This window comes from Podarcis melisellensis, assembly GCF_964234715.1.
Source record: "Podarcis melisellensis genome assembly, chromosome: 2".
Classification (NCBI taxonomy): Eukaryota; Metazoa; Chordata; class Lepidosauria; order Squamata; family Lacertidae; genus Podarcis; species Podarcis melisellensis.
Genome location: NC_138529.1, coordinates 68,467,604 through 68,695,524, shown reverse-complemented (window position 1 = coordinate 68,695,524; position 227,921 = coordinate 68,467,604). Strand labels below are relative to the sequence as shown.

The 227,921-nt window shown below is 45.5% G+C and overlaps 9 protein-coding genes and 1 pseudogene across 25 annotated transcripts; 6 read left to right on the top strand and 4 right to left on the bottom strand.

Annotated features, from left to right (window-relative positions):
• Positions 1–1,781: 1,781 nt before the first annotated feature.
• LOC309363805 (NACHT, LRR and PYD domains-containing protein 3-like) lies at positions 1,782–17,374 on the top strand. Of its 5 annotated transcripts, none has more exons than XR_014165595.1 (8): positions 1,971–2,371; positions 4,344–4,632; positions 6,337–6,357; positions 7,603–9,319; positions 10,554–10,640; positions 11,287–11,454; positions 13,258–13,427; positions 16,752–17,374. XR_014165595.1 is itself a non-coding variant. In XM_081900266.1 (7 exons), exons 2-7 carry the CDS (start codon positions 4,362–4,364, stop codon positions 13,355–13,357), a joined length of 2,364 nt encoding a protein of 787 aa, XP_081756392.1. In that variant the 5' UTR covers positions 1,782–1,936; positions 4,344–4,361; the 3' UTR covers positions 13,358–13,601. The 5 variants fall into 5 exon arrangements, 3 of the variants coding, with proteins under 3 accessions (XP_081756392.1, XP_081756391.1, XP_081756393.1); XR_014165596.1 differs by lacking the exon at positions 16,752–17,374 and adding an exon at positions 13,706–15,898 and having other exon boundaries at positions 13,258–13,588; XM_081900266.1 differs by lacking the exons at positions 1,971–2,371; positions 16,752–17,374 and adding an exon at positions 1,782–1,936 and having other exon boundaries at positions 13,258–13,601.
• A 45-nt stretch (positions 17,375–17,419) lies between these two features.
• LOC309363863 (epidermal differentiation-specific protein pseudogene) lies at positions 17,420–25,427 on the top strand (annotated as a pseudogene). Its single transcript, XR_014173445.1, has 3 exons — positions 17,420–17,540; positions 20,622–20,777; positions 23,223–25,427. The product of XR_014173445.1 is annotated as an epidermal differentiation-specific protein pseudogene (transcript).
• A 3,800-nt stretch (positions 25,428–29,227) lies between these two features.
• RNF123 (ring finger protein 123) lies at positions 29,228–116,485 on the top strand. 3 transcript variants are annotated; one of them, XM_081900243.1, is made up of 39 exons: positions 29,228–29,368; positions 34,102–34,219; positions 36,657–36,741; positions 38,449–38,528; positions 39,521–39,618; positions 42,135–42,189; positions 42,562–42,647; positions 43,932–44,018; positions 45,517–45,584; positions 46,297–46,428; positions 47,182–47,290; positions 47,805–47,909; positions 49,667–49,792; positions 49,914–50,006; positions 50,200–50,273; positions 51,599–51,716; positions 51,964–52,063; positions 52,587–52,648; positions 54,547–54,618; positions 56,499–56,619; positions 57,112–57,213; positions 59,448–59,554; positions 61,955–62,147; positions 63,191–63,336; positions 64,063–64,146; positions 64,837–64,944; positions 65,423–65,600; positions 67,213–67,287; positions 67,881–67,968; positions 68,240–68,327; positions 68,539–68,623; positions 72,153–72,292; positions 72,547–72,735; positions 74,801–74,876; positions 77,254–77,338; positions 106,512–106,654; positions 111,423–111,517; positions 114,329–114,414; positions 115,084–116,485. In XM_081900243.1, the coding sequence occupies exons 2-39, from the start codon at positions 34,138–34,140 to the stop codon at positions 115,181–115,183; spliced, it is 3,921 nt and encodes a 1,306-aa protein (XP_081756369.1). In that variant the 5' UTR covers positions 29,228–29,368; positions 34,102–34,137; the 3' UTR covers positions 115,184–116,485. The 3 variants fall into 3 exon arrangements, with proteins under 3 accessions (XP_081756369.1, XP_081756370.1, XP_081756371.1); XM_081900244.1 differs by lacking the exon at positions 29,228–29,368 and adding an exon at positions 29,632–29,774; XM_081900245.1 differs by lacking the exon at positions 29,228–29,368 and adding an exon at positions 29,856–30,042.
• Positions 91,812–96,784, bottom strand: AMIGO3 (adhesion molecule with Ig like domain 3). Its single transcript, XM_081903551.1, has one exon. The coding sequence runs from the start codon at positions 95,239–95,241 to the stop codon at positions 93,658–93,660; it is 1,584 nt and encodes a 527-aa protein (XP_081759677.1). The 5' UTR covers positions 95,242–96,784; the 3' UTR covers positions 91,812–93,657.
• A 180-nt stretch (positions 116,486–116,665) lies between the features above and the next one.
• GMPPB (GDP-mannose pyrophosphorylase B) lies at positions 116,666–131,357 on the bottom strand. Its single transcript, XM_081900361.1, has 10 exons — positions 131,222–131,357; positions 130,824–130,958; positions 130,034–130,114; positions 128,025–128,073; positions 127,647–127,789; positions 126,512–126,670; positions 126,240–126,318; positions 119,040–119,167; positions 118,600–118,782; positions 116,666–117,415 (listed from the first exon to the last, which is right to left on the bottom strand). Exons 2-10 carry the CDS (start codon positions 130,950–130,952, stop codon positions 117,284–117,286), a joined length of 1,083 nt encoding a protein of 360 aa, XP_081756487.1. The 5' UTR covers positions 130,953–130,958; positions 131,222–131,357; the 3' UTR covers positions 116,666–117,283.
• Positions 131,358–131,580: 223 nt separating this feature from the next.
• On the top strand, positions 131,581–137,837 carry NICN1 (nicolin 1, tubulin polyglutamylase complex subunit). Of its 2 annotated transcripts, none has more exons than XM_081898451.1 (7): positions 131,581–131,804; positions 132,584–132,725; positions 133,016–133,204; positions 134,158–134,271; positions 135,141–135,212; positions 135,356–135,460; positions 135,978–137,837. In XM_081898451.1, exons 2-7 carry the CDS (start codon positions 132,585–132,587, stop codon positions 136,017–136,019), a joined length of 663 nt encoding a protein of 220 aa, XP_081754577.1. In that variant the 5' UTR covers positions 131,581–131,804; position 132,584; the 3' UTR covers positions 136,020–137,837. The 2 variants fall into 2 exon arrangements, with proteins under 2 accessions (XP_081754577.1, XP_081754578.1); XM_081898452.1 differs by lacking the exon at positions 131,581–131,804 and adding an exon at positions 131,829–131,887.
• An 839-nt stretch (positions 137,838–138,676) lies between these two features.
• AMT (aminomethyltransferase) lies at positions 138,677–147,430 on the top strand. Its single transcript, XM_081900342.1, has 9 exons — positions 138,677–138,828; positions 140,285–140,452; positions 141,385–141,465; positions 143,013–143,144; positions 143,373–143,451; positions 144,772–144,917; positions 145,581–145,761; positions 146,045–146,200; positions 146,935–147,430. The coding sequence occupies exons 1-9, from the start codon at positions 138,727–138,729 to the stop codon at positions 147,111–147,113; spliced, it is 1,224 nt and encodes a 407-aa protein (XP_081756468.1). The 5' UTR covers positions 138,677–138,726; the 3' UTR covers positions 147,114–147,430.
• A 1,117-nt stretch (positions 147,431–148,547) lies between these two features.
• On the bottom strand, positions 148,548–151,962 carry TCTA (T cell leukemia translocation altered). The gene is made up of 3 exons (XM_081900417.1): positions 151,627–151,962; positions 149,557–149,611; positions 148,548–149,420 (listed from the first exon to the last, which is right to left on the bottom strand). The coding sequence occupies exons 1-3, from the start codon at positions 151,889–151,891 to the stop codon at positions 149,378–149,380; spliced, it is 363 nt and encodes a 120-aa protein (XP_081756543.1). The 5' UTR covers positions 151,892–151,962; the 3' UTR covers positions 148,548–149,377.
• Positions 151,963–153,031: 1,069 nt separating this feature from the next.
• On the top strand, positions 153,032–199,144 carry UBA7 (ubiquitin like modifier activating enzyme 7). Of its 5 annotated transcripts, none has more exons than XM_081900255.1 (25): positions 153,043–153,365; positions 154,541–154,603; positions 156,529–156,697; positions 159,177–159,311; positions 160,592–160,698; positions 162,086–162,176; positions 162,757–162,901; positions 163,276–163,373; positions 164,204–164,354; positions 164,548–164,705; positions 169,375–169,485; positions 170,373–170,453; positions 174,022–174,177; positions 174,421–174,586; positions 176,936–177,132; positions 178,334–178,398; positions 179,403–179,583; positions 181,019–181,093; positions 181,985–182,174; positions 182,565–182,674; positions 185,725–185,811; positions 185,999–186,193; positions 195,376–195,468; positions 196,056–196,156; positions 197,907–199,144. In XM_081900255.1, the coding sequence occupies exons 2-25, from the start codon at positions 154,548–154,550 to the stop codon at positions 198,061–198,063; spliced, it is 3,075 nt and encodes a 1,024-aa protein (XP_081756381.1). In that variant the 5' UTR covers positions 153,043–153,365; positions 154,541–154,547; the 3' UTR covers positions 198,064–199,144. The 5 variants fall into 5 exon arrangements, with proteins under 5 accessions (XP_081756382.1, XP_081756381.1, XP_081756380.1 ...); XM_081900254.1 differs by having other exon boundaries at positions 153,045–153,251; positions 195,367–195,468; XM_081900253.1 differs by having other exon boundaries at positions 153,045–153,365; positions 195,367–195,468.
• Positions 199,145–208,869: 9,725 nt separating this feature from the next.
• INKA1 (inka box actin regulator 1) lies at positions 208,870–216,967 on the bottom strand. 5 transcript variants are annotated; one of them, XM_081898433.1, is made up of 2 exons: positions 216,738–216,967; positions 208,870–209,834 (listed from the first exon to the last, which is right to left on the bottom strand). In XM_081898433.1, exons 1-2 carry the CDS (start codon positions 216,786–216,788, stop codon positions 208,965–208,967), a joined length of 921 nt encoding a protein of 306 aa, XP_081754559.1. In that variant the 5' UTR covers positions 216,789–216,967; the 3' UTR covers positions 208,870–208,964. The 5 variants fall into 5 exon arrangements, with proteins under 5 accessions (XP_081754559.1, XP_081754556.1, XP_081754555.1 ...); XM_081898430.1 differs by lacking the exon at positions 216,738–216,967 and adding an exon at positions 216,244–216,446; XM_081898429.1 differs by lacking the exon at positions 216,738–216,967 and adding an exon at positions 216,161–216,184.
• Positions 216,968–227,921: the final 10,954 nt, after the last annotated feature.

Below are 227,921 nucleotides of genomic sequence, written 5' to 3'. Positions count from 1 at the left end.
CTTCCGACCTGAGTGGATGTGGAGGAGGTGTTGCGGGGATGCAGAGAGAGAAGAGGGTAGCCCCACTGTGCTAGTGGGAGAATCTGCCCTGGCTACTACGAGTAGGACCAGGTAGTTCAAGCACTGAAAGCTGGGGCAAACCACCATTTATTCACCATGCCACAAACTCTGTCAAAGCTATCCATGCCTGTAGAGCAGGGATGAGGAACTGGTGGCCCTCCAGATATTCTTGGGCTCCCAGTTCCCGTCAGCCCCAGTCAGCATGGCCAGTGGGCAAGGAGGAAGGGAGTTTTAAGTACAACATGAGGCAGCTCTTGGGTGTAACCAGGGAAAAGGCCCTGCTCCAGGTCTCCCGAGTTGAGGCTGAGTAAAGGTTTCAGCTTATCCTAGCTACACATGTTCAAAAATAAAAATAAAAAATTGTCCAGTAGCACCCTAGAGACCAACTAAGTTTGTTCTCTCTAAGGTGCTACTGGACAATTTTTTAATTTTTAATTTATTAATTTTTAATTTAATTTTAATTTATTTTTTTAATTTATTTTGATTGTGTCAGACCAACACGGCCACCTACCTGAACCAAAACATGTTGGCCATGGTGCGGCCACTGTTTTTCCTCTGGCAGCCTGAATGGAAACAGGAAGAGGAGCTTCAGGCAGCCTTTCAGCTGCCCCGCATACAACCAGCTACATTTTATTTCAGCCTGCAAATTTGTGGTGTTTCTAATTTCTACAAATGTGCATCACATAACACCCCGCCTTGGCCACCCTGTTTCCCAAAAAGAAAGTGGGAAACACGTAAAGAGATAAAATAAAATAAAGGGGGAAAGTCTGCATGGAAGGAAAAGGCACTGGTCAATCCTGGATGAATGAAGATTAAGAAAACTGCATTTTATTTCAGAATAGGAATCGGAACAATGGTTCTCGGAAACAAAGACACTGATTCAGCGATACTAAATTCCTCATGATGACAAGAAGCCATAGAATGTTTTCTGAAATGCAAACAATTCATTGATAATGACACAACCCATCATTAGACTACAGTATTCTGTGCAAGTTGTGCCTTTCCCTTAGTGAAAGTGCAAGGCAGGGGTAACCAACACTGTCCTCTGGCTGTGGGACTACAATTCCAACCAGCCCCAGCCAGCAAGGTCAGGGGCAATGGGAGTTGTAGTGCAACAATATCTGGCAGAGGGGTACCCTGGGTTAAGCAGAAGTAAAGTCCAAGGTGAATATGTTATTTTAGACAAATAGGTGTGTGGTTGTTTTAAATGTTGCCTTTAATGCTGTAACCCGTCTGGGACTTTAGGGTGGAGGGTGGTAAATAACTAATTAAATAATTATTAAGTTGCATTTATTTTTTACCAGTTTTGTTATTTTATTAAGTTGCCTTTTCAACAATAGATGTTAAGTCCCCCTGAAAGAGTGCAATTTCTATTTACGCTGAGCCCCAAATGGTCTGTGCCACCAACCGAAAACGCTCGCTGGCCTTGAAGAGAAATGGGGGGGGGGGCGCAACAACATGCACACCACCCTTTGCCAACCTGTTGCCCTCTAGAAGTTTGGGTCTACGACTCCCATTACCCCAATCCAGCGCACCAATGATAGCTGGGGGCTGATGGGAGTCGTAATACATGCCACCTGGAGGGCACCACGTTGGCGAAGGCTTCTATCCGCACTGCATATCCAGGCATGGCCAAACTTGGCCCTCCAGATGTTTTTTTGGGACTACAATTCCCATCATCCCCAACCACTGGTCCTGTTAGCTAGGGGTGATGGGAGTTGTAGTCCCAAAAATATCTGGAGGGCCAAGTATGGCCATGCCTGATATGCAATCGAAAGCCTGACTTAGGGCACCTCTCTCCCCCTCCCCCGCCGCCTGAGCCACGTCACTTTTACTTTCTCGCTCGGCTTCTTTATCCTGGACTGACTCCGGAGAGGTGAGTCTGCTGCCCATCGTCCTGCTGCCCCCCCCCCGCCCCAAATGCCTCTGCAACGCCAGCCAGCCTTGCCTAGAGACGGCAACGAGTAGGTCGTGGGCGGCCAAAGGAGGCGCCATTAGGAGCTGGGAAGAAAGTTCCCCCTGGGTGGTGGCGGGAATGTGCTCGCCTTCCAGTCCGCCGGAGTGTTTCCGCCGGTGGGGCCAAGCCTGGCCGCACTGTGGGCGGGGGAAATAGGGCAACAGGGGCCACTTGAAACTGAATAAACGACGAGGCAGCTGTTTAATGCGACCCCCGCTCCGCTCGTGTCGCAATGGACGGGGTGGCGGGAGGGTCGCGCCTGACAAGCCCACAAGGCCGCCTGGCGGCTGGGCGGAATGGGAGGTGTTTTCCTGTAGGGGCGGAGAAGGGGAAGCTGAGAGGGACGGGCATTTGGTGAGAAAGACTTATTAGAAACCTTTTGTGAAGGAACAGTTCAGGCAGGACCTGGCGGATGATAATGGCCGAAGTCGAGCTGTAGAGCGCGTCTGAAAAGCTGGGGGTGTTTTGCTCAGAAGGGCGAGCGGGGCAGAAAGGGTTGTGGGAAGAAACCAAACTTGTTTGTAGTAGTAGGTGATTTCTTTCTAGTTCATTATGATCCCATCAATAATAATAATAATAATAATAATAATAATAATAATAATAATAATAATAATAATAATAATAATTTTATTTATACTCTGCCCATCCCGCTGGGTTTCCCCAGCCACTCTAGGCGGCTCCCAACAGAATATGAAAAAAATGAGAAAACATCAAACATTAAAAGCTTCCCTTAACAGGGCTGCCTTCAGATGTCTTCTAAAAGTCAGATAGTTGTTTATTTCTTTGACATTCTTTAAGGATTTAAAGCAGTACCACGTCACTTTAAACCAGGGGTTAGCAAACTTTTTCAGCAGGGGGCCGGTCCACTGTCCCTCAGACCTTGTGGGGGTCCAGACTATATTTTGAAAATAAAAATAAAAATGAACTAATTCCTATGCCCCACAAATAACCAAGAGATGCGTTATAAATAAAAGCACACATTCTACTCATGTAAAAACACCAGGCAGGCCCCACAAATAACCCAGCGATGCATTTTAAATAAAAGAATACATTCTACTTATGTAAAAACACGCTGATTCCTGGATCATTTGCGGGCCAGATTCAGAAGGCGATTGGGCCAGATTCGGTTTGCTCACCCATGCTTTAAACCAGGCATGTCCAACAAGGTCGATTTAATGTGGCCCCCATGGCAGTATATGTCCTGGGGTAAAATCCTAAAAACAGCTCAACAGCTCTGGTCGGCCCTCATGCATGCTCACTTCATCAAATCTGGCCCTCTTTGAAAAAAGTTTGGGCACCCCTGATTTAAACAGTTGTGGCTTCCCCTAAAGAAGCCTGGGAACTGTAGTTTGTTATGGGTGCTTTTAGGAGATGCCTGTTCCCCAAACAGAACTACAATTCCCAGGGTTTGTTGGGAAAAGGAAGTAATTGTTAGAACTGCTCTGTGAACTGTAGCTCCATGAGGGGAAAAGGCGTCTCCTAACAACTCTCATCGGCCTTAACAGGCTATGCTTCCTTCCCAGGTTGCTTTGAGGGAAGTAAGGACTGACTTAAGTGGGATAATGCTTATTTAAAGGTGTGGTGCTGATGAGACCTCATTAGTGCTTGTTCCTAGAGGGCTGGGTCAAAAGGAAAAGCTTCCCAGCCTGCCACACATCTTGTGGACCCTTTAAACCCAATTTCGGGCAAAAACGTCCTTGCTGCACGCTTCCACGGAACATGATTAATACAGTGGTATCTCGGGTTAAGTACTTAATTTGTTCTGGAGGTCCGTTCTTAACCTGAAACTGTTCTTAACCTGAAGAACCACTTTAGCTAATGGGGCCTCCTGCTGCCGCCGCGCGATTTCTGTTCTCACCCTGAAGCAAAGTTCTTAACCCAAGGTATTATTTCTCGGTTAGCGGAGTCTGTAACCTGAAGCATATGTAACCCGAGGTACCGCTGTAGTACAATCCTAACCACATCTTTCAGAAGTAAGTCCTACTTAATTAACTGAGACTTTGTCCCCACATAAATGGGTTTGGATTGCAGATTTACATCCCTTGTTCAGGCAGTAAAGTTCCAAAGTGGTTCTTGTTTTGGAAATATGCAGTGACAGATGTAAATACGGAGTGGATGGCTAGGTGGGCTGCTTCTGTGTAATATGGGTACGGTAAAGACCCACACATGGATCCTAAAGTCGGTATGTGATGTCAGTGTTATTCCCTCCCCTTCTGCCCACCCGGAAACCTACAAAATGTATTCCAGAAGCCTTTCTCGTGTGAGTTCTGCATGATGGGCAGGCGACATTTTTCTTCTGGCACTTAAAATGGTTCTTTGTTTGCAGCCTGGCTGTGAGCTGGCAATGGAGTCAGGAGGAGGAGCCACAATGCAGGACTTCCTACTAGACGCCTTAGAGGATCTTGGCCAAGAAGATTTTGAGAAGTTTAAGTTTAAATTGCGTACTGCAGCAGCTCCCGGGGGTAAGAATATTCCACTTGGACGGATGGAGAAGGCAACTCGGGAGAAGATGGTGGAGCTTCTGGTTGAGTTTTATGAGGAAGAGGCTGCTGCCCTGATGATAACTATTTTTGAAGACATTGGTCTCAAGTACAATGCTTCTAAACTCAGCAAGGGTATGGATTTGTACTCACCTAGATATAATGTGCTATATAATTGACTGCAGTTCAGTATAGCTAATAATCACTTAGAGCAGGGCTCAGCAAACTTTTTCAGCAGGGGGCCGGTCCACTGTCCCTCAGACCTTGTGGGGGGCTGGACTATATTTTGATTTTTTTTATACGTGAACGAATTCCTATGCCCCACAAATAACCCAGAGATGCATTTTAAATAAAAGCACAAATTCTACTCATGTAAAAACACCAGACAGACCCCACAAATAACCCAGAGATGCATTTTAAATAAAAGGACACATTCTACTCATGTAAAAACACGCTGATTCCAGGACCGTCCGCAGGCTGGATTCAGAAGGTGATTGGGCCGGATCCAGCCCCCGGGCCTTAGTTTGCCTACCCATGTCTTAGAGGCTGTTCACCCACCCCTAGCTCTGCTCACCTCACAATTTTACAAGTTCATTGTATTTTTATTTTTATTTTTCAAAAGTGACTCCTTTCTGTGGAAGTTCTCTGGCACAAAACAAAAATTGCCATTGCAGGTAACAAGAGGCTGGAAGGGAAAAGGGGAGGAAAGGAAACAGCAGCCCTTCACACAAATCCTTTCCAGACTTGGGGTGACACATTCTTTCTTCTTCTTTTTTACTGCTCTTCTGTGAAAATCTGGTATATATGAAAACTTGTTATTTATAAAATAAAATAATTTGGAACATGTGCACACAGGTGAACACATATCTGTGAGCAAGCCTACAGGTGGCCTAGATTTCCTGGCTTGGAGCCACACACACACATTTTAAAAATTATTTCTGACTGTTCTGTGTAAATCTGGTATATTTTAAAACTTGTATTTCAGTTTTTATTTTTTTACAAAAAATTAAAAGGTGCATGTAGGGGTAAACAAATACCTGCTTGCATTCCCACAAGGGACCTCAGGTATCCAGAACTTACCATGGGCAGGAATGTACTAACTGAGGGGACAGGGACAGCAACATACAGTGCAGTACATCCCATCAAGCCCCACTGCTATTGAGGACTGGAAACACTGAGATAGATTTTAGAGGCATAAAATTGAAATTGCTCCTCTGTGGATAAAGGCATACATATACACACAGAGAAAATAATTACTCGTGTTCACATTAGTGCCCTGGTGTAGACACAGCCCAAGTGAAAATAATTCCTTTCTGACAGAAACCTTCCAAAACGTTCTCAGATAGCGGTGGGGGGGGGGGGACGTATTTTCCTCAAGCCATTCAACCAAGCAAAACGTTTTTAAACACTGGCAGTTTACTTTCATTTGCTAAAATACAGTTCCTTCCATTTGTTCTGAAACTACATAGCAAAGGGAGGGAGAGACTTTTAAGCACCAGTAAGAAGGAGGAAATGAAAAGGAAGGAAAGAACTCTGATCAGATGGAAGGATGAGGCATGGGGGGGCGCTGCATAAAATAGGGTTGGGATGGGCACATGGGGCTGCCATGCTGCAGGTTGCCCACCTGTGATGCAGATGATATAGAACTGAATTTCCATATGCTAGTTGACCTAAAGCCTCAAAGCCTGTTTCAAAGCTGGCCTGAACTCAGATTTGCAGGAAGGGGCTTGGTATGTACAGTGATCCTTTCACCTTTCCCATACATTATGAGCACCAGATTTAAAAACCTACTGTTCGCAATACAAAAATGTCTGACCAGTTATTTTATTTCTTTTTCAGAGGTTGGGAAGCAATTTCAAGGTATGTAAGCACCTCATCATAAGCCATTGTAAGTTTTAGTCTAGAACTCAAGATAAGTGGCTCCCTTGTCATAACTTTTCGAAAGCAGCCTAGAGAATGCCAAAAAGACTCTTGAGGCTCAGTAATTTGTAGAATATGTTTGAAGGAGAAAAGCAAACAAAATTGGATAACCACAGGATTGTGAGGCATAACTGCAGATATCAGGTAAGCATGGCTTCTGGGAGATGTAGGTATTTGCATCGCTCTCTAATTTGGGAATATTGCACTATACCAGTATTAAGAGGGGAGGGAGTGGTAATAGAGAGCTGGTGCTAGACAGAACAGGACTAGAGTTATTCCTCTAGCATTGCTGATGAGCTCTAAAATGGTCAGTGGTGATCAGCGTCTGGCCTCCCAAGAGATTGTTTGTGGCTCCCAAAGATTCCCCCACATTTAATTTTTTTGTTTTAAGTAAGCTTTCTTTAATTGCTTGCTCCTATGCCCCTCCTTTTCTTTTTTAATCTGTTTAGTTTCTGCTCCCACAGGTATACCTGTGATGCCAAAAGGTTTTCTGTGTCCCCGAGCCCCTCCCTTCAAAGTTGACTTTTTATTTATTTTTTAAAAATACTGACCACTCCCAGACATCCCCTGCTGTAACCTTCTGATGCCAAAAGGTTTTTCTGAAAACTTGTTCTTTCCAAAGCAAAAAAACAAAGATACAAATTGACCACACCCACTTTCCCCTCTGTGACTACAGACACTTTTTTACCAGCCGTGTGCACTTTGACCTGCCCATGAGTCAGTACATTTTCATATATATCTTGTTTATGATGGGGGAAAATACAGATCCCATAAAGTAGAGCCAAAGTGAAAGAGATGTATGCTAGTTTAGGTTTTCCCCAACAATAGGAACAATTCAGAAACAGTGCAGGCAAATGGTATGCCTGATTCAGGGTATTTGAATGTTTTAATGTATTTTTAATAGTTTGTTGGAAGCCACCCAGAGTGGCTGGGGAAACCCAGCCAGATGGGCGGGGTATAAATTATTATTATTATTATTATTATTATTATTATTATTATTATTATTATTAAGAACTCTGCAAACTTGCAAACACAGACCTTGGTAGTCTTGAGCAAAAGAAAAGTTCTTTAACTTAGAGGGTCTGCATAGACAAGGGACCACTGGGAAATCAAGGGTGCCTGGCATCAGGCAAGCATGTTGCAGTGCCATGGCAGGTGGTTAATCCTTCTCTCTGTCTATACTAGATTACAAAAAAAAGTATGCTGAGAATGTGAAAGAAGAATACTTGCTAACAGAGGACAGAAACAGTCTCTTTGGTGAGAGCACCCCATTAAGTGCCCGCTATATAGAGTTACTTATCATCACAAAACACCGGCCTGAGAAGCAGAGGGAACATGAATTGGTTGCTACTGGCAGGCTGCACATGGACATCTTGGAAACCAACAGTTCAAATTATTCATCAACTGATATACAAAGCCTTTTTGAACCTGATGAATCGGAAATAGCCCCAAGAACCGTGGTGTTGCAAGGACCTGCTGGTATTGGTAAAACGATGACCGTGCAGAAGATTATGCTGGGCTGGGCTGCTGGGGAGCTGTACCAGGATGTCTTTGACTACGTGTTCTGTATTCGCTGCAGAGAACTAAGCCTTGCTGAAGATGCCAGCAGCCTGGCTGACCTTATTGTAGATCAGTGTCAAGACATGTATGCCCCAGTGAAAGGGATTTTAGCCCACCCTGAAAAGCTGCTTTTCATCATTGATGGCTTTGATGAGCTTTGTTGCTCCTTAGAGCTCGGAGGAGACAGTTTCTGTGATGATCCTTATTCAAAGGTGTCCATACAGGGTGTTCTGAGCAGCTTGTTGAGAAAGAAGCTTTTGCCCAAATCCTACCTGTTAATCACCACAAGACGTGGTGCTGCAGAGAGGCTGCATGGGTGCTTGAAGTTTCCGAGATTTGCTGAGATTCTTGGATTCACTGAGAAAGGTCGCCGTGAGTATTTTTTCAAGTTCTTTAAAGATGACCAGAAAGCCAACCTAGCACTGAGATTCATTGAAAATACCAGTGCAGTCTCTACCATCTGCTTTATCCCCATGGTGTGCTGGATCATCTGCTCTGTCATCAGAGTTGAACTGGAAACTGAAGACGAGATTGCAGACACCTTGGACACCACAACAAAAGTCTTTGTACAGTTTTCTCACAATCTTCTTAAGCATGATTCTGCGAAATGGAAGAACTCCTCTCTGAATGAGCTCGGAAGACTCTGTTCCTTGGCACGGGCTGGCATCCTGGGACAGAAAATCCTCTTTGAGGAGCAGGATCTCAAGGAGCATCATTTGGAGGTTTCTGCTCTTAAAGACCTCTTTCTAGACAGAAGAACATTCCAAAGGGGGATTGGCCGGCACAACCTGTACAGTTTTCTCCATCTCTGCTTCCAGGAGTTTTTTGCTGCCATGTGGTATATTCTGCAGAAGGACTCAACGGAAGTTTCAGATAACAGTATGGGGGACTTGAAGACACTTTTAGCTGAGTGCGAGAAGCCAGGCAATGAGCATTTAACATTAACAGTATGCTTCGTATTTGGCCTGAGCAGTGAAAAGGTGCGCATCTTTCTTGAGCAGACTCTGCAGTGCAAGACATCTGACCTTGTGAAGCCTTTCTTGCTTCAGAGAGCGGAAGAAGTGGCGACTGAGGAGCCTCCTCGAAAAGGTCATTGCCTGCTGAAGTTTTTCCACTGCCTGTTTGAGACCCAGGAAGCAGAATTTGCAAACCGTGTGATGCATCATTTCCAGAATATTAACCTTTCTTCCCAGATGCTCTCGGTGCTGGACTGCAGGGTTTTGGGGTTCTGCTTGCAGCACAGTAAAATCGAGGATCACTCCATTGAACTAACGTTTTGCAGGCTGAAGTCTTACCACATGAGAGCTTTGGCTCCAGGAATAAAAAACTGTACAACTTTAAAGTAAGTGATGCCATCATAGTGTTTTTTTAGGAACAGCAAATGCCAGGCATTTCAGGATTTGAGTGGAGAGCCTTTGGGTTGGGCACTATTTTGTTTTTCCCTTTGTTACCAGGATTACTTGTCAAAGGAGGATAGACACTCCCAGACTCAAGCACACTGTGTTGTAGTGGTGGAATAGCCATGTATTCACTTCACCATTTCTGAAACCATATGAAATCAATGTGGCAATATATGCCTTGTATAAATGCCTTGCTGTCAGTAATCATGGCTCAAAATCCCTTCCAGTCTCCATCTTTGGCTCAAAAGCTCATGCAGTCTCCTTGTCCCCCCTGCCTAGAATAGTATGCACAGGAAGGTGAAAAGCCCCTGGTTTCCATGGCTTGAAAATCCTAGACGAGCAAAGTCATGCATGTAGTTGGGAGATGCATACTGGGCTTGGAAAAATAAATGTTGATGGTGGTGTAACTAATGTATTCCTGGTCACCATTCTATTTCTCAATAGAAAGTTTGAAATAAGGAAATAAAGGCTATATTCCCATACACACCTACGTGGGTGTAAATCTCCTTGAACTCAATAGGACCCTTCAGTAGCTATGCATAGGAGTGCATGGAAGGTGTGTTATTTTTCCACTAAGTACACAGGTGCCAGCCTTCCCCATAAAAGCTTTGTTCTGTTCTCTAACACCTAGAATTGGTTGGCACTGTGGTAAGAGTGCCCATTTGCTTGACCGCTCTAGATTTTCACAGAACTCAAAAACCTGAAATTAGAAATCTCTGTGTGTTCAGTCAAAACAAATTTCACCATAGATTCCAATGTGTATTACAGCTACATTTTAGTTTTGACAGAATTCTGGCTTGTGGTTGTTTTTGGACCAGAACCAGTACAATGGTTGGAGAACAGAAGGAACGCATTGGGGAGCAATAAGTGTGTAGGGGCAAGGAAGGGAATAGAGTGTGGGGTCCTTCTTGCCCATAGCACCCTCAGAAAGCCGCTTCCTCATACACAAACTTTTAATAATTCCTAATTTTCAAGTATTTCTCTGTAAATGGCTAGAGGTCTGCTCTTTTCATAAGGAAGTGGAGATTTCACACTTCTGTGTGAGCCATTATGTTTCTGCATTGGATGGTCCGGTTCCAACTATGCAGACCCACCTTCTTATATTCCTCCTAGATTTTGAAGAATCAGCCCTGAATCTTTTTTCATCTTTCTCATTCTCTGTCTTTCTCATTGTAGCTTTGGAAGTAACAAACTTGGAAACTCAGGAGTGCATGTTCTCTGTGCCACTCTGAAGGAACTAGACTGTAATGTGACCACTCTAAAGTAAGTAACAAGGGAGCAGAGACACATACAAAAAGTTGGGTGTATGTATGACGTCTTTGTAGGCTTGGAGTTCAGATTATTTGCTATCTGCGCATTATTCCAATGGGGTGCAGGGTCTGTGGCAGTCTGGATGCAACTAGCTGGCAGTGAGAGAGAAATTTCACAGTGGGAAGGGTTTTTAGACACAAGTAGCCAGACACTGGTGCTGAGAGCAGGATGCAAAGACAGAGTAAGGTCTGGGAACAAGACCAACAGGACCAGGGACAGCTCCACATCAGCAGACAAGTTGTCTCCAGGAGATACAGAGCTCATCTCCTTATAATTTCCTCTTAATGACTGCTCAAGTCCCACTTCCAAGTAAAGTGGGGGGAGGAAAGCACTCTGGCTCAGTAGCTTCCTAGTATGCCTTCTGGCACATAAGGCAATGAGGAAAGAGGAATGTTAGGTATTCCTCATACTGACTATTCAAGTTGGCAACTTGGCTTCGAGTTGCAAGTTAAATTCTGGAAGTAGACTGAATAATAGTTTGCTTGTAACTATATATTCCTTTGAGTCTGTTCTCACCAAAGCTTTGAAGAAAGGATAATAGTGCTTAGACGTAGTGTGTGATCTGCCTATGACCTTGCGTCCATTTTGTCCCTGCCAGTCTTCATGAGAATTACCTCACAGATGCTTGCGCCCAAGAACTTTGCACTATTCTGAGCACCAGCCACACGCTCCGCACCCTAAACCTTCAAGACAACTCCTTCTCAGAGGTTTCTGTGCCTTTCATCCGCTACCTCATGGAGACCTGCCCCAGCCTGACTGTTCTGTTGTAAGTGCTGATAAAGGGTGGGAGAGAGAACTAACCTTGCCTTCCAGGAAACTGATAGGATTGCTTTGCTGTTGTCGCTCCTGAGGCCAAAGAAGTGAAGTGGCAGGATGGGAGGAGTATTTTGACTGAATGGCAAAGGATTAAGAGCAGGTTTCTCAGAGCATATCTGACCTTACAACTTGTCACCAGAAGAGTTTGCTCTTTATAAGCAGATTTCAACATAACAAATACACACATTTATGCTGACATCACACACATTTCCATCCAGAAACAAAGGGTGGTTAAAAGAAAAGGGAAATTGCTGTTTCCAGTTCCTTTACATGGGAATAAAATGGTTTGAGCACATGATGTAAGGCCAAAAGCTGAAGCCAGTAAAACTTTCCATTCTGCTAGCACGCTCTCCTCCTGCTCTCATTTAGGTCCAACATAGAGATTGATAGTTGTGTAACCACCCAGTTCATCCCACCAGATTTGCTCTTGGACATAGGAAGAGAAAGAAAGAAAGAAAGAAAGAAAGAAAGAAAGAAAGAAAGAAAGAAAGAAAGAAAGAAAGAAAGAAAGAAAGAAAGAAAGAAAGAAGTTGTGATGCTTCTTGCTTGCCTCAAGGATACATTGCAGCCAAGCAAACACACTTGAGGGTGTGGAACAGTGTCAGTGAGGAAGAGGGAGAGAGGAAATACAACCTAAGTAAGGAGAGTCCTGAGGGTTGGAGGGCTGCATTCGGCTTTTGGGCTTGAGATTCCCTTCCCCTGCCTCAGTCACATATGTCGAGCTCCTGCATACCCTTAAAAAATATCACTCACTTCATTACCTTAAGTTAAATCACTGGATCCTTCCTCTCTCTGCTGCTCACTTCATATCATAGGATATGAAGACAGAAGGTAGCATTGCAGCCCACTCATAAAAACGGCAGCTTCAGATCCTGGTACAGTGGTACCTCAGGTTAAGTACAGAATTCGTTTCGGAGGTCCGTTCTTAAGCTGAAACTGTTCTTAACCTGAAGCACCACTGAAGGAATGGGTTTCTGTGTAGCAAGTTTAAAACTGACTCAACCCCCCCCCTTTTGTTCTTTCAAAAGAGAGCATAAAACTTGAGCTGCAAAAGCATAATAAGGACACAATTGCATAAACAAGCTCTCTCCTTTATCAGTCACGGGGAGGGATGACCCTGACTCTTTAGGGGAACAAAGAAAACACATCAATACTTTATCTTATGTGCTCACCACATAAGCGTGTTCCCAGAGATCATGACCTCTTCCAAGATAAGAGTAGGAACAGGAATATCCTTTTATGGTCAGGAGTGCAGGAAGGAAATCCCTTTTATGGCTAAGAGTGCCGGAGCAGGAACATCTGTGATGTCAACCTGCGTGTACAAGCTGACGTGGCTGGGGAAGGGGGAGAGGTGCCTGGAGGATATATATACTGCATGAAACTTGTCATTTCTTTGGACTTGCTGTGGACTTGATCACGCAGGTGCCTTCTGCTATCCGGAGAGCAGAATAAACTCTTTCTTTGAACCAACTCAGTGTCATTTGACTTCCTTCCTCCTGTCCCGGAGCAATGCAGACCCAGTCGGTGAACTCCAATAAGGCTACACCACTTTAGCTAATGGGGCCTCCTGCTGCCGCTGCGCCACCGGAGCACAATTTCTGTTCTCATCCTGAAGCAAAGTTCTTAACCCGAGGTACTTTTCTGGGTTAGCAGAGTCTGTAACCTGAAGCGTATGTAACCTGAAGTGTATGTAACCCGAGGTACCACTGTATTCATTTGTACTCATTTTTGGTTATTTTTCCTTTTCTTCCAGGTTGGGTAGTAATGGATTTGGTGAAAAAGGAAGGAAACGCTTGAAACAGCAAGAGAAGAAGTTATCTAAGTCAGGACGTCTTTTTTTGTTGTGGCTGTGACACATTCTAATTTGTATGCTCTGGATCAACAGCAGCCATGTTACCAAAGGGCAGCATTGTACTGAATCAGGTAAATGTGCTTGTAGCTGCAGGATGGGAGTTCTAGAGCTGAACATATTTTAAAAAGAAAGAAAGGCAGCTTTAAGGCTCAGATGCAGAGCTGCCAACTTTAGTTGTTGAAATTGCTTCCCAAACAGGAAGGATGAAATGAGCAGTCATTGGATTAAAAAAGTAAGCACTTTGATCAGCTATCTGATTTTTTTTTTTTTAGTATTTTCTTACATAACCTAGCAGCCTTGTTTTAATTTCACTTTAATTTGTATACCACCTTTCTATATTGCTCTAAAGAAGGCAGTTTACAAGCTGAAGAAAGAACAAAATTAAACAACACCGATCACACATCTTATTAACGATCCAATCCAACACAAATAAGACAAATTTAAATATATGGCTTAAAATCAACTTATATCCAATAAAGTAATATTCAACAGTCCCATTAGAATATAATAGTACACTATAAAATTAAATTTCAAAATACCAACAAATAACAATTAAACAGAAATCCACTATCAACAATTACAATAAATCATTACTTAAATTATAAAGATAACAGCAAAATTACAATACATAAGATACCGCAGTACATAAAAATTCTTGTAAAAAGATCAAATTGAGCAGCAGGGGCACATAGTTTATGAAATTATTAAAAGATTCCCCCCCCCCAGGTCACACAAAACTCCTCTCTTCCAGCTGCTTTTGCTGTACTTAAAGCAAAGGCTGTTGAGAAAGGCTGTTGCTCAGCTGGATGTGATTAAGGGCAGGCAAAATGAGGCTCTTTTGCTGTTTTTCACACTTCCCAGCCAAGGGAGCTGACAAGCTGCTGAGGCAGTTGTAGTTCTTAAAATGAGATGAAGAAGCAAGGTATTATGGCTACTCACATCTCCATGAGTGGATAGAAACTAAATATTCTCATAGCTTTATTACAAGTCCTGCAATCTTTGTCCACTAATGTGAAGGTTGGCAACCATGTTATGGTATCTTCTAGAGTTGCCATATTTTGAAGATCGAAAAAAAGGACACATTTGCCAACTTCTACTTTATAACTTTGGATCGCTATGACGACACTTATTTTACATTCCCACGAAAAAGAGGATGTGTCCTGGAAAAAGAGGACATATGGCAACCATGGAACAAATCCAGGTCCTGTTCAAACCCTAGTCAAAATAATTTGCAGAGCTGTATATTGATAGATAGTAACAGTGAGTGTATTACATAGAGGGGGTGAATCAGGAAGGGGTTTGCATGGAATCCTCATGTACTGTGTGGCCACTGTGGGAACAGGATTCAGGACTAGATGGGCTGTTGGCTTTATCCAGGAGGACTTTTCTATGGTCCTCCAAGAACATGGTCTTTTAACTTGTAGAAACCATAAATCAGGCATCTCCAAACTTGGCCTTCCAGATATTCTGGGACTACAATTCCCATCATCCCTGACCACTGGTCCTGTTAGCTAGGGATGATGGGAGTTGTAGTCCCAAAACAGCTGGAGGGACGAGTTTGTGGATGCCTGCCAGAGATCATTTTCACATGTACCGTTATCAACTCAGGTATCACACATCCTCATTCCTTAAAATAAATAACATATTTGTGCAAATAAAGAACCTTACATTTATCTCTGCTGAAATTCATTGTTAGTTTTTTAGTAGTTCTCTGCCCTGTCATGAAAATCTCAGTTCCTTTTTCAGTTTTCTAAGGTCTTAGCTACCCTTTACAGCTTGGCGTTATCTGCTAATTTTTATGAACATCGCTTCCTTCATGCAGGTTATTTGCCTCCTTCATATTTTTTTCTGTGTATTTTATTTAATGTTTATTTGTGGATTTTAATAGTACTAATATAATGACTCAAAATATAAAATAAGTAGAGCATATCCATGAAAATAAATGGCAAAATGTCACATTAAAACTAAGAAAAAGTGCACTGTTGTTTATTTATTTATTTATTTCATTTATGAGTTGCTTCCCATGAAACATCCTGAAGTGATTAACAATAAAAGCACCCAACAATAAAACCATATTTCTACATTTTAAAATCCCAGCTCAGGTACAGATTGGGATAAGAATGAACCTTCCATCCCACCCTTAAGTGACACATTTCAGTCAAAGTAAAGCATTTTTAATGGAAGAGTTAAGAAAATGTTTAAATCGCTTTTGCTGAAATCAGTGGGATGTGTGTTGTTGTGTGCCTAGTCTTCTTTCCCCTTATTACTAACTCATAAAGAGAAGCATGGGAAGTGAGGTGGAAGGCGGGGTGGGAAGTGTTTTGCATTGCCATCAGAACATAGGACAATTTCAGCCTAAAGTGGCTTCAAGGAGATGAAGGTCCATAGCCTGGGTGCTACCCCTGATAATGCCTAGTCATCTGTACTTGCCGTTCTTCCACTCAGATGGTGCCTTTAGAAAAGCAACCCCAGCAAACGTTTGCATTTCTTCTGAACGTGGCAGCAACAGTGTGGCTTTTAATTAAAAGCAGATGTAACATTTTATTGTGCTTCCCTAGGGATTTTTGTTCTCAGAAAGTGTTGGGTCATGATTGTTGGGTCGTATTAAACATCCATCATAAAAGAGACAGCCCCAGTGTGCTTATGGAATGTTGCAATTGTGCTCAGCGGACACTAAAACAGCTTTCAATTAGAATTACACAACTGAAACACAGGTGATTTATGGCGTCCAGCTGAAGAGGTAGCAGGAGTACCTGCTTGCAGGAGCGTAGGAGGGGGGGTGCAGGCAGTGTGGCTCACCCCGGGTGTCATCCTTGAGGGGGGTGACAAAATGGCACACCACGGGGCCTGGCCTGCGAATGTGACTTAACAGGCATTATTGAAACCTGGTGGGATAAGACTCATGACTAGAATGTAGAAATTGAGAGGACGACCTGTTCAAAAGGAAAAGATCAAACAGGAAGGGGGGAGGAGTAGCATTATAAGTAAAGGATGTGTACACTTGTGAAGAGGTCCATGACTTGGAGCATGGGAGATTGAGAGCATCTGGGTAAATACTGTAGGAGAGGGAAACAACAGTGACCTTACTGAGGACTTGCATAATGTCTTCCTAGAGCATATTGCCAGACATTCAAAAAGATGAGATACAGTAGTCATGGGAAACTTCAACTACCCCAATATCTGTTGGAACTCAAACTCTGCCAATGATGTAAGGTCAAACAAGTTACTCCATTGCCTCAATTTCATTTCCCAGAAGGTAGAAGAAGCAACAAGGGGGGGGGGGGTCATCTCTCTTTGACCTGGTCCTCACCAAAAGGGAGGAACTGATCAATAAAGTGAAAGTACAGGGAAACCTGGGAGGAAGTGATCATGTCCTCCTCTGTTTCATGATACAGAGGCAAAGGAAAGCTGAGTGTAGTCGGACACACACTCTGGACTTTAAGAAGACTGATTTCAAAAACCCGAAGGGACTACTGTGTGACATCCAATGGTAAAATATACTCTAAGAGAAGGAAGTTCAAGATGGATAGGAGTTTCTTAAAAGTAAAATATTGAAGGCACCATTCCTACAAAAAATTAAAGTGTGAGGCACCTAAAGAAACTGGTGTGGCTGCATAAGGAGCTTTCAGATGAGCTTCAGGTATAAGAAATGGAAGAAAGGAGAAATTACGAAGGATACATGAGTATTCAACAGTTGCAGGGGGAAAGTCAGGTGGGCCAAAGCTCAGAATTAACTCAGGCTTGCAAGAGAAGTTAAAAAGGATTTTTAGAATGTTTCTTCGGCTGGATGGCCCTCGAGAGTCCCTTTCAAGTCTACAATTCTATGACTCTATGTTTTTACCAGTGTATCGGTTTGGTATAAGTTAAAGAATAAATTTACCTTGCTTTTGTCTCCTCATACTTCCTTATTTTACAATGAAATCATCTCATAGGCAGGCGACATGCTCAGTGATCTCACATCTTTGTATAAAGCAGAACTAGACTGAATAAAAAAACAACAACTAGGCAGCGGGTTTAAATACTATGTAAAAATTACTAATACGTTGACTGATTTTCTCAGCAGTTGTATCAGTACTTTCAAATAAAAGAAGCACCATATTGTTTATTAAGGAAATGTGGACCTTTGAGAGTGTAAACAGAATTTGAAATATTATTAGCATCAGAACAAGATAAGTGTTTAATTGGTAAGGCCTATATTATAATTATTAAATTGGATAAGAAGACTGGAACATTTATAAAAAAGGGCTAAAATATTTGACAAGAATTAACAGAGAAGGAATGGAAATGGGTGTTGGTTAGAATACTAAGACAGATTAGAACTACAGATTTCAAGGAAAATGCCCATGAAGTCCAATATCAGTGCAGGTATATTCTCAAATAAATGCTGGAGCTGTGATGTGAACTAAGCAGATAGCTTACATGTTTGTTTGGAGTTGCCCAGTAATTCACATTTATTGGCATGCTGTTAGAAATATTAGAAATGCCTGGTTATTTATTGTTAAGTTACTCGAAAATATTATTATTTGAAAGGTACAGTGCATGACGTTGATTTGCAAAATGTTTTAAATTGACTAGCTGTGGCATTGCAAAAGGTAGCCTGGAAAAAGTACAATGCCATCAGTAACAGACTGGGATGAAACTATCTGGAATATAGTAAAAATTGTTTTCTTATGTGAACAGCCTTAGGAAGTCCAATAGAAAAAGCTGCAAATCTACAACCCCACTAGGTGGCACTCATGATGTTTCTCCAAAATGGGTTTGATGCTGTGGGAAATTTCAGGTGACCCATTGTCTAGACCAGGGGTCTGCAACCCGCGGCTCCGGAGCCGCATGTGGCTCTTTTACACCTTTGCCGCGGCTCCGGGGCGGATACTAGCGAGGGGAGGAGGCGCATTGTGCGCCCCGACACTCCCCACTGTGGCGGGCGCTGTACTGGCTGTGACGTCGCATGGGGGCGGTGCGTGCGTTAGTCACGCAGCGTCCCGACGTCACCTTCCCGCCTGCTGTCAGATCGGAGGGCAGCGGCGCACATGTTTGCGGCTCCCAGGTTTTTTTTCTTCGGAAATGGGTCCAAGTGGCTCTTTTTGTCTTAAAGGTTGCAGACCCCTGACCTAGGTTGAGGTAGGATTATAATACTTAAGATTTTTTTTAGAGTTTTAACCCCCTTTTTTGAATTTTGGTTTATAATTTTTGTATTTCCTTCTGAGGAAACTGAATAGTTCAGTGAAACAAGGTTTGTAGCCGGCATCCCGTTAAGGCTTTGTACAATTCTAGGTTTTTCTAATTTTTTCCTTAAACTTTTTGATTTTTATTATTTAGTTTATTTCTATAAGATAATATTTCTAGTCAATTACTTCTCGTTTCAGGGATTTTCACAGTATTTCATTTGTTTTGTGTAATGTCCCCAAAAAGATAGCAGCACAGCACAGAATAAACAGGGTGTGGACACATTTGCAGCGTCCCGACGTCACCTTCCCGCCTGCTGTCAGATCAGAGGGCAGCGGCGCGCATGTTTGCGGCTCCCAGGTTTTTTTTCTTCGGAAATGGGTCCAAGTGGCTCTTTTTGTCTTAAAGGTTGCAGACCCCTGGTCTAGACCCTGAATGAATTCCACAAACAGGATTTCAGGAATGGGAGTAACCAGAGGTTTAGCTCAATGAACCCCTCTCCCCCCCCCCCAATATTGTGGCCTTCTCTTCAAGTAATCAAGCAGAAAGTTTGTGGGGAGGGGAGCCAGTGATGTGTTTAGAGTAGGGGTAGGCAACCTAAGGCCCGGGGGCTGAATACGGCTCAATAGCCTTCTCAATCCAGCCCACGGACGGTCCGGGAGTCAGCGTGTTTTTACATGAGTAGAATGTGTCCTTTTATTTAAAATGCATCTCTGGGTTATTTGTGGGGCATAGGAATTCGTTCATTTCCCCCCAAAAAATATAGTCCAGCCAACCACATGGTCTGAGGGACAGTGGACCAGCCCACAGCTGAAAAAGGTTGCTGACCCCTGGTTTAGAGTGCTGGACTAGAGCTGGGAAGAACCAGATTCAAATCCCCTCTCAGTCATGAACTAGACTAGGTGCCCTTGAGGTAGTCACTATCTCTCAGCCTAATCTATCTCACACAGTTGGTGTGAGGATAAAATTGGGGTGGTCAAGAACCATGTATGTTCATTGGAAGAATAACGGGACATGAATGCAGAAAAATAAATAAATAAATAAACAGCCTGTGTGAGAGAGAAATGCCCACAATTTATAGAACCCACATGGGTTGGAAGCAGAAGCACAATCGGTCCAGGAAAGGATTGTCCTCACGTGTTGACAAAACGTTTTTGGCTGGCAGAATTGTGCAGCTAGCTTCATTGCTTCTGGCATGTTGTATACCAAGTATGTAACCAGCTACTGTCATTTTCCTCATTTTCTTTTTCCTGCCTTTATTGTGGACGGCAAATTGTTGCCCTCCAGATGTTTTTCGACTCCAGCAAGTCCATGCTTGCTGGGGCTACTGGGAGTTGCAGTCAAAAACATTTAGTGGACACCAGTTTGGCAAAGGCTGAGCTGCAGTGTGTACCTAGAAATTCCCACTTCGTCAGAGGGCAGTGGGAAGGAAGCAACAGCAGAGTGATGATTTAACCCAGGGATCAGCAACCTTTTTTCAGCCGTGGGCCCGTCCACCGTCCCTCAGACCATGTGGTGGGCTGGACTATATTGCGGGGTGGGGGGTGGGGAATGAATGAATTCCTATGTCTCACAAATAACCCAGAGATGCATGTTAAATAAAAGCACACATTCTACTCGTGTAAAAACACACTGATTCCCGGACCGTCCATGGGCTGGATTTAGAAGGCGATTGGGCCGCATCTGCCCCCCCCCCCCCGGGCTCAGGTTGCCTCCTGACTTAACCCTCAGCTAACTCTGTCCATCAAAAGAGCCGAGTATGGTAAGCTCAATACTGTTCTTTTTCTTCCCCAGTTATCCTCAACTGTAAGCGAAATTAGAAGGATGGAATCTTTCTTTCTTTCTTTCTTTCTTTCTTTCTTTCTTTCTTTCTTTCGCTCACTGATGAGGAACAGAGCAAAAAATCTGCCTGTGAGCAGCACTTAAAAATGTATCGGCCTCTGTCTGAAAGCAAATGGAGCTGCACACATGTTGGTTTTCATACAGATTGGCGAGAAAACTGAATTCATAAATCGGTCAAATTCTGGCTCCAGGATTTGTCTCTTGACAGCTTGTGGGTTGGGCTGTGCTGAAATTCTTCCTTTACTTGCATTCTTCAGACTGGCTGCAATGTTTATAGGCAGAGGCAATCCTTACAACATCCTAATTGGTTCCATGTTTATTACATGCCCGCCTTATATAAGCCTAGCAGGAGGACTCCTGAGAGCTCCAGGCTGCTGAGAAAGGCTGGCTGCTCGTGCAGATCGCCTAACAAGGTGGGTACAAGTATCTCTCGCACAGGCTTGTAGCTTGCCGCCAAGAAAGTGTGGGATGGGGAGTTTATCTCTATGTGCACATAAATGTTTTACTTTTATTAATTAAGGCTATACCAGTGCTGTTAATGATGATGATAATAATTTTACTGTTACCTGCACAAGTCCTGGGGCAGCTGTAGGCCAAGTTGCAGTTGGAGTTGCCAGAGCACAGCATCCTCCTGCTGCCTTTCCCTCTATTTTTCATCTTTCTGTCTACCTATCCTCTGGTTACTTTCTCTGTTCGCTTCCTTTTCTCTTCCTCAGCTTCCCTCAGCTCCATTCTCTTGTTCCCTTCATTTCCATTTTATCTTTTCAATACTCTTTCCTCCCTCTCTAGCCTCTTTCCCTCTTCCCACCCTTCTCCACATCTCTCACTTTCCCCACTTCTTCTCAGGATATATGCTCTTATATGAATGCATATCTAGGTTGTTTGAAATGCAGAAACATGAGACTTGACTCATGAATTTCTCTTGGTTTGCAGAAATGTCAGAAGGTTTGGCTGCCTGTAGCACAGAACAGAGCAGAGACAGATTGTAATGGGCAAAAATATGACCTGACCCAGTAGCTAAAAACTGAGGTAGAGAGATGTAATGTTGCAATTTCCCACCCATTGGGATAAATAGCTTTCCTATTTCGTAAACCACTTTGAGGGTTTTTTGTTTTTTTACAACCAAGCTGTTTTCATAAATTTTATGAAACGAATTATTAAATACAGTAAATGCATCTGTCTCAGCAACTCTTTAGGAAACCCCTTCGTATAGGTAGGAGCGTAACAGGCTGATCATAAATGAAGACCTTCAAAAGAATATTAAAACTAAATGTGTTTTGATTCCTATGGGAAAGAGAGAACTGGGCCCCACTGCAGCATACACAGAAGCTGCATTTCTCCACTGATTCTTTAAGCAGTCCTTTAACCTGGCAACAGGACATCTTTGTGGGGTGGGACGCTGTCTCTTTCCCTTCCGAGAATGCAAAAGAAAGTTTTTTCTTCTCTCTTCCCCATAACGGGGCAGAAGAGCAGGACACTGTCTGTGTACGAGAGAGAATATGCGGTGTTCCTGCATGTGTGTATGAGTGCATGTTTTTGACTGCCTGTGTGTGTGTGTGTGTGTGTGTGTGTGTGTATGTGTGTGTAAGAATGTCTGCATGCTCTGTGCCTGCATACATAAACATTGTTCCCCACTTTTTAGTATAAACTAATCCCAAAGCTGGGTACAATACTAATAAAACATGATCCAATTGTAATTCTAAAAACTATAAAGCAGGCATGAGCAAATGCACAGGCCAAATAATACCTATTAGTGGCTTAAATGTCATTCTCCCCACCCCAGCGTTTCATGACATATTTTTATGGTGGTGTACACACCAGAGAGGGGGCAGCGATTTTGTCATCCAGTGCATATTATCTGATTTGTCCCCATATCTGCAAAACCCCTTCAAAGTATTCAGTTAAGCTGTCATCTGCGCATGTGCTGTCATCTGCGCTTGTATATCCGATGTCTCCATTGTGTACCTCAGATTAACTGCAGCTTACATTTTAAAACCAAATAGGAGCTACTCTGAGGGAAAACACACCAAACAGCAGTATTTCTCAAGTAGTTACAAGATGTACCGTATATGGATTGTGGCTGTCATGCGTACAGTACTCTGCTTCAAACACCAATGGTGGCTGTGCAGTAGAGCTGGAGTAAATGGTAATGCGTACACAGCCACAGATTCAATCTGGGGCAGTGAATAGGCCTTCAGTTGGCACCAAAAGCTTATAAGAGCATAGTAACCACAGGAACATCAGAAGTTGCCTTACATTGAGTCAAGACTCATTGGTCAATCTAGCTCAGTATTGTCTGCAGCAGGAGTAGAGAACCTTTTCTGGCCAGAGGGGGTTGGACCTTAATCTCCCCACACCTGGCAGGTCCAATTTGACAAGTAGTTGATGCTTGAAGTCTTGTACTTTGAAAGCCCTTTGCAAGCAGCCCCATGCTGTTCCTTAAACTTCTGAACATTGGAGGTTTAAAAAGCAGCTGTTGTTTACAAAGGGCTTTCAAACAGCCCCCTGCTCTTTGAACATCTGGTTTTTGCAAGCAGCCCCATGTTCCTGCATCTCTCTGTACTTACCTGCCCATCTGAATGTCTGTGAGGGAGGTGTGTGCAGGTGAGCCACACTCATTTTGAGCACACCTACCACCGGCATGGGGCGGATAGCTGACAATGTGTGACTCAGGTTAGAAAAGGTTAGCCGCCCCTTTTTTAGAGCCTTGTAGGCCATGTTGTGAGGGTGCCCTGAAAAGTGTGTAAAAAATACTGTCAATAAATAAATAATAACATCCCCCTATTCATCTGTCAAATGTGTACATGCTGCTACATGTGCTTCTAAGGGTGTGTTTCTCTGTTTTTCCTCTCATGCAGACTGAATTCCTGTTGAGGAAAACTTCTCCATCTTCGACCTGCTAAAGATCCAGAAAAGTTGCCCATTTCCCCCTCTCCAAACAGCTAAAGATGAATAAAATTATTGTTTATGAAGAGGAAGACTTTGAGGGTTTCAGGAAAGAATTCACTTGCAGTGTTCCTGACCTACGTAGTGTAGACTTTGGGGACTGCATTTCCTCCCTTAAGGTGATTGGACAACCTTGGCTGGTCTTCCGTGATCCCAACTACAAAGGTGTGGGTTTTGCATATGAAGAAGGTGAACATAAGCACATCCAGTTAAGTAATAACATTTCTTCTATCCAACTAGTCACTGAGGACTTGGAAGATCCTCAGATCACACTTTATGAGCACCCTAACTATGAAGGGATAAGCAAAGTGATAAAAGAGGAAACCAACCTAAGTTATGGGTATTTCAATGACAAGGCGTCTTCCCATATTGTCCAGAAAGGTGCCTGGCTCCTCTATGAACATCCAAGGAGAGGTGGTTGGTACTATATAGCTCGAGAAGGAACGAAGCTTGAGAACTATGGCCCTTTGTATCATTTCCATGATAAGTGTTCCCACGTGTATCCCCTTAAAAGTGGCCGGCCTGTTATCACTAGCAGGATCTTATGGGACCGCATCAACTTGGAGAGTGAGAGGGATGTGATGATTGATGAGATAAATTGTATCAACACCACAGAAACAGAGCAGACATTCACCACCACCAGCAGTCGAACCTATGAAATATTCACAAACCACAGCTTCAAATTAGCAGTCCCTAACCTTCAAATAAATGAGAGTTTCAATTTAAGCATAGATCCAAGAACCAACCTGACAGTAGAAAAAGGAAAGATTGACTCTGTTACTACTGTAAACAAAGTCGAGGTGACCATGCCAGCCAAGGTCCCCAAAAAATCAGAATTGAACATCCAGGTGATCATGAAGGTAGTCACGGCCTCTGTTCCTGTGGAGCTGATCATCACCAATAATGGTAAATCAAGGACTGAAAATGGGCAGTATCATAGTGTGTCAGGACGCAACATCACCACCAAATACAGCATGAAATCAGAGAAAAATTAAGCAGAGGACCAGTAATCACCAAAAGCAAAATGACCATACCAGCCAGCAACCCACTTTCATTTTGAACTGAACAGCTGTAGATTCAAGAAGAGCATTTCTCCCTTCCTGTGAGGAAGACCATTACCTAGAAATGGGGAGATGGGGCTGAACAATGGGGAGTATTGCAATGTGTTGAAACTTTAACAGCAGCACTGAATATATCAGAATATATGGGGACATTATTCTCACTGTCTCATTTCTCTGTTCATTCCCTCTGCCCTGCCACACCTGCCTTACCCACTTGCATGTAGAGAAAATAATTAGGATTTTATTGTCTACAGTATGCTTCCCAGCTTCCCAGCACTTTTATGGAAGTTTTAACTTCCAACCCACTCTTCTAATTTTGCAGATATTTGTATCTGAGTGGGGAAATTGTGTTTGTGTGTGTGAGTTCATTGTGATTGGTTGAACGTAACCTGTCCTAGGGAAAAAAAATTACCTTTTTAAAAAAAAATAGAGAACTGCATTTCGTCTTCCATGGAAAGATAAGTACTTGGCATCTGGAACAAGGAAAAATTATTATTATTATTATTTTGCATGTTCCTTGATCTGCTATTACTGCAGACATTAAAGACACTATACCAGATGAAATTCCTGAAAGCAGCAAGACTCCAATGCTGGTTTCGAGGGACTGATGAAGAGGAACTGAAGGGCAAATTGATAACAGGAGGACTGTGTAATTCATATAAAAATATATAGCAAAGAAATCTGGAATCCAGTTAGTACAATGAACTAGAAAATAGTCTCACTTCACTGACAAAAGACATCCGACAGAGAGAATCCAACAGAAAGTAGCTGTTAGGACACAGGTTTGTAATAAATAGCTTGCATGCTCAATTAAGCCTCCACAGCAACTCTGTATGGTCTACAGTTCTATTTATGCTTCTTAAGTCATATCTGATTTTTAAAATGATTTCTAGGGTGAATGGTTGCAGATATGCACCTCCTCAACTGCTATAGTTCAGCAGTCTGGAGAACATGCTTCTGCCAATTTTGTTTCATTGTGTTTTTGCATCATGTATTAGACTCCAGCTGCTGTTTGGATGCTTTTCTGCTTATTAAACCAGACTGATGAATATCTCAGTACAACTATATGTATATGATTATACTCTTCAGAAATGGCTCACAGAATGCTAGCAAGAAGGGGGTGACAGGGATGCATGATGAAGAACGGGGGGGGGGGGTTTTGACATGTGGTCCTCCAGGTGTTTCTGAATACCAACGCCCATCAGCCCCAGCCAGGTTTGGCAGTGATCAGGAATGGTGAGAGTTGTAGTCCAGCAATGTTTAGATGGCTACATCTTTCACATTCCCTCATCAAGAGGTTATGAGATAATTAGATGACTCACAGTGCAGTCCTATACTCAGAAGTAACTCTCACTGTGTTTAATGAGGCTTCCTGCCATTTAATTATGTATAGCATTACAGCCTCACACTTCTAATTCAAACTAGTCCACTTTGGTCATTCCAGTATTCAGACAGACAATAACTTTTATATTCTACCCAAGTTTCTTAAAGCTAGATTCTGCTTGCCAATATAGACCATGTATTATAATGATCTTTTAGAACCTCCCTTCAAAATACAATTTGTTTCTGTAACATCATTTAAATCAAATGAATCTTATTAGTAAATGAGATAGTATGCCTGATATTTGCATGAATGCAATGTTAGATGCAAGAGCAGAGTATAGTATCTAAGATATTACAGCTTTGTTTTTTATGTAGTACAGAGCATAATAGAAAAATGAGAAAGCAGAGTTCAGTTCATTTCACCCTGTCCTTGGCTGAGATAAATTTAACTGCAGTTTTCTTACTGTATAACAGTGTATTATTTCAGCAAAATAAGGATTGGCGATGGATCTCCTGTGGCCCCTGAGGTTGTAAATTAGACATGGACAATTTTTTTAAATATGTAGTTACTGGTAGTTAGCCGTGTTGGTCTGCCGTAGTTGAAACAAAATAATAAAAAATCCTTCCAGTAGCACCTTAGAGCCCAACTAAGTTTGTTAATGGTATGAGCTTTCATGTGCATGCACGGTATCTGAAGAAGTGTGCATGCACACGAAAGCTCATACCAGTAACAAACAGTTGGTCTCTAAGGTGCTACTGGAAGGAATTTTTTTATTTAAATATGTAGGTTAGTCTCTACAAACATCACATTCTCTAATAATTGTAGTATATGATTAGGACCTCATACGTCATTATTACACACACACACACACACACTGCTTATTTGTCAAAACATTCAGTTGACATAGAGCATAAAATATACAGTTTTAATGTATCAATAAAAGTTGCCCTAAAAAAAACCCATGTAGCAAACAATGTATGATGTTCTACACAAACATAATCCACTCATACACGTGTATAGGCCAGGGGCCATCGAAAATTGAGTGAGTGAGTAAGGGTGGTTGTGACAACAAATATAGAAGGCCAAAGCGTTGCTAAGAGAGTGCTGCAGGCCTCAAAATGGTGGAGAAAGACCAAGATGGAGATCACACACTCTTCAGTGGCAGAGAGCTCTGGACAGGATTGCAGGACAGGTGGCATCCACAAGCAAGAAACATTAAAGTGAATTGCAGTTCAGAAATAAAGTTTCCTTTATTTACTAATTATATATGTATGTGGCCAGTGAAATAGAACAACTTGGTGTGGGTGTTTCTACACACAAATCAACTTCCAACTTCTTAGGAAAAATTAGACAAACTAATAGGAAGAGATTTGGAAAGGTGCCAAGAGGCAGCTCACAGGCCATGATCCTTTTTTATATTATTCCTGTTGAGATTATATCTCATTCCGCAATTAGATGTTTCCATACAGTACAGTACAGAGTACAACAGCAACCTGGTGGGGGAGTCTAATAAAATCAGAAGGAAAGCCAAAGGGGCATACATTTTTAAAGCTCCAGAGCCAAAAGCTGAAGTCACTCTGTTAAGAACTCGGAAGGCATCTTCTGCTGAAGCCCATTAGTCTATTTGATACCATTCTGCACAGTAATGCATGGATTTATCCTTCTGCAATTCCCTCCAGACATTGCTGGACAGCTCCCATCCTCCTTGATCATTGCTAACACAAGCTGAGACAAGGCTGTAGTCCAACAACATCTGGAGGGCATTGGGTATCGTAGAACTTAGGTGACTATCCTCTAAATTGAATGAGCCATTATTGGCTTTGCAGATGTATTTCTCAAGCAGCTGAATTCTAACCACATTTAACCAGAACTAATGCCACAGGTTTCAAGACTTACTTTACATACATGGTAGCTAGCTGGTGGCATCCGCAAGTGGTAATTCTGCACAGGGTGTGTGTGTGTGGGAATGTCACTAGAGCTCTGAACCCTCCCTAAAGGGATCACCAACACCAGGGACTGACAGGCTAGTGAACATAGGAAGCTGCCTCATACAGAGTCAGACCACTGATCTATCTAACTTGGTATATAAATACAGTGGTACCTCAGGTTAAGAACTTAATTTGTTCTGGAGGTCTGTTCATAACCTGAAACTGTTCTTAAGCTGAAGCACCACTTTAGCTAATGGGGCCTCCTGCTGCCGCTGCACGATTTCTGTTCTTATCCTGAAGCAAAGTTCTTAACCTGAGGTAATTTCTGGGTTAGCGGAGTCTGTAACCTGAAGCATATGTAACCCGAGGTACCACTGTAAACAGAAATCCATTACCAGCTGAAATTAGACAGTTGCCTAGCATCTTGATATTTAGATGCTACTGATGTCTTTTCCTGAAGTGTAACACAATCATTTTATGGGATATTAAATGTACAATTGTATAAATTGTTTATTTTTATTATAGTCTTATTATATCTTATTGTATGCTGCTTTGATAGCTTCTGTGATAAGGTTAATAAAGCTGTAAAATAAAATTTAAATTTAAAAAATCCACAGTGATGGACAGCATCTCTCCAGGATTTGGTCTCTTCTAGTTTACATAGAGATCCTGGGGACTGAATTTCAGACTTTCTGTATGCAAAACATATGCTATACCACTGAGGTGAGGTCCTCCTCCTAACAAATTAATTGAAAACTGCCTTTTTAGTGAAGCAGATTTGAAGGCACATGATGCAACCATCAACATGTTTGGGTCTGACTAATGCCTGGATGCTGGGAATCCATAGTACTTTCTTCCACAATGAAGAAAGCTGGGATATAAAATGTACTTAAAGGTGCTTCCAGATCGATGTTTATTGTAGGATTGGTGCTTGCCTATCCCCATGCCCCCATCATTTCATCTGATTTTTGGAGGGGAAATGGTACAAATTAATCTCAGGGTCGTGGGTCCGAGCCCCACGTCCGGTAAATTATTCCAGCATTGCGGGGGTTGGACTAGATCCGGCATAGGCAAACTCAGCCCTCCAGATGTTTTGGGACTACAACTCCCATCATCCCTGATCACTGCTCCTGTTAGCTAGGAATGATGGGAGTTGTAGTCCCAAAACATCTGGAGGGCCGAGTTTGCCTATGCCTGATCGAGATGATCCTTGTGCCCCCCCACACTCCAACTCTACAATTCTAAGCGAGAATTGTCGTCCACATCTTGCTTGCGATTTGTGAACGAGCTGTTTACAGTATGGTGACCCTCTGTGGAAGCACCCTACGGAAGAAGGGCGGAATATAAAACGTACTTGTCATGTAAAACCCAAGGGCGGGAGGGGACCGGTCATTAACAGGAAACCCCAGTTGGAGTCTGGTGGAGCTGAATATCAGAAACTCTGCGGGGCAGCGAGGGAGAGCGCGGGAGGCAGAGACAAGCAGGGGCACACGAGAGGATGCACGTCTGAATTTGAACAAGAGTCAGTCCCACAGTCCCAGGGAGCGGAGAGAGCAGCCTGCCGCCGCCTGTGCTGCCGCCGGCTCTCGGGGGCGGCGCCGGCACAGGCGGCGCGAGATCCGCCCCAATTCTCCTGCTGCGGTTGAACCCTCCGCTTTGTGTGTCCCTGCCGACGCTCCGTAGCAGGGCGGATGTTGTGAGGAGCCGCTGCCGGGGCTGGGCGAGCCAGGCGTGGGGTGGCGGCGGTGAGTCAAAGCGGCGGAAAGAGAGGCAGGCAGGAGCGGAGGGGTCTCGCCGGGGGTCGGGGAGCCCCTGGCCGGGGTGGGCGCGAGGGCCCAAGGGGGGCGCCTGCGAGAGGCCTGGCTCGGCGGCCGCGACTAGGCCCGGGTCAGCCGCTTGGGCAGAGTGCCGCGGCGCCGAACTGCCCGCTCCTCTCCGACCCGAGAAGAGCTCCAGGCTGCCTCGTCGGCTCCGCCCGGGGCTGAGGGAAGGCGCTCCTCGCAGCCTCCAGCCACGCGGGGAAGCTCTCGGCCGTCAGCCCCGCAGAGTGGCCGCCGCCGCCGCCGCCGCGCCGGTCCTTGGCCGGGTCTCGCTGCCCTTGGCGTGGGTTCGTCGGGAGGCCTTTTCCAGGCAGGGAGCGGCTGCCGCCAGGTGCCTCCAGCCGCCGCGCGCGCATCTTCCGTGCCCCTTCTCTCCCGCCTTTGCGCGCCTCCCTGCCGTCCCCGGCACCGTCCCTCTGCGCAGCGCTGACACCACCTCGGAGGAGCCCTGGCGGCTGTGGGGAAGCAGTTTGATTTCAAGTTTCCGCCAAAGGAATGCGGAGGGAGGGAGGGAGCCAATCTCCCCTCGGATGTGTCGTGGGGAACCTCAGTTACGCGGAGGAGGTTGTCAGTGGGAGCTTCAGCGAACCGCCTCAAACGTAAACCCCACTGAGTTCTAGCCTGTAATCCTATGCACACATTGCTTAACCTGGGAGTCTTTCTGAGCAGACAGCGCAGTCTGTGGTCACCATAGCGCCAGACTACATACACTTACACAGAAATAAATCACATTGATTTAAATGAGGTATACTCACAGGTGAGTGTTATGGGACTGCAGCCTGATCGTGCTAGGCTCAGGGTTTGCATCTTTGCTGCCTTATCCTATGCTAGGTTTACTCTGAAGTAAGCACTCTTTAGTTCACTGGACTTTTCTCACAAGTAAGTGAGCATGGGATCAGATCATTAAATACTTTTCTTAATAAACCTTTGAATATGCAACAGTAGAAGCTGCTGCAGCGGTGCCAGACAGTGATCCACATGTTGCAGTGCATGGTGGTTTAAAAATTACCTCCACCAGTGGAAAATTAGAAGTAATAATTACCATGCAGTGTAGAAATAGCTCCAAGGCTTTCACAACTCTTGAAGACCAGAGTTATTGCAGCATTGTATTCTGTGGAGAAACTAGCACTGTTTCAGATTCTTGTGCTAAACTCTAAATGTAATATGGAGTGGATTCGCATATGGATTTTCAGCTACATTTGTTGCTTAGAAGCAAAGCTGACATCTGCATAGTTTCCTTTGCCCCATTTACGGTGTAGTCCTTTTGCAAATAAATGGTTGTCATATTGTCACATGGTTAATCTGATAGTCAAAATATTCCAGCAATCAAGATAATTGTAGGATTAAAATTAATATAAAGTAATAACATCTGTTTACAGTGGTACCTCGGGTTAAGTACTTAATTCGTTCCGGAGGTCCATTCTTAACCTGAAACTGTTCTTAACCTGAAGCACCACTTTAGCTAATGGGGCCTTCCGCTGCCACTGCACCGCTGGAGCACGATTTCTGTTCTCATCCTGAAGCAAAGTTCTTAACCCGAGGTAATATTTCTGGATTAGCGGAGTCTGTAACCTGAAGCGTATGTAACCTGAAGCATATGTAACCCGAGGTACCACTGTATTCAGATTGTACCCTTCAAATGACAGTTTTATATAACTCATGAAGGGCTGAGGCTGCAGTCCTATGCATGCTTCTTTGGGAGTAAGACCACCTGAACTTAGTGAACATAAGAAAAGGTCAGACTAAAGGCCTATCTGGCCCTGCATCTTGTTTTCCTCAGCAGCCAACCAGATGCTCAGAAAAGTCAACAAACAGAACATGAGAGTAACAGCTCCTTTTTGCTGTTGTTCACTGAACAACTGGTATTCAGAAGCATGCTGCTTCTTGATCTTGGAGGTAACATGGCCACTGATGGCCTTATCCTCCATAGATTTGTGTGCTTCCCTTTCATGGCCATTTAAATTGGTGGTAGTCGCCACATCTTGTGGCAGTAAATTCCATGTGCTGAGTGAATAAGTGCTTCCTTTTGTCTGTCCTAAATCACCCACTGTTCACCTTCATCAGATGACCCCAGGTTATGGTGTTGTGAAAGATGGGGGAAACTTAACTCTACCTCCTTTCTCTACAGCTTGCATAATTTTATATACCTCTGTCATGCTTCCTCTTGATTGCAATATTTCCTTGTAGGGGAGTTGCTCCAACTCACTGATTTCTTTGGTTGCCTTTTTCTGTACCTTTTCCAGCTCCACCATATGCTTTTAAAGATATGGTGAGCAGAACTGAGATTTGCTTCTGAATAAGCCTGGGTAGGATTGTGCTGGGAAGGTCCTTGGCAACTAGGACCATCTCTGCTTTCATAGATGTAGTGTTCATAAAGATGTCTACCATTTTCTGTTATTTCTAGTGGAAGAAATATCTGTGTATACTTTCAGTGTCAGGTCTCTAAGATCAAGATTATTGCAAAACCCTGTAATGTAGCCTTGAAAATAATCACTTATTTGGTTGCCTAAGGTTATCTTCCAGTGACCAGGTAGATGAGATACACGGAAGTTGGTTTGTTTTGACTTTGAGGCAACAAACAAAAACAGATGCATGGGAAGGTCGTCTAGTATTGTTTGCCATTTTATTTGTGAAGTTCTTGTATTGTTTAAAAAACTCATTCATAATGCAGGTGCACTTACAGCCTTTGGATTTTTAGAGATAATTCCTCACTAAATTAAACAAATTCTAATAAAATTTGTCCACTATAAAACTAAACTGCTTCACAGTGTAAATGAAAACAATTATGCCAGTCTTACTATATACTCTCCATGCTTGCCATCTAGCCTGTCAGCTGTATTTACTGCTGTTGCCAAGGTTACTTTTTGTGTTGAAGTGTGAAAGGTAATCCTGAATTGTAAGTTGATGTTTTCATATTATTCGGAAGGAAGAACATGTTCCTGCTAATGTGGATGTAGAACAGATAGACATGGTGTTTGGGGATTCAGGATATAGACTTGCTGCATATTATGGGACTGACAGTGACCGGATGTTGTATATAGTCTTTGTTTATGGATAAAACAGTGTCTAGTGATATATAAAATAAGTGAAGTTCCTTAATATTTGCTTCAGTTTATAGTAGATGAAATGAACCTGAAAAAAAGATTGAAAACTGCAGGCTGAAAAAAAGCTGACCACATATGATACACTAAGGCAGTTCTTCATGGGAATAGAAAATATACATGGAAAGGATAGGTTATAAGCCACTTAGAAGGCATTTTGGCATATAAGCAACATATCAGTTAATACAGCAGCATCATGGATGGAGGGCCTGTGGCCTTCCAAATGTTGTTAAGTTCCAACTCCTACCACTCCTACCCTGCATGGCCGATGGTCAGGGATAATGAGAATTGTAGTTTAAAGCATCTGGAGGGCAACAGGTTATCTTTTGGATGCATGTTTGATTAACAGAAAACCTTTAGGAATTCTACTGTACTTCATGTTCTTACACAGTCTTTGTGTAACGTCATTATACATTGTGTTTCTGTTTTAAGGCAAACAAATATGAGTCTTGTTCTGACTATCATGCTCTGTTTATATAGATAGAAAGCCTACAGCTGCTGCTGCAACCATTACTTTGAACTCTAGAGAGTAATGAAACAATTATTGATAAACACAAGTCTCCCGTAAAACAGAACACTAGTCATATAACTCTCCTGAGAGTTGTTTGGCTATATAGGCATTAACTTTTTTTGTATTGCTATACATGTGGATTGTTACATTAAAAACGGGGATGTGTTTGCCAATAGATATTTATTGCTGTTCAGATGGCTTCCCCACTCCCTTTCTTTGTTTTTTAACTATATCAGGGGTGGGGAAATTTTTCTGTCCAGTAGACCAAGAACCGCCAGCAGACAGACATCCATGCAAAGACTTCAACTTTGAGGACAACAGTTAACATCCTTGAAGTGTGCTTCAATGCGCTTTCCGTAGAAACGGCATGGATACACACTTCAAAGTACTGATGAGTGCTAAGAGACATTGGTTTTGAAGTGCATTTCCAGGTGGTTTATGTTGAAACCTCTTTGAAATGTGCTTCAGTGTAAAAGCCACACCTTTACCTGCCTCCCAAGTTGTGTGGTATGGTGGAAATGGTCCAGGAGGCTGTATTAGAACCCCTGCTAGGCCTAATTAGACCCACCCGGAGGATCCCTATCCCAGGATTATGCTTTGTGCATTCCCTCATTTTAAAACCATAACTTAGATACATTAAACTATTCATGCTCTTTATGTATGTCAGTCTTCAGTGAACATTTTTGGCTCTTGTTTTGCTAGTTTTCTGTTATGACTAGGAAAAATGCAGATCTTCTTTTCTAGCTTTTCTTAAATGAAATCATTTTAAGTTTATGAGCCAAAATTTTCTGCATATTAACCTAGATGCGCTCCAGTATTCATGCTGCAGGCAGTGAAACGCCTTGGAGTTTTTGTACTTGTTTTCTTAACAAATTTATAGTATATTATTAGAGGCAGTGAGTTTTATGCCAGAGTATGTACACATTTAGAAGCAGGGCAAATACAAAAAAATGTGTATTTTGCTACTTCCAGTTTTGTGAAGAGTTGCATCCTTTTTTGTTGCAAGTGTTTTCATTTCTAATTGGTCAATTTCCCCCCTATTTCAGCTTTGAGATTAGTGGCCATTCAAGCTGACCTGAATTATGACATCAAGAGCTCCTGGAACAACATTTTCTCGGAAGAACTATAGATTAAGCACAGAGCCTGAGAAGTCCAAGGTTGCAGGTAGGAATACTGTTGTGGATGACTGGGGGAAGAGGAGGCTGTTTTTACAAATCTTGTCAGCAAGTACAGTGGTGCCTCGCAAGACGAAATTAATCCGTTCTGTGAGGCTCTTCGTTTAGAGGTTTTTTCGTCTTGCGAAGCAAGCCCATTGACAGCTTAGCGGATTAGCGCTATTAGCGGTTTAGCGGCTTTTAGCAATCAGCTGATAAGCGGCTTAGCGGCTTAGGAAAAGGGGGGGAGGGGAAAAAACCCGCAGGAACTCGCAAGACATTTTCGTCTTGCGAAGCAACCCCATAAGGAAATTCGTTTTGCGGAGCACCTCCAAAACGGAAAACCCTTTCGTCTAGCAGGTTTTCTGTCTTGCGAGGCGTTCGTCTTGCGGGGCACCACTGTAATTAGGAGAGAGATTCACTGTTTTCAGCACCATAACTGTGCAAACAAAGTAGCCACCTATTCAAGTTTGCCACTTCATTGGCAGATACTTTTTTGGGGTCTTAGCTCAGTTGTGCAAGCTAATGGCAAAGCTAAATCTGCTTAAAGGAATTAACATGTATTTGGTGTTTTACCTTTCATAGCACTCCAGACTTGTCCCTGGCACAATGCTATTAAATATCTGATGCATTGTTTAAGGCCAAGTGTTGGCCTAGTTGAAATGGGTTTGCTTGTCATCTGATGTAAAACAGTGTTGCCCTATGAGAGGCAGGGGAAAGCATGGATGGAATTTCAAACTGGGATAAAGGGTGTTTTATCTGTCTTATTTTATCTGTTAGTTTTTAATTCACACAGATGGAGAAGATGGTTTTGGTTAAGTCAGGAATGGGGAACCTGAAACCATGCTCTCCTACCCCCCAACTGTCATCATATGCAATGTCAGGTTTGGAATAGGTAAAGATGTGGCTGCAAAGGAACCATCCGGAGCCTGTCAGTTGTGCCTTGGCAAATGAGGGTTGCTGATTGATGCTGACAGCCTGTTGCCCATTTGCAGGTGCAATTTGGATTCAAAGCTCACCTGTAAATGGACATTTCCTTTGCAGACAGAAATTAGGTCTGAAGTGCTGGGATGCAATGAAGAAATCACAACACTTGGATGAATGTGGTCCTCTGACTCAAAGTAATTGCAGAATTCACCTGGTGGGAAAAGGTTTAACTTAATGCAAATCTACCCTCACTTGCAGTTAACAGGTGGTCCGGTTTGAAAAGATTGTTATCATAGAGAAATGATCAGCATAATCATTTGTGAATGCATTTTATCATAGACCAAGGTTCCTACTGATATAGGCTCTTGAATAGAACAGCTACTTGTTACGGGTAATTTTAAAAGGGACTGTTATGAATCCCATGCTCACATGTGTAATGCTAAGTTGTAGCTGTTAAAGAAAGTGCTAAGGAAACTTAGAGCATAACAAAATCCTTCTGTGCAGCTCTTTTGGTTTATTGTTTATTTGGCTTGTCCTTCATTGTCTGTAGGCTGGTCTCTGCACATTTGCATTATGACTGTGCAAAGAGAAGCAGAGGGACAAGGAGAGATAACAAGGACAGGCCAAATTGATCTGTCATTTCAAGCAACATGCTGTAGCTCCTCCTGCCAAGTAACTCAAGAGAATGTGCAAACATTCAAATAGCAGCATGGCAACAATGAGGGGCAAGAGACACATTAACACACTATTTGAATCCTTCAGGAGTAAATTTAGTAACTTTGCTATGAAAAAACCTGGAAGTAGAGTCTCAGCTAGAAACAACACTCTTTATAAGAGGCATGCTGTATCCTCTATTTGCTGTATATACTAAGACATATGGAAAAACATTTAGGTAGGTAGCCGTGTTGGTCTGACGCAGTCAAAATATATATAAAAATAAAAAAATGTCCAGTAGCATCTTAGAGACCAACTAAGTTTGTTCTTGGTATAAGCTTTCATGTGCAAGAAGTGTGCATGCACACGAAAGCTTATACCAAGAACAAACTTAGTTGGTCTCTAAGGAAAAACATTTGATAGAGATAAAGCCTTAGCGGCATTGGCTGAAATTCTGTGTACACTTGGGAGTAAGTCTCACTGAATTCACTGGGGTCATCTTTCAAGTAAACATTTTAAGTGATTTATGAGATGATCTTATCAAAACTGATTTATTAATCTCCATATTTTTGCTGATTAAGTACTATGATATAGTATTAGCTATATAGGCAACAGCATAGGCTGAAGTCATATGATTTAGCTGCCTTACGGAAGCTAGCTCTGAGTGTGTCTGGATGGGTGGCCTCCTGGGAACCTCATGCAGACTGCTTTGAGTTCTATGGAAGAAAGACAGGCTGTAAATGAAATAAATAAATGAAACAGGGCTGCCTAAGTTCATCTTGCCTCACTTGTAGAAGTAAAATTGGTATATTGGAGGTAATACCTGGTTGTTCCTTGCTGACTTGGCTTTTTACTCATTCTCATAGGGATAGTGAACAGCAAACTCCTGAATGATTATCTGCATCGCATCTTTCCCATTGCTGATGGAACTCAGCCTACTGCTGCATATAGGTACTGGACTTCTGATTCACTGAAGAGCAAGCAAAGTTGTATTGTGGTGTTACTTTAATGGTACTGCTAGGAACACAGCTGAATGCTGACCCTAGATGAGACAAAAGTTTCATTTTACTGCTGAAGTGTTTATGTGGTATAAAGCTGATGGGCCTTTCAGACAGTAGAACTTGCATGCCTTAGTTTTGAAGGTATGTATGAGAGGCCAGGGGTGTGGCAATTACTGATCTAAATGATAATTTCTGTAAATCTGGCTAAATGGCACTTACAAATGGCAAATAATGATGAAAGCTGAATGTCTTTAGACATCTGTACACTATTTAAGAGATATTTAATGCTGTAGTTGTAACTTCACTTACCTGGGAGAAAGTCTTATTGAATTCAATTTGACTTGCTTCTGAGTAGACATGGTTAGGATTACACTGTTAGATTATTAAACACTTAAAAATGACTGACACATGTCCACTATTAATTTAAATGAATGTGTCTCAATATGTTATGTTTATATTATGAAAACTAGTTTCAAGTACTTCTCATGTGAAATGATGATGTTAGCTTTCTTTGATTATTTTTTCATTTCTTTTGTGTGATTGTGATTTTAAAAATTTCTTTACACTTGTTCCTTGCCAGTTATGTATAATCCTCCTGAATCAAATAAGAAATCACAAAAGAAGGCCTTTAGCAAAGTCCTCTAATTGCATTTTCTTGTACACATTGGAATCCTCGTATTGAGACCTCTCATGTGAATGTTGCTCTGGAAGAACGCCTGTTGTATGTTTGTATTTAAAGATCTGCTGGGGTCAAATTCCGCCCACTATATACTTAGCTTCTGAACTCACAACTGAGTTGTCAGTGCTACTAAAAATAACCTTCATCCCTTTTTCCTTCTGATGAGTAGCAGTTACCAGGAGGAGGAGGAGGAGGAATAGAGTTGTTTCTTGTTGCTTTGCCACAGCTTTCCCAGTGTACTGTTGGAATGCTCCAATTCATCATTCTACCTTTTTTGGGGGGTGGGGGGTGTCAAAACTTTCAGCATTAAGTTCCTTTGGTTTATTCTTTAAAAGCTGAAAAAGGAGCTTAGATTAATTCATAGCTCCTGTTAGATTTATGGGTTCTGCTTCATAAGCCTCAACGCATGGTGATCCACCAACCTAATGCAAACCACCAGCCACGTGTGGCAGCCAACAGCAGCTCTCTTTTTTCTGTCTGCCTGGAACTGTAAAAACATAGCAGTGTTAAGAAGCTGAAAGGACACAGGCCCTGGCTGGTGGGTTTTATTCATCTTAGTCACAAATTGTGCATGTCTGCTTCACTACAGCAGTCCAATAGGAAGCCATAAAGAATCTTGGCAGTTGGGATTTGAATACTCTATAGCGTTGTGTTCAAAATTCACACTAGAAGGAAAGAGTTGCAAAATAATTAATTTGTTCATGTTGGTGAACACCAGAGTGTGTCTCTGAGAATCCATGACGTCATTTTCTCTATAGAAGCTATTTTTATTTGTCTAATATTTTAGTTTCTGGTCCTTTCAAGTAGTTGTGTCCCTGGGCTATTTTATCTATTAAACATACCATGTAGCTTTATTAAATAAATAGTTTATGGAGGATCGTGCTGAAGTAGTGAAGAAACTCTGGTTAACAATTCATGTGAGTCTCTCCATGGGGAATTATATAAAAACTGTTGAAGGATACTTCACTTTATTCCTAGAAAGCACCTCTCCTTTCAAAACCTACAAGAACACGTAGAACGATTGCTGGCAGAAGATGCTGTCTCAGAAGATGGTCAAGGTAAATAGATACAATGTCTGCCATAAGTGTCAGCTCCAAGGGGCTGAGCGACTTTGTGCCCCCATTGTTTGTTTTTTGAGGGGGCCGGGCCCCCAATGTTCAGCAGGAGGAGGGTGAACATAGGGCCAGGTGCAGTGCAGCTTCAGTGGCCTGTGGTGGCTCCTTCTCCTCCTGCCGTATGGGGAAGGGACGGGAGAAGCAGCCTATACTGGAGCCAAGCATGGCATAGTTCAGTGGTCATTGGTTGCTGCTGCTGCTACCGCCACTAGCTGGGAGCGGCTTCCCCCATTTTTACCTTGCATGGCAGAGGGAAGGGGAGGACAGAGGCTGTGCTGCCACCATATTTGGCTCCATTCCCTGGCTCCTTGTGACCTTGCATGTGTGATGTCATGACATTGCACCGGGGCTGATGCCTCTGGTGTCTGCTCATTTTGCAATTGCCTTAAGAGAAAGCAGAATAGCATATTATGGGGACTTTCCACCTAAACCTAGTTCCCTTCTTGGTGGTCTTTTTTTCTTAAAAAATGTATTTTTATTAAGTTTTATCAGATAAACATAATACCTATTTTGGGAAAAGAAATGGCCAACTACACAGAAGGTTTGCAGTATATCAGCCTGTTTGATGTTCAGAGCAGTATTCATTGAAACAGTTTGATTCATCCAAGCACAGTTCTCCACAGAGTCCCGATAACACATATTCAGTATTTTTTTCTATTTAATGTGTGTCATTGTCAAAAGACACATGTCACCTACCCTCCACACATGGGATTCTATGGAGAACTGTGCTTGGATGTATGAAATGTCTCTATCTTTGGGGAACTTCCTCTGTGTTCATGAGAAGAAAAATAGCCATATAATATCCTAATTGATGCTTGTGCTTCTTTCTTTTGCCATAAAACTGAACACAGAGTTGCCTCATCTCAATTACTCTACCTCTTATGTTGTTGCTTCACAAATATTTCTCATTGTCATTCCTTCAACTTTCATTTCAGATCAGGGGGTAGAGGGCAGGCTTGGCCCTTCAACTGTGGTGTTGGATCACACCAGTGGTTTTGAAGGGCTCCTGTTGGTGGATGATGACCTACTTGGGGTGAGTGTGAGGTAAACGCTGTGAATGGGCTAACTTGTCACTGGGGACTCTAGGTCGCTCTTTAAAGTCTGTGCTGGTGTTTTCTCACTTCATTTTTTGGTCTCTGTATGTTCTCACTCTCCTTTTGCTTTTGGGCTTAGGTAACACTGGTTCCCTGCTAATATTGGCCAATAAGCTGAGTGTGCATTTCCTATCTCCTGCCACTCCTCTTTCTGGAGCGAATCCCCTTCCTCACCATTAAGCAGCTTGTCAGCAGTTATGTCAACTGTAATGAAGGTTAACTAAGGTTACCATTTAACTATAATCTGAGACTGCAGTTTGAGATTCTAATTTAAGGCAAACATTAATTGCTAATGTTGCTGACAAACCATTTAACTGAGGTTAATGGGAAAATTTTGTCTAGGGAGTGAAGGTGATATGTGGAGAGATTGCATGTTTAAGAAAATATTTCCTATTTATTAATTGTGGTCAACATAGAGCCACTATCACGCCGTCATTGGTTTGAGGTTAATAGAAAATGTGTTTTATGCTAGAGTTGCTGTTAGGGTCTCTCCCTTTTGATAACACTTGTCAGGTCTTCATTATAACCTTTCCCTTTGGTTGCTGTTGTAGCATGGTTCTTCTTAAGTTTTGAGTTCAGATGGTTCCTTGGTTCTTGGGAGAGCTGCTGGTGGTTCCCAGATTCAGGAATTAGGTACACAACTTTTTGGGGTGGAGTTGCATTCTCCCTTATGGATCAAATATGTAGTCTAGGGGTACTCCTTGATATCCAGGTGGCCACAGTGGTGTGGAGTGCCTTATTTCTGCTCCATCTAGTTCTCTAGCTGCTCTGTGTAGGACACAGTTCTATGAGCACAGTTGTAATGCAGAATGGGGCTGTGGACGTTTTGAAGAGCTATACTGCCTGTGATCATATAGCACCAAATTTGAAGCATTTGCACTGGCTATCTATGTGTCACTGAGCCCAATTCCAGATGTTGACTGATATATAAAGCCCTGAACAGCTAGGAACTCAGCTATCTGAAACAGCACCTGTCCCTGTACTGTTCTGCCTGTAAGTTGAGATGTGCTGGAGACACATTGTTAGTTGTGTGCTATCACCAACTGAACTCTAGTTGCCCAGGACTCAGAATAGGATCTTCTCCCTGGTGGCATCCTGGTGGAGGAACTTTCTCTCCTCTGGAATCAGGTAGGCATCAAATCAGGTTTTTGATGTTGGGTAAATATGTTTCTCTTTTGTCAATCCTATAAGGAACAGCACAAATCTATATGTTTCACACTGCTGTCAGATAAAGTGACTTGTATACTGAATTTAAAATGAGGCATGATACATGTTTTGGGATAGTTTTATATAACTTGATCTGTTAGAAGCAGCCCTTATAGCATGCGGTGAAAGTTGGGATGTACATGTTCTAAACAAATAAATAAAATGTTCTGATAAGCCCACCTATGCTTTTAAGTCTGAAATTTCTTACTTCTCTGTAGTTTGCTTTGCACAACTCACTCTTTTATTATGCCTCTATGTATCTTGCTGCCCACCTGTTAACACTCTCAGCTTAAGTGTTCTGTTTTAAACACTGCCTACATATTCTTTGTTGTCCTCTATTGGTCTTTAAAGGTTTGTTTCTGATAATTGCTGTCTTCCTTCTCCCCCCTCTGCTTCAACCCCCACTAGAGAATTACTTTCTACTTGTCTATGTTCTACTGTTGATATGTTTGTGTACTGGGTTAGTGGAGGTTTGCTTTGAATGTTTTTCTTGTCAGCATGTCTCACTGGGTTCCAGTTCTCAGCTGAGACAGGAAGGACAGAACCAGCTTTGCCCTGAACTTACCAGTGGCTGTTGTTATGCTCTACCTAGCTACCAATACTATGGCTGAGTGCCTATGGCTGCCTAATAATATAGGAAGTGCCTTTAGTGCTGTTGGCACTGCTGTCAGTTTTTATAGTCATTATGTACTGAAACAGTGTGTTGTCCCATCTGTGATCACTCCTTGATCATTCCTTTTGGCACTCTCTTTCTTGGTCTTGCTGCTTCTGACAAATCTTTGGACACACTCTCCTGCAGCCCATCTGGTTCCTGCAGTTGGCCTGCCCCAGGCTTTTATTCCATGCTGATTCCCTCCACAACTTGACCAAGCAGCTCATTGGGCCAGTAATGGGGTCAGCACAGGTTGTGACTTCTTCAAAGCCAGTTTTCTGTTTTTGGCACTGGGTGTTTCGTCTAGGAGAAATGGAATCAGGAAGCCATTATGTGGGCATGCTTGTTGTTAGATCTGTGTTTGGTGTAATTGCAGACCTGATTTTTGTGTGCGCCCAATCCTGGTGTAAAATGAGAGCAACCTATTGTGGAAGTTCTATGATTTGATTAATTGAAAGTGACCTAATACTTTCTTTAACTGATTTACTTACCCCGCCGCCAACACACACACATTTGCGAGATGTAATGAAACCCTTGATAATGGAAAACACACAATCATGGTGTGTGACTGTCTTCCTCCTTTGTTTCCCAATTCAGGTAATTGGACATAGTAACTTTGGCTCTATCAGGGCTACTACCTGTGTGTATAAAGGTAAGGACTAGAAAAAATATGCACTAACCCATGGTACTGGTCCAAGTGGCATAATGTGTGCTGCTAGTGAACAGCAACTTGAGATGAGAATTTATTAACAATGAGATTTAAACAAATTCCTGACTTTAATTTTGGGGCTGCATTTGTTTCAGGTTTTTGCAGAAAATGTCAGACACTGGACATGCCACCCAGACAGCTTTTTGTTGTAGGGTAGTGTGATGCTAAACAAATCAATCAGGGGTTTTGGAAAAATGAATTCATCCTTTTGAACTCTTCTGGCTGCCAAACCTTTGGACTATTCTAGTTTTATATGTTAATAGCATTTAACAGAGAATTTTCATTTGACACATTTGCTGCTATATTTTCTTTTAGGAAAATGGATCTATGAGGTGCTGATTTCATCCCAAGGCCTTATGCAAATTGGTTGGTGCACTCTCAATTGCCGATTCAATCAAGAGGTAATGCAAGAGCATATTTATTTATTTATTTATTTTCTTACCTATTGTATTTACATTTAGACATCACTCTTTACCTGAAGTTCCAAGGCTGGAAATCCCAGAAATTACCTGTGGCCCCTTGTTAGACTACTATTCCCATCATCCCATGTTAGCTAGGTCTGATGGGAACTGAAATCTTGACAATATCTATAGAATCTGGTTCTTTGGAATAGGGAACCTGTAATTCCTTTTCATAACTCGTGTTCTACTTAAGTTGGCTATAGTAGTGGACCTAATTACTAGTGTATATACTTACCAGAAATGGGCATGGATGCTTGGTATATTACAAGGTGTGACTGGAAAGTAGGGTGAATCACTCCTGTATGCGATAATAGGAACTGCCGGATTCACAGAGACACGTGGGAGACGTTGGTCCATATCTCAGCTAACATATGCGCACATGTCTCGGCATTTGTTGACAGGCCTACGTTGATGCGGTAGCGTTTAGTAGCAGTGCAATGTGATTGAAAATGGAGCAGAGAGTCAATATGAAATTCTGTTTCAAATTGGGTAAATTGGCATCAGAAACCCACAAAATGCCCACAATTGTGTACAGAGATGAAGCTGTAACTCGAAAGACAGTGTATGAGTGGTTTAAGCATTTCCATGAAGGGTGGCAAACTATCGAAGAAGACCCGCAATCTGGCAGACCGTCGACGAGCAAAGCGGCGGCAAATGTTGACAGTTCATGAGTTATTGATGTGGGATCGGCGTTTCTCCATCCGAATGATGGCGGAGGAATTGCATATTCCACATGAAATCATTACTGAGGTTACTGAGCTGTCCTACCTTCTATATTCTCTTAATCTGGCCCCACCGGATTTCTTTCTTTTTCCAAAACTGAAATCTGCACTGAAAGGGCACAGATTTTCCAACATTTCACACATCCAAGCTGCTGTGACGAGGGAACTAAAAGCAGTATGAAAAGAGGACTTCTCCAGAAGTTTCCAACAGTTCTACGAATGTTGTCAACAGTGCATTGTATCAGAGGGGGCCTACTTTGAAGGCCTGTATGTTTGAATATTCTCACTGTCTGGTTTCCGTGACCATTCACCGAACTGTCCGGTCACACCTTGTATGTTACCCATATGACTGTTCCTCTCAGGTCTGTTTCTCCCAGCCTACAAGTTTCTCAGTCCTTTTTGGTATGTCAGTGACAGTGGTTGAAGAAGGCATATTATTGGAATGCAAAATCTTAATTGTGATCTTTGGTAAAGGTTTGCTTTTGGTTTTCATGTTGCATAGGAAGGAGTTGGAGACACTCCAGATTCATATGCTTATGATGGGAATCGAGTGCGCAAATGGAATGTAACCACAACCAACTATGGTAAAGTGAGTGTCTGCCCCTAATTGTTTTCTTGCTGTACTAAGCATGTAGTCTGTGTATCTCTGTGAACCACTTCACTTGTTTCAAGAACTAGGAACGCAGAAATCTGTCTTACACTGAATCAGATTATTAGTTTATCTGTTTTGGTAATCTCAACACTGACTGTCAATAGCTCTCCAGGTTTTCATAGTCTCCAGTAGATGATGATGATAATAATAATAATAATAATAATAATAATAATAATAATAATAATAATAATTTATTATTTGTACCCCACCCATCTGGCTGGGTTTCCCCAGCCACTCTGGGCAGCTTCCAACAAAGATGAAAAATACACTAAAATGTCAACTGGAGACTCTTATTGGGAGACTCTTATTGGGTGGTGTAGTCAGAATTTATTTGTTATTAAACTTCATGTTTTGTATTTAATTTTATTGTGAAAAACCAATTTCTCTTCCATTGTGCATATTGGCCCACCAGCAGATCGAGTTTGGCCTGTGAGACCATTTTCTCCAATCATGTCCACCTGTCAATCAGTGACATCAGTGCAGGTTATTGCATTGTTGTGGGTACCTGTTCCTAGCAGGTTTAAACCCCTCACACAGCAGCTGATGAGCAATGGTTAAACCCTGCTCAGTTTGGCTGCTTGCATCTGTCCCTCCTAGGAACAGGTCACACAGCCAAAGGAAGCATCAGGGGAAAATTGGATTTGCTTGTCTTTGAGGTGGTATTCAATGTTTAGTTCTGTTATGCCCTTTAATGTCAGTGGTTCTGCTCTAACTTAAGTTCATGCATTTCATTGAAAGTACTTTGAGTATGACTTAGTTGAATAGCACCCCCATTTTTTTATCCATAACTGGGAAGAAGACTGTTTTATGCAGACATTGGCTCTGATAGAGATTTCTCTCTCGTGCAGTGATGCCTGTATGATGCCGGCTTCTTTCTTCCCTGCCTCCAGTGGGGAGAGAGAGGAGAAAGCAGCACTTTGGTAGCCTTGTGCTTGGAGCTTTCCAAAGTGCCAAGCACAGTGCTGACACCATGTATTGTGCTGTGAGTCCCCAAGCCTGCAGACTGTTTTGAGACATAGGTTGGACAACCCTCCTGTCAATCATGTGATGTCACATGATACCATATGATTTGGGAGGTGCGTTGTCCCACTCACCTACCTGTCAAAGTTGGCTCATGGGAATCTGGCCTGCGGTACCAAAAAGATCCCATCCGTGATATAGAAAATGGCCATCCTACTGAGTGTGTGCTTGCAAACACATGGCGCATCTCATATCCCTTGCCTGCTGTAATATAGAACTAGAATTCTGCATGCCGCAATATGCAACAGAAGGGGGTAGAAAGTTAAAACAATGAATCAGTATGGCAGCAGAACTCTTGACCTGTACAGTTTTTCTTGACTGAATTGGAAGCAATCTCTATATGTTTTAACAGTATCCTAGCAACATTGGTTACATACCCCAAGTCCCATCTAATTATCCTTTCTTTTTTCTGCAGTCTTGGGCAGCAGGAGATATTGTCAGCTGCTTGATAGACCTGGATGAGGGAAGCATTTCTTTCTGCCTGTAAGCACCCTTATAGAACTATGCTAGATGTTGCTAGTCTGCTATATTCTGTCCTCTCAGCTTCTAAGTATATTCATTGAGAGTTTAAACCAAGCTCCACTAAAGGGTAAATAGTTACTTCATTCTCAATAATCCTCTACTAAAATTGCATTCAACAAGGTCCTTTGCCTTACAGCATCTAAATTGTTTCATAAAGTTGGAGTGCATCACTTCTGAACAGGAGTTTAGATGCTGATAGGGAATGTTTCCTGGTACAATGTTGTTATGGGTGCAAGAAAGATGAATAGAGAAATAAAACTAGATCTACACAAGCAGTAATCAACATGAGTGGCTGTTTTTAACATGACTGTGTGGAGCTGTATAACACAGAAAGCTCTATAGAGCACTTTGAGTCACTGCGTGGCGTTCTTAAGCTGAACAGGACCTTGAACAGAGCTCCAGCAATAACAATTCAGATTTTTCTAAGTGTCTTTGCAAGAAGTTATTTCCTAAGATCCTCAGGCAATGCAATGGGAGAATTTTGCACTTGGGATTCAGAATCTGCTTTCATTTTTATTGACTTGTCATAATACAGAAGACAAGCCGCTAAGCTGTGACTGTTTCTTCCTTTGTGTAATGTCAGATAAATAAGTCTTTTGTGTATAGAATTCTTGGCAAGGTGTGTTAAAACTTTAGGGATTTGTCTCCTTCCCCTCTTTATTTTCTTTTTCAGGAATGGTGTGTCTCTGGGGACTGCTTTTGATAACATCTCACGAGGCTCTGGCATGGCCTATTTCCCTGCTATCAGCCTGTCATTCAAGGAATCCGTTGCTTTTAACTTTGGTAGCCGGCCTCTCCGATATCCTTTGACAATAGTTTTAGCCAAACCGTAGAAATATTTTTCCCGAGCAATGTTGGCATCTGAAAAGTATCATTCTCTTCTCAGGCCACAACTATGCTAAACCTTTCCGGCCATCCACTAGTTCTCAGTAACATAATAATAGTTAGGAGAAGTGCTATATAAATACTATATGCTTGACACACTTTATCTCAGTAAGCCTAACAATGCCCCCATAAGGCAGATTCCTACTATTCTACTATTATTTTTTATCTTTATTACAATCTGAGAGTGGCTTTGTCTAAGGCCAGTTTGTAGTTATGCTAAGATTTGGACAGGGGGCCTCTAGCTCTGTAGCTGAAGCTCTTCTTGCCAGTATGAATAAAAGTTTGAATCTCATTCTTGTCAATATGTCAGAAATGTTATACTCTCAGGAGGCAGTTTGGATCTCCAGCAGCAGATACTACCTTCTTGAATGATCATCAAGGTGATTATTGGTCAGTGTGAATAAGAAAGACGTCCTGAATGAGAAAGCAGCAATCACCCTTGAATTCTTTTACAATACATGCTGTGCTTGGTACAGATTGCTTTGCAAGGGTGGGACAAGACCTGGAGGCATATGAAATACCAATAAATGTGGCAAGCATTCTAGAAGCTTGGTGTGGTGGAGGAAAGCAAGGATTGGCAGCAGAGGAAAGCCTGGGGACTTAGGATCATTCCTTGAAGGAGGGGTAGATTGCCTTCTGTGGTTTTTTCCCCTTAATAATTTCATACATATCCAGTGGAGGGATATCGGCCCTTACAGGACAAACCAGCTGCAGATCTTGCAAAAGCGCAGAAACTGTTGGGGTACCTGAAAAATGTTATTCATACTGGAATAGATGTTACGGTGAGATAATCTTTTCAATGTTATGTTTATTCAGACTTGCCTTGCCAAAAACTGTTTGCACATTGGATTGATTAGGCATGGGGCATTTAATTTCATTTTTCAAATTTTGTCGAGGGCCTTTATTACGTGCTGTTAAGCCAAAGCTCTTCAACTGACTTACAAAGAATAAAAAAATAAAAAAACACCAAAAACAAAGCAGTGATAAAATTTGAGCACGATGTAAATCTTATTAGTCTGTGCTGGGCAGATAATAAGGTTTCCCCTGGTACTAAAAGAAAAAGGAAGAAGATAGTGCCAGGTGAAACCCCCACAGGGTGCTGCAGGAAGAATGTAGTTGGTCAAGGGAGCCGTGGACTTAAAAAGGTTGAAAACCTCTGGCCTAACTGATGCCAAATCTTGCAATCTTCAAATCCAAGGTGTATCTCAGAATCCCAGTGGCTTCCTCAAGCTTAAGAAACACTCTTGTAGAATTAGGATCTGTTAAAAATGTGTAACCCTGAGTTATGTATTTCAGGAAGGGAAGCTGGTGGAAAAAGAGGCTTCCACGTGGCAACTCCAGGGGGAACCGACTGTTTTAATCACCCTAGCACACATTTTTAACAGTTTTGCTCCCCTTATGGTAAGTTTCCTCCAGTGTTACTTCATGTATTTCAGGATCCTCCACCACTGTTTACAAAGTTACAGATGAGAGTGAACTTCTCCTCCTCACCAGTGAATTCAATTTTTAACAACAAATTCTCTGACTTAATAGAGGGTCACACCATTGGAATGTTTAGATCAGTTATTTACATCAGGAGTGGACAACCAGTGGTCCATGATGCCATCCCATTTCCTGAACCCCATCCTTCTGCAAGTTTTAAGCTTGAAAAAAGTCTCCTGTTGATGGCAATAGGAGACAAAAGTCCAATTGTGGTGTTGGGGGGCATTTTCAGAAGAATCCCCATGCATTGCAACCCCCCACCAAAAATACACACCCCATCCTGAAATTAAGTTTAAAAGCAGTCTTCCAATGGCACAAATAGGCTCTTTTTAAGCCTAATTGCTGTCGGGGAGAGTGCAGCCAGGAAAAGAGGAGTTAACCATCCTCTCTCAAGCGGCCATCTCCGCAAAGATCACTAGCATCCCTATCTAGCAATTAGGTTTCAAAAAAGCTTTGGTCAGGCCTGATTGCTGGGTGATAAATAGTTTTCTGATGGGAAAGTATAGACACATGTGTATTTATGTAGGGGAGCATATAATAGATAGAGTTGAGCAGCTGCATCCACTTGGACCACACCCATTCTTGCTTTGGCTGTGCTCACTGCTGGTATGTAGCCCACAAAGCATTGGCCAAGATGGAATGTGACCCTCGGGACGAAAAAGGCTCCCCACTGACAGGCAGCATTGCTCAGCCGTTAAAGACAGAAATCTGTGCCATCTCTACCTAGAGACACCAGGGATTGAATGTGGCATCTTTTGCATGCAAAGCATGTGCGCTGCCACCGAGCCCCAGCATTTCCAACTCCAGTGCAGTGAGTGCTGCAGTCTGTCATGTGCACCTGTGCACTTCACTCCTTTTGAGTAGATTAACCAGCAAGCAAAGGATCCCAGCCAGATGGGTGCGGTATAAATAATAAACTACTACTACTACTACTGCTACTTCATTTATTATTAATTATTATATTATCATTATCATTATCATTAACATCTTTTTGCCAGTTTGCTGCTGGGCAGAGTTCAAGGTTCTTCTGTCGATTCACAAAACACTAAATAATTTGGGCCCAAAATACCTTAAGGACTATCTGATCCCTTACGCTCCACCTTGGCCACTGAGATCCTCTGGTGGGGCACTAATTGTGGTTCCCCACAACCACGAGGTTCAGCCAGCCTTTACTATGAACTGAGCCTCTAGTGTGGAAGGCTGTCCCCTGTGGAACTCCCTGCCATTTGAGCTTCAGCAGACATCATTCCTACCTTCTTTTAGAAGTCTAAAAATGGTGTCATTCAGACAGAGCTTTGCACTGTGAGTTTCTTTTTACCAACCATTATTTATTGATGTTTTTATTGCTCTGACTGTAATTTTGTACGCTGTGTACTACCTTACTGTATTTTTTAAAAATGGAAACGTAGTTTATAAATAATAAAGAAATAGCAACATTATGAGTGGGGGGGAGTGGCTCTTGGAAACCAATCAGAAGGTGGATCCTGAGTAAAGGGACATTGTTGGGATGTGGGACAACCTGTCCTTGGAGTTCTCAATGTAGTCTAGGGAAACGGCTGCTGTGAGCCCCCTCAGAGCTGCAGCAGCACAGAGTATTCACTGTTCTTGACTCTGCTGCAGCATCATGATAAAGCTATTCTTTTAAGTCTTCTGCTTTAATAAATTCTTTTCTGCAGTGCAAAGTGTACTTGGTGGAAGATGTGCTCATGAACTTCCTACTCAGCATCCTGGAAGGCGGAGGGTCTGTGGAAGCGCACCCTCTTATACAGCAGTTGTTGGATCTCATGTGGCTTCTCATGGAGGTGAGCTACTGGAGTGCTTTTACTCTCAAGGAAAGAGACCCTTCTTCCTTTCTCCAGAGGAACTCACTGACCCAGTATCTTCTTTCCTATTGAGTAAGAAAGTGTTTCTTTCCTCCCTCAGGATTATGAAGTACATGAATGCCTCAAGCAGCTGCTGATGTCCCTGCTCAGGGCATACCGCTTCTCTCCCATTGTTCCTGATCTAGGCTTACAGGTGAGTATTATTCTGTTAAACACCGGTCGAAACCCTTAAGAACAAAGTTCATGCAGTGAGAGGGGAGCTGCTTTGGCTGACTGGTTACAGCTTTGCAAATGTTGTAAAGACATTTTAAATATGCTGTTTTAAGAGCTCTTCCTCATGTATCACTGCAGCTTATCTTGATTTCCCTTTTTTCTTCTCCATCCAGATTCACTACCTCCGTCTCACTATTGCTATCCTGAAGCATGAGAAATCCAGGAAGTACCTGCTTCACAATGTCCTGTATCCTTTTTTATTTTTTAAAAAAACACAATATTTTTCACATACATCCACATCTCCGGATGGTACAAATTTGCTTAGACAGACAAAAAGATTCATGTGTAGGCCCTACAGAAACATCACCCTGTAACAGGACGTGGTTTCTTTTTTTCCTGTGGCTGCACACACCTGCAGCTAAATTTAAGAGGCCCTAGTCGCTTGTATATCTTAGTGTTGCTATTTCCTTACTACCAGATGCAGCTCAGGTGCGCCTCTGCACAAATTGGAGAGGAAGGGTTTGACCAAGGCAAAATGGCTGCATCTTCACTGTGAGGTCCTTGAGATCACACTTTACTGTATCACCCATTCTTTGCATACATTCAGATTCAGTTTCTTTCACTTTCAGGGAAAAATATAACTGTGATAACATGGCCTGTATTCTGTGCCATGAGACCAGAGAGAGGCAGCCAGACTAGCCAAAATAACCTCTGCTTCTTGTTAACTTCACCACTGCCACCACCTTTTTTGCCTACTCTGTATTGCCTGCTCTGACTGGCAGTGGCTGTCAGGCAGAGAGGGTCTTTTCCATCACCTGCTGCCTGATATTTTAACTGGCAATGCCAGGGATTGAACCCGAGTCCTTCTGCAGGCAAGTGCATGTTGTGCCATGGAGCTGGGGTCTCTCCCTTAATATTCAAATCTGATCCCAGTGTTCCCCGAAAGTAGACTGGCTGTATTCATGGAACAGCCAGCATGCCCAGAGGATTATTTTTCACTTATTCTCTCTTCCAACACTATACACCTACCTGGCCTACCCTGCTAGATAAATGCTCTATTCATTGACAATAGTTAAATAACATCTATGTATGAGCTGATCATTATTCCTTTGCTTCCCTTCCCCATGTGCCTTTTGTAATTATCCCAATTATTTGGAAGGGTGTGGCTTCTGTCTCAGTAGCATCACTCAAGACCGACCATAATAGCACAAATTCTATAACAGCTTTGAGAACATACACAAGGTGGTCTCAGCAGCAGATTGCTAACATGGGGGAAGTGGGGTGGATAGCTGCTTCAATGTCCCCATGCATTGGAAGCTGATGAAAATACGCAAAAAGTTGCAGAAGTTCCTTTCGCAGTTTTCCACCTCTTCTTTCATTCCCCCCAGATACCCTCCTTGCTGCACGATCCAAGTACCCTATGGAGTTGACTTGTTTTCAAGAAATCTAATTTTTTTCACATGGTCCTGTGTGTGGAGTTATTCTTAACTTATTGCAGGGATGCTGCTTGTGACATAGATCCCACAGGTGCATCTATATGAACTACCGCACAACTCCCTTAACTCTCTGCAGATTTGATGTGCTCCGCTCAGTTGTGTTTTTTTACATCAAGAGTCCTTTGCGTGTGGAGGAGGCTGGTTTACAGGAGCTCATTCCCACCACTTGGTGGCCAAACCGCTTCAACAAAGAGGTGAGGAATATGGCACCCACTGCTGGTAGATTTAAGGGCTGTCCTAGCTTAACTGCAGAGATGTTGCCTTTTATCTAGGTGTTTTCTTCACATAATAGGTTATGCAAATAACCATTTGTTTAGTACCTTTATACAGCTGCATTCTCTTATTAGCTGTGTTTGCATTCATGAGCATTTGCAGCCCTTCCTGTCCTTCCTTTTTGGCTTCTGCTAACAACTCTGTTAACCTCATATCTTTTAAACACAGGGCAAAGAAAGTAAAGAGATAAAAGATGAGACTGCTGAGGAGAGACTGAGGAGGCGAGCGTATGAAAGAGGATGCCAGCGGCTCAAGAAACGCATTGAAGGTCTGAGGATGGGATAGTGGCGTTCAAAATCTCATGGGCAATTTAGAATATGGCATAAAGCCATATTGATCAGTGCTAGAGCACAGCTTTCACAGAGTATGGAGAAATAATTGCAAGCAACGATTAATTAATTTATCGCATTTGTATACTGCCTCTTGTGCCAAGACACCCACATTTGAAATATTTGAATAAACAAATGCTATAAAATATTAGCTGGGCAGTGCTGTGTTACAGGTGCCATTGGCACCCCTGCTTGCAAATGCAATACTAGTAACTTCATTTAGAAACAGCACTAAGTTTTCCACTGATAATGTTTTTACCTCCTGTCGTTCCAAAGACTGTCCAGAGCCACTTGGGGAGTGTAGCTCAACAAACTGGTGTGTATAATAATTTGGGGAGGTCAGTTTCTTCTTGGGAGTTTCTATGCAGGGCTTGAATATGGCCACTGTCAGTTTCTCTGTAGCAATGTGGTGGTGGCTGCTACCCGACGCAGTGTATATCATTACTGTTCTGTTTATTCTAGTGGTGGAAGAACTCCAAGTGCAGATACTGAAGTTGCTGTTGAACAATAAAGACCATGGTGGGGTAAGGATGATTACATATATTATCTGCAGAGTATTTCAGTCACACTGGAGAGCAGCTTGCCTTTTGAGGTTGTCATGTATCCTCAAAGGGCTTTGCCTGCATCTCCCCATAGAACAAGATTTAGTCACATGAAAACTGAGGCCCCATATATCTGGAAGACTGTCTCCTTCTGTACAAACCTCTTTTGTTTGTTAAGATTGGCACTTGGAAGTTCAGGAGGTAGAAACCTGGGAGACGGCATTCTCTGTGGCAGCCCCTGAGCTGTGGAATTTCTTCCCTGCAGAGATGTGTCTGACACTCTTTATTATATAGCTTTCATCATATGTTGAAGACTCAGCCCTTTACCCTGGCATCTAGCACCTAAATTATATATTCTGTTGTACCCACTGTCTTCTTCTGATTGTAAATTGTCTTGCCTTTTACATTGTTATAATGCAATATAAATCAGTCCTGGTACCTTCTGGTGATGGGTGGGAAAGAAGTATAATAAATAATCATTGTAATAGTAACAAATGAATACCACATTCATTTCTGATAGCCTGATATTAAATGTAGTGAGGAGGCTCAAACTATTGTACACTAGAAGCCGTTTGCTCAGATTAGGCTATTAGCATCTTATCTTCTCTACAGGGTACAATGCTAAACCTGACAACATTGTTTATTGGATACAGGGCACACAGGCTAATGACTCCTGCCCAGTACCCTGGCATCTCATGAGTCTGTGTGAAATGATAATGCTGAGAATAAGAGTGGAATTTCTAAGATCTAATTTGGTTAGGTGGGACACCTAATAAAAGCCTAGATAAATGATTTATGAACATCTCCTTTGCACTGGCGACCAAATGATGGCAGTGTGGAACTGTACATATCCTGTATGGACTTCTTGATTAGGGAACTGGATTTCTGTACAGCAGCCAAAAGAGCTAGTAATGGAGGCGAGCAGGGCATTCATACAAGGTGACTTCTCTGAGGATAGGCAGCCAAAGAACACTGCTATGTAGCTTGACTTAGGATAGGTTTCATGCATGCGTGTGCAGTATATCATACTCTCCTCATCACTAAATGACTCACAACTGATCATGTGAGCTGCCTCCATTGAAGAGGAATTTTCTTTGACGGGTGACTTATTTATTTAGGATATTTGTAAATCACCAGACTTCCAGAGGAGCTGGGGGTTGTATACAACAAGAAGCACAAAACAACACACATCAACCACCCAAAAAATCCGACAAAGCATCTAGAATATAAAGAATTTAATAACAAAATCAGTTTGAAACCCATACTGTTACTGCTTCGGCCTCTCAGTTTTAAACAGTAAATACTTGGGCAAATAAAAATGTCTTCCGTTGATGTTTCAAGACCAGTCATGTGAGGTGGGTTGCTTTAACTCAAAAACACAAGTGCTCCAGTGCTCCAGTTGATGTCGCCCCAAAGCAGGCTGCATTATGAAGTATGCATCCTAATGAAAAGGTTTGTGTGTGGTTCTTGGTCTGTGATGGCCATCACTTGATATTGCAGCTCTTGAGAATTCTTTTTTAAAAATTGATTTATATAATGCCTATGTGGCCCAGTAGAACCCAGAGGGCAGCTCATAATGAAACAAGGAGTAATAAGTAATAACAAAACCAGATATGCAATTCAAACTGAACTCCAGTTTATTTTAAAATAGCCGTTTGAAACAAGGCAGCAGCAGACAGCAATTTCCTCAGCTTAGTGCAAGTCTAGCAAGTTATGAGAATACATGTATACACTTGTCTTTAAGGACTTACCTGTAAGCGCAAATTTTAAATCTAATGAGCAAGTGATCATAATTCAGGCAAACCCAAGAAATACTGTAATTTTAGGTTGTTCTTTCACCTTGATGGAACTCAACTGACTTTAAACACTGGTTGTTTCAGGGAGGAGCTTCCAGATACATCTTTCTAAATAAGTTCCGCAAATTTCTTCAGGAAAATGCCAGCAACCGAGGGGTAAGCTGAGAACAGTATCTTCATTCCACTTTGACTTCGGTCACACTTTCTGTTGGAGGGTCTGAAGAAGGACACAATCTTATATCTGTCAGAAGCCATAGCTGCAGACATGTTTGCAGCTTGGACACTATAGGTGCCTTGTTGAGTGTGTAATGACTTCTTAAATTTTGGGCTGATGGACTCCATGCTACGGTTTGTCCTGTGCAGAAATTGGGAAATTTCCACACATCAGTGGTTTACCAAGGTGTCAAGTTCATAGTGAATGATTTCTTTATCAAGGCCCCTCAACTCATGCAATACGAACACACGGTCACTCCTTACATTCTATTCAGTTTGGTTTTGTTATCTGACAATGTCAGTTCTCTTCACTCTGACAGACAATGCTCTTCAGATCTGCAAAGCTAGGCTACACCCCCCCCTTATATCCCTATACAGTGGTGCCTCGCAAGACGAAATTAATTCGTTCCGCAAGTCTTTTCGTCTTGCGAGTTTTTCGTCTTGCGAAGCATGGTTTCCCATAGGAATGCATTAAAAATCAATTAATGCATTCCTATGGAAACCGCCTTCAGACCAGGTCCGCGGACAGTCTGTCCCCCGACCTCTTCTGAAGGCCGGCGGGGAGCGAAAGTCTTTGCTTCCCCCCGCCTGCCTTCAAAAGCCATCCGGGATAGCTGGAAGCGCTTCCCTGCTATCCCGGACTGCTTTTAAAATGCTGGCGGTGGGGAGCAAAGCCTTTCGGCCCCCGCCGGCCTTCCTGGACCTCTTCTGAAGGCCGGAGGGGGGGGGGAAAGGCTTTGCTCCCCACCGCTAGCATTTAAAAGAGGTTCCCGGAGATTTCCCTATGGGCTTTCTTCTTGCGAAGCAAGCCCATAGGGAAATTCGTTTTGCGAAGCGCCTCCAAAACGGAAAACCCTTTCGTCTAGCGGGTTTTTCGTCTTGCGAGGCGTTCGTCTTGCGGGGCACCACTGTACCTCTGTTCCCCATTGACTGCCTTCCTAGGATATTGGTGGCAGAATAATTATGCTAGGAATCTCATCTTTTTTAACAGAATGTAAAGAAATAGCTTAAGATACCTGGAAGGGAAGAGCAGTCAAGTTATAACTTCATAAAAGAAATGGTATCTGTGGAGAATTAACACACACTTTGTATTGATGGCACATTCTTGAACAGAAGTCTTGGTTTTAAATGTGGGTCTTGAAGCCTAAATGCAAATCATGGTGAAATCACAGAAGCTGAAGGAAAGTGGGATAATGCAGCTGTCAGAGTTTTCAATAGTTAGAGGACAGGGCTTTGTCACCCTATATAACTTGATTCCCCTGTCCATTACTAGAATGAATTATTATTTCTATGCAATTAATTAAAACTTTGCATAACTTACTGAAGGTTCCTGAATTCAATTTTTCTTAGTATGTCATTTTGAGTCTTGCTTAGCAGAGCACACTCAGCCATGGCTTAAAGGTCTCTCAGTAAACCTTCTAAGTGAAGGTGTCACCTCTCTGATATGGACTTTTAGTTCTTTCCTGACTGGGAATGTTCTGTTGTTTCAATGCCAATCTTTTCTGGCAGTGAGGGAAATGTGCTTACTGGCGCTTGCTAACATGCCTTGGGGCCACCAGGGTGCCTCATCATCTCTTTTCTTAATGGACTGTGCTACTATGCTTTGAAGGGAAGATACGTGCTTGCTCTTTCTTGTTGGGAAACAGGTGAGAATCAGTGATGGATATTGACTCTGTCAGTTACTGGAAATGTTCCGTGCTGCCTGGGGAATGCTGTAGGCAAGGGTGTGCATCACACACATCTGAGGGGACGGAGAAGCTCAGTTCAGCATGGCTCCTCAACTGTTCTGTTAACAGTAGAGCCTTGTCGTTTTTTGTCCTTAGAATCTGACTGTGCTGTGTCCTCCAGAGTACATGGTGTGCTTCTTGCATCGACTCATCTCGGCCTTGAAACATTACTGGGATGAGTACAACATGAAGAACCCTTTAGCAATGAGCAGTGAAGGTAATTTCCAAAGATGGACAAATGGGAATATTGGTCTTTGTATGTGATTGCATTTTGAAGAAGGCTGTATCATCCAGGAATTTCTGGAGTTGTGTGTAACCAAATTCTATCTCTTCACCCAAAAATGCAAAATTAGAGACATTCAAGACAACATTTCTTACATTTTGCATCCCACAATGAAACAATGCTCATCCAAAAGTGAACCTAGTCCTCACTGTTGTGCAGACATGTAGCAGAGAAGAAAGTCATCTTCATTAGTATGCTAGCCTTGCCATAGCCCCTCAAAGGGGCTATGTATGAATGCATTTTAGCTTTCTTTGTTCAGTACCAATTTTCAGTGCTCTGTTGACTTCTCTTCCCCCTTATACCAGAGGAAGAGTTGGCTAGGGCAGGTGGATGTCTTGTAACTGCCGCCCTGATTATTTGCACTCATTGAAGATTAGCTTTCTTTGGCCTTCTCCGTAAATGCATATAAAACATCTTTCCCCACAGATGCATATGTCCCCCCTCAGCTCTTCTATAATGGGAAGGTGGATTACTTTGACCTCCAGCGACTTGGGGGACTCTTGTCTCATCTCAAGAAGACCCTCAAAGGCAAGTGCTTGTTTTGTTGTGTTCCATTAATTCACGTGGAAGCATATGATGTGGAAGATCTGCTGCAGGAGCAAATTATTGAGGGAAGTAAAAGATGGGGCAGGAGTGTCACAGAATTAGCTTCATTGCTTTGTGGAGCTACGTATCTGTGTGTGAAAGCTTTGGTTCTGCCTGGTACTTAGACTCAGAAGCCTGCTGGTTTCTAGGTCCCCTAAGTGATCCCGGCAAGGTGAGAAAGGTCCTTTTCTATTTTCACTTCGTTAAATACTAGGGATACTGGGAAACTCAGAATGTCATTTATTTGCTCAAACAGGCAGATGCTAACTTGGCATCTTCTTCAAAGGCTTAGTTGTCTTCACTTGTGACCTTCCTTTAAAACTATGTATTTTAACTTGATTATCAAATAGCAGCCATGACATAAGTGTGGTAATTTTTTTGACTTGTTAATTTACATGCAAATCTATTCTAGCTAATTTAAATAGCTCAGTCCTCTTCAAGGATATGTGTACAGCCTCTGAAGCTAAAAACAAGAACTGCTCTCCTGGGACTTGAAGATAAAGTGGCAGCTGATGCCTCTTGGCCTGTGAGATTCCAATTAGGACTTGCTTTTTCCTCTTTCAGGTGCTCTTCAGATCAGCAGAGCCAGGCTTTAGGGCACTGGGGCTGCTTGGCCATCTGCTTGGTAGAGATAAGAGAATATGAAATACAAGCTCCAAATTACATTTTGAAGATTGTGTGTGACCCTTTTATGAATCTTGTTTTTGTTCACCCTGGGGGAGACCCAAGATTTCCCTACTCAATTTTTTGGCTCTTATTGGACTGACTTGTCCATTGCACCTAGGGTCTGGATGCTCCTTTCTCTGCCTTGGGAGCAGCCTCCAAGGCAAAACGTACACAAAAGGAAATAGCTATTAGAATCAGTAACACGATCTGGAAAAAGTACAGTTTGCATATGGGAGCATTTTATTTTAGTCATAAAAAAAAAATACTACCCTTCAGTTGTCTGTTTATAGGTAAAACAATAAAGCATAACAATATGGGTGTGTGTGTGGTTGTGTGTGTAGGTGTCAGAAAGCATATTTGTTATTTGGTACTGCTCATATTGATCTAGAGCAGACTTCATCATAAAGTTAGCAGAGTAAAAACTTAAACACATTGCAGGATTCCCCCCCAAAATAGACCAGAGGCAATTAATTCTTCATCCAGCAGAGCTTTAATACTAAAGGTAAATGAGCATAATAGTCACAAATCCATATATCTTCAAGGTTGGCACAATCCATAAGAAATCCAGTTGCAGCAGACTAAACTTAAACTTACAATAACTTACAATAAGACTGAAACCTTAGCACTAAGCATGTTATATACAAACCACCACACCAGAAGAAAAGAGAAACTCGGGCTCCTCCTGGCCTGTTCTAGTCAGCATGACAGAAAAAGAAAACAGAACCAGTTTGAAACGGCTGCTCAGCTTCTCTGAAGGAATAACCAAAACATCAGGAATCTTCTGCTTGTTTCTAGACAGAATAGTATCTTGCTTGTCAGCTACAAACTTCCAGCTTGCACCAGCTTGTATCACACAGAGAAGCTTCCAGAAACTTCTTGAATTGATTAGAAATAGAAAAGGTCTCTACACATTAGATCAATACTTTCTGTACCCAAAAATGCATACCCAACCATATTTGATTTTTCACAGCATGTTCTAAGTCTATATAGAATGACTATTGGCAATGGGTCGTCCCACGCCACTTCATACCTTTTTTGAAAAGTGCATAACAGATGCTTTAGCATTTTCGTTCCCAGCTATTTCTCCACTCAAATTTGGCCTCTCCAGGTGGTTTTCTTCCTGAGAAATAAAAAAAATACAGGTTCTAGTATATTTTATCTTTGGAGGAGTTTTTGAGTGGACAAATGGCTGGGAAGAGCGTTGATCCTCTTCTATGCCTTTGGCACCAGATCTGATCATTTACAGTGCAGTCCTATGTACTCAGAGGTACATCCCACTGAATTCAGCAACTCCCACTGTGCATAGGATTGCAGCCTTAGTGAAGACACAGCAGCAATATTGACACTTCTGATGTGTTACACCTTCAGCTTCTCGTAGCTGTACTGCTGCTTTGAGTCCCAGCAGGAAAATGGGGTATAATAATAATACTGCAAATAAGACATGTGGTAAATGGAATGTGCATAGGTAATTATACCTAGCAGTGAATGTATTTGATATTTTATTCATACAGATGAGCTTGCTTCAAAGGCAAATATTCTGATTGACCCTGCAGAACTTCAGGCGGTGACAATGGATGATCTTGATGAAGACGAAGAGTCAGCAGTGTCAACAGCACAAGTGAGCCTAACAATGCCATGTGCAATGAGTTTTAACTTAGCCAGCTGTCAATGAAGTCTATAAGGAAGGAAGGAGGAGCACTGAGCCTCCTGGAAGCAGAAATCTGTTTTGGATGGATGGGAGAAGCAAGTAAAGAGAGACTTTTATGCCTTGTACCCAAGAAATTCGCCTTTCTAAGTTTTGTGTTGAACGTATTGATTGTACAGCAGTCTAATGGTGCCATAGCAAAGTGTACATCGGCATCCAGCCCAAAATCCTGACTCTCAGAGGCTATAATCAGACATATTTAGGTCAGGGGACAGTTCTGTAAACAAAGTTACCTGAGGTGGGAGGCTAGCAGGGAGAGGGACTTCTCAGTGTTTGGACCCCAGTAATGGAATGCTCTCTTCAAAGCAGTTGGTCTGGCACCTGCTTCGTTGTCCTTCAGTGCCAAGCAAAGACCTTTTTATTTTCTCAGGTCTTTTATATTAATTTTAACCCTGCTGGTTCTACTGCTGGCCCAGAATTTTGCAGGCTAACGGAGAGTTCTCTGTTTAGCAAGATCTGATGGTCACTTAAAGCTCCAACAGCTCTGCATTTCTCATTAGTCAGCAGCGTTACACTCTCAACCTGAGAATGCCAAGAATGCTGATTGAACGCTAGTTGCTGTTGGTCCTAACACAGACTTCTGAGTCAGGATCTGGGCTTGCCAAAGATTGTAGTGATGACTCTGCAGTTTGAGTCGGGAAGTTCTAATATCAGAAACCAATATAAGGGAAACTGCAACATGATTTTATATAGAAGGCCCCATGTGTTGATTTGACACAGTTGTCACCTGTTGTTTATGGTTTCCACCAATCTCCTCTTCCCTGCCCTCTGTCCTGAATCTCCTGGCATACACAGAGAACTTGGGGAAATGGCAGGATTTGCAGAAGTAGTGAGTGCCTTCTACAAAAATCCTGCATGAAGCATGTAAGACTTTGGAAATGAAAGAAGCAGGGTGGAGGCCCCCTTGTTTCTTTCTCCTTCCCCAATGGCTGATGTGGAACAAGAGGGGATCGCTTAACACAAACTCATATAGAAGGGGAAAGCAATGAAGGGGGATCCCGTCACTTCTTGCCTTTTCTAAAGCATGATGTAAAATGACAGAAAAGGCCTGTCCCAAGACTTCACTTGCCCTTGCTAGCAGAGGGTGGGTTTTATCTCACTTCACATGAGAAGCAGTGTCAGCCTCTACTTCCATCTTCTGCTTAATGAAAAAGCCTGCTACGAAGCGAAAGATTCCCCTTTCTAAATTATCTATAATTTGCAGAAAACTCAGGAAAACAGATATTTATGTTAGGGGGAAGGATGGTTCCCAAAGGTTGGCAGGGGCAGCCACCATAGTGACTTGGTGACTAAATCTGTAGAGCACAGTAAAGTGTGGGAAAAGCTTGGGCATGGGGTGCTTTTTAAGGCTTCAGGCTTCTTCTATATATACCCCAGGAAAAGTTAAGTGGAAGCTCAAGACCAGCTACTACTCTGAGAACTTTGAGAACTGTTGACACAATGTGATGCAAGGCCTGATAAGATGAGGAATTCAAGGATTCAGTTTGTTAAAGAAAGTACTCTGTGCAAAGAAAAAAAAGTTCTTTTGTGTTGCTTGGCTTCAATTGCATTTTTTGTCTTCACGTCATGGGCAAACGTTGCCTTGCAGCTTGTCTTGTGTTCCTCTTTAGAAACTGCAGGCTAAAGTTCTATCTCCTTGGGATTCTCAAGGGCAAGATTATAAGTGGTCAGGATTTCCCACTCCTAAAAATATGGAAGGATACCCCATGCTGGGCCCAGGAAATTTGAATGGTTGATACTTCTCTGCTAGTTCACAGGGATGTCAATGTGAGCACAATTTCGCCATCTGTGACTGCACTCTCTGATAAGACCATGTTGTGAAGAATATTGTGTTCCTTGAATTTGGAACTATACAGCACAGGATAGCCCAATATTGCCATTACGTCTGGCCCAGTGCTGATTCTTTCACTCTGATTGCTGTTTGGACCCTTAAAAGATTGATTCCAGTCATCAGCTGATGCATAATTAAGCTGATGCATTTTGCAGTGTGGATTGTGTAAACTGGGTTGTGTGTCAGTTCAAAACCACCCTATTGAAATAACTGATAAGGATACAAATTGTGCTTTCTAGTAAAAGTTTTCCTGTCCTGAATGTCTGCCTGTGCTATGCTTGCCTGTATTCTTCAGGACAGGACCCTGGTTCTTCTTCTAGGTTACAATGAGTGAGAAGGAAATATTTCAGCTACTTGTCCTACAAATGAGCCTAACTAAAACAAAGGAGATTTGTGCATGGTTCAAACCAGCTTGATTCTTCCCGTTAGAGAAAGAGCTGAACAAATATTACTTCATATCTCTCAATCTCTCTCTTTCTCAGCGTCCAGCTGCGGCACTGGCAATTGGAGGTGCCTTGGCCAGACCAAGCTGGCTTAGTTCACCCACCCTGGGGCGGGCTAACCGTTTTCTCAGCACTGCAGCTGTTAGCCTTATGACTCCAAGGCGGTCACCAGGTGCCTTGGAGAAAGTTAAAGTTCGTACGTTGAACATGGAACAACGGACAGAGGAGGACAGTGAGTAGTGTGTATATATATATATATATATATATATAATCCTTTCTAATACACAAAAAGCAATAATAATAATAACAAGAAAAGAGAGAAGAGATCAAAGCAAGAAAGGGAGGGGGGAGAAGGATACAAGGTGAGAGGAGGGAGCGGTAGTATTCCAGAAATAGCATTATAATTCCAGACAGTTGCTCTTTATAAACATATTATGCAATAATGTTTTTCCAAATAAATCCATGAGAAGAGAGTGGCTGCCAATCATGTTCCTTAATTTTAATGTATTCAGTAAACAGATGTAACACTTTCCTAAATTGTCCTTCATTTTCAGGTTGTGTAGGGTTTGGGTAAATTTTGTTAACATTTTCTGTTTAAACAATTGTCCAGATCTCAGCCATCCTAAATTCATAATTGGTGCCGTAGATAAGAGCTCTCTTGAATCATTTACAGTGCTTGGATCATTATAGCAACTGGACTTTCAACATGATCAGGTGTTTACAAAATGATAACAAATGTGGGGTCATAGTGGTTATTGTTTTCTTTGTTATTAGACATTTTTGTATTTTTATGCTGTAAATCACTCTGTGATCCTCTAATAATTATAGGTAGGTAGATAATTTCAGCCTGAAGTTATGCCTTCTAACTGAGGGGAAGGATTTCTACCTGCATGCTAGCCCATAGCCTGGATTTGTTGTAAAGGACTACGATTGTAATTCAAGCTATGTGCTTTCTAAGCAACAGAACTGTGTAGCCAGTGCAAATGATCTGGGAGTAAACAGTGTTAAATAGGTTATATTTAATTATTTTAGTAAACAAAACTGCAGGATGATGAGGCTCTGAAGGATAAATGTAGGTTCAAAGGCAGAGTCCATATGCCTCGAAACAGAACCAGCTAAACTAAGGTGTCTGGTGACTTGAGGTAGCTGTTTGTTCAAGTTTTCCTTCAGAACAGAAAGGCTAACAAAACTTTATGGTTAAAAAAGAGAGAATACCAGACCAGCCTTAGTTCCATTTTCTTCACACTGATGCATGTTTCATTGTTTTTATGGCAGTTGAAGGCAGCCATGGAAATGAGGGTCTTTTATTGGGGAGACCTGCCGAAGAGCCAGAACAACCAATCACTGAGAATTCTCTTTTGGAAATCTTGGATGGAATAGTCATGATGTACAACCTCAGCGTGCACCAGCAGCTTGGTAAGGTGAGCAGGATTCATTTCAGGGGAGTTTTCAGTCCTGTCCCATTCGAACAACTGGGATTGGAACTCGCACTAACAAAGACACCATGGCCCACTGGGAGAGGGTGGGGCGCTTTTGATTGCAGCCACCATACCAACTCACAATGCTTGCACTCTGCTTTTGGGTGGAACTACACCCTTTGGTGACAGACCAGCACTTTCTGAACATGGTTGGCCACCACTCAGCAGTAACACAATAGATGTGCATGTATTTCCTTCTGAGAGTAACAGGTGTGAGAAGGGATGCTGATCCCCATTCCCCGCACTGGTATCCTGCTTGCAGCCACTTCTTTCCTCCATCCCAAAGCAGGGATCTGTGATCGGCAGTGAGGCTAGCTGCAAGGGAATAGGCTTGAGGGAGAAGAGCTTCAGCAGGGATAGCGACAGAACAAGAGTTGCCAATTTTCTGTTGGAAATTGCCCTGCCTCCTGCTGCTTTATTGCCGTTTGGCAGTCTCCCACTATCAGAAGTGTGGGTCTGTCTGCTGCCATCTTACGTAGTTCTGCTATAGGCTGCCAGCTGAAAATCTGTCTCCAGGAAAGCGACTTGTGGGAGGGCCTCATTGTGGGGTTGGGCCCTGCAATGTATTGATGCTGCCACAAGTTAAGTGTTTGGAAAATAATCCAGTATGTGCTATAACCTGTACAGAAAAGCTCTAGCTGGTACTACTGACCCTTATTTGTGTTTTAGATGGTAGGTGTTTCCGATGATGTGAATGAGTATGCTATGGCACTGAAAGACACTGAAGAAAAGATTAGCCGATGCCCAAAGAGGGTAAGAATAACACGGGGATAGTTATATTCACTTTCCCTTAAAATAGGCCTATATTGCCTGCAAGCTGTTCTCTTTCTTGAGAATCATTCAGGTGCTGAGCAGCACTCTGTTGCTCTCACTGATTTTCTGCAGGCAGACTGAGAAGTAATGGTGGCTAATTCTCCATTTAGCTAAAATAGGATGGTTGTTTTTTCTGGTTAATGATTAATGATTAAAACAACAACAACGCCTTGAGTGTTAAAGTAAACTTCGGAGCCACACACTCCTGCAAGATCATGGCTCCCTTTCCATCAAAACATGGTTTTTATCTTTGTGGAAGGGGAGTCATGAATTTGCATCAGTTCTTGTGTCCTGTGTTACACTGTTCATGTGTGAGCAGTTATTAAATGAAGTTGGTTTCCCAAGGTACCACTGGAATAGATTCTCAACTTCCGTGGTGGTGTGCCTAATGTGGAATTGGTGTCAAGACTCCTGTTAAGATTCCTTGGATATTGTTAGGTGTAAAAGTTGTGTGTACTGTAGCTAGCCAAAGACCATGGCAGCTCATGCTTTTCCTCAACATTAAAAGAACATCCTATGATTGTGGTAAGGCTTTTGTGAAGTACTGGACTTGCTGTGTACATGCTTCTGAAAGCAGGAAAACATATGCACCATTGCTCTTCATCCCTCCCCCCTCTGTGTCCAATTCAGAGAAGAGACATCCATGATGAACTGGTGAAAAGTCAGAAGGTTTTCTCAGAGAAACTTAATCACCTGAGTCGCCGACTTGCTTGGATCAACGTTACCATTTATTCAAAGGTGAGAAGGAAAGTAGTACACATAATATCAGTGAGGTGCCTCACTTAAGCTTGGGCCATAAATTCCAATTGTGGCCTGGCGAATGCTGAATGGAGCTGTACCATTTCTTCCAAAGTCTTGTATGTTGTACTTCTGTTAATATATCCTGCTAAAGTTCATTTTTATTAAAGAAAAACCTTGCGTTTTAGCAGTAAATTCATATTCATTTTTCCTGCTTTTGCACAAAATTGTTGACCTCCTTTTCTTTTATTTCCTCAGTAGTATTTACTCCGATCTGGGCGTGGGGAACCTGTGGCCCCCCAAGAATGTTGCTGACCTACAACTTGCCTCATCCCTGATGGTTAGCCATGCTGCCTGAGGCTGATGGGCATTGGAGTCCAACAACATCTGCTGGACCACAGCTTCCCTGCCCCTGCACTTAGATATATTATTTCATGCCAATTGAGATACAAACTGACTAGGAATTGCTCCTTTTCAGGAGAAGATGCAAGATATATACTGGCTGCTACGGGTATGCATCCGCACTATTGAGCATGGAGACAGGATTGGTTCGCTCTTTGCTTTTATGCCAGAATTTTATCTGAGTGTGGCTATGAATAGCTACAGTGCTCTCAAGAACTACTTCAGTCCTGTCAACAGCATGGAAGAGCTTCCAGGTGAGGAGGAGAAGGAGGGAACCGGAGAGGGCCTCTGAGCAGGACCATCTGTAATTTTGTGTATAGAATTCAATGTGCAAGAAAAACGGGATAAGAACTCCACACAGAATATTGCATGCTGCACAGAATTTGGGTTGCAAAGAACCTTAGCTTAACGTGCCCTAGTGGTTGTAAAAATGTGTTTTGAAAATATGCTGGCTGTGTTGTGGGGTAGTATTCAACCAAGCTTTACTCAGAGTAGACTTATTGAAATTATAGACCTAACTTAGTCATGCTCATTAATTCAGTAGGTCTACTGTTGAGTAAAAGTTGGTGATACGCTTGAGTGGTACTCAACTTTCTAATCACATTAGGTGCTGTTTAACTTGCTCACACAATTGTCCTGCCCGCCACACACACAAAACTTCAGTCTGGGTCCCCGGGTTTCTCATCTTGATAATGCCTAGTGCAAGCTATAACAAGCATTGTTTGCCCCTGCATCCTGAAGTTGATTAAATGCTATTAAGCCTGACTGCCTACCCTTATGCCTAATAACTTTTTAGTATTTATACATTATCTGAGTGATGTTACCCTGAAACACTGCAGCTCCTGGTAATTATACTGATCCCCTTTTTGAAGAGTTGCGGTCACAAATGACCTTTGTGTACAGTTTTTAGAATTTCAATAAAAGTCATTTAGCAATTTTGCAGGACAAGAGTAGCAAAACATGTAGAAAATAGCCATTCTTACTATGCAACTTCATGGCGTAATTAGGTTAAATAACTGCATCATATTGACTATCAAGAACTGCTCAAGCAAAGCATACAAATCAAGCCTTCTTGCTTACATCGTTTTTTGCCTCCTCAAATTCCAGTGGTTATGCTTGTTTTCTGTCCCTGATTTTGGATTGTGTTGTGTTTTCTTCCCTCAGCCTGCAGTTACGTTGTTTTGGAAATATATGCAAAATACATTTCCTCCTTTTTGAAGTACTTGTGTCAGAGCAGGTGTTGTGCAGTCTGGCCCTGGAGATGTAATTATGAAAACTGGTTTGGAAGATCTATTTTCTTATTTCATAGTTATTCCAAACTCCTGCTCCATAACACAGTTCAGTATTCCTATTTTAGCTGTGTTATGCGGGTATTAGTCCTATACAAAGGGACTACTGTATATTATTGCTAAGAATTTGCTTAACTGTAGGGAAGTGTCCAGGCTAATTTTATCAGATTCAACAACTGCTACTCCTGTATTGATTATCTGCATGTCTCAGAAAGCCTATACTAGTCAAAGAGATGAGCCTAGTCCACAGCCTGCATGGCTGCTTTCTAACCAGGTGTGTAAAAGAACTTCTATGGACATTCCCACTTACTTCTGATGCTTCTGGTTAAGTGGTAAGGTAAAGTTGGCAACACCAAATGCTGCTGTGCAGACTTCCTGCCATCATTCTCTTCAACTTTAAGCTTGATTCCTGACTTGCCTGCTAGAGACTCAGACAAGTGGTAGCCATACTTGGACCGTGTTTTCTCTCTGTAAATCTGAAAGCTCATTCTAGAAATTCATTCTGCTGCAGCTGCTATATCCTATAGCTGTGGGGGGTTTTTCCTGCATCCTGATATTCTGAACTTTTTCTTTTCAGGCTACGAAGAGACTTTGACTCACCTCGCTGCCATTTTAGCCAAGCACTTTGCTGACTCAAGGATTGTGGGAACTGGTAAGGCAGCTCCTGTTTTCCAAAGGTCATGCTGGGCTGTAGGTGTTATGTGTGTGCATGCGTGCGCACATGCATATGTGATTGGAGGGGGGGGGGATTAAGCTCATGCTTGCTGTTTTTTTAAATTTTATTTCTACTTGATACTTCTTGAATAGTAAGGGTGTCTGTTTCTTATGTTTTTAACACCTCAGATCATTGCAGAATTCAATTATTATTTTTGGGTTTGACATTTGTCTTTATATCCTGTCCTGCTTACTAGTCCTGTAACTGTAGTAAACTATGCTTGCAATATTTCACACAGTGAAAATCTGATCTGGACAGAAAAGTTTCTGTTTTTGTGCTATATTTATGAAAAATCAGCTACAATGGCACTACTGACATGGGTTGCCATACGTCCAAATTTTACTGCACATTTTTCCGATTTCTGCCCAGACACTACTGCCCACTGCAGTATTTTGAATATGTCCAGGAAATCCCAGACGTATGGCAACCCTAAGTATGCAATTGCACCACAATATCTGAAGTATTTTTCTGGCAATCTATGTCCCTATTATCCCTACTCCACTGACATTCTGTCTTGTTTCCACATTCAGACATCAGAGACTCCCTAATGCAGGCATTGGCCAGCTATGTTTGCTACCCACACTCACTCCGTGCTGTAGAGAGGATTCCAGAACTACAGTAAGTTCTTGGTTTCACCATTCCTGAAAAATATTATATGTCCTGGAAGAGGATTATTTCTCTCTTCTTCTCTGAACCAGGCACGATTCCTATACTTATAATCCCTTTTGTGTGGAAGCTGCTGCTCCCCTTGTTTCCTCACATTGCACTTCTGATTCTCCCCTCTCAAGTAAACTAAACGTCTTGCCTTGAATCCTTCCCAAACCCCCACTTTTTAACCTTGGTGCTGTTTTCATGGTGGTTGGCTGACTTGTTTGTTTTACTCTGGCAGGCGAATATCCATGATGAAGAACCTGCTGGCCCCCTACGAGCAAAGACCCTGGGCCCAGACCAACTGGATCCTTGTACGACTGTGGCGAGTAAGAACAGATACCCTCTGCTTCCACATTTGTTCAGGATTCCCAGCTTGTAGTTTTAAAACCAGTGGTTTCCCCTCTGTTTGAACTTTCCCTTAACTTCTAGTTTGAACTTTGTTACCTGCTTCTGGCGAGAGGGTCTCCATGTTCCTTGTTGGGAGATAACGCGAGGTCTTCTAAGCAGACATTTCTCCCTTCCCCCCCTCTCCTGTAGGGCTGTGGATTTGGATACAGGTACACACGGCTTCCTCATCTCCTGAAAACCAAGCCAGAAGATGCCAATCTCCCCAGCTTGCAGAGTGAGTGGGGGATAGGGAGTGGAGATGTGTTGCTTTGCCATTACGGCTTGTGGGTAAATGCAGTCCTGTAACTGAGATTATCCTAATCTGGTTAGCTGTTGACTCTGGCACCAGAAGGGCAGGATCCTGTTGTGTGGTGCCCCCACACTGCCGCTGTCTGTTGGCACAATAATCGGCACCAGTGGATCCTGTCTGTGTAACTGCTGGGACCCAGCATGTCTGGGAGCTAGAGGGCCTCTGATGCCATGTAATATAAATAAGTTGTCTCTGTCCCTAACTTAAATGTGTGTGGCAAACTCAGGGTGAAAAGTTTCTTATTAACTTCCTGATCCAGCACTCTTTTATTTTTGAGTGCAAAACCTTAAAAAACAAAACAAAAAAACACCTCCATATAATTGTGATCACCCTGGTTGTTTTCACTGGTTCACTAGGTGATGACCAAAAAAGCTCTGGTGTATATTTATAGGAGACAAAACATTTTAGCAGCATATGGCCAGAGCAGACATGAGTTGACAAAGTGTGAAAGCATCCCCAAAGGCACACCAGGTTATAGTTTTAAGGAGAAAAATTGATTTTTCTAAGGAAATCATGTTGATCGGCATTGGTGGTACATTGGATCCAGCAGGCACTGCTTCTCTTGCAGCTCTGGGCTGGTCCTCTTCTGTGAATGTTAGTCCTACTTTGTTCTGAGGCATCTGCCACTCACTTATGGCAGTCATAGTTTAGTAATCAGGCTGGTCTTCCAGTGTTACCACAGTACTCAGAATGGCTTTGTTTCCAGCATGGCAAGGATCTCTGAGAGACTCCAGTTACAAGCTGTAGGGGGAGCTTTGGCTTCTCCTCTGTAGTTATTGATCTAGTGAAGAGAATGATGGCATCTGTGTTGCTGAGTGGATGGCAAGTTATGAGTTGGTCCTGCACTCTTTCTCTGAGAGAGCATATAATGCCGGGACAGAATGACTAACCTCACAGCCCAGCAGAAGGTGGCAGTAGTAACACCTGCTTGACCCTTCTAAGAAAACTTGCATCTATAATATTTCTCTCTTTGTTTTGTTTTGTTTTTTTCTTTTCTGCTTTTTTGGGGGCCCAGGAGATCTCTCTGTTGCTAGTTTCCAGAGTAAGTTTCCTGTTGTCTTCCCTTTGTATGGTGGTGACATAGTTTTATAGTCCTCTAGTAGAGCCTTTTCCCCTCCCACCCTTGGTGCACAAGCCGGTCCTTTGGAAACGATGGGGTAGAAAGATAAAGCGGGATGAGTCTGGCTGCACCAAGTGATGGTCCTAAGAGCCATCCAAATGTTTGTCATGGTGACCTGTCAAATGTGCCTCAAGGTGGGTGGTTAAGTATGCCTCTCCCTTTAGTGTGGAGGGAATATTACGAGTCCGCAGCAAATATGTGTAGGTGCTGTTAATGTGCTCTCCATAGCAGTTTCCCCTTGTGGCTGTGGTGTCAATTGTCCTTTTCCTCTTTATTCTTCTCCATTCCACCTTTTTTTTTTTTTACACCTCTCCTTCTGAAAAGATAGACACAACAGGGAACAGAAAGGTTGAGCAGATACAGCTTCCCTGAAACTGCTAGCTCCAGTTCTGGCCCAGTTTTGCAGGCTAATAAGCTGGCTGTTTTTGCTGAGGCTGTCATGAAACTCCATCCCTGGGGGTGCGGTCATTGAATGACTTTGGGACACCTATGCAATTGGGTTCACTTTTCTAGGTGTCGGCAAGGTCATCACTGTCTGCCAGTGATTTCCTCCATGTGGCTCCGAAAGGTCTAAGACAGGGCACAGGATCCTTTGGCTAGTGATCCTGCTTTCTGCTATTTTGAGGTGTACTTGAATGAATAATTAATACCAAGTTAATTGAAAGGAGCCTATTTACCAGCTGTCCTTGGGACACTGCCCTAGAGGGGCTGAGTCCACCCCCCTCTCGCAGGTCTTTGTGATGCTGCAGGGAGCGATTGGAGCACAGACAATGGAAGACATATCAGGTGTGCTCTGGCCATTACTTGGGATGGAATATCTGAATGTGAAAGTCAGCTCACCTCTCTGCCTGTCCTGTTAAATCCCTCGCCTTTTGTGCCTGAGTTACTGCTATGCTTGCCTAATGTTGATGGGCAATTTAGGGGCACACCAGTGATTAGTCGTCATCTGCTCTGCAGCCTCAGTTTATTAAGGGACAACTCATGCTCATTTCCTGTCTAGGACTCCCTTTAGTAACTAAAGTGATGATGGGACTGGCTGGCTCCTAAGAGAGGAGAACATGCACATACATCCTTCTAGCTTAGTCCTCTACTGGCTAGTTTTTCCAGCCTTGAGTTATAGGTCCTGCTGTTAAGAGGTTGGCTAGAAGAGCTCTTAAAGCTTATTCTCACAGTTGTGAGCCTTTCAGCTGCATTCTCTTGAAAGCAAGCAGTGCTCTCACATGTGTGTCACTTTGGGACTCTCATTTGGCAGGGATTTCATTTCAGTGCAAAACTGAAGCTTCGATAATCCGGCTCTGCCTGACAACTTCCTCCTGGTTTACATCTGATCTCTAGCATGTTCCAAAGGAGGGAAAAGTGATGTAAGGTGTGCTCCTGGGATGGGGTGCCATCAGTGTATATCTCAGATTTCTTTTTCCACTGCTGCAGTCCTAGTGATGTCAGTAGTATCTGCTGCTGGGTTATAGTTCCATTGTGAAAAATTTTACCTTATTCCCTGTGTCTAAGGGAAGTGAGGAAACAAATGGCCCTGCTTTAAGACTCTGATGAGGAGGACTTATTAATAAGAGCTAGCAAAGTTCCTGTAGCTAACACACACACACACACACACACAGAGAGAGAGAGAGAGAGAGAGAGAGAGAGAGAGAGAGAGAGAGAGAGAACATTTAAAATGCGTCCCTGTTTCAGGCTTGCTTTTGGGTTCCATGGGCAGGCTGGAAGAGTTGGGTTTAATTCCCCCTCCCCTTTAGATTTCTCGTCCTGATCGGAAATGGGCAAACAAGTGTGAACATGTGCCATGCTGGCAGAGAGGAGTGGGACTGTCTGTCTTGGGTGCTGATTCCCTGCTAGGGAGCTACTGTGATGCTGCTTTCAGGAGAGATTAGTGCTGAGCTGACCTAGGGCATTGTGGGGATGAGCAGGAGGGATGCTTGGCTTGAGCTCAGCTGCAGGGCACAGCTTCTTACTTGCAGAGAGACAGCAAATGTGCATGACCACATCCCAGCTAATTCAGACCGGCATTATGGCAAAGAGCTCCGGGCCTTGGAGACGGGACAGGCTCAGAATAGTCCATGTGTGAGAGCTGGCCTTGGAGGGCAGCTGCCGCCTCTACTTATTGTAAAGAGGGCCTCTGCTAGGAGGAGGCTCCAAGAATTCCTTGTGATTTTTGAGAGACAAAATGAAGCTGGATGCAGTGAAAGGGGCACATACTTGTAAACTTATAAACTGTTCCCCATTTCCACACGCTGGCAGTGAAACAGGCTGGGCTTGGGCAGCAGCTGCCCAGCACCTTCCAGTAGTGTGGCCTCTTAAGAAGCCGCTGTTGTTTCATTCCAGAGCCTTGTCCCTCCACCCTGCTGCAGCGACACATGGCGGACCTGCTGCGGAGTGACCGTGAAATGGCACCTAGTTTCCTCAACAGTGTGCTTAACCAGCTGAACTGGGCCTTCTCAGAGTTCATTGGCATGATTCAGGAGGTGAGAGTTTTGGATCCGGAATAAATCTGATTGAAGGAGTAAGCCTCTGCCTGTCATCCTGGAGGATAAAAACAAAAGTCCTTTCCTTACTAGGTGCCAGTAGCAGTTTGCAGCGCACTTCTTGTGGGATGCTGGGATTGAGCTGACTTCTGCATGAACTGGAAAAGGGGGGAGGGTTAGGGGCAGGCGTGAAGAGAACAGCTGCCCCCCCCTTCCAGTTCTTACATTAAGCTGCATCTGTTTTGCCTGGGCAGATCCAGCAAGCTGCAGAGCGCCTGGAAAGAAACTTTGTAGACAGTCGCCAGTTGAAGGTGTGTGCAACGTGCTTTGACCTGTCAGTGAGCCTGCTCAGGGTCTTGGAAATGACGGTCACACTGGCTCCTGAGATCTTCCTGGACTGGAGTCGCCCCTCATCAGAGTTATTACTCAGGAGACTTGCACAGGTACTCACTTCTCCGCAGGAAAACATTAGGTTGGGTACATGGCAAGGGGCAAAGGTTTTTAGCTGAGGATGTGGGTGCTGTCATTTGGCACAGTCACAGTTACCAGTGTGAACTATATTGTTCTAAAAGAATGTGTCACCAGCAAGTTTAGGGGCTAACAAACTGCAGGCTGGCCCCCCCCCACTACTGTCTTACTCTATTAGTGATTATTCAGAGATTGTATGTGTGCAGCAAGATAAAGGTCTCCAGTTCACTGCCCTTTTTCTTCTTTGGTAAGCCTTAATTTCTTCCTGGAAAACAACTCCAGAGTAAAGACGACCATACATTTCAAGGAAGTGGAAGGATAAGCCAATCTGTACCCCTTCCCGATGATATTCCTAAGAATCTCCTTCTCTGAGCTTCAGCCCTTGCTTTCTTTTTCAAATGCCTTAATGGCCCCTTTTAAAGCATGATGTATCAGTAAATCACCTTTTCTGTCAAGCATCAATTCATACTCACATGTTTTCATTATCCATGCATCAGACCCATTCAGTACAGACAGAATAATTCATCCATTCATTTATTTCAATGTTTTCATATCCCTCCACCTGTTTGCTCCAGGTTGGAGCACAAGGGGCTGTCAGCACAGCTTACAATGTAATATAAATATAAAATAAAACAGAATAAAATCATAAGTTCATTAAGGAAAAATAGCAACACAAAGCCGAAACACCAACCAGCCTCAACAATATCAGGTTCCAAAGGCCCAGACAGGTAGCCTTGCATGTTCCATTTCCATTGTCCCTGGTCAACCTGGCCACCATATGACCAGACAGTTGATGTGCAGGTGTCCTGGCAAGATTACATGGCCACTTGAGTGAAGCTGCTAAATCGTACAGCCATTAGCCATTGGGTAACAATGGAGAACATGAAACTTATAGATGCAGACACTGATGCTTAAAGATGGGGAGGGCAAGGTGTGCATGTCACTTGGGACTTGCTTGCATGGGTCACTGTAGCAGATCCATCTGGAAACCTAGTTTGAGTTGTCATGTGATGACTGGCCATGCAAAGAGGCTTGTGGCACAACAGAACCACCTATAAGTTACATGCAGATGAAGTGACCAAACCACTCATATTTGTTCTGAGCACATCTGTTCACACAATGAACTACAGTGCAGTGTTTGAAAATAGGTTGACCAAAAATGTCAGGTTTTAATTTTGAAATGAACTCTTTGAAAGGCTTTTATAAATTGTTTCTTAAAGCAGTGCAGTACTTATCCCTGGAGGGGAAAACAGCGTGCCAAATGTTCTTTGGGTGCCATTTTCAGAATTCTGCCACATTCTAGTTGAAGCATCAGCTTGCTCTCTGGAATGATGACTCACTGCTGGCTATTTCCTCATTTTGCCCAACTTCTTTAAATCAAATACCTCTCTGCACAGCCTTGCATGTACCTTTGTGCTAAGGTTTCACTGTATGCATGTGGAAATTTGTCTTATTAGAAAGAGACCCCATCCATCCATGGAATTAAGAGCTGTTTTGCCTTCTAAGAGTTTTTTCATTGAAAGTGTCCACAGCCTGAGATGTGAACTGATGTAACCCGAGCCACATTTTCAGTCTGTTATTGCTGAAGGCTCAGGCCTGCTGTCATTCTCATGGTTCACAGAGAGGCCTGTCATATTTCTTTTCTGAGCAGCACTGCTGATGGGTATCCTCCATGCCATGAAATCTAAGGCCACACAGAGCGTTATCATGCATCCATCTAGTAATGTAAAATATATGTTCTTGGAAGACCGTCCTCTGCTATTGTGGGTCTGAAAGGCAGATAATTCCAAGGCATAAAGGAAGGAACTACTCTCAAGGCCCTTTTCTGTAACCCAGTACACCTTATTACTATGCAGTGCCCAATGTTGTGCCTGCTGTTGTAGAGAGATTTCTGAATCCAAGGGAATGGAGTTGTCTAAACCCTGATGATCAGACTGGAAAGTATCAGGAGTAGCATATGTGCATCTCTTCAAGTGTGCAGAGAGAGAACTTGTATCTTCTGCTTTAATCATTCTGCCATCTCTTCTTCCTTCTCCACAGCTGCTAAATCAGGTGCTGAATCGGGTGACAGCTGAGCGGAACTTGTTTGACAGAGTGGTCAATCTTCGTCTGCCAGGTGAGCTTCCTTCCCAGCCACCTTGCAGTCAGTCCTGCTTTGGGAGAGGGACCATAGCTCAGTGGTAGAGGATGTGCTTTGCATGCAGAAGGTTCCAGGTTCAATCCCTGGCAGCTCTAATTCAAAGGAGCTCAAAGGTGATGGGAAAGCTGTCTGAGACCTTGCAGAGCCACTACCACTAAAGAGTAGGCAAAGCTAGGTAAGAAAGACAAAAACTCTGACCTGGTGTGAGGCAGCTTCCTACATTCTTACGTGATCTAAATTCTCCCGTCATTCCTGGGAAATAGTGCTCTCTCCTTCCAGTGGTGTAGCGTGGGTTGTCAGCACCCGGGGCAAGGCAAGTAATTTGTGCCCCCTAACCCGTGGATTTGCGCCCCCTAACCCGTGGATTTGCGCCCCCTAACCCTAACCCCCAGATGCTGCGCCCGGTGCGGCCGCCCCCCCGCACCCCCCCCCCGCTACGCCACTGTCTTTCTACAAACTCACATGAATGTTTCCAATGGTTGTGGACATTCATTGTGTCTGCACAGGGGCTTCACCCACTTCCAGTCCTTTGAACAACAAGATAATTTGTACTCAATAAAATTAATAAAATTTAAAATATTAAAAAGGGGAAAAAAGGAAATGTCTGTGGGGAGAATTCTGTGCTGACCTTTTATCTCTGATTATGGTGTCAGTGCAACTTCCATTGATGCCACTGCTCCCTCCCATCCGCTCTTCAGGTAGGTAGGAGCCCAGCAGAGCACACGTGAGAATGAAAGATGGCATCCAATCCCAAAAGGAAGCCCCATGTGGTCTAGGCATTCGCTGCTTACAGAAATGCATAAAACTTGCAATGATGGGAAATGGGATCTTTTGGCTCTAAACAGTAAGCAGTCATTAAGTGATGGCTGTGTGCCCACCTACTCAGGGTGAAGGAATCCATTCTTGTACAGAGCTTGTTAAATTGCAAAGTAATCTTTAGGGAGGCAAGACGTCCTGCTTCCGCACTAAAAGCTGTCAGAGAGTGATACCGGTGAATGAGCGGGAGCTGCATTTAACTGCAAAAGTGCTGACTAGATTCCACTTACGCTATAGCTCCATTATCTTTAGCACTTCATTTTGGCTGTTTATTCTGGTGTCTTATGATGAGAAAAGGACAGCATGTGTTAGCAGTGTGTGCACTCTCTGCCTGTCCTCCCACCCTCCCGCAGAGCATGGACCCTTTTCCTTCACACAGCATTGTTAAATAACTGCTGTGGCACACACTGCTGCAGATCTATGTCATACTGATCAGTATTAGGAAGTAAACAATATTGCTGAGTCAGTGTGCCCTTGTGTTCCTTCTTGGGGAACAAGGGCTCAACCCTCATTGAAAACTGAGATTGTGAATGAAGACAGCTTAAAAAGATCCACACACTGCCACACATTTTTACACTTTCCTGTTCTTTGATGGATTTATTTATTTGGCATCTGTGTGACGTAAGTAGTGTGATAGAAAGAGCATTCTGGAATAGCTATGGTCGTAAGCATGTGGAGTAAAGGACCATATGAATAGCTGTCATCCTGAAGAAAGTTGTCTCTGAAGTGTGCCTAATTTTAAATTTGGACAAGCTTGTTTTACCTCCCTCTGCTTCCCTTAAAATTTTGAGCATTTCTTTAGTCATGCCCCCATTATCCCAGCTCGAGCACCTCTGCCCTGTTGGAAACATGGGGCATATTGGCATGTGTGACCACCACCACCAAGTCTTCCACATTTCAAAGCATTGGCTACTTTCATGCTCACCTATAAGCAGGAGAAAATTGGAATAATCACTCAGCACTTCTTCAGACCTGTCTTCAAGTGCCGTTTTCAAGGTTATGTGCTTGAGAAACACTCTGTGTTTGGGTGACTCGGATTGTATGCTGACAGGAAGGTGGAGGAATGCTGGGCCACTACTGAAGGGCTTAGCACCATTCCAATTTTTTTGCACAATCCTTTTAAGTGCCCTTCTAATAGAAAACCAGACAGTGGCATTAGCAGAGATGAGCAAGTGCTTTCTCTAGTGTTTGTCACTTACCTCTAAGATTTCCTGTTTGCCAAGAAGGTTCATTCTGTTTTGTCCAGGGTTGTCCATACTGGGAGTGGTGGTGGAGGAGGAATCATTTGATCTTATGGTGCTCTAGCAAAGACCTGAGGAAGCTGCTGGATGTAGTAGTACAAATATTTAAGTGAATGAATACAAACATTTATGTCCTGGTCTCTTGAAAACTTAGGCTGGTGGTGTTCCTCAGTGCAGTGCTATGCTAATTTGTCCTCTGCTATAGTTAAGAAGAAAAAAGGGGTGCTCAGGGGAAGTCAACAAGCTGACTTTTCATAGAACTGATTGTAATTTGAAATACCTGCTTTCTTCCCTAGGACTGGAGAGCGTAGATCACTACCCAATCCTTGTGGCTGTGACAGGAATTCTGGTCCGGCTGCTTGTTGATACTGACTTCCAAGGGTAAGTGCTGCTTAATTCCACTACATGGGGGTGAAGATTTCATTGCTTATGTTCTAGTTTACTGTTCTGAAATGAGCAGCCTGGCAGCATTGTGTATTAGGGTAATGATACAGTCTTTGTCTTTGCTCCCTCTTTTCATGTGCTCAGTCTGGTTGCAGGATATTAAATCCCCAAATAATTCTGTCCTGTACGTTGGTCTCTGGGTGCTTTGTGCTGCGACTATAGTGTACTTGAGAGCTATTTAAAAGAAAAAAGGGGGAGACATCCTGTCAATTTAAACCTTCCATTGAATTATTTAAAGAGGTAGCCAATGTGGTGCCCTCCAGATGTTGTTGGACTACAACTTGCATCATCCCTGAGCCTTGTTGGCTGAGGCTGATGGGAGTTGGAGTCCAACAACATCTAGAGTATTAGCCACTCTCTGGTGTAAATATTCTGGTGTGGGATACTTTGTCTGCTTTTGTTCTCTGCTTGCTTCTGTTCTCTGCTTACACGGCTATGTAGTTCATGCAAGCTACACTATATTCTGTTCCTTGGTTGTTGTGTGGTGTGGGTTGACGGCAGATTCTGCTTAGGGGGTGGACAGTTGGACAAGATGATCTTTAGTTCTACTCTATTCTTACAGTAACTTTAAAGGGAGATCTGTCCTATGTCTGTATGTTTCTCTTCATCTTCTTGTTCTTCTTTTTCTAAAAAGAACAAGCTTTGGGATTTAGATCTGGGAATGGTCCTGTCCATAGGAAAGCAGGCCATTTCTTTTACCCTTATGCATAGGCACCACTCACATCATGCTGTAGCAAAAGAATACTCTTTCTACATATGCAGTTACCTTCCTAAACTGAGCAGCAGATCGTTTAGACAGATAAAACTGTAAAGACATGCTGTGTTTGGTTGTGTTAAACAGTGAATATGTCTAGCTGCAGTAGTGTATGACAGTGGAAAATAAGCCAAGTCCCAAGGAAAGGTGGCTGCTGACATGCCCCTCCAGATCTACTTCAGTGTGGCTGATGGCATTCTTGCTTTGCCTTCATTGCCCTTGTTATGGTACTCAGACAGACGTGATGGACAAGTCCCTTCCACAGCACTCAGGACTTTTAGAGACAGTGGGTTGACACTCGCTTGTCATCTGATAATCTCTTCTTCCATCCTGTTGTGTTTTTTGAAAAAAAACAAAACTAGCCTTTCCATTATGAATTAGGTACTGATAGTAGCTACTCTTCTGATTTCCAGCCTAGAAAAAAATCATGTCTCCTAACAAGCAGGGTACATTAGTTGAACCCTGCCCTGTGGTTACCAGGACGGGGGGGGGGGCAGGCCAGGATATTAAACCATAGTTGGAAGGTGGTTTAAGAACCTGGTTGTTCTGATCCTGATTGTCATAGTTTCATGGTTCAGACATAGCAGGAAATTATGTGGAATTGAAGACCTCTGGGGTTAATTGCAACATGCTAAGACAGGAAGAAGTGGTTTGGCTGGCATAAGGTTTGTTCATATCTCGGCTGATTAAGTTTTGATACAATCATCTGAATGAGGTAAACAACTTCTCAAATGCAGGCAGTCAATAAATACTTTTTGCATTTAATTCCACTCTTTTTGATGTCTACTGTGGATCTTAAAGTAGCATTAAAAACAGCTTTCAGCACTTCCTCTCACCCCTCTGCCTCACTGGGGAAAGGACATATTTTACTTCCTGACGTTTCCAACTTCAGGAGGAAAATGGGAACATCAAGCTCCTGAAAAAGGTCCAGAGGGGTGTTTTAAAAAGAAGGGTGCATTCACTCCCCTGTGAAACACGTGCAAATACCCATGATGATCATCGAGAAATATGTGCATAGCCTCCTTCTAAAATGAGCCTTAATTGCATTCAGGTCTAGGGATAGGCATTTGACAGGTCAAAAAGATTTGGCCCATTTGATCAGTCAAGACTGTATAAGGAAAACAGATATTCTCAAGTGAGTTGATACTTACGTTAACTGCAAAAACAAGTTAGATAACTGTTAACTGTGAAAGAATGAAATTACCTTTTTTAAAGCATTGCTTTGAATTAAAGCTTTTAACATTGTTACATAAGGTTTCTATAAAAGTGAATGATTTACTGAGCAGTTCTCCTCATTGGCTTTTATCCTGGAACAGCAGGGCCAGTCTGCAGTTGCATTTTTTGTTATAAAGGAAATAAAGCAAAAGTAAAGCAAAGTAACAACTATTTAATAACAAATGGCAGTTTTAAAGGCACATGCTAGATTAGCAGGTTAGTTCTTCAAGTAGCAGCACCAGTATCACGGCTACTTGGAATATTTGACAATCTTTTAGATTCAAAAAATTAAATAGGTAACCAGCCATCCAGTGTGGCAACTCTATTCAGATTGCTTTTATCTTGCCTGATGTCCTAGTTTAATCCTTCTCACCGAAATGCAGTCCATATGAAACTGTTGTGTCACGTTTCAATTTCTCATTTGGCATGTCTTATTTTTTCAAAATGTTGTCCTTGTTTTGCAGACAGCTGAGCTCCATGTGGCTAGGCATTTTAGTTCTATAAGCAGGCTATTTCTGATTCTCTCCACCCCCCACCAAGGCCTTCCAGATAGACACAAATCAACCTAATTATATCCTCCCTCCTGTGGTCAAAGCCACATAGCCCTAAATATAAATGTGCCAAGCACACCATATTAAAGTGAATTTTTATTTTTTTTAATCTGGTTGTGGGAAACCCTATAGAGGCCAATCCCATCCCACCCAAATTGGGGTAACAAGCTCCCTCCGTCCCTTACCTGTATATCAGCCACAGCAGCCTCAGCAGGGATTCTGGATCTACCACAGCATCTCGTTTCCCTTCTTGCCAGACTGATCTCCTTTCATCATTGATCCTGTACACTATCTAGCTTCTACACTAGTTCCTTTACAGCCCAGCTGATATGCTGACAGCCAGTAACCCTCTCTGTCCCTGTTTCCACAGCCCATTTGCTTCCTGTTCTGTGGGGCAGACTAGCTGTTTCTTTTCTTTTGCCCATGTTGTCCTCATCTATAGTGCCCTCAATAACACATTGCTTTTTGAGGAAAGGTCGTATTGCACTTTCATTGATAGGAACAGACTAATGATGATATATTACTATTAAGCATTTTTAACGTGGCATATGAGATCTACAGCAAATTCCTGGACAAATTTCAATTTAACAGGAGTAAATCAACAGCCTGAGGACAGAGTAGGCTGCATTTTCCAAGTGAAAACAGAACATTGCTTAATAATCTCCAACAGATATTTGTTTGTTAATTGTAGTGAAATATGGTCCTTTTCGCAGCAGTGATTGCAGCTCATTATAGAGGCCTCCCTTGGACTTTTGTTGTATCATATAACTTCTAAATTGTTTCTGAGGCATGAACAGTGGATGGGAATGGGGCTAATTACCGTCTCTGTGATCTGTAGCTTCTTGCTGCTGGCTTTCATTGAAGAGGGATCGGGTTTTGTTCTGTTGGAAGACTATGGAGGGAGCGTGAATCAAGGGTCTTTATCTCTTAACTCCGTGACTTGAACAATAGTATTTTCATAGCTGTAATTGCTATGAAATCATAATGGAGATGCTTTTGCAGAAATGCATGGGTGAATCAAGAGTTTTCAAGGGCTAGGGCAATTAACAGAGTCTATAACAGGGATGGCTGCAATTTTTTCTGACCCCCCAAGCCCCCAACAATTTTAGCAGTGACAGGAAAAAGAAAGAAAAAAGCATGATGCTAGGCTTTAAACCTCTTCTTCCAGTTTAGCAGCCTCCTGTTGATGCAAATTATCCCTCCCTCAGCTGATTTGCAAAGATCATCTGAAGAGGGGAGACTTGCATCACACCAATTGATTACTTACATTACTTTTTCTTCAGTTTACTTGCTGTAGATCTCCCTGGTAGAAATCCTCATAGCAGACCTGTACCTGCCGTGCACTAATGGTACATTTGGTTAGAAGTCCCATTGATGCTTACCTATAAAATGGCAGCCATTCCTCTGCAATGCCAGGCATAGTGCCAACTAGTTACTTTCCTATGGAAGGCTGAGCTGCTTTGGTTTAGATGGAAAAGGTCTGGGTGCCTTTAAGAACTCCAGTTGCTGACTTACTGTCATACCAGAAGGGGGCACTGTGAACATTTAGTCGCTAAATGGATATCATTTAAGCAGCCCCGAGTATTAGGCTGAACTGCAGCATACACTGTGCTCTTTAACAAACTTACACTAAAGATTGTTAAAGGTTCTTCTACACCAGGGTTTACCAAACTTTGGTCTCCAGCTGTTTTTGGACTACAACTCACATCATCCCTAGCTAGCAGAACCAGTGGTTGGGGATGATAGGAATTGTAGTCCAAAAACAGCTGGAGACCCAAGTTTGGGAAACCCTGATCTACACTACAAAGTGAAACTGCTTTAAGCCAGTTTAACTGTCATGGTACTGATTTCCTTCCAGTGAAGTCTGATAATTGCTGTTTATTTGATAATTATTTTGGAATCTATTCTGGAGGTATGTGTGCCAGAATGAGATGTGGTATTCCGAATGATCTTGTTTCTATACAAGTGTGTTAACCACTTCTAGACATCACTTTTTCAAGATTGGTATATGGAGAACAAGAAGGCACACTGGGAGAGACCTTGGGCCAGGGGTGTGAGCAATCAGTGGCTCACCAAACTCTTTCTGGCTTGGGAGGCATTTAAACTTATCAGAATGTTTGTTTAACTGGGGCTGGCTGGAAAACTGGGCTGGTGACAATTACATGCCATCCCTTTCAATGAGCTCAGTTATATTACTATAAATTCCTATGATTTCCAGACCATGACAACTATACTGAAAGGCCTTAATAATGTCTAAAGCAGGCATACAGAATTGAGAAGTGGGGATCTCCCATGTAGGGGTTTGCAAAGGGGATCATTCGCTTCAGGGTGCTTCTCCTCACTTGCCACCCTCCTTCAGAAGCCTAGCAAGAAGGGAGAGAAGCTGCTCCAACTTTCTTCCCTTGAGTTGTCCTTGGAAGAAGGAAGGGTGCTGCTTCTCTCATGCTGGGCTTTTGCAGGAAGCACCAGTAGCACCTCACTACTGCTACCTCCTGCAAAAACCCAGCAGGAATAGGATCTTTGTTCTGGGCATGTAGTATAGGGCAAGGGAGCATGTCCTCTCGTGAGTGGACTTATAGAACCCTGGTTAGAAATACATAATGACCTGGGATTCAAAGAGCTGCTTTAGGCATGCCCTAAGGCCTGAGCCATGCATGCCTAATAGGAGTTTTGATTCCACCCTAACCTCCACCCTAACCCTAACCCTAACCCTAACCTCCACCTCCACTAGGCAATAGACCACAATACAAAGCATAGCCTTTGCTTGGAGAATCAGTTTCTTTTGATCTGCTTGTGCTAACATTGAAGAGAGTCCCATGGGTCTTCAGTTGCGCCTTGGATAAGGGCAATGGAAACTGGCACCCTCCACATGCCTCATTCTCTGCATCTTGAGTTGCACTTGACAGATGTTCTGTCCCACTGGCAGATTGTCCTCTTGGAAAAAACACACAGCTAATATGTCAGCATGATAGTCTCAGGCAGGGATGTGAGTGTGCATCCTACCGATTTGCTGGTTGCCATGGCTGTGATCAGTCACCAGCTATTGAGTTCTTGTCTTAACTGGCCCGTGCTGTTGTCAGCACATACCCCAGTGTGATTACAAAGCTGCAGGAGCAATGTAATGCATCTTGAGATGGGCATCACATGGCTCCCATTTCAGTTCAAATATCTAAAGTTGGGGGAAAGTGTTGCTGTTGGACAGATGGCAATAATCATTAGACTTCCCCAATTTAAATAGGAATGCTCAGCAGTGGGTGAGAATTGTAAATTATACAAGGAGAAGAGCTTTGTTATGGGAAGGAGTAGGGTGTGAGCTGCTTTATGCAGTCAGAAGGGCAAGGAATCATAGAACTGTAGAGTTGGAAGGGACCTGAAGGGTCATCTAGTCCAACCCCCTGCAATGCAGGAATCTCAGATAAAGCATCCATGACAGATGGCCATCCAATCTCTGCTTTAAAGCCTCCAATGAAGGAGAGTCCACAGCCTTATGAGGGAGACCATTCCAATGTCGAACATCTCTTACTGTCAGAAAGTTCTTCCTGATGTTTAGTCGGAATCTCCTTTCATGTAACTTGAAGCCATTGGTTCGAGTCCTACCTTTCAGAGCAGGAGAAAATAAGCTTGCTCCATCTTCCCTGTGACAGCCCCTCAGATATTTGAAGATGGTTCTCATATCTCCTCTCAGTGTCCTTTTTCCCCAGACTAAACATTCCCAGCTAATCGTAATTCTGCCAAATGAAGCACCTATGATGAGCTCTCATATTTTGAAGAACAGAGGAAAATAATCTTCATGTTTTGACTTTGTGTGCCATTCATAGTTATTACTCTGAAAACATCTGAAATGTTCTCTGAATAAATATGTATTCATAAGCTGTACCTTTCAGAGAACATCAGACACTTTAGCCTATGGCTAAAAATATGGAGGAAAATGGCTCAACTGCAAAGCTCACATTTGTGCACAGTGTGATTAGTTCTAAACTGGTAATCTGTTTAGTTTTTTTCTTCCTAAGTTTGTGCATAGGAGACCATTTAGCCCTTATAATATCTGACTATATTATTTATAAAAATATTTGCTTTATGCTATTCATAAAAAATATCAATATGGTGTTCTGAATCAATGCTTAGACGTTCTCTGCTCCGTCACTAGCTTGAGGAGTCCAGAAATTCCATCCACTGCATATCTTCAGTGTATATTAACATTTATTGACAAAGAGTACATTTTCCTGGGCCTTTGGCTAATTAAGCAATTTATGGCCTTTTAAACTATGTGGGGTTATTGTTTTTGTTTGTTGTTATGGTTTTGTGGTATGTATGTTTGTGTTATTATATTGTAAACCTCCCTGTGATATTCAGATGAAGGTATAGAAATAATAATAATAATAATAATAATAATAATAATAATGTGTTATGATTATTGTGTGGTAATAGATACATACAAGGATTACAGTTTGTGAGAAGCATTGACTCCTCAGTGCCAAAGGCAGACTCACATGACATTAATCCAGTTTGGAGGTGACCAGCACATATATCAATGTGGCCTGACTATCTGTAACCTGGGAAATGCCACAACTGATGCACCAAATTAAACTGCTAAAAGGTGTTCTGGGCCACATTTGCCCTTATTGGCAATGTTGGATCAAGGAAAACTGCTAGGCTATATACTTGCTCCTTTAGAGGGAGTGTAACCTCACCTGGAGCAGGTAATACACCAAATTTCCTGGACCCAGGAACGGATATCCATAGTTCTGTCATCTGGTCAAGATTTGGCTTCAGTTTATTGGCCCCCATCCAAGCCATTACTAGGTACAGACACCAGTTCTGCATCTCTACAGCCTTGAGAGTAGATCTTTAACCGAGTGCTCAGGGTTAATTGGTTCTAAAAGGGACTGAGGTGCTCTAGAGTTACTGGATAGCGAGGTCTACTCAGGGAGCAGGATGGGGCAGGGTTTCATTTAGTACATAAATGTCAAATGAAGAGCTTGTTTTAACTTGCTCAACATGCTGGATTGGGGGGTGAAGCTTATAGAACTTTGAGAAATGGGAAATTCCAGTTTCAGGGGAAATCAGGAAAAGCAGAATATATCAATGTAAATGTTGGTAGTTGGCGACCTTCAGCCGCTTTCTACCCTTATAATTAGGCTTTTAAAGCTAGTCTGCTTCCAGCATTGTAGCATATATTCTCTGTGCATGGGCTGTTCCTCCTGATAAGGACGAGGCTGCCCTTTTTGTCCTGGGGTGATCCTGTGATCACAGAAGCTTTGTTTCTCTCCTGGTGCTGGGGATTAACAAATGTTTGCTAAAACCTTTGAAGATTCAAAGTGTTCAGAACACTAATTAATTACAATCTCATTGCATTAATCTGGCATTTGGTAGTTCTCCTTTGCCTCACACCTGGTGAAATTAATAACTCCCTTTCTAGACATGTCAGATGTACAATTCAGTCAAAGAACAACCTGGTAGAGCAGGACTGATCCGTTATATGGATTTGTCTGTCTTGGCGACTAAGTGCTGTTAATGTGGGTCAGCCATCACTTAACTCTGGTGCCGCATGCGATTGCTAATCAATAGAGTATCACTGACAGGGGTCTATACAGTAGCAGATGACATGGTGGTGCTCACCTAACCTTGTTTGTGTCGCTGTTCCTTACTAAGAGGTAGAGGGGAAGGAGAAGGTAGTGGCAAGGTTGGCACGGTTCAAACTCAGAGTTATCTGGTGCTCCTGCCTGGTGCATTTGCACTGTGCCTACCTCACTGTCACCTCACCCCTCCATCTCCCAGTAAGCAGTCATGACACAACCAAATGGAGGTCAGGTAAGTGCTGCTACCCCACTGTCCGCTACTGGGTCTGTATGAGGAGCTGCAGTGTAAATTGCCCTGTACTGCTAAATTGACATACCAGCCACTGATTATAATTGGGTTTGGTGCTGCCAGACGTCTTTTGCTTATAAGGTATTAACAGAAGAGCTGGTTCAGAACTTGCCTTTTCTAACTGTACATCCTTGGCATGAGAGAGACTGGCTATCTGACTGGAGTGCAGATTGTGCTGCCATTCAGCTGGCAGGTTTTGTCTTTCCCCATTAGTTTGATAGAAATGCAGGAATTGCAAGAGTGACTCTTGGTCAAAGTCATAGGGTGGTATTCAAAGTAGTGCTGAAGCGATTGCTCCATTAGTGCAAGCATTTCAGCTTCCCTGGTGTAACGGATCTCCCGCTCTTCTCCTTCTGTGCCCTGTTCTGGGTGTCTCCCAACTGCCCTACCAAGCCAATTTATGGGGGGCATGGGTGGAGGAGAGTGGGGCAGTCCCCATTGCTCTAGCAGTACTCGTTGTGCTAGTACCTGCTAGAGCAACTAGTTGTTTAATATTGTGTTTTAATTGTTGTAACATTGATGATGATGATGATGATGATGATGATGATGATGATGATGATTTGGTTGTTTCTGGTCCATGATGTCACTGTCCAATTTCCATAGTCTGATTCATGTCCTTAGCTGAAGTAGAGTTATTTCCTCTTCTGTTGTGGCTTACTAAATATGGAGCATTAGTAGAAAATGGAACCATCAGCTCTCATTCTTTAGGAATAATCTCTCTACAAAACAACCACTTTTGTGCTGAGTAGAGGTGGGGCCGGGGCAGAATGACTCAACAACTTCTTGCTTTCTCTTGGTAAAACGTAAATGTTTTATGCTGACCCATTAGCTTGATGTATAGGCAGTTTAGAAACACCAAACTTGGCAGCAGTGTGAGTTCTCGATTGCTGTTGTGTTTGCTAAGAGACGGCGGAGTCCATTCCCAAGGGACATTCATTAAGCTTTCAAAGTCCTTTTTGTCAGAGAAGCTGGATTTTTACTAAGGCAACCCCAATTTTTAATGATGGATTTCTGTCTATTTAAGCCTCTTGAACTCTGAAAAATTGTCTCTTAAGTGCAGCTGCTGTTAACGAGGCTACCTAGGTGGTTGTAGCAAAACAGCTGATTTTATTGATGCAAAAGGTTTCTTTCAATCTGCCAAGCTTGGCTATTTCACTCCATGTTATGTGGTTTTCTTTGGATGCCCTTATATTGCTTTCTTCTGCTCCTTGCAGGCTTCCCCCTGGCATAATTTTGGCCACTGTAAGAACAGCAGCTTAAAGGGAAAATTTAAACTAAACTGTGGAGAGCTTGGTGGCAGACATTTGTGTACTGTGCAGTTTTATCCGAAGGGCTTAGAGCAGGTGATGGTATATGCTTAATTTTGTATTGTCACAGGGTGAGTTCACACATTTGGCACTGTGGTTAATGATAAGACAAAGGTGCCCTCCTGTGGTGAAAGAAGGGTATAAACCAGGGGTTTCAGGACTAAAAAATGGTGATTTTACCACATGGGGGCGCTTTTATACACACCTTAAGAAGAATGGTGCGTAATGAATATGTAAGTTAATTTTGGACTATTAGGGATGGTAAAAGGTAAAGGACCCCTGGACGGTTAAGTCCAGTGAAAGGCAACTATGGGGTGCGGCACTCATCTCGCTTCAGGTCGAGATGGCTGATGTTTGTCCACAGACAGCTTTCCGGGTCATGCGGCCAACATGACTAAACTGCTTCTGGCACAACGGGACATCATGACGAGTGCCACCTAGGTACTCATTGTTGTAAATGTCTGCTACTGCTCTCCATGGACCAAATGAGGCAGCATTGGGGCTCTCCTCTTAAAATGTGAGGTTAGCTTAACATCTGTTCCAGAAAAAAAGGAAAGCATTGTTAGACAGAGTAATCAAGCATATACCAGAAGTAAGTCTTGCTGAAGCAGAACCGGTGTGGTTTCTGCAAGTGTAAGTTTTCTCTCATTTGCCTATTAGAGTTTTTTGAGAGTATCAACAAGCACTTAGATAGAAGTGATCCATTTGACATTATGTATTTGGGCTTTCAAAAAGCTTTTGACAAAGTATCTCACTAAAGACTTCTGAGTAATCTTAGAAGTCATGGAATAAGAGGAGAGGTTCTTTTGTGGATGAGGTTAAGAAAAAGGAAGCAGAGAGTAGGAATAAGTGTAAAGTTCTACCAATGGAAGGTAGTAGAAAGTAGAGTCCCCCAAGAAATGGTTTTGGGATGTGCTAGTTTAACTTGTTCATGGATGATCTAGAGCAGGGTTTCCCAAACTTGGGTCTCCAGTTGTTTTTGGACTACATTTCCCATCATCCCTGACCACTGGTCCTGCTAGCTAGGGATTGCTATCAAGAGTAAGGAGAGGATGCTGGTCTAGATAGGCCTAGCCTGATCCAGCAGGGATGTCCTTATTTTTATGTTGTTAGCAGGTCAAAGCTGGGAAGGTTTAGCAGCACCCTTTTCTGGTCAGAAGGCATCAAAGGCGTTGAGATTGGGTGTCTTTAGGCAATGCACAGGTGGCGGAATGCACTCATAGATGCACTTATGCTTTCATTTGCCTTTTTAGATTGAAAACAAACCTCATTGCTAGGTGTCTTAAATTAAAGATTAATTCAGATGGGAATGAAGCATGTGCTTTCAGAAACATTGGGTTGCTTTTAATGATGAGGGAAACTGCTCTGGAAAGCAATAAATAACCAGTCATTAACAAAAACAGAAACCACTCTTTGCTGGGGCAGGGGGTTACATGCCCTTACTAAGGCTCATCCACATGGTGCTAAACTGGGTTCTAGCATGATCTCTGAACTTTGCCTCTGAGTAATTGGCTATCTCCTTAGATATGAGATTGTTTTCCCATTGAAGAAATGTGTAGAAGTGAGCATGTGGATAGTATTTCATGCTTTCTCATCCTTTTTTAATGGGTGTAGAGTGGGCACAGTCACTTAGAATGGAACCGCTCTTCTACTTCCCAGTAGGTATGTGGCTCGAAGGCCACTTTGTGGAGAAACAGGGGTTTTGACTTGTTTGCAGATGTCCGGTTCTTCCTAGTGGACATAAGATAGTCTGTCCTACCTTCTTCATTCTGTAGGAATGCGAGAAGGTGCCTTGTGCCGCTTCAGAATATTCCATGTAGTATTGTGTGCACCAGGGCTATGGAACTTCCGATTCAGAGGCCAAATATTCACTCTCCAGACCTTTCTAATGAGGCTTTGAGACTCTACCCAGCACAAACCCCTTTCACAGGTCACACATCACATCAGCCCTGCTCCACACCTCCCCATGTGCTTTTGCTTGTTCCTGAACTGACGTAGTGCCTTTTGGATGCCTGGATGGGGAGACGTGTTCGTAGGGCTCACGCCTGTTGCTCACCCCACTTTTGCCTTTGGCACACCCACCAATGGCATTAGGCACCCATAAGGTTGTCCATGACGGAATGTGGTCCTTGGGCTCAGAAAAGGTCATGACCCTTGGTCTACACAGACTGACATGCATCTCTCCATCAAGGCATGCAGGAGTCTTTCCCGGCCCTCACTGGAAATGCCAAGGGTTGAACTTGAGCCCTTTGGCATGCACAACATGTGTTCCACCTCTGAGCTGAGTGAGGCCCTTCACTTGTTGCTCTCTGTCTAAATTAGGTGGTTGGATAATACAGGAACACCATGGGATGTCTATATCTCTACCACGTCCTTTTACTCATCTTCTCTATGCTTAGTTGTGTCTTCAGTTATTATATTGCATTGTGGTGAAGGTCTTTGGGGTCAGGCACAATCTGGGCCTGGGAGAAAGGTGTACTTATACTGTATATTGAAACATTTTTATATAGTGCCTTCCAATCCAATCCAAGGCAGCTTTGAACCATTCAAATCCCATCACAACCAGTGGACGTTCAAAAGCTAGAAGCTAGATCTACAGCTGCTATGAATTAAAATGCACTAAAAGTCTGACAGAATAGAATCTTAACGGTTCGTGCAAAAGACATCAAAGAAGTCTAACTTCCTTAGGAATGAGTTCAACAATGGGGGTTCCATTACTGAAAAGACACAGTCTTGTGCCTCTACCAATCATCTCTCTTGCTGATGGAATGTGAGCAGGGCCTGAGAACATTGGCCATAATTCACAGGCAGATTTTAATGCAGGATGATGTGATTGAAGGAGAATTCTGTCTGTAGTTAGGAGAAGGGGCAGTCCCAGAGAGCAGACTGATTTTTTTGTAAAGTGCTGGTAATTGGAAATTCATGACTGTACTCATTAAGAGGTTCTGAAATTTAACTGATCCCCTGGTCTACTGTAGAGCAGTGAGGAATACTGTAGAATAACATGAAAGTTATTGAAGAATTTTATGCACTTTATTGTAGTATCTGCACAGTTTATTTCCTTTGACTAGAAGTAATGATAGCTAGCTAGCTAGATATAGACAGACAGACAGAATAACTAATTTCCATTTTATTGCATGTATCACGATGACTTCCCCCCTCTTTCTTTCTTTGCTAAGGAGCACTTCAGTGGACAAAAACTGTAGCCTTTTTTATTCTCAATTTGAGATATCTATGAGAGCAGCCATGGGAGTAAGTAATATGAGCACCACTCCTCCTCTGCCTTTTTTCTTGTGGGATTAGCTTCTCAGTAGCTAAGGCTGCAATCCTATGTAGACTTACCTGGGAGTGAGTAGTACTGAACTAGGTTGCACTTTAAGATTTCTGCCCTGAAGCTCAGTATGTCTGTTGTGATTTGTTAGTCAGCAGCAGCAAATGCATTCCTACATCCTTTCCTGCTGGATAAAAGATAAATTGTAAAAATTGTTGTTTTTTGGTAGTCTACCCCATTTCATCCCAAGGTTTGGGTTATTAGCAGTAATTTTATGATTTATGAACAGATTAGAACAAATAAAAACTCCCAACCACACATTTCTTAGCCTCCAAAATTGGATAAATAGGATTTTTAAAAATGCTGCTGCTTTGATCTCTTGTTACTTGTTTTTGTATCTTAACTACCTCAATGCCTATCCATTTACAAGTTGATTTTTAAATATGGATTTTTTAAGGAGCTAAATATTCTTTGGCATGTGCACATATGAAAAGAAGCAAATGTTGCTTAATTCAGTTTTGATTTGTGTCGAGTGACTTACTAGCTTTTTCCTGGCAAAGAACTGGGGGGAGTAGGGCTGTGATACAGAATGCTGCTGTCTCTGACAGTTGCTTGGTGTGCTACTCTTCCCAGGCTCAGGTTGACTCTGTCCACTGACAGCATAGTAGGAGCATCTCAACAGCATAGAACATCTCAAGTTCTGGAAATCATGGCTTGACATCTCCTGCTGCTTTCCCCATATTCTGCTTTGACCCTGGCGTGCAGAACCACAGCATAAAAATATGGCCAAACTAAAGATCCACATCTCTCTATGTTTTGAGTATCAGGAATCCTGATTCAGGATTGTCAGTGGCTATGTATGCTTCGCAAGATGCAAGCAAGAAATGTTAATAGAATAAACAATCTTGGTTATTTTTCTTAGCTTCTGGTTTAGAAACACCCCGACCCAGATGATCTTGGAAGATATTAATATCTTCCCTGGATTTTTCTAGCCTCACGTCAACAACATTTGTGGCTGTCCAGAATACAAGTTTGTGAGAACCTCTGGCAGTGCATAGTTTGCTCTGTAATGTTCATGTTGGTGTGTGCCAACTTATCTAGCCCAGTTTTCTGTTCAGTCTTCAAGCTGTACTTTGGGCTGCAGTATAGCTAGCCTGTAATGAAATAATGTAGTATAGTAACTACTAGCCATCGGGAGAAGGGATTAAGGCCAAATGAAGTTTGATATTATGGCTCCTGGAAGAGTATTTTTGCAAGGTAAAACAGTGTCTGAATGTGTGCAAAGTAAGCAAGCCAAAGTATTAGAAGGGAGAAACCACTCTATTCTATCTTCTTTTGCTCCAAAGAGATGGCCCATTGGGGGGGGGGATCCTTGTGTGTTTTTTTGCACCAAGCCTTGCAGAAATTAGTTTTAATGGAATTTCATATGTTTTCTTCCTTCCTCAGTCTTGACCCCCCACACACATACACATACATGTAAATATTTGTTTGGGTATAATGTGTCAAGTTCTTGCCCACAGACTTAGAATTGTGTGCTGCATTTCTTTCTTTGCACCTTCCAGCCTCATTTACTGTGCCAAAATTAAACTGTGTTGTAATTTGGTTTTAATATCAGAGACATCTGTAATATTTAGAGTACCTGGGTTTAGACTGGTATTTGAGCTCCTTTTGTGTTAAAAGAACTAGAACTTTGTATATGGAGCTTTACCTGGCCACAGGCAAGGGAGAAGAAGCCTGCACTGTCTCACACCGTTGCAGGGCAAAGACAATTTCAGATGCAGACAACAACCATTTTAAAATAAAAGGGCGTTTTTATTTAAATGTAACCCGAGAGGAAATCTCCCCCCAGGTTACAATTATTATCATTACATGGATTAAAGTACTACCAAAATAGCTAGATGCTTCGTTCTCCCAAGCACATCTGCCCTTCTCAAGGAGAAAAAAGGCAGGGAGATGGTTCATTTAAGCGCAGAGCGGAGCGGAGCGGAGCGGAGCTGGCTTGTTGTAATTACACTAGGTGCATGAATAATCTAATGCATTCCTGAATTTGATTATTTACAGCAGCTTTTGGGGCAGGGGTGGGTGGGGAGAAACAAAGTTAACTTTTAATGGCTATATTAAGTTATATAAAAAGGTACACTAACCACAGCAGTGCTCTTGTCTATCTAATCCAGTTATCTGAATTGGCCAGCCATAGGTTAATTGTGCATTTACAAAACATAACACAACATCAGCACTGTGTCTAGAATAGCATCCTTTTTAACCCTGTCTGGGATCGAACTCCCCTCTGCTGTGATGACAGCAAAATAAATAATTTGCCCTTCTCAAGTCTAACCCAAGGATAATTTTCTGGCACCGATTTTTGCTTTCTGTCACAGTGATCCAAAAGCACAGGATGCCCGAGCTATTAGAATTTTATTGTAGATACGAAGAATTCAACCTGGGGAAAAGGTTCCTCATTAAAAGCAAACCCAGAACAAGGTGCTTTTAAGGGGCAGGCAGTGTGTCTAGTAATACCAAGCAGTTTTGTTAAGCTGATTCAAGCAGAAGACTGACTCTTACAGTTTCTGACACTTACGTGGCTGACTGCACATATCCCAAAGGGCGAGGTGGTCATCTGGAGCAGGGCTTGTGACCTCTGTAAAGGGAGCATTGCTTCAGTTTTTAGCCATGCTATGACTTGTTCCAAGAAGCCTAGAAGTAAGTTGAAAAGTATGGGCTCGGGAACCTACTTTCCAAATTAATATTAGAAGCAGTAGCTGACTAAAGCAGTTAAAAAGTAAGAAATGCCCCCCTCTTTGGTCCAGCAAGGGCACTCTTTCTTCTCCAGAAATAAAAACAGGCTTGCTTATATAGCAAATGTTTATTCTCTGAAAATCAAAGCCATTACACAATCTTGTATTCCACAGCAGTTTTCTAAAGGGGGATGGTACTCTCTGCTACAAGTTACTGAGCAGGCTGTAGTCATCTGGGATGTGTAAAGAGCACTCGATTCTTTTTTGTCAAAAGATGGTTGCTTCTGTTGTGCATAATAAATGGATTCTGGGACAGTCAGACTAGAATTGTTAGAAGAAAAGGCCTCCATAATTTCTAGGGGAGATGAAGGAAATTAAGAATAAACCACAGTAGTCCATGCAAGGGAGATGAAGAGAATTCCTCTGTGCTTTTCAGTGAGGAGATGCTTTGTAAATATATATTGTCTTCCCTCTCCCTCCCACAATGGATATGGGGCTTGACCCCACTCCTTCCCCACTCTCCACCTTGGCTGCATCCTTCCTGTGGATTGCTTCCTATCCATCTGCCGGTGTCTGTTCTCGTTCCTCATAGGACATGATGAGAGGATCTGAAAAGACTGAGCTGATTGATTCACTGTCCAGTTTGAGCTGTAAGAGTCTGGGGCTTTTAGCTTCTGGAAAGTCCTCGCTGACGGCCAACCTGACCTTGCCATTCTGGGCTTCCTTGATGGGCTCTAGGAAAACAACATGCTTGTTTGCGCTGATCTTGCGATTTGGCCCATCTGTGGCTGGCGGGGTGGTACTAAGGATGGACGATTGGGCGCTGCAGTCTGGAGGGGGGCTGGCGGGCTTCTTGAAGCACTTGGAGCAGCGACATGGTGTGAGGTACAAGTACATGAGGACAAGTACCAGAGTTACAACACACCCTAAGAGGGTTGTGAGGCCGGTATTGAAAGACTCGGGTGGTTTGGGGTATTGAAATGTGATGTTGACTTCAAACGTCTGGTTGATCTGTTGGAGCTCGTTGATGGCTATGCACACATAAACGCCGGAATGGGAACGGTTACCCTTTCTGATCAATAGGCTTCCATTTCTGAAAGGTTGATGTTCCTGATTACTGTGCTCAGGGTACATGAATAATTCATGTCTAGGAGAGATCCATCTGTAATTTGTGGTATTGTCATTATGGAGGCTCGTGTTGCAGTCTATTACCAAGGATTCTCCCACTTGGCAGAGGATTTGGGGAATGTCAAATTGGTTCCAGGAGCAATCTCCAATATACTTGTTGTAATTGAAGGTGTTGACTAAGGAACGTGGCACATTGGGGAAAGCTTTGCAGGTGTGCTCCTCTACAAAATCCTCCGCAGAACTGAAACCGCGGTGCTTCCATTCCTGGAGCATCAGATGAAGAGAGCAGTCACATATCACAGGGTTGTTGTGAAGGTACAAGCCATTTTTTATGTACCCAGGCAAAGTTGCTATTACTTGAACTGGAATGCTGCTTAGGTTGTTAGCAGACAGATCCAGGGTTCTCAGGTATGGGTGTTCAAGTCTTTGAATGGACTCAAATGGAAATTTTGTTAGCCTGTTCCAACTCAGGTAGACTTTTTGCAATCTGATTAACTTGACAAAAGCATTTTGATCGACTTGTACAATCTTGTTGTTGTATAGCAAGAGCTCCTCCAACTTCACAAGGCCATCAAAGTAGTACTTCTCCACAGTGCTCAGGTAGTTGGAAGACATGTCCAGGTGTACAATGTAAGTGGCATTGTGGAACACTTGCCGGGTGATATTGTGGATCTTGTTGTGGCTGATCCTGAGGGTCTGGAGACGTGGTAAGGCAGCCAGCCAGTAGTCATTAAGCTGAGTGATGTTATTGTAGCTGAGGTCCAAGGTAGTGGCTGTGGGAAGCAGGGTGCTGGGGACCTGTTCAAGATCCTTCTTGGCACAACTCATGAGATCAGCAGTACAAATGCAAACTTCAGGACATCTTCTGAGAGTGCAGTTGTTTAAGGTGCTGACTTGAATGCACAGGACAAAGAAAACTAACAGCTTTCCAAGCAGTTTCCAAATAAATAAAGCCAAGGTCAGTACATTCATCATGTAACAGTGGAGCTCACCCTGGTTTGTCACTAGCATGGAAATAAGTTCTCAAAGTCAAACTCACACTGAGTATAATCCTCTTGCAAGACACTGATGTGTGAAAGGGCAACAGTAGAATGAATCAGTAAAATCAGATGGTGCCTAAAGACTCTGAATTATGCTCCTTAAAATATTGGGTTGTCTCACTCAGAATAAACAGGCATTTAAGAAATATGCTGTAATCAAAGGCCAGCATGTAACTGCTGTTCTGCATGCCTCTCTTGGTAGTTGTAGAAACTGGCAGGAGTCTGTGTGCAGGTATTGCCTCAAATAATTTCAAAAACAAGGTATGTCTATATAGATCATCTTGAGCTCTGATTCAAAAGCCTTGAGCATGTTTACAGGATTTGCCTCTAAAGTGTCCCTCTCCGAATAACCCAACCTTGCATCTATTTGAGGCTGCTCCTTCAGTAACATTGGTCCAGGGAGAAGCTGGATCCATTTTTTTATTTTTTTTATTTTTATTTTTTGCTTTGCCAAGTCAAATGTCCTTAGATCCCAAAGTTTCCATTAGTGGATCCTTATCTTGAGGCTAAGCAACTCCAGTACAGATTCATCATAAAAGGGCCAATACGAGCCCATTTCTTCTCCTCTGTAATCTCATATAGAAACGCCAAAGAAAGCAGCTCTTACCCGGATATCTTCCTTTCTGGGTTATATTGAGCAGCATCACTCTTTCCTGTCGGTTGTTTCATCTTCCAGCCGACAGCACTGTATGCAAACACTTTCACCCTCTTCTGCTCCTATTTACAAGCTGCCTGTGAACACTGAAGGGTAAGCTTTGTGGACCAAGAAGAAATCCTATTGGCTTGTGTAAGAGGGAGTGGTGATAAGAAGAGAGGGGAAGGGGAGGACAGTAGTGAAGGGGTTTTTTTCCTGAATGGCATGTAGTTTCTTTGTTGTGCCATGTGGGGGCAGAAAAATCCTGCACAGCTATCCTTGGACTGGGCATCAGTGTGTCACATGAGAGCTGCAGCAATTTGCGCCAGCAGCAATATTACAAGGGGAGATAAAGAAGCAGGCTTAGTAAAAGGAGGGGGTGGGTCTTGCGAAGCAGCCCAAGCTCCTCTGCTGTTTACAGTTTCTCAGGGCATCTATGTAAGTCTTTGCAATTTTGTAATCTTTGGATCTTCATTGAATTATTATTATTTTTTAGGGGTAGGCGTGGAAGAATAGATCATACCGTAGCACTAAAGGACCACAACCAAGATTGTGACCCTATTGTTCTGGATAGTTTGCCCTCCAAGAGTTAGTCATTTTTGTCTGTCTAGAACTTCACACATTATATTTGTGATACATGTGATTGTAGTTTCTTTGTGACCTTCATGACAACTTCTGTGATTAGGCCTCTTAACTAAAAATATAGTTTTAAAAAAAACCTTATGTCAGCATCACAGACTTTCAGTGCATGCACACCTGAAAGCTTGTATTTTAATACCCAAAGCACAGCATAATGTATAAATACACATTCATACTAGAATGTAGATTTTGGCTGAAACTCAGGAGAACCTTCTAAATGGTAATAGCCATTCAGCAATGGAACAGACTAACGAAGGTGGAGGTAACTAAGCAGAGACTGGATAGGCTGTGTCCACCCTGCCAGCCACTTCAGCTTCCAACTCCTTCATTCTGTGAAAGCTAATTGAGCTTGAGGCTTCTGTTTTCATTGCGACTGGTGTGTTTGAGTCTTTCAGCCTTTTGAAGTTAACAAGTGACTCCCCTGGCACAATTCTGAAATTTTCCTCACTGTGGTCCTGCCCAGGATATGGTGTCCTCAGGGAAGGCTTATGGCTGGAGGCAGTGACATCCTTTCTATTGCTATGCCAGATTATCAGCTCGCTCTGTTTCTCCAACCTTCATCCTTTGTTGTTACCTTGGCTTTAGTGAATTCGTACAAGCAGTGTACAGCCTCATTATCCTTGCAGTATGCTTCTGTAGTGGTATACAACCACACTTTCTGTCACTGCCAAATCCCTGATAGCAGTAGAGTGTTCAGCTTTGAATTCGATCAGTGCTATCTTTACACTTTGGGGTGAAGTCATGCATTATAATTTGCTTGGCTGTTCCATGCCATCACAGGTCCTTTTGGTTATCCAGCTTTTCAGTTTATCTCATTTTTCAGTTTTTCTGCATAAGGAAACTGATCATAGAATCATAGAGTTGGAAGGGACCCCTGAGGAAGGATGATCTAGTCCACACACACCCCCCCCGCAATGCAGGACTGTGCAACTGTACTGTAGGGGAATCAAACCTACAAGCCTGGTGTTATCAACACTGTGCTCTAACCAACTTAAGCTATACAGCAAATCATTGTCCTTGAGCAGATGTGCAGAACCTTTGGCCCTCCAGATGTTGCTGAACTACAACTCGCATCATCCCTGGCCATGCTTGCTGAGGATGATGGGAATTGTAGTTCAGCAATATCTGGAGGGCCAAAGATTCCTCACACCTAGGGTTACCATATTTCAAAAAGTGAAAATCCGGGCACAAAAGTTGAGCAACATTCAAAATGCCAGCATTTTTAAAAAAAGTTGACTCTCCATTCAGATTTTACCCCTTCTCTTCTTTTTCATTTTCTGTGTGTGCTGATGCAATTATTATTGGCTGTTTATTGTGTGGATGATCTTGCTAAGGTGTTAGCTGTAGTGTTGTTCCTGTGGAGGAAGCAAATGTGTGTGAGAGAGGGAGGGAGGGAAGAAGAGGGAGAATGAGAGAATTCTCAAGGGCAGATGCATAGATTTCAGAAGCCAAATCAAACTCCCTACAACCATTGTCTTTTTTTAGTCTGTGCTGTATGTCAGTATCTACATAATTGGTGAGGCACAGGTTATTGATTTACCTCCCTTCATCCCCATTTACATATTTGACATACGTTGAGGCTTTTATACTTTTAGTATTGATTTACTTGGCCATCTTGGATTTTCATCACTTCACTCACCTGTGGCTGAACCAATAGTGTGACCTCAACTTGCATCCTTTGAACTGGAGGCTGCTTTGGTGCCATCAGGTGAGACTGTTGGGCTGGAGAGAGGTCCAACTGCAATAAGTGATCTCTGATCAAAGCAGAGGCAGAGGTGACTGAGATTTGTCCAGTAATTCCAACTCTGTAGAAACACAGTTTGCTCTCCTCAATGGACAGAGGGCAAGAGAGCGACTGCATGCCATTGACTTACCCTTTGCCCCTGAACAGATGCTCAAAGTTGACCAGGCATGTCTGTAGAGTAATTGCTGGGGCAGAGAGAGCAGCAGCTAGAGGGCAATTTCCTGGGAGATCCAGGCTGCTTTATTTGAGAAAGTGAAAATCAAAGCAGAATAATTGGTTTCCATTAGTACAGCAAATGACTAATTTGGCTGCAGCAGCTGCAGGACGTAGTGGGTGCTTAATCCTCTATTTTTACAAGTTGCAAGGGAGATGTTTTGGGGAAAATATTTGCCAGATGCTTCCCTATGTAAAGTTGCTTGCATGTTTTTGTGCAGCTGCTTTTAAATGTGCAATCAGAGATCCCTGCTGCATATCTTAAGTGACCCCTTATTGCTGAGTGGCCCTGTCTCCCCTCCTCCTAGCTTATTCCTCTGTCTCTTCCAGAGGTGAAATACTCCTGAATCAGAGTGGCCATGTGTTCTGTTTACAGAGGGCCAGCCTCTATTTGAAGTCATCCTCCATTTAAAGGGCTCTCAATTCAAAGTCCAATTTAAAGATAAAGAACCATGAAAGAGGAGAGCAAGAGAGGCCTTGATGTTGCCCACCAGCAGTTAGCACCTGGACAGCAGACTGAGCAGGCACACAAGTCCTTCTCCTCTCCATTATGGTGAGATTAGGTGTATTATACTGGCATCCCCCAACACACGTGTGTTCTACTTGTGTGTGACTGTGTATATGTGCAGCACAAGAAAGTAATTAAGTCATTCAATTCATACCCAGAAGTGGCAGGAGAGAGCTGGAGAGCCCTCTCGGCTCGTGAGGAAGCCCCAAAGAGACCAGAGGCACAGCAGGGCTCAGCTTCCCCACTTAACAGCTGGTGTGTGGGGTAGTGCAGCAGCAGCAGCAGCAGCTTTCGCATGCATCCTCTAGCCTCCTGCCAGCCCCAGAGCTTCAGTTCTTTGGAATACGTGCAGTATTTTTGGTATGAATTAAAGAGAAAGCATTTAAAGGATTTTTAGAGGGTGCTTCCCTCTTTACACAATTTCACTTACGGGTGCAGGGGCCTGGGATATAACCCCTGCATAAATAGGAAGCTCTGTGTGTCTGTTTAAATTTTAGTAACTATTTCTGATGTTAATAATAATAATAATAATAATAATAATAATAATAATAATAATAATATATGTATGTATATGTTGCAGCTATACATATAAATTAGTACATGTGATTTCTATGCAAGTCTTTTTCTTTGAAACATTAATCTTTTGAAACCTGCCTCTTACTTGTAATGCAAGATTGGCTTTCTTTTGGTGAAGCTGGGACCAATTTTTTAAAAAAAAAATACTTTAAATTCATTTTCATATATAGGGATGCACTTTGACGTATTCATTTTCTCTGTAACAGTAGTACAATTAAAATGTGTCCTACATTTAAACTGATGGAAAAATAACATACCTTCCTCCCCCCAACAGAAAACTAACAAAAATTTATGTGTGTGAGCCAAAAAATGAAAGGTGTAGCATCTAATTCATGTGAAGTAAGAACCCTGAGGAAACAGTGCATTCATTCACAACCACTACATATGCTAAAGGGACCATATTTTAAAGGTCTAAATAGTTCTAAATGCATGTGGTTGGGAACCAACACACTCTGCTTTTAAGTGATATACATCAATTTTAAGTGATCTACATAAAGCTGGTGTGGCAAGTGCATGGTAAATTGACTGCATCCAAGCAAGTGCCCTAAACTTATTCCGAATTGCCAAATGAGTTGAATGCTTCTAATGCAAAGATGTTGGGTTAATCAAAGACCTTTGAGTGCACTACTCTAGCTTGTATATGGGGCTGCCATTTAATGGCCAGTGTTTTTCCACTCTCAGCAAGATTCAGTAGCGACTGCTGCATTTTTATAAGTTCAGGGTGTGTGAGATAATTGCCTTTTCATTGTTAAAAAAGGAGATATTTTCTCGGTAACTTTCCATGGTGACATTACTATTGGCTGCTAGACATGCCTTGAGCTGTGCTCCTGACAAATTACTGAACGACAGGGTTTCTCAGGGCTCTGATTTAGGCCTGATGTAGTCTGCATTTGAAATCTGTAAGAACTATGTTACTTTAGCTTTTGTTTTGCAACCCAAAATGTAATGACCTTGAGCTGTCTTGCTCATCTTTGCCATTGGAACAAAAGGACTGTACTGACACATCTCTTAAAGGTGACAAGTTTTCTTGAAGGACAAGATCTGAAAAGGGAAAGGAAGTGAACTTTGCAGCCAAGAGACATGGTGTCTTAGGAGTTAATGGTGCAGGCTTCTTAGTCATTTCTGCAATCCCATCCAATAGAAATTAGGCTGGCACTCTGTCACTTCTACAAGACTCCCTTTTCCCTCTTAACTTCAGAGTTGTGCCTGATCCCATTGATCATATGACTCAAGCAGTATATTAAGGCAGTGTACTCTTATTCCAGAAGTGAGGAATCTTTTTCAGCCTGAGGACTACATTCCTTTCTGGAAAACCTTCTGAAGGCCACATGCCAGCGATGGGTAGGATCAGGGCAAAAATGGACAGAGCAATGAATGCGTTTGTGTCCTTTTTACAGTAGGCTACTTTCTACAGACACACAAAACCCTCTGTGTCCTCCATCAAGTTAAGAGGCATTATCAGAGTACAAGGACACATTCCAGCCAGGCAAAAACACTCTGAGTGAGGGGGTAGCCTGGGAGGAATTATTGGGGACAGAGAGAGCAGCCTAGACTAGGGCTGTGCTTGACCCTTAGACCTGAGATTCCCTGCCTCTGTGCTATGCCATTGGTCTTCAACTCATGGGCCACAACTGGGTCTGATAGAAGGTGGATCACGCCAATGGTAACTAAGAGACAGGCTGCAAATGGATTTTAAAAGGGGGTTCCCCATTCTTCAGGTTGAAATGAAAGGCCTTTCCTGGATCTGAAAAAGGAAAGGCTACTCTGGACAGATGGCACTTTTCATGAAAATGTTGCATAAAAGAGAGTAATACGGTAACTTAGGGCTGCCATACATCTGGATTTTCCCAGACATTACTGGGATTTCAAAGGTGGAATTGATGTCTGAAAGGAGGTGCTTTGTCCTGGATCTTAGGCATGTCAATTGAAACAAAAAACAACTCATTAACTTTCAGTGTGTCCTGGTTTTTACTTTTTGAAATATGGCAATCCTAACGTAACTTCCATAGACAGGGTTAGCTCAAATTTCCTAATATTTAATTTAAAAACAACAACAACACAGCCTTTCTGTAATTTAAATAGTCCTCTGGTGATACTGTGTTTTTCTTCCTGAAAACCTTGTAAATATATGTAAAATTAATCTCTGCCCCCACTTGCAATCTTTTTCCTCTAAGCAAATATTAAGTGTTCTGTTTTTCCTATGTCCATGTCTTTCTTGAATTGTGATTCCAGAGTGTGTGCATATGCCCTGAAGTGAGCTGTAAATGAATTGATTTCTCCTTTCTGATCTTGAAGTGGTGTGTTTTCCAGGGAAGGGAAGTGAAAGCGTTGTTGAGATCCAGTGTCAAACATACTTCTCCACAAAATGGATGATGCAAAGCAGCAAAACTTTTACAAGAACTGAGCTGTTCCTAATCCTTTATCTATATATCCAACAGTATGTGAAGTCAGACCTGGTTAGGCCCATGAACTTTACATTCTCCATATAGTTGATGAAGTAGGCTTGAATGTTGAGGTCATTGAGCTAAAATCGTCATCTGAGATGATGCAGATTTAAGCATTTATTTTATTAAAGAAATTGAACAAAAATATCCAGTTCTCTCTGAGAGCAAGTGGGGATCCATGTGATTGAATTTTCCTTTGTTCATGAAAAAAAAATCCCTTCACCTAGGAAAATAGCATGTCAGGAAGAAGGCCTCTGGTCTGGTCTTCTCTCTGGCATGCTCATTTTCTATGTGTAGGGGAGCATCCCACCATGTGAGCCTCCAAATGCACTGTGAACTGGTCCAAGTGAGACACATGTTTACCACTTCAGTGAGAGCTAGGTCACTGCTATGTGGCAGGCTGAGCAGGAAGAGTAATTCAATTAATATCAAATTAGTTTTAGCCATCAGGAAGTGATCTGTGGGTTGTAATTCCATTAGGCCTAACATGCTTAAATGGGACTTTCCTCTCACAATTTTTTTCAAGCTATGCAAAGCTTTTCAGTCTCAGCAGCTGGAGAAGACAACACAAAACCCATTAGCAAAATACAACATGACCATTAAAGCATCAGACGTTTTCTGGAACGATATAAGATTCCTCAGTAGAAATAGTCAAAATTCAACACAAAACATTGGGTTAGCTCAACCATCCATTTCTTTGAGGTCTTTGCAATTGCCTATGTCTGGATTTGCACTTTGGTATTGTATCATACATGTATGTGGCAGTAGACATGCCACATACAGTCTTTTACAGGACCACTTTATTTTTGTTGATTTCCCTATAACAAACACAAGTCCTGAACACTCTCCTAGAGAAGGTCACCTGAAGCCCCTTTCTCCACGGCATGTGCCGCCTCCTTTCTAGGTGAGCAGTCTCCCCATCTCACTGCAGAGTCCTCGGGACAGTTATGGCACCATTGTGTGCCCTACAGGTTGAATGAAGCAGGAGGCCTGTCTCTTGAAACAGTTCAGTTCAAAGTGCTCTGGCTGCTCTCCCTGGTATTGGTAAGAGACTTGGATATGTCCTCAAATGAGTGGTGTTTTGGCAGCACCCTGACTGTGTGTTAATTCCTTTCTCGGCAAGGGAACGGCCTTCCTCACTTTATGAGTAGGAAAGCTAATAGTGCTCTAAAGCAATTCGGTCCCCTGCTTCTCTACACCCAAGTGCTGCATTGCTGAGCAGTCTGGATCATTCGGCCCTTGACAAACCACTCACAAAGGCCCTTTCTGAATGTTGACTTAGTCTTCCTTGGAGGAAAGGGGTGCCAGACAGCAGTAGTCCCCACTGGCAGCTTTGCACAGCCATAAAGTTAAGTGTACAGTAGAAACAAATGCATGTTCCTTGGAAATGCATTGGCTGCATCCCAGGAAGCAGGCTCACTTCCTCTTACAAGGACGGAAAGTGCTGCTTTGTATCTGTAACCAATCCCTGTATTCTGATGTGGTCCAACAGTGACCCACAGAGCAGGCTGGGCAACCAGCAGCCCCAGGTCCACATAGGTCAAGGAGGGAGGAAAATGGGGGAAGAGGGAGATGTGGATAAAGAGAAATCGAGACAAGGGAGTAGCAGTTAGAGAGATAAGAGTGTGAACCACTCCAAATGTACCTCAGCGCAGTGTCCCGTAAACCCCAATTTCAAATCAGTGGTCTTCAGGAAATGATGTGACTTTAATTCTGCTATTTGGTATGTTGAGGGTAGGAAGGGCCCAGTGTGTTTCTCTGTACAGTGCTAGCACAGTTCATGCTTTCAGATTATCACAATACCTCCAAGAGTTTATACTTGATTACCAGGAAATGCTGCCCATTCTGCTTCTGGCTGCCATGGGCTTAGCACTGAACCGTACACATTCACTAAAAATGGAGGGCAGGAGAAAGGCAGGGCCAGGACTTTTGCTGCATATCTGAAATATGGGCATTGAGTGGAACACCAGAAAAGGGTATTGTACAATTGTATGCAAGTAGACAATTGAGATGACAAGGATCCCTGCAAGGTTGAGGTGTCCTCACATAAAATGCCTTTCTATGTACATGCATAGCTGTGCCTTTGCAGAATCCCACTCAATGTGCAAGTGTCAGAGGTATAGCAACATCAGGGGCAGCGCTAGGAGAACACAGCATCGTTTCCCTTAATGTGTATGCATGGAGGTACACGTGAGGAGGGCAATTGTGCCTTCTGATTTTAATCTTTTGAGATTCCACTTATGTTCTCACATTTCACTCTTATGACGTTGGTAGCTGTTGTAATAGTTCTGTGCAGGGCTGCATAATACTTCCCATAAATTTCATCTCTCCAGTTCTTTGTACTATTAGCCTGCTTGTCTTGTTGTGACTGCTTCATTTGCTGATTGTGGGAGCTACAAGTAATGAGACATATCTTCTAATGCTTTGTGATGAACAAAGGTTGGCTTTCAGTTAGGGAACATGAAAAATTGAGCTTTTTAACAAGTAATTTTTATTAAATTCTTATTGTATTAATACAAATCTATAATAACAAGAAGACCAACAAAGAACAAAAAAGCTAATTACAAGAACTTAATCTTTGTGAGTGTGTGTGTGTTTATGTAAAAAACTGGCAGAAACATAACTCCTGTTGCAAATGATATGTTCCATCATGAACATATCATTTCGTGTACCATCATGAAATCTGAGGGTTTAAGTAGTCTGTAAGACTTCTTAATCCAACTATTGTGTTCACCTGTTAAGGCCGTTCTTACCATATTTAATCTTCTTTGAATGGAAAGAGTAGGAGGAAGTAATTAAAAGTTGTGAATGGTCATTTTGATAAAAGATTATATTATTAAGCTGCAATTCTACATGTATTTGGTAAGTCAAAATGGCTGCAAGAATGTAGCAGAAACCCCAACTAATTAGTGAGAAATAATACATCACAGCTGATCCAGTGTAAGTAAGGTGTTATAGTCATTACTTTAAATTCATAATTAGTAGTCAGTGCAGATAAGAGCTCTCTTGAATCATTACAGCAGCTGGACTCTCAACATGATCAGGTGTTAATGGCAACAAGATGATAACAAATGTGGTGAGGGGGGTTATTCTTTCATTTGTTTGTTTTTTTAAATGTGTGTTTTTATGCAGCAAAGCATCCTGTGATCCTATGATGAAGGGTGGTGTATGAATTAAATAAATAAATAAAAATCCTTTTTCAGACTGAGGGTTGGTTTTTTTAAATGGTGGAATTCATAAGTATAACTTTAAATGCCTGAGAATTCGTTTTTAATTATTTTGCTCCTTCAGGACAGCCGCTTTCTCTCCTCTCACATGTGCTTGTTTATAAACAGACAACCTGGCGTCAGCATGAAAATAAATATGCATAATTTGGTATTTACTGGTAGTCCTAATCATCTCCCTCATAACAGAGATAGTGGGACGAATTCAACATGGTGATAAGGAGATCATTCCATCAGTGCAAGCATTTCTGCTTTTCTGGTAGAACAATCTCCCCTCCACCCCCTGTTATGGGGGTTCTTCTGACCCCCCCCTCAAGGCAATTTGGGGGTGCATGCTGGGAAGAGAACCAGCCTTTGCTCAGGCTTCCACTAGTAGGACCTGTTTGTTATATAACAAATGGCTGAAAGAGGTGCTTAAAATGTATGGAGGTTCTGCTTCCTAGTCAAGACAATTCATGGTGACATTTCCTCCCCCCGCCTGCACCCATTCTTGTTCTTCCAGGCTGCAGCATATAGCAAATGCAGTATGTCAGTCAATCTAGCTGCTAAACAGCTGCCTCTTGCTCTTGAGTTGAATATCAATCAAATGAAGAATGCAATTTCTGCTGTTCAAGACCTATTTAATTTACCAGGATGTTGTTGCTTTTTGGAGACATTTGCCCTCTGACTGTGTGCAACTTGTACACCAAGGTGGCTGGAAAATTTGGTGCCCATTAAGCTGTGCTGTGTGTCTGTACAAAAGCCGTTGGCTTCTGAGGGACCAGCCTCTGGAATTAAACAGTCCCCATTTAATGAAGCCTCATCAACCTAGAAAATACCTCATACGATGTTAAGTCAGGTGGACCTGTCAAGATGTCCTACACTTTGAGACCACCAACTGTGGCCAAGAGGAAGTTCCAGATGTCTTTATAAAGCAGCCTGACCCTAAGACCCTGTTTCTTAGGAGGCATCATACGGGCCCATTCTCTGACTTCCTGCCTTTTCCTCTCCCATTGCCGTTGGGTCTGTACCATCCATTGCTGTGCTAGGCCACCAGTGAGCAACGGGAGCAGCTTGTGATGGCCATAGGGCAGGAGGTCTGACAACAATATTAATGAAGCAATATTGCTCTAAAGACTAGAGAGTGTGTCCTTTACTCCTAAAGATGCCAGTTCTCATGAACACAAACATGTCACACAGGGATTGCTGAGAGGAACGAGATGTGCTGTCATTCCAAGACAAGGCCTTCATAAAGCATGTCTTTCTGTCTGTCTTTCCAGTGCTGAGCGGGCAACAGCTGTGCTGCTGGCAGATCCCTGTTTCCAGCTCCGTTCTATTCAGTACTTGTTGGGGAACACGGAGCCTCTAGTCCTGGGGATGGCATCAGCTTCTGCTGACAAGAAACATTTCTCCCTACAGAGCTGTAAGTATCTCCTCTGATTTGCTGTGCTTAACATACGCCATGAGTCGCTTGTTCCTGCATGGCTCCTTGTTGCCTGCCACTTTGCCATTTGGGTAACTCCTAGGTGCCTTTTGTAGAAAGGGTATCACTGAGATCTCCGCTACAGAGCTTGTAAACAGCTGTCTTGTGTCTCCTCCCTCCTTGCCTGTCCCTGCTCTTCACAGATGCTTTGTGTATTTGAGGCCACCAAATATATTTGCCCTGTGGCAACAACATGGGAATAACTCCCTGTTTTCCTCTTGCTGTGCCTCTGCTCTCCAACAGCAACAGCAACAACTTTTCCATCCTGTTTCCACAGGCGTATGGTTGCCTACTCTAAGAATTGGATGCTGAACTAGATGAGCCCATGGGCCTGATCCAGCACGGCCCTTCTTGCGTTTCCTAAGAAGGATCAGCTAAGAATTCAGACAAAAGAATAGGTTTAAAAAGGGGGGGGGGAAGTGTATATACATATATGTAAGCTCATTAGCCTAAGAAATATTTAAAGCTGCTTTTCCATAAAAGGTAAAGGTAAAGGTACCCCTGCCCGTAAGGGCCAGTCTTGACAGACTCTGGGGTTGTGCGCCCATCTCACTCAAGAGGCCAGGGGCCAGCGCTGTCCGGAGACACTTCCGGGTCACGTGGCCAGCGTGACATCGCTGCTCTGGCGAGCCAGAGCTGCACACGGAAACGCCGTTTACCTTCCCGCTAGAAAGCGGTCCCTATTTATCTACTTGCACCCGGAGGTGCTTTCGAACTGCTAGGTCGGCAGGCGCTGGGACCGAGCAGCGGGAGCGCACCCCGCCGCAGGGATTCGAACCGCCGACCTTTCGATCGGCAAGTCCTAGGCTCTGAGGCTTTAACCCACAGCGCCACCTGTGTCCCTTTTCCATAAAGCTACATGGAAAAATAAAAGCACACTTTAAAATGCATCTGCTGTAAAATAACAACACAATAAAACAAGATAAGACACAACACAACACAATAAAACAAGATAAGTCACAAATTGGGTGGTGTGAGCTGACTGTAGCTCGATGCATAGAGCAGGTGCAGGGTATCCTTGAGGGGGTTTAGCAGAGCAATGTGGACTTGTGGGATGCCCAGTGGTAGGGCACAGGATTTGCATGCAAGGAGGTTCCGGGTTCAGCCTTCTTACATTTCCAGGTAAAAGGATCAGGTAAAAAGGGATGTGAAATAGTTTTGCCCAAGACCCCCTAGAGCTGCTGCCAGTTAGAACAGTAAACTATACGAGGCTGGATTGACTCAAGGGCCTGCCTCAATAGAAGGCAGATTCCTGCATCAGCAATGCCAGCAACAGAGGCAGCTTATTCTTCAGCTGCTCAGGCCTACTGTCCTGTGGCACAGCAGAGCAGCACATGGCGCTGCTTACGCTTCCCCGGAGGGACCAGTCGTGGAGTCCCCACTGTGTGTGTGTGTTTTCAGAGAAGAAGTTGTTTGCATCTTTTCTAATTTTATTTTCACTTAACTTTGCCCCACAGCCCATTTTAAGGATCCATTCCTATTCGCTGGGTAGGATGGCAGCAAAAAAAATTTCTATAGTGAAAAAATATGTACTGTTATGTATGCATTTGCATACCAAACTGCCACATGCCATCTCTTAAAAGAAATGTGTGTCCAGCGAGAGAGAGAGAGAACCAGGCTCCTGTCCTTGGCTCTGCCCATGCCCTTGAAGTTTGCTGAGATAGAGGAAAGCAATTGGAGCGCTGAGATGGAGGAAACCGTGATCCCTAAGGAATAGTGCAGGCTTTATTTACACAACCTCTAGTTCCATGGAGATCTTGAGCTGATGACGAAATAAGGCATTATGTGATTGGGGTAGTGGTGCAGAGCTGCTGAAGTGATTGAGAACTGTGGAAGATTACTGCAGCAGGCAGCAAATCTTTCTCTTTCTTTTAACCTCTGCTGAATTGTGGCCATTATGATTTATCTCACTCTCCCTATGAAAGGCTGGCTGAAGGCCTCCTTGCCTCAGGCTTGCAGGGGGGGGGGTTCTAGTTTTTGTTCTCCAGCTGCGAATGCATGCAAACCAGGGCCAGCCCTACCATTAGGCAGAGTGAGGCAGATACTGTGGGATAGGGAGCAACAGCAAAGTGCTAAAGGGGAGAGCCGTTGTGTGCAGGGCCCACTCAAGATAATTTGCTGCCTGAGTCAAAGGACTAGATGATAGCCTCTCCCCTCCCTCACCATTCCATGCACAGAAGTTGACTGGAGTGAAAGCTGCATCAGCAGTTGTGATGGGATAGCATATTTCAGCACCTGAAGGCAGCAAGCTAACTTAGGAAGGTGCAAGACAGGCCACATGGCACACACAGCTCTGTCCTCCCAAGGTGGGGAGCTGCCAAAAGGACACTGGAGGACTGGCCAGCGGATGTTGCTTCTCCAGCATCTGCTGCCTAAGGCGGCTGTTGCGCTCTGCCTAATAGTAGGACTGGCCCTGTGTGATTGCTGTGCAATCTGCCCTACGCCCACTGTGCTAGGCTGCTGTCCTTGGGTGCAGTGGAGGACCCCATTGTTACTGTTGAAGTAAGATTCAGTTGCCAGTCTGGTTGGATTTTATACATGGCATGGGAAGGAGGGTGTCATCTTGTTCATCAGATCTCAGGCAACAAAACGTCTTAGTCCAGCCTTGATAAAAAGCAATACACTTCCAGGTTTTTACAGAACTGAGGCATCTTAGAGAGGCCATTTAGCCAATATGATAAACCACATCTTAGCTCAAGTATGATCTCTGGTATTTTCCCTTGTGAATCTCTGCTGAGCCCAGGAAAGCTACATCCAAGAGAAATGGAAGGGGGTAATGACAATTACTCTACCATGTCCAAATATGCTCACTGTTGAGTGCTTGGAAAAAATTTGAAGCAGTACTATGGCAGGTTGATGATGATCCTCTGCTGGAAAGAAAAAAGGAAAGTAATATTAGAAAGTGCTCTGGGTTTACTGTTAACTGGGAATCCTAAAGCTCGGGGGATGCCTCACATGGAACAAGGCTGTGCCTTGGGGTGGTTGCTGCTGTATTCGAGTCTACAGGGATTATAACCACTGTCCTTTCCTTCCCGCTAATGTCATTATTAAGTGGGACTTCCCTGCCTGCCAACTGCAGGTTCCCTTTTCCTGCTGATAGTGTGAAAACGTGTGCTAGAGGGAAGGCAGTAGCCTGCAGAGGACACCACAGGCAGATTCTCTTTTGTTTTCCGCAATGCACTGTGCATTATATCTTAAAGAGGCACTGTTAATTGTTTCCCAGAATGGAGCATGCTGAGTCCCCTGCCCCTCCCCTGTTTGCAGCATTACCTACTGTTGCACCCTCTTGCCTCGCTCTGAATTCCCTTACCCTACAGCAAAGTGCTTGTGTTCCCATCCTATTTCTGGGCTATGGAGGGAATGTTCTCGCCCCACCCGTCAAGAGAGTGTTTGTCTAAAAGCCTGATTCCAAAAATGCATGTACTTGTGTATCTGCCAGCAGCAGCACCTATGCTGATACTGAGCTGGCCCAGCGGCTGATATTCTCTGCCATAGGCAGTCTTTGCAAATACGTATTAGATCCGCTTCTGAAGGTTGCTTCATAGACTCGGGTGTATGGGCATGGCCAGAGTTGCCCTGTGCCTTCTTTGCCAACCATTTTTTCCTGCTCTACCCAGTAAGGAAAACTATGCTAGTTCTCGCAGGCGCTTTGCTGTGTCAAATCCCAGAGGCCTAAGCAATCCAAAGAGGCAGAGGTCAGAGGCAGTAATGCTTCTGAATACCAGTTGCTGGAAACTGCAGGAGGGGGAGGTGCTCCTGTGTTCAGATCCTGTTTGTGGGTTTCTCACATCTGGTAGTTCACTGTGGGTGGACTACATGGGCCATCGGCCTGATCCGGCAGAGCTCTTCTTATGAAGGCTTCCCCAGAACAAACACATGCTTATCAGAAATGTGAGGGGTGGAGAGAGAGGCGGAGGGGTGGGTGTGTGTGTATGCAGGAGCATGGATGCATCGGAAGATCTTTCTCCCATATTATAGCCGGAGCCCTTAATGGCACTGACAATAATGTTGCTTAACCTTTGTAGGATCACTCCTATGTTCCCCCTCATGAGTTGCTCAGATAGGAAGCTTTGATTGCCTTGTGACAACTGAAGAGTTTTCACCCCTTTCATGGATGGCTTGCCACTCCGGATGCAATATTTAACCTCCATTTCCTTGGCATCGTCTTGAGGACTTGGTCATCTTTGATCACATGGTCTATGGGGCTCTCAAAGCTTGCATATTTTAAAACATAGACCAGTATTTCTCATCAGCACTCTAAATCTCTGGGTTGTCTAATTGAAGCAAGAGTTGTGGCCACAATATGCCCAGGGAAGCTATACCTGCATAATGCTTTCCATGCATGCTGTCATCTGGTGGCTTTTGAGAACTCTACCCTTGTCCCTGTCCCATAGAGCACTACTGCGCAAAGCCGTTTTCCTCTGTCCTGTGATAACACTGAGAACAAGGTGCCTCACCTCTTTGCGCCTCACTTGGTTAACAGATCAGCTCATGCTGGGCTCTGCCACCATGTGGCCAAACACCTCCACTGCAGCTTCATTTTAATCCCTCCCAACTAGTCATTGGTGGGATGGGGCTGAAAAAAAGAAATCCGGGGCAAGGCCCCCAACACCCCCTGCTCTGCATAGTAATAGTAGAACCTGTGCCCCCCCCCCACTCTGCTGCCACTTGCCCTTCCTTTATCATTAATCTCTCTGTTTTTCTGCAGACACTGATTACATCAGCCAGGAAGAGCTGGCCAAGGTGGAGCAAATGCTGGGCCACCTCAGCGAAGAGTCCAAGCAGGCTGCAGCCTCCACCTTGGTAAGCTTCCACCTAATGAACTTCCACCTAATGTGTGTGGCCACTTGCCCAAGGCACCCTCCATAGCACCACCCCTCGCAGGACCTCAACCGAGGCAAAAGATCAAGCACCGGCCCTTGCTGCATTGCCTGAGGGAAGTGAAGGCGCAGCATTCACAGGGTCCTGCAGATACCCTGCAGATACTGACCTTGCTTGGCAACACTGGGTGGCTCTGTTTCTTGGGTACCTGGTTTGGCTTGGACATGTTAAAACCATATGGGGTAAGTGTCCACGTTCCATGGCAAAGGTTGATGCTGACCTCTAATGCTGTAGGGCAGCAATAGCCAATGTGGTGCCCTCCAGCTGCTGCTGGACTCCAGCTCCCATCCCTGCTGACCATTGGGAGTCCAACAATATATTGGCATCACCCTCATAACCACCCCTGCTTTAGGGCTAGTTCTGAGCCATCTGTAAGGACAGTGTGTTTTCCTGTGGAAGCAGGATCTGAGAATGGGCACAGGTAGATGCGTAGCATACATATGCACAGGTGCTAAAGCACACTTCCTAAGCTAATAATATCCTCAACTTAAGCAGGATTAAGCAGGGGTGGCTCTTCTTTTTTTGGGCTGAGGGTCCATTCATCCTTGGCCCCTACTCTGAGGTTTACATGCCAGTTGTGGGGGTGCCCACCCATACCACTTTCATGCACACATACATAACACACTCAAGAGGCACACAGCCCCCCCACCAGCAGCTGATCCATGCTGATCATCTGAGGAAATTGGGTTATTATCATCCCCCATCAAATGATCAGCCTGATGACTAGGAAGGGGGAACACTGAAGGCTCTGAAGCTCACCTACCTCATACCGAGTGTATGTCACTATTTCCCCCCTTTTTCTGGCACTGCCAAAATTGGTGGTGGGGAGTCAGACAAAAACTGACTGAGGGGTCAGAACAGGCCCCTAAACCAGGGTTTAGCCAGCCCAGCAGTAGTACAACATAGAATGAATATGAGAGTCAAAACTCCTTTGATTTGTGCTCACTTTACAAGGTCACCGAGTACAGCACTTACTTATGACCACTGAAATATGCTTGTTCTGTGTGTTCTCCACCATCTGTAATCTGCAAACACCCAGCAGCCAAGCAGATATCCCAGTGGGAAGGAGTTCCACTGTCTTCAGGGAAGTGAGGCCTTAGAGCTCCATTCTCCCTCCCCTACCCCCCCACACCCAACCCAAATCTTTGCCCAAACAATTCCAATTTCTTTTGAAATTCTGAACCTTGGAAGCAGAATAAACTGTTCAAGATGAATTTGCGAAATTGAAGGCACAGAACTGTCTTTCTTTGTTGAAAAAAAATTTGGACTGGATGGGCATGGAGGGAGGAGGAGCTTAAGCACCACAGAAGCTACCCAGATGGACTCTGGCTGCTGAAACAGCCCCCGCGTGTTGCTCTGTCTGGGTGACCTCCAGAGAGAAGCTGTGATCCAGGAAGCAACCTGATCTCTGCCGGGGTAGGATCTGAATTATTAATGTGGCTGCTCATCTTCTAGCTGCAGTTTGGAGCTGCATAAAGGCTGCTGCAGGAGGACAGGGTGGGGATGGGGTGGGAGAGAGAGCTGATGGGATGGGAACACACTGTCCCTGGGTTCAGTAGGAACTCATGCTCTTAGCCTAGGCCAACCCCAGGGCAGGAAACAAACCTTCATTAAGAACCTCAAGCTAAGCTGAACTCTGTACATTCTTTGCACAGGGAGACAAGTGCAGAGAAGTTGACTAGTCCCGTATATTCTTTACTGCTGCTTCCGCTGCTGAGATTATTAGCTCTCCCAAAATTATATCGAAAGATAGCAGGATATGTATAGGTGCAATTAACAGTCTTCTTTAGAGGCAGAGCTCATGGTCCGTGCTCCAAGGGGGAGATTCATAAGAGATACATTTATATTGTTATCTTTTCAAAACTTTTTAAAAATCTCACTTTCTCCCCCTAGTGGCAGCAGTCTGCTCACTGGGATTCCCTCTCCTCTTGGACAGACAAGGCCCTCCCTTCCATTATGACATCATCCGGGAGGAGTCCTCATAATACCCAAAGGAGTGCAGTCCCTACGGTCATCAGCATTTTTATAGAACTCCCCAGTGAAAGACGTTACATTTAAAAGAAGAGGAAATAAAATAAAAACACCCTTCCCCTGATTACAGAGCATAGTTGGCAAGGAAACGTGGGCTTCACTCCACAGGCCAGGGCTTCACAGCGCAGTGGCAGTGGGAGAGAGGTTCATCCGCTAATGTTCCTATAACATTTTGCACCCAGAGCGAGACAGACCTATCACACTTCCCCTTTAGACACCCGGGGCCTAATCAGGCCATGAGGAGGAGCAATCAAAGTTAGGACACTGCCCTGTGAAGAACAGGACACAGGAGGCTAGAATGCCTGTTTTCTCCTCTTTCCTTGGCCAGGGAGGTAGAGGTAGCCCTCCAGTTCATTTAGCCCTCCTGAGAGAGTAGAGCCCTCATAGCTGATAGTGGAATCTTCCTGGAGCCATTTCCCCTCCTACCTCACTGGCAACACTCTTAGAGAGTTGCCGCATGGATCAAAGCAACACAAGTGGTTCTGATCCAAGATTTGCAGCATGTATCTTAAGTAAGCCCTGGCATGAAGTGTACGAAGCCAACCAGCCATTTCAGTTTCAAGCGTCTAGTGCAGAACCTTCATGTTATTAACTGCTAAGGAGCTGCTGTTCTTCTGCCGTGAGACGCCTTGCTTTGCCCCATGATGTGGGCTGGGTGTTGGCAACTGCCAATAAGCTGAGTGGTGTGTTGCTTCTTTGCAGCCCACCAGTGAGGAGGACCTGTGCCCCATCTGCTACGCGCATCCCATATCTGCCGTATTCAAGCCATGCTCCCACAAGTCCTGCAAGTGAGTAATCCCTTGGGGGATGTGGGCTTTTCTCTATTTTTGCTTTCTGGTTGGATGGAAGGGGTCCTAGAAGGTGCCCTAGACCATAACTGGAGATTTAATTAGCAAATTTTGCCATTTGAACTCTCTGAAGCTTCCTAACTGAAATCTCCTTTTCACTTGTTGCCCTAATGGAAAGACACAGCAGCACGATGCTTCTGAATATCTACTTAGGCCAGCTCTCCCATACGCAAGGCTGTGACTGCACTGCGCATGCAGATTAGATTCAACTGATTTGGTTTTTTTTTAAAGCTAGCATTTTAACCTTTTGGGCTGCGAAGTTTGGTTGATAAAGTGTGCCATTTGTATTTAAATCTTAGAAGCCATGGGAAAGGCTGATCAGGATTCAAACTGGTTGGGGGCAGGGGAAGACTTCAGTGTCTCCCATTCCTCTAAGTCATTACCATGGCTTAGCACATGCCCCCAAAACAAATTTGTGTAATTTGTTTTATAGAGAAGCTGTAGAATTTGATTTTAAGAGGAAAGTGGGCATTATCTTGCATGCACAGGACACTTGCACTCATTTAGACCCAGCAAGGGGCTTTTAGGTACTAGACACGTATTGTTGGGCCAAAGCTTGGCCTGTAGCTGTGAACAAATGTCCAAGGCCTCCTGCTCTTGTCTTTCTAGAGCCTGCATCAACCAGCACCTGATGAACAACAAGGACTGCTTCTTCTGCAAAGCCACCATCACGGGTGTGGATGATTACATGAAGCCAGCCACCTCCTAGTGCCTGGACCCTGCAGGGCAGGGCCGCATGCCCCGGCAGCTTCTCCACAAGATGGACTCTCCTTGCTTCGAGAGCACCTCTGTCAAAGGCGGCTGCTGTTCAGCACAGCTGAGCTCAGTTGTGTGTTTTTTTAATTTATAACACTTCTTGCAGGCCAGGCACTGCCATATGCATCCCCTTGGCCACATCATATCCTTCAACCCCCCTGAATTTAGGTACACTTCCTGTTGCTGTCATTGACTCCAAGCCAGCAGGCACTGGGCTTTTCCCATGGGGCATGTACAAGGGGGCTGAACTTGCTCAGGTTTTCTACCTCAGCCTGAATCTGTAGCTCCTTTTCTGCATTTGCCCCAGGAAGCCTGTCTCGTACTGTAGCTGGGACACATCCCCTTTGGTGTGGTGCTTTTCTCGATGGGGTAAAAGCTGATCTCACAGGCAACATCGCTCCTGTGGGCCCAGCTGGCCACTAGCCAAGTGTGTTTTTTGCTGCAGCGCTTAGCAGCTGTTTTGACAAGTGTGTGTGTTGCTCAGAGTTGGTTGAGATATTTACGTGGGCATATCGTGCAGCAGCCTACCCAGCTGTGCCACCTGATATGCTTTGGTGACGAAGGGAGATATTGACAAGCCATTCTCCCACCTGCAATCAGATGCGCTGGTAAGTGAAAGATTGTACCATCTGTCCACTTAAACATTAGACTCTGCTCTTTGTGCATATAGCTCCTTTCCTTTGCAGGTAGGGACTGCTAGATACGCATAGCAAAGACACAAGGCCCAGTTTTTGGTCTGGGGAGCTTAGTGAATGCAACAGCAGGCACACTATGCCATGACTAACAGAAGTGCAGAGATGAAGCCCACAACTACCAGAGGAATGAGTCTGAATAGACTCCCAAGCTTCTCCAAGAAAAGAAAAACAGATACAGTAGGGGCCAGAGTTCGTCCCATGCATTGTATTCTGGTTGGGAGAAGTACGAGCTGGGTTGATCTTTATGGGCTACTGCAGGGGTGAACCTGATTGCACTGCTCTCTTCCACCAGCAGAAGGTGCCCATGGCACCAGCCCTTCACTGTGTGACCAGGCTGCCTGTACTATCCAGGAGCAGACAAGGATGGTTGCTGTTTTTTAATTTACTAACTGTGTGTGACTTGTAACCAGAAGTGTCGGGGAGGGCAGCAAGCATTGTGCTTGAAGCAAGGAATTTTAACTTATGTGCATCTATGATTGTCTCTCTCTCCCACCACCCTCCAAAGTGGAAGGGGTGTTAACTTCCATACAATGGAATATTATTAAATTATTATTCCTTAAGGCGGTGAGCTATGTGTATTCTTCTCTCCATTTTATGGAGCACTGTCCTAAAGGCTGGCACAGCAGCAGTGCAAGATGGGATTGGCTGCAAGGAAGGCAGCGGTAAAAGTCAGCTGCCATACAAAACTGCCATTGTTGTTCCCCAAGAGGAGTTAAAGAAAACATATGACACACCACAGCTCCCATTCTTCATGACAATATAATTTCATTCCCCGTCCCCATTAATTGACAGAGCCCTGTCCAGAGTTCTTGAATAGTAATAGTTAGTGATTCTTGGCCATATTGAGGGAAGAGAGAGGGATCAGTCTCTGTAAGGCAGTAGAGTTCCAAAGAAGAGGATTGTATTCTGTCTTCCCTTTGTGCAACATGAGCTGCACATCTTATCCTGAAATAAAAGCACAGCATGCTGTTCTTTCTCCTCATCGGGCCTGCCTGGGACTGTTCTCTTGCAGCAGCTGAACTCCTACTGCAGAACCACACAAGCAAGCATTTTCCTCTTTGCACATTAGGGTTGCTTTCCAGTAGTAGCTCAATGGCCTGTGGCACTGGACAACCCCTGGAGCTGGCCCAGGTCATTGTGCCTTATGCTAAGCAGTGATTCTGAGGAGCACTCCAGCCAGCTTACAAACCTCCTTATCCCACTACACTCCTAGGATTCCAGCAGAAGGTTAGTATTTTCTCAGCATAAAAGTCAACAAGGAGCCCCCGCTCCCAAGGCACAGGATGGGGATTCCCCTTGTAAGAGGGTAAGACAGGGAAGGCCCTCTCAGCAGGTCCAATACTCAAGGCCCAGGACCGCTACATGATGATGCGTGGCTCCGGTACAGACTCCGCAATGGATTTGTGAGGCAGCACGTTGGCACCATTGAGGTAGAGTTCATCGTTCACAATGACATCCTCTCCCAGCACTGACACATTCTCCATCCGTACCTGAGGAAGGGCGTGACATACAGTTAGACAACTCTATGCTGAGCTGAGGGGAAGTAGTATGTTACAAGATAGACTTAGGCTAAGGCAGTTACTTGCCTGCATGGTACAAACCTATGGCTACTCAGGAGTCAGTTTCTAACAGGTTCTGCCCTTGCTTTTCTGGCTCTGGGCAGCTAATTAAAAGCAGGAGCAGCCAGAATGAGGTGCCATGATAATTATACCTGTAGAGTTTCCCTAAATCTTACTCAAATTGCCACTAAATCTAGTACCAATTCAACTCATAGGGAAAGGACAGCTTGATACCTGGCACAAAGCAGCACTGAAAGATATTAAATTGGGACTTTATAGGGCCAGTTTCCCTGTTATGAGTGCAGCTCTCATAATAATAAGGGTATTGAGTATGAACACACAACCACTGCCAAGCTACAAGTCCATCATGAGTGAGAGAACAAACATGCAGGCATGTGAAGAAACTACACAGTAGCATTTGTGTGGACTGTGCACTCCAGGTCACTCATCAGTAAAAGAACTACAGTGGTACCTCGCAAGACGAATGCCTCGTAAGACGAAAAACGCGCAAGACAAAAGGGGTTTTCGGTTTTTGAGTTGCTTCGCAAGACGATTTTCCCTATGGGCTTGCTTCGCAAGACAAAAACGTCTTGCGAGTTTGTTTCCTTAAAGCCGTTAATACCCAGGGAATCCGCGCTTCGCAAGACGAAGAAACTCGCAGAACGAATTAATTTCTTCTTGCGAGGCACCACTGTAGTTAGTCTTGCTGAGATGCAGCTCTGACCAACAGTGCAGTTCTTAAGTCCCAGACACACTGGCTGGGAGAGGTTAAGATATGACCTGATGTCCCCCCCCTTGTGGCTCAGGTGGCCTTAAGCTGGCGACTTCACCTGACTGAAGTAAAGCTCTCCTGGCACAAGCTATCCCAGTGTGCAAGGCAAAAAGGGGGCATGTTAAGGCCAGCAAACAGGCACATTGGGGCCACCAAAAGGAATAAACAAAATTATCCTGCGTTCCAGCTCTCTCCATTTACTGGTCCTGCCCAAAGAGGTAACATTTCCCCCACAGAAGAGCAGAAAATGTTTACATTCCCTCAACCTACAGCAGCTGGGCTGCAGCTTCACTTTCCCCAGTGTATATCTGACTGATGAGGATTGCTCTGTCACATAACTCACCCACTGGCCTACAGAGGAGCTCCAGCCAACAATGCAGGACTCCAGCCACGAATGAGACCGGATCCGCGACCCCTTCAGCACAGTGCAACGTTTGATCCGAACCCCGTCCTCTATCACCACTCCTGCCCCAATGGTGACATTGGGACCAATACTGCAGTTCAATCCAATCTTGGCAGTTGGGTCCTGAAGTTGGAGGGGGGAAGAAAGTAAATTGGTTTTTCTTGAGCAGCTTCCACAGCTCTGGTCTGAGAAGTAGCTTCCTCCTCCTCAGAGGAAACTAGATGGGAGAGAAGAACATTCCCTCACAGCTCTAGTCCACAAGATGGTAGATGTAATATCAAGAGCTGCTGTTGCCTTGCTCAATATACTACCAGTTTTAGATCAGCCTTTAATGAAGTGCTGCCCACCCTCGCTCTAAAGAAATACAAGAATAGAATTACCACTAATACATTCCCCATGAAACCTGGTCCTGAGTGCAGCCTCTCGGGATGTTTCAGCCGTAGATATTGCAGATACATGCACATGCCGGTCAGAAAGTCTTTGGGCTGCCCAATGTCCATCCAGAACCCTGTGGTGACAAACCTGCGTTAATAAGACACCTGTCTCCATTGATGAACCTTATACCAGCCTTCCTCCCTGAAGGCAGCATATAGCAAGATGTGCGGTGAAACCGCATTACATTACAGTGGTATCTCGGGTTAAGTACTTAATTCGTTCCGGAGGTCCGTTCTTAACCTGAAACTGTTCTTAACCTGAAGCACCACTTTAGCCAATGGGGCCTCCTGCTGCTGCCGCGCCGCCGGAGCACAATTTCTGTTCTCACCCTGAAGCAAAGTTCTTAACCTGAAGCACTATTTCTGGGTTAGTGGAGTCTGTAACCTGAAGCGTATGTGTCAGGGGTTCAGGGAGAGAAGAGCAGATGAGGGAGGAGACAGTGAGCGAGGGGGAAGAATCCCAGAACGACGAGGAAGAGGATGACAATGACCAAAGGTCGTCCATGAGTCTGTCCAGTGAGTCGGAGGATTCCCAAAAGGAAGCCCCCCTGGTCAGGCCAAGGGGAGCCAAAGGGGGAAGCAGTCAGGAGCAGGGGAGCGAAGGGAGAACCCCCAGTGGGAGTTGGAGATCGGGGCCGGCTTCTCCGCCGGAACGGAGTGAAGGGGGTGGAGTTACCAGTGTGTCAGAGGGAGCAGAACAGGAAGGAGAGAGGGGAAGGAGATCGGGGCAAGACGTCCTGCCGGAAGGGGCGGAGAGTAGCACCGGGAGCAGTGTAGCGGTCGAGAGGAAGGTCAGAAGCAACGTACGCGCGCCAAGTTCAAATGTGGAGGCGCGCGGAAGTGAGGGAAGCCCTGGGGAGGAGCCTGGTCCCAAAGCGCGAAGGAGGGGGGAACAGGCGTCAGAGGATTCAGCCTCTGGGGAGTCCCGGCGGGAGGGAACCCAGGGGGGCAGAAAGACCCTGCGGAAAAGGAAGGAGAGGAAGAGGTGGTCCAGCACAAGCCTCTTAAACTGGTGCAGGGGCGGTACTGATTCAGAGGGTACTTCAGCGGTCTAAGCGTAACAGACGTAGAGCCACAGGTCTCGGATGTAAAGCCAACAATGTTCTTCAATAAAGACTTTTGTATATAAACCGGATTGGACTTGGGTCTCTCGTGAGCTGGGACCTCGGGTGGCTCTGACAGTAAGTACCCTCCCAAGAACGCAAAAAAAATTTTTTTTGCAAAGCTCACAAACGGTAGCAGCCATGAGTGCGGAGGAACAGCTGATGGCGCTGGGGAACCAGGTTACCGAACTCACCGCTGCAGTCATTGCATCTCAGAAGAAGAATGACGAACTGGAGAAGCGCTGCCAGGACCTGCAAACAAGGTGGGAGCGTGCAAGCAGGGAAGGGTTCCCAGGGTCCAGATCGGAGGGACTTGGACTTGGAAGGCGGGGGGGCAATTTAGTCACCCACTTCGATGGGAACTTGAAGCAGTACCCTAGTTTCAGAGCAGACGTCTTATATGCACTGCATTTGCTTCGCAATGACTTTAAAGATGAAGAAAAGAAGGTGGGATTTATTGTGTCTCATTTGCATGGTTGCGCAATTTGTGGCGCGAAGATGGCCCTGCCCGCCGCGATTCTGATGAATTTATTAAAGCGATGGATGCTTGTTTCCAATCAACTGTGGATCTTGATATTGCGCGCAGGGAGATGCATGGACTGCGGCAAGGCAAAGCCACAGTACGTCAGTATCATTCCAGATTCTTCGCATTATTGACTGTGTTAGGCTGGGAAAAGGACTGCAAACCAGTGAGAGATTTGTTCTGGGAAGGTCTCAGCGGCCCCATAAAAGATGAGCTTGCCAGGGGAGACAGACCCCAGACCCTAGAAGACGTGGTGCAGAGGGCTCTTGCGATAGGAGTAAGACACGAGGGACGCCCTTGGCACGATGATGAAGGACGCCAGACGCGTGCACCAGCAAGGACCCCCCCTTTTATTCCCAGGGACTTCGGCCAGGCACATCCCTCGCTTTTGGGGAGGCAGGGAGAAGAGCCGATGGAAATTGGTGGTGCTAGGGCTCAAACGCCAGCCAGAGCCCCTGTTTCCGGTGCAGTAAAGGCGAAGCCTCCTAGAGGGACCAGGAAATGTTACATCTGTGACAGTGCACAGCATATGGCGAAAGAGTGCCCCCAGAGGCTCCAGAAGCACACTGCAGCTTTGGCAACAGTGGCAGCAGAAGTGATGCAAGAAGAGCAACCTCAGGGAAACGACAGTGCCTGGCTGGAAGCAGAGCTGCTGGGGCTCAGCCAGGCGGATCTGTAGAGCAGTCCCCAGCGCTTTTGCAATGCACAGACCCTTTACCACCCAAGCCAGCGGTGCAGCTCACTGCAACACTTCAGTTGCAGAATGGAACCACCCTGGAAGTTCCCATCACGATCGATTCTGGGAGCAACGCGGATTTTGTGGGGATGCAATTTGTCAAGCAGCATCGCATAGCGCTTCTGCCCGCAACAACGCCTCTGAACGTAGTTACGGTGGATGGCAGGAAATTGCTAGGAGGGCAAGTTGTGCAACAGACGCCTCCCATGGTGATGCGGATTGGAAATCATCGAGAAGTCATTAGCTTCAATGTCACCCACTTGTCAGACACGCCTATAGCATTAGGCATGAGTTGGCTGGAGAGGCATAGTCCTGCTGTAGCGTGGTACCAACGGCAGATCACCTTCTGCTCATCGTATTGTGCTCAACATTGCATCCAGCCCAGCCAGGAGGAGGAGGCTGAGCAGCAGCTGCAACTTGGCATGGTGCAGGCAGTACCTCGCAAGTATGAAGGATTCTTGGAGGTTTTCTGCGAGAAGGAAGCTGACCAGTTGCCACCCCACAGGCCTTACGACTGTGCGATCGACCTGTTGCCGGGGGCGCAGCTACCGACTGCAAAGCTGTATTCCATGTCTGAAGACGAGATAAAAGAACTCAGAGAGTTCATAGAGCATAATTTGAAGCGCGGATTCATCCGGGAATCCAAAGCAGTGGGGGGCAGTCCTGTGTTTTTTGTGAAGAAGAAGGACACGCCCCAGAAAAGGCTCATTGTGGACTATAGGGCCATAAACAGGATGACTAAGCCCAAGGCCTTTCCCATGCCCAAGATTGACGACCTCCTAGCGACCGTGAGGAAGGGGAAGATCTTCACCAAGTTGGATCTGCGTGGAGCGTACAACCTCATACGTATCCGGGAGGGCGATGAGTGGAAGACGGCCATGTTCACGCCTCTGGGCACGTATGAATACAGAGTTATGCCGTTTGGTCTCCAAAATGGCTCTCACGTCTTCCAAGCCTTTATGCATCACGTGCTGGCGGGACTCCTCTACAAGAAGTGTGTGTGTTTTCTCGACGACATCCTGATCTTCTCGGAATCGCCGGAAGCTCATGAGAGAGACGTAAAGGAGGTCCTGCAAAGACTACGGGAACACAGGCTCTACGCCAAGTTGGAGAAGTGCCAGTTCGATGTGACGGAGGTGGATTTCCTCGGCTACAAGCTGTCCGACAAGGGGTTGGCCATGGACAGCGTCAAGGTCCACGCGGTGTTGGACTGGAAGAGCCCACGCAATCGGAAGGAAGTCCAGAGATTCGTCGGGTTCGCCAATTTCTACCGCAAGTTCATCAGAGGTTTCGCAAAGGAGACGGCAGCAATCACGGACACTCTCAGTTCCAAGAAGAAGAAGTTCGCTTGGACGGAACAGGCAGAGCGCTCTTTTCGGAAGCTTAAAAGCCTCTTCGCTTCCGAGGAGCAGCTGCTGCACGTGAATCCCGGCAGGCCCATGCGAGTCGAGACTGACGCATCAGACAGAGCGGTTGGAGCCGTCCTTCTGCAAGAAGATCCGCAAGGGAACTGGAGACCCGGTGCCTTTTACTCCCGGAAGCTCAGCAACACGGAGCAAAACTACACTATATGGGACAGGGAGCTGTTGGCCATTCACGCAGCTTTCAAAGCGTGGCGACACTTCCTCATAGGAGCCAAGCACACCGTGCAGGTCCGCACGGACCACAAAAACTTAGAGTATTGGCGCACGGCGAAGCTCCAGAGCCAGAGGCACATGCGCTGGGCGGAATTCTTCGCGGATTTCGACTTCAGGATAGAATACATCCCGGGGGATTCCAACGTTATAGCCGATGCGCTCTCCAGGAAACCGCAATATCTCGAGGAAGCGGCACCAGTAGCAGCCAAGCACATTTTTGCACCGCAGGCGTGGGCGTGCGCTGCCATCGCAGTCGACCTGGACGCGGTGCGACGCGCGTTGCAAATGGATCAGTTTGCACAATCCAAGATGGAGGAGCTGCGCAGGGGTTCACAGAGAGACGATGAGTTCCAGTTACGCGACGGGCTGTTAACTCGCAAAGGCGCCCTCTACGTACCAAGCGACGAGCTCCGCGCAAGGGTTCTGCAGCAGTTGCACGACGCCCCCAGTGCGGGCCACTTCGGCAAGGAGAAGACAATGGAGCTGGTGGCAAGGGACTTTTGGTGGCCCCAGATGCGGGGAGAGGTAGCGGAATACGTCACCAGGTGTGACACCTGTCAGAGGTCCAAGCCAGTACACCAGAAGCCAGCGGGACTACTGGAACCACTGGAGACGCCACAGCAACCGTGGGAGAGGGTAGCACTAGACTTTGTTACTGATCTGCCCAGCTCCAGAGGCAAGACGGCGGTACTGGTGGTTGTGGACCTGTTCACCAAGATGGTGCACTTCATTCCTTGCGCGAAGGTGGCGACAGTGGAACAGACCGCCAAACTCTTCGTCGACCACGTGTTCAGAGTGCATGGGCTGCCGCAGTCCATCCTGTCCGACAGGGGGCGCCAGTTTGTTTCCAATTTTTGGCAGAAGCTTCTAGGTATCCTGCACGTCAAGATCAACCTAGCGTCGGCGAGACATCCACAGACCAACGGCCAAGCAGAGAGGGTCAACGCGATCATGCAGCAGTACCTGAGATGTTACGCCAATCAGCGACCCGCAGCGTGGGTGGACTACCTGCCGATGGCTGAGTTTGCCTACAACAACACGAAGCACGCGTTGACGGGGGTGACGCCGTTCTTCGCGAACAATGGCCGTCATCCCAGAACCTTCCCGGGGTTCGTAGCAACAGGAGAGGGGGTGCAGCAAGAGGCCGACCAGTTCGCAGCAGAACTGCAAGAGGTGCACGAGGAGCTGCGGAGACATTTGGAGCTAGCCAAACAAGCTTATAAGGTGCAGGCGGACAAACACAGAAGGGCGGGAGAAGACATCCAGGAGGGGGACTGGGCATGGTTAGCGGCCCAGGCGATGCCAGCCAAGTCGTTAGCTAAGAAGAAGCTGGGACACAGGCAGCTAGGGCCGTACCAAGTTGAGGCTAGGATCAATCCCGTAGCGTTTAGACTGGCCCTCCCCGAAGGCTCCAGAGTGCACCCGGTCTTTCATAGGTCGGTGCTCACTCCCTACAAGGCCCCGCACAGGTTTCAGGAGTCAGAAACAGTACCAGATCCACGCAGAGAGTCGCCCAAGAGGGGGGAGTCACCTAGGGCCGAACCACTCAACGAGGTCACAGAGATCCTGGACTTGAGATGGGGGGCAGAGGGAGTTGAATACTTTCTCGCCAGAGAGGGCACCCCAGCCAGTGCCAATAGTTGGGTGCCGGGCTACGCTTTAGACGAACCTCTTTTGAAAGACGAGTTCCATGCACTTTTCCCACATAGACCCATGCCAGCCGAGTACTTTGATGACTGGCTCTTTACGCCCACATTTTCAGATAGCACCTTCCGGGGCTTTTCTTCCACCGAGGAAGGAACGGCAGAATCGAGCCCGCCCAGAGGATCGTGCTCGGGGGTGGACACACTACCCTCGGATTGGTGGGAGGAGCAACCAGAGGAGGACTGGCGTAAGAGGTGGATGATGGGGCCTTGGCAGGCAGCACCAGATGAAGTAGCAATGGAAGAGGAAACTGAGAACACTTTGGGTGAAGAACCCGAGTTCGAACACACATACACAGAACTGCCAGCAGAGGACATTGAAGCAGACGACCTGTATCCCGAATCTACCTCCGAAGAGCCGCAGCTCCCACAACCTGCACCCGACGGGCGGGAGGGGGGAAGGGGGGGCTTCGAGGGGGGGATGGATGTCAGGGGTTCAGGGAGAGAAGAGCAGATGAGGGAGGAGACAGTGAGCGAGGGGGAAGAATCCCAGAACGACGAGGAAGAGGATGACAATGACCAAAGGTCGTCCATGAGTCTGTCCAGTGAGTCGGAGGATTCCCAAAAGGAAGCCCCCCTGGTCAGGCCAAGGGGAGCCAAAGGGGGAAGCAGTCAGGAGCAGGGGAGCGAAGGGAGAACCCCCAGTGGGAGTTGGAGATCGGGGCCGGCTTCTCCGCCGGAACGGAGTGAAGGGGGTGGAGTTACCAGTGTGTCAGAGGGAGCAGAACAGGAAGGAGAGAGGGGAAGGAGATCGGGGCAAGACGTCCTGCCGGAAGGGGCGGAGAGTAGCACCGGGAGCAGTGTAGCGGTCGAGAGGAAGGTCAGAAGCAACGTACGCGCGCCAAGTTCAAATGTGGAGGCGCGCGGAAGTGAGGGAAGCCCTAGGGAGGAGCCTGGTCCCAAAGCGCGAAGGAGGGGGGAACAGGCATCAGAGGATTCAGCCTCTGGGGAGTCCCGGCGGGAGGGAACCCAGGGGGGCAGAAAGACCCTGCGGAAAAGGAAGGAGAGGAAGAGGTGGTCCAGCACAAGCCTCTTAAACTGGTGCAGGGGCGGTACTGATTCAGAGGGTACTTCAGCGGTCTAAGCGTAACAGACGTAGAGCCACAGGGCTCGGATGTAAAGCCAACAATGTTCTTCAATAAAGACTTTTGTATATAAACCGGATTGGACTTGGGTCTCTCGTGAGCTGGGATCTCGGGTGGCTCTGACAGTATGTAACCTGAGGTACCACTGTATTTCATTCAAACATTGCCCTAGAGGGCCCTTGCATGTTATGTGGTATCTTCCACATCTTGATCTTATTTTTACTTCTCAACTCCAGTTCCAGGTCCTCACTGACTTAACATCTAATTGTCTAATATGCCCTCTCCTCAAATCACTGCCTACATCTGTGAGAGCCCCTTAGGATCAAAGTACCATTCCAAATTCTTCCATGTGCCCTTACCCTGCAGTTCCATGGCATAGAGTTGTCCTTGTTCTGCCATCACTGGGAATATCTCCTTCTCAATCGAGGTAGGCCGCAGCTAAGGGAAGGCAAGAGTACTACCAGTTGGCCATTTATGTTGTAAAGACTAGAGATGTACTGTTCCCACGGACATCATCATCCTTAATCTCACCAGCATGAAAGAATGAGATGCCCAACTAAAACCACGACCCCAAATACCCCAGCCAGTCTGCCCTGTGCAAGATCCCCGTTCCACCCTTCCGGCCTCATACCTCAATCCGCTGTAGCACGCTTGGGTTTAAGATGTACATGCCAGCGTTAATCTTGTTGGAAACAAAAACTTGGGGTTTCTCCACAAAGCGGTGTATGCGCCCTGTATCTGACTCACACACCACAACACCGTATTTGGAGGGCTCCTCCACTTTGGTCACCTGCAAGGCAAAGTTGGCATCACACCCAGCCATGGTACTCGGAGGGCACAGAAAGAGCTCTATTGAAGTGCCATGCCTAGTTTACTATCCCAATCTCTTATTTTAAAAAGAAACCCTTGAGTAAAAGAAAAGATAGGACACAGAAGACCTTTACTCCAACCACTTCTGTTTTTGCATTATAGAAAGATATGGGTGTGCGGTTCATCTCTAAAATAAGAACACACACCCTAATTCTTTATGAACTAATAAGCGTGCTCCTGTGCATGTAAACAAGGGGAGGCATTTATAACACCCACAGGAGGGGCTTGATTTTTTTTTTAGGTGGGTTGCAGAGGGTTGGATTAGATGTCCCTTGGGATCCTTTCCATCTCTACAATCCTATGATTCTCCTTTGTTCCTGCAACTACAGTTTTTGCCAAGTATTAAGGGTCTGTGGAAGTGATGGAGCTCTTTCCGCCTATGTCTCCAGCTGGCCTGCTAAACTTAGCTTTCTGGCAGCTCCACAACCAAAAGAAACTAAGTTGTCCAAGGATCCATGGGCAATTCCAAGCAAAAGAGAAAGGGGTACACCCTTTGTCTTTCCAAAGATGTTGGCAGACTACAGTTATCATTATCCCTGACTATTGGCTCATGCTGATGGGAGCTGGAATCCAGCAACCTCTGGAGGGCCACTCCTGCAATGGAGCAATGGAGTGGGTGCCCCTCAGATACCGTATTTTTCGCTCTATAAGACGCACCAGACCATAAGACGCACCCAGTTTTTGGAGGAGGAAAACAAGAAAAAAAAAATTCTGAATCTCAGAAGCCAGAAGAGCAAGAGGGATCGCTGCGCAGTGAAAGCAGCAATCCCTCTTGCTGTTCTGGCTTCTGTGATAGCTGCACAGCCTGCATTCGCTCCATAAGACGCACACACATTTCCCCTTACTTTTTAGGAGGGAAAAAGTGAGTCTTATGGAGCAAAAAATACGGTACTTACCACAATGGTGCCCTCTTTTCCATGATGCCTGTGGAAGTGCACCATGTCTTTGAAGGGGAAATCGCAGATCACATCACTGTTGAGCACAAAAAAAGGCTCTGCATTCTCAGTCAACAGCTCCCGCGCTAGGGCCAGGGGTCCAGCTGTGGAGGAAACCAGAGCCCTCAATATTCACCTATTCATGTGCCCTTCAGAAACAACAGCCAGCATGCACCTCTAAACCCCATCCTATATAGCTCCTGATCAGAAGAAGTAGTACCCAATCCTTCACCTGCATATAGCCAGGACACTCCAGGTTGCCACAAGCTTTGATTCTGATCCCACATTTACTGCCCCTATAACCTCACTTCTCCACAAGAAAGTGGCTCCTTCAGTTACCTGTGCCCAGTGGTTCCTTCTCATGCGACAAGGAAATGTGAATTCCCAGCTAGGAAACAAAGTAGAATTTGGAAAACAGAATTAGAAGATGTGCACCACCAATGGAATATGTGTGCCAGTGACCTGGTTATATACCCTTCCCTTAGTCATCAGATTTTCATAAATCCTCTCAAATAGAACTAGACAACAATATCAATATTATTCAATGATGAATTTATGGTGACCTACAGATTGCAGGCTCCCTGGCTCTGTGGGAGTACTTGTTCTAATGAAGCGACAGATGAACAGCATAAATTAAGATGAAATAACTAAACTTTACTTTCCCCCTTAGAAAGTCATGTAACACACCACCCACATTTGATAGCAAGTCCATCAAGTCCAACAGAATTTCAGCTAAGTTAGGTACACTAAGGGCCAGAGGGGTTGCTGCATTCACAATTACAAACAGGAGGTTAGAATCAGTGGTGTAGATCCTCAGATAGGTTAACTTGAGGAAGTTCACAGAATGAAAGTTTCCTGTTCCCTCCTAACTACTACTCCTCCCAAAGTCGCCTGCACTTTGTCCCACAATTGGGGACCCCATTCCTTCAGAGAAGCTATTGGAGAAGCACAGCTGGCTGTGGATGTAGATAGAAAATGGGAAATCTTCCTTCCATGAACTTTCTGAAGCTGTCTTGTCTTAGGATTCGAGCCAATAGGCACAATTGCACCCTTGAAGCCCCAAAATAAAAAGAATGCAGTCAGTGGGTAGAATTCAGTGTTACACTAATTTGATCATTTTGTCAGCACAAGCATATACACTTTGCAAACAGCATGATCTCCCATCTCCTTCCCCCGTGCTCTTCAGTGGGTTCTCCCAACCTGCGGGAGCATATTTGGGGAAGGCATGGGGGCACACAGGGCAAAGGGGGGAAGCCCCGTAGCACTTCCACTAGCAAATCAGTTGAATCTGGTCCCAATGTAACAATAGAGAGGGTGCTAAGCTTTTTATGCTGGAATGTCTGAATTAAGATGTGCATTTAAAGTATAGGTTGTATTTGGCAAAGCACAAAGAATACATTCCGTCAGCAGAAAAAAAAATCTGCTTGTACTATCTGCTTGTATAATGTCCCCCCCCCCCCAACACTCTCTAAATATGTTCTGAAACCCTCTGGAACAGATCTGAGGACAGCACAGTGCATGGTAGTGGGGTCCAATGCATTAGTACTAATCCTTGAGCTAGTGCATCTATTTTGAATCAACCGTGTCTTCCAATAGTTATAGACAATAGGTCCATCTATTTGAAAATAATAGGTTTCTGGCCAAAGTAATCTGCCAGTGAATCATATCAAATCACAAAAAGAGAGTGCTGCTGTTAGAGTGTACCACTAGCTAGATCTTTACTGAGGAAAGTTTTCTTGCTTCTAACCAACACTTGTGTAGCTGGTATTGCCAATGAAACTGAATCCATAAACCTTCAGTTACAGGAAGCTATGAAAAGTGGTATGGCACAGTGCCAAGAAAAAGTCACACCCTGCTTTTTACAGTGTAGGAAGTGAGCAGCATTTATGGATATACTTGCACAACATGCGCTTATTTTGGCTTAGTTGGCTTCAGTTAAAGTTATAATATATTGTATAGTTGTAATCTAATTAAAACTCATGCACTGCACTATAGTTAATTTGAGTTTCACATAGAGGCCCTAGCACATACAGGTTATCTCACTCAGCAAAGTCCAAAGCAAACCCCTTTCCTTGCAGTTGCAAAACTCCCCAAGAACAAAGAGAACTATTAACTACCCACCTCATGAACACTGAAAGATAATCACTAGAGTTAGTGATTCACAAGGCTATGCTCTGTGAAAGCAGCATGAGTCTAGGTAAGGCTATTGAGCCACTAGCTTTCATAGAACCTCAGCCACGTTAAGACAAAATGCTATAGCAAATGAAGAGTTCCAATCAACTCCTGCACATCTACAGGACCCCCAACCATCAGGAAAGCAGCCTAAGAACTATCAACTCAAAACTTACCCTTTGCTCTTGTTCTTTCATCTCCTTTTCCAGCAGTTCTGACATATAACTGACAGCAAGGATCACATGGTTCACACCTGCCTGTCAGAAAAGAGGAATAGTAACTCCAAGACACTGGAACTATGCACGCAACTGAGGTGATCAGGTGTCCAGACCCAGGAAGGCAATATCCATCCAACTGGACCAGAAACCATAATTATTTAGGAGATGTAAGGGATGGTTATGCAAGATTGGAACGGAGAGAAACATTTCTAATCCTTTCCCCATCAACTCACTTTGCTGAGCAAAAGGAAGCTAAATCAGCAAAAGGGCAGCAGTTAGAATTCACATATTCCACTCCTAAATCTGGAAGAAGACCACCCATCACTTAGGCATTAGTCTGTGATCCATTTGAATGAGCCACTTTCCCCGGCTATAGCACAAGTTGTCCAAAATGTACATCCATCCCTATTTATCTGTATGGTGAAGGAAAGTAATTTATCTTCAGTTAGCACAGAGATGGGGAGATGCCTAGAAATGCACAGGAAACGTGGCAGAGGGCACAGCACAAGAAGCCTCCCAGATGTGTGCAGGAGACTTTGCCATGGAATAACTCAACAGCAAAAGCTTCACCTATTGAATTCCAGTCTGCCATGCAGCTCTTAAAAGGCACAGCGCCCTTTTCAGGAAAAAGAGGCCCCTGGATCTCTCTTCTCCCCCGCCCGCCCCCCCCCCGCCCGCTCTTCTAAGCGGGCGGCAGCCTCACCTTCACCCACCCACCTAAACACAGAAGGCTGGTGCTCAATCCTACCTTCACCAGAGCCTCCACCTGGTGCAGCAGGATAGGCTTGTTGCAAAATTCCACCAGGGGCTTCGGGATGCTGAGGGTCAGGGGCCGCAGCCGCGTGCCATAGCCCCCCACCAAGATCAGCGCCTTCATCCTTGCCTGAAAGAGGGCGGAGGAAAGGGCGAAGCGTCAGACCTCACGCCGACCGCAAGGCCTCACCGGCCCCGCTGCCTGCCTGGTCCCCCTCGATGGTCTCCCAACCTCCCCGCGTCGACCCCCAGCCAAGCAGGACTTGCCGGCGGCCCCTCGAGCTCAGAGCCCGGCCGCCGCCCCTGGAGCCCTCGGTGCTCTTCAGGACCGGACCCAGAGGCCCGTAGGCGTAGCCAACGTCACCCCTCCGCACTCAGCACCGCGTAACTCACCTGACCCGGCCCGGAGGTGCCACTCCGCCTACAGCCCACAGAACCAGCCACCACGACATCTCCGTCAAACTCCCTTCGAACCGGTCGACCAATCAGTGCGCCGGACGTGTCCAAGTATCCTAAGCATCCAATGGCGGCCGAGAGTGGCGGCCAATCGGAACGCTAGCTACTGCGTTGCCGCAGCAACGCGGACAGATTAGAAATGCGACCGCTTTGCGTCATTGCCAAGGCGCCGCAGCAGACACGTCTCTAGGAAGGCGGCTTCAAGTTAAAGCCCCGCCCCTCTTTCCCCTTAGCACCGCCTTTAGGCGGGCGGCCCGCGGTGTCGTCACGCGTGCGCGACGCCAAGCGAGCCCTAGCAACAAAGGCTTCCGCCTCCTCGTTCTCCGTAGTAGTGGCAACGTTCGTGACGTGCGGCGCTGCCATGTTTGTAGTGGCTTTGCGCTAGCTAACCGGGTGAGGGGAAGCGGTAGCGGGGGGAATTGCTTCGCTCTTCTCTGTCTGCTCCTCTACCCGCTTTAAAACAGGAGGTTGACAGGAGGAAGAGGGAGGAGGCGCGAGAGCGAGCAGGGAGCGGCTGCAGGCGAGTCCCAGAGATGCGCTGGGTGGGCAAAGAAAGGGCCTGAACCTGGGCGCGTCCCCGCCGCCCTCCGCGGGTGACGACGGGTCCGTTACTCTCGGGGAGGGGTCTTATCGTTGCTTGTCTTGGGCTTAACCGGGAGTGGGGCGAGTGCGTCCGTGTTCTCTTCTTAGGGGACGCTCCGGCTTTGATAAGTAAAAAACCGAGCTGCATCGTTGACAGTTAAGGAAGCCTGTGTGGAGGAGGTCATCCTTATATTATTGCTACGTTTTTATTGCTAAAATGTTTGGTTTACTAAAAAGATAAAATAACAGTATGTAAAACCTTGGGGGAGCTTGATCCCATATGTCTTTAATCAGAAGTGTGCCCCTCACCCCCGAATGTGATGTGGCTTACTTCCAAGTGAGCATACATAGGATTGTACCTTCTTGGTTTTATTGGACCATGGCCTTTCACAGCAGGCAGCATCAGATACGTGAAACAAAGCTACCATGCTACTGGGTGATCTGCAGAACTTGCTTTGTTGGTGGAATATGACCCCCCCCAAATATACATGTTATAGTCATTAGTAGTCTGCATTTGTATTGGAATTCTGAACGGATGTTTTGTTGCTGGTATGTGTGCTGCCCTGGGGTTTACTATTCAATTTATTTACTACTATTACAAATAATAATAATAATAATAACAACAACAACAGGGGGCAAGTTCCTGAGTTTCAGTGTAGGGAGGTGGAGGTTGTAATATTTATGTGCTGCTTAATGGAGTCCACTACTCTCTTCCAGCATGGGGACCATGGCTCATGAGCCTATTCCCTGCATTTTAAAGAGCCCAGTCTCACTGCAAGTGGGAGACATGAGGACTGAGCAAGGCCGTCCTGGTGTTCTGGTGATTGATGTTGTGCTTCCACACTCACAAACCATTGATGTAAGTATGGGAGGAAAGCAAGTGTGTGGGGCTTGGAATTGTCAGATGTTATGTTTGAAGTCTCTCATTTTAGCTGTAAAGCTGATATAGAAACTATGATGGTGAACCAGGAAGTACCTGCTTCAAAACTCACCTTTGGTTACTTGCTTACCCTAGGTAAGCTTCTCTACTTTGCTCCAAGCTGTAATTTAGATATCCAAGCAGTGACCTGCTCCAAGGGTTCCAGTAATGTTTCTGAGCAAGAATAGGAGGAATCCATGACAGTCCTCCCCTCATATTGCTATCCTCAGTTGCAGGAAATAGTATTCAAGAACTATTACACAGCCTTTCTGACTCTACGGGTGCAGCGCCGAAACCCTGCAGATGGTGGGAACGAAAGTCCTCCCAAGTGGGTTACTTGTCTGCAGAATTACTGCTTGATGCCCAACCCTCACACAGAAGAAGGCTCTCAGGATTACTTCTCCCTCTCCAGACATCAGGTAAGTACAGTCATACCTCGGGTTACAGACACTTCAGGTTGTGTGTTTTCGGGTTGCGCACCGCACCGAACCCAGAAGTACCGAAACAGGTTACTTCCGGGTTTTGGCGCATGCACAGAAGTACCAACTTGCAACCTGTGCATGCGCGGACACGGCGCTGCGGGTTGCAAACGCTGCGGGTTGCAAACGTGCCTCCTGCACGGATCACGTTTGCAACCCGATCATCCACTATTTCTGTTGGTATTGCACATAAATCATAGAATTGGAAGGGATGCAAGGGTCATCTAGTCCAACCCCCTGCAATGCAGGAACCTTAGTTATGAGATGATTCAATTATTCTGCTAATTCATATTGTTTCCTGTCTGAAATGGCAACCTGTGCTCCACACAACATTCCTGGTTTATTTTGTTGCGCCATCACACTTTAGCCACCACTGAGTAAATCTTGAATAGAACTGGGATAGGGAACTTGTGGCTTGCATATGTTATTGGACTCCAACTCCCATTGATGCCAGCCAGCATGGCCAATGGTCAGAGATTGTGGGAGCTGTAGTCTTGCAATATCTGGTGGACAACAAGTTCCCCACCCCTTCTTTAGTGTGCGGAACGGTATGGACTGTCTGTTTTCTGTAATAGAATTTCTAAAAAATTATAGAAGTCTGCATGCTCTTACTTCCCATAGGGTACGTTTCACTAGATCTACAAGGTCCAATGCTCAGAACGGAACTACTACTATATGTACCAGACCATGATAAAACCCCAACTTGGCCTTAATTCCTGGCCCTACTGATACTGTATTCTAGCTAGTTTGGAATGATTCCCTGTTGTTTGTATCAAGGGAGAAGTTATTAGAAGCTCTTACAATGTTACAGCAAATCATTGTTTACTTTGTTTTGAAGGGATATTGGGCCTTGGCGCAGTTTCAGTGATGCCTTGTCTCCCTTACTTTGCCAGATGCTCTGTGATGTGGACCGAGTGGCTGCCATGCGTCTAATCCTGCGTCAACCATCTCCAGTATGGCTGCATTTCACAATTGAGGAGCTGCAGCTTTTCCCTGGGGGTCAGAAGGTACATACTCAGCTCATCCTCAAAGCACCTGTTCTTTCTATAAGCATTGTTCTATAGTTGTAACGGCTTGCTCAGCATTGAATGAAGCCTTCTTCAGAACACAGTCTAGGGTCTGATAACTGGCTGAACTCAGGCTCTCTGTGCTTTATTCCCCCCCAAAATGCTAGGTCACACATCTGAACTGGAGAAGATGCTGCACCTAGATCTCTTTGATTCTGAGCTACCAGCTTCTGTCTTCCTTTTCTAGCCATCAGCTTATGTGGAGCCAAGTCTCCTGTTCTCTTCTGCTGCTTGGCTTGAGTTTTATCAGAGTTCCCTGTGTAATTCAACTACTGTTCACTGAGCTTGTTCTTCTTCACTTTCTCAAGTTAAGATCTCTGCTACCCATGGAACAAGTTTATTAATGGCTCCCCCTGCCAATTCATTCTAATTTCCATGCTATGAATTTCACATCCTTAGTGTGGCTCACCAATGAAACTACCAGAGCCCCTCATGTACATAATGCATGTTATTAACTCTGCAGTTGCCAGGTTCAATTCTAAAGCTGATTTTAGAGTAAGCTTTCACCTGTGAAATCCAGATGGGGGGGGAACATTATCCTGGACACTGTACCTCTACAGTGAGAATTGCCCCCCCTGGTCCCCTGTTAAATAATGCTCCTATGAGAGCTTAAGGTAAATAGATTGTAATAGTTCATAAGAGTGAATTCTGCACTTTCCTGTGGGCAGTAGAGAAGTATTTATGTCTTTAGGCAGCCTGCTCTAAGAGAGTAAATTGGTGAAGGTAAAAAGGGTAATGTGTGTAAGTGCAACATTCCAGTTGGTAAAGAATCAGCAGTGTTTTGCTCTGGGGCTGTTTTTATCTTCCAGAGTCCACAAAAAGGCTTCCCAGCTTGGCTTTCTCACCCATCTCCTCAGGAGCGGCCAACAAACCTGCGTGATGTAAGTATTGTTGGTGACACTGGGGGCTTCTGATTTGCTGACAGGCTCCTGGCAGGGAATGGCTCTGGGGAGATGTGATGTTTTATCCTCAAAAGCAGTAAAGAAACTGCTTATATGAATATATAACTATCCTTCACTTTCAGGGACTCCCTGATGCTGACAAAGTGTCTTCTGAACTGCAGCAAATGTGGGTTTTGACCGAGATGCTCCAAGCCAACCAGCCAGCAGCACGAATTGGCCGCTTTGATGTTAGTTTCATATTACTTTTGCTTCTTGTTTGGGGAGTGTGTCCTTCATTGCAGTCCGGTTAGAACTCTTGAAGACTTACTTCAAGTTTACGCTTAGCCTTTGCAGCCCACAGAGCGTACCCATTAACCTTAGATGAGCCCTGCTGGATCAGGCCAAAGGCCCACTATCATTTCCCTGTTTCCAGCAACAAATCAGGAAAGCTGCAATGAAAGCATTTGGCAGTCAATATGAAATTTCTGTTTATCTTGTATCCTTTTTCCTCTAAGAAACCTAAGGATGGCTTGCATGAAGTGTTTGTATTTTAACCTGGGGCAATTTGGGCTACAGCATAGTGACTCCCCCCAAGGTTACCCTGTTGGATGAGTGGAAATTTGAATTCAGCTCCCCCTGAGCTCAAGTCCAACATTCTGTCCATTGGAGGGAATAAAGCCTGTGTGGGAGAAACATACACCCCGTAACATTCCCAGTATGTTGACTCTTTGCTAAAAACAGTTCTCTGTATCTTTCTTGTTTCAGGTGAATGGCTCGTATGACCTTAACCTTCTTTCCTACACTTGAGTTTGCCCAGGACTCAAAGCTGACTAAGTTCCTAAGAGCTGGACTCACTGAGCTGCACCCCCACAGTGTTGGATTGGCTTGAGGCAGGAAGAAATGATGGACAAAGTCTGTTGCCTTCATGTTCCAGTCCTTCCCTTTTCCACTGCATGGAGGTGGCCTTTCTGGGAACTCTCCAGCTCTACTCTGTTCTTCCTGCCAGGTCTTATGTGGAGATTGTTCTCCATTTTGCACTGGACCCTGGAAGGCTGCTTTCCCTTGAACTTGAAGGTGCCTTATTTGGGCTCTTCATCTCCTGGTCTGTTTTTTGGAAGCCCTGTTGTTTGGTGCATGTTTCTGTTGGGGGCAAAATCAAGCAATCTTTCAAGAATCTGGTACTATGATGGGGGCAGGGCAGGGTGGAGAGAAGAATCCTTCATTTTGGCAAGAGAAATGACTTGAAATGTCTTGAAGCTGACAAGACTGGAGGTTTTACTTTCTCAAATTCATGTGCTGGCGTTCCAGAGAGAATGAGAACTCCCTTGTTGCTTCCTCTGCTATGGCTACCTCATTTGCAACCTACACTATGTAATTGTGTGGGGTTTTTAATAAGTGGGTGGCAATAAGAAATGCTTCCTGAAGAGTTAACCCCCACCTCTTTTTTTCCTGGAGGGATGTGAGTAGTTTAGTTGTGAATTGTACAGAGCTAGCCCTCAACAACTTGTCACTAGCTTTGGCTACAGTATTGTAAGGGCCACATTAGATAAATAGTTTACCCTAGTGAAATGGCAGTGCCAGACTGTGCTGTGTTGGTTTTTAGCTGAGTCCTGGAGCGGAGCACCTTGTCATTTTTTACAGCCACAGCTGTAGATATTTCAAGTAGCGAAAATAGCATCCTGGTGGAAAGCCTGAAAAGCCATGTCCTTGAGAGCTCCCTTGCTCAGGTTGCTGAGTTGCAACCTGAATTACCAGCTGTCACCTTTGTATTCTTAAATATTACCATATTAATCTTTCCAACTCATTAGATAACCCTTGCATGGTTGTAGATGCTCATTTCCAGTGCATGAATTACTATGCTCAAGAATGAGTGTTGAAAGCTGAGGTGAATAAATGATTATGGTAAAAGTCTGGATTCAGATCCCTGCTCTGTCAAGGAGCTACTAGACTGCCTTTGAACAATCACTTTCTCTCAACAGTACATCTTAAACTGCCTTTCAGAGATATTTTTTGAACAGAACAGCACTACGTTGCTTCTTAGCAAGGGTATCTTCTTGTGGTATGGGGCACTTCCTGCAGTAATGTCCATGATATGTAAGTCTGGTGGACCAAGCTGCAGAACAAAATGAATTAGTGCAGTAGGATGTGTAGCTGACTTTTTTTTTTTAATGCTGGACTTTAAATCTCGGGAACAACCTGTTTTCCATAGCTGTGTAACTTCCTTTCTGTTATTTATTATGAATTATGTATGCTACTTTATTTATACTGTAGCTGGAAATAGCCACAGTGATCTTCTAACCCATTGCAAGTATAATAAACTTTTACTGAATACAGTGAAAGACCTTTGCAAATGATGTCAGGAAGCTGCCTTATTGGTACCTCTAGCTCAGTATTGTCTGAGCACCAATGTCTCTTCAAGGTTTCAGACAAGGATCTTTCTTAGCCTAAGTTGGAGATGCCCGACTTGGGAGCTTCTGCTTGTAAATAATGTGCTCTGCTACTGAGCTGCAACCCTTACCCATTGCAATCCATTGCATTAAATCAGGGTTAATGTATTTTAAGTATTTTTTCAGTGGATGATTATCCAGCCCAAATGCATCACAAATAAAAGATTGTTGTGTTGTATTGATTGTATGTGCTTGGTGGATTGTACTTGTCAAACCTCTGTTAAGCTTATTTATTAACCCGTAATAGCATCTAAAATTAGCAGTACATGGGCCAATGCTCTTTTTCCCATGCTAGATGTAATCTGTTTTTTATTCAATCCAACTGATTCATGCATGCCTGCTTAATTGGAAAGAAAAAATGCCCTTCCTGATTTAGTAACCATTGCTCTGCTTCTATATTCCCTTGTCTTTAAAGTAAAAGTAAGTATTCTGAAAGACCTGTAACTGGCTATGGTACCCTTTGGATTTTTAAGCAGCTAATCACAGTACATCTCATGCACTCATGTTTGTTAACACCACTGTTCCCTAAGCTAATATTGCTATCCTTTCTGTCTTGTAGTCTGCTATTTACATATTGATTCACTTGGTTAGAGTTACTATCTAGAATGAACCCTAAGCAGCACTAAAGGGTAATTCCCTGCTCCAGTTTTGTGATCTGGGCATCTTCTGTGTGTGTAAAGAATTAAGGGAGAGAGAGAGAGCTATCCCTACGTTTTCTGCTGAGAAGCCCTTACCTTGCACCCTTTCAAGACCCTTGTCCATTATGCATACTCCTCAACCTTCCAACTGAAAAGACTGGCTTCAGAAAGGAAGCGGTGTGCGCGTCTCGCCTGGACCGCACGGGCTTCGGTGACGATCGCGGTTCATCTTGGGGTCAACAGCGAGTCCGGTCTGCCTGGATGCTTCCTCTCCTTTTCATCTTCGGCTGGGGAGGGCGAGTCCTCTGGTCACTTGCCGCCGGAACGGGACTACATTTCCCAGGCTCCTCCCCGGGACTTGAGCTCTGGGCCCAGGGGAGGGGAGGAGGGGCTGTCCTCTCCAGCCATGTCGTAGGGGCGCCCGGGAAAATGCTTCGGGCCGGCGTCGGAGCTGCTCTTCGGCTCTCGGCTCCGGGCTGGGGGTCCCCCGGAGCTGCTGCGCGCGCGAAGCGGGGCTACGCCTCCGGGCAGGTGAGCTGGGGACACCCGCCTCTCCTCCCACTCGGCTGCAGGTGTGCGCTCGGAAGCCCGGCAACAGGCGAGCCTTGCGCGGAGTTGGAAGTGGCGGAGCGCGGCTGGCTCGCTCCGGGCAGCCAGGGAAGCAGGAGGGAAGGGGGCCAGGCGGGGGACCTTGGGTTGGAAGAGATGCGCTCTGTTTTTCAAAAGTTCATGACTGAAACGGGTCAACCGCACAACCTGCTTATTGTCACTGTTTTAAAGTCCGGGGGATATCTGAATTGGGCAGTCCCAGAGCATGTGCAGAGTGCATTGCTTTCGCACTAGCTCTCGCGCATCGGAGATTCCAGGACTAGCGAGGGGTCCGAGGAGGCTGCCTTCCCCAGGCAGGCTTCATTCCCAGCATCTCCCCGCTTTAGAAAGGGAGCGCTCATCTTGGCCTGGTTTTTGAGGGGAGACCGGGTGAAATCAAGGGATCTCCTTGGGGGGCGGAAAAGGCTGAGGAGTCTCGACAGAGCCCTCCCCCGCCCGCGCACCCCTCGCCTCCTTTTGGCTGAGTCGGAGGCAGGCGCAGTTCCCTGGGCATTCTAATGGCGAGGGGGCAATTTCACAGCGGATGCTTCTAAAGAAAGAGTTTATACAGTAAGATGCTATTCTCAGCATTAAGCACTTGGGCTGTAGTAGTAGTGGCTTCTCCAACGAAGTTCTTCCCTGGTGGTGACCCAAGAATTTCCTGTTATGAAATGGGGGGATGCGGGGCGTGAATGGAGGAAGAAACCTTCCATATGTGGGGGTTGAAATTGGTAGAGTCTCCCCTACTGAACCCCTTGATCAATACCGATGGTGACCGGGAAACAGCAACATTTTGCCCCATAATAGGTGCTCACCACAGCCACGGTCACGGGGAGGGTGTTAAATACCAAATGTGATTCCTTTGGAGAGCATGGTGACTGTCTCCCAACTAAGCAGGCCAGAGCTTAGGCAGGTGGGAAAGTGAGACAGGAAAGGCTTTGCAGACCTGCAAGAGGGGGTTGGGTACAAAGGGCAAGCAGCTTTATTTTCCTCTTGACATTGGACTTCTGATAAAGCACTAAGCAAACAAGCACTAATCACAAAGGTCAAAGGGAGCTTAGAGACCAGAGCTACCCCTTGTTCCAACGGGAAAACTTTGGTCCTTGGGGGTGGCTCTCAGCTAGGAGGTGAGGGGTCCACTCTCCAAGACAGCTGGAGGTCAGTGTCTAACCTTTGAGGCCACCCAGGGCTGCACACATCAGGGCTTAATTTAAGCAGAACAGGTATAAGTTGGAGGAGGGCAGGATGTTCTTCCTTCTGATGCGGCCAGGGTTGGGAATGGCAGTGGGGCGACTGATAATGAGTCCTGGTTGCCCGTCTCAAGACTGCTGACCTTTCGATGATCTCAGATGGGTTGCTGGCACCTGCCAGTCAGAACATGCCTTGCCTTCCTCTGCAGGACAGCCTAAAGCAGACGCCCCTCTATGACTTTCACCGGCACCATGGTGGGAAGATGGTTGCCTTTGCCGGCTGGAGCCTCCCAGTGCAGTATACACACAGCCACCTGGAGTCCCACCTGCACACCCGCCAGCACTGTTCTCTCTTCGATGTGTCTCATATGCTGCAGGTAATGCTGGAGGAAGCCAGAGGTCATTGAAGTCCCAGTCTTTCCACTGTGGGGTCATATTCAGCAGTGGGGCAGTGTCAGTTTTGAAGCGCAGGAGCTCACCGTGACAGCCCTCCTAGCCCCCCCCCCCACCATAACACACCAAGAGAGTCTGCAGCTAGATCCCCAATGATAGTCCACAAATGTGGGCAGTTGTGTTGGTCCCAAAGAGCATCACTACATAGCATAAAACTCAGTTTTATAAGTATCAGCTGACAATCTGAGATTCGTGAACTGGCAAAGGGTGGTGTGGTAAGAAACATGCTGGACTTTGGCTGGGGAGACCTAGGTTCACAACTCTGATCAGCCATGAGGTTCACTGGGTGGCCTTGGACCAATCAGTGAGTTAAGCCTACTTAACAAAGGAATTATGCCCCATGCTCGATCTGTCCTTTCATACGGCAACTCCCGTTTTAGGCATGACCAATATGTGTGGGATCATGCACATGCACACAGCACCAAACCCAGAAGTGACCCAGAAGTGTCATAAAGACGTCACTGAAACGTCACTAAAAGGGCAGAATGGGGTGTTTGCAGGCTTTTTCAATGGGTTTCTGATTTCACACAATTTTACACAAGCACGCAATGGCCCGGAATGCAATGTCCTGCATAAATAGGGGGTGGCCTGTAGTATGTTGGTTAGGATTATGTTTTATTTATGATACACATTTTGGGTGTTTATATCCTACTATACATCACCTTGGGTCCCCTGGGGAGGAAGGGCAATCTAGAAATGTGTCTAATAAATGGAAAAACAATAAAGCCCAACTGTACTGCACCAAAGGAGCAGTTTAGCTTTGTGGTAGCACCAGGCATCAGATGTTTTGTTCAAGTGTGCTGTCCTTGGTCCTGCATAGCACCCTGGTGATGTGAGGTGACTCTCTCTTTTACAGACTAAAGTGTTTGGCAGAGATCGGATTAAATTCATAGAGAGCCTAGTAGTTGGGGACATAGCAGAGCTGAAGCCTAATCAGGTATGTTGGAGCCCAGTGGGCCACACACTCGGTGGGAAACCTTCAGCCCTCTGGATCTTGTTGAACTCTCATCAGCCCCAGTCGGCATAGCTAAGAGTCAGGGATGACGGGAGTTGTAGTCTGGGCCAGCACCACAGGATTCCCATTCATTAGGTTGCACACAAGTGTAACACAATGGATGGCATGCTGAATTTGGATGTGGGACATCCCACTTCAAATCCATCAACTGCGTGATCTTGGACAAATCACTGTTGCTCAGTGGGCCACCTTATAGAATGGATGGGAGGGGGAAATGATGTAAAGAAATATTGCCACTTTTCAAGCACCATTGAGCAATGACAGGACACAGATCTAAGTAAAAGTAATACTTTTACAGGGCTTTTCTATAAGATTGAAGTGTTTCTTAAATGCATGTAATTTGTTGCATGCTACCCCTGCAAACTGTAATCTAGCACCAGTAAAACACTATTTCCGTTTAATCGATGAGGGGGTGAGATGGAGAGAACCTTGGTTCCTGGGGATAGCTATATAACCATTGTAAAAAGGTAAAGGGACCCCTGACGATTAGGTCCAGTCGCAGACGACTCTGGGGTTGCAGTGCTCATCTCGCTTTATTGGCCGAGGGAGCTGGCGTTTGTCCGCAGACAGCTTCCGGGTCATGTGGCCAGCATGACTAAGCTGCTTCTGGCGAACCAGAGCAGCGCACGGAAACGCCATTTACCTTCCTGCTGGACCAGTACCTATTTATCTACTTGCACTTCGTGCTTTCAAACTGCAAGGTGGGCAGGAGCTGGGACCGAGCAACGGGAGCTCACCCCGTCACGGGGATTCGAACCGCCAACCTTCTGATCGGCAAGTCCTAGGCTCTGTGGTTTAACCCACAGTGCCACCCACGTCCCATGTAACCATTGTACTTCCCTTTAAAATAGAAAAAGGGAAAAAAATAGGATGAATAGCAGGAGCCGAACACTCAGCATTCAAAACTAAATTATTAAAGGTTCACAAAATGGCAAGACATTTAAATTGTCTAGCTGCTCTTGTTTGAAAATAATAGAGGTGGTGGCTTTGTGAAAGAGAAGAGTGAAGGGATCACTGCAGAAATCACTTTTTGTAGTGATGCACAATTACGTAGGCATGAGAGAGAGAATCATATAATCATTGAGTTGGAAGGGACCCCCAGAGTTATCTCATCCAACCCCCTGCAATGCAGGAATCTCAGCTAAATCATCCATGACAGATGGCCATCCAACCTCTGCTTAAAAACCTCCAGGGAGTCCGTTCCACTGTCTAACAGCTCTTACTGGCAGAAAGTTCTTCTTGATGTTTAGTTGCTTGTTCCTCACGAGGTCACAGACACTGGCCAATATGGGTTTGCATGTCTTAATACAACTGTATTCCACATTGCCGTCACAAAACAAGGGATGTAACATGCAGAGGGAAATCATTATTACTCTTTCTTATTATTACTGCATGTCTGCCAAAACCTGGCTTCTGTTAAACGGTAGCCACTCTTGGCGACCAGTAACTGAACTGCGCTTTACTTTCAGGGCACTCTGTCTCTGTTCACAAATGAAAGAGGAGGCATCATGGACGACTTGATTGTGACCAGCACCTCGGACCAGCACCTCTACGTGGTCTCCAATGCAGGTTGCAGGGACAAGGATTTTGCCCTCATGAAGGTATGTGTTTCTCACCATCCAATCCTACAGGGAATTGTTCCTAGATAGTAGGCGGCAGCAGAAACACAGACGATAGATAGTTCCAATCCTTCGGGAAACTTGATCTTTGCCCCTTGCTGCAGCTGATGCTGGACTCAGTGAGAGAGAGAATGGGATGGAAGAGAGGAAGATGCCTTCCCCCACCCCCAAGTGGGTCATGACCTTGCTGCTCTCTGTTTCTGCTTGCAGAACAAGGTGAAGGAAATGAAAGCAGCTGGCTGCGATGTGGACTTGGAAGTGTCAGACAACGCTTTGCTTGCTCTGCAAGGTAAATATTATGTACCTCTGATAACTGCTCCTATTGTGGGAAGCAGCAGACAAAATACCCAGACATTTGCCTTAAGGGAATGCACAGAACTGCTGCTTAATTGCTTTAATATAGTAGCATCTCCCAGACCAATCAATAGCCTTACTGTTGATCTTCCTGGGACAGCTAATCCCATTGTCCAAAGCAGGGGTCAGCAACCTTTTTCAGTCGTGGGCCGGTCCACGGTCCTTCAGACCATTTGGTGGGTCGGACTATATTTTGGGGGGGGGGGAAATATGAACGAATTCTATGCCCCACAAATAACCCAGAGATGCACTTTAAATAAAAGGACACATTCTACTCATGTAAATACATGCTGATTCCCGGATGGTCCGTGGGTCGGATTGAGAAGGCAATTGGGCCCTGGGCCTTAGGTTGCCTACCCCTGGTCCAAAGCCTTCCCCACTTCCACCCCACTTTTTATTTTTTTTGCATCTTTAGGCTCTTTGGGGCATTGCAAGGCCAGCTTGTTGCTAGCTGGTGTGGTACTGACTCGCCTAGGGCCTTTGAATATGACAAACACACTTTCCCCTGTGCTGCTCTGCACCCATAAGAGCCCAAGGGCCCTGCTACATCTGATAGTCCATCTCATCCAACACCCTGTTCTTACCAGTGGCCCAGCCCAACAGGTTAGGATGGCAATAGCCCTTTTCTTTGTCGCCAGCATCTGATACTCAGGGGGAAAGTACTGGCCCTAACATTAGGCAGAGTGAGGCAGCTTTCCCAGCAAGCAGATCCTGTGAGGGCAAGGAGCAACAGCAAGGGGTTAAATGACAGAGATGTATAGGTACGCCAGGACAAGATAGAGCCCTTCTGCCATTCCATGTGGGGGTGGAATCAGGGACCACCTGATTCCTTGTATCTTTGTCCAGTCACTAAGGTCTTTAGGGAGTGGGGTGTTACCTTGTCCTTCATCTCGGGCAGCAAAATGTCTTGGGCTGGTCCTGGAAGAAGTGTGGACTGTTACATTTACCTGTTGTGGCTGTTAATGGTAGATCACTCGTCCATGAGTTTGCCCTAACCTTTTGAGAGACTAAGCTTGTGCCACATCATGTGGCAGTGAATTCTATCCTACTGCTGCGGTGGCAACGATGCGCCTTGACTGAGATCAGCAAGGGCAACACCCTCTATGTGGCTGAGCCCACTTCATTCAGCTTGAAATGCCCAATTCCTTCCTCCATCATTTAACGGAGACTTATTGAACCTCCTTTTGTGGGGAGGGAGCCTGATGAACTAACACCTCTTCAAGCTCCTAGCCATTTCCCTTCTTCCTTCTACCAGGTCCTGCCATGGCCCGAGTGCTACAGGCTGGGGTGTCAGACAACCTGTCTAAGCTGCCCTTCATGACCAGTGCAGTGATGAGTGTCTTCGGAGTGCCAGGCTGCAGGGTCACCCGCTGTGGCTACACAGGCGAGGATGGCGTAGAGGTACACGGTCAGGGAATGGGACGCGGGTGGTGCTGTGGTCTAAACCACTGAGCCTCTTGGGCTTGCCGATCAGAAGGTTGGTGGTTTGAATCCTCATGACGGGGTGAGCTCCTGTTGCTTGGTCCTAGTTCCTGCCAACCTAGCAGTTCAAATCACACCGGTGCAAGTAGATAAATAGGTACTGCTGTGGCGGGAAGGTAAACAGTGTTTCTGTGCGCTCTGGTTTCCGTCAGTGTCCCGTTGTGCCAGAAGCGGTTTAGTCATGCTGGCCACATGATCCAGAAAGCTGTCTGTGGACCAACACTGGCTCCCTCGGCCTAAAAGCGAGATGTGCGCCACAACCCCATAGTCACCTTTGACTGGACTTAACTGTCCAGGGGTCCTTTACCTTTACCTTTACATGGTCAGGGCTCGGCTCAGCTAACTAAAAAGAGGTGGGAGGAGCAGCGAGAAGCTATTTCAGGCCGGGAGGGCAGCGTATTGATGAAGAAAGGGATTATTGAATCAGGTTGGCTTGGGCGAGAAGGGTGTCAGTCAAGCCTGGACATAGCCTCAGATTGAGCTAGCATGCAGGATCGGGCCAGGTGACCTGAGGTTGGGAGTGGGGGGGGGGAGGGTAGCAAAAATCACACTGACCAAATCACTGTGCTTCTCTGTACCCAGATCTCTGTGCCTGCAAGCCGAGCTGTGGAGCTGGCTGAGCTGCTGCTTAAGGACTCCACTGTGTGGCTGGCAGGACTCGCAGCCCGGGACAGTCTGCGCTTGGAGGCAGGTCTGTGTCTGTATGGGAACGACATTGATGAGAGCACAACCCCTGTGGAAGCCAGTCTGATATGGACCCTTGGTAGGTGCCAGCTGCAATTCTGGATTTCTCTCCCTGCCCGGCTTGCCTACCCATTGACATTCCTGGCCAATATCAAATAGGCAAAAAGTCACCCATTCCTGCACCCCAGGCCAGAGTAGACTGGGCATGGAGCAAGGGTAGGTTTTTTTGGAATGGGAGAGAAGCTGCACTAGGCCTTCAGTGGTGATGGGACACTATGTGGTGAGGGTAATTTGGACCACAGGCGGGGGAATTCTTCTTCTGTTGGCCTTAACAGGACACCTTATTTCCAATTGCTTCTCAGGGAAACGCCGTCGTGCTGCCATGGATTTCCCCGGTGCATCGATCATACTGGCCCAAATCAAAGAGAAACCCAAAAGGAAACGTGTGGGGTTGACTTCTTCAGGGCCTCCCATCCGGCAGCACATGCCCATTCTCAGCCCAGAGGGCAAGGCCATTGGTAGGTTCTCCAAGCTTCTCTGAGTACTGTCTAGGAAGATCAGCCCTCTGCTACAACAAGCACCCCAATAAGCATGTAATACTTGCTGTGCTTGGTCATACTGCAGGCAATGGTGTTCGGTGCACAGCTTTGTTTAGAACTAGCAGCCTTGTACTCATGAATTATTGGAAACAAAAGCAGTGCAAGTTTTGAAAGGCTGCCCACCATTTCCCTTCAAAATTGTGTCCATTTATATATGAACATGGATGAAAACCTGCTCCTTGATCTCTCAAACCACCATGTAAAATTTGGGTAAGGTGTATTGAGAAGTGTCCAAAGGCGTAGGGGACAAACCTTTCAAAATATATAGTGGATGTGCTTCTATTAACTCCCTGCCCCTTTCAGGTGGCAGAGTAGTACATTCTAGTAAGTGAGCCTCATTGAAGATTATTGCAGAATGCAGCCTTTTAGAGGTGTTCTATTGGAACTGCATACAGAAAGCAGCAACAAACCTTCTGGTGGTATGCACGCTCCACAGCTTGTTTGCATTCTTCTTGTCTTTAGTGGATCATTAAAGGGCCATGCATGTTAATTGCTCTTAGGGCCATTGGTGTGTGTAGAAAACTAGGCTCTCCACCCTACTTATAGAAATTGGGAAGAAGTTGCATTTTGGGCAGCAATTTTTATTGATCATTTAATGCAGAAATTGTATGTTTGCTTTTGATAAGTGCTCTGTCCGTTCCCCCATGCGCTAGGTGAGGTTACCAGTGGCTGCCCTTCCCCCTGTCTGCAGAAGAACATCGCCATGGGATACGTGGAGAGTGACTACAGCAAACTGAGCACAGCCCTCACTGTAGAAGTGAGGAAGAAGAGCTACCCTGCTCTAGTGACCAAGATGCCCTTTGTAGCCACCAATTACTATACAGTGAAATAGGCTGCTGCTGGCACTGGCTTTCAGTTTTGCATTCTGGCCTGCCTATAAAGGGCCCCTCAATTCCATTAGGGCTCTGCCACAAAGGTGGTTACTGAAAAGAAAACAGCCCTAAAAAGAGATAAACTATTTCAGGGGATGTTGGGGACGTTAACAACTGAAGAGGCAGGCAAATGAGCAAGACTTGACGACATGCTCCAGTTTCATCTGCCTCCTGGCCTATTGCTGAAAGCAGAAAGATCCCAATGACTTGATCTCCAGAACTCCACCCACCCCTCTTTTGCATTAATATCCAAATATTAAAAAGTCATTGAATTTTCTCCTGCCCTTTTCAATCTGCTCCTTTTCTTGAAATGGTCTGATGCATGCTCAGCTAGAATCATAGAATCATAGAGTTGGAAGAGACCACAAGGGCCATCGAGTCCAACCCCCTGCCAAGCAGGAAACACCATCAGAGCACTCCTGACATATGGTTGTCAAGCCTCTGCTTAAAGACCTCCAAAGAAGGAGACTCCACCACACTCCTTGGCAGCAAATTCCACTGTCGAACAGCTCTTACTGTCAGGAAGTTCTTCCTAATGTTTAGGTGGAATCTTCTTTCTTGTAGTTTGCATCCATTGCTCCGTGTCCGCTTCTCTGGAGCAGCAGAAAGAAGACCCTTATATTGCAACAAAAGTAAAGAACAAGCTTCTTGGTTTATTCCTTCTATCTCCCATACGTAGGCTCAGCGCATTCATTTTACCAGTTTGGTAACTATTCTCCCTGTAGTGTAGGGGAAGAAAGATATACTTGCTACTTCTCAAAAAAGAGAAATCATGCCCTGATGTGGGCTGCTTCTTCCAAATAATGTTTACACCAATTAATACTTAGCCCAAGGCCTGCTCTTCTTACTATTTTTCTGGAGGGGGCATATTTAAATAGTGTTTCAGCTTGAGCAAACCCCTTTGTTTTCTTACTGCCATCTAGCCTAGAAGATTCAGAACTACATTTGAAGGAACCATTTTTTACTTTGGATGCTATGAACTGCTCCACATAAATAGAGATAAAATACTTTTTGTGCAGCAGCTATTTTGGGGAAATAGTATGTATTTATATGCATCTCAAGGAAATTTTCAAACAGTACAAAAAAACAACAACTTAGGAGGGATGTTCCTTTTGCATTGTTTTAAAACCTTGAGTGAATACATTTTCATCCAACTGAAAAAGCATGTCAAAACAAAAAGATCTTCAGTTGTTTATGGAAAGTACAGATAGCGGGCACCTATCATAATTGAGCAGGAATGCTGTTCAATAGTTTTGCTCTGAGTTACTTCAGAGCAAACTTTAATATTTTGGAACTTTAAAATATTTTGGTTTAAAGTAAATACAAAAAAACCCTAATCTTCTGCATATGTACACAAGTACTCAACAGCTATTGCAATAAGAGTCAAGACTATATTCAATTTTTCCATCACTCTTTTATAACCCATACATTAAACCCATACATTACACACAACCGGGGAATAAGAGGGCAGTGGATGGTAAAATAGAGGGATGCTCAATATCACATCAGCAGCTCCAGCATTACAATAGCTACAGAACACACACAATCACCTGACTCTTCCAGGGATTGAGCACCAAGTAGTATGATTTCGGAGCAGAACTATTTTAGAACTAGTGAGCTCTAAGGTTGGCACAGACTGCAAAATCTGACCAGGGGCAAGGAACCAGCAAGGGTTTGAATCTGTCAGACTAAGCAAGTCTCTGTAGCTTTCCAACACAAGATTGGGGATACTTAGCAAAGAGCAATTTAAGCTCAGCTGGAGAAATAATTTCTTCATCAGCCCTGGCGTCTGCTTCTCTTACGAGTTGAGGCCAGTTCAAGGCAAGGGAAATCCAAGCACCGCTGCAGAAAGAAACAAGTTCCAGACCTGCAATGGGTTTGATATTTACATTGAAGAGAGGCAGGCTCAAGGTCAGTCTGCAAAATAACTTGTGGCAGAAGAAGAAGAAGAAATGCAGACAGCTTAATGAAGGGGGGAAACTGCAGCTTCCCAACCTGAGTAGAGCAATCCTGAGACTCAGTGCTTGGTTAAATGGATGGACAGGAACAGTTTTCACAGCACCAGCGTTGACCAGCAGCTCAGGCCACAGGATGAGAGAAAGGGCGACTATAGCTGCTGTCTCCTCAGCACTGAAAGAGCGAGGCCTCTGGGCAGGCAGGCGGGCGGGCATCAGCGTCCTCTATGCTCCTAGAGCAGAGGAGCTTGGCTCAGTAACCTCTGCCATCACTCCCGATGCGTTTTCATACTCTCATTACTTGAACTCTCCCTGAATGAAAAAAAAAACACAGACCGAAACTTTAAATTATGAGTTAACAGGGATTACACATTCTGTATTCCTTCAGCACCAGATCCCCATGAGCACCGATTCCATCATCTGGAAGGCAATGGATAAATCAACTCACCACATTGAGAAGTGTGAGGATCCATCTGGCGTCCCTCCATTCTGCCCTCCCGGACCTGGGAAGGAGAAGAGAAAATTGTTAGTCAGGCAGACGTCTCACCTGGCAGTCCAAGTATATCAGCTGGTGATCAGTGGCAGCTGCAAATCCCGTTTCCTTTGCAAACACAATTCAAAATCAAAGGAAATGCTGCTGATGTAAGCAATACTGAGTCAGGTGAAGCAATGGGGTGGCCTGCTCTAAGACCCCTTCCTATATTCCTAGACACATGAGAGGATATATACTTTAACCCCGACAATTAACTGATCATTAGTTTGAAAAGGTTTGACCAAAAATATTAAGAAGAAAAGTATGTAATGGATGAAAATAAAAATTAATGCTAGTCAGTTATTCCAAAACTCTTCCCAAATTAACATGATCTCAGTTTTTGACAAGAGAAAGGTTGGATAGAAAAGGTCATTTTTAATATGATTTTTTTTTTTAGTCCAGTTCACACAAAGCCTATTAAATTAAAGCAAATAGATTTAAGGTGAATGTCCCGTTGAAGGCAGTAGAACTAAATTGGCTTAAATCCAGGCACTGGTTAAACCAGTTAGTGGATTGCAGTCATAAGCTTCTGTGACATTTGTCTTCGACACATGACTCTTAACTTGGGTGCGAGGAACAAAACAGATGTTGAAAGAGGTGGAAAACATACTGCACAATATTTGCAACATACTGCAAATATTGCAAACATACGTTGCAAATATGGTGTGGTAAGTTTTCTACCTCTTGCTCAAGACATATGCCTAAAAACGAGGGTGCAATATAGCTACTGTTACTTGTTTGGGAGCCACTTTACACTGCAGGTTCCAAAGACAAATCACAGCAGCATACAAATCGCACACCATTATTTCACGCAAGAAAAATGGTTAAGCAGCTCTTTGTGTCATGATTATGCATCCCAGCAGTTGAGGAGGAGGACAGAAGAAATACTCTTATTCAAACACCCAGCAGTCTCAGTCATGTATTACAAAAGGAAGGAGGATCTTTCTGGAGGTGTATTTAGGGGATCTGCTTGTTGGGCTTTTTGTGGGGCAGGCTTCTTCTTTTGTGCATGGGGGGCAGCTCCCCCCCCCGGCTATGCCCATGGGGTCCCTGATGTCAGCAGAGAGAAACCCAGGTAAACAATTGCATCTGGGTGCCATGCACATAGCAAAGTACCTTTCAAAACCTGCCCTCTATCTACTATCTCACCAGGGTCAGTTTAGAACCTGGATGGTATCCAATTACTGTACAATTCTGGAGTCAGTCAGCAGCAGGATAGGTAGAATTGGTATTCAGTGTGGCACTAGGAACAGTGGCCAGAACGGCTGCAGTTGTGGCCCAACATGACAGGACAAAAAGGGCCATCTAACAGACTTGGACGGCAGTGGCGTAGCGTGGGTTGTCAGCACCCGGGGCAAGGCAAGTAATTTGCACCCCCTAACCCGTGGATTTGCGCCCCCTAACCCTAACCCCCAGATGTTGCACCCAGTGCGGCTGGCCCCCCCTGCACCCCCACGCTACGCCACTGTTAGACGGTGACAGAATTGGCCAGCAACTTGTTTTAGAAAGGACCACTTCGAAGAGAGGATGGGCCCTTAATCCAGAAGGAGCCTCCACCAAGAATAGTTGGCTGTTGCAACAGAGCTTGGCAGCCATCTCCAAAGCCCATCCTTTCTTTCTTTTTCTTTTTTAAGTCTTAAAAGTGGTCTGCCTCCAAGTCCAGTTGCCACGGCTCAGCAAATATGCGCCTGCATCACAACCGGGGCAGCCACTGTTCGTCCATAAGGGTTGCATTTGGTTTGGGGACTCGGACACCGACCCTTAGCAACCTGCAAGGTCGAGGCTTCGAGGGACCCAAGAGAGCCAGGAGAAGAAGCGCGAGGCGTAGCCACGGGGTAGGAAGCGAAAGCGGAGCAGCAACTCAGAGGCAGCTACCCCGGGGTGGGGATTACGCCGAAGCCAGAGGAAGCGCTGGGTGGGTCACGCGAGGTAAACAAAGAAGGCGGCGGCAGCTGCTGCAGCGCCCGCCTCGGAAGGGAGCCCTACCTTGCCGGTAGTAGAGGCCCGTGACCGTGTTGCCGTAGACCCGCCAGGCCACCTGGATGCCGAGCAAGCTCACCAGCAGCCAGAGCAGGAGCAGCTGGAAGAGGGCGGCGCGCAAGTCCTGGGCCTCCCAGTCCGACATGAACTCCTGCCAAAGCCAAGTGAAAGCCCGCAGCGCCTTCGTCGGCACCTCCCACTCCGCCGGCCCAGAAGCAGCAGCAGCCGCCGCCGCAGCAGCCACCGCCTCCTCCGCCGTGGCCGCCGCCATCCCACTCGCAAAGGCGGCGGGAGAGGGAGAGGCTCTGCGCCACAAGCCCCGGGGAAACTGTCAGCGGCGCCGCGCGTGCGCCCCAGGGAAAGATCCAGGCCCCGCCCCGCGAGGCTCTCTTCCCGCCTCCAGTTCTCTCCCCCTCCCACCCCGACTGCACCGCTTTTTCCACAGGGCGCGTTTACCCGGGTGCAAGTCCCCGTTATGTTCAATGAGACTTTCTTCCTGGTGCGGATCTGGTTAGGATCTCACCCTTATAACCCGATCCTGTGCTATTTTGCCCGCGAGTAACTTCATCCCCCCCAGGTTCAGGTGAAATGGGCGCAGGGCTGAGTTGCACAACTTTCCCGATATATTGTTATTTACTTTTGCTTGCTTGCGGCATTTGCAAGGCATCACCTTCCAGGCCCGGCGTGATCTAGCTCGCGAAGGAGAAGAAGGCGGGCCGCGACGTGGGAAGGCAGGTGCTGTAATATCTTAGGAAACTGCTCGAAAGAAAGCGCCACACTACCGTGAAGCAACGCCTCCGCCCTTCCATGAGAACCTTTTGCAACTTTTCCTGAAATGACTTCGCTATTTTTCGTAGCCAGGGGTGACAACCTGAATAAAATATTGTGGGGCGGCCCAAGATAAACCCCGCCCCGCATAATCGATCACTTGACGCAGCGCGCGCACACTATTTGAATTGGAATGCCCATCAATTTTGGTGGGGCGCGGACCCCTCAAATATTTTATTGTAGGGGCCAAAGCCCCCACGGCCCCCAGAAGTTGGCTCCTATGTTCGTCGCTGTTTTTGGAGATCTGCTGCCAGTCAGTGTCGAGAGCCGCACTGAACTATGTGGACCTACATATGCTGGGAGCGCGCCCGGTTCATGAACCAGGAGGTCAGCCTCCTGCCGCCCCAGTAACTGGAAATCAAGCAGATCTGGACAAGCAGTTTAATGAAAGTACAAAGCCGCTACCTGGAGACCCTCCCCGCGGCCTGACTACTTCGGCTGCGTCTGGTTTTGACTCTCTTTTCTCCCCGCCAGCCCCTTGATTCAAGGGCTGCAGAAATCTACTCATACTGCTTCGGTTTCAGAGTAGGACTAGGAAGGAAATAGAACAATAATGAACGTGGGCAATGACCATTCTAAATACAATACTGCCTTCAATTTCTGCTCCGAGTTGCTGCAAAGAAACTGAGCCACCGCTGCGCCATCCCCTGGCTGCCGGGAAAAGACCTTGTTTGTCACTTTCACTTTCGTTTGTCTCCGTTAGGGAGGGAGAAGCCAGGCTTTGATGAGTTGAAGAGGATCCTCAGTGGGGTTGTTGTAACCCTTGAGGCGCTTGTGTCTTTGCGTTAGAGACCCAAGTTCAGGTGAGGCTTTGATTTCCCCTTGGAAAAGAACATTAATTTTCTTTCGGGGCGGTGCTGCAAGTGAACAATATCGCATTTTATCCTTACAAGCAATAACACAACGTGGAATAAAAGGTAAGCTGTTGAGATTCCTGCATCACGGGGGGCTGGACTAGATAACTCTTAGGATTCTTTCCAACTCTACAGTTCTGTGAATCAATGAAAAGAAAACAATGACACATGTCAGTGTGGAAAGCCAGTACTGAGATGTCTATGTCATGCAGGTAAGTATAATTGCATTTCTGTATTTAATCAGGAAGATCATATTTCTCTCCATGGTATGGGAAAGGAGTAGGTTGTTATCTGAAACATAAGAAATGATGTAGCATAGAAATGTTCCACAGGTTCTTCACTTTTCATAAGGCAAAGTTTATGAGTGATTACAGTATTCTTGGTGATTACAGTATTCCATGTTTTCATTCCATGGTTGAAGGCATAAACCATGAAGATTCTCCCACTTTTGAGCTATAGACCATCTAGTGGCTACCATGGGCGTAGCCAGAATTTTGGCTATGCCTATGGCTGCTACTAAGAACCAAGTTACAGTAATGAGCATTTATTTTAAGGTGAAAAAGAAATATGAATTCTGTGGCATTCTGCTGCAGTGCCTCTTGTGGGCACTGGGGGATTGCAGATCTGGAAGAACCCAGAAAAAGCAGCTTTTCTCATGCTTTGCATTGCTTGGTGCTGCACTTACACACCCTTCTCTGTTTGGTTTCTCTGGGCTAACTTCGTGTTACCTGGTCAGGTTTGGGCTAAGCTAAGATGTGGCAGTGGCAGATTTCACACATCAATTTTATGGCTATGTTCAGGCTGCTATGGTTATTTATTTTATTTATTAAATTTATATACCTCCCTTCATCCGAGGATGTCAAGGCGGTTCACAGCATAAAAGATCAGTCCCTTTTACCTTGATATTATTCATTCTGAGTAGACATGCATAACATTGCACTGTCCAATGCACACACATACTGTACACCTGCTCACACACATGAGGGCAATGTTTTATCTCCACTGTATGCCTCTGAGTGCCATTTGTTGGGAATTGCAGGTGGGAGAGTGTTGTTGTGTTTGGGTCCTGCTTGCAGGCTACCCACGGAAATCTGTTTGGCTACTGTGAGAACAGGATGCTAGAACAGATGGGTCAATGGCTTGTCTTGCAATTCCCAACAACTGATATTCAGAGGCATGATGCTTCTGGCTGTAGAAGCAGAAAGGAATTTACTCAGCTTTTTCTTTCTGATGGGCAGGAGCAGAATGAGTGCCTCAAAGAGCCTTCCTGAGATCGACGAGGACCTGTACTCTCGCCAATTGTAAGTCTTGCGACACATTACATAAAAGCATTCTAGCAGAGCTGAAAAGGGATATCGACCAGGATCACCTCCACACCTCTTCTGTTTTTTTGAGAAGGGATTCCACAGCATACTGGGAACTTAGGTTTGTCCAATTAAAGTGGATTAAAACACCCAAGCCCAAGAAATCTACTGTAACAGCAATCAGACTTTTTGCAGTTAGGAACGTGATGGGGAAATACACTAAAAAGTGTGGAATAATGATTGACTGATGGGAGGGAGCAAAATACACCACAGTCACTACCACAACCAAATCAAGATGAATGCTCATTCACATATAACCTCCCCAGAAAAAAATCAGAACTAATTATAAGCAAAGAGCAGGCATTGTATAACCTGCATGCCATCCTTGTGCATGGAGATCGGGTTTCATTCTCAATAAACAGATTGCCGAGAGGAGGCCTGGGTGGCTGAAAATGATCACAGTGCTATGATGTTACAGAGTGAGCAGTGATATGAATGTATTTTGTTGGGGCAATATGGCAGACTAAGCTGAACTAAGGTATGTGTGATGGGGGCCACATATCCTACTTGGCAGAGAACAGACCTCTAGTTGATTGTGTTGCTGTTTGAAGAGCCGTCCAGGCTAATGGTAAAGACCTGAAGTTACCTATCATCAGTTAGTACCTGGCTAGCAGACCAAGCAAGCACACAAGTCACCATGGTCTAGTTAAATTAACTTGTTTATAGCTAAATTACAACGATTATCTCTAATTCTGCTGCTAGTGCCCCAGGTTTTTTTTAATTAAACTAGATGACAACAAACAAAAGTCTGAAATAAAATCAATTAAACATCAGCATGAAAGTGTGCAAGTTAGAACAATCCCTTCCAGTAGTGGATACAGTCAATGTCATCCCAGTCCATCACCAGACTAACATGGAAGATTCTCAGTCTTCAAGATCAGGGTCCCCTGGGTCCAGGCATGAAGTCCCAGAGCAATAGTTTCACAAGAACAGTCAGCCCATGAGCCAAACACATATTTGCATTTCTAAGGGAGGATAGCTTTGTTTCAGACTGTGAAAGGATTCAATCAAGCAGTGTCAAATGGCAAAAATAGATATATTGTATGCTTCCTTACTTCTTAATACCCACTGGTGGCGATGTGTTAGTCATTCAGCCACTGCTGTATTCCATACATTCTAATACCATAAGTCCAGGTCCAAACCCTCCACTGTCTTCCAGCTTTTTACAATGGCTAACTACACTGCAATACCTGGGAACAGTAGCAAATCTTTGGATGCATGTGTAAATTGTAATTTTCAAACATGTTCAAAAGGAACAATGAGAAATCCACCTGCTCATTCAAAATGGTTGACATTTTCTGCATTGCTGCAGACCAAAAATGTACCACTGTTGGACATTCCCACCACATATGCATGTATGTGCCCTTACTCCTGTAATGCCTCCAGCAGTTCTTGGATGTTCCCACAATCATATGGGAAGGCTGTACTGGGGCTCTGAACCATAGGTGTGTTTATGGTTTTAAGAGTGTTTTCCAGAACATGCCCCCTTCTAGTATTCCACTGTTTATTGGTGATCAGGGCAGCTGGAAGATGCCCTTTAAAGAATCTGGGGCTGGAGCAGCAAGATTCTGCTGCTACTCCCACTGTGCACCCCCCCAATTATTTCTAAAATTGAATCTGCACATATAAATTGGCATGTGTACATTTTATGCAAATCTGTGTCCTCTTGTTTGGTGACCCATTTCCTCTCTGGGGGGCAATGTGTTAGTGACTACCATAGCTGAGATGGGGGCAGGTACAAGTGGCTGGCAAGGAGAAAGTAGAGGTGGAGTTTAAGGGAAGCTGGTGAGAGAATGCTACTGTCCAGGGCTTCATAACTCACCATATTTCAAACACAGAGCTGTGCTTCCCCCCCCCCCCAGCTATGTTCTGGGCTATGAGGCCATGCAGAAGATGGTGGGAGCAGCTGTGCTGGTCTCTGGAATGAAGGGCCTGGGGGTGGAGATTGCCAAGAACGTCATCCTTGCAGGAGTGAAATCTGTCACTGTCCATGACCAGAGTGAGACTCAGTGGAGTGACCTTTCTTCACAGGTATGCAGCCCAGGGTGAAATCCTATATCTGCTCAATGGTGTTCTGAGTTTACATGTGTAGGATTGAACATGTTAGAGGCTTTGCCTAGCAAACAAGGAAATGTGGCACAAAGTCCTCTTCCCTCGTTGGCACTGTTATCATACCCTATGGCTTTTTTCTATCATTGTTGCATTCCTCTGGGCCACCCCTCCCACTTCCTTAATATATATTTGCAGCAGTGCCTCTCTGAGGCAACATCCTATACATGCCAAGTCAGAAGCAAGCTCCCCATCTTCCTGCGTAAGTGTATAGGATTGCAACACTAATTTCCAAATTAGGACCTAGTAGAAGGAGCCCAAGTTTCTATACCAAGGTTATATATATATATAGATAGATGATAGATAGATAGATGATAGATAGATAGATAGATAGATAGATAGATGATAGATAGATAGATAGATATAGATATAGTGTCAAGGTATGAAAATATAGATTGCATACATTTTCCATTATTTGATAAGTTTTTGTGTATGACGTGTTTGCTAACAAGTCTTTCCAGAGCTCACACTGGGTATCTGTGGTGACCTTGTTGTTGACACTAGTGATTTTGTGCCAAGCTATTTGCATGTATTTGTCAATCCTATATTGTTTTCATATAATTTTATTCTGAAACCCAGAACCCTGTGAGAACTCTAGGCAGAGCATACTATTAGTCCAAATAAATTAATCAATATCCTGTCGTGACAAAGGCTAAAATCTATAACTTATAGAGCAGATTTTGCTTCATTTGCCCTTTATGTCCCAACACTCTAAATTAAATCATAAGTCACCTGAACTCTTGACTGATCCCAGTCTATAGCCCACTGTAATAATAACTACAATTAGATGCCCCCCACAAAAAAAAATATATTGGTAGTTTCTTGGCTTCCAGCATAATCTAGTCATGAGATTTAAACAAGGTTGCATAATTTGGGAAGTCTGGTGAGTCAGTTGCTGCTATTATTAAAAGTAGTCAGAACTGGAAATGCTGCTACATTAGGCTATGAATTTCACAACAGCTTGTTTTGAAATTAATTTTAAAACTCCACCTTCTGGTACCCTGGTTCTCACAAGCAACAAAACAAGCTGCCTTACACTGATTCAGACCATTGGCCCATCTAGCTTATTATTGGCCGCACTGACTGGCAGCTGCTCTTCAGGGTTTCTGTACTGAAGTCTTTCCCAGTTCTACCTGGAGACACCAGGGTTTGAACCTGGGACCTTCTGCATGCAAGGCAGATGCCCTACCAATGAGCTACAGCCCTTCCCCAATGTTCTTCAGTATATTTGGCTTCAAAGACTGGAGCAGTATGTTTGCAATGTTGGTTTAACAACATACCTATATCCTAAGCTAAAAGTATTGAAATATTGAGCCTGAACATACTGGAATTAATGATCTGAATAAATAGGCACATTTTTGCATAATTCATTGAAGATATGGGAAAAGCTAGCGGCATTGCAAGGTGCTGAAGTCCTGCCCCTTGGCCACTGGAATCCCTGACAAGTTTCTCTTGGGACTCCTGAGATTTCACTAAGCATTGCTCTCACAGTTTTAAGCCTATGCTTGCAACAACAATTAGGACAAGATGCTTGGTTTTTTAAATAACAAAATCGTCACTAAAAGCTAATATTCTCACAATGCTCTTTTCTGCACCCTGTTTTCTGGTGCAATCACATAATGAATTGCAACCCGCCCTATGCTGATGAAGAAATAGGCACACTCCCTTTTTAAAGCATATATCTGATGATGGATGGAGTCTGTGAATGGAGCTGGAAGCCAAATTCTGAGTCTGCTCTAAGCCAATGTAGTACTGTGGGCCTAACTGTGTGTGACATTGATAATGCGATTTGTGGTGGCGTTTTTTAACAACAACAACAACAACACACAATGTGTGGGGAGGGGCATTTTTTTCATAGATCACAGAATATGGAGAGGGGAGGTTTAAGCCTTCTCTCCAGTCATAATCTCTCTGAAACTGCCCTCCCTGCTTGTGTCAATTACCATTAGGGAGGAAAGCTCCCATTGATACTAAAGAGTGACTCCCCCCCCCACGTGTACTTAAACCTGCCTTCCCTGCATGCTGCCATTTTCGAAACAATCTCCCACCTGTGCTCAGAATTGAATATTTTTTAAACATGCAACATGATTGCTAATGGCATTGCTAATATCCTGTGTAGCTGGGTCCTGAATTTGGTGGTAGAGCAGTGAGTAAAAGAATAAAATCCAGTGCTTTTTTCCCTAAAAGAATATATTTAGGGGTACTCTCATTTTGACTCAAGAAAATAACCGTTTTATTGTTCAAATCGGGGGAAAATAAATACAGTAAATGGACAAAAGTACAAAGATTCACAAAATCCCTCCAGAAAAAAAGCACTGGTGAAATCCATTGCCATCCACTCAGCTCCACAATGCAACCCTCCCCCACCATCCTCACTCTTAGCATTGCTGTGTCTCTGCAGTTCTATCTGTCAGAGAACGATGTGGGGCAAAACCGAGCTCTGGTTTCCCAGTGCCGCCTTGCAGAACTGAACGCACATGTCCCTGTGCATGCCTATACCAATGAGCTGTCTGAGAGCTTCTTGTCTACTTTCCAGGTAAGGACAGAGCTGTGTGTCTCATGTCATGGGAGTCACTCTAGGGATGATAAAAAAATCAAACTCTGGTCACATTCACACTATCCATTTAAAGTGCATTTTCCCCACCTCTAAAGCACATGACTTCCCCCAAAGACTCCTGGGAACTGTAGTTGGTGAAGGGTGCTTGAGGGGAAACCACAGTTCCCAGGACTCTTTGGGGGGGGAGCCATGGGGTGCTGTGAATGTGACCACTGTTTCCAGTGCTTCAGGAGGCTCTGACCTACATTAGTGGGAGAGCTTTTGCTCTTAACCCAATGAAAGCAACAAGCCTGTTGCTCATGCCCAGCTGTTTCTCATAGTGGTAATTTATGGCCTAGTGATCATCAAGTGCCACTAACTGTTTTGTTCTGAGGCTGCACCTGAAGCTCAAAGCAGGGATCAGCTCTCATGTCTGTGGTTGGTTGGGATAACTGCAGTGTGTTGGGTGGTGTACAACTGCCTGTCATTCGATGGTGCAGGTGATGATCCAGCGAGTGAGGGATCAGGAACAAGCAGGGACAGAAGCACCACTGCTTGTTTCACAGCAGGGTTATCTCATGGGGCCAATTATCTACATAAGCAGTGGTGCTCAGAAATAACCAACCAAAATGTCATAAACTGAGCAAGCTTTCAAGACCACCAGAGATCTTCATCAGATTGGTTGTTGAAGCAAAACAGATGGGAGAGATGGGGTGGGGGGGAAAGCTGGCTCAGTATTGATGTTGAGAAATTCTGCTTGGAGACAAGGAAGCCTAGCAACAGGTGGTGATTGGCTAAGTTCTCCCTTATAAGCAGTATGACACAGCAGTTTGTTGTTGGAGTGTTGAGTTTGGAATAGGAGTATGAATCTTGTCTGTGTGTATATATAGTAACTTGTACAAAGCTGTGCTTTATTCTGCTATATATAATAAAACGAAACAAAAATCAAGTTACTAGTCAGCAAGTTCTGTTCCTTTCTGTCATCCTGGAATTCATTGATTTGGCAGCTGGTAGCAAGAGTTATAGTTAAGATCCATTAATAATTGAAGCCATAATATCTGCACTGATGAAAAATCACTTTTATTGTATAGTCTCGGAAGAGGCATGACTATGGAAGTTGTTGCAAAGGGCCCACACTCCAGGATTTACCACTACGTGACCTGCTGTCATTGATGGGGAACAGAGAATCTGCTCAGAAAGTGCACTCTGTTGTGCTGTTTCTTAGCCCCTTACGTTATGCAGATCACTATTCTGATACTATTCTGCACCAAACTTTACAGGTTGTGGTCCTGAGTAACTCACCCTTGGAGGAGCAGCTGCGAATCAGTGACTTCTGCCACACCAAGAACATTTGCTTTGTCCTAGTTGACACCAAGGGCCTGGCTGGGTAGGTGTTGGGGGCTTCTGTCCTTGTCCCAAGACTGGGATGTTAGAGTGGTGCAGTGATTCTGGGTGGACTAAGAGGTGGACTAAGAATTTGTATAAGCTGCCAGCATTCTGGATGGGCGCCTCAGGGTAGGGATGGGGGAGAGATTTGATTCAATTTGCATTTAAGGGTGAACTCAATTGAGTTCATTTTTTTCTGAAACAAGATATAAACCCAAGCACCACCATCCTTCAAAATTGGCATGTCTTTGAATTTTGCCATGAAGTTTTCCAGCCAGCACTGAGTACAAAAATGCATATACCGGTGGTGACCATTTTAGGCACATCCAATTAACGTGTGATCACCTACACATGGGTCCTTTTGGACCCAGAAGAAGGCAGAACGGGGGGGGCAGGGGGGAGCTTATATGTACTCCCCCCAACATGGATAGGGGCCTGGAATTGAACCTGCGCACAAAATGGTCATCAACTGTCCTAGGGTAAATTGTGCATATGTTAGCTTAAATGACAAAAAAGGCATTATATTATAAGAAATTGTTTCGTAAAAAAGTGTGCATTGTTGCACACTGCCCCAATCCCCAAGCGCTGTGTGATTCCAGGGGTTCCCGTGCTTACCCAGGGTTCAATTTTCTTGGAATGAGAGACAGCAGAAACAGTGGTGTCTTTATGAGATATGGTTTATTTACACATACTGTATTAGCCCGACTGTAAGCCACATCCGCAAATAAGCTGCACCTTTAAAATTTAAGGCTTCTTTGTGGGTGCGGCCTGCCTCCTGGTACTACTGCGCTAAACCCAAGCCAGTGTTGACGCTTGGCTCTGAGTGCGCTGCACGCCCACCTCAGTACGGTTAATACATCCTGACTATGATGGAGGGACTCACAGCATTAGCAGCCCAATATAGTCTTGCTTCTCCCATAACTATAGCCTTACATTCCAACAGAAATCAAGCCTGACTCTCACTCCGTTTCTAGTCCAGCTCATTCTCCCCTGGCTTTTGCCTGGCTAGTTCAGCAATGGAATCCTCCACTAGATTTTAACCCTTTGCTGGATCTAGGACCCCAGGCACCATGCAGACTAACCCCCCTCCAAACTCTCAACTGTATATTAGAATTTGCACTAATATTCCAATTAATTTTTGTGGGGGCTTTCAAAAAAATATTTGCAAACGGAAGTGAAAATGTGGAGAACTGAACTTAAAACTGGAAAATGGATAGAAAGTGAAATTGACGCCTTCATCCTTCCGTAATGGAGGATGAAGGTTCTCTGAGCAGGTAGACCCCATGGGTGGATGTGAAGGGGCTTTCTCAGGGTGGAGCAGTGGCTGAGTGTAGGGAGGAAAACGAAGTAGAAGTCTGACTTCTTGAGCTTTGGTCTTTTGGCTCCAGGCAACTTTTCTGTGATTTTGGAGAAGACTTCATAGTGCACAATCCTTCAGAGGCTGAACCTGTCTCTGCTGCCATTCATCACATCACCCAGGTAATGTCTCTTCACCCAGATAACATCTGTCTCCTGCACTTTATTGTCCTGCTTGTGTCACCCTTTCTGAGCTCACGTCCTTCACACCCTGGATTGAACATGCCTCCTCCCAAAGGAGCCCCCAAGATGTCTTTCCGAGCTTGGATAATAATAATAACAATTATTATTTATACCCCACCCATCTGGCTGGGTTTCCCCAGCCACTCTGGGCGGCTCTCAACAGAATATTAAAAAAACTATAAAACATCAAACATTAAAAACTTCCCTAAACAGATGGAGTAACCATCTAATCAGATGCAGGCAATCCTCTGATCTCTCAACCAGAGTCTCCTGTTTTCATTGCTGTGTTGTTTTATTGTGATTGTTTTATTGCATATTTTAATTATGGACAATTATATTTTAATGTGTTAATGGGATTGATTTATTGCATATTTTAATTATGAGGATTTAAATTTTAATGTAACTGTTTTTTTCTACTTTGTAAACTGCCTAGCAGCTTGCTTTAGTATTAAGTGATGTATTTAACCGTAGTAGTAGCAATAATAATAATAATAATAATAATAATATACTCTTCCCCCAGAGTAACCCTGGCATAGTGACTGTGGCGTGTGACAATGAGGAGAGACAAGGCCACCACTTTGAGGATGGTGACTGGGTGAAATTCTCCGGGGTTGAGGGGATGACAGAACTCAACACCTCCAAGCCCTGCCTCATCCGTCTGAAAGGTAATAGGCCCTCTCTTTCTTCTTTCTCCTCATGTCTCTGGGTACAGTGCCTGCCTGCACACAGAAAGTGTCCAGAGGAGAATAGGGGGACAGATGTGGATCAGGAAGATGGACAGGCAAAGATTATGAGAGTGGAGTTTGACAGAAGGCTGGGGTGGCACTGTGTTGTGGGGAAAGAAGCATAATGTCTCTCCTATTAGGAACCTTGTGGGACTTCACTAGTGTGTATTAAAGCACCTGATAGGACAAGAAAGCTCCAGAAGAAATGCAGGTGTCTACCTTGCAGAGAATGGGTTTATATCGTTTTATTTGATTTCAGTCCCATTGAACGACTAAGAGAACAGACCTAATGTTTGTGATCTGTGTCTGTTTAGGAACCTGCAGCTTGGAAGTTGGAGATACGTCTTCTTTTTCTCCATACAAATGTGGTGGGGTCATCACCCAAGTCAAGATACCTCAAAAACACTCCTATGTATGTTCTCGTCTCTGGTGGTGGTGAAAAAATGTGGTTATTCTTTTCCAGCTAGTTCATAGGGGGCCAAGATGGGCAGAGCCTTTGGTGACCTTATTGGCAGGGCTGAGCATTTTAGCCAGAGGACTCAAACAGGACTTCTTCAACAGGGAAGAGACCTCAAAACTGCTGTTCTAGAGCCTGGGTGCAGAACGCCAGTCCAAGCAGCTAGGGAGAGGATGGAGCTCTGTGCTCTGCATGTCAAAGATCCCAGGTCCAGTCCACAACAGCTGCAGATATAGCTGGGAAAGGCTCCTGTTTGAAACCCTGGAGAGCCACTGCCAGTCAGTACAGACAGTATTGAGCTAGATGGGCCAGTGGTCTGACATGGTTGGTATAGCTCCTATGTTCAGCTATGGTGAGGAGAGGCGTTTCTTGAAGTGTGTCGCCTTAAAGCAGGAGTGGGGAAATGCAACCCAAGGGTCACATTACCTCCTGGGCAACTTTCTGAGGCCCCCATGTCAGTGGTGGGTGGGTTGAGACTCAAAAAGTGGGTATGGAAATGGATTGTGTGGCTTTTTCTTTGCACAGTAGGGTACACCCAGGCCACACAAAGGTCTCCACACTCAAGGAGGATGCAGAGCAGGGCACATGAAGAGCATAGCCTGAGGAGAGGATGGGGAGGTGACTTGGAGAAGAGGCCTAGCCTGAGAGAGTCCTGAGGGAAGGACAGTGATGTCTAAGGAGCTATATTCAGCTCCTGGGCCTGAGTTTCTCCACCTGCTACCTTAAAGAGAAGGATATGCATTAGGTAGTTCTACTCCTGTCCACTAATCTCTCTGTATTCCCAGGAATCCCTGCGTACCTCCAGGGCTAATCCTAAAATCAGGATCCCGGATAAGGGGAAACTACCTCGCTGTCGCTCCCTCCATGCGGCCTTCTGGGCACTGCATGTCTTCCAGAGGGAGATGAAGCGGCTGCCTAGGCCCAGGAATCAGGCAAGTCTCCCCAGTTGCCTTCGTTCTTTTTAGCAATCCCAACCGGCCTTCTAGGCTTCTTCACGTTTCCAACCCTGAGCAGGATATTGTCTCCTTCTGCAGAGAACATCGTTACTTTTCCTGCAAGTAGCTCATTGTAAGCTTCCTCAGATAGACTCTTTTCCCAGCCTCACCCATCTTTACTCCTCAACAGGCAGATGCAGACAAGATGGTGAAACTGGCACAGACCGTCTCTGTGAGCAAGGAGGAGGAACTGCAAGAGGACTTGGTGCGGACATTTTCCTACGGATGTTCTGGTGACCTGAGCCCTATCAATGCCTTCATTGGAGGCCTGGCTGCCCAAGAGGTGCTGAAGGTGAGGGGCAGACTCCTGTGAGGAAGGAAGGCAGCTTTTTGAGCTGTTTGGAAGACACTTTCCATGAGGCATCTGCGTCTCAAGTGTGGAACAAGGGTTTGAATCCCTACTCAGCCAGTGACCTTTGGACAGCCACTGCCTCTCAGTGTAATCTGTCTCACAAGTTGTGACATAGTTGTGGGGATAAAATGGGGGAAAGTGTGTAAATGTTAATAATAATAATAATAATAATAATAATAATAATAATAATAATAATGGTAGCTAAGAGAATGAGGGAGGCCCCAGTCTGAGGCTGTGTTCACACTTCCATATAGTATACACTCACTGGTGTTTCCGGTGCCTGGTTTTTAATCTGCTTCCACACCAACTTCACACTTGCTGGCGCTCTTTAGTCATTCCTAATCCATCTCTAGCCAGGGTGTGAACACCTTTGCATAGGGTAAAGACATCCCTGCCCGTCCACGCCCCCTGGTGTGTACAAACAGAAATGAATTTTCACACAATGAAGCTGTGATGGCGTGAGCAGCCAAGGGCGGGGGGGGGGGGGGTAGGTATGAAATGCTCCTGAGGGGAAAAACCAAGAACTTCATTGCCGTCTAAGGCATTTTTGTGAACACACTTTTGAGTCTCACCTATGCAATGAACTCATTTGGTGGCCTTAGGCAAATCACTACCACCCAGCCTGTTTTCCAATATGCGCAAACTTCTGCAGTAATAATACTGATTTACCTCACAGGGTTGTTGTAAGAATTTCATTAGATAACACATGTGAAATTCTTTGAATGCATCACAGCACAAATGTTAATGATTATTATTTTTCAGTTATTTATTTAACATATGCACGCACACACACACACACCACTTCATAAAAGAATCCTTTTCAGAAGTTTACATAAAGTGTTCATAAGGAAATACCAATAAAAGGAAGATTTAAAAAAATAATTGTGTGTGTGTGTGTGTGTGTGTGTGTGTGTGTGTGTGTGTAAAGGTAAAGGGACCCCTGACCACTAGGTGCAGTCGTGGCCGACTCTGAGGTTGCAGCGCTCATCTCGCTTTAGTGGTCGAGGGAGCCAGCATTTGTCCACAGACAGCTATATATAGAGAGAGGGGGGGGGCTATTACGTTTAAGTAAGAAGCAAGGAGCATCCTGAAGCTACCCGAAGCTACCCAAAGGACAGGCTTCCCATCAGGTATGAGTGAAGCACCTGAACATTTCCTGATTGAGCCCAGAAGTGGCAGGTGCTTGAGTTTCATGCTCAGAAAGGCACTTGCCCTGTCCCCTGTGACCCATTTGCTTCTGTGTCACTGCTGAGTTCAGGTTGCTGCCTGCCCTCTTTTGTAAACCAATCTAGCTGGTTTTCTTCTGGATTTGCCAGTTTAGGATTATCAACTCACAGGCCCAGCTAGGCAGTTTTAAATGAGTGGAGGTATGAGGCAGCTGACATGCAATTTTGCAACAGCTACTACTTTGGATCATCTTATACAAAGGAAAGAAAACTGTTTCGTTTCAGTGTTAACTTGGGAATCGTCAGACGGGGCACACCTGTCCCTTTATAGGTTATTAGAAGTGCCAGGTGGCGACTGTCCAAATGCCTTATGCTCAGGGCTGATTCCATGTTTCAGGGGATTCTCTGCAAAGTGTCTCCTGGTGGGCCCACTCCTCTCTCAGAGGGCCCTGGGGGGCTCATTGGATTGCAGTGACAGTTCTCTAAGCCAGCACTGGGCACCTGTGCCTGGTCTACTTTTTGCTTCCCCACAATGCTCCAGAGCAATGCCAGGTCAGAGGAAATTATGGGGAATTAGGGGAAAAGGAAAGGTTGGCGAGATTCAATCTGCATGGGAACCTACCTACACCATTACCTACTTGTCTTTCATCTCTCATGCATAGGTAGTTTTTGCTCTAACTTCAGTTTAGGGGGTAAATCAGAGAAAGGATATGCAGTGGATTATAATTCAGAGACCTTATTTTTGTTCACTTGTGAATGTAGTGTTTTGCTGCTGCTGCTGCTGCTGCTGCTGCTGCTGCTGCTGCTGCTGCTGCTGCTGTTGCTGTTGTTGTGTGTGTGTTTTACAGTGTCCACCAAATGCCATCTTAAGCTTTGAGGATTTTTGAAGGTTAGGTTTCTATCAGCTAGTTCCCTTATCTCTGTTCAGTCAGCTGTCGGTGACTGACCTGGAAAGAGATCTTGGGGTTTTGGTGAAATTGATGTAGATGTCGACCTAGTGAGCGGCAACTGCTGTGAAGAAAGTGAATTCCATCTTGGGAACAGTTAGGAAAGAGAATTTGAAAATAAAACTGCCCATATCCTGATGTCATCACTTGGAATGCCATGTATAGTTTCTGGCCACCTCATCTCTAAAATTATATTGGAGAGCTGGCAGAGGTGTAGCAAAAAAGGCAATCAAAATGTTCATTGAGCTATGAAGAATGGCTATGATGCTTGGGGCTTTTTAGTTTAGGAATAAGTAGGGGCATGATAGAAGTATACAGTGGTACCTCGGGTTACATACGCTTCAGGTTACATACGCTTCAGGTTACAGGCTCCACTAACCCAGAAATATTACCTCAGGTTAAGAACTTTGCTTCAGGATGAGAACAGAAATCGTGCTCCGGCGGCACGGCAGCAGCAAGAGGCCCCATTAGCTAAAGTGGTGCTTCAGGTTAAGAACAGTTTCAGGTTAAGAACGGACCTCCAGAACGAATTAAGTACTTAACCTGAGGTACCACTGTATAAGATTATGTTTGGTGTGAGGAAAGCGGATAGAAACCTCGAGATTTAGGCTGCAATCCTTACACAATCACCAGGGAGTCAGTCCCATTGACCATGATGGGACTTACTCCTGAGTAGATGTGCACGGTCATTAGAGTAGATGGGTTGTACGGTCAGTGCTTTTTGGCAGCCACAACTTCAATAACTACTTCATTACTGGCTCATTTCCATATCTGTGGCACCGAGCTTCCTCATCTTGGCACCTTCTCCCCATCCCTTCTGCTTTCTCAGGAGCAGATCCAATTAAATGTGATTAAAGGGCACGTTGACAGCTGGGAAATCCCTGGGTCGAATATTACACCTGCTTTCTCAGCTCACTGGTGGCTTTAGGCAAACCACCAGATTGCAAGCTCCATCTGCAGCTGTGAGGAGATGGTAGTACTTTGGACCAGGGATTTGGGACCTGTAAAAGTCCGGATGTTGCTAAACCCCAGCTCCCATCATTCCTGACCATTGACCATGCTGGCTGGGGACTGGAGCCCAACATCTGGAAGGCCACACAGGCCTTCCATGTGTGCCTTACATGGTTTTTGTAGACATTAGTGAGTGAGGCCGAACTCAGTGTGATGTTTATCATATAGTTTCCCCTTGAGTTTGCCTTTTCTTTCACAAATTACCAGTGCAGAGCACCTAATCAGGATTGGAACACTGGCATGTGGTGGGAGGGAGTGGGTTTTAATAATTTCCCTCTCTTCACACTGTGGTCGCATTCTGGATTGTGCGCCTGCAACTTGCATTGGGAGAGAAATTCTTTCATTTGAGTGCTTTGAACGTTCTTACCACACTTATAGAAAAGCAAAGTTTATTGGTTGCCAAATATCTTGGGGTCTGGGCCAAATTTGTGACTGACTTCTGAAGATCTTGAAGCACAGGTTGGGCAAGATATTAACATGCTGTTTTCCAGAGTGGAATATCTGATTCTCTTGAGGTGTTAAATGACAAGACAAGCTGAAGGGTATATGGGTTGCCAGGAAGGGTGGCCATGTGACCTACTTTGCAGGGAACAGGCCTCTGTCTGAAGGTGTCCTCTGTTTGAAAAACTGTCCAGCCCATGTCTGGTTTCAAGATACAGAGAACTGTAAGAAGGGAGAGCAGGAGAGGCCTTGTTTGCCATCAGCAGTGAGCAGCAGGCTGATCACCTGCTCATATTCTTCCCTACCATGGTGAGATGTAATGCTTGCTGTTCACAGCAACATACTGCCCCTGACACATAGCAGTTGTGGCTAGTAGCCACTGATAGCCTTTCCCTCCATGAATTTATCTAATCCTCCTTTAAAGTCATCTAAACTGGTGGCCACAATCACTTCTAGTGGGAGCGAGTTCCATACTTTCAACTATGTTCTGCGCATGTGTGTTTTGTATTGAATGGATCCAAAATATAATGGGGGTGGGGAGAAGAAATGCCTCGGATATAAATTGGAGCAATACCTGTTTTTAGAATTTCCATTGTAGTTTTCATACATGCTTTTCAGCTGCAGGCAAATTTGTTGTCTTTGCTGCAGAGATAGGTCATTCTGTCAGCTCCCAGCACGACTGGGAGCCCAACAGGGCTGCTGCAAACATGACTAGAGTGGTGTAGAATGACGAGAGTTACCATCTCCTCACCACAGCAGTGCTCTTGTGCCTTAAACCGTGGTGCAAAACATAGAAAACAGAAATGTGCAGCTTTTCCTGACACGTAGATGAGATCATGAGAAGCATTACCTGTTGAATTTTGGCCTGACGTGCAGCTGTTAAAGCACAGGAGCCCCCTCCAGAGGAGGAAAGCAGGAAAATTTGAACAGTATGTTCCATGAGTTTTCTGTGTTCATTAAGAGAGGCTTCTCCCTCTTCTCAAACCCAAACCTGCAGTTATAGGAAGGGCTGAGCAGTTTCCTCCTTTTTTTCTCTGTCTGCAGGCTGCCTCAGGGAAGTTCACTCCTTTGGACCAGTGGCTGTACTTCGATGCTTATGAATGTCTGCCTGAAGAGGAAAATATTGTGCAGCTGACTGAGGAAGACTGTGCTCCGGTATGTGACAAATTCTGCAGTTCGTACTTTTCCGTTAGAGATAGGATGGAATCACAGCTCTTTTTCTGCCTCTTCCAAGGCATTCCAGACTTTTCCACAAAGGAGTTTACTGTGTGTTTAGAGCTGTTTTTGTTCCTATTTAATTTGTGTAGTCCGCATGATGTTCTCTCAAACAGCACCAATCTCAATGCTTTCCCCTACAAATTCAAGTTTTTTTGATTTGGAGATAATCTGATTAAACTGAGGAAAATTGTGTTCCAGACCTCTCCAACCAGGGTTGCAGATTGTTCGCTTTGGTTTTTGTGGATCAGTTCTCTTTGCTGCTCCTCTTTCAAAACCCACTAACTCCTCCATGCTTTCATTTCTTTTCTGGCCATGCTATTTCCAGTGTGCTTCTGAACAGTGGTATCTCCCGCCCTTTTGAGCCCTCAGATTTACAAAAAAGCAGAAGTGTGAACTGAGAATTTACATTTGCCTGACAGGGTGCTTTTGCACATTTCTTGGGCGGGGAAGGTGTGTGTGCAGCTACCTGCCTGTACGCCTTGTTGTTGCTTGATTGGCATAATTGAATCAACAAATTAGAAGGCATCAATAAATAGAAAAGGGAATGACTGGAAAAGGCAGCAGTTTCTCCTCATATCCAAATTCAAATAAATATGTGGGGGTGTGGGGGTACTCTGATCCAATTCAAGTGTGGAAAAAGTAGAATAATAGCTCAGTAATGCTCAAACGTGGACAAACCTTCTGGCAGTGTATCTTCAACACCCACACAGTGCCCAAATTCTAAATCTGTTAGAATGGGTATAGGGCCATCCTACAGGGATTGTGTTGCTCTCCATCTGTCGCCTGCTGGGTCTCTAATGTCTGTCATCTCTCCCTTTTGACAGCGTGGCAGCCGCTATGATGGGCAAATTGCTGTCTTTGGGAATACCTTCCAGGAATGGCTTGGGAAGCAGAAATACTTTGTGGTGAGTTGGGGCAGGCTGGGTGATCCAGGTTCTTCCCACACAAGGCATCATGAATGTATGTAACTCTCCGCCACAAGGTCTTTCAGCCTAACCTACATCCCAGGGATGTTGCAAGGGTTAAATTGGTGAGGAAAGACATGTGCCACCTTGATAAAATTGGAGGAAAGGTGAGGTGTAAACATAATAAAGTTTTGACATATGTAGTTCTTCCTAATGACCCTGACATTTAAGATTGCATTTGGATTATGTATTTTGGACTAGGGTTTAATATTGAAAACGCGTTGTTGAATGTTGCAAATGGGTTGTTGGCAACAGTTTTTTTAAGTGTATCAGAGTTTCTATAGAAAGAGTAAATCTGAATTAAATGGCTGCAGGAGGCGGTAGGGAAATATAGGCTGGCCTTTTGATGTCAACAACATTGTGTGGATACTGCCAAATACTTGCCCACATGAGGGGCACTGGTCTCACCTGAAAGCCACCCACCTTAATCCAGCCACTGATGAGAGTTGGTTGACTTTTTCACTTAACTGTAGTGCTTATTTTTCCAGTGTTTTCCAGTAGAGGGAGTGTTGACTCCTTTAGTTTGAACGATGACACTAGATAGAAGAAGAACGATTTTTGTAGGATGAGTAGCTGACCTAGATCTGTTCTGCAGCTGTTACTGAAGTTTCTTTGTAAACATAACATTTGCTAGCATAACAGCCAATGCAGGGATTTTGTCCCAGTTAGCAGAGTCGATTGTTAAAGGTGGACTCCCAGTTGTTGGCTGTTGTTTATTATACCATTGGATTATGGTGCGAACAATTATAGCAATGGTCACTAAGAGCTGTATTCCGAGGGGTCACTTTCTGTAGACCTGAATGCCTAGAAAAAGTGGGCAACTCTGCCATGTATCCCTGAGAATGTTGACCCAGGAAGGGAAAGAAAGATGGTGGACGTGGGTTCAAGCTTCTGTCGCTTGAAGGGAATACAGTCATACCTTGGGTTGAATGCGCTTCGGGTTGAGTGCATTTGAGTTGCACTCCGCAGCAACCCGGAAGTAACGGAGCGCGTTATTTCTGGGTTTCGTTGCTTGCGCATGTGCAGAAGCGGTGAAAAGCGACATGCGTGTGCGCAGACGCGCCATTGCTAGTTACGTTTGCTTCTGGATGCGAACGGGGCTCCGGAACGGATCCCGTTCGTATCCAGAGGTACCACTGTATTTGAAGAGGCAGGCAAGATCTGAAGAAGGCTCCTGTGTTTTTAGGAGGTGGAACTTCTCCAGCCCACGTCTCTTTCTAGCTTAACTCAAACATCAGAATAAGAATAAAGAATGCACATTCTCTCTGTATATATAAAATACTCCACTTTGCATAACCATTCTTGATTTGCTTATTACGCTTTCACCATAGAATTGGAGTCTTCTGGGTGCAGAATCCAGAAATTATGGTACAGATAAAAACACCCTTCATTACAGTGGTACCTCGGGTTAAGTACTTAATTCGTTCCGGAGGTCCGTACTTAACCTGAAACTGTTCTTAACCTGAAGCACTAGCTAATGGGGCCTCCTGCTGCTGCCGCACCGCCAGAGCACGATTTCTATTCTCAACCTGAAGCAAAGTTCTTAACTCGAGGTACTATTTCTTGGTTAGTGGAGTCTGTAACCTGAAGCGTACGTAACACGAGGTACCACTGTATATGTAATTAGTGCATAAACTGACTAGATAAAAATTCTCAGTATTCTTTCTTACCCAAAATTATTGGAAAACCATCCCTAAAGTTTCATAACGTGTCTCCTGTTAGGCCATGTATGATTTACACTTGTAAAATGCATTTCTGTATTCTGATTGATTTATTGCTACCTCTGGTGAAAGATGGAATTTGGTCCTCCTGCCCTGCCAAACTCATCTGTGCATCCCATGTATATCTTTTTGCAGACCGCTTTGAGGTTTTTTACAATCAAGTGGGGTATAACTTTTGTGAGATAGATAGAGATAGATAAATAGAACCATTGTAGCATGCAGTTAACTTTTATAAAGGTAAGAGCATGGTGAGGTCACCAGTAAATATCAGGCAGTGTGCCGCTGAGTCATGTTCTCGTAATCCTGCACTTCACAACAGTTTCAAAAAGAGCTGGTAGATAGTTGATTTATAAGATAAAAGAGGGTTGGGTTGATGTTACATCCTTGTTTTACTCCTTTTTCTTGTTTGAAGGCCTTGTATTGTTCTCTCTGTGTTACAAACATTGGAAGAATTGGCACATGGATCTAATGAGATTCTGGGTTTTCTTTCTAGTTCTTGTTTTGTAGCAAAATTAGGACTTGGTACAGAATGCCAGATGGAGTCAGAATGTATTTCGAAGTCAAATATTTTCCCATGCCTTGACATGTTTTGGCTAACGAACATCTGTTGTAGAAATTGTGGCCAGAGGTTCACTTAGACTCATAGAATCATAGACCTGTAGAGTTGTAAAGGACCCTGAGGGAGATAGTTCAGTTTGTCATTTCTTATAAAGTGAGCATCCATGCTTTGGAACTGCGTTAGTAAACTGTTTCAGATTCTACAACAGTTCTCGGGTGCTGTTGCAAATGCCTATTCCAGCCTCTGTAATTATAATGCATTCTCTGAGAGAAGTGCAAATGTTCCATCTGTCTTCAGGCCTCGTTGAACATAAGGTTTCCTTCGATGTGACGAATACACAGTCATATAGAAAACTTTTTGTCAGAACTGAAAACCAACAAGGAATTCCTTGGGGGAAAGGCTATTGGAATTTCATGTCTAGCCTTTCAATAATAATAATAATAATAATAATAATAATAATAATAATAATGTGTGTATTTTGAAGTTGTACAGAACTTAGGGGGCTTCCAGACTAATTTGGGGTGGGATCGAATCACATACCAGCAAATTCAGGTTGATGCAATGAGAGTTGATTGGGAGGGCTTGCATAACAAACCCACTTCCCCAAAAGATCTGAATTTGGAAACCAATGGGGGAATGCCCTGGGAATAATGCTTGACACCTAACCTCCCTATAAACAAATCAGAGTGAATGTTTGTTAAATTGCCAATGTCAGCCAATCCCCTGGCCAAAAACCAAGATGAATGCTCAATAAACAGGTAAATAAATGGGTCATCAGGGAGTGCCCTGATTCCTATGTGTTTTTCCTGCATGGCAACCAGCCCAACAGCACCCATGTGGAGCAAAACGTTATGCAGTGGTACCTCAGGTTACATACGCTTCAGGTTACATACGCTTCAGGTTACAGACTCCGCTAACCCAGAAATAGTGCTTCAGGTTAAGAACTTTGCTTCAGGATAAGAACAGAAATCATGCTCCGGCGGCACGGCAGCAGCAGGAGGCCCCATTAGCTAAAGTGGTGCTTCAGGTTAAGAACAGTTTCAGGTTAAGAATGGACCTCCGGAACGAATTAAGTACTTAACCCGAGGTACCACTGTATCTGAACCAGCCACATGTAACTTGGAGAGGTATCTCCTTGTGTCCCCTTGCCCCAGTCACTTGAGTCACTGAAGTCATCTTGGCTCAGAGTGCCATGGGCCTTCAACCAATCTTATTACAATTTCCTCAGGTGGGAGCTGGTGCCATTGGCTGTGAGCTCCTGAAGAATTTTGCCATGATTGGCTTGGCTGCTAGCGAGGGTGGAAGCATCACTGTGACGGACATGGATACCATTGAATATTCCAACCTCAACAGGCAGTTCCTCTTTCGACCAGGGGATGTGTCGGTAAGTCTTGCAGCAAATATGGTGGAAAAGAGGTTTGGGTGATGCAGTGCTGGGGACAGTTTGCCCAAGGAATAAATCTTAACGGACACAAGAATATTCACAAACCTATTTGTAATGTTACAGGGGAGAGAGTTGGTTCTGGCTTGACTCTCGTTAGAGTGCCCTGGCCAATGAACCCAGGCAATAACCAACTTCTTTCTACCCTGGATCTCCCTAGTTATATTCCCTCCTTTGTTCCTGTAGAAGCAGAAGTCAGAAGTGGCAGCAGCTGCCGTAAAAGTCATGAACCGCCACATCAATGTATCAGCACAGCAGAACCAGGTTGGACCAGACACAGAGCACTTCTATGGGGATGACTTCTTCCTTGGCTTGGATGGCGTTGCCAGTGCCCTGGACAGTCTGCAAGCCAGTGAGTGTTTCATACAGAATGCCTGTGTTGTAGCCACCAGCTCCCTGTAATAAGCATTCCATGCTCAGAATGAATTACGTTACGCAGGCTTCTTTGAAAGTGCTTATTTTATATGATTAATCACCTACTTAGCATTTTCCTAACCACTTTCAAGTATTGAAAGCACCACACAGACATTATGTTTGCTTACAACAACCCTGCAAAGTAGGCCAGTTTTTGTAAATAATAATAATAATAATAATAATAATAATAATGTGTTAGTAATTTTTTATTATCCCCATATTGGAAATGGAAGGCTGAGGCAGACTAGCTTAAGGTCATGCAGTGAGCTCATATGACATTTAAATCAGAAACCTTGATTCACAGTACAATCATTTGTGCATTTACTAGGATATAAGCCCCTTGAATTGCCTAGTAAGTGGGTATAGGATTGTAGCCATAGCCTCTGTTCCACATCGTGATTTCCTTGTGGGTGAGGGAACGGGGAAATAATGTATACAAATTCTAGTACTGTTGTTTCTCACAGGATGTTGACAGTTTTTGCAGGCTGGCCTAGAGTGTAGCATAGAAGGGATGGCGGGACGCTGCAGGCAAAGGCAGTATGTGTGCAGGGCAGGCATACATAAGCTGGAGGTCATCATGATAAAGGCAAGGACAGGGAGTTGTATAGGTGGACACAGAAGACTCTCAACTTTTTGTCTCCTGGTCACTTTGCTCATGGACACGTCAGCTAATGAATCATTAACATAACCTGCTGCACACATTTTTCAAGCTTTATCCTATGAACTGACAGACAGAAAACAAGCATTTTTTTTAAAAAAGGAACAGATGTTGAGAGATTGACACCCGTGAGCATTGGGGGCTGCCCTCTAACCGGATCCAGACTAGATGGACCTGCTGCTGCTGTGGGCCAGCCACCTGGTGCTTCTTACACAGAAAGTTGATCCATTCCTGGGGGAAGAGATCCCATGTTCCTTTGTGGTTGACTGCATTGTGTATCTTGCTGATAGATATTAAAGGGGAGGTGAACCTAGGGAGCTAGAGTCAGGCTGTTGGCCCACCCAGATCATCATTGTCTCTCTACTGACTATGTAGCAGCAACTCTCCATGGTTTCAGGAAGAAGCTCTTGTCCAGCAAGACTTGGGAGAGTCCAGGGATTGAACCTGGGTCCTTCTGCATGCGAAGTAGCTATGGCCGTTCCCCTATGGGTATGTGAGGCAGGGCTGCCTAGGTCAAGGAGCTAGAAGGCCTGCATAATAAACAGAACTGCTCTCACTTCTTGCCGAAACTGCCAGAGGCATCCCAGACCAAATCCAAAGTCCAGAGTCTTTGAAGTATCTTGCAAATGCAGGCCCACAAAACACACACAGTGCTGATAAACAGGAAAGCTCTCTTGCTGTGTAGAGCAGGGAAGTCCCCAGGTCAGATCTCGAATCAGCTGTGCACATCCCTGGCTGGCCTTAGGCAAACCACAGTCTCTCTTCTTCAGCACCTTCCTCTGTGCTGTGATAATCCTGGCCTACCACACAGGATCGTTGTAAGGATGATTGAAATAGCTGTGTGTGCTTTTAATAGCATGCAAACACTGATAACAGACCCTCCAAGTGTCCCTATTTTCCAAGGACAGTGCCGGGTTAACAGACGCCATTCCGTTTTCTGATTTGATCCCGGAATGTCCCGCTTTTCCTTAGGGTGTGTCCCGATTTTCATCGGAGAAATGTTGGAGGTTATGTGCTAAAGAACTTGCAAGTGTCACCGTCATTAATTAACGGTCATAATACCCTGTTGGGGTTCAAGCCACAGACCACCAAACACACACTGAGCCATTATCTCCTGCTTTGCACATTTATAAAAAAATGGAGGCTTTGTATGTGCTGAGGAGACTGGAATGGCTTGGCATCTACAAAAAAGGACCCAGCAGACCATATAGACAGAAGACTGTATTTGAGTGACAGAGGCTCTTTGTAGAGCTGGACCAAAATGTCTTGGGATACATTTTTTGAAGAAAATAATATATTGAGATTTCTCTTTTATTTTCCCTCCCTCCCTCTCTCCACCCAATCAGAAAAAGAAGTCCACTTTGCAGAAGTTTGTCCAGCTCTTTTCCACCATTTGTGTGTGTGTGTCAGCTGCCATTTCTCCCTGAGTAGGGATGTCAGAGAATTCTGACAGGAAATTGCTGGTGTTTGCGTGTGTGTGTGTGTGTGTGTGTGTGTGAGAGAGAGAGAGAGAGAGAGAGAGAGAGAGAGAGAGAGAGAGAGAGAGAGAGAGAGATGAAGAAGGTAGGGCACTGCAAAGGATCTCGTGTCCCGTCTACCTCCTCTCTTTCTTCCCCTTTCCTCCTGCAGGAAAATACTTGTGCCAAAGGTGTGTGCAGTACCGCAAGCCTCTGCTTGATTCCGGAACGGAAGGCACCCGGGGCCACGTCCAGGTCTTTGTGCCCTTTCTGACAGAGTCCTTTGGCCAAGCTCAGGAGGAGGAAGAGACGCAGTACCCTCTCTGCACCCTGCGCCACTTCCCCAGCACCATCCAGCACACACTGCAGGTGGGGGGGCAGGAGGCTGGCTTTTTCCTAGCCTCCTCAAATACTGTTACTTATTCTTTCAGCCGCAGATCCACTCTGCAGTGCCTGCTGCTGCCAAAGAGACCCCTCTCCTGCCTTTCTCTCCAGTTGGTCCATGCCTAAAGAGGGAAAACTCTCAGCTGCCAAGCTCCTCTTCACTCCTTGCCTGGCCCCTTGGCTTCATTTACTCTTTCCAGGCAGCTGCACGAGGGCCAGGGCTGTCAACAGCGCTGACGGCAGGATATGGGGTCCAGCTGTTTTGCCCAGAAGCCAGGCCAAAATCCTTCGCCCTTTGCAGAGCTTCAGCTGCTTCTCCTTTTTCTGTGGCAGGGCCAGACAGACCTCTCTCTCTTTTTTATCTCACACTGCCCTGGTGCCTTTGCATGCCCCTGCTTCCTTCACTCCACAGAGCAGGAGATGCTGAAGGGGAGGCTGTCTGGCTGGGCCTGTTAGGTAGCATCAGGCCCCTGAGGAGCAACAGGGGCAGGAGTTCAATTTTAGGGAATGGCACCAGAATTCCCAGGCTGCACTGCAGCCCTGCAGCACAAGCCCTACTCAAGGGCTTCCACTTGCACCGCAGGGCCTTCCTTTCCTCTTGGTGCCCACCATGATTGGCTCTAGGGTGGGGGGTCAGGAGAACCTCCAGAACTTCGCATAATGGGAAGAGAACTGCAGTACCTGCACTGACAGGACATTCATCACGGTGTGGTATTGAATTCCAACCTATATCTTTAAAGCACATTTGAAGCATATTTCCACCCCTCAGAGAATTATGGGCACTGTGGTTTTTTAAGGATTGCTGAGAATTGTAAACTCTGTGAGGGGTAAACTACAGTGCCCAGAATTCTTTGAGGGAAAGAATGCGCTTTCAATGTGCTTTAATGTTAACTGTGTAAAGTAAAAAAGGTAAAAGGGAAAGGACCCCTGGACAGTTAAGTCCAGTCAAAGGTGACTATGGGGTTGTGGCACTCATCTCGCTTTCAGGCTGAAGGAGAGTGTGTATACTGCCTTAGAACCAAGGAATAACTGGAAGGAAGTGGTGCTCTGAGGCTGCAGTCCAGTGCCCATTTGCCTGAGAGTAAGCCCTGCCTTTTGCCTGAAAAAATGTCCCTAACCCCTGTTCTAAGGGACCCCAAGTAACTGCTGACAAAAACTCCCCTGCCCCCATCTTTTTCTCTTGCAGTGGGCCCGAGATCAGTTTGAGGGTCTTTTCAAGACAAAAGCAGAAAACGTCAACACATTTCTGAAGTGAGTATGGGGAGCGATCTTGACTGAGGTGATGTGGTAGATAAATGGCAGGAGGGAAAGCTTAGAGTGGGCTGTGTAGGGAATAGAGTGGATTTTGTTAAGGAGTCTTCTGGGTGAGGTAGAGGAAAGTTTACCACACATTCATATCCCACCTCTGGGCTGTAGTAGGAGCTGCTGCATCTGGGGTGGAAGGTGGAACTGCCTAGTGGCAGGACCCACTCAGAGCTCCACGTGCATAAAATTACTAGTTATACATTCAGTGCGAAAAAGGGGGCTCTGCAGCCGCCTAGAAGACATATTGATCATTATCTGAGTCCCATGATGAGCACAGGTGGAATTTGCCTTGTTCCTAGTGGTGCCATTTTGGTGTGCCATACCAGTGTGGTGTAATGGTTAAAGTATCAGACTTGAATGGGGGAAATCCTAGCTGCCCTATGAAATTCACTGGGTGACCATAGTGGGCCAGTCCCTGGCTCTCAGCCTAATCTGCTGGTGTTAATGGAATAACCCCCATTCACACTGCTCCTTGGGGGATGATTGGGATAATACATGAGACAAACATGCTCAGAAATGTTTCCCTCCCTCTGCCCCCTGCTCTTGCCTTTTAACTTACTTGATGTCAAAAGGCGCTTGGCCACTTCATTCCCATCCTGATTGCTTGTGTTGGGAATCCACAAGGGTGAGGTTCCTGGGCTGGAATTCTGATACCTCTCAAAGAAGGACCTTCACTGCCCCAAGACTCTAGAGCCAATCGCCAGTTGGCAAGTATGAGAAGATGCTAGACTAGATGGGGCTTTGGTCTGATCCAGCTGGGCTCTTCTTATGTCTTAAACTATTCTAGACATAAGACAGACAGATTGGTGTCTGTTAGCTGCCCTGGGCATTTGGAGAGGCATCATAGATATTTCTAAGCATGGAATTGATAACACTGCTGTTAATTCTTCCTAGTAGGTAGTTTGTTATCTCCAAATTCTGCCACAACCGAGGTCTGTTGTTATCCACAGGGATCTCAGCTTCCTAGAGTCCCAAGAAATGGAGGCTGTCAAGACGCTGGAGTCAGTGCGCATCAGCTTTCAGGAGAAGCCGTGCAACTGGAGAGACTGCGTGGTCTGGGCTCGGAGACTTTGGGAGCGCCTTTTCTCCCATGACATCCAGCAGCTGCTGCATAACTTCCCACCTGAGCATGTATGGGCCCTGCCTCTTTCCCCAGCCATTTCCTGGCTCCCAGTGTGGCGCTTTTCTAAGCACTCCTTTGCCTTTCTCTGTTACAATCACTCAGCACTGGCTCTGAGAGTTGGAATCCAGGTGTCTGGAACCAAATGCAGCAGACTTGTGTTGGCAGCTGCTTAATGTGAGATATATTAAGACCAAGTGGTAGTCTTTGCAAAGCCCATCTTTCAGTGAAGCAGGCGCTTGGTTGGTGTTGCCTTCCAGCCACTTGTAACATTAAGCCTCCTGTGGGAGATTCCTACTCTCCCTTAGCCTTAACACCAATAGTTCTCACTCTGGGCTTTTTGTAGGTGGACCCACACCACCATTTATATAACCTGGTTCACATACAGCACCTCCAATGGCTTTAATTGCACAAAGAACCAGTTGCTTATAGCTTTTGGCCCCACAGCAAGGCACAGAATGGTCACAGCAGGGCTGGCCCAAGAAGTTTTGCTGCTTGAGGATCACACAAACACTCCATGACCGGAAGATGTCTAGACTGCACATGAATCTTAGTTCAACGCAGCCAGTGGGGTAGTGTCATCCACTGCACCTGAGGAGAGCAGGATTGATTCCTGGGTATGTGACAGGCCTGTGGTACTCACAGCTTTGATCTCCAATCACGGCTCAGGAGGAACGCCTGGGGCCCAGACACAGTTACTCACTCTGCCTAATGGTAGGGCTGGCTATGGGTCGGAGGCAAACTGCACGGTCAGTTCCTGAAACAGCAACCGAGAGGCCAAAGGCAGGCAATCTGGTCCAGGAAAGCCTGACGGTCAGGCTGGACAAAGCATTCTGTGTAACACCTCAAGCAACAAGTTGTTAAACCTAGGACAGTTCTTATATAAGGTCAGCCGGGCCCTTCTTAATGACGGTGCCATGGGTTCTAGAGTACATCCTCTGGGCACTGAGTCAGTTGCTCCCCTCCCTCCATTATGAATCAGGCTCCTTCCTTTGGACCTGGCACACAACACAGGCTGATGTTTGACCTCCTTGCAGTCCCAGTGACTGGACAGCACTAGTCACAAATGATTGGCTGAAATAATTTTGTGGTTGGTGGTTATGTTTTGTCCCAGGTGTCTTGGTGGAGCAAAATTATATGGTTTTGGCATATGAGTGAGCCAATGTTAGCTTTCACAAGGAACCTAGCACTGCTGTCTGAACTCTGGAAAATCAACAACATGCACGTTTACATATTTTTTCCTTGGCCCTTGACTTGTTCTCTCTTCCTTGGCTGTGCACAGTCTCCCTCCCTCCCTCTCTCCAGTTCCCATCATTTTAGGCTGCAGAAACCTTTGGCCCTCTTCCAGCCCTTGCTTGGCCTGTAGAGTTTCCTTCCTTGAACAACTTCTCCTCCCGCCCCCTCTGATGCTGCTTCCTGACTGATCCCATCTGTCTTTGTCCCCAGGAGACAAGCTCTGGACTTCCTTTCTGGTCAGGGCCCAAGCGATGCCCACAACCGCTGAAATTTGACAGCAGTCATGTGAGTGGGGAGCTCAGTTTGAGAAGTGGGGGGAACTTGGGATGCAATGGAGGTTGCACCCTCAGCGAGGAACATCTAGGAGAGATCGGGACATTTACACAGCTAGGTTCACCACTTCCTAGTCTCATGGTCAAAGAAAGGGGCGAATGTAACTTTTCGGAAAAAAGAAAATAAAAAGCAATAAATGGAAATTAGTGCCTTTTTTATTCTTGCTGTCTAGAGCAGGTGGAAACCCCTTATCTGTTTTTCACCTTATTTATTGTGTAAAATAGCACCAACATGTTCCATGACACCCTAATTGATGAGCAGGAGGTTGGCTCTGTTTTTCTCATTTGATTGATCTGCCTAGTTTAAAACAGTGAACTGACCATGAACCAAGCCCATCTTATTCCTCTGTAGAAGTGTGGGTTCCAAATGACCCAGGATCCAGCACATTTGGCATGTAAGATTTCCGAAATCATTGTTCCCACCAATTTGGGCTTGTATCCAATGTTGCATGGATACACTTCTACTGTGAGATTTCTGCTTCCTTTCTTCTGCCTGCACGCTCCCAAAATCTGCTCTGGAGGCTCCCTCAACCCTTTGGAACAGATTTTGGTGGTGGCTGTAGCAGAGAGAAGAGGAAGGGGAAGTTCTGTTGCGCAAGCAGAGTAGAGTGGAAGAGCAGGGTTGGCTATAGCCCCCGGGTCTGAATCTGGCAGCAGGCTTCCACGAGTTGGGATGCTGTTTTGACTGTGTTAGGAGGGAAGAGGATGCTTAGCTGAGGTTGGAAGGGGTCTACATTTCTGGAAGAGCAGCCAGTAGAGCCAGTTACTGGTTCTCAGGAGAAGGAAACAGTCCATAGTGGGGAAGGGTGCTGCTGTCTCTGATGCACCTTCTGTGTTTTTCTAGACCACCCACAAGACCTTCATTTTGGCTGCCAGTCACCTCTTTGCCAATACCCACAAGCTGTGTGTGAGTGAGGATGATTCTGTCACTTCCCAAGTCCTCTTTGGCTTGCATCTGCCACCTTTCCAGCCACTTCAGGGAGTGCATATCCCCCTCACTGACCAAGAGATGCAGAATCCACAAGACTCTGTTGGTAAGAAGTTTGCTGAAGGGCAGGTATCCCAACCGTTCCAACCAGGCCCTAGCAAGGAACCTGTGGCCTTCCAGATGTTGTTGGACTCCAACTCCCATCAGCCCCAGCCAGCCTGGCCAGTGTGGTCAAGGATGATGGGAACTGTAGCACAGCAACATCTGCAGGGCTGCAGGTTTCCCATCCTTCCTTAGAGCAGTCTGCCAACCATGTCACATCTGTGAATGGAGTGCCAGGAAATGCAATGGGATCTCTAAGGGTGAGATGAGACTTGGGCTTCCCACACAGTAGACCCAAGCCGGAAGTGGATAACATGCTTCTCCCTGCATTGCTCACATCTCAGGCCACTGCTGGGCTGTGTCCCCACCTACTACCCCTAAATGTGTCTTTCAGATGAGACAGAGGTGGGAGAGCTGAGGAAGAAACTGGCAGCACTGAGGCAAGAGATGGAAGAGCAAAATTCCCTCATGTCTAATGCTATGGAGCCCATTCACTTTGAGAAGGTAAAAAATGTTCCTGCATGTTTCCACCTCTCTTTGCATTTCCCTCTGAGCTCCAGGTTTCCAAAGGCGGAAGAGCATGACCCTTCTTGGAGGAGAGAGGGTGTGGTGTGTGACTCTGCTGTTCCAGCCATGATTTCCCCTCCTGCAGCTCCTTATGCCTCTTAATCCTCAACAGGTTAATTTCGGTTAAGATCAACAGTGCTTTCTTGAGATGACTCACGGACAAATTTTCCCAGTGCCCCAGTATCTGTAAAGGGCAGGCACAGGCAAGATATTTTACGTTCAGGGTTCAGATGCCCATATAAAAAATTACTACCTGATTTCATCATGTGCTAAAAGTTTGAGTATAGAGGCTTAGAGGCTGAGCTACAAATCAGGATGCCTCGTTCTGAATCTCATCTCTGGCATGAACTCGCTGATACTCAACAAGCCACAGTCTCTGAGTCAGCCTTCTAACTGTAAAATAAGAGTCAGAATACTGGCCTACCTTGCAGGATACGTATATGGATTACTACAAGAAGCAATGATGAATAGACTGTAGGGTTTCCACACATCCGGAATTTCCATGACACAGCCAGAATACCACAGTAGGGAGCAGTGTCTGGGCGGAAATTGCTGAAAAGTCTGGGGAAAACCAGATGAATGGAAACCGTTGTTGGAAGTTCAGATTTTGTTTAATTATTATTTTTTTAAAAAAATTAATTTTTGAAATCCTGATAGACAGATACTTTTAAGAAGTATTCTGAAGGAATAAACTACTGTATGTTTAAAATGTGAATGCCCTATATAACAAATGTTATTTGCCAAAAAGAGTGGATTTCCACTTTTTGAAATATGGCAACCCTAAGTAATAATGACACAGGAAATCATGGTTTGTCATTATGTCTGAACCAGGCTAATTTGTTACAATCCAGACCACTTGTTCTGTAGCCCCTATTGGACACTGAATGAGGAGCTGCTTTTTGTAGGCAAAGCATGTGTTCTGCCATCCCCTATCTTTTAGTTCTGTATTGTAGCTGAGAGACTGTTTTATTCAGCTAAAATGACACTAGTAGCTGAGTTGTGGGGGTTTTCTTGTTAATGTGTTTGGTAGAGTTGGGAACGGGCCCACTTCTACTCCACAGCTGCTGTTACAGAAGTTTCTTCATACAGTGAGCATTTGTCTGCATAACTGCAGATGTAATGTGGGGAGTTTGTGGGGATTATATCCCAATATATCATCAGCTGCCAGGATTGGGGCCCAGATTTCAGCTAAGGTAGAATATTTTCCATATATTGGAGGTTAAGTTGAAAGCTGCTGTCAAACAGCCCTAATAAAAAAAAATCTGGTTTGTATGGAATGTTTTGTTGCTTTGACCTTTTAAGGGTTTTTGAGGGGTGGGGGAGGTTTGTGCCTGAAGTTTAAAGTTGTATTTTGTGTAGACTGATATTCAGGATTTACATATGCACTGCTTGCCACAGGTTTCTTGAATGTATGAATTTCATTTCTGTCTTTACTGGTCCAGTAGAACTAAGTACCCAAGTCCCACTGATTCCACTGGGAAGGGTTTGAGTGGAGATTTAAAACTCCTAAGGTTGTGTACACTTTACCAGTTAAAAAAGCAGCTAGGTTGTACTTTTTTCTCTGGATAGAAACTGGTCTGGACAAAAATGCATCAAAATGCAGTATTTCATAAGAAACGACAGGATAGATACAGATTGTGGCGAACGTTGTATATACAGCACTTCTCAAACCAGTGGTGAGAGCACACTGGATGTAAACGGAGGTGGAGGGTGGGTATTGGCACAGCCAAAGATGTCCCTGAATTTGACAGTTGCTGTAAGCTGCAGTTCTTGTGTCCAGCTTTTGGAGGTGCCAGAGTGCCAGGAATGGGTTGGGATGAGTCCTGGGGTCAGTATCCCTCCCGCAATCTGTGTAGCACCTAGCCTACTACTCTCTTAGGCTGTGTACGCACTTCTGTTCACTCCACATCCAGCACACTCCCACCACTCTTTCCCAAAAGAGTGTACACAGCGGTGTACACACAACATAAGCATCTGTCCTACATCTTTCTTGTAATTATGAAATGCTGTGTTTTGATGTGTTTCCTCCACAACCAGCATCAATCCAAAGTGAGAAAAAGGACAACCTAGACATATTTTAAAGTGCTAAAGCGTACACAGCCTTATACCCAGCCCTGTTTGTGGTTTGCAGCGCGTGACCCACCCTCCTACAGGCTGTGTTCTTTTCTGAGTGCAGAACACACGACCCAAGAAGGATCAGAAGAGTCTGTTCCTTGAGTACAAAATGGCAGTTGGTTATCAAGCCAGGCAGTGGAGTCCTTCAGCCAGGAACTGTGTGTTTTTGTCACTTTCATATTATTTCTATAAACAAGGCTTTTTCCAATCATCATACGTAAGGACTAGAAAGCTGCCTCAGCGGATTAATTGTTTTGCTGACCCAGTGCTGCTTGCTGAAACTGGTAGAACCTCTCCAGCGTCTCACCTGAAATCTGATTTTGGCAGCAGATGCCAGGGGCCTTCTGTCTGCTAAGGATGGCCTCTGCCTTGTAGTGTGGTCTCCCTCATACACTGCGGGAAGTTTATGTTGGACCATGGCTACTTGGATGGTTTCTTAGTCAGATTCTGTTCCTGTGCGCGTGGTGCAAATTTGTGTATAGTTGCTTGTGATTAGCACATTTTATTCTGCTCCTGCTATTCATGGGAAAATGCAAGGAGCTTTGCAGGGAACTGAAGCTCTGCCTCCTAGACTCTAGGCCTTTGGCTCTTCAGACTTTGTTGGACTCCAATTCCAAGTCACAATGAGAGCTGTGGTCTAGCAACATCAGAGAACCAGATTCCCCACCCCTTCTCTTCTATGGTTAAAAAAAAATCACACCATGCACACAAACCCTGGCTATAACCTCTGTTAAGTTTCCTTGCCGCCCTTTGTAGACCTTGCACTCCCTTTGTTCTCTTCCTCAGCCCACTAAGATCCCTTCTCTTTTCCCCCTCTGCCCTTGCCACCCTTCTCTGGCCTCCATTGATTCTGCAATTTTTGGGGCCCTCAGGGGAACGACATTCACTTGAACTTCGTCATGACAGCAGCCAATCTGCGAGCTGAGAACTATGGCATCCCTCCGGCTGATAAGCTGCAGGTGAGGAAAGGAGGCGGGGCTTTGGGAGTCATTTTCCCCAGTCGCCTGCCAGCTTCAGGAAATAAAAATGGGGCGGGACACATTCATGTGTCTGTCTCTGGCCTAGCAGCATCCCTCCCTCCAGTAACCTCTGGTACGTTTTTCGATTTACTGTCTTCATGCTGAAGGCCCAGTTTGATTTCCACAGGCGATGAAGATTGTGGGGAGGATTGTGCCTGCCATTGCCACAACAACAACAGCTGTAGCTGGTCTGGCGTGCTTGGAGCTTTACAAGCTGGTGTGGCGACACAGGCGCCTGAGCTCCTATCGCAACAGCTTCCTGCAGCTCTCGGAGCCCCTGCTCAATCGCTTCCAGCCTCTCTCCTCTCGACCAATATACAAGGTGAGGCCTGGGCTCTGGGCTCCTCATGCTTTGAAGGCAGAAAGAAGCTCAGTGGGGCCTGCTTTTCCTAGCAGACTGGCAGGGAGGGCAGGAAGGAGAGATACACTATGCGCATTTAGATGGGCTGCTGTTCTTTAAACTCAGAGCTAGCTCTGCTGAGGTTGTAGATCAGAGGCAGAGGACCTTTTTCAACTCAAGGGCCATGTTCTGTTCTGGACTGTCACCTGGGGGCCACATGCCAGAGGTGGGTGGAGCCAGAGGCAAAAGGAGGAGGACCAACAGATGTACATTTTCACTTTGTACAGTCTACACACACCTCTCTATCCTCCATCCAGGCAAGGAAAAGGCATTATTGGAGTTCAAGGACACATCCTAGCTAAGCAAGATTACTTGAGGAGAGTGTGAGGCAGGGTTGGTGAAGGACGTGCTGTGGGAAGAGGGCCATGTCTGGCAAGGGACAGACTTGGAGGTTCCCAAGTCTCTAGAAGAGAGAACATGGAGTGCTTCAGTGTGGAGAGAAAGTCATTCAGGAACAAGAATCTGCCTTCCCCAAGGCTAGTGCAGTATCCTATATAGCTGGATTAGAGGCTCTGTACCTAGGAGCATTTCTGTGTGGGCACAGGCATTGATCCAGACAGGTACCTGCTTAATTCCCCACCCACTCCAGCTCTTAAAAATCTAAATGAAACAGCAATGGCTTGCTCTTGTCCTGTGCTGCAGAGTGCACCTAAGAGCAGCTTTGGACGTTTCAAGACAGATGTACAGCACCTCATGCCATTAGTTCTTATGCTGCTGCTGTGATGCCCAAAGCCAAACAGGTATGGAAAGATTTGCATGTCCAGCCTGCGAACCTCTCCTGACCAAGTTCCCCTTAAGACATTACAGCAGCAGTGGGACAACCACTTGAGTACCACGGTGATGGTGGTGCTGTGATGCTTTCAGGCCTGACTGCCATCTGTTCCCAGAGTGCTCAGCCATACCTTATCCCTGGAAGCGGACCACGCAGTCAGAACTTGCACAAGCCTCGTCAGCTGGAGCTGATGCTAGAATGGCTGCCCCCTAGGGATGTCAGCAACTCCCAGACTGTGTTGAGGGGGAGACTTCCTACTCCATCTCTCCTGTCTGGGTGCTGGGTACTGAGCAGCTTGCCAGGAGCCGATGTGTGGGGGAGGACGGCTGTTCCCACTCAGCTGCTGACCCTGCCTTTCCTGAGCCCCTTCTGGCAGGCAGAAGGCGAAGGAGATCTAGTTTCAGAAGCCGGTGCCTGGCGTGTGTATCAGGCTAGCAGCAGTGTGGAAGGAGAGGCACAGACGGGGCTGCCTGTGAGCTGTCAGACACAGGAAATGGTCTTTAACCTGCAGCTGACACACACAGCTGGTGCCAAGCTGGATCTCTGGCTCTTCTTGCCCTGGCCTAACTCAACTCCCCTTTCCTTTAGCCTCAGCCCCAGATGCTGGTTCTTGACCTTTCTGCATAGGCATCTGTGCATCCACTGGGTGTTCTGAACCACGCTGACTGAGAGGTGTTTCTTGGAGCTGTAGCCAGCAGACCCAGTGAATCCAGAATGGGCCCTCATGCAAGGCAGTGAACGTTTGTTCCCCTTGTGCCTTGCGGGCATGCAGTAGATACTTGGTGGACATCTTGAGAGCAGCATAAGGCGATAGAATTTACCCAGCCATATTACCTTCAGCTGATAGACAAGTTGTTGTGTGTGAATAATTATGGTAGGTTTGGCATTATTGTCAAAGATGTAGTGGTGAGGTGGACAAATGGTGAGCTGGACAAGGGAATCCTGGCAAGACCCCGGTTCACATGTCCAAGAAATTGGTGAGTTTCCCAGGATGGGATTGCACTTCCTCTGAAGGAGTAAGCATGCAGTCTGGAGTGGCATAACGTGGCCACAGTAGCCTAGGCACTGGTAACTTCAAGATTGGCTTGCTTCAATGCACTCTTTGTGGGGCTTCCCCTGTACTTGGCCCATAAAGTGCAGTTGTCAGTGCTGCAACACAATTGCTGACAGGAGTGCCAACGTATTATACCTCTTCCTAAAGATCTTCACTTGCCGCCAATTTGCTACTGAGCCAGGGTCATGGTTTTACTGGTAGTATATAAAGCTCTTAACAGCTTTGGACTGATTTAATTGAGACATCCTTGCCCCATATGTACTACTTGGCAGCTTCTATCAACGGAACACGCACTTTTACAAGTGCCATTTAATACGTGTTCGGCTTCTGTGAAGTTTTGGAACTCCTTAGCATTTAACTTCAGTCAGGCGCCTTCATTGTACTTTTAGACTTGCTTAAAAAAATTATTTCAGCGAGCCTATTTTGACATACAATTAAGGTATGCCTAATCTTTTTTTTAATTCTGACTTTAACTCCATATTATTGATAATTATTTTACTGTTTAAATATGCATCACTAAGTTTTTTTATTAAGTGGTTTATAAAATTTCAGATATATATATATATATATATGAGGGGTGGGGTGGGGGTGTATCTTCTGACAACAGGGTGACTAGCCAAAGAAATAGAGAGCAGACATACATGCTGATAATTAGGAATTGCAATTCATGTTCATCTGTTCACATTCGTAACATCTAACATATCTTTGGATGCAATTCACTGGCTTCAGTTTCCATGTAATGTTAAGCCAAACCATGGCTTAGTGTAAATAATAATAATAATAATAATAATAATTTATTATTTATACCCCGCCCATCTGGCTGGGTCTCCCCAGCCACCCTGGGCGGCTTCCATAAAAACCAAAAATACAGTAAAATCACACGTTAAAAACTTCCCTGAACAGGGCTGCCTTAAGATGTCTTCTGAATGTCAGGTAGTTGTATAAATGTGGTAGGCTCCTAGATATTGCAGCTGCTTTGTTACTCTTCTGCTCCTGCTGCTGCTATGCTGATGTGAACAGCTTAGGGTTTAATCTAAACCTGGATTCATGGTTTATCTCCTCCAGACAAACCATGGTTTGTTAAACCAAGGACAAACCTTGGTTATAGGTCGTGCTTTATGTGGAGCTCGACGAAACATGAGCCAGAGTTTGGACAGTACGCTAAGTCGTGGTTTAGCAGTAGCAGGATCAGATGAGAAGCAGAGGTTACAATCTCATCTATAGGAGACCATACATTTGTGCTGAGCTATTTTGTGCTGACTGGATCACTGTATCTTGTTTTACTACTGTCAGTGGTGAGCCTTTTCCAGGAAAGGACATAGCAAGACATAAGCGGATGTTTGTTTATTACTTGTGTATCCTGCCCTTCCTCCAATGAGCTCAGGGTTGCATTTGTAAGATTCCTGGGCAGCCTCCCATCCACTCCCCAGACCTACTTAGCTCAGAGTTGGAATTACGGCACATTGGGCGATGCCCTAAGCCAGCCCTCGCTTATTCCATAGGGTTGCCTTACTAGCAGTGCCATTAACTGTCCTACACGATGGCTTCTAGCTAGCTGCCTCTTTGTAAGGCATTCTGCCATTCATTGTATACATGTAGATGCGTATGTGTGTACATGTGCACACATGAGCCTGCACACATGTATGCATAACACACACACGTACACAGACATAGACTTTGGGGGTGCTTCCCCCCTTTTTTGTGACAGCCCCAAGACTTCACATTCCTCCCAATTTGTTGGGGCTGGGGCCAGCCTTGGCTTCCTTGCAAAAAAAAACCCCTCCCTTTTCTGGAGAAAGAAACCAGAGCTTGGATGGGGGGGGGGCTGTGGAATCGGTGAGGAGGGCGGGAGAGCAAGAAGCTAAATTAAGAGCGTCTGTTTGAATAGAAGCCTTTTTGTCTTGAGTTTATGGAGTGCGAGGCTGGGGCTTCCTGCTACACAGGAAGCGCAGATTGGAACCAGATTGGTGGGACCGGAGCAGGGTGGAGGGGCGGGCAGGAAAGACGGGGGGGGGGGGAGGCCGGCTCTTCTATCGCCACTGATTTCCACGGCTTCGGCTCTCGGCGCCTCTGTTCCTCCCCCCGCCCCCTCCATCGCTCCCAGTTCAGATCACGCTGCACGGCCCGAGGGCTCGCTGAGCGCGCGCGCAGGCCCCAAACGTCCTGTGATTATTTTTTTAAAAGGACATCTCAGATTTCTTAACAGCCCAGCTCCGCAGAAGGGTCCCTATATAAGCAGGAACTTCAAAGCTTCCCTTGTGACGCGGGGGTGGGAAATGATTTTTTTGTGTGTGAGAGAGAGTTTTTGAATCTTGGAGCAGCTGTGCAGTGTGTGAGCTCGCTCTCTCTCCCCCCTAAAGTCTTTAAGAGGAAAAGGCCTGGCTGCAGCGAAGTGGCACCGTGCCCAGTTTGCCCATGTCAGCCCTCTGGGAATGGAGGGCATTCTGGTGGCGCTATAGATAGAACCGCCGTCGGAAAAAAAGGGGGAAGGAAAAAGAAACCAGAGCAGCGGTGGTTGGGTTTGCAGTCGTAGCACCACTTGGGGCAAAGGACGGTTTGCTTCCACTTTCAGGAGTGAGTTTGCCCCCCCCCCCTGAAGTGAAATCATGAATCCATTCCTGAAGGCAGCGAATCTGAAATTGCTTCCCCTCGGAGCTGGGTGGGTGGGGAAGCAGGAGAGGAGAGGAGCCGATGGAGTGAATAGAGCGCAGCATCAGGAGGAAGCCGCTCCAGATGAGGAACGGGGCTGATTTGCAAAAGGGAATCGAGAGCGGTGCCGGGTCCAGGAACGTGTGGAACTGATTAAGCAGCATATGGGAGTCATTACTTAGCAAGGGCTGGCGACTGGGGGAAGGGAGCTCTTACCCTGGCGCCAAAGGATTCACGCCTAACCCCCCCAGAATAAGATTCATTGGACCTTTGCTCCTTAGTGCCTGAGCCGATTTTTAAAATTATTTTTTGGGGCGGGTGGGTGTGAGAATAATAAGTTTGCAGGGCACTGTAAGGCAGGCATGAGCAAAGGAAAAAAATCAGCCAAAGGGAGGTTTTCTTTGCATCCGGACATCCAGCCAGCTGGGGGACGCATTGCTTAGATCAGAACCCAACTCCTGTTGCCCCAGTCTCTGCAGGATGACTTCGGTTCTGCTTTGCTATGGAAGCAGCATTAAGGTGCTGGAAGGTGAAGAGCTGAGCAAGAGGTGCTAATGAGTCCCCTGTCAGTGTGAAAGGCCAAGCCCAACCATATGGTTCTTTTGGAAGGATGGGAATCTGCCCTCTGGGTTGGCAACAACATAGAAGAGCAAATGGGATGGACCATATGGTCCCAAATGGCCATGATTTTTTTGCGGGGAGGCAACTTTAATTTCCAACTCTAGCCTTCCTCCTCCCATTCATGTTCTTAAAAAAAAGAAGAAGAAGGTATGGTCAGGAGCGAGACTTTGCATGTTTCAAACCAAAGCATATCCTCTCTCGTTTACAGGGGTTTGGGTTTTGCATGCACGCTCTTATTAATGCTTTCAGAAAAAATGGCCACTCATTTGGAATAATCTCTCCAAGCAGGTGTACATAATAAGATAATTATCAATAAAGCACAGATTGCAACAGCAAAACATTTTTAAAAGAAGTATTCATAACTGAATGATGTGTTTGGATAGTCTTGCTGAAATAAAAAGTTTTCAGCTGGTGTCTAAAACAATAGGACAGGCAACTTGCAAGGCACCAATGCATAGCTGCTACCACACTACAGCTGAGCTTTTGTCCATCTTGCTGCACCAGCCAGCTGAAAACATGAGTTCCTCCTTCCTGCTTCTGTTCTGTTCCTTTTTGTAATTTGCTTTCCGTTCTTCAGAATACCAGCAGCACTTCCCAGGGCTTGCAGGAAGCATGAGTGAGTACTGTATGGTGCTCCTGTTTTCCATTGTTCTGCATCCACCCCTCCTTTCCATGAAATCTACAAAACCTCAGTGTAAATTTGAAATAAGCTGGGAGAGAATGTTTGGCCCTCCAGCTGAGTTGACTAGAAACAGCATCTCAACAGAGCAAAGGACAAGACCCCAGATCCCAAGCAAAGGGTGGCTGTGATCAGACCTTCCCTCTGAAAGCATGGACTGGGTGTGGGATCGACCATGCTGGCCTTGCTAGCCCGCCCAGACCTATTGATCTGCTTGTATTCAGCAGAAGAACTGAAAGGGCTTCTTGCAAACAGCTGTTTGGCTCCTCTATCTGATCAGGGTTCTTGCTCCCATGCGAGAACATGCAGCTGTACATACAGAAACCCCCTTCAGAGATGAGATCATAGAATTGTAGAGTTGGAAGGGACACCAAGGGTGTTCTAGTCCAACCCCTTGCAATGCTGGACCTGTGGAGGAGGAAGGGCAGAAAGTGCAATCCCTTCCCCCATTCATTCCATAGTCTACATGTGGACAGAACATCTGAAAAGGGATTCCTTCCAGTGGCACCTTAGAGACCAAGCAATAACAAACTTAGATGGTATCTAAGGTGCTTCTGGAAGGAATATACCAATAACAAACTTATTTGGTCTCTAAGGTGCTACTGGAAGGTTTTTTTTTATTTTGTTTTGACTACGGCAGACCAACACGGCTACCTACCTGTAATCTGAAAAGGGGTTAGTAGTATGCTTTGGGGTGCAGCCTAGTGCAAGAGGACATGGCTGTACAGCCTCCCCAAGTACAGAGTCCCAGGTGCGTATCTCTGGGGGGGGGGGGAAGTTCCCTCCTACAATCTATGGCTTTGCTGCTGCGACTGGAGTTGATGAGACCTAGTGGTGTGGAGGCCTGTGCCCTGAAGCTAGCATGAAAGAACAGTAGCCCTGTCCTTCTCTGGCTGGCAGAGAAGCTCTGTCTCCATCCTGTTGAGAAGCAGGCGGAACAGAAGGCAGTGCTCTGGGGCACGGGCCCCATTTGCACTATTCATTTAAAGCAGTATAATACCACTTTTAACCATCATGCCCCTCCCCGAAGAATCCTGGGAGCTGACGTTTGTTAAGTGTTCTGAGAGTTGTTAAGAGAGCCCTGACCCCCTCATACAGCTACAATTCCCAGAGCGGATTAACAAACAATCCCTCTTTCTGGGGAACTTGGGGAAATGTAGCTCTGCGAGGAAGAACACGGGTCTCCTAACAACACTCAGTACCTGTAACAAAACACAGTTCCCAGGATTCCTTGAGGGAAGCCATGGCTATTTAAAGTGGTATGACACTGCTTTAAATGTATAGGGCAATTGGGGGCACAGTGTTGTGCGCAGGAACAGAGGGAAGTGTTGTTTCACTTTTATAGGCTTGTGAGAGTGTTGGGCAGGGGTCTGATGGTACCTCTGGCAGCTGCTTCTGTCCCCAGATTTAGGGTGGTATATATGTCCATGTGTCTCTATATATATTTCTGTCGTTTTTGACAAACAGACAGATTTGCTTTGGAGACCCAGGCGAATGCTAGCGTCCAGGCCAGCCTTTCTCCTCCCCTGCTGGCCAGTGAGTTAGTCCAGGACAGTATCCCTTTGTGCAACAGTCTGACCCCACTAAGTTCTCTCTGGCCAGGGCACTTCCTGCTATGAACCGCTAACTAGCCCCAAAGGGCTCCTTGTGAAGAGGACTGGCTGCTTCTTGTCCTCCTCCTCTCTCTCTCCTTCTCCTTGCCCAGGGCCAAAACAGGCAGGCAGGGTCAACAGTGCAGGGGGCTAAGAGGTTCCACAACATCCTGGGCCTTGTTCTGAAGAAAAGGACAATTGTGCATAGGCAAGGCGCCATCTCAATGTGTCTTTGTGCAACAGAGAGCCACAGATCATGAATGGACAGAAGGCAGCCTTAAAGAGTCTCCTCCGTTAGGCCTGTTGACAGTTAGCGCATTCAGAGCCGTCACGACAGGAAAGAATCATTTCATCCAGATCTGACTTCCTATACACAGTGCGGGAGGAATGACTTCCTTTGGTTCATAGGGAAGCTGCCTCATGCTGGCCGCTGGCAGCCTACACTGACAGGCAGCAGCTCTCTGAGATCTTGAACATGGGAACTTCTGTGCGCAAAACAGATGTTGTGCTACTGAACCACATCCCTTCCCTTTCATATTATATGCCACATCTGTTGCGATGGACTCCACTTAAAAGATATTTTGAGGAGAGGGCTGGTCTTTGTTTGGAGCCTGTGAGGGTTGTGCTGCTTTGCTTCTTAGAATTCTGCTCTGTCCTTCCTCCAAGATGTTTAAGCCTCACAACAGCCACATGAGATGGGTTAAGTTGAAAGAAGAGTGAACTCTATGGCTGATTTGAATCTGGGTTTCCAGTCTCCAGATCCAGTGCTCTCCATGCTTTGGAGACCCCACCCACCCACATCCTTGGCATTGGGTGTTGCAATTGTTAGTTGCCTTTGCTGTTTGAAATGCCGCGTCAGATCAGAATTTGTCTGGTTTTATCTTTTATTTTTATTGGAGGTTCTTATGTTCCTCTTGGCTAGATTAAAGCGCCGCCCTTTTGGCACTTAAAAACTTCTCCTCTCTGAAGGTGTGCCACAATCAGTTCACCTCTTAACCTTCTTTCTGATAAGGTGAACAGAATGAGCTGCTACAATCCTTTGCTGCAAAGGTTTCCTTTGCTACAAACAGCTCTGTTTTTTAATATTTGAATCGTAAATGAACTGTGGAGCCTGAATTAGACATGGTGCTTGTGATCTAGCAGTTGTGTCTTCGACGTTAAGGGTATTAAGGCTTTCGTTTAATAAAAAGATCCTAGCAAGTCTAGTCATTCAAATCACTTTGTACTAACAGCCTGTGGCCATTGGTAGTTACCAATATGGGCCTTTAGATTAGAATCCTATGCAAACCTGCTTGGATGTAAGCCCAGCACACAAAGGTTTTAGCTGCATGGCATTTTAAAATATGTGATCTAAAAGGGTCGCCATATGTCCAGAATTTTCCGGACATACCCGGAATGCTGCAGTTGGAAGCTCAACAACTTTTGTGGCCAGGTTTTTACTTTTTGAAATATGGCAACCCTAGATCTAAGGCCTTGACCCACTTGGCTCTGCAGGAAATGGCTCCTTCATAGGTTACCTGGTTCATGCTACAAGCGTGTTGGGACATGGTACCTGCTGGGTTGGGTGATCCATTTAATTTTAGAACTGACCTTCTTTGGGTATCTGCTCTATTCTCATGCACCTGGTGAAGTGGACTGCAGTCCACCAAAGTTTATGCACTAATAAGCATGTTCGTCTTATTATTAGTCTTGCCGCAACACTCTTCACTGGTTTTGCTTTAATCTCAGTATCGCCAGAAAGCATGGAGCTGCTGGGACAGAATTGAGGTGCCAGGTGTTGATGCCGAGGGAAAGGAGATCACCTTGAGAGACCTCTGCAAACACCTCCAGGTGAAGAGGATGACCAAGTAAAACGTTTCATAGGCAGGTTCCATCAGGAACCCAGGCAGCATATGCTGGGATGGCCCATGCCACTGACCCTCCTCATTACCATGCATGCCAGGGTTGCAGCAGTGGGTCTTCTCCTCTGCGGCATCCTGAGGTCCATGAGAGGCCAGTGGGCACAGCACTTTGAATGGGCATGTTGCACCTTCCAGCATTAACAAACACAAAGGTATCCCTTACCAGGTACCCTCATTCACTCCAATATCAATGAGATGCCCCTGTTCTGTCCCAAAGACCCCATTGCCATAATCCAATTCAGTTTGCTCCCTGCTCCTACTTTGCTCTTTTTTCCGGTTGCCCTGATTGTCCCACCCCATCCCCTGCTGGTTCCCAAGGCTGCCCTCCCATGTCATCCTTTTGAAATTAATGGACCTAACTTAACCATGTTCGTTAATTTCAGTGGATCTATTTTGAGAATAACTAGTTGAACGCCACCCTCTCACAACTTGTACTTAACCTGGCGCTCCCAGTGCTCTTTCAGTTGAGAGTTCTGATTGTCTCTGTGTGGTGCTGACTCCTGCTCACTTTCACAGATGGAGCATTCCTTGGTGCTGGAGATGCTACTATATGGGAAAGCTCTTCTGTACGCTGGCTTCTGGGAAGAAAAGGCAAAAGAGCAGCAGCTATCCAGCAGGTAGGAGAATCCAAAGGAACAGAGTTTGGGGGTCACAAAGGAACATAAGAAGAGCCTGACTGCTGGATTAAGCCCATGACCCACCTCATCCAACATCCTGTTCTCACAGTGGCCAACCGCCTGCCTGGGGGAAACCTCCTGTTTCCACCTTCTGCTCCTGATTCTCATGAAGCCTGAGGGGGGCCAGTGCCCCAGGTATTCTCAAGGCATGGCTTAGACAGAGAGAACCTTCCAATAGCTCCAGTTACAGATAGGTAGCCGTGTTGGTCTGCCATAGTCAAAACAAAAAAAATTCCTTCCAGTAGCACCTTCCAATAGCTGTTTCTGATGCATGCAGGGTTTGTTTTTTGCAGAGTCCACACAACACCTTCAACATCAAAATGCCAGCCTGTATTCCTCCCCTCTGCCCCGAAATCCAGGTGTACCCTTTTCTCAGGAAAATCCAGTACATGGGTTTATTAAAAAACAAACCACAACTCTTATCAGTGACTCATTTGCAATACCTGAATATCATTTTTGCAACGTTAACACCACCCCGGAAGCAGTCAGACTCTCAGTGAGCCCTTCCACATTTTCTCCTGCCTGCCGTGGGGTTGGAAGTGGCATTTGCCCTGTTTTCCTCCCTGCTTGCCCGTTTTCTAGGGGCTGGGAAGCCACTGACCTGGAAGAGGGCAGAGGGACCCTCAGGAGTGTGGGATAGCTAGGCCACAGCTGCCCCCACTACAGGCCCCCTGCCAGAACACCCTGGGTTACTGTATCTGCAGCAGCTGCAAAGCCTCTGCGTCCTGTCCCTTCCACGCTGGGTAAACATCCTGCTGTCAGTGCCTCCTCCGCTGCTTCCTGGGGCAGACCAAGCTCTTCCCACCCCCCAAATGCAGCCTCTCCTGGGCCTCTGCCATCCACATATATCCAGAGGCAGCATGAGTCCCTTACTCTATGATCTTTCCAGACTCCTTGGCAGGCTGTCCTGCTCTCTGCCCACTCACTCTCCTGCCTTCTCCAACCCCCCATTCTCACCCCAAAACAAACTGGCCTGCAGACTCGCTCAGGACGGATAGTTTCACTTTGGCTGCCTCTGCCATTTCTTAAGCAGAGAGCAAAAGTGTGCTTGGTTTTCTGGTACGGGTGGGTGCAGTGGAGGAGGAGGCTGGGGAGATGGCAAAGAAGTGCTAGCATCCCTCCTTTGAGAAGCTGCGTTGATTTTAGCTCCCGCTTCTGAACCACCATTCCGGCTGTATTCAGAGAGGGGAAAAGAACAAGGCCAGTGTGGCAGGGAGGCAGCATTGAGCACTGGCAAGCTGGGTGTGCCAGTTTCTGGGTGCTACACACCAGGCTTTTGCCTTCATGTCCTGCTTATTATGGGGTCCCCAGAGGTCTCAGCTCAACTACCGAGCAAAACAGGATGCTGGAACAGATCAGGCTTCAGTCTGATCTGGTAGGGATCTCTACTTACGTCCTTAAGGCATTTTCTTCTTTGGTGTATATATATATATATATATATGTCCTCCACCCGCAAAAGGTCTTGTGAGTAGCAGTCCCTGGGAAATGTTAGCTAGGCCGTTCCTGCTTATGGTTGCAGCTGCTGGATTTGAGACGATAGTTTGGGTGTGGCTCTGCAGTTGTTTCAGGACCTGAGCATACCTGGTGAAGGATGTGTGGCAAACATCAGTACTGTAAGTGACAGGAGATTGCCTGTTACCTGCCCTCTTGCATCTGCCCTCCTATTCACCCTTCGCTTTCACTTTCTCAGACTGACGGAACTGGTTCGCTGTGCCACCAAAGAGGTTCTATCCAAGGAGTGCCGGCTCTTGGTGTTGGAAGTAGTCTGTGAAGATGAAGAGGATGATAGCATCTTACCGCCTGTTCATGTCTGGCTCCGACCGAGGGATCCAACCAATGAGGAGTAAAGGGAACTGTGTATATGTGTAATACAATGGAAACCTTTGGACTGGATAACTGCAATCTGCTGGATGTGGGGCTGCCCTTGAGGATGGTCTGGAAGCTGCCGCTGATGCAAAATGCAGCTGTTTGGCTGCTCACTGGAGCAGGATACCACCAACACATTACCCTGCTGTTCAGAGAATTGCTCTGCCTGCCAGCTAGTTTCCAGACTAAGTTCAAGGTGCTGGCCTTGGTGTATAGCCCTATGCAACTTGGGACCAGGATACCTGCAAGATTGTAGGCAAACTAAGTCCTGGGGGCCGGATCCGGCCCAATCGCCTTCTAAATCTGGCCCGCGGATGGTCCAGAAATCAGCATGTTTTTACATGAGTAGAATGTGTCCCTTTATTTAAAATGCATCTCTGGGTTATTTGTGGGGCATAGGAATTGGTTCTTTTTTTCCTTTCAGAATATAGTCCAGCCCCACACCAGGTCTGAGGAACAGTGGACCGGCCCCCTGCTGAAAAAGTTTGCTGACTCCTGGCTAGTCTCATCCCTTATATACTCAGTTGATCACTGCGCTGTGCAGTCAAAGACTTCCTGTGACTGCCTTCTTATATGGAGGTTCACAATGTATGAATTGGGCATAGGAGCCAACTCCTAGCGGCCAAGGTCCCTCTGCCCTCCCCCCCAATAAAATATTTGAGGGAGCCAAGCCCCTCCCGAAAGTTAATGGACTTTGCCATTCAAATGATGTGCGTGTACCACATCATTTAATTGGTTATGCAGGATGGGGCCTACCTGACCCCCCCCAAATATTATATTCAAGTTGGCACCCCTGGAATTGGGTCTTTAGAGTGGTGGCACCTGCTCTTTGGAATTCGCTCCCCTTGGATGTTAGGCAGAGGCAGCCTCTGTTGTTGTTTTGCTGCCTACTGAAGACCTAGCAAGGGTTTTAAGCTGGAAGCTTTCCCAGTCTGTTGCTGTGTTGGAATTGTTTTTTCAAATGTTCTTGTTGTCTTGCCATTTGTTGTCTGGCACCCTGGGCTCCTTTGCGAGGAAGGGCAGGATGCAGACTAATTTAATAAATGTGGGTAATATATGGAATGAGTAATGTGTATACACTGACTGTGATTAACCCAAATTCTGTTTAAAGCAGAGACACACTCCTTGCCTGACAAAGAAAGTGAAGAAGCATTTTCTCCAGGGACTAACCTGTGTCTACCTGCAGGCCTTTTCTTGCTCTTGGGGTCTGAGCATAGCAGAAGACTAAATAGGAATGAGCTCACTGTGCAACCCAGAGGCTTCTCCTTTTGAAATTAAGCATTTTCTTCCCAGTACAACTATTAAAGGTGTAGCAGCAATGAAGTTGTAACACAGGATGGGGAACCTCAGGCCCAGGTGGTGGGGGTGATCCAAATGTGGTTCCTTGTATAGCCATCAAATGACTGTGTAGACCAGTGTTTCCCAACCGGTGTTCCGCGGCACACTAGTGTGCCGCCGGACGTTGCCTAGTGTGCCGTGGGAGGGAGGCGGGCGAGTCGGGCTAATCCTCCGGCCCCGCTCCCCCGGGGAACGTGCCCCGTCATCCGCTTCTGCCTTGCTCCCTGTGACAGGAATTCCCCAAACTGCATCAGCATCTGCCGCTTGCCCAGCAGCCCCGGCGCTGCCTTGCGCCCGGCGCCCCCGCCATCCTCGGCGCAGGGAGCGAGGGGCGCGCAGGCAGGCGCTGCCCGGCGGAGCGACGGCTCCTTCCGAGCGGCTGGCAGTGTCTGGGCATGACTGGCCTCCCGCCTGGTCCCGCGGCGGCTGCAGACGCGGCCGAAGCAGTGCAGGGAAGGAGACGCCCGGCCGCCCAGCCCCACCCCGCACGCTCCCACTCTCTCTCGGCGGCCGGGGAGCGGGGCCAAAGCGGGCCCCCACCTGAGTGGCGGCTGCGTGAGCCAATAGGCGAGCTGGGGCAGAGGGGGAGGCGGGGCTCCGGAGAACAAAGGAGGGAGGGGGCACCCGGGAGAAGGGGGCGGGGCGGGAGGAGCGGGGAGCGCGGCGCTGCGCCCGGGACGCCCCAGTTCTGCCGGGTTAGAAGCCGGCGGCCTACCTCTGCTGGCCGTGGAAGGCAGCCGGGTCTGGGTCGCGCCCCGAGAGTGGTGGGGTCCGCGCACAGCCTGCCCTCCAGGCTGGGAAGTGGCTCCTAGGCTCCGCCTGAAGCCACGCAGAGCCCGCAAGGCGCCCTCGGCGCAACTTGGCCGGGGCAAAAGGCGAAGCTCTGGAGGGAAAGGCGGCCGGATTCCCCTCCTCGGCGGGTCCGGTGGTCTCCCGCCTCCTCTGAGGAAGGGTCTCTTCTTCAGCTTTTCTGATCCTTCGTGGCCCCGTTGGGAGAAGCCGAAATAAATAATGGCCGTGCCATTAAAGTTCTCTCTTTTATAAAAGGGATCCTAATAGAATCGTAGAGTTGGAAGGGATCCCCAGGGCTATCCAGTACTGTACAACCCCTGCAGTGCAGGAATCTCAGCCATAGCATCCATGGCAGACAGACATCCCACCTCTGCTTAAAAACCTCCAAGAAGGGAAAAACCTCCCGAGGGAGACCATTCCCCTGTTGAACAGCCCTTACCAGCAGAAAGTTCTTTCCCATGTTTAGTCAAAATCTTTATTGTAACGTGAATCCACTGGTTCGAGTCCTACCTTCTCTACCTTCTATGCTGTTACTATTTTTTTATTTTTTTTTACATAAGTAAAAAGTGATCTTTCCCCATCTGGCATGGTGGTGTGCCTCGAGATTTTTTTCATGAAACAAGTGTGCCTTTGCCCAAAAAAGGTTGGGAAACACTGGTGTAGACCTGGGATACACCTCGCATAATCTCTGCTCTGCACCCTCCTTCAGTGCCTTCTGGCTCAAAAGACAGGGAGAAGTATGTTTGCGTGTTGGTAGAAAAACCCCTCTGGTTTTTGTGTGGCTGGAATATAGCCACAAAAGGATGAGTCACATCTGTTGCTCCGCCCACTTTTTCCATCTGGCCCCACCCGTTACTGGCATGTGGCCCTTGGAACGTTGCCTGTGATGGAAGATGGCCCCCAGGCTGAAAAAGGTTCCCCACCCCTGTTATGGGCATTAGCCTGCTTTGTTCCGACAGAGCAGCTGCAGGGGAATGGGATAATTTCGTTTTCTCTGCATGGAGCCAGGAACTATGTAGGGAGAGGGGCGCAGCTCAGCAACAGAGCATATGCTACTTCCTAGGGTTCCCTAGGAAGAGAGATCAACTATTAAACTGCTCCACGGGTCTTAGTTCTGTAAAGGAAAGAAGGGTTTCCTACGGATTCTCAGGATCTTTAACAAACTGCATTCCCCAGAATTCTTTTTTGGGGCAGCCACATTTGCTTAAAGTGGTAGGATTCTGCTTTAAACGTATAACACAGAAGGGAGTCTAAGTGATACACAGAATTTGCATTTAGGTTTGCCACTGCTGGTGCTGAGAATCACTCTTTATAAATTCTTATAAGACTGTGCAGCTGTTCTTAACGTGTTTGACTATTCCACGCTTTTGGTTTGATTTTCAGGAGCGGAAGGGGGAGGGTCTCACACATATATTTCTTCCAGCAGCACTACTGATACCATCAGATAAGGGTAACTGAGCAACTGGTGGCGGCCTTGTTCTTTTCACATCAAATTTCGGTGACATAGCTCCCTGGTGTTTACGTTAAGTTGGGATCATTATGGCAGCGTGCCCTCAGATCGATTGCATCTCCTGTTTACAGTAAACCTTGAGCAACACATTAGTGTAATGAGTCAGGCTTGCTGGGGAAATGAAGCTCCTTTGATTTTAACAGTGACCCTACACCTACAGAAGCTGTTTTTGTAGCTGAGGCAGGACAGTGTATCCTCCTGCTCTTCCATCTTCTTTTCCGAGCTCTCCTGCAGATTGGGCATTGCAAGAAGACAACATTACAAAATGCTCTGCAGGAACTTCCCTTGAAAATCAGGATCTGCTCCCTTGCCCACTCCCTCTACAAAATTTCCCTGTTCTCTTGATCACAGTGAATGACTCAGATCCAAAAGGTGTCTACTGCTACCATGAGGCATAGAAAGCTGGTTTATACTGAGTCAGTCCATAGATTTCTATGTAGCTAAGCACTGCCTATGCTGACTGGAAGTGGCTCTCCAGGATTTCAGACATGGAATGAGTTTGGAGATGATGGGGATTGAAGCTGAGACCTTCTGATGCAAAGGAGACACTCTGCCACTGAGCTACAACATTTCTGGGGGAGGAAGCAACCCAGATTTGAACTAGGGACATCTTGATTTGAATCCAGGCCTATCAGCCCCATTGTGTTGCTAATGTTCTCAGGGATGTACATCCATGGTTCAAGGTGCCCAAATGGGCTTTTTGAAGGATGCAGAAGTAAGTGGCCCCCTGTTCTGCCACTGATAAATCACTATTTCCAATACTGGATGTAGTATAACATAACTGTTATGACTAGTAGCCAATGATAATAGTCGGCTTCCATTAAGTTTTAAAAATATATATTTATGAATTTATAAGAGTACAAAATACAGAAGAAGAAAAAAGTGAAAGAAGGAAGAAGAGAAATAGATACATTACATTGTTCTGTTCCATCGACTTCTCATCCATCCTTCCATGACTCCCTAAAGTTTCCCATTCCTGCTGCATAATCTATTTTTTCTAACTATTTAAACATTCAAATTCTTCTCATTATAAACTATAACTCCTGAGCTTACTCCAAACTGACTCAAGTTCTAACATTTTTACAATGCTTTTTAGGTAGTCTACAAATGCCTTCCATTCCTCTTTAAAACTTTTCTCTTTGTGCCCTCTAATTTTGCCGGTTAATCTTGCTAATTCTGCGTATTCCATTAATTTCATCTGCCACTCCTCCTTTGTAGGGACTATCTCCCCTCCATCTTTATGCATATAGGATTCTTGCTGCTGTAGTGGCATACATAAACAAATTTATTTGTTTACTTGGTACCTCAGACTTTATTATTCCACCAGGAAGGCCTCTGGCCTCTTTGGGAAGGGCTTCCGAAATATTTTTTTCAATTCATTATACCGTATTTACTCAAGTCTGATGTGTCATCAAATCTAATGTGCACCTCAATTTTCAGAACCTTGAAACCAAAAAAGTATTTGCTGGTGAATGTAAATGTGCCATCAAATCTAATGCACACCTTAATTTTTGCAACGTAATTTGGCCAAAAAAAGGTAAGCATTAGATTCGAATAAATACGGTATACAATTTCCCAATATTCTAACTACTCTACAGGTCTACCATATATGATAAAAGGTTCCATCCATAGCTTTACAGTTCCAACATTTACCTGATTCTGACTTATACATTTTCTCTAATTTATTTGGCGTCAGTACCATCTGTAAATCATTTCCCAATAATTTTCCTTAAGAGCATAGCAGGCTGTGAATTTTAATCCTGTTTTCCACAGTTTTCCCCACAAATCTAAATCTATATTGTGGCCCACATCTCTAGCCCAATTGATCATTGCAGTTTTCACCATTTCATGTTTTCTCTCCCATTCCAACACAGTGGTACCTCTGGTTACGTACTTAATTCGTTCCGGAGGTCCGTTCTTAACCTGAAACTGTTCTTAACCTGAAGCACCACTTTAGTTAATGGGGCCTCCTGCTGCCACCGGAGCACGATTTCTGTTCTCATCCTGAAGCAGAGTTCTTAACCCGAGGTAATATTTCTGGGTTAGCGGAGTCTGTAACCTGAAGCGTATGTAACCTGAAGTGTATGTAACCCGAGGTACCACTGTAGTAACTTATACATTTTAGAAATTTACTTCTCATTATTATCAAGCAGCTCTTTCTCAAATTCTGAAGTCTCTTCTATAAAAACCACATTGTTTATCAACTTTAAATATTTCATTCAATTGACAGTATTGCAACCAGTCTGTCACCCAGTTACCAACTTCTTCCATCTTCTTCAAGCTTACACTTGTGTCTGTAAAGTCCACTAGTTCTCTATATGTTGCCCATCCTTTTTCAGTGCAATTGCTTCAATGGGTGAAAGCCATAAAAGTGTTTTCATTTCTAGCAGATTCTTATTTTCCCCCCAGACTTGATAAATATTTTCCCTAATTACATGATTCATAAAATTCTTATGTATTCTAGCTTTACCCTACCATAGACATGCATGCCAACCAAATTTAACACCGTACCCCTCCAAGTCTAGCAGTTGAGTATTCTCCAACTTTATCCAATCTTGTAACCAGCACAAACAAGCTGCTTCATAATATAACCGCAAATCTGGCAGTGAGAAGCTTCCTCTTTCCCTAGTGTCAATCAATATCTTATATTTAATCCTTGGTTTCTTCCCCTGCCATAAAAATCTAGAAATATCCTTCTGCCATTCTTTAAAGCAGCTTAAATCATTTATTAATGGGAAAGTTTGAAATAAAAATCACATATTTGGCAACAGGCGTCCATAAATTTTGGGGCATCACTGCATCTCATAGTAATGAATTCCCTAGTTTAACTACATGCCCCGAGATCTACAGAAGAAGCGAGGTATACAGATATAAAAATAAAAATAAAATAAAATGTGCTGCTGTGTGAACAAGTGTTCGCCGCTGAGTAGCTCTTGCAATCTAAGCCTCACACACTGGCAAAGACTCCCCTCTGAGAAAGTCACTGCCGACCAGCATGAGAAACATCAGGTCAGATGAAACAACATCCTGACCCAGCATAATGTATACATACATACTGTATGTATAAACATGGTGGAAGATCACATTTCCCTTTTACTTTCCATTATGAGCTCAGACCTCAGAAACCACTCTTCTGTAACATTGTCTGCAATGTGTGTCTGTGTAAGCATGCAGAAATACAAAAATATGCCACAGTAAATAGCTTTTGAATGCCATGCTCATATTCACATGAAAAGGGAAAATGCAGTCGTCAGTAGTATTAACTGGACACCACACTGGAGAAACACACTGTATTTTCTCACTCTTGGGTACTGTTCAGCTGGCTGTATGGTTCCACTGTTCACAACGTAAGGAAGACATTTGAGGAACTGCAGCAAGGCAGATTTCCCTAGGCTGGTACCCTTCAGATGTTCTGGAATGTAGTTCCCCTTCACCCTAGCCAGCACTATCATAGTCCCATCATAGTGGGCACCAGCTTGGGGAAGGCAGTAGTAAGGGATGGCTCCTGGAAGTCCCCCCTAAAAGTGAGAGACGTGAAGCATCTGCAATCTGTGCAAATATGCAAAAGATAAAGGCAGAAGATAAGACCTGGGAAATAAATCTGATCAAGTATGCTATTTTGAAAAGGTGCTATTTTTAACAGGGTAGGTGATTAACAATTGAGGTAAAAGCCTAACAAAGGTGTGAGGTTGGTTTTTCCATGGGTGCAGGGGTCAGATCCTGGCTATAAAGCCCTATAGCTTCGATGAAGGGGGAGGAAATAGTGATATATTACACCCAATAGCCTGCATTTGGCTATTGTAAATAACAGAGGAAAAATCCCCTTGGCTTGTGTTGCACTGAAGGTCAGACTAGACGGTGTTTTCTTGTAATCCTTTAGATCTACTGATTCAAGGGAGAGGCGTGTAATGACTAGAAAAAGGTTTGTTTTTGGAGCTCTCTCGCTGGCTTGTGATGCAACTTCCCGAGCAAAATGAGCAGGGTGATGGCTCATAAACGGATTGTTTTAGGGCTCATTCACATAAGTGTGCTAAGAGGGACAATGCTACTGACAAAGAAGGGGGTTTACCACTTATCCCTCAGTCGCAAGTTGGTGAAAGAGAGGTGCTGTTCAAAGAGAAGAGGCTGCATTCAGCAACCAGATACCAGGGGTCTACAGACAAGTGGAGTCTCAAAAGCATGAGTTTTTCTTATCGCCAGGGATGTATCATGCTAGGAGAACAATGCAGTGCTATTTCTGTACCCTGAGCGTACATGCTAAGGCTTGTTGGTTTCTTTTGTGATGTGTCCTCCCACAGTTTCCGGCCCTGTCGCTGTGGCCTACACGTTCACATTCGTTCTTATTTCAGGACGCCCATCCAAATGACCAAAGAGAGCAAAGAAGCAATTAAAAAAAGAACACCTCTCTGGATAGTTTGTTGTTGTTGTTTAGTCGTTTAGTCGTGTCAGACTCTTCGTGACCCCATGGACCAGAGCAGGCCAGGCCTCCCGCAGTTTGGTCAAACTCATGCTGGTAGCTTCGAGAACACTGTCCAACCATTTTGTCCTCTGTCGTCCCCTTCTCCTTGTGCCCTCCATCTTTCCCAACATCAGGGTATTTTCCAGGGTGTTTTCTCTCCTCATGAGGTGGCCGAAGTATTGGAGCCTCAGCTTCACAATCTGTCCTTCCAGTGAGCACTCAGGGCTGATTTCCTTGAGAGTGGATAGGTTTGATCTTCTTGCAGTCCATGGGACTGGATAGTGCACAAATATATTTGGATTTAGTCAATTAAGCGTCTGAAACACAAAATTGCTACCATCATAAGGCTCTGTGGGGCAGCCACACTTGGAACACTGGGTTCTGGCTGCCTCAACTCAAAAAGGATATTGTGAAGATAGAAGGTTCAGGAAGAGGCAACCCAAATGATCAAGGTGGTGGAGAAACTCCCCTACAAGGAAAAGTTGCCTACAACATTTATGTGGGTGGTTTTTTTTTATGTGAGCAAGGGGGAGATGTGAAAGAGATGCATGGTGTGGAGAACGGGGATAGTCCCCCTCTCAAATCATAATACTAGAAATCAGGGCCATCCAATGAAGGTGAACTTCAGAAGATTCAGGAAATGCAAAAGGAAGTGTTTCTTCGCCCAATGCCCAGATGACATTTGCTCCCAACCAGCATGGCCAGGGATGATGGGAGTTGGGAGTCCGGCAGCATCCTGGAGCACACCATGTTGGCTACCCTCGCTAAATACACTTACTCCTGAGTAGGCATGCATGGGCTTGCATTGTTAATCTGTTTTAAATGTTATCTTTCTAGTCCTCGTGATTGCAGAGATGAGACTGAGAAGCCTGTGGGCAGCTATCAACAATATTTCATTGCTGGGTGTTCCTTTGTCAGGGGACAAGCCCACTTAACTTCAGTAGCTTTAGTTTGACTACTCAAATCTCTCTTAAACAATTCCTAACTCCATCAAACCAATTGCATGCAGAATCATGCAAATTAAGGACACTGATGAAATATGCATAACATCCAAATTCCCTTGATTTATTTGCATAATTAAGCAATGAAAATCACTCTGGCGATGTCCTGTGGCTTACAGTGGGGTTTTTTGTTTAGTTTTTAGGAATTGGAGTGGATGGGGAAGCTGGTACCCTCCAGATGTTGCTGGTATCAGATCGGGGAAAGCTGTTGAAATGGACCCACAGCATCACAGCCAGCCTCCAAGGACCAAGCAGTGAAGATAATGGGAAGAATAGCCAACATAGCCATACTTGTTTGTAGGTTTTGCGGGGCATCTGGTAATTTTCTGTCAGTAACAAAAGGAAGCATCTTGTCTGATCCAGCAAAGCAATTCTTATATGCAGGGGTGTGTTTTTTTTAAGGCAGATTCTCCTGTCTGTTTATGCTATCACAACTTCTCCATGCTTCTTAATTTTGACATATTTCATCCTTGTCCTTGATATTTTGTGCCAGGAATATTTACCCAGATAGACATCCTGTAATTTGTGTTATCGTGTGCTTTCTGACTCATTCCCACTATTATTTTAAGGGATGGGTAGGAACAACTGGATCTTGCAGCTTTCATGTAACCTGGAAACATAAGAAAGGCTCTGACATGCAATTAGTCTTCAGTAGTCCTTGTTAGCTATTCTTCACAGGTATTTGATGTTGCTGATGGGATTAATCAACACTGTTAGGTGTTACTGTGGTTCAACAGTATTTTTGCCTACTGTTATCTGTTCTTAGCTCCATCAATTATGTTTAATGATAAAGCGAACACATTTGTCCATCAGTTCTAGGTATTTTTGAATATCATCTGAGTATGGACACATGGTAAATTTGAAAGCTTCAGCAAACATTGGTTTGGAATAACTGGTTGGATTTGTTGTAGTTTGTTATTCTGCTCTTTCATAACTGCAACTAATGAACATCCCTTACAGATGAAGTCCCTATTTTTATGTGAGCACTAATTGCCATGCTATGATTATTCCTTTCACCATTTTTATTTGGGCACCAGAACTAGCTTGCGGCCTGCTCTACAAATGGTACCCACTATAATCGCAGGTGTATGCCGGAAAGCAACTGATTCTTGACATCATTTACAGCTCCTGTCTTGGCCCTTTTGAAATCTCCCTTGATGGAAGCATAGACTGGTTCTCCTCCTGGCTGCTTTTCAACAATTGTACTGAAATCTAGCACAAAACATTCTGCACCATTTTATCAACCTAAATTAACTATCTTAGGAGTGTAGCTTCTACTCCTTCCAGTTTCAAGTTGGCACATTCTCTACATCAAATCCCTCAAGAGTTGCAATTGCATTGACAGACTATCCTGTATTTCAAACTTCATGTTCTCCAACAATCGAAAGGTACTATACTGATATTTGCCAGACTGATTTGAGGTCTGTAGTTTAAGATAGGCCAACCCATGTCAAGGAATCAAAACATGACATACCGGTATTCTCAATTTCTGGGGAAATACTTTGGGCTGAAAGTTCATTGTTCCTTGCCTTCTTATATTTACTCATGTTATTACATTGGCATTTTAAATGATGCTTCCGCTACAGACAAGACTGGATGTGTTGACTTACTTGGGGTTGACTCCGGGAACAGCTAAAATGTAGTTTGGATCAAGCAATGCCATTTACATGCACACACACCAGACAGATTTAATGTAGAAAAAAGACATTTATTTACAGACAACTGTAAAAAATATAAATCTGTTCCATTAAGAAAAAGAGCATTAAAAAAAGAGAGGCAAGGCTAGATGTAGCCAATCACATCATTGCAAATAATCGGCTGCCGGCTCCGGCAGTTCATGAGGGCAGCAAAGCTGCTACAGTCTGTGGAAAGCTCACTGATGTTGGCGTAGGACTGGTGGAAGTAGGGTAATGGAGGTCGCCCTCCCAGACCTGCAGGGCAAGAAAAACGCTTGGTGCCGTCAGGGTCCTGTTTGGCCCGCTCCGTGCGCGAGATGCCAGCCAGCCTGCGGCGTACATTGCCAGAGAGGTTGAGCAGGAAGCCATGGGGCTTAGCCAGCCAGCGCTGCAGCCGCCCCCGTTCCCCACTCTCCTCAGGCAAGTCCATCCAGTTCTCAACCAGGTCAGCAAAGCAATTGTCCCCCAGCACTAATGGCTGCCGGTTGCGGCTCTGTGACAAAAGGGACACGGTCCAGTCCCCGGCGTCTGTGGGCTCGACATCCCGCCACCGCTCCAAGCAGGCATCTGAAGCAGATTTGGGCCTAGGCCTCCTGGCGGGTGCCCGGCGGCGCAGAAAGCCCCCCGATGAAAGCTTGCTGGCTCGCAGGGGTGGGGGCCCTTCCTCATCCCGCCAGCTGCTCCCAGACACTTCAGAATAGCCCGAATCAAATTCCAAGCTCCGCTCGCTGCTCGGAGGAGAGAAGGCAACCTCTTCCTCTACGGCCGTCTCCAGGCAACAGGCAGAGTCTGCTTCCGAAATGGCGGATACCCGTGGGCTGGTACACTGCTTTGGCGAAGGCATGGCGGAGAGCGGCCTCATCTCCTGGGGGTCCAGTCGGATGTCTCGGTCGTGCACCCTCTTCAGGTCGTGGAGGGTCCGCATCATGCACTGCATCTGGCCCCGCAGCACCTCGCTTGACTCCTTCATGCACAGCTGTGAGGGGAGAAGACACACACATGGTCATCTTCCTACCACTGCCACCAGCACAACATAATAGACGATCTACTGCCCATAACATTGTGGGATTATGGCACAACACAAAATTGCATTCAGATCGGAGCCTTCAAACATACTTCAAACAGACTGCTACATGCCCACTGTGGCCTACTTCAGAGTATACTTGTATAGGGTTGTACTATTAGCCCAAGTAGATTTAATCCTACAGGCTACATTCCCAGAGAGAAAGCCCTGTGTGGATCATGAGTCCAAATAATGCAAAAGACAGAAAACTGGAGGATCACTGACTGCCGAGAAACGAGCTCCTGACCCCGCATGACCCAGGCCTCCTCAGGCAAAAATCAGATCATTTGCTTGAATTAATGCCAGTGACTGTCCTCTGCCTCCACACATCTATTCTCTGGCTCCCCAGTAACATTATTAGCACTGCGTACTTGTGTCCCACAAGCAGCCCTCTGTTGCACTCGGCTTACCCAGCCCAGGAGCCCAAGTCTCTCTCTCTCTCTCTCTCTCTCTCGAACCCAGCATGTGCCAGCGTTTCCAAGGCCTGCCGAATGCCACGAGCCTCCTTGCAGTTTTTACCTTGATGTGTGAGGGGCACAGATCTGACTTAGCCTAGGTGTGGAATTGGGAGCTGGAGCCGCACGCGCAAGCCCTTGCCCGTCTCGTCTCGGCAGGCCCCCAGCCTCGAGGCAGAGCTTTTCGGCAGCTCCTGCACGTTCCAAGCCCATCCCCGGCTGTGCAAGCAGCAGCTTGTTGCAGCGAGTGAGCCGCCCTAGCCGGCAGAAGATGACACACAGAGGGTGTGTTGAAGTCTCCAGGTACAGTATTGCACAAGCAGTCCCCGTCCCCCCCAGCCAGGCAAGAGGAGGGAAAAGCCGGGAGAGGAGGCCACAGAAATGTGAGGAGTAATCAGCTGGGCCTGGAATGGGGGCAGGTACTGTATTAATTTGCAGCAGTTTAAACAAGGGTGTGAAGTTCAGTTGGGAGCTATAACAAGCATTACAATCCTGCACCCCTTTCACCCAGAACCACCTGGGGGTCTCTCTCTTTTTTTTCCTGTTGCACAGGAGAAGGGCAGGACATCCAAGCAAGCCAGAATGATGCAAACCATCTTTTCAGGAAGGACCATAGCTCAGGAGTGGAGCATCTACTTTGCTAGCAGAAGATCCCAGGTTCAGTCCCTGGCATCTCCAGATAGGACTGGGGGAGATCCCTGAAGAGTCACTGCCAGTTAGTGTAGACAATACTGAGCTAGATGGGCCAGTGATCTCATTCAGTAATGCAGTTTCCTGTGTTCACTTGTAAAAAAAAAAATCCATAGGAAAGCAAGGGGTGCATATGCTCAGTCTCCAACAGGCAAGCCTATTGAATAGTGACAGACCCCTCCCTAAGGAAGGCTAAGGAAAATGTGGGTCAGCATGAAAGAGATGGTCAGAAGTTACTACAGGGTCCCTGTGTGTGTTGGAGAGAAATCACTGCAGAAAGAGATGCATATAAAGGCAGATTTCTCACAAGCTCACAAATGAACCCTGGTTATCCCTAACAGCTGAAATGTGCAGAGGTAAATGTTCAAATGCTAAGGCCACCAGAGTCCTGGTATCTTATTTCTTCTTCCGCTCTGTTCCTCCAGGCCCACTTCCTGTCGTTTTCTAAAGTCTCCACAGTTCAGCAAACAGCAGTGCCGTAAGGAGTCCCCATGGCCCCTCCAGGCAAAGTAGTGGACAACTGATTTAGTCGGTCTGATGGTGACACAGCTTGCAATAGTCCCCCAGCGGCTGGGCTGAAAACGTGGAACCCATCAAGACGTCTGTTTTGGGTTAGGCCCCAGTCGCAATTGCAAGGCTAACCATGTGAGCCATAAAAAAAGAAGGGGGGGAAATGCCCATAGATCATCTCTTTCCTCCCCCACCTCCTATGCATAACACTTCCTGTCAAGGAAAAACACAAACTCCTTTCTTAGGCACCGCATCAGATAAACTCTATTTACACAGCGACGGTTAGTCAGCCGTTGATGGGATTTTATGAGAGGACAACCCCCTATCTGAACACCACACAGGTTAGGAAACAACGGTTGTTTCAGCGCTCAGGAGCAGCTGCAAAAAGATGGAATTCTTCTGAGTCAGTATCACACATGCGCATAGGCTATGACTCAGTATGCTCCCCCAAGATTTGAAATCCTGTCTTGGGATCTGGCTAAAAGATCACGCTGCCAACAAGCCAGATACTCCCAAGTCATTTATACCAAGTCCAGGTCACTGGTCTACATAGCTCAGTATTGTCTACACTGACTGACAGCATCACTCCAAGGTTTCGGACGAGACATTTCCAGTCCTACCTTCCACATGCAAAGCGGATGCTCTACCAACAAGCTATGTCCCTTCCCAAGCAGTACGTTTTCCCTCTAACCTGTGGATCAGGCCCATAAGTTGCAATTCTTGAGAGGACCAACTCTTTGACCCACCCTGTGCTTTGTGTCTCCTCTCTCTTCCTGCCATGCCTCCTCCTTTTACCTGAACCACCGCCATTGCATCTCTGGCCAGGAAGCGATTGTGGAAGCATGCATTCCAGTTGCCTAGCAACCACTTAACTTCTACCTCTTCTGGACCAGTCAGGATGATTAATTGGGGGTGAAGGAAAAAACAGGACAGCACATGGGTGCTTGATGCCTCCCCAAGACCAACATCCATGGCCAGCTATGGGGAAGGGCCATAATTCAGTGGCAGAGCATCTGCTTTTTTCAGGTTCAATTCCCGGCATTTCCTGGTAGGGCTGGGAAACATATTGCTGAAGCTGCTGGATGGACCAGTTATGTAATTTGGTATAAGGCAGCTTCCTATGTTAATGTCACATCGCCTGGCTGGACAAGTTTGGGAAGGAGTAAGGGGAAGAAAGAGCCAGGTGGCCTCTTGAGCATTCATGACTGCGAAGCCCTGGAGCCTCTTATGTACTGCCAGTCAGCACAGACAATTTCCCAGGCAAGGCCTCCAGATGCCAGAGGAGAACTCAAGAAATTGATCCACAAGCTTAGCACATCCAAATAGGAGACTAATGGCTCCATACAGGTCGGCTCCACTAGGTCTGTTGCCGCTAGACCATCTCTGAGCAATCAGCTGTTTGCAAATGCCTTGAAGTCAAGTTTAAAAAACAAGATTCCTGCAAAAGGTTGCTTCCCTCTGGCAGCCGAACGGTGTCGGATTTCCAAGTTCAGCATTAGCCATTTCAGTCCTCACATTTATTTATCTATTTTCAATACGTTTAAGGCACTCTTGTTCGTTTTTTCAGCAGAAGCTTGAATGATTTAAGACCTGATGCTTGGTTTTTGTTGATGTGATTTTATTATTATACAGTGGTACCTTGGTTCTCGAATGGCTTAGTTGCTGAACAAATTGTTCAGTTTTCGAACGGTTTCAGGAGTCAAACGGAATCCCGGAATGGATTAAGTTTGAAAACCAAGGTACCACTGTAGTTCTGTCAGTTTGCTATCAGCTGCATTCATCTTAAAAGGCAGGCTTGACACCTTCCCCTGAATTTCCACAAAATACGTAGACTACATAACATCTTTTGGCAGTGGGTTCCAAAGATTATGAGCAATCATCATGAAGGTCCTGCTCTTAGCTGTTGCAGTTATTATCTACAAGCCCAGAGCTTGTTGTCCCACTCTTAAATGGCATACAGCAGTCCTGAATGAAGGAAAGGGGTACAGTATAGGGAATCTGTGGCATTCCAGATGTTGTTAAGACTGCAAACTCCATCAGCCCCAGCCAGCAATTCTCAGGGGTGATGGGAGTTGTAGTCCAGCAACATCAACCCTATGGGTCTCTGGATGTGTACATCTCGAAAGGTTAAACTTTAACCATAAAACTTCAAACCGTTATAGGCAGCTCCTTTAACCGTCAAAACCAGGGTTGGGCCCAGAAGCAAAACAGCCAATGCTACACTACAGGGAAATAAGCTTTTATTTATTTAGGAAATTCCTAAACCATACCTTCATCCAAACATAGATTCCAGGGCAGTGCACATAAGAATTCCAACTGCCAATACAATACAGCAAAACAAATTTCCATTACACATACAACCTCCCTTCATCACAAAATACAGAGAATGCCTTTCAGCGATGCATGCTGGGGTAATGTCCATGGCCTACAAGCTTCAACCAAAAAGAAACACGGGGTGGGGGGGCACTGCAGCAGCTATCACACATATCTATATTGGCCTGATTTTCAAAACAAAATACAGTGGTACCTTGGGTTACACATGCTTCAGGTTATATACGCTTCAGGTTACAGGCTCCGCTAACCCAGAAATATTACCTCGGGTTAAGAACTTTACTTCAGGATGAGAACAGAAATCATGCTCCAGCGGTGCAGCAGCAGCAGGAGGCCCCATTAGCTAAAGTGGTGCTTCAGGTTAAGAACAGTTTCAGGTTAAGAACGGACCTGCCAAACGAATTAAGTACTTAACCTGAGGTACCACTGTAATGCTCCTGCAAGCCTCACAGTATGGCTTTTGCAAGGGAGCTGCCATGCCCCTTATAAGGACGGCATTCATAGTGTCTGTCAAAGTGCCCCTCCCTGATATAAATATGAAACAGAGACTGCATTAAGCTTTCTAGAGACTTCCATCTTTCACAACAGCCTCATTCAGAGTTCAGTAAATACACTGGGGAGGGGACACACACCGGCTTCACCCTCGCACATACTGTGGGTTCCCCACCCTGATCTTCCAGGGTTCTAAAATGTATGGGGATGGTGACAGGAAGTTCCCCTTGTCAGATGATCACCCTCCAACTTGTGGAGAGCAATCAATTGACAGGACAATGGGGAGGGAGAAAGCCTGCCATGCCCCCCCCCTCATGTGTTTACTGAACTCTATCAGAGAAAGTCTGAAGAGAGCTGACATCTGCTGGCCTTCTGGTTCTGACTCAGAGGAGAATTCAATAGCTAAGCAGCTCAAAACTCCTTCCATCATTACATCACTTCCTGTATGAGAACTTCCCCTCTCTCATATTGTTATGCAGAACAATTTGGATGGTCCACATGGATCCTCTGTGTTTTGGCATACTCAGGTGTGTGTCACCTTGGAAAACTGTGATTCCTATTCAAATATGATACAGAACTCTATCTGTCTGGCTGTGTTTCTTTCAGGATTGTGAAGGAGATGCCACAGTCTAGGAACACCCTGATTTGGGGGAAGAAAACCTACCTAACAGGGTGTGGAACACTAGAGGTAGCCAGGGCAGAATCCTGGTGCAGTTGGGACATGGTACCATTAGCCAGCTGCCAGGACTGCAGCAAGGCCCACCAGTGCTGATTCCTGAGCTAAACTCCCTGAGGGTCTTAGGCCATCATTTTGACTTCCTACAATGCCCTAAAACCTCTGCATTGGGACCATTGCAAGCAATTTAAAATGGCAGCCAGCAGATGCTCACTGCTTCCAGGATAAACTCACCAATGCATGAAGGGATCCATCAGAGGAGATTTACTCAAAGGCCCCTTCAGTTCTGGAGCTGACTCTAGTAGACTTGCATCATCAGAATATCAGGGGAATCTCAGAAACTATTCTAATCTGGCATAAGCACGAGACTTCACATGTAGACTACATGCAGCCATTTCTTACACAGAAATAAGGGTGTATACAGAAAGCCTAAGCCCTCTCCTTCCAGACACACAAGACACATCCATAAACCATCCAAGTTCTCTAGAGTGGCAGAATCTTCTCTAGGGACTGTTTACAGTCTGCAGTACCCAGACCAAGCACTAGAGGGTAAGCCCCATGGATGGACTTGTTTCTAGAAGACCGCAGGATGCCCAACAGGGAGAGTCCTATTCCCTCTGTCCACCACAAGTAACAGTGTGAAAGTGAGCTGGGCTGTTCAAATGAGAAACTTCGAAAGCAAGCCTTTCCTTTGTCCATAAGCAGGCTCCTCCATACATAGGGGATTTGCAAAATTCTATTTTCAGAGCTGATTCTATATCTTCCTCCTGTTTCATGTTTCCCCCCATAAAGAAAGGCCTCCCTGTCTCCCGCCTCCCTCTTCAGCACGCAAGGCTCATCTTCACTCTGCGAGATCTGTTCCAAGCTGAACCAGGGATCACCCGGGTTCCTCAACCCCAGAATCTATTCTGATTGGCAGGAACGTACGAAGCACCGCACAAACGCGCGCAGAACCCATTTCATTCACTATTAAAATTACCAGACCCTCCCCTTCAGGGATTAGCGGGCACGGATTTCTAGGCGTCCGTTGTGCAGCGTGATCGTCACTCTGAAACATACCCCACCGATTTCCCCGGGGTTGGCACCCAAGTCATCCTGCACGGGATGGACTTCCAACATGCCGCGTCCCCTAGTAGGAAGAGCGCACGACGAGTTCCACGGGACTTACTCCCATGTAGACGCGCCCGGGATGGTAGTCTTAGCGGCAGGGCCGCCGGGATGCCGACTCCTCCGCAGCGAGATCAGGTCTCTGAGGCCAAGGAGGTCACCTCCAGGGACAGCCTTGCAGTGGCATCGGCGCCAGGATAGGGTGACCCGCCACCTCATTAGCCAGAGCGAAGGACGGAACAGCAACGTCTGGCCGAAGAAAGAGGCAACGCGGCGCTGACAGCTCCCTCAGCCAGCCAGGGCGGGACGCAACCCGCACACTGCACACAGGCGCCGAAGCCGCAAGCCCCGTCTTGCTGCGCCGGCGCTTTTCGTGCAGAAGGCTTTCTCCCCGGGGGAACGGCAGGCGCAAGGAAGGCGCGATCAAAGGCACCGCTCCTCGTCCAGGCTGCTTTCTCTCGGCACCCGGAGCCCCCCGACGGCGCGTCCCCCGGCTTCTCCCCCCCCCAGCCCACCTCGATCTCCCCCCTGCTTCAGGCACCTCCCTGCACTTACCACTTCTGCGCGGAGGTGGCTCACGAAGGCGTCGAGGCGGGCGCTGTGCATGCCAGAGCCGGGGCGCTCAGATGCCTGCCAGCGGAAGGGGGCGGCTGCTGTCCGAGGGACTCCAGCGAGAGACCCGCGCGCCAGCGAGGAAAGTTTCTCGCTGTCTGGGCGAGACTCCGACTTTCTCCCCAGCTCAGTCCTGAGCGGGCAGAGCGGCCCGTTTGGTTCGGGCCGAGCCCCGCCCCCGTCTCGCGAGCGGACCAATGAACGCCCGAGGCACCGTCTCTGCTCCGCCGACAGCCAATGAGCGGGCGAGGTGGGTGCCTGTAACCCGAACTTCCCCGGGTCTTCTGTAATTTAATTAGAGCCCCATATTAGGAGCCAAAAGGTGCTGCGGGTGGAGAGACGGGGGGCCGGCGCAGCAAACGGGCCGTTCGGGGGTCGGGACCCTTTTGGGCACGGAGCAATTGCCGCTGTTATTTTGCTTGCTACGCTGCGGCAGCCCACCTCCGGCAGGGAGATTGCATGCAGCTGCCGCAGCGCTATGATGGCCAAGCCAAGGCACAAAAGAAACGATTCCACTTCTGCACAGCCCTAAGTTCTTTGTTGTCATCGAGCGCGTACTCTCCATATAGGGTTGTCGTCTTTTTTTTCCTGGTCAGGGTCCCTGTGCTATTTAACAGTGGAGCAGCAGGCAGAGATCCAACAGGTGATGCTTTCCCACATTGCATGGCCCTACTGCCAACAGATTTTCTTGTTGGACTTCCCATAGGCGTCTGGTTGGCACTAGGAGAAGAGAGTGCTAGATTGGATAGACATTTGGGCTGATCCTGCAGACCTCTTACGTTCTCAACTTCTGCCGGCCTTGCTGCTTTTAAAAGGCGTAGGAGCCTGCCAGAAAAAGAGATGTCCACTGTTATGTAGTGTAGTTTCACCCTGGGCCAACAGGGGGATACTGTATATAGTCTTCACTCAGGTCTGTAGATAGTTTTCACTCAGGTCCGCAGCAGTTATTTTAGGCGGGAACTCTGGGCTGTGGTTGTTACAATGTTGACAGCCGGCTGCCTATAAAAGCAGGCCGGCTGAGCTGTTTGCAGTCAGTTCTATTCCAGCTTACAAAATAAAGAGCTACTTGAAGAAATCGCTGTGCCGGCTGCTATGTCAACCCACAACTTAATACTGGCGACGAGGATGGGATGGATGGACATCAGAGCACAGCCAGATGCGGCCAGCCTCTGAACTGAGCTGAATCACAGAGCGAAATCACTGAGCGAAATCACTGGGCAGAACCAATTCAGAGCTGACTGTTCTGGCTAGAGCACTGTGTTCCATCCATCGCCCTTCACGCCGGCATCGGAATCATGGCTTCACTTGTGCCTCTACTGCCGTTTGCGCCAGCCTCTGAATCATGGGACTCCTACCTCGCTCGGTTCGACTGCTACCTCCAAGCCAACGAGCTGACAGCAGTATCAAAGGATCGGAAGCGGGGCCTATTCCTCAGCCTCTGTGGGCCTGAGGTGTTTGAGACGGCCCGAGCATTGGTTGCGCCTGAAGCAGTCCAGGCAACACCATGGGACACGATCCAAGAGAAGCTCCGCAACCACTATGCACCAAAGCCGTCCAAGATTGCTGCCCGCCATGCGTTCTACCACCGGAACCAGGCAGAGGGGGAGTCAATCAACAACTACACCACCGCCCTGCGACAGGCTGCAATGCACTGTGAGTTCCAAGACTTAGACGATGCCCTGATGGATCGAATCGTCTGCGGGGTCCGGGACATCCATCTGCAACGGCGTCTCCTAGCCAAGCCAGACCTCACGCTACAGAAAGCCATTGAGGAGGCTGTGGCCTCAGAAGCTGCTGAACGCTCCGCCCAGGAGATCCGCAAGTCCAGCAGTCCGCGTCTTGCTAGGGAGCCAGTTCCGGTGCATCATGAAGAGGCCAGCAGTGATGAGGCATCCTCCAGTGAAGACGATGACGTGCACCAGACAAAGCGGGAGCGCAGGAAGTTCCAACAGAAGTCCAAGGGCCAACCGGAATGTGCCGGCTGCGGAGGCAACCATTCCCGTGCCAAGTGTCGATTCAGAGACGCCATCTGTAGGAAGTGTTCCAGAAGGGGCCACATCGCTAAGGTCTGCCGATCGGCTCCGTCTGACACTCCCCCTTCATCGACTCGCAAGTCCAAGTCTTCACTCCAGTCTGCCAAGGAAAGTTGTTTCGCTCTCACCAACTGCCGCTGCCCGTCTGGAACCACGATTGGCCAAACCGACTCGCCTACGCGACGCAAGCTGAACGTCACGGTGCTCATTGAAGGAGCTCCATGTGACATGGAGATCGACACCGGGTCTGCCCTGTCCATCGTGTCATGGAGCACCATCAAAAGACTGGTACCCAGAGTGTCCAAGAGGCAACTCAACTCCCACCGCGTACACCTGAGAGACTACCAGGGAAACGACATTCCCGTGGTAGGCGTTGGCCGGTTCCGGATCGCCTTCAAGGATTTTTCGGGCCTGCTCCGGTTGGTGGTGGTCGAAGGTCAGCGGCCAAGCCTCCTAGGGCTAGACTGGTTTGATGCCCTCGGCCTGGAAGTCACCGGCATCAACTGCATCTCTAACGCAGAGACTGAGGGTCTGGTCAAAGACTTTGCCGAGGTTTTTGACGGCACCTTGGGGCAATATACAGGTACGCCCATCTCCTTTAGCCTTGATCCACAAGTCGCCCCCATCAAGCTAAAGCCACGCCGGGTTCCCTTTGCTCTCAAGGCTAAGGTGGACGAACAACTGGACAAACTGATTGCCCAAGGAGTTTTGGAGCCGGTTGACCACGCCAAGTGGGAAACCCCCATCGTCACGCCTGTCAAGCCAGATGGGTCGGTGAGAATCTGCGCTGACTACAAGTGCACGATCAACAAGGCACTTCAGCAGCACGCTTATCCGGTTCCTGTTGTCCAACACCTGCTGCATTCCCTGGGTGAGGGTAAGGTCTTCGCTAAGCTGGACCTTGCCCAAGCATATCAACAACTGCCAGTTGATGATGCCACTGCTGAAGCCCAGACGATCGTCACCCACCGGGGGGCATTCCGTTGCCGCCGGTTGCAGTTCGGGGTGAGTGTGGCTCCTGGAATCTTCCAAAGCCTTATGGAGCGTCTCCTGCAAGGGCTTCCGGGCGTGGTACCATATTTTGATGACGTCTTGGTGTCTGCAGACTCACACCAGCAGCTGTTCGAGCGCCTCCGTGCCGTGCTGACCAGGTTCCAAGAGGCCGGGCTCAAGGTAAAGAGGGAGAAGTGCCAGATCGCCGTTCCACAGGTAGAGTTCCTGGGCTATCTTATCGATGCCTCCGGCCTTCACCCAACCACATCCAAGATCCGCGCTATCCAGCAGGCCCCCACCCCAAAGAACAAAACGGAGTTGCAGGCATTCCTGGGGCTGCTGAACTTTTATAACATGTTCCTGCCCCACAAAGCCACAGTGGCTGAGCCTCTTCACCGACTCCTTAGCACTAAGACGCCTTGGGCCTGGGGTCATCGGGAGACGGCGGCCTTCAACGCGGTCAAGGCTCTCCTTTCTTCAGACAGTGTGCTGGTACAGTACAGTGAATCCAGGCCGCTGGTCCTTGCCTGCGACGCCTCACCTTTTGGCATCGGTGCTGTCCTTAGTCACCGTTTTCCAGATGGAAGAGAAGCACCGCTCGCCTACTTTTCCAGGACACTATCTCCGACGGAACGGAATTACAGCCAGCTCGACAAGGAGGCATTGGCACTTGTGGCTGGAGTGAAGAGGTTCCATGAATACCTCTATGGCAGGACTTTTGACCTCATCACTGACCACAAGCCACTCCTGGGCCTCCTCTCCGGTGATCGTCCAACTCCACCGGTCCTCTCGCCACGCATGCTGCGATGGACTGTTTTCCTGGCTGCCTACCACTACCGGCTCATCCATCGCCCGGGGAAATCGATGGGCCATGCCGACGCCCTCAGCCGTTGCCCTCTTCCAGCATTTGTGGAAGACCCGGCTCCAGCTTCGTCGCTCCTTCTGATTGAGGATCTTCCGGCAGCGCCTGTATCAGCTACCACTGTGGCCTCCGCGTCTGCCCAGGATCGCACCATCAGCCGGGTGCTCAACTGGGTGTGGAGGGGGTGGCCACAAGGGCCTTTTGCATCGGAGTTCCAGCCCTTCGCAACCAGACAACATGAACTCTCAGCTCATCGCGGCTGTCTGCTGTGGGGAGACCGCGTCGTGATTCCCCAGGGACTCCGTCAGCGCGTCCTGGAGGCTCTGCACGTTGGCCACCCGGGAATTGTCAAAATGAAGGCATTGGCTCGGTGTTACGTCTGGTGGCCTAATATGGACGATGCCATCACTGCCTGGGTGTCCGCCTGTCAAGCGTGCCAAGAGTCGAGGCCTGCACCACCGGCAGCTAAGGGACACACCTGGGAGACGCCAAAGACACCCTGGTCGAGGGTGCACATCGATCTGGCTGGCCCCTTTCACGGCCGGACCTTTATGGTAGTGGTGGACGCCTATTCCAAATGGCTGGAGGTCGCCCTGATGCCCTCCACCACTACCGAAGCTGTCATCCGGGTGCTGCGAGGCCTGTTTGCAACGCATGGGTGTCCTGATGTCCTTGTCTCTGACAACGGACCGCAGTTCACGTCAGGCACCTTTGAGCGGTATCTTTTGGGACTGGGCATCCGCCATGCCCTAACGGCACCCTTTCATCCATCCAGCAACGGGCAAGCGGAAAGAATGGTGCGCTCGGCAAAAGAGGCACTGGCGCGCCTGGACCGGGGAGACTGGCATGAGCGGGTCGCCGAATACTTGTTCGTGCAACACATCACCCCTCATGCGGCCACAGGGAGGAGTCCTGCTGAACTGCTTATGGGCCGCCGCCTCAGGTCACCACTCGACCGGCTACACCCGGACTTTGCCGTGGCTGAACCCCCAGGCTGTGCCAACGCGCCACGGTCATTTGTCCCAGGAAACCAGGTCTTTGCCCGGAACTATGTGGGGGACATTCCTTGGGTGCCAGCCACAGTAGTGGGAGTCACTGGACCTCGCTCGTACCAGGTGGCACTCGAAGATGGACGCTTGTGGCGACGGCACATAGACCAGCTTAGGCGCAGGGTTGGGAACTTGGACACTACCGAGGTGCCCCCAACTGCGCTTGCAGCTCCAGAAGAGACACGTACAGATGGCGAGGCCCCACCTACACCTCCCTCGCAAACTGCCAGCGTGGAGCCGAACCAAGCCGCTTCAGAACAGACTCAGACCACTCCACTTGCGGAGGCTCCACCCACAGCAGCGGATCCAGGGGAGTTGGTTCCAACGCCACCTAGGGTCGCACCACAGCCTCAGCAAGAACTGTGTGGCCCTCCGGACTTGGCTACCAGTCCCCGGCGGTCTGGCAGAGTTTCCAAGCGCCCAACTTATTTAAAGGACTATGTTGTTGGACATGTATCACTGTTGGTCTAAGTATGGGAAATGTAACCGATATGCTTTTGTGCCTAATTGAACCATTACGCGTAGTGCTGTATATAAGGAAACCATTACGATTGTAACTAACACCTTATCTCGGTGGGGAGGGGTGTTATGTAGTGTAGTTTCACCCTGGGCCAACAGGGGGATACTGTATATAGTCTTCACTCAGGTCTGTAGATAGTTTTCACTCAGGTCCGCAGCAGTTATTTTAGGCGGGAACTCTGGGCTGTGGTTGTTACAATGTTGACAGCCGGCTGCCTATAAAAGCAGGCCGGCTGAGCTGTTTGCAGTCAGTTCTATTCCAGCTTACAAAATAAAGAGCTACTTGAAGAAATCGCTGTGCCGGCTGCTATGTCAACCCACAACTTAATATCCACCTTCACCATCTATTGGAAATTACTCATAATATGTACTACTTGCTCTTAGATATTTAACAGTGGAGCATCTTAAGGTCTCAAATTTCAGCGGTGCCCTGTGCAACACCCAGATTTGGTGCCTCCCCCCACCTCTCACCTTCCCGTCTCCATCAGAGTTACAGCGCCCCCTGCAGACCCCCTAAGCTCAGTGCTTAGTGTGACTGAACTAGTCGCACTTCCCTAAATTAGCCTCTGTACAGTGGTACCTCAGGTTAAGTACTTAATTCGTTCCGGAGGTCCGTTCTTAACCTGAAACTGTTCTTAACCTGAAACACTATTTCTGGGTTAGCGGAGTGTGTAACCTGAAGCGTATGTAACCTGAAGCATATGTAACCCGAGGTACCACTGTATTTAGTGTGCCTAATTCTGGGGCATGCTTTTGTGGCAGAGAATATCAGTTTTCTTCCTGTTGTACCACCCATAACAGTCTAGTTTGGCTGTTAATTTCTAAGGGGGGTGGGAGTGCTCTAATTGCTCAAGAAGACAACCAGATAAGGGGAAGGTCTGGATGCAGTTATGTGACGGAATTGCATTCTGTACATGCTTGGAACAATAAAATTCCACCTATTCCAAAGCTAAACTGGCATGGAACTAATTCTCTGAAATCCTCATCTTAGACGTTTGGCAAGCCAGATTTATATGAAATGCAAAAAAGGGAGAGAGGTCTAAATAATCATTTTCACAGTGACAAAAATTGCAGATTTTGGGGTTCTAAATGCTTTTAGTTAAGCATTCCTGTCCCAAATAGATATGCACACTATTAGGCCTGTGCCTTGCTGTCGGCAGCTCCTTCTTTGTCTTCACTGTGAAAGATGCATGGAAGGAATCTATGCCTGAACTGGAGGAAAGGAGTCTTTGGGTACTTCCGGCCTGTTGCTATTCTTGAGTGAGATTCAATCACATGCTGAAAAACTCAGGTTGCACAATTAAGACTAAGCTGAGGCTCTTGAGCAACAAACCAATTCTTCAAAAGATCAGACTTTTTTGTGATAAGTGATGGGAAAATGCCCTGGAAAGTATGAGATAATGCTTGCATTGACTCAAGGTTGTCGACTTTCTTTGCAAACAAATAACTGCAGAATACTGTGAGCGGTTCCGGTTGCCACATCTCAGAAAGAATACTTTGGTGCCGGGAAGCAGGCAGAAGACAAACAGAATGATTTTGAGGCTGGGATTATTCCACTATGAGGAAAGGTTACAAAATTTGGGGCTATTTAGGCGGAAAGTGAGTAAGAGCGGATATGATAGAGGTATGTAATGATGCATAGTCTGGAGAAAGCAGATAGATAAAAGTTTTTCTCCTCCCCTCAAAAGACTTACCCGTAATTCATTCAAAGCAACTGAATGCTAGGGTATTCAGGACAGACACAAGAAAATACAGTGGTACCTCGGGTTAAGTACTTAATTCGTTCCGGAGGTCCGTTCTTAACCCGAAACTGTTATTAACCTGAAGCACCACTTTAGCTAATGGGGCCTCCCACTGCCGCCGCGCCACCAGAGCATGATTTCTGTTCTCATCCTGAAGCAAAGTTCTTAACCCGAGGTAATATTTCTGGGTTAGCGGAGTCTGTAACCTGAAGCGTATGTAACCTGAAGCGTATGTAACTCGAGGTGCCACTGTACTTCTTCATCCAGCACATAGTTAAACAGTGGGATTTGCTACCACAAGAGGTATGGTAACTCCCAACTTAGGAGTTTAGACAAGTTCATGGAGGAATAAGGCTAACAGTCGCTACAGGCTTTGATGGTTATATATTACCTCCAGTTTCAGAGACAGAAGGTTGCTGAATACCTGGGAATGTAAGAAAGTGAAAGACTTATGGGAAAAAATATATAATGAATTGAAGAAGATTCTAAAATATACATTTATAAAGAAACCAGAAGTCTTTCTGTTAGGGATATTAGGAAACGAGATAAAAAGAAAAGATTGTAAATTCTTTCAATATGCAGTAACAGCAGCAAGAGTGTTACTGGCCCAGAAATGGAAACAACAAGAAATACCGACTGTGGAAGAATGGAGAATGAAGCTGTTGGACTATGCGGAGCTGGACAAATTGACAGGAAAGATCAGATACTTAAGAGACCAAAAGTTCATCGAGGACTGGGGGAAATTTGTGGAATATCTGGAACATATAAGTGAGGGACAGATAACGCTAATGGGATTTAAAGAAGCACTGTGAAAGACTAAGAAATATTGTCTAAAGGGAATAGAAAGAAAGATATAAGTAATGTCAATATAAAATTAAGAAATGCGTAATTTAAATTATAACTACGGATGATTTATGGATAAGCTGGAGGAAGTCCTGAAAAGGAATATGTTGTGAAATTTTGATGTGAAACTAATACGTTTTTTTTTCCTTTTGATGTAAATTAATAAAAATTCATTAAAAAAAAAAGAAGGTTGCTGAATACCAGTTGCTGGGGATCACAAGCTGAAGAGGGCAAATGCACTCACGTCCTGCTTGTGGGCTTCTCAAAGGCACCTGGGTGGCCACTGTGGGTAAGAGGATGTTGGGTTAGGTGGGCCATGGGTCAGATCCAGCAGGGCTCTTGCCTTCTCGTTGTCTTCTTCAACAACATAAATCTCTATGTATTTTTAGTGGATGGATTATGGGTGAAATACGGCCCTTAGTGCTGGGAGCTGGAGCAAATTGCTGGTCCAAAGCAGGGAAGTGATAGGAATGTGTTGGCAGCAGAGGTCCAGATGCCATTGCTCAGCTCTCTTTGCGTGGTACCCACAAGGGTGATAGGATAGAGAACATATACACAGCTCCTTTGCCAAGATAAGCTGAGGCCAGGCTAACTTGACCATGCCAAGCAAAGCATATTCAGAATCCCATTGAAAAAGGAGCTCACTTTTCCTGTCATTCAGTTTGTGCAGTGCTCCTAAAATCCTTCCACTTGGCTTTCTGTCCCCTTCCGTTTCCAGAACAAAAGCCCTCCTTGCCTCCTTGGTTTTGCCCCACACTTGATATTAGTCTTGTTTTCTATCGACTCCTGACCTTTGCTTTTCCAACTCCACCATCTTCATCTGCCCAAATATCTCATGCTCTTTAACATGATGCCGCCCGTTTCCCCCTATGCGTGATGGAACAATAATGACCTGTATGTCCATAGAACTGCCTTTGCTCACATTCACCTTTTGTGACTCTTGTCTCCTGCCATCCTCTTATCTTCCCCTTTGTCTGTTTCTGATTGTAAACTCCTTGGAGCAGAGAACTAGGTTATTTATCAACTCTGTAAAGCATCATGAATACTGAGGGTACTCTATGTTTGCATGTATTAAATAACTAACCAGATTCCAGGAGCTGCTGTAGTCAGCTGCTGTATTGTTATCATCATATGCCAGAGTCATTAGATTCCTCTAGTTTTGATTTGGAGCTGAGCTCACCGGGAAAATCATTTCCTTCTTCTGCATCAGAATTCCTGTGATTAATTCCCTTGGATTCCAGTGTCTTCCCTTCCTCTGCACCTAGATTATCCTACCTATCCAGTTGGAGCCATCTATGATGCATACAAACTATACCATTAAAGCACATTTTCCACCTCAAACAAGTCCAGGCACTGTAGTTTGTTAAGGGTGCTGGGCACTGTAGCTCTGCAAGAGAAAAACTACATTTTCTAGATTCTTTTTTTTTTGGGGGGGGGGAGTGCGCTTTGAATGTGCTTTAAAGGGATAATGTGTGCAGTCTTACTCATTCATTCGTATGTCATTTCCTCTATCTTGACCATTCAGGCTAGGAACTTCCCAGACCCTACCTGCCCAAGTAGTTATTTGAGCAGTGCTAAAGCTTGACCTCAATTCAATTATCAGATGCTACCTCAAACAATGGATAAAGCACCAGAGTTTTGCATTGCCGGTATTATGCAAATATTTATAACAGCATTAAAACTATCTTTATGTACACATCATAAAGCTAGCTTTAAAATAATTAGGTAATCCTCATAACAGAAGAAGGCATTCACCTGAGAATTCTGGAAAACTATGTATTTGTTATCTGCAAATGTACTTTTTCTCGCACCCTGTCTTTGGGGAAAGGGGGATTATTTCTAATGGAAATCATACTAATTTGCTCAGTCACTGAAAAATCGTGAACATATGCTCTTCCACCAACAGAAGCTGGTCCAACAGAAAGCATTTCACTGTCATGAAAAAGTGAATTATTATATTAATAATTTGCCACAGTGTAGGACCCCAGTCAAAAATGGAGCCCTGTTTTCCAGGGGCAGTCCCAGATTTACAGAAGCTGTTCTGGTTTCTGATTTGATCCTGGAATGTCCGCTTTTCCTTAGGATGTCCATATTTTCATCAGGAAAATGTTGGGGTGTGTGGTAGGACACCCCTATTTTCTTTGGAGGGTTTGGAGCTATGCAGCCCCCTGAGCCAAGGAGATAAGTAACTATACAACTGTTAGAAGACATCTTAAGGCAGCTCTGTATAAGGGAGTTTTTACATGTTTAATATTTTATTATGTTTTTATATATGTTGGAAGCTGCCTAGAGTGGCTGAGGCAACCCAGTCAGATGGGTGGGGTATAAATAATAAAGTTGTTGTTGTTGTTGAATAGGGTGTCCCTATTTTCATCAGATAAATATTTGAGGGTATGTGAGCCTTGAGTAACATTTACTGGAGAGGTGAGATACAAATTCAGCAAACAAATTTTTGTGTACTTATTGTTTTGCTAAATTGGAGACACATTGGCCACTGGCTCTGTGAAGCAAATCCTGAGGATTAAGATGGAGGCCATGGGTGAAGGCTGTTTGCATGCAGTCCCTCTCTTGACTGACCTCATCTTCAGCAGTTTAACCAAGGGAATTTTCACCACACGTGTTTCTACTTAAAGACTATCTGATGTCAGTGAGCTTCATCATACCTGAGGTCCCAGAGGTACTTGTCTGCTGGGGCTGTAGCAACAGCAGCATCTGATCTGAGCATAGAAGGTCACATAGGAACTACTTCAACCCCCTGCTCATGAGTGTAGCCAGGATTTTTGTGGGGGAGGGCAGGCCTTTTGTTGGGTTGTGTGAAGAACCTCAGTTACAAAGGGACCCCTAACCATTAGGTCCAGTCGTGGCCGACTCTGTGTTGCGGCGCTCATCTCGCTTTATTGGCCGAGGGAGCCGGCGTACAGCTTCTGGGTCATGTGGCCAGCATGATGAAGCCGCTTCTGGCGAACCAGAGCAGCACACGGAAACGCCGTTTACCTTCCTGCCGGAGCGGTACCTATTTATCTACTTGCACTTTGACGTGCTTTCGAACTGCTAGGTTGGCAGGAGCAGGGACCAAGCAACAGGAG

What these genes read in the sequence shown, in the direction of transcription:
- AMIGO3 (XM_081903551.1), bottom strand. Translation starts at nt 95,241, where the DNA reads ATGCTAGTGACAAACCAGGGTGAGCTCCACTGTTACATGATGAATGTA.
- LOC309363805 (XM_081900265.1), top strand. Translation starts at nt 2,222, where the DNA reads ATGCGACCCCCGCTCCGCTCGTGTCGCAATGGACGGGGTGGCGGGAGG. An exon ending in CTGAGAGGGACGGGCATTTG is followed by an intron (nt 2,372 to 4,343) that starts GTGAGAAAGACT and finishes CTTTGTTTGCAG; the next exon opens with CCTGGCTGTGAGCTGGCAAT. An exon ending in GGTTGGGAAGCAATTTCAAG is followed by an intron (nt 6,358 to 7,602) that starts GTATGTAAGCAC and finishes TGTCTATACTAG; the next exon opens with ATTACAAAAAAAAGTATGCT.
- UBA7 (XM_081900254.1), top strand. Translation starts at nt 154,548, where the DNA reads ATGAGTGCCTCAAAGAGCCTTCCTGAGATCGACGAGGACCTGTACTCT. An exon ending in GACACCAAGGGCCTGGCTGG is followed by an intron (nt 160,699 to 162,085) that starts GTAGGTGTTGGG and finishes TTTTGGCTCCAG; the next exon opens with GCAACTTTTCTGTGATTTTG. An exon ending in GAGCAGCAGCTATCCAGCAG is followed by an intron (nt 196,157 to 197,906) that starts GTAGGAGAATCC and finishes TCACTTTCTCAG; the next exon opens with ACTGACGGAACTGGTTCGCT.
- INKA1 (XM_081898433.1), bottom strand. Translation starts at nt 216,788, where the DNA reads ATGCACAGCGCCCGCCTCGACGCCTTCGTGAGCCACCTCCGCGCAGAA. An exon ending in GCCACCTCCGCGCAGAAGTG is followed by an intron (nt 209,835 to 216,737) that starts GTAAGTGCAGGG and finishes CTCCCCTCACAG; the next exon opens with CTGTGCATGAAGGAGTCAAG.
- NICN1 (XM_081898451.1), top strand. Translation starts at nt 132,585, where the DNA reads ATGGGGACCATGGCTCATGAGCCTATTCCCTGCATTTTAAAGAGCCCA. An exon ending in TCTCCCTCTCCAGACATCAG is followed by an intron (nt 133,205 to 134,157) that starts GTAAGTACAGTC and finishes TTACTTTGCCAG; the next exon opens with ATGCTCTGTGATGTGGACCG. An exon ending in GGCCAACAAACCTGCGTGAT is followed by an intron (nt 135,213 to 135,355) that starts GTAAGTATTGTT and finishes CTTCACTTTCAG; the next exon opens with GGACTCCCTGATGCTGACAA.
- TCTA (XM_081900417.1), bottom strand. Translation starts at nt 151,891, where the DNA reads ATGGCGGCGGCCACGGCGGAGGAGGCGGTGGCTGCTGCGGCGGCGGCT. An exon ending in GGGCCTCTACTACCGGCAAG is followed by an intron (nt 149,612 to 151,626) that starts GTAGGGCTCCCT and finishes TCTCCTTCCCAG; the next exon opens with GTCCGGGAGGGCAGAATGGA. An exon ending in TCCTCACACTTCTCAATGTG is followed by an intron (nt 149,421 to 149,556) that starts GTGAGTTGATTT and finishes TTTTTCATTCAG; the next exon opens with GGAGAGTTCAAGTAATGAGA.
- AMT (XM_081900342.1), top strand. Translation starts at nt 138,727, where the DNA reads ATGCTTCGGGCCGGCGTCGGAGCTGCTCTTCGGCTCTCGGCTCCGGGC. An exon ending in ATGTGTCTCATATGCTGCAG is followed by an intron (nt 140,453 to 141,384) that starts GTAATGCTGGAG and finishes TCTCTTTTACAG; the next exon opens with ACTAAAGTGTTTGGCAGAGA. An exon ending in CAGGCGAGGATGGCGTAGAG is followed by an intron (nt 144,918 to 145,580) that starts GTACACGGTCAG and finishes CTCTGTACCCAG; the next exon opens with ATCTCTGTGCCTGCAAGCCG.
- RNF123 (XM_081900243.1), top strand. Translation starts at nt 34,138, where the DNA reads ATGACATCAAGAGCTCCTGGAACAACATTTTCTCGGAAGAACTATAGA. An exon ending in TACTACCTGTGTGTATAAAG is followed by an intron (nt 42,190 to 42,561) that starts GTAAGGACTAGA and finishes ATTTTCTTTTAG; the next exon opens with GAAAATGGATCTATGAGGTG. An exon ending in TACCTGCTTCACAATGTCCT is followed by an intron (nt 50,274 to 51,598) that starts GTATCCTTTTTT and finishes AACTCTCTGCAG; the next exon opens with ATTTGATGTGCTCCGCTCAG.
- GMPPB (XM_081900361.1), bottom strand. Translation starts at nt 130,952, where the DNA reads ATGAAGGCGCTGATCTTGGTGGGGGGCTATGGCACGCGGCTGCGGCCC. An exon ending in TGAAAGAACAAGAGCAAAGG is followed by an intron (nt 128,074 to 130,033) that starts GTAAGTTTTGAG and finishes TTTGTTTCCTAG; the next exon opens with CTGGGAATTCACATTTCCTT. An exon ending in CTATGCCATGGAACTGCAGG is followed by an intron (nt 119,168 to 126,239) that starts GTAAGGGCACAT and finishes TTGTCACCACAG; the next exon opens with GGTTCTGGATGGACATTGGG.